This window comes from Ascaphus truei, chromosome 21 (assembly GCF_040206685.1).
Source record: "Ascaphus truei isolate aAscTru1 chromosome 21, aAscTru1.hap1, whole genome shotgun sequence".
Lineage (NCBI taxonomy): Eukaryota > Metazoa > Chordata > Amphibia > Anura > Ascaphidae > Ascaphus > Ascaphus truei.
Window position 1 is genome coordinate 34,137,313 of NC_134503.1, and position 288,358 is coordinate 34,425,670.

A 288,358-nucleotide genomic window follows, 5' to 3' on the forward strand; every position below is an offset into this window, starting at 1 on the left:
CATGGACCCGGTACTTGTGGTTCGGACTGTCTCCAACCAGCCATAATGTTGTGAGAGTGAAATTATGTCTAAGTCCAGCTTTGGTACATTAGAAGCAACTCTGAAACTTAACCTAAGCGTTTTTCGAAGCTACTTTTTGGCTAACTTCTTATAGGAAGGTCTAGGAGCTCTGAAAATGAACGTACGCGTCTTTCACTCTTCCCGAGGGACTTAGAAGATTTTGTGATATTTTTTATTAAAATGGTGTATAAGGGTATATATATAAATATATTTTATGCACTGTATATGAGCTGGCGATTTCTAAGTCTGTGGTTCCGAGAGGGGGTAACCAGACTCACTAATAAAGGTCAAGCCACTTGCCTGCCAGAATGCCCTGCTTCAGCACAGACAGAAAGGCATTGTGATAAGCGTATCCCCGGTATAGTCAGGGGTTAATGGGAGTCGTCCCCGTCCCCCCAGTATACGGCCAGAACCATGGACCCGGTACTTGTGGTTCGGACTGTCTCCAACCAGCCATAATGTTGTGAGAGTGAAATTATATCTAAGTCCAGCTTTGGTACATTAGAAGCAACTCTGAAACTTAACCTAAGCGTTTTTCGAAGCTACTTTTTAGCTAACTTCTTATAGGAAGGTCTAGGAGCTCTGAAAATGAACGTACGCGTCTTTCACTCTTCCCGAGGGACTTAGAAGAATTTTGTGATATTTTTTATTAAAATGGTGTATAAGGGTATATATATAAATATATTTTATGCACTGTATATGAGCTGGCGATTTCTAAGTCTGTGGTTCCGAGAGGGGGTAACCAGACTCACTAATAAAGGTCAAGCCACTTGCCTGCCAGAATGCCCTGCTTCAGCACAGACCAGAAAGGCATTGTGATAAGCGTATCCCCGGTATAGTCAGGGGTTAATGGGAGTCGTCCCCGTCCCCCCAGTATACGGCCAGAACCATGGACCCGGTACTTGTGGTTCGGACTGTCTCCAACCAGCCATAATGTTGTGAGAGTGAAATTATATCTAAGTCCAGCTTTGGTACATTAGAAGCAACTCTGAAACTTAACCTAAGCGTTTTTCGAAGCTACTTTCTGGCTAAATTCTTATAGGAAGGTCTAGGAGCTCTGAAAATGAACGTGCGCGTCTTTCACTCTTCCCGAGGGACTTAGAAGAATTTTGTGATATTTTTTATTAAAATGGTGTATAAGGGTATATATATAAATATATTTTATGCACTGTATATGAGCTGGCGATTTCTAAGTCTGTGGTTCCGAGAGGGGGTAACCAGGCTCACTAATAAAGGTCAAGCCACTTGGCTGCCAGAATGCCCTGCTTCAGCACAGACCAGAAAGGCATTGTGATAAGCGTATCCCCGGTATAGTCAGGGGTTAATGGGAGTCGTCCCCGTCCCCCCAGTATACGGCCAGAACCATGGACCCGGTACTTGTGGTTCGGACTGTCTCCAACCAGCCATAATGTTGTGAGAGTGAAATTATGTCTAAGTCCAGCTTTGGTACATTAGAAGCAACTCTGAAACTTAACCTAAGCGTTTTTCGAAGCTACTTTTTGGCTAACTTCTTATAGGAAGGTCTAGGAGCTCTGAAAATGAACGTACGCGTCTTTCACTCTTCCCGAGGGACTTAGAAGAATTTTGTGATATTTTTTATTAAAATGGTGTATAAGGGTATATATACATAAATATATTTTATGCACTGTATATGAGCTGGCGATTTCTAAGTCTGTGGTTCCGAGAGGGGGTAACCAGACTCACTAATAAAGGTCAAGCCACTTGCCTGCCAAAATGCCCTGCTTCAGCACAGACCAGAAAGGCATTGTGATAAGCGTATCCCCGGTATAGTCAGGGGTTAATGGGAGTCGTCCCCGTCCCCCCAGTATACGGCCAGAACCATGGACCCGGTACTTGTGGTTCGGACTGTCTCAAACCAGCCATAATGTTGTGAGAGTGAAATTATATCTAAGTCCAGCTTTGGTACATTAGAAGCAACTCTGAAACTTAACCTAAGCGTTTTTCGAAGCTACTTTCTGGCTAAATTCTTATAGGAAGGTCTAGGAGCTCTGAAAATGAACGTGCGCGTCTTTCACTCTTCCCGAGGGACTTAGAAGAATTTTGTGATATTTTTTATTAAAATGGTGTATAAGGGTATATATATAAATATATTTTATGCACTGTATATGAGCTGGCGATTTCTAAGTCTGTGGTTCCGAGAGGGGGTAACCAGGCTCACTAATAAAGGTCAAGCCACTTGGCTGCCAGAATGCCCTGCTTCAGCACAGACCAGAAAGGCATTGGGATAAGCGTATCCCCGGTATAGTCAGGGGTTATTGGGAGTCGTCCCCGTCCCCCCAGTATACGGCCAGAACCATGGACCCGGTACTTGTGGTTCGGACTGTCTCCAACCAGCCATAATGTTGTGAGAGTGAAATTATATCTAAGTCCAGCTTTGGTACATTAGAAGCAACTCTGAAACTTAACCTAAGCGTTTTTCGAAGCTACTTTTTGGCTAACTTCTTATAGGAAGGTCTAGGAGCTCTGTAAATGAACGTGCGCGTCTTTCACTCTTCCCGAGGGACTTAGAAGAATTTTGTGATATTTTTTATTAAAATGGTGTATAAGGGTATATATATAAATATATTTTATGCACTGTATATGAGCTGGCGATTTCTAAGTCTGTGGTTCCGAGAGGGGGTAACCAGACTCACTAATAAAGGTCAAGCCACTTGCCTGCCAGAATGCCCTGCTTCAGCACAGACCAGAAAGGCATTGTGATAAGCGTATCCCCGGTATAGTCAGGGGTTAATGGGAGTCGTCCCCGTCCCCCCAGTATACGGCCAGAACCATGGACCCGGTACTTGTGGTTCGGACTGTCTCCAACCAGCCATAATGTTGTGAGAGTGAAATTATGTCTAAGTCCAGCTTTGGTACATTAGAAGCAACTCTGAAACTTAACCTAAGCGTTTTTCGAAGCTACTTTTTGGCTAACTTCTTATAGGAAGGTCTAGGAGCTCTGAAAATGAACGTACGCGTCTTTCACTCTTCCCGAGGGACTTAGAAGAATTTTGTGATATTTTTTATTAAAATGGTGTATAAGGGTATATATATAAATATATTTTATGCACTGTATATGAGCTGGCGATTTCTAAGTCTGTGGTTCCGAGAGGGGGTAACCAGACTCACTAATAAAGGTCAAGCCACTTGCCTGCCAGAATGCCCTGCTTCAGCACAGACCAGAAAGGCATTGTGATAAGCGTATCCCCGGTATAGTCAGGGGTTAATGGAGTCGTCCCCGTCCCCCCAGTATACGGCCAGAACCATGGACCCGGTACTTGTGGTTCGGACTGTCTCCAACCAGCCATAATGTTGTGAGAGTGAAATTATATCTAAGTCCAGCTTTGGTACATTAGAAGCAACTCTGAAACTTAACCTAAGCGTTTTTCGAAGCTACTTTTTGGCTAACTTCTTATAGGAAGGTCTAGGAGCTCTGTAAATGAACGTGCGCGTCTTTCACTCTTCCCGAGGGACTTAGAAGAATTTTGTGATATTTTTTATTAAAATGGTGTATAAGGGTATATATATAAATATATTTTATGCACTGTATATGAGCTGGCGATTTCTAAGTCTGTGGTTCCGAGAGGGGGTAACCAGACTCACTAATAAAGGTCAAGCCACTTGCCTGCCAGAATGCCCTGCTTCAGCACAGACCAGAAAGGCATTGTGATAAGCGTATCCCCGGTATAGTCAGGGGTTAATGGGAGTCGTCCCCGTCCCCCCAGTATACGGCCAGAACCATGGACCCGGTACTTGTGGTTCGGACTGTCTCCAACCAGCCATAATGTTGTGAGAGTGAAATTATATCTAAGTCCAGCTTTGGTACATTAGAAGCAACTCTGAAACTTAACCTAAGCGTTTTTCGAAGCTACTTTCTGGCTAAATTCTTATAGGAAGGTCTAGGAGCTCTGAAAATGAACGTGCGCGTCTTTCACTCTTCCCGAGGGACTTAGAAGATTTTGTGATATTTTTTATTAAAATGGTGTATAAGGGTATATATATAAATATATTTTATGCACTGTATATGAGCTGGCGATTTCTAAGTCTGTGGTTCCGAGAGGGGGTAACCAGACTCACTAATAAAGGTCAAGCCACTTGCCTGCCAGAATGCCCTGCTTCAGCACAGACAGAAAGGCATTGTGATAAGCGTATCCCCGGTATAGTCAGGGGTTAATGGGAGTCGTCCCCGTCCCCCCAGTATACGGCCAGAACCATGGACCCGGTACTTGTGGTTCGGACTGTCTCCAACCAGCCATAATGTTGTGAGAGTGAAATTATATCTAAGTCCAGCTTTGGTACATTAGAAGCAACTCTGAAACTTAACCTAAGCGTTTTTCGAAGCTACTTTCTGGCTAAATTCTTATAGGAAGGTCTAGGAGCTCTGAAAATGAACGTGCGCGTCTTTCACTCTTCCCGAGGGACTTAGAAGAATTTTGTGATATTTTTTATTAAAATGGTGTATAAGGGTATATATATAAATATATTTTATGCACTGTATATGAGCTGGCGATTTCTAAGTCTGTGGTTCCGAGAGGGGGTAACCAGGCTCACTAATAAAGGTCAAGCCACTTGGCTGCCAGAATGCCCTGCTTCAGCACAGACCAGAAAGGCATTGTGATAAGCGTATCCCCGGTATAGTCAGGGGTTAATGGGAGTCGTCCCCGTCCCCCCAGTATACGGCCAGAACCATGGACCCGGTACTTGTGGTTCGGACTGTCTCCAACCAGCCATAATGTTGTGAGAGTGAAATTATGTCTAAGTCCAGCTTTGGTACATTAGAAGCAACTCTGAAACTTAACCTAAGCGTTTTTCGAAGCTACTTTTTGGCTAACTTCTTATAGGAAGGTCTAGGAGCTCTGAAAATGAACGTACGCGTCTTTCACTCTTCCCGAGGGACTTAGAAGATTTTGTGATATTTTTTATTAAAATGGTGTATAAGGGTATATATATAAATATATTTTATGCACTGTATATGAGCTGGCGATTTCTAAGTCTGTGGTTCCGAGAGGGGGTAACCAGACTCACTAATAAAGGTCAAGCCACTTGCCTGCCAGAATGCCCTGCTTCAGCACAGACCAGAAAGGCATTGTGATAAGCGTATCCCCGGTATAGTCAGGGGTTAATGGGAGTCGTCCCCGTCCCCCCAGTATACGGCCAGAACCATGGACCCGGTACTTGTGGTTCGGACTGTCTCCAACCAGCCATAATGTTGTGAGAGTGAAATTATATCTAAGTCCAGCTTTGGTACATTAGAAGCAACTCTGAAACTTAACCTAAGCGTTTTTCGAAGCTACTTTTTAGCTAACTTCTTATAGGAAGGTCTAGGAGCTCTGAAAATGAACGTACGCGTCTTTCACTCTTCCCGAGGGACTTAGAAGAATTTTGTGATATTTTTTATTAAAATGGTGTATAAGGGTATATATATAAATATATTTTATGCACTGTATATGAGCTGGCGATTTCTAAGTCTGTGGTTCCGAGAGGGGGTAACCAGACTCACTAATAAAGGTCAAGCCACTTGCCTGCCAGAATGCCCTGCTTCAGCACAGACCAGAAAGGCATTGTGATAAGCGTATCCCCGGTATAGTCAGGGGTTAATGGGAGTCGTCCCCGTCCCCCCAGTATACGGCCAGAACCATGGACCCGGTACTTGTGGTTCGGACTGTCTCCAACCAGCCATAATGTTGTGAGAGTGAAATTATATCTAAGTCCAGCTTTGGTACATTAGAAGCAACTCTGAAACTTAACCTAAGCGTTTTTCGAAGCTACTTTCTGGCTAAATTCTTATAGGAAGGTCTAGGAGCTCTGAAAATGAACGTGCGCGTCTTTCACTCTTCCCGAGGGACTTAGAAGAATTTTGTGATATTTTTTATTAAAATGGTGTATAAGGGTATATATATAAATATATTTTATGCACTGTATATGAGCTGGCGATTTCTAAGTCTGTGGTTCCGAGAGGGGGTAACCAGGCTCACTAATAAAGGTCAAGCCACTTGGCTGCCAGAATGCCCTGCTTCAGCACAGACCAGAAAGGCATTGTGATAAGCGTATCCCCGGTATAGTCAGGGGTTAATGGGAGTCGTCCCCGTCCCCCCAGTATACGGCCAGAACCATGGACCCGGTACTTGTGGTTCGGACTGTCTCCAACCAGCCATAATGTTGTGAGAGTGAAATTATGTCTAAGTCCAGCTTTGGTACATTAGAAGCAACTCTGAAACTTAACCTAAGCGTTTTTCGAAGCTACTTTTTGGCTAACTTCTTATAGGAAGGTCTAGGAGCTCTGAAAATGAACGTACGCGTCTTTCACTCTTCCCGAGGGACTTAGAAGAATTTTGTGATATTTTTTATTAAAATGGTGTATAAGGGTATATATATATAAATATATTTTATGCACTGTATATGAGCTGGCGATTTCTAAGTCTGTGGTTCCGAGAGGGGGTAACCAGACTCACTAATAAAGGTCAAGCCACTTGCCTGCCAAAATGCCCTGCTTCAGCACAGACCAGAAAGGCATTGTGATAAGCGTATCCCCGGTATAGTCAGGGGTTAATGGGAGTCGTCCCCGTCCCCCCAGTATACGGCCAGAACCATGGACCCGGTACTTGTGGTTCGGACTGTCTCAAACCAGCCATAATGTTGTGAGAGTGAAATTATATCTAAGTCCAGCTTTGGTACATTAGAAGCAATTCTGAAACTTAACCTAAGCGTTTTTCGAAGCTACTTTCTGGCTAAATTCTTATAGGAAGGTCTAGGAGCTCTGAAAATGAACGTGCGCGTCTTTCACTCTTCCCGAGGGACTTAGAAGAATTTTGTGATATTTTTTATTAAAATGGTGTATAAGGGTATATATATAAATATATTTTATGCACTGTATATGAGCTGGCGATTTCTAAGTCTGTGGTTCCGAGAGGGGGTAACCAGGCTCACTAATAAAGGTCAAGCCACTTGGCTGCCAGAATGCCCTGCTTCAGCACAGACCAGAAAGGCATTGGGATAAGCGTATCCCCGGTATAGTCAGGGGTTATTGGGAGTCGTCCCCGTCCCCCCAGTATACGGCCAGAACCATGGACCCGGTACTTGTGGTTCGGACTGTCTCCAACCAGCCATAATGTTGTGAGAGTGAAATTATATCTAAGTCCAGCTTTGGTACATTAGAAGCAACTCTGAAACTTAACCTAAGCGTTTTTCGAAGCTACTTTTTGGCTAACTTCTTATAGGAAGGTCTAGGAGCTCTGTAAATGAACGTGCGCGTCTTTCACTCTTCCCGAGGGACTTAGAAGAATTTTGTGATATTTTTTATTAAAATGGTGTATAAGGGTATATATATAAATATATTTTATGCACTGTATATGAGCTGGCGATTTCTAAGTCTGTGGTTCCGAGAGGGGGTAACCAGACTCACTAATAAAGGTCAAGCCACTTGCCTGCCAGAATGCCCTGCTTCAGCACAGACCAGAAAGGCATTGTGATAAGCGTATCCCCGGTATAGTCAGGGGTTAATGGGAGTCGTCCCCGTCCCCCCAGTATACGGCCAGAACCATGGACCCGGTACTTGTGGTTCGGACTGTCTCCAACCAGCCATAATGTTGTGAGAGTGAAATTATGTCTAAGTCCAGCTTTGGTACATTAGAAGCAACTCTGAAACTTAACCTAAGCGTTTTTCGAAGCTACTTTTTGGCTAACTTCTTATAGGAAGGTCTAGGAGCTCTGAAAATGAACGTACGCGTCTTTCACTCTTCCCGAGGGACTTAGAAGATTTTGTGATATTTTTTATTAAAATGGTGTATAAGGGTATATATATAAATATATTTTATGCACTGTATATGAGCTGGCGATTTCTAAGTCTGTGGTTCCGAGAGGGGGTAACCAGACTCACTAATAAAGGTCAAGCCACTTGCCTGCCAGAATGCCCTGCTTCAGCACAGACAGAAAGGCATTGTGATAAGCGTATCCCCGGTATAGTCAGGGGTTAATGGGAGTCGTCCCCGTCCCCCCAGTATACGGCCAGAACCATGGACCCGGTACTTGTGGTTCGGACTGTCTCCAACCAGCCATAATGTTGTGAGAGTGAAATTATATCTAAGTCCAGCTTTGGTACATTAGAAGCAACTCTGAAACTTAACCTAAGCGTTTTTCGAAGCTACTTTTTAGCTAACTTCTTATAGGAAGGTCTAGGAGCTCTGAAAATGAACGTACGCGTCTTTCACTCTTCCCGAGGGACTTAGAAGAATTTTGTGATATTTTTTATTAAAATGGTGTATAAGGGTATATATATAAATATATTTTATGCACTGTATATGAGCTGGCGATTTCTAAGTCTGTGGTTCCGAGAGGGGGTAACCAGACTCACTAATAAAGGTCAAGCCACTTGCCTGCCAGAATGCCCTGCTTCAGCACAGACCAGAAAGGCATTGTGATAAGCGTATCCCCGGTATAGTCAGGGGTTAATGGGAGTCGTCCCCGTCCCCCCAGTATACGGCCAGAACCATGGACCCGGTACTTGTGGTTCGGACTGTCTCCAACCAGCCATAATGTTGTGAGAGTGAAATTATATCTAAGTCCAGCTTTGGTACATTAGAAGCAACTCTGAAACTTAACCTAAGCGTTTTTCGAAGCTACTTTCTGGCTAAATTCTTATAGGAAGGTCTAGGAGCTCTGAAAATGAACGTGCGCGTCTTTCACTCTTCCCGAGGGACTTAGAAGAATTTTGTGATATTTTTTATTAAAATGGTGTATAAGGGTATATATATAAATATATTTTATGCACTGTATATGAGCTGGCGATTTCTAAGTCTGTGGTTCCGAGAGGGGGTAACCAGGCTCACTAATAAAGGTCAAGCCACTTGGCTGCCAGAATGCCCTGCTTCAGCACAGACCAGAAAGGCATTGTGATAAGCGTATCCCCGGTATAGTCAGGGGTTAATGGGAGTCGTCCCCGTCCCCCCAGTATACGGCCAGAACCATGGACCCGGTACTTGTGGTTCGGACTGTCTCCAACCAGCCATAATGTTGTGAGAGTGAAATTATGTCTAAGTCCAGCTTTGGTACATTAGAAGCAACTCTGAAACTTAACCTAAGCGTTTTTCGAAGCTACTTTTTGGCTAACTTCTTATAGGAAGGTCTAGGAGCTCTGAAAATGAACGTACGCGTCTTTCACTCTTCCCGAGGGACTTAGAAGAATTTTGTGATATTTTTTATTAAAATGGTGTATAAGGGTATATATACATAAATATATTTTATGCACTGTATATGAGCTGGCGATTTCTAAGTCTGTGGTTCCGAGAGGGGGTAACCAGACTCACTAATAAAGGTCAAGCCACTTGCCTGCCAAAATGCCCTGCTTCAGCACAGACCAGAAAGGCATTGTGATAAGCGTATCCCCGGTATAGTCAGGGGTTAATGGGAGTCGTCCCCGTCCCCCCAGTATACGGCCAGAACCATGGACCCGGTACTTGTGGTTCGGACTGTCTCAAACCAGCCATAATGTTGTGAGAGTGAAATTATATCTAAGTCCAGCTTTGGTACATTAGAAGCAACTCTGAAACTTAACCTAAGCGTTTTTCGAAGCTACTTTCTGGCTAAATTCTTATAGGAAGGTCTAGGAGCTCTGAAAATGAACGTGCGCGTCTTTCACTCTTCCCGAGGGACTTAGAAGAATTTTGTGATATTTTTTATTAAAATGGTGTATAAGGGTATATATATAAATATATTTTATGCACTGTATATGAGCTGGCGATTTCTAAGTCTGTGGTTCCGAGAGGGGGTAACCAGGCTCACTAATAAAGGTCAAGCCACTTGGCTGCCAGAATGCCCTGCTTCAGCACAGACCAGAAAGGCATTGGGATAAGCGTATCCCCGGTATAGTCAGGGGTTATTGGGAGTCGTCCCCGTCCCCCCAGTATACGGCCAGAACCATGGACCCGGTACTTGTGGTTCGGACTGTCTCCAACCAGCCATAATGTTGTGAGAGTGAAATTATATCTAAGTCCAGCTTTGGTACATTAGAAGCAACTCTGAAACTTAACCTAAGCGTTTTTCGAAGCTACTTTTTGGCTAACTTCTTATAGGAAGGTCTAGGAGCTCTGTAAATGAACGTGCGCGTCTTTCACTCTTCCCGAGGGACTTAGAAGAATTTTGTGATATTTTTTATTAAAATGGTGTATAAGGGTATATATATAAATATATTTTATGCACTGTATATGAGCTGGCGATTTCTAAGTCTGTGGTTCCGAGAGGGGGTAACCAGACTCACTAATAAAGGTCAAGCCACTTGCCTGCCAGAATGCCCTGCTTCAGCACAGACCAGAAAGGCATTGTGATAAGCGTATCCCCGGTATAGTCAGGGGTTAATGGGAGTCGTCCCCGTCCCCCCAGTATACGGCCAGAACCATGGACCCGGTACTTGTGGTTCGGACTGTCTCCAACCAGCCATAATGTTGTGAGAGTGAAATTATATCTAAGTCCAGCTTTGGTACATTAGAAGCAACTCTGAAACTTAACCTAAGCGTTTTTCGAAGCTACTTTCTGGCTAAATTCTTATAGGAAGGTCTAGGAGCTCTGAAAATGAACGTGCGCGTCTTTCACTCTTCCCGAGGGACTTAGAAGAATTTTGTGATATTTTTTATTAAAATGGTGTATAAGGGTATATATATAAATATATTTTATGCACTGTATATGAGCTGGCGATTTCTAAGTCTGTGGTTCCGAGAGGGGGTAACCAGGCTCACTAATAAAGGTCAAGCCACTTGGCTGCCAGAATGCCCTGCTTCAGCACAGACCAGAAAGGCATTGTGATAAGCGTATCCCCGGTATAGTCAGGGGTTAATGGGAGTCGTCCCCGTCCCCCCAGTATACGGCCAGAACCATGGACCCGGTACTTGTGGTTCGGACTGTCTCCAACCAGCCATAATGTTGTGAGAGTGAAATTATGTCTAAGTCCAGCTTTGGTACATTAGAAGCAACTCTGAAACTTAACCTAAGCGTTTTTCGAAGCTACTTTTTGGCTAACTTCTTATAGGAAGGTCTAGGAGCTCTGAAAATGAACGTACGCGTCTTTCACTCTTCCCGAGGGACTTAGAAGAATTTTGTGATATTTTTTATTAAAATGGTGTATAAGGGTATATATATAAATATATTTTATGCACTGTATATGAGCTGGCGATTTCTAAGTCTGTGGTTCCGAGAGGGGGTAACCAGACTCACTAATAAAGGTCAAGCCACTTGCCTGCCAGAATGCCCTGCTTCAGCACAGACCAGAAAGGCATTGTGATAAGCGTATCCCCGGTATAGTCAGGGGTTAATGGAGTCGTCCCCGTCCCCCCAGTATACGGCCAGAACCATGGACCCGGTACTTGTGGTTCGGACTGTCTCCAACCAGCCATAATGTTGTGAGAGTGAAATTATATCTAAGTCCAGCTTTGGTACATTAGAAGCAACTCTGAAACTTAACCTAAGCGTTTTTCGAAGCTACTTTTTGGCTAACTTCTTATAGGAAGGTCTAGGAGCTCTGTAAATGAACGTGCGCGTCTTTCACTCTTCCCGAGGGACTTAGAAGAATTTTGTGATATTTTTTATTAAAATGGTGTATAAGGGTATATATATAAATATATTTTATGCACTGTATATGAGCTGGCGATTTCTAAGTCTGTGGTTCCGAGAGGGGGTAACCAGACTCACTAATAAAGGTCAAGCCACTTGCCTGCCAGAATGCCCTGCTTCAGCACAGACCAGAAAGGCATTGTGATAAGCGTATCCCCGGTATAGTCAGGGGTTAATGGGAGTCGTCCCCGTCCCCCCAGTATACGGCCAGAACCATGGACCCGGTACTTGTGGTTCGGACTGTCTCCAACCAGCCATAATGTTGTGAGAGTGAAATTATATCTAAGTCCAGCTTTGGTACATTAGAAGCAACTCTGAAACTTAACCTAAGCGTTTTTCGAAGCTACTTTCTGGCTAAATTCTTATAGGAAGGTCTAGGAGCTCTGAAAATGAACGTGCGCGTCTTTCACTCTTCCCGAGGGACTTAGAAGATTTTGTGATATTTTTTATTAAAATGGTGTATAAGGGTATATATATAAATATATTTTATGCACTGTATATGAGCTGGCGATTTCTAAGTCTGTGGTTCCGAGAGGGGGTAACCAGACTCACTAATAAAGGTCAAGCCACTTGCCTGCCAGAATGCCCTGCTTCAGCACAGACAGAAAGGCATTGTGATAAGCGTATCCCCGGTATAGTCAGGGGTTAATGGGAGTCGTCCCCGTCCCCCCAGTATACGGCCAGAACCATGGACCCGGTACTTGTGGTTCGGACTGTCTCCAACCAGCCATAATGTTGTGAGAGTGAAATTATATCTAAGTCCAGCTTTGGTACATTAGAAGCAACTCTGAAACTTAACCTAAGCGTTTTTCGAAGCTACTTTCTGGCTAAATTCTTATAGGAAGGTCTAGGAGCTCTGAAAATGAACGTGCGCGTCTTTCACTCTTCCCGAGGGACTTAGAAGAATTTTGTGATATTTTTTATTAAAATGGTGTATAAGGGTATATATATAAATATATTTTATGCACTGTATATGAGCTGGCGATTTCTAAGTCTGTGGTTCCGAGAGGGGGTAACCAGGCTCACTAATAAAGGTCAAGCCACTTGGCTGCCAGAATGCCCTGCTTCAGCACAGACCAGAAAGGCATTGGGATAAGCGTATCCCCGGTATAGTCAGGGGTTATTGGGAGTCGTCCCCGTCCCCCCAGTATACGGCCAGAACCATGGACCCGGTACTTGTGGTTCGGACTGTCTCCAACCAGCCATAATGTTGTGACAGTGAAATTATATCTAAGTCCAGCTTTGGTACATTAGAAGCAACTCTGAAACTTAACCTAAGCGTTTTTCGAAGCTACTTTTTGGCTAACTTCTTATAGGAAGGTCTAGGAGCTCTGTAAATGAACGTGCGCGTCTTTCACTCTTCCCGAGGGACTTAGAAGAATTTTGTGATATTTTTTATTAAAATGGTGTATAAGGGTATATATATAAATATATTTTATGCACTGTATATGAGCTGGCGATTTCTAAGTCTGTGGTTCCGAGAGGGGGTAACCAGACTCACTAATAAAGGTCAAGCCACTTGCCTGCCAGAATGCCCTGCTTCAGCACAGACCAGAAAGGCATTGTGATAAGCGTATCCCCGGTATAGTCAGGGGTTAATGGGAGTCGTCCCCGTCCCCCCAGTATACGGCCAGAACCATGGACCCGGTACTTGTGGTTCGGACTGTCTCCAACCAGCCATAATGTTGTGAGAGTGAAATTATATCTAAGTCCAGCTTTGGTACATTAGAAGCAACTCTGAAACTTAACCTAAGCGTTTTTCGAAGCTACTTTCTGGCTAAATTCTTATAGGAAGGTCTAGGAGCTCTGAAAATGAACGTGCGCGTCTTTCACTCTTCCCGAGGGACTTAGAAGAATTTTGTGATATTTTTTATTAAAATGGTGTATAAGGGTATATATATAAATATATTTTATGCACTGTATATGAGCTGGCGATTTCTAAGTCTGTGGTTCCGAGAGGGGGTAACCAGGCTCACTAATAAAGGTCAAGCCACTTGGCTGCCAGAATGCCCTGCTTCAGCACAGACCAGAAAGGCATTGTGATAAGCGTATCCCCGGTATAGTCAGGGGTTAATGGGAGTCGTCCCCGTCCCCCCAGTATACGGCCAGAACCATGGACCCGGTACTTGTGGTTCGGACTGTCTCCAACCAGCCATAATGTTGTGAGAGTGAAATTATGTCTAAGTCCAGCTTTGGTACATTAGAAGCAACTCTGAAACTTAACCTAAGCGTTTTTCGAAGCTACTTTTTGGCTAACTTCTTATAGGAAGGTCTAGGAGCTCTGTAAATGAACGTGCGCGTCTTTCACTCTTCCCGAGGGACTTAGAAGAATTTTGTGATATTTTTTATTAAAATGGTGTATAAGGGTATATATATAAATATATTTTATGCACTGTATATGAGCTGGCGATTTCTAAGTCTGTGGTTCCGAGAGGGGGTAACCAGACTCACTAATAAAGGTCAAGCCACTTGCCTGCCAGAATGCCCTGCTTCAGCACAGACCAGAAAGGCATTGTGATAAGCGTATCCCCGGTATAGTCAGGGGTTAATGGGAGTCGTCCCCGTCCCCCCAGTATACGGCCAGAACCATGGACCCGGTACTTGTGGTTCGGACTGTCTCCAACCAGCCATAATGTTGTGAGAGTGAAATTATATCTAAGTCCAGCTTTGGTACATTAGAAGCAACTCTGAAACTTAACCTAAGCGTTTTTCGAAGCTACTTTCTGGCTAAATTCTTATAGGAAGGTCTAGGAGCTCTGAAAATGAACGTGCGCGTCTTTCACTCTTCCCGAGGGACTTAGAAGAATTTTGTGATATTTTTTATTAAAATGGTGTATAAGGGTATATATATAAATATATTTTATGCACTGTATATGAGCTGGCGATTTCTAAGTCTGTGGTTCCGAGAGGGGGTAACCAGGCTCACTAATAAAGGTCAAGCCACTTGGCTGCCAGAATGCCCTGCTTCAGCACAGACCAGAAAGGCATTGTGATAAGCGTATCCCCGGTATAGTCAGGGGTTAATGGGAGTCGTCCCCGTCCCCCCAGTATACGGCCAGAACCATGGACCCGGTACTTGTGGTTCGGACTGTCTCCAACCAGCCATAATGTTGTGAGAGTGAAATTATGTCTAAGTCCAGCTTTGGTACATTAGAAGCAACTCTGAAACTTAACCTAAGCGTTTTTCGAAGCTACTTTTTGGCTAACTTCTTATAGGAAGGTCTAGGAGCTCTGAAAATGAACGTACGCGTCTTTCACTCTTCCCGAGGGACTTAGAAGAATTTTGTGATATTTTTTATTAAAATGGTGTATAAGGGTATATATATAAATATATTTTATGCACTGTATATGAGCTGGCGATTTCTAAGTCTGTGGTTCCGAGAGGGGGTAACCAGACTCACTAATAAAGGTCAAGCCACTTGCCTGCCAGAATGCCCTGCTTCAGCACAGACCAGAAAGGCATTGTGATAAGCGTATCCCCGGTATAGTCAGGGGTTAATGGGAGTCGTCCCCGTCCCCCCAGTATACGGCCAGAACCATGGACCCGGTACTTGTGGTTCGGACTGTCTCAAACCAGCCATAATGTTGTGAGAGTGAAATTATATCTAAGTCCAGCTTTGGTACATTAGAAGCAACTCTGAAACTTAACCTAAGCGTTTTTCGAAGCTACTTTCTGGCTAAATTCTTATAGGAAGGTCTAGGAGCTCTGAAAATGAACGTGCGCGTCTTTCACTCTTCCCGAGGGACTTAGAAGAATTTTGTGATATTTTTTATTAAAATGGTGTATAAGGGTATATATATAAATATATTTTATGCACTGTATATGAGCTGGCGATTTCTAAGTCTGTGGTTCCGAGAGGGGGTAACCAGGCTCACTAATAAAGGTCAAGCCACTTGGCTGCCAGAATGCCCTGCTTCAGCACAGACCAGAAAGGCATTGGGATAAGCGTATCCCCGGTATAGTCAGGGGTTAATGGGAGTCGTCCCCGTCCCCCCAGTATACGGCCAGAACCATGGACCCGGTACTTGTGGTTCGGACTGTCTCCAACCAGCCATAATGTTGTGAGAGTGAAATTATGTCTAAGTCCAGCTTTGGTACATTAGAAGCAACTCTGAAACTTAACCTAAGCGTTTTTCGAAGCTACTTTTTGGCTAACTTCTTATAGGAAGGTTTAGGAGCTCTGAAAATGAACGTACGCGTCTTTCACTCTTCCCGAGGGACTTAGAAGAATTTTGTGATATTTTTTATTAAAATGGTGTATAAGGGTATATATATAAATATATTTTATGCACTGTATATGAGCTGGCGATTTCTAAGTCTGTGGTTCCGAGAGGGGGTAACCAGGCTCACTAATAAAGGTCAAGCCACTTGCCTGCCAGAATGCCCTGCTTCAGCACAGACCAGAAAGGCATTGGGATAAGCGTATCCCCGGTATAGTCAGGGGTTAATGGGAGTCGTCCCCGTCCCCCCAGTATACGGCCAGAACCATGGACCCGGTACTTGTGGTTCGGACTGTCTCCAACCAGCCATAATGTTGTGAGAGTGAAATTATATCTAAGTCCAGCTTTGGTACATTAGAAGCAACTCTGAAACTTAACCTAAGCGTTTTTCGAAGCTACTTTTTGGCTAACTTCTTATAGGAAGGTCTAGGAGCTCTGAAAATGAACGTGCGCGTCTTTCACTCTTCCCGAGGGACTTAGAAGAATTTTGTGATATTTTTTATTAAAATGGTGTATAAGGGTATATATATGCTGTATAAATATGCACTAATATATTTTATGCACTGTATATGAGCTGGCGATTTCTAAGTCTGTGGTTCCGAGAGGGGGTAACCAGGCTCACTAATAAAGGTCAAGCCACTTGGCTGCCAGAATGCCCTGCTTCAGCACAGACCAGAAAGGCATTGTGATAAGCGTATCCCCGGTATAGTCAGGGGTTAATGGGAGTCGTCCCCGTCCCCCCAGTATACGGCCAGAACCATGGACCCGGTACTTGTGGTTCGGACTGTCTCCAACCAGCCATAATGTTGTGAGAGTGAAATTATGTCTAAGTCCAGCTTTGGTACATTAGAAGCAACTCTGAAACTTAACCTAAGCGTTTTTCGAAGCTACTTTTTTGCTAACTTCTTATAGGAAGGTCTAGGAGCTCTGAAAATGAACGTACGCGTCTTTCACTCTTCCCGAGGGACTTAGAAGAATTTTGTGATATTTTTTATTAAAATGGTGTATAAGGGTATATATATAAATATATTTTATGCACTGTATATGAGCTGGCGATTTCTAAGTCTGTGGTTCCGAGAGGGGGTAACCAGGCTCACTAATAAAGGTCAAGCCACTTGGCTGCCAGAATGCCCTGCTTCAGCACAGACCAGAAAGGCATTGGGATAAGCGTATCCCCGGTATAGTCAGGGGTTAATGGGAGTCGTCCCCGTCCCCCCAGTATACGGCCAGAACCATGGACCCGGTACTTGTGGTTCGGACTGTCTCCAACCAGCCATAATGTTGTGAGAGTGAAATTATGTCTAAGTCCAGCTTTGGTACATTAGAAGCAACTCTGAAACTTAACCTAAGCGTTTTTCGAAGCTACTTTTTGGCTAACTTCTTATAGGAAGGTCTAGGAGCTCTGTAAATGAACGTGCGCGTCTTTCACTCTTCCTGAGGGACTTAGAAGAATTTTGTGATATTTTTTATTAAAATGGTGTATAAGGGTATATATACTGTATAAATATGCACTAATATATTTTATGCACTGTATATGAGCTGGCGATTTCTAAGTCTGTGGTTCCGAGAGGGGGTAACCAGGCTCACTAATAAAGGTCAAGCCACTTGGCTGCCAGAATGCCCTGCTTCAGCACAGACCAGAAAGGCATTGTGATAAGCGTATCCCCGGTATAGTCAGGGGTTAATGGGAGTCGTCCCCGTCCCCCCAGTATACGGCCAGAACCATGGACCCGGTACTTGTGGTTCGGACTGTCTCCAACCAGCCATAATGTTGTGAGAGTGAAATTATGTCTAAGTCCAGCTTTGGTACATTAGAAGCAACTCTGAAACTTAACCTAAGCGTTTTTCGAAGCTACTTTTTGGCTAACTTCTTATAGGAAGGTTTAGGAGCTCTGAAAATGAACGTACGCGTCTTTCACTCTTCCCGAGGGACTTAGAAGAATTTTGTGATATTTTTTATTAAAATGGTGTATAAGGGTATATATATGCTGTATAAATATGCACTAATATATTTTATGCACTGTATATGAGCTGGCGATTTCTAAGTCTTTGGTTCCGAGAGGGGGTAACCAGGCTCACTAATAAAGGTCAAGCCACTTGGCTGCCAGAATGCCCTGCTTCAGCACAGACCAGAAAGGCATTGTGATAAACGTATCCCCGGTATAGTCAGGGGTTAATGGGAGTCGTCCCCGTCCCCCCAGTATACGGCCAGAACCATGGACCCGGTACTTGTGGTTCGGACTGTCTCCAACCAGCCATAATGTTGTGAGAGTGAAATTATGTCTAAGTCCAGCTTTGGTACATTAGAAGCAACTCTGAAACTTAACCTAAGCGTTTTTCGAAGCTACTTTTTGGCTAACTTCTTATAGGAAGGTCTAGGAGCTCTGAAAATGAACGTACGCGTCTTTCACTCTTCCTGAGGGACTTAGAAGATTTTGTGATATTTTTTATTAAAATGGTGTATAAGGGTATATATATAAATATATTTTATGCACTGTATATGAGCTGGCGATTTCTAAGTCTGTGGTTCCGAGAGGGGGTAACCAGACTCACTAATAAAGGTCAAGCCACTTGCCTGCCAGAATGCCCTGCTTCAGCACAGACCAGAAAGGCATTGTGATAAGCGTATCCCCGGTATAGTCAGGGGTTAATGGGAGTCGTCCCCGTCCCCCCAGTATACGGCCAGAACCATGGACCCGGTACTTGTGGTTCGGACTGTCTCCAACCAGCCATAATGTTGTGAGAGTGAAATTATATCTAAGTCCAGCTTTGGTACATTAGAAGCAACTCTGAAACTTAACCTAAGCGTTTTTCGAAGCTACTTTTTGGCTAACTTCTTATAGGAAGGTCTAGGAGCTCTGAAAATGAACGTGCGCGTCTTTCACTCTTCCCGAGGGACTTAGAAGAATTTTGTGATATTTTTTATTAAAATGGTGTATAAGGGTATATATATGCTGTATAAATATGCACTAATATATTTTATGCACTGTATATGAGCTGGCGATTTCTAAGTCTGTGGTTCCGAGAGGGGGTAACCAGGCTCACTAATAAAGGTCAAGCCACTTGGCTGCCAGAATGCCCTGCTTCAGCACAGACCAGAAAGGCATTGTGATAAGCGTATCCCCGGTATAGTCAGGGGTTAATGGGAGTCGTCCCCGTCCCCCCAGTATACGGCCAGAACCATGGACCCGGTACTTGTGGTTCGGACTGTCTCCAACCAGCCATAATGTTGTGAGAGTGAAATTATATCTAAGTCCAGCTTTGGTACATTAGAAGCAACTCTGAAACTTAACCTAAGCGTTTTTCGAAGCTACTTTTTGGCTAACTTCTTATAGGAAGGTCTAGGAGCTCTGAAAATGAACGTGCGCGTCTTTCACTCTTCCCGAGGGACTTAGAAGAATTTTGTGATATTTTTTATTAAAATGGTGTATAAGGGTATATATATGCTGTATAAATATGCACTAATATATTTTATGCACTGTATATGAGCTGGCGATTTCTAAGTCTGTGGTTCCGAGAGGGGGTAACCAGGCTCACTAATAAAGGTCAAGCCACTTGGCTGCCAGAATGCCCTGCTTCAGCACAGACCAGAAAGGCATTGTGATAAGCGTATCCCCGGTATAGTCAGGGGTTAATGGGAGTCGTCCCCGTCCCCCCAGTATACGGCCAGAACCATGGACCCGGTACTTGTGGTTCGGACTGTCTCCAACCAGCCATAATGTTGTGAGAGTGAAATTATGTCTAAGTCCAGCTTTGGTACATTAGGAGCAACTCTGAAACTTAACCTAAGCGTTTTTCGAAGCTACTTTTTGGCTAACTTCTTATAGGAAGGTCTAGGAGCTCTGAAAATGAACGTACGCGTCTTTCACTCTTCCCTAGGGACTTAGAAGAATTTTGTGATATTTTTTATTAAAATGGTGTATAAGGGTATATATATAAATATATTTTATGCACTGTATTTGAGCTGGCGATTTCTAAGTCTGTGGTTCCGAGAGGGGGTAACCAGAATCACTAATAAAGGTCAAGCCACTTGCCTGCCAGAATGCCCTGCTTCAGCACAGACCAGAAAGGCATTGTGATAAGCGTATCCCCGGTATAGTCAGGGGTTAATGGGAGTCGTCCCCGTCCCCCCAGTATACGGCCAGAACCATGGACCCGGTACTTGTGGTTCGGACTGTCTCCAACCAGCCATAATGTTGTGAGAGTGAAATTATATCTAAGTCCAGCTTTGGTACATTAGAAGCAACTCTGAAACTTAACCTAAGCGTTTTTCGAAGCTACTTTTTGGCTAACTTCTTATAGGAAGGTCTAGGAGCTCTGAAAATGAACGTGCGCGTCTTTCACTCTTCCCGAGGGACTTAGAAGAATTTTGTGATATTTTTTTATTAAAATGGTGTATAAGGGTATATATATAAATATATTTTATGCACTGTATATGAGCTGGCGATTTCTAAGTCTGTGGTTCCGAGAGGGGGTAACCAGGCTCACTAATAAAGGTCAAGCCACTTGGCTGCCAGAATGCCCTGCTTCAGCACAGACCAGAAAGGCATTGTGATAAGCGTATCCCCGGTATAGTCAGGGGTTAATGGGAGTCGTCCCCGTCCCCCCAGTATACGGCCAGAACCATGGACCCGGTACTTGTGGTTCGGACTGTCTCCAACCAGCCATAATGTTGTGAGAGTGAAATTATGTCTAAGTCCAGCTTTGGTACATTAGAAGCAACTCTGAAACTTAACCTAAGTGTTTTTCGAAGCTACTTTTTGGCTAACTTCTTATAGGAAGGTCTAGGAGCTCTGAAAATGAACGTGCGCGTCTTTCACTCTTCCCGAGGGACTTAGAAGAATTTTGTGATATTTTTTATTAAAATGGTGTATAAGGGTATATATATATGTAGCGGTCATGTAAAATGCTTACAGTCATCTCTCCTGCTGGCAGTAAGGCCTGGTAAGTGTGGGCATGCCAGCAGTAATCATGGAGGTTTTCCCTCACACCCTGGTGGGGTGCCCTGTGTATGGCTGGGACTAGTCACATGCTCTGACTCCATGGTTAGTGATGTCAGAGGTGTGTCAGCCTCAGAAGCTTACATAAGGCACAGCACTGTGTTCTAAAGTTAGTTCTAGTTCAAGTCCCAGTTCTGCATGAGTCTGAGCTGAGGAAGGAGTTCAAGTTCTGTCAGTTATGTTGTAGTAACTCCATGGGAGACTGTGTCCAGGGACCTGGCACAGGACAGTGATTCCTGCGGGAATAGTGAATCCCTGATCTAGGTGACATACCTATCAAAGGGGAGCACGGGTGAGATGATCGGCTGAATATACCCCATTGTGGAGGGCAGCTATGCCCACCGTGACAATAAAGATGGAGCTGATCAGAGAAACCCCTGTGTGTGAGAGTACAATGATTATACAGGAGGTTGCACCACCGAGGAGTTCCTCGTCAGGATCATCCCCATGCGGACGCAGGGACCCTGGTGAGGTGGAGGCGCTGCACTGGAACTAGGTTAGACTCAGCACACTACCTCAGCTGCCTGTCGGGATGGGTTCTCCCCACACACCATCATGCGGGAGACTCAGGAGTCCTGTAGCCAACAGGTGCACCACCAGACACTACCACACTGTAATGGGGACCGGTTAGACCACAGGGGCCAATGTGAGATTGGGTGGGTCAGGCCGGGCCAGAAATACCGTTACATTTGGAGGCGCTGCTGAGATCAGATCTGTCATCAGGACAGGCTCTAGCTAGGCACACTGGGAAACAGGGAGAGTGTCTGCTGCCACTTTGTGCTGCGTAGGGACGGACCTAGGGGTAGTCTGGGGGCTGACGGGATATTGTCAGTTCGCAGGGACAACCTAGGGGCCTGAAGGGAGTGAGGGGTCTGGAGCCGGGCTATAGCTGACCGAGTCACCTTGAGGCAGTGCTAGTTGGTAGGATGCCTGAAGGGATAGCCTGTTAATATGGTCAGGAATCCTGGAGAGGGTCTGCGCTAGGCTGACCAGGACAGGTAGACGCCCCAAGTACTGCATGGCAGAGCCAGAGTACCTAGCCCATTCCAGACACTCACCGTAGGGAGCACAGACTGGGAGGAAGGAGTCACAGCAGACACTGAGAGAGTGAGCCTAGCCTGAGGTAGTGCAACACTGGGTCACCCCTAGATAAGGTACACATGTGGTGGTGCATCTGAAGCTAATCTTTATTGTACCGGTGTGGTGGCTGCCCCGCAGAGTGGAGCCCCATGTACGATAACTGTTACGAGAGAGTGGAGGATCCGCGTGGTGCGGAGAACATGAAATGGCGGACAGAGGCTGATGGGGAGGGCACCCGTGGCGTGCAACCCACTGAAGAGCAGACTGTCGCCGAATTGTCATTAACGAATCTGCTCTGGAGCGGAGCGAAGGCCGTGGCTGCCCCGTTTTTATCCTGTCTGGGACAGCGAGGGGCCACCCTTGAAGAGTGTGAGGACATTGTAATAATTGGGGGAGAACCCCGTGAGGAGAGCAAACAAATGGACTTTTTGGGCTTAAAAGTCAACCAAAATGGCGGTTCCCGCTTGCTAGGGAAACCGCATGGGCCAGTCGCAGAGAAAATGGCTGACGCAGGACTTGCAAAGAGCTGGCCGGGAATGGCGCGAACAGCAGAGCCCCGCCCTGATGGGGGGCATGGCGCGAAAGCTATAGCTGCGCCGGGATGGACAGTGACTAATTCAGCCCCTGTGCTGAGTCAACCGCTAAGTCTATGGGACCCTCCCCTGATTTCTACCAGGGGGAGTGATTTTCAACTATGGCCTGTGGGGATGCACCCACTGGGCCCAGGTACTGATATCCAGACGGCGCCACTACAAAAAGTAGTTCCGGCCGCGGGAGTGAATTACCAAAAAGAAGGATACTTTGCACGCAAAGCTGCTGCAAGGAGAAGGCGGGAACTAGCCGCGGGAAAAGACTACAGCACTGAGGAGGAAACTGGCGCGAAAACGCAGACCGCGCCCACCAGGACTGAGAAAGGCGCGGCCTTAATTAAGGGGCATGATATTCCCCTGTGGGACCCGCCCATTATTGCAACCCCTGGGGGCGGGTTCCAGCTATGTCAGCGGAAGGAGGAGCCGAAGCAGAAAGTGGCGGATCCAGCAACTTCCACCAGCCAGTTGCGAGGAACCACTAAGCTGGAAAGACCTTTACAGAGAGTGGCTCCTGTAAAGAGAATGGCCTGCTCCTCCACTGTGGGCACAATGGTCTCTACACAGCCCTACTCAGTGCCCGGCAGGGTGCTAGTGGTGAGGGTGGCCAATACCGAGACGGTGGTCGGGCTCTGCCTACAATGCGGGCTGCCCGGAGGCACGGTCAATACGGCGGCACGTTGCCTTCATTGCGGGACTCTGTACCTATGGCCTATGCCCACATTTATTCCTATACAGCCTGCTGACCCCCCGGTGGACATGACAAGGCACTCCGCCGAGTCCCCGGGCGCGCTATGGATCAACCGCGCGAGTCCCGGAGACAAGGGACTGGAGCCGGTCAAGTCGGCTGGGTCAGTGGCGATTGAGGTGGCTGAATCAACCCCCGCATTCGGGGAAAAGAGACTGTCACCCCGCCCGGAGACCCCTAAGTCAGGAAAAGGGGATTACTCAGACGAGGACCTCCGTGAGCTGGCGGTGGTAAAAGCGGAGCTGAAAAGGCAGACCGGAAGGACGACACCCCGTGGGGTGAGTGGCAGGACGTCCCCCGCAGATCGGCGATCCGACCGACGGAGTCCCGCCATCCCAGGACCAGGCGGAGACGGGAGAGAGACGCCTACACCCCTGCGGACGGGTAAGCCAAACAGCCCTATAGCTTACCTGGTTACAACAGACGGCGAAGCGCTGGGAGGGCCGCGCCAGGCCCAAAGCGCACGTGGAGGGATGGCATCACTTCCGGTGGCGACGGCGGAGCAACCAGATGTCGTCATAGAGGAAGAGATCCCGCATGGGGGTCCCACGCAAGATGGCGACGCTTCCGGTTCCGGGGAGGACGTCACTTCCGGTGGCGACGGCGGAACCCATGAAGAAAAAGCAGCGACGCTTCGGCGATCGGGGGAAGGTCCCCGATCACTTACAAGGCCCAGAAATTGGAGAGACGATCTCAGGACTGAGGAGGGTGAGACATCATCCTTGGACCAGTCTACGGACAGCCAGGAGCGGGTCGTAACCCCGTGGGGTCCCGTCCCGTGCCCCTATGCCCAAACCTCCGCCATAGCTAATACCCCTACCCCCATCACACGGTCACCGGGTTCACCGCCTAGCCTGGAGTACGTGGACAATTCACCGGGGGGAGAGGGAAGACGGACTGGGGAAAGGCAGCGCAGTGGCGCTACGGAGGGCGATTCCCGGGGAGGGGGAGAGATGAGCGTGGCCACAACCGCACCCCAGCCAGTGGTAAAGGCCCCGGGGTCCTCGAGGTGGTTTCTACCGCGATCCGCGCGGTCTTCAGGGGTATTCTCACTAGGTGACGACAGGGAGTCAGGGCCAAATCCATTTAAGGAGACCCGTTGGTGGGCCCCATTATTCGAAGGGTACTCCGCTTGGATGGACCGTACTCGGTTCCTCATCCGGTGGGGGGACGTGGTAGACTATTGGTGGGCTGTGGGAGAATTCACCCCAGAACAGAGAGATAGGGAACTGCAGGAGCGCTGGTTCCAGCTAGAACACTTGGAGATAGAGCCTATGGGTCCCAGCATCTTATCAGATCCCGTGGACCCTGATGAACCCCTATCATGGGTGCTGCCTGGGAGGGCAGGTAAGGCTGATCTGACTAGGATCAGTAGGGCTGAACGAGCAATAATGGCTCGTTACAAGTCATCCCACGGGTTAGAGTACCCGTATGTCCCTGAGCCTCTCATGGACGAAATAGAGGACAACCGGGATAGGTGGCTTAAGGAAAATATCGAAATGCATCTAGTCAGTAAAGGGAATGCCGTAGTGGGGAAGAAGGCCGAGGAACGGATAGAACATTTAATCCGCATATGGGCCATTGGGAGAAATATCTATAAACACAAAGTAACATATAGACCGGAGAGGGGATTACCCAGGCATTTCTCAGTAACGGTACTGGATATGGGGGGCAGAGAGGTCAAGAAACCTGACCCGTTTCACTATTTTTAGGTGGTACTGTGCATCACGCGGGTCCGTGGCTGCTGGTCGGGGCGGGCTTGGCGGATGACTGTATTCATGTGTACTGTATTAGAATCGTGTGATGTTGATTATGTTTTCTGTTACAGTGTTTCCTGGAAAGAGGTATCTAAATTTAGGTCCCAGCGAGGCCGATGGGATTCACCAGGGGGAGAATGTAGCGGTCATGTAAAATGCCTACAGTCATCTCTCCTGCTGGCAGTAAGGCCTGGTAAGTGTGGGCATGCCAGCAGTAATCATGGAGGTTTTCCCTCACACCCTGGTGGGGTGCCCTGTGTATGGCTGGGACTAGTCACATGCTCTGACTCCATGGTTAGTGATGTCAGAGGTGTGTCAGCCTCAGAAGCTTACATAAGGCACAGCACTGTGTTCTAAAGTTAGTTCTAGTTCAAGTCCCAGTTCTGCATGAGTCTGAGCTGAGGAAGGAGTTCAAGTTCTGTCAGTTATGTTGTAGTAACTCCATGGGAGACTGTGTCCAGGGACCTGGCACAGGACAGTGATTCCTGCGGGAATAGTGAATCCCTGATCTAGGTGACATACCTATCAAAGGGGAGCACGGGCGAGATGATCGGCTGAATATACCCCATTGTGGAGGGCAGCTATGCCCACCGTGACAATAAAGATGGAGCTGATCAGAGAAACCCCTGTGTGTGAGAGTACAATGATTATACAGGAGGTTGCACCACCGAGGAGTTCCTCGTCAGGATCATCCCCATGCGGACGCAGGGACCCTGGTGAGGTGAAGGCGCTGCACTGGAACTAGGTGAGACTCAGCACACTACCTCAGCTGCCTGTCGGGACGGGTTCTCCCCACACACCATCATGCGGGAGACTCAGGAGTCCTGTAGCCAACAGGTGCACCACCAGACACTACCACACTGTAATGGGGACCGATTAGACCACAGGGGCCAATGTGAGATTGGGTGGGTCAGGCCGGGCCAGAAATACCGTTACATATAAATATATTTTATGCACTGTATATGAGCTGGCGATTTCTAAGTCTGTGGTTCCGAGAGGGGGTAACCAGGCTCACTAATAAAGGTCAAGCCACTTGGCTGCCAGAATGCCCTGCTTCAGCACAGACCAGAAAGTCATTGTGATAAGCATATCCCCGGTATAGTCAGGGGTTAATGGGAGTCGTCCCCGTCCCCCCAGTATACGGCCAGAACCATGGACCCGGTACTTGTGGTTCGGACCCTCTCCATCCAGCCATAATGTTGTGAGAGTGAAATTATGTCTAAGTCCAGCTTTGGTACATTAGAAGCAACTCTGAAACTTAACCTAAGCGTTTTTCTAAGCTACTTTTTAGCTAACTTCTTATAGGAAGGTCTAGGAGCTCTGAAAATGAACGTGCGCGTCTTTCACTCTTCCCGAGGGACTTAGAAGAATTTTGTGATATTTTTTATTAAAATGGTGTATAAGGGTATATATATATGTAGCGGTCATGTAAAATGCTTACAGTCATCTCTCCTGCTGGCAGTAAGGCCTGGTAAGTGTGGGCATGCCAGCAGTAATCATGGAGGTTTTCCCTCACACCCTGGTGGGGTGCCCTGTGTATGGCTGGGACTAGTCACATGCTCTGACTCCATGGTTAGTGATGTCAGAGGTGTGTCAGCCTCAGAAGCTTACATAAGGCACAGCACTGTGTTCTAAAGTTAGTTCTAGTTCAAGTCCCAGTTCTGCATGAGTCTGAGCTGAGGAAGGAGTTCAAGTTCTGTCAGTTATGTTGTAGTAACTCCATGGGAGACTGTGTCCAGGGACCTGGCACAGGACAGTGATTCCTGCGGGAATAGTGAATCCCTGATCTAGGTGACATACCTATCAAAGGGGAGCACGGGTGAGATGATCGGCTGAATATACCCCATTGTGGAGGGCAGCTATGCCCACCGTGACAATAAAGATGGAGCTGATCAGAGAAACCCCTGTGTGTGAGAGTACAATGATTATACAGGAGGTTGCACCACCGAGGAGTTCCTCGTCAGGATCATCCCCATGCGGACGCAGGGACCCTGGTGAGGTGGAGGCGCTGCACTGGAACTAGGTGAGACTCAGCACACTACCTCAGCTGCCTGTCGGGATGGGTTCTCCCCACACACCATCATGCGGGAGACTCAGGAGTCCTGTAGCCAACAGGTGCACCACCAGACACTACCACACTGTAATGGGGACCGGTTAGACCACAGGGGCCAATGTGAGATTGGGTGGGTCAGGCCGGGCCAGAAATACCGTTACATTTGGAGGCGCTGCTGAGATCAGATCTGTCATCAGGACAGGCTCTAGCTAGGCACACTGGGAAACAGGGAGAGTGTCTGCTGCCACTTTGTGCTGCGTAGGGACGGACCTAGGGGTAGTCTGGGGGCTGACGGGATATTGTCAGTTCGCAGGGACAACCTAGGGGCCTGAAGGGAGTGAGGGGTCTGGAGCCGGGCTATAGCTGACCGAGTCACCTTGAGGCAGTGCTAGTTGGTAGGATGCCTGAAGGGATAGCCTGTTAATATGGTCAGGAATCCTGGAGAGGGTCTGCGCTAGGCTGACCAGGACAGGTAGACGCCCCAAGTACTGCATGGCAGAGCCAGAGTACCTAGCCCATTCCAGACACTCACCGTAGGGAGCACAGACTGGGAGGAAGGAGTCACAGCAGACACTGAGAGAGTGAGCCTAGCCTGAGGTAGTGCAACACTGGGTCACCCCTAGATAAGGTACACATGTGGTGGTGCATCTGAAGCTAATCTTTATTGTACCGGTGTGGTGGCTGCCCCGCAGAGTGGAGCCCCATGTACGATAACTGTTACGAGAGAGTGGAGGATCCGCGTGGTGCGGAGAACATGAAATGGCGGACAGAGGCTGATGGGGAGGGCACCCGTGGCGTGCAACCCACTGAAGAGCAGACTGTCGCCGAATTGTCATTAACGAATCTGCTCTGGAGCGGAGCGAAGGCCGTGGCTGCCCCGTTTTTATCCTGTCTGGGACAGCGAGGGGCCACCCTTGAAGAGTGTGAGGACATTGTAATAATTGGGGGAGAACCCCGTGAGGAGAGCAAACAAATGGACTTTTTGGGCTTAAAAGTCAACCAAAATGGCGGTTCCCGCTTGCTAGGGAAACCGCATGGGCCAGTCGCAGAGAAAATGGCTGACGCAGGACTTGCAAAGAGCTGGCCGGGAATGGCGCGAACAGCAGAGCCCCGCCCTGATGGGGGGCATGGCGCGAAAGCTATAGCTGCGCCGGGATGGACAGTGACTAATTCAGCCCCTGTGCTGAGTCAACCGCTAAGTCTATGGGACCCTCCCCTGATTTCTACCAGGGGGAGTGATTTTCAACTATGGCCTGTGGGGATGCACCCACTGGGCCCAGGTACTGATATCCAGACGGCGCCACTACAAAAAGTAGTTCCGGCCGCGGGAGTGAATTACCAAAAAGAAGGATACTTTGCACGCAAAGCTGCTGCAAGGAGAAGGCGGGAACTAGCCGCGGGAAAAGACTACAGCACTGAGGAGGAAACTGGCGCGAAAACGCAGACCGCGCCCACCAGGACTGAGAAAGGCGCGGCCTTAATTAAGGGGCATGATATTCCCCTGTGGGACCCGCCCATTATTGCAACCCCTGGGGGCGGGTTCCAGCTATGTCAGCGGAAGGAGGAGCCGAAGCAGAAAGTGGCGGATCCAGCAACTTCCACCAGCCAGTTGCGAGGAACCACTAAGCTGGAAAGACCTTTACAGAGAGTGGCTCCTGTAAAGAGAATGGCCTGCTCCTCCACTGTGGGCACAATGGTCTCTACACAGCCCTACTCAGTGCCCGGCAGGGTGCTAGTGGTGAGGGTGGCCAATACCGAGACGGTGGTCGGGCTCTGCCTACAATGCGGGCTGCCCGGAGGCACGGTCAATACGGCGGCACGTTGCCTTCATTGCGGGACTCTGTACCTATGGCCTATGCCCACATTTATTCCTATACAGCCTGCTGACCCCCCGGTGGACATGACAAGGCACTCCGCCGAGTCCCCGGGCGCGCTATGGATCAACCGCGCGAGTCCCGGAGACAAGGGACTGGAGCCGGTCAAGTCGGCTGGGTCAGTGGCGATTGAGGTGGCTGAATCAACCCCCGCATTCGGGGAAAAGAGACTGTCACCCCGCCCGGAGACCCCTAAGTCAGGAAAAGGGGATTACTCAGACGAGGACCTCCGTGAGCTGGCGGTGGTAAAAGCGGAGCTGAAAAGGCAGACCGGAAGGACGACACCCCGTGGGGTGAGTGGCAGGACGTCCCCCGCAGATCGGCGATCCGACCGACGGAGTCCCGCCATCCCAGGACCAGGCGGAGACGGGAGAGAGACGCCTACACCCCTGCGGACGGGTAAGCCAAACAGCCCTATAGCTTACCTGGTTACAACAGACGGCGAAGCGCTGGGAGGGCCGCGCCAGGCCCAAAGCGCACGTGGAGGGATGGCATCACTTCCGGTGGCGACGGCGGAGCAACCAGATGTCGTCATAGAGGAAGAGATCCCGCATGGGGGTCCCACGCAAGATGGCGACGCTTCCGGTTCCGGGGAGGACGTCACTTCCGGTGGCGACGGCGGAACCCATGAAGAAAAAGCAGCGACGCTTCGGCGATCGGGGGAAGGTCCCCGATCACTTACAAGGCCCAGAAATTGGAGAGACGATCTCAGGACTGAGGAGGGTGAGACATCATCCTTGGACCAGTCTACGGACAGCCAGGAGCGGGTCGTAACCCCGTGGGGTCCCGTCCCGTGCCCCTATGCCCAAACCTCCGCCATAGCTAATACCCCTACCCCCATCACACGGTCACCGGGTTCACCGCCTAGCCTGGAGTACGTGGACAATTCACCGGGGGGAGAGGGAAGACGGACTGGGGAAAGGCAGCGCAGTGGCGCTACGGAGGGCGATTCCCGGGGAGGGGGAGAGATGAGCGTGGCCACAACCGCACCCCAGCCAGTGGTAAAGGCCCCGGGGTCCTCGAGGTGGTTTCTACCGCGATCCGCGCGGTCTTCAGGGGTATTCTCACTAGGTGACGACAGGGAGTCAGGGCCAAATCCATTTAAGGAGACCCGTTGGTGGGCCCCATTATTCGAAGGGTACTCCGCTTGGATGGACCGTACTCGGTTCCTCATCCGGTGGGGGGACGTGGTAGACTATTGGTGGGCTGTGGGAGAATTCACCCCAGAACAGAGAGATAGGGAACTGCAGGAGCGCTGGTTCCAGCTAGAACACTTGGAGATAGAGCCTATGGGTCCCAGCATCTTATCAGATCCCGTGGACCCTGATGAACCCCTATCATGGGTGCTGCCTGGGAGGGCAGGTAAGGCTGATCTGACTAGGATCAGTAGGGCTGAACGAGCAATAATGGCTCGTTACAAGTCATCCCACGGGTTAGAGTACCCGTATGTCCCTGAGCCTCTCATGGACGAAATAGAGGACAACCGGGATAGGTGGCTTAAGGAAAATATCGAAATGCATCTAGTCAGTAAAGGGAATGCCGTAGTGGGGAAGAAGGCCGAGGAACGGATAGAACATTTAATCCGCATATGGGCCATTGGGAGAAATATCTATAAACACAAAGTAACATATAGACCGGAGAGGGGATTACCCAGGCATTTCTCAGTAACGGTACTGGATATGGGGGGCAGAGAGGTCAAGAAACCTGACCCGTTTCACTATTTTTAGGTGGTACTGTGCATCACGCGGGTCCGTGGCTGCTGGTCGGGGCGGGCTTGGCGGATGACTGTATTCATGTGTACTGTATTAGAATCGTGTGATGTTGATTATGTTTTCTGTTACAGTGTTTCCTGGAAAGAGGTATCTAAATTTAGGTCCCAGCGAGGCCGATGGGATTCACCAGGGGGAGAATGTAGCGGTCATGTAAAATGCCTACAGTCATCTCTCCTGCTGGCAGTAAGGCCTGGTAAGTGTGGGCATGCCAGCAGTAATCATGGAGGTTTTCCCTCACACCCTGGTGGGGTGCCCTGTGTATGGCTGGGACTAGTCACATGCTCTGACTCCATGGTTAGTGATGTCAGAGGTGTGTCAGCCTCAGAAGCTTACATAAGGCACAGCACTGTGTTCTAAAGTTAGTTCTAGTTCAAGTCCCAGTTCTGCATGAGTCTGAGCTGAGGAAGGAGTTCAAGTTCTGTCAGTTATGTTGTAGTAACTCCATGGGAGACTGTGTCCAGGGACCTGGCACAGGACAGTGATTCCTGCGGGAATAGTGAATCCCTGATCTAGGTGACATACCTATCAAAGGGGAGCACGGGCGAGATGATCGGCTGAATATACCCCATTGTGGAGGGCAGCTATGCCCACCGTGACAATAAAGATGGAGCTGATCAGAGAAACCCCTGTGTGTGAGAGTACAATGATTATACAGGAGGTTGCACCACCGAGGAGTTCCTCGTCAGGATCATCCCCATGCGGACGCAGGGACCCTGGTGAGGTGAAGGCGCTGCACTGGAACTAGGTGAGACTCAGCACACTACCTCAGCTGCCTGTCGGGACGGGTTCTCCCCACACACCATCATGCGGGAGACTCAGGAGTCCTGTAGCCAACAGGTGCACCACCAGACACTACCACACTGTAATGGGGACCGATTAGACCACAGGGGCCAATGTGAGATTGGGTGGGTCAGGCCGGGCCAGAAATACCGTTACATATAAATATATTTTATGCACTGTATATGAGCTGGCGATTTCTAAGTCTGTGGTTCCGAGAGGGGGTAACCAGGCTCACTAATAAAGGTCAAGCCACTTGGCTGCCAGAATGCCCTGCTTCAGCACAGACCAGAAAGTCATTGTGATAAGCATATCCCCGGTATAGTCAGGGGTTAATGGGAGTCGTCCCCGTCCCCCCAGTATACGGCCAGAACCATGGACCCGGTACTTGTGGTTCGGACCCTCTCCATCCAGCCATAATGTTGTGAGAGTGAAATTATGTCTAAGTCCAGCTTTGGTACATTAGAAGCAACTCTGAAACTTAACCTAAGCGTTTTTCGAAGCTACTTTTTAGCTAACTTCTTATAGGAAGGCCTAGGACCTCTGAAAATGAACGTGCGCGTCTTTCACTCTTCCCGAGAGACTTAGAAGAATTTTGTGATATTTTTTATTAAAATGGTGTATAAGGGTATATATATAAATATATTTTATGCACTGTATATGAGCTGGCGATTTCTAAGTCTGTGGTTCCGAGAGGGGGTAACCAGGCTCACTAATAAAGGTCAAGCCACTTGGCTGCCAGAATGCCCTGCTTCAGCACAGACCAGAAAGGCATTGTGATAAGCGTGTCCCCGGTATAGTCAGGGGTTAATGGGAGTCGTCCCCGTCCCCCCAGTATACGGCCAGAACCATGGACCCGGTACTTGTGGTTCGGACTGTCTCCAACCAGCCATAATGTTGTGAGAGTGAAATTATGTCTAAGTCCAGCTTTGGTACATTAGAAGCAACTCTGAAACTTAACCTAAGCGTTTTTCGAAGCTACTTTTTGGCTAACTTCTTATAGGAAGGTCTAGGAGCTCTGAAAATGAACGTGCGCGTCTTTCACTCTTCCCGAGGGACTTAGAAGAATTTTGTGATATTTTTTATTAAAATGGTGTATAAGGGTATATATATAAATATATTTTATGCACTGTATATGAGCTGGCGATTTCTAAGTCTGTGGTTCCGAGAGGGGGTAACCAGGCTCACAAATAAAGGTCAAGCCACTTGGCTGCCAGAATTCCCTGCTTCAGCACAGACCAGAAAGGCATTGTGATAAGCGTATCCCCGGTATAGTCAGGGGTTAATGGGAGTCGTCCCCGTCCCCCCAGTATACGGCCAGAACCATGGACCCGGTACTTGTGGTTCGGACTGTCTCCAACCAGCCATAATGTTGTGAGAGTGAAATTATGTCTAAGTCCAGCTTTGGTACATTAGAAGCAACTCTGAAACTTAACCTAAGCGTTTTTCGAAGCTACTTTTTGGCTAACTTCTTATAGGAAGGTCTAGGAGCTCTGAAAATGAACGTGCGCGTCTTTCACTCTTCCCGAGGGACTTAGAAGAATTTTTTGATATTTTTTATTAAAATGGTGTATAAGGGTATATATATAAATATATTTTATGCACTGTATATGAGCTGGCGATTTCTAAGTCTGTGGTTCCGAGAGGGGGTAACCAGGCTCACTAATAAAGGTCAAGCCACTTGGCTGCCAGAATGCCCTGCTTCAGCACAGACCAGAAAGGCATTGTGATAAGCGTATCCCCGGTATAGTCAGGGGTTAATGGGAGTCGTCCCCGTCCCCCCAGTATATTCTGTACCTAAAAATGGGTAGAAAGTACTTTTTCTCCCTTCCTGTTAATGCCACAGACTTCGCCTTTACAGGGTACACTTTATCTATGTTCCCCGCTTCAGCCCATGAAATATTGAGCTTCAAATGTGTTGTTAACGTTGTGTAAAAAAGTTGCTCACAGCTGTTCTAGGAACACATTGTGAAATCGCGTATATCTTTGCTTCTACACATAGCAATGTATTGTGCTTTGCTTTACACATTATTCTACAGTCAAGAGGAGAGAATTCATCAAGTTTAATAAGCACAAACACTGTATAAGTCGAATTGCAGCATTTTTGTGTGACCGGGAAAACCACAGTCAACGGCCGAGCTGCAGTTCCATAGAAACTTGCCGTTTTACCGCTGTACCTAAAAATGGGTAGAAAGTACTTTTTCTCCCTTCCTGTTAATGCCACAGACTTCGCCTTTACAGGGCACACTTTATCTATGTTCCCCGCTTCAGCCCATGAAATATTGAGCTTCAAATCTGTTGTTAACGTTGTGTAAAAAAGTTGCTCACTGCTGTTCTAGGAACACATTGTGAAATCGCCTATATCTTTGCTTCTACACATAGCAATGTATTGTGCTTTGCTTTACACATTAATCTACAGTCAAGAGGAGAGAATTCATCAAGTTTAATAAGCACAAACACTGTATAAGTCGAATTTCAGCATTTATGTGTGACCGGGAAAACCACAGTCACAAGCCGTGCTGCAGTTCTATAGAAACTTGCCGTTTTACCGCTGTACCTAAAAATGCGTAGAAAGTACTTTTTCTCCCTTCCTGTTAATGCCACAGACTTCGCCTTTACAGGGCACACTTTATCTATGTTCCCCGCTTCAGCCCATGAAATATTGAGCTTCAAATGTGTTGTTAACGTTGTGTAAAAAAGTTGCTCACAGCTGTTCTAGGAACACATTCTGAAATCGCGTATATCTTTGCTTCTACACATAGCAATGTATTGTGCTTTGCTTTACACACTATTCTACCATCAAGAGGAGAGAATTCATCAAGTTTAATAAGCACAAACACTGTATAAGTCGAATTTCAGCATTTTTGTGTGACCGGGAAAACCACAGTCACAAGACGAGCTGCAGTTCCATAGATATTTCAGTTTTACCGCTGAACTAAAAATGGGTAGAAAGTACTTTTTCTCCCTTCCTGTTAATGCCACAGACTTCCCCTTTACAGTGCACACTTTGTCTAATCCTCCCCGCTTCAGCCCAGAAATATTGAGCTTCAGATGTGTTGTTAACGTTGAGTAAAAAAGTTGCTCGCAGCTGTTCTAGGAACACATTCTGAAATCGCGTATATCTTTGCTTCTACACATAGCAATGTATTGTGCTTTGCTTTACACACTATTCTACCGTCAAGAGGAGAAAATTCATCAAGTTTAATAAGCACAAACACTGTATAAGTCGAATTTCAGCATTTTTGTGTGACCGGGAAAACCACAGTCACAAGACGAGCTGCAGTTCCATAGAAATTTCAGTTTTACCGCTGAACTAAAAATGGGTAGAAAGTACTTTTTCTCCCTTCCTGTTAATGCCACAGACTTCCCCTTTACAGTGCACACTTTGTCTAATCCTCCCCGCTTCAGCCCAGAAATATTGAGCTTCAGATGTGTTGTTAACGTTGAGTAAAAAAGTTGCTCGCAGCTGTTCTAGGAACACATTCTGAAATCGCGTATATCTTTGCTTCTACACATAGCAATGTATTGTGCTTTGCTTTACACACTATTCTACCGTCAAGAGGAGAAAATTCATCAAGTTTAATAAGCACAAACACTGTATAAGTCGAATTTCAGCATTTTTGTGTGACCGGGAAAACCACAGTCACAAGACGAGCTGCAGTTCCATAGAAATTTCAGTTTTACCGCTGAACTAAAAATGGGTAGAAAGTACTTTTTCTCCCTTCCTGTTAATGCCACAGACTTCCCCTTTACAGTGCACACTTTGTCTAATCCTCCCCGCTTCAGCCCAGAAATATTGAGCTTCAGATGTGTTGTTAACGTTGAGTAAAAAAGTTGCTCGCAGCTGTTCTAGGAACACATTCTGAAATCGCGTATATCTTTGCTTCTACACATAGCAATGTATTGTGCTTTGCTTTACACACTATTCTATCGTCAAGAGGCGAAAATTCATCAAATTTAATAAGCACAAACACTGTATAAGTCGAATTTCAGCATTTTTGTGTGACCGGGAAAACCACAGTCACAAGCCGAGCTGCAGTTCCATAGAAATTTCAGATTTACCGCTGTACCTAAAAATGGGTAGAAAGTACTTTTTCTCCCTTCCTGTTAATGCCACAGACTTCCCCTTTACAGTGCACACTTTGTCTAATCCTCCCCGCTTCAGCCCAGAAATATTGAGCTTCAGATGTGTTGTTAACGTTGAGTAAAAAAGTTGCTCGCAGCTGTTCTAGGAACACATTCTGAAATCGCGTATATCTTTGCTTCTACACATAGCAATGTATTGTGCTTTGCTTTACACACTATTCTATCGTCAAGAGGCGAAAATTCATCAAATTTAATAAGCACAAACACTGTATAAGTCGAATTTCAGCATTTTTGTGTGACCGGGAAAACCACAGTCACAAGCCGAGCTGCAGTTCCATAGAAATTTCAGATTTACCGCTGAACTAAAAATGGGTAGAAAGTACTTTTTCTCCCTTCCTGTTAATGCCACAGACTTCCCCTTTACAGTGCACACTTTGTCTAATCCTCCCCGCTTCAGCCCAGAAATATTGAGCTTCAGATGTGTTGTTAACGTTGAGTAAAAAAGTTGCTCGCAGCTGTTCTAGGAACACATTCTGAAATCGCGTATATCTTTGCTTCTACACATAGCAATGTATTGTGCTTTGCTTTACACACTATTCTACCGTCAAGAGGAGAAAATTCATCAAGTTTAATAAGCACAAACACTGTATAAGTCGAATTTCAGCATTTTTGTGTGACCGGGAAAACCACAGTCACAAGCCGAGCTGCAGTTCCATATAAATTTCAGTTTTACCGCTGAACTAAAAATGGGTAGAAAGTACTTTTTCTCCCTTCCTGTTAATGCCACAGACTTCCCCTTTACAGTGCACACTTTGTCTAATCTTCCCCGCTTCAGCCCAGAAATATTGAGCTTCAGATGTGTTGTTAACGTTGAGTAAAAAAGTTGCTCGCAGCTGTTCTAGGAACACATTCTGAAATCGCGTATATCTTTGCTTCTACACATAGCAATGTATTGTGCTTTGCTTTACACACTATTCTACCGTCAAGAGGAGAGAATTCATCAAGTTTAATAAGCACAAACACTGTATAAGTCGAATTTCAGCATTTTTGTGTGACCGGGAAAACCACAGTCACAAGCCGAGCTGCAGTTCCATAGAAATTTCAGTTTTACCGCTGAACTAAAAATGGGTAGAAAGTACTTTTTCTCCCTTCCTGTTAATGCCACAGACTTCCCCTTTACAGTGCACACTTTGTCTAATCCTCCACGCTTCAGCCCAGAAATATTGAGCTTCAGATGTGTTGTTAACGTTGAGTAAAAAAGTTGCTCGCAGCTGTTCTAGGAACACATTCTGAAATCGCGTATATCTTTGCTTCTACAAATAGCAATGTATTGTGCTTTGCTTTACACACTATTCTATCGTCAAGAGGCGAAAATTCATCAAGTTTAATAAGCACAAACACTGTATAAGTCGAATTTCAGCATTTTTTTGTGACCGGGAAAACCACAGTCACAAGCCGAGCTGCAGTTCCATAGAAATTTCAGTTTTACCGCTGAACTAAAAATGGGTAGAAAGTACTTTTTCTCCCTTCCTGTTAATGCCACAGACTTCCCCTTTACAGTGCACACTTTGTCTAATCCTCCCCGCTTCAGCCCAGAAATATTGAGCTTCAGATGTGTTGTTAACGTTGAGTAAAAAAGTTGCTCGCAGCTGTTCTAGGAACACATTCTGAAATCGCGTATATCTTTGCTTCTACACATAGCAATGTATTGTGCTTTGCTTTACACACTATTCTCCCGTCAAGAGGAGAGAATTCATCAAGTTTAATAAGCACAAACACTGTATAAGTCGAATTTCAGCATTTTTGTGTGACCGGGAAAATCACAGTCACAAGACGAGCTGCAGTTCCATAGAAATTTCAGATTTACCGCTGAACTAAAAATGGGTAGAAAGTACTTTTTCTCCCTTCCTGTTAATGCCACAGACTTCCCCTTTACAGTGCACACTTTGTCTAATCCTCCCCGCTTCAGCCCAGAAATATTGAGCTTCAGATGTGTTGTTAACGTTGAGTAAAAAAGTTGCTCGCAGCTGTTCTAGGAACACATTATGAAATCGCGTATATCTTTGCTTCTACACATAGCAATGTATTGTGCTTTGCTTTACACACTATTCTACCGTCAAGAGGAGAGAATTCATCAAGTTTAATAAGCACAAACACTGTATAAGTCGAATTTCAGCATTTTTGTGTGACCGGGAAAACCACAGTCACAAGCCGAGCTGCAGTTCCATAGAAATTTCAGTTTTACCGCTGAACTAAAAATGGGTAGAAAGTACTTTTTCTCCCTTCCTGTTAATGCCACAGACTTCCCCTTTACAGTGCACACTTTGTCTAATCCTCCACGCTTCAGCCCAGAAATATTGAGCTTCAGATGTGTTGTTAACGTTGAGTAAAAAAGTTGCTCGCAGCTGTTCTAGGAACACATTCTGAAATCGCGTATATCTTTGCTTCTACAAATAGCAATGTATTGTGCTTTGCTTTACACACTATTCTATCGTCAAGAGGCGAAAATTCATCAAGTTTAATAAGCACAAACACTGTATAAGTCGAATTTCAGCATTTTTTTGTGACCGGGAAAACCACAGTCACAAGCCGAGCTGCAGTTCCATAGAAATTTCAGTTTTACCGCTGAACTAAAAATGGGTAGAAAGTACTTTTTCTCCCTTCCTGTTAATGCCACAGACTTCCCCTTTACAGTGCACACTTTGTCTAATCCTCCCCGCTTCAGCCCAGAAATATTGAGCTTCAGATGTGTTGTTAACGTTGAGTAAAAAAGTTGCTCGCAGCTGTTCTAGGAACACATTCTGAAATCGCGTATATCTTTGCTTCTACACATAGCAATGTATTGTGCTTTGCTTTACACACTATTCTCCCGTCAAGAGGAGAGAATTCATCAAGTTTAATAAGCACAAACACTGTATAAGTCGAATTTCAGCATTTTTGTGTGACCGGGAAAATCACAGTCACAAGACGAGCTGCAGTTCCATAGAAATTTCAGATTTACCGCTGAACTAAAAATGGGTAGAAAGTACTTTTTCTCCCTTCCTGTTAATGCCACAGACTTCCCCTTTACAGTGCACACTTTGTCTAATCCTCCCCGCTTCAGCCCAGAAATATTGAGCTTCAGATGTGTTGTTAACGTTGAGTAAAAAAGTTGCTCGCAGCTGTTCTAGGAACACATTATGAAATCGCGTATATCTTTGCTTCTACACATAGCAATGTATTGTGCTTTGCTTTACACACTATTCTACCGTCAAGAGGAGAGAATTCATCAAGTTTAATAAGCACAAACACTGTATAAGTCGAATTTCAGCATTTTTGTGTGACCGGGAAAACCACAGTCACAAACCGAGCTGCAGTTCCATAGAAATTTCAGTTTTACCGCTGAACTAAAAATGGGTAGAAAGTACTTTTTCTCCCTTCCTGTTAATGCCACAGACTTCCCCTTTACAGTGCACACTTTGTCTAATCCTCCCCGCTTCAGCCCAGAAATATTGAGCATCAGATGTTTTGTTAACGTTGAGTAAAAAAGTTGCTCGCAGCTGTTCTAGGAACACATTCTGAAATCGCGTATATCTTTGCTTCTACACATAGCAATGTATTGTGCTTTGCTTTACACACTATTCTACCGTCAAGAGGAGAGAATTCATCAAGTTTAATAAGCACAAACACTGTATAAGTCGAATTTCAGCATTTTTGTGTGACCGGGAAAACCACAGTCACAAACCGAGCTGCAGTTCCATAGAAATTTCAGTTTTACCGCTGAACTAAAAATGGGTAGAAAGTACTTTTTCTCCCTTCCTGTTAATGCCACAGACTTCCCCTTTACAGTGCACACTTTGTCTAATCCTCCCCGCTTCAGCCCAGAAATATTGAGCTTCAGATGTGTTGTTAACGTTGAGTAAAAAAGTTGCTCGCAGCTGTTCTAGGAACACATTATGAAATCGCGTATATCTTTGCTTCTACACATAGCAATGTATTGTGCTTTGCTTTACACACTATTCTACCGTCAAGAGGAGAGAATTCATCAAGTTTAATAAGCACAAACACTGTATAAGTCGAATTTCAGCATTTTTTTTTGACCGGGAAAACCACAGTCACAAGCCGAGCTGCAGTTCCATAGAAATTTCAGTTTTACCGCTGAACTAAAAATGGGTAGAAAGTACTTTTTCTCCCTTCCTGTTAATGCCACAGACTTCCCCTTTACAGTGCACACTTTGTCTAATCCTCCCCGCTTCAGCCCAGAAATATTGAGCTTCAGATGTGTTGTTAACGTTGAGTAAAAAAGTTGCTCGCAGCTGTTCTAGGAACACATTCTGAAATCGCGTATATCTTTGCTTCTACACATAGCAATGTATTGTGCTTTGCTTTACACACTATTCTACCGTCAAGAGGAGAGAATTCATCAAGTTTAATAAGCACAAACACTGTATAAGTCGAATTTCAGCATTTTTGTGTGACCGGGAAAACCACAGTCACAAGCCGAGCTGCAGTTCCATAGAAATTTCAGTTTTAACGCTGAACTAAAAATGGGTAGAAAGTACTTTTTCTCCCTTCCTGTTAATGCCACAGACTTCCCCTTTACAGTGCACACTTTGTCTAATCCTCCCCGCTTCAGCCCAGAAATATTGAGCTTCAGATGTGTTGTTAACGTTGAGTAAAAAAGTTGCTCGCAGCTGTTCTAGGAACACATTATGAAATCGCGTATATCTTTGCTTCTACACATAGCAATGTATTGTGCTTTGCTTTACACACTATTCTACCGTCAAGAGGAGAGAATTCATCAAGTTTAATAAGCACAAACACTGTATAAGTCGAATTTCAGCATTTTTGTGTGACCGGGAAAATCACAGTCACAAGACGAGCTGCAGTTCCATAGAAATTTCAGATTTACCGCTGAACTAAAAATGGGTAGAAAGTACTTTTTCTCCCTTCCTGTTAATGCCACAGACTTCCCCTTTACAGTGCACACTTTGTCTAATCCTCCCCGCTTCAGCCCAGAAATATTGAGCTTCAGATGTGTTGTTAACGTTGAGTAAAAAAGTTGCTCGCAGCTGTTCTAGGAACACATTATGAAATCGCGTATATCTTTGCTTCTACACATAGCAATGTATTGTGCTTTGCTTTACACACTATTCTACCGTCAAGAGGAGAGAATTCATCAAGTTTAATAAGCACAAACACTGTATAAGTCGAATTTCAGCATTTTTGTGTGACCGGGAAAACCACAGTCACAAGACGAGCTGCAGTTCCATAGAAATTTCAGTTTTACCGCTGAACTAAAAATGGGTAGAAAGTACTTTTTCTCCCTTCCTGTTAATGCCACAGACTTCCCCTTTACAGTGCACACTTTGTCTAATCCTCCCCGCTTCAGCCCAGAAATATTGAGCATCAGATGTTTTGTTAACGTTGAGTAAAAAAGTTGCTCGCAGCTGTTCTAGGAACACATTCTGAAATCGCGTATATCTTTGCTTCTACACATAGCAATGTATTGTGCTTTGCTTTACACACTATTCTACCGTCAAGAGGAGAGAATTCATCAAGTTTAATAAGCACAAACACTGTATAAGTCGAATTTCAGCATTTTTGTGTGACCGGGAAAACCACAGTCACAAACCGAGCTGCAGTTCCATAGAAATTTCAGTTTTACCGCTGAACTAAAAATGGGTAGAAAGTACTTTTTCTCCCTTCCTGTTAATGCCACAGACTTCCCCTTTACAGTGCACACTTTGTCTAATCCTCCCCGCTTCAGCCCAGAAATATTGAGCTTCAGATGTGTTGTTAACGTTGAGTAAAAAAGTTGCTCGCAGCTGTTCTAGGAACACATTATGAAATCGCGTATATCTTTGCTTCTACACATAGCAATGTATTGTGCTTTGCTTTACACACTATTCTACCGTCAAGAGGAGAGAATTCATCAAGTTTAATAAGCACAAACACTGTATAAGTCGAATTTCAGCATTTTTTTTGACCGGGAAAACCACAGTCACAAGCCGAGCTGCAGTTCCATAGAAATTTCAGTTTTACCGCTGAACTAAAAATGGGTAGAAAGTACTTTTTCTCCCTTCCTGTTAATGCCACAGACTTCCCCTTTACAGTGCACACTTTGTCTAATCCTCCCCGCTTCAGCCCAGAAATATTGAGCTTCAGATGTGTTGTTAACGTTGAGTAAAAAAGTTGCTCGCAGCTGTTCTAGGAACACATTCTGAAATCGCGTATATCTTTGCTTCTACACATAGCAATGTATTGTGCTTTGCTTTACACACTATTCTACCGTCAAGAGGAGAGAATTCATCAAGTTTAATAAGCACAAACACTGTATAAGTCGAATTTCAGCATTTTTGTGTGACCGGGAAAACCACAGTCACAAGCCGAGCTGCAGTTCCATAGAAATTTCAGTTTTAACGCTGAACTAAAAATGGGTAGAAAGTACTTTTTCTCCCTTCCTGTTAATGCCACAGACTTCCCCTTTACAGTGCACACTTTGTCTAATCCTCCCCGCTTCAGCCCAGAAATATTGAGCTTCAGATGTGTTGTTAACGTTGAGTAAAAAAGTTGCTCGCAGCTGTTCTAGGAACACATTCTGAAATCGCGTATATCTTTGCTTCTACACATAGCAATGTATTGTGCTTTGCTTTACACACTATTCTACCGTCAAGAGGAGAGAATTCATCAAGTTTAATAAGCACAAACACTGTATAAGTCGAATTTCAGCATTTTTGTGTGACCGGGAAAACCACAGTCACAAGACGAGCTGCAGTTCCATAGAAATTTCAGTTTTACCGCTGAACTAAAAATGGGTAGAAAGTACTTTTTCTCCCTTCCTGTTAATGCCACAGACTTCCCCTTTACAGTGCACACTTTGTCTAATCCTCCCCGCTTCAGCCCAGAAATATTGAGCATCAGATGTGTTGTTAACGTTGAGTAAAAAAGTTGCTCGCAGCTGTTCTAGGAACACATTCTGAAATCGCGTATATCTTTGCTTCTACACATAGCAATGTATTGTGCTTTGCTTTACACACTATTCTACCGTCAAGAGGAGAAAATTCATCAAGTTTAATAAGCACAAACACTGTATAAGTCGAATTTCAGCATTTTTGTGTGACCGGGAAAACCACAGTCACAAACCGAGCTGCAGTTCCATAGAAATTTCAGTTTTACCGCTGAACTAAAAATGGGTAGAAAGTACTTTTTCTCCCTTCCTGTTAATGCCACAGACTTCCCCTTTACAGTGCACACTTTGTCTAATCTTCCCCGCTTCAGCCCAGAAATATTGAGCTTCAGATGTGTTGTTAACGTTGAGTAAAAAAGTTGCTCGCAGCTGTTCTAGGAACACATTCTGAAATCGCGTATATCTTTGCTTCTACACATAGCAATGTATTGTGCTTTGCTTTACACACTATTCTACCGTCAAGAGGAGAGAATTCATCAAGTTTAATAAGCACAAACACTGTATAAGTCGAATTTCAGCATTTTTGTGTGACCGGGAAAACCAGAGTCACAAGCCGAGCTGCAGTTCCATAGAAACTTCAGTTTTACCGCTGAACCTAAAAATGGGTAGAAAGTACTTTTTCTCCCTTCCTGTTAATGCCACAGACTTCCCCTTTACAGTGCACACTTTGTCTAATCCTCCCCGCTTCAGCCCAGAAATATTGAGCTTCAGATGTGTTGTTAACGTTGAGTAAAAAAGTTGCTCGCAGCTGTTCTAGGAACACATTCTGAAATCGCGTATATCTTTGCTTCTACACATAGCAATGTATTGTGCTTTGCTTTACACACTATTCTACCGTCAAGAGGAGAAAATTCATCAAGTTTAATAAGCACAAACACTTTATAAGTCGAATTTCAGCATTTTTGTGTGACCGGGAAAACCACAGTCACAAGCCGAGCTGCAGTTCCATATAAATTTCAGTTTTACCGCTGAACTAAAAATGGGTAGAAAATACTTTTTCTCCCTTCCTGTTAATGCCACAGACTTCCCCTTTACAGTGCACACTTTGTCTAATCTTCCCCGCTTCAGCCCAGAAATATTGAGCTTCAGATGTGTTGTTAACGTTGAGTAAAAAAGTTGCTCGCAGCTGTTCTAGGAACACATTCTGAAATCGCGTATATCTTTGCTTCTACACATAGCAATGTATTGTGCTTTGCTTTACACACTATTCTACCGTCAAGAGGAGAGAATTCATCAAGTTTAATAAGCACAAACACTGTATAAGTCGAATTTCAGCATTTTTGTGTGACCGGGAAAACCACAGTCACAAGCCGAGCTGCAGTTCCATAGAAATTTCAGTTTTACCGCTGAACTAAAAATGGGTAGAAAGTACTTTTTCTCCCTTCCTGTTAATGCCACAGACTTCCCCTTTACAGTGCACACTTTGTCTAATCCTCCCCGCTTCAGCCCAGAAATATTGAGCTTCAGATGTGTTGTTAACGTTGAGTAAAAAAGTTGCTCGCAGCTGTTCTAGGAACACATTCTGAAATCGCGTATATCTTTGCTTCTACACATAGCAATGTATTGTGCTTTGCTTTACACACTATTCTCCCGTCAAGAGGAGAGAATTCATCAAGTTTAATAAGCACAAACACTGTATAAGTCGAATTTCAGCATTTTTGTGTGACCGGGAAAACCACAGTCACAAACCGAGCTGCAGTTCCATAGAAATTTCAGTTTTACCGCTGAACTAAAAATGGGTAGAAAGTACTTTTTCTCCCTTCCTGTTAATGCCACAGACTTCCCCTTTACAGTGCACACTTTGTCTAATCCTCCCCGCTTCAGCCCAGAAATATTGAGCATCAGATGTTTTGTTAACGTTGAGTAAAAAAGTTGCTCGCAGCTGTTCTAGGAACACATTCTGAAATCGCGTATATCTTTGCTTCTACACATAGCAATGTATTGTGCTTTGCTTTACACACTATTCTACCGTCAAGAGGAGAGAATTCATCAAGTTTAATAAGCACAAACACTGTATAAGTCGAATTTCAGCATTTTTGTGTGACCGGGAAAACCACAGTCACAAACCGAGCTGCAGTTCCATAGAAATTTCAGTTTTACCGCTGAACTAAAAATGGGTAGAAAGTACTTTTTCTCCCTTCCTGTTAATGCCACAGACTTCCCCTTTACAGTGCACACTTTGTCTAATCCTCCCCGCTTCAGCCCAGAAATATTGAGCTTCAGATGTGTTGTTAACGTTGAGTAAAAAAGTTGCTCGCAGCTGTTCTAGGAACACATTATGAAATCGCGTATATCTTTGCTTCTACACATAGCAATGTATTGTGCTTTGCTTTACACACTATTCTACCGTCAAGAGGAGAGAATTCATCAAGTTTAATAAGCACAAACACTGTATAAGTCGAATTTCAGCATTTTTTTTTGACCGGGAAAACCACAGTCACAAGCCGAGCTGCAGTTCCATAGAAATTTCAGTTTTACCGCTGAACTAAAAATGGGTAGAAAGTACTTTTTCTCCCTTCCTGTTAATGCCACAGACTTCCCCTTTACAGTGCACACTTTGTCTAATCCTCCCCGCTTCAGCCCAGAAATATTGAGCTTCAGATGTGTTGTTAACGTTGAGTAAAAAAGTTGCTCGCAGCTGTTCTAGGAACACATTCTGAAATCGCGTATATCTTTGCTTCTACACATAGCAATGTATTGTGCTTTGCTTTACACACTATTCTACCGTCAAGAGGAGAGAATTCATCAAGTTTAATAAGCACAAACACTGTATAAGTCGAATTTCAGCATTTTTGTGTGACCGGGAAAACCACAGTCACAAGCCGAGCTGCAGTTCCATAGAAATTTCAGTTTTAACGCTGAACTAAAAATGGGTAGAAAGTACTTTTTCTCCCTTCCTGTTAATGCCACAGACTTCCCCTTTACAGTGCACACTTTGTCTAATCCTCCCCGCTTCAGCCCAGAAATATTGAGCTTCAGATGTGTTGTTAACGTTGAGTAAAAAAGTTGCTCGCAGCTGTTCTAGGAACACATTATGAAATCGCGTATATCTTTGCTTCTACACATAGCAATGTATTGTGCTTTGCTTTACACACTATTCTACCGTCAAGAGGAGAGAATTCATCAAGTTTAATAAGCACAAACACTGTATAAGTCGAATTTCAGCATTTTTGTGTGACCGGGAAAACCACAGTCACAAGACGAGCTGCAGTTCCATAGAAATTTCACTTTTACCGCTGAACTAAAAATGGGTAGAAAGTACTTTTTCTCCCTTCCTGTTAATGCCACAGACTTCCCCTTTACAGTGCACACTTTGTCTAATCCTCCCCGCTTCAGCCCAGAAATATTGAGCATCAGATGTGTTGTTAACGTTGAGTAAAAAAGTTGCTCGCAGCTGTTCTAGGAACACATTCTGAAATCGCGTATATCTTTGCTTCTACACATAGCAATGTATTGTGCTTTGCTTTACACACTATTCTACCGTCAAGAGGAGAAAATTCATCAAGTTTAATAAGCACAAACACTGTATAAGTCGAATTTCAGCATTTTTGTGTGACCGGGAAAACCACAGTCACAAACCGAGCTGCAGTTCCATAGAAATTTCAGTTTTACCGCTGAACTAAAAATGGGTAGAAAGTACTTTTTCTCCCTTCCTGTTAATGCCACAGACTTCCCCTTTACAGTGCACACTTTGTCTAATCTTCCCCGCTTCAGCCCAGAAATATTGAGCTTCAGATGTGTTGTTAACGTTGAGTAAAAAAGTTGCTCGCAGCTGTTCTAGGAACACATTCTGAAATCGCGTATATCTTTGCTTCTACACATAGCAATGTATTGTGCTTTGCTTTACACACTATTCTACCGTCAAGAGGAGAGAATTCATCAAGTTTAATAAGCACAAACACTGTATAAGTCGAATTTCAGCATTTTTGTGTGACCGGGAAAACCACAGTCACAAGACGAGCTGCAGTTCCATAGAAATTTCAGTTTTACCGCTGAACTAAAATGGGTAGAAAGTACTTTTTCTCCCTTCCTGTTAATGCCACAGACTTCCCCTTTACAGTGCACACTTTGTCTAATCCTCCCCGCTTCAGCCCAGAAATATTGAGCTTCAGATGTGTTGTTAACGTTGAGTAAAAAAGTTGCTCGCAGCTGTTCTAGGAACACATTCTGAAATCGCGTATATCTTTGCTTCTACACATAGCAATGTATTGTGCTTTGCTTTACACACTATTCTATCGTCAAGAGGCGAAAATTCATCAAATTTAATAAGCACAAACACTGTATAAGTCGAATTTCAGCATTTTTGTGTGACCGGGAAAACCACAGTCACAAGCCGAGCTGCAGTTCCATAGAAATTTCAGATTTACCGCTGTACCTAAAAATGGGTAGAAAGTACTTTTTCTCCCTTCCTGTTAATGCCACAGACTTCCCCTTTACAGTGCACACTTTGTCTAATCCTCCCCGCTTCAGCCCAGAAATATTGAGCTTCAGATGTGTTGTTAACGTTGAGTAAAAAAGTTGCTCGCAGCTGTTCTAGGAACACATTCTGAAATCGCGTATATCTTTGCTTCTACACATAGCAATGTATTGTGCTTTGCTTTACACACTATTCTATCGTCAAGAGGCGAAAATTCATCAAATTTAATAAGCACAAACACTGTATAAGTCGAATTTCAGCATTTTTGTGTGACCGGGAAAACCACAGTCACAAGCCGAGCTGCAGTTCCATAGAAATTTCAGATTTACCGCTGAACTAAAAATGGGTAGAAAGTACTTTTTCTCCCTTCCTGTTAATGCCACAGACTTCCCCTTTACAGTGCACACTTTGTCTAATCCTCCCCGCTTCAGCCCAGAAATATTGAGCTTCAGATGTGTTGTTAACGTTGAGTAAAAAAGTTGCTCGCAGCTGTTCTAGGAACACATTCTGAAATCGCGTATATCTTTGCTTCTACACATAGCAATGTATTGTGCTTTGCTTTACACACTATTCTACCGTCAAGAGGAGAAAATTCATCAAGTTTAATAAGCACAAACACTGTATAAGTCGAATTTCAGCATTTTTGTGTGACCGGGAAAACCACAGTCACAAGCCGAGCTGCAGTTCCATAGAAATTTCAGTTTTACCGCTGAACTAAAAATGGGTAGAAAGTACTTTTTCTCCCTTCCTGTTAATGCCACAGACTTCCCCTTTACAGTGCACACTTTGTCTAATCCTCCCCGCTTCAGCCCAGAAATATTGAGCTTCAGATGTGTTGTTAACGTTGAGTAAAAAAGTTGCTCGCAGCTGTTCTAGGAACACATTCTGAAATCGCGTATATCTTTGCTTCTACACATAGCAATGTATTGTGCTTTGCTTTACACACTATTCTATCGTCAAGAGGCGAAAATTCATCAAGTTTAATAAGCACAAACACTGTATAAGTCGAATTTCAGCATTTTTTTGTGACCGGGAAAACCACAGTCACAAGACGAGCTGCAGTTCCATATAAATTTCAGTTTTACCGCTGAACTAAAAATGGGTAGAAAGTACTTTTTCTCCCTTCCTGTTAATGCCACAGACTTCCCCTTTACAGTGCACACTTTGTCTAATCCTCCCCGCTTCAGCCCAGAAATATTGAGCTTCAGATGTGTTGTTAACGTTGAGAAAAAAAGTTGCTCGCAGCTGTTCTAGGAACTCATTCTGAAATCGCGTATATCTTTGCTTCTACAATAGCAATGTATTGTGCTTTGCTTTACACACTATTCTCCCGTCAAGAGGAGAGAATTCATCAAGTTTAATAAGCACAAACACTGTATAAGTCGAATTTCAGCATTTTTGTGTGACCGGGAAAACCACAGTCACAAGACGAGCTGCAGTTCCATAGAAATTTCAGATTTACCGCTGAACTAAAAATGGGTAGAAAGTACTTTTTCTCCCTTCCTGTTAATGCCACAGACTTCCCCTTTACAGTGCACACTTTGTCTAATCCTCCCCGCTTCAGCCCAGAAATATTGAGCTTCAGATGTGTTGTTAACGTTGAGTAAAAAAGTTGCTCGCAGCTGTTCTAGGAACACATTATGAAATCGCGTATATCTTTGCTTCTACACATAGCAATGTATTGTGCTTTGCTTTACACACTATTCTACCGTCAAGAGGAGAGAATTCATCAAGTTTAATAAGCACAAACACTGTATAAGTCGAATTTCAGCATTTTTGTGTGACCGGGAAAACCACAGTCACAAACCGAGCTGCAGTTCCATAGAAATTTCAGTTTTACCGCTGAACTAAAAATGGGTAGAAAGTACTTTTTCTCCCTTCCTGTTAATGCCACAGACTTCCCCTTTACAGTGCACACTTTGTCTAATCCTCCCCGCTTCAGCCCAGAAATATTGAGCATCAGATGTTTTGTTAACGTTGAGTAAAAAAGTTGCTCGCAGCTGTTCTAGGAACACATTCTGAAATCGCGTATATCTTTGCTTCTACACATAGCAATGTATTGTGCTTTGCTTTACACACTATTCTACCGTCAAGAGGAGAGAATTCATCAAGTTTAATAAGCACAAACACTGTATAAGTCGAATTTCAGCATTTTTGTGTGACCGGGAAAACCACAGTCACAAACCGAGCTGCAGTTCCATAGAAATTTCAGTTTTACCGCTGAACTAAAAATGGGTAGAAAGTACTTTTTCTCCCTTCCTGTTAATGCCACAGACTTCCCCTTTACAGTGCACACTTTGTCTAATCCTCCCCGCTTCAGCCCAGAAATATTGAGCTTCAGATGTGTTGTTAACGTTGAGTAAAAAAGTTGCTCGCAGCTGTTCTAGGAACACATTATGAAATCGCGTATATCTTTGCTTCTACACATAGCAATGTATTGTGCTTTGCTTTACACACTATTCTACCGTCAAGAGGAGAGAATTCATCAAGTTTAATAAGCACAAACACTGTATAAGTCGAATTTCAGCATTTTTTTTTGACCGGGAAAACCACAGTCACAAGCCGAGCTGCAGTTCCATAGAAATTTCAGTTTTACCGCTGAACTAAAAATGGGTAGAAAGTACTTTTTCTCCCTTCCTGTTAATGCCACAGACTTCCCCTTTACAGTGCACACTTTGTCTAATCCTCCCCGCTTCAGCCCAGAAATATTGAGCTTCAGATGTGTTGTTAACGTTGAGTAAAAAAGTTGCTCGCAGCTGTTCTAGGAACACATTCTGAAATCGCGTATATCTTTGCTTCTACACATAGCAATGTATTGTGCTTTGCTTTACACACTATTCTACCGTCAAGAGGAGAGAATTCATCAAGTTTAATAAGCACAAACACTGTATAAGTCGAATTTCAGCATTTTTGTGTGACCGGGAAAACCACAGTCACAAGCCGAGCTGCAGTTCCATAGAAATTTCAGTTTTAACGCTGAACTAAAAATGGGTAGAAAGTACTTTTTCTCCCTTCCTGTTAATGCCACAGACTTCCCCTTTACAGTGCACACTTTGTCTAATCCTCCCCGCTTCAGCCCAGAAATATTGAGCTTCAGATGTGTTGTTAACGTTGAGTAAAAAAGTTGCTCGCAGCTGTTCTAGGAACACATTCTGAAATCGCGTATATCTTTGCTTCTACACATAGCAATGTATTGTGCTTTGCTTTACACACTATTCTACCGTCAAGAGGAGAGAATTCATCAAGTTTAATAAGCACAAACACTGTATAAGTCGAATTTCAGCATTTTTGTGTGACCGGGAAAACCACAGTCACAAGACGAGCTGCAGTTCCATAGAAATTTCAGTTTTACCGCTGAACTAAAAATGGGTAGAAAGTACTTTTTCTCCCTTCCTGTTAATGCCACAGACTTCCCCTTTACAGTGCACACTTTGTCTAATCCTCCCCGCTTCAGCCCAGAAATATTGAGCATCAGATGTGTTGTTAACGTTGAGTAAAAAAGTTGCTCGCAGCTGTTCTAGGAACACATTCTGAAATCGCGTATATCTTTGCTTCTACACATAGCAATGTATTGTGCTTTGCTTTACACACTATTCTACCGTCAAGAGGAGAAAATTCATCAAGTTTAATAAGCACAAACACTGTATAAGTCGAATTTCAGCATTTTTGTGTGACCGGGAAAACCACAGTCACAAACCGAGCTGCAGTTCCATAGAAATTTCAGTTTTACCGCTGAACTAAAAATGGGTAGAAAGTACTTTTTCTCCCTTCCTGTTAATGCCACAGACTTCCCCTTTACAGTGCACACTTTGTCTAATCTTCCCCGCTTCAGCCCAGAAATATTGAGCTTCAGATGTGTTGTTAACGTTGAGTAAAAAAGTTGCTCGCAGCTGTTCTAGGAACACATTCTGAAATCGCGTATATCTTTGCTTCTACACATAGCAATGTATTGTGCTTTGCTTTACACACTATTCTACCGTCAAGAGGAGAGAATTCATCAAGTTTAATAAGCACAAACACTGTATAAGTCGAATTTCAGCATTTTTGTGTGACCGGGAAAACCACAGTCACAAGACGAGCTGCAGTTCCATAGAAATTTCAGTTTTACCGCTGAACTAAAAATGGGTAGAAAGTACTTTTTCTCCCTTCCTGTTAATGCCACAGACTTCCCCTTTACAGTGCACACTTTGTCTAATCCTCCCCGCTTCAGCCCAGAAATATTGAGCTTCAGATGTGTTGTTAACGTTGAGTAAAAAAGTTGCTCGCAGCTGTTCTAGGAACACATTCTGAAATCGCGTATATCTTTGCTTCTACACATAGCAATGTATTGTGCTTTGCTTTACACACTATTCTATCGTCAAGAGGCGAAAATTCATCAAATTTAATAAGCACAAACACTGTATAAGTCGAATTTCAGCATTTTTGTGTGACCGGGAAAACCACAGTCACAAGCCGAGCTGCAGTTCCATAGAAATTTCAGATTTACCGCTGTACCTAAAAATGGGTAGAAAGTACTTTTTCTCCCTTCCTGTTAATGCCACAGACTTCCCCTTTACAGTGCACACTTTGTCTAATCCTCCCCGCTTCAGCCCAGAAATATTGAGCTTCAGATGTGTTGTTAACGTTGAGTAAAAAAGTTGCTCGCAGCTGTTCTAGGAACACATTCTGAAATCGCGTATATCTTTGCTTCTACACATAGCAATGTATTGTGCTTTGCTTTACACACTATTCTACCGTCAAGAGGAGAAAATTCATCAAGTTTAATAAGCACAAACACTGTATAAGTCGAATTTCAGCATTTTTGTGTGACCGGGAAAACCACAGTCACAAGCCGAGCTGCAGTTCCATAGAAATTTCAGTTTTACCGCTGAACTAAAAATGGGTAGAAAGTACTTTTTCTCCCTTCCTGTTAATGCCACAGACTTCCCCTTTACAGTGCACACTTTGTCTAATCCTCCCCGCTTCAGCCCAGAAATATTGAGCTTCAGATGTGTTGTTAACGTTGAGAAAAAAAGTTGCTCGCAGCTGTTCTAGGAACACATTCTGAAATCGCGTATATCTTTGCTTCTACAATAGCAATGTATTGTGCTTTGCTTTACACACTATTCTCCCGTCAAGAGGAGAGAATTCATCAAGTTTAATAAGCACAAACACTGTATAAGTCGAATTTCAGCATTTTTGTGTGACCGGGAAAACCACAGTCACAAGACGAGCTGCAGTTCCATAGAAATTTCAGATTTACCGCTGAACTAAAAATGGGTAGAAAGTACTTTTTCTCCCTTCCTGTTAATGCCACAGACTTCCCCTTTACAGTGCACACTTTGTCTAATCCTCCCCGCTTCAGCCCAGAAATATTGAGCTTCAGATGTGTTGTTAACGTTGAGTAAAAAAGTTGCTCGCAGCTGTTCTAGGAACACATTATGAAATCGCGTATATCTTTGCTTCTACACATAGCAATGTATTGTGCTTTGCTTTACACACTATTCTACCGTCAAGAGGAGAGAATTCATCAAGTTTAATAAGCACAAACACTGTATAAGTCGAATTTCAGCATTTTTGTGTGACCGGGAAAACCACAGTCACAAACCGAGCTGCAGTTCCATAGAAATTTCAGTTTTACCGCTGAACTAAAAATGGGTAGAAAGTACTTTTTCTCCCTTCCTGTTAATGCCACAGACTTCCCCTTTACAGTGCACACTTTGTCTAATCCTCCCCGCTTCAGCCCAGAAATATTGAGCATCAGATGTTTTGTTAACGTTGAGTAAAAAAGTTGCTCGCAGCTGTTCTAGGAACACATTCTGAAATCGCGTATATCTTTGCTTCTACACATAGCAATGTATTGTGCTTTGCTTTACACACTATTCTACCGTCAAGAGGAGAGAATTCATCAAGTTTAATAAGCACAAACACTGTATAAGTCGAATTTCAGCATTTTTGTGTGACCGGGAAAACCACAGTCACAAACCGAGCTGCAGTTCCATAGAAATTTCAGTTTTACCGCTGAACTAAAAATGGGTAGAAAGTACTTTTTCTCCCTTCCTGTTAATGCCACAGACTTCCCCTTTACAGTGCACACTTTGTCTAATCCTCCCCGCTTCAGCCCAGAAATATTGAGCTTCAGATGTGTTGTTAACGTTGAGTAAAAAAGTTGCTCGCAGCTGTTCTAGGAACACATTATGAAATCGCGTATATCTTTGCTTCTACACATAGCAATGTATTGTGCTTTGCTTTACACACTATTCTACCGTCAAGAGGAGAGAATTCATCAAGTTTAATAAGCACAAACACTGTATAAGTCGAATTTCAGCATTTTTTTTTGACCGGGAAAACCACAGTCACAAGCCGAGCTGCAGTTCCATAGAAATTTCAGTTTTACCGCTGAACTAAAAATGGGTAGAAAGTACTTTTTCTCCCTTCCTGTTAATGCCACAGACTTCCCCTTTACAGTGCACACTTTGTCTAATCCTCCCCGCTTCAGCCCAGAAATATTGAGCTTCAGATGTGTTGTTAACGTTGAGTAAAAAAGTTGCTCGCAGCTGTTCTAGGAACACATTCTGAAATCGCGTATATCTTTGCTTCTACACATAGCAATGTATTGTGCTTTGCTTTACACACTATTCTACCGTCAAGAGGAGAGAATTCATCAAGTTTAATAAGCACAAACACTGTATAAGTCGAATTTCAGCATTTTTGTGTGACCGGGAAAACCACAGTCACAAGCCGAGCTGCAGTTCCATAGAAATTTCAGTTTTAACGCTGAACTAAAAATGGGTAGAAAGTACTTTTTCTCCCTTCCTGTTAATGCCACAGACTTCCCCTTTACAGTGCACACTTTGTCTAATCCTCCCCGCTTCAGCCCAGAAATATTGAGCTTCAGATGTGTTGTTAACGTTGAGTAAAAAAGTTGCTCGCAGCTGTTCTAGGAACACATTATGAAATCGCGTATATCTTTGCTTCTACACATAGCAATGTATTGTGCTTTGCTTTACACACTATTCTACCGTCAAGAGGAGAGAATTCATCAAGTTTAATAAGCACAAACACTGTATAAGTCGAATTTCAGCATTTTTGTGTGACCGGGAAAACCACAGTCACAAGACGAGCTGCAGTTCCATAGAAATTTCAGTTTTACCGCTGAACTAAAAATGGGTAGAAAGTACTTTTTCTCCCTTCCTGTTAATGCCACAGACTTCCCCTTTACAGTGCACACTTTGTCTAATCCTCCCCGCTTCAGCCCAGAAATATTGAGCATCAGATGTGTTGTTAACGTTGAGTAAAAAAGTTGCTCGCAGCTGTTCTAGGAACACATTCTGAAATCGCGTATATCTTTGCTTCTACACATAGCAATGTATTGTGCTTTGCTTTACACACTATTCTACCGTCAAGAGGAGAAAATTCATCAAGTTTAATAAGCACAAACACTGTATAAGTCGAATTTCAGCATTTTTGTGTGACCGGGAAAACCACAGTCACAAACCGAGCTGCAGTTCCATAGAAATTTCAGTTTTACCGCTGAACTAAAAATGGGTAGAAAGTACTTTTTCTCCCTTCCTGTTAATGCCACAGACTTCCCCTTTACAGTGCACACTTTGTCTAATCTTCCCCGCTTCAGCCCAGAAATATTGAGCTTCAGATGTGTTGTTAACGTTGAGTAAAATAGTTGCTCGTAGCTGTTCTAGGAACACATTCTGAAATCGCGTATATCTTTGCTTCTACACATAGCAATGTATTGTGTTTTGCTTTACACACTATTCTACCGTCAAGAGGAGAGAATTCATCAAGTTTAATAAGCACAAACACTGTATAAGTCGAATTTCAGCATTTTTGTGTGACCGGGAAAACCACAGTCACAAGACGAGCTGCAGTTCCATAGAAATTTCAGTTTTACCGCTGAACTAAAAATGGGTAGAAAGTACTTTTTCTCCCTTCCTGTTAATGCCACAGACTTCCCCTTTACAGTGCACACTTTGTCTAATCCTCCCCGCTTCAGCCCAGAAATATTGAGCTTCAGATGTGTTGTTAACGTTGAGTAAAAAAGTTGCTCGCAGCTGTTCTAGGAACACATTCTGATATCGCGTATATCTTTGCTTCTACACATAGCAATGTATTGTGCTTTGCTTTACACACTATTCTATCGTCAAGAGGCGAAAATTCATCAAATTTAATAAGCACAAACACTGTATAAGTCGAATTTCAGCATTTTTGTGTGACCGGGAAAACCACAGTCACAAGCCGAGCTGCAGTTCCATAGAAATTTCAGATTTACCGCTGAACTAAAAATGGGTAGAAAGTACTTTTTCTCCCTTCCTGTTAATGCCACAGACTTCCCCTTTACAGTGCACACTTTGTCTAATCCTCCCCGCTTCAGCCCAGAAATATTGAGCTTCAGATGTGTTGTTAACGTTGAGTAAAAAAGTTGCTCGCAGCTGTTCTAGGAACACATTCTGAAATCGCGTATATCTTTGCTTCTACACATAGCAATGTATTGTGCTTTGCTTTACACACTATTCTACCGTCAAGAGGAGAAAATTCATCAAGTTTAATAAGCACAAACACTGTATACGTCGAATTTCAGCATTTTTGTGTGACCGGGAAAACCACAGTCACAAGCCGAGCTGCAGTTCCATATAAATTTCAGTTTTACCGCTGAACTAAAAATGGGTAGAAAGTACTTTTTCTCCCTTCCTGTTAATGCCACAGACTTCCCCTTTACAGTGCACACTTTGTCTAATCTTCCCCGTTTCAGCCCAGAAATATTGAGCTTCAGATGTGTTGTTAACGTTGAGTAAAAAAGTTGCTCGCAGCTGTTCTAGGAACACATTCTGAAATCGCGTATATCTTTGCTTCTACACATAGCAATGTATTGTGCTTTGCTTTACACACTATTCTACCGTCAAGAGGAGAGAATTCATCAAGTTTAATAAGCACAAACACTGTATAAGTCGAATTTCAGCATTTTTGTGTGACCGGGAAAACCACAGTCACAAGCCGAGCTGCAGTTCCATAGAAATTTCAGTTTTACCGCTGAACTAAAAATGGGTAGAAAGTACTTTTTCTCCCTTCCTGTTAATGCCACAGACTTCCCCTTTACAGTGCACACTTTGTCTAATCCTCCCCGCTTCAGCCCAGAAATATTGAGCTTCAGATGTGTTGTTAACGTTGAGTAAAAAAGTTGCTCGCAGCTGTTCTAGGAACACATTCTGAAATCGCGTATATCTTTGCTTCTACACATAGCAATGTATTGTGCTTTGCTTTACACACTATTCTATCGTCAAGAGGCGAAAATTCATCAAGTTTAATAAGCACAAACACTGTATAAGTCGAATTTCAGCATTTTTTTGTGACCGGGAAAACCACAGTCACAAGCCGAGCTGCAGTTCCATAGAAATTTCAGTTTTACCGCTGAACTAAAAATGGGTAGAAAGTACTTTTTCTCCCTTCCTGTTAATGCCACAGACTTCCCCTTTACAGTGCACACTTTGTCTAATCCTCCCCGCTTCAGCCCAGAAATATTGAGCTTCAGATGTGTTGTTAACGTTGAGAAAAAAAGTTGCTCGCAGCTGTTCTAGGAACACATTCTGAAATCGCGTATATCTTTGCTTCTACACATAGCAATGTATTGTGCTTTGCTTTACACACTATTCTCCCGTCAAGAGGAGAGAATTCATCAAGTTTAATAAGCACAAACACTGTATAAGTCGAATTTCAGCATTTTTGTGTGACCGGGAAAACCACAGTCACAAGACGAGCTGCAGTTCCATAGAAATTTCAGATTTACCGCTGAACTAAAAATGGGTAGAAAGTACTTTTTCTCCCTTCCTGTTAATGCCACAGACTTCCCCTTTACAGTGCACACTTTGTCTAATCCTCCCCGCTTCAGCCCAGAAATATTGAGCTTCAGATGTGTTGTTAACGTTGAGTAAAAAAGTTGCTCGCAGCTGTTCTAGGAACACATTATGAAATCGCGTATATCTTTGCTTCTACACATAGCAATGTATTGTGCTTTGCTTTACACACTATTCTACCGTCAAGAGGAGAGAATTCATCAAGTTTAATAAGCACAAACACTGCATAAGTCGAATTTCAGCATTTTTGTGTGACCGGGAAAACCACAGTCACAAACCGAGCTGCAGTTCCATAGAAATTTCAGTTTTACCGCTGAACTAAAAATGGGTAGAAAGTACTTTTTCTCCCTTCCTGTTAATGCCACAGACTTCCCCTTTACAGTGCACACTTTGTCTAATCCTCCCCGCTTCAGCCCAGAAATATTGAGCTTCAGATGTGTTGTTAACGTTGAGTAAAAAAGTTGCTCGCAGCTGTTCTAGGAACACATTCTGAAATCGCGTATATCTTTGCTTCTACACATAGCAATGTATTGTGCTTTGCTTTACACACTATTCTACCGTCAAGAGGAGAGAATTCATCAAGTTTAATAAGCACAAACACTGTATAAGTCGAATTTCAGCATTTTTGTGTGACCGGGAAAACCACAGTCACAAGCCGAGCTGCAGTTCCATAGAAATTTCAGTTTTACCGCTGAACTAAAAATGGGTAGAAAGTACTTTTTCTCCCTTCCTGTTAATGCCACAGACTTCCCCTTTACAGTGCACACTTTGTCTAATCCTCCCCGCTTCAGCCCAGAAATATTGAGCTTCAGATGTGTTGTTAACGTTGAGTAAAAAAGTTGCTCGCAGCTGTTCTAGGAACACATTCTGAAATCGCGTATATCTTTGCTTCTACACATAGCAATGTATTGTGCTTTGCTTTACACACTATTCTATCGTCAAGAGGCGAAAATTCATCAAGTTTAATAAGCACAAACACTGTATAAGTCGAATTTCAGCATTTTTTTGTGACCGGGAAAACCACAGTCACAAGCCGAGCTGCAGTTCCATAGAAATTTCAGTTTTACCGCTGAACTAAAAATGGGTAGAAAGTACTTTTTCTCCCTTCCTGTTAATGCCACAGACTTCCCCTTTACAGTGCACACTTTGTCTAATCCTCCCCGCTTCAGCCCAGAAATATTGAGCTTCAGATGTGTTGTTAACGTTGAGAAAAAAAGTTGCTCGCAGCTGTTCTAGGAACACATTCTGAAATCGCGTATATCTTTGCTTCTACACATAGCAATGTATTGTGCTTTGCTTTACACACTATTCTCCCGTCAAGAGGAGAGAATTCATCAAGTTTAATAAGCACAAACACTGTATAAGTCGAATTTCAGCATTTTTGTGTGACCGGGAAAACCACAGTCACAAGACGAGCTGCAGTTCCATAGAAATTTCAGATTTACCGCTGAACTAAAAATGGGTAGAAAGTACTTTTTCTCCCTTCCTGTTAATGCCACAGACTTCCCCTTTACAGTGCACACTTTGTCTAATCCTCCCCGCTTCAGCCCAGAAATATTGAGCTTCAGATGTGTTGTTAACGTTGAGTAAAAAAGTTGCTCGCAGCTGTTCTAGGAACACATTATGAAATCGCGTATATCTTTGCTTCTACACATAGCAATGTATTGTGCTTTGCTTTACACACTATTCTACCGTCAAGAGGAGAGAATTCATCAAGTTTAATAAGCACAAACACTGCATAAGTCGAATTTCAGCATTTTTGTGTGACCGGGAAAACCACAGTCACAAACCGAGCTGCAGTTCCATAGAAATTTCAGTTTTACCGCTGAACTAAAAATGGGTAGAAAGTACTTTTTCTCCCTTCCTGTTAATGCCACAGACTTCCCCTTTACAGTGCACACTTTGTCTAATCCTCCCCGCTTCAGCCCAGAAATATTGAGCTTCAGATGTGTTGTTAACGTTGAGTAAAAAAGTTGCTCGCAGCTGTTCTAGGAACACATTCTGAAATCGCGTATATCTTTGCTTCTACACATAGCAATGTATTGTGCTTTGCTTTACACACTATTCTACCGTCAAGAGGAGAGAATTCATCAAGTTTAATAAGCACAAACACTGTATAAGTCGAATTTCAGCATTTTTTTTTGACCGGGAAAACCACAGTCACAAGCCGAGCTGCAGTTCCATAGAAATTTCAGTTTTACCGCTGAACTAAAAATGGGTAGAAAGTACTTTTTCTCCCTTCCTGTTAATGCCACAGACTTCCCCTTTACAGTGCACACTTTGTCTAATCCTCCCCGCTTCAGCCCAGAAATATTGAGCTTCAGATGTGTTGTTAACGTTGAGTAAAAAAGTTGCTCGCAGCTGTTCTAGGAACACATTCTGAAATCGCGTATATCTTTGCTTCTACACATAGCAATGTATTGTGCTTTGCTTTACACACTATTCTACCGTCAAGAGGAGAGAATTCATCAAGTTTAATAAGCACAAACACTGTATAAGTCGAATTTCAGCATTTTTGTGTGACCGGGAAAACCACAGTCACAAGCCGAGCTGCAGTTCCATAGAAATTTCAGTTTTACCGCTGAACTAAAAATGGGTAGAAAGTACTTTTTCTCCCTTCCTGTTAATGCCACAGACTTCCCCTTTACAGTGCACACTTTGTCTAATCCTCCCCGCTTCAGCCCAGAAATATTGAGCTTCAGATGTGTTGTTAACGTTGAGTAAAAAAGTTGCTCGCAGCTATTCTAGGAACACATTCTGAAATCGCGTATATCTTTGCTTCTACACATAGCAATGTATTGTGCTTTGCTTTACACACTATTCTACCGTCAAGAGGAGAGAATTCATCAAGTTTAATAAGCACAAACACTGTATAAGTCGAATTTCAGCATTTTTGTGTGACCGGGAAAACCACAGTCACAAGACGAGCTGCAGTTCCATAGAAATTTCAGTTTTACCGCTGAACTAAAAATGGGTAGAAAGTACTTTTTCTCCCTTCCTGTTAATGCCACAGACTTCCCCTTTACAGTGCACACTTTGTCTAATCCTCCCCGCTTCAGCCCAGAAATATTGAGCTTCAGATGTGTTGTTAACGTTGAGTAAAAAAGTTGCTCGCAGCTGTTCTAGGAACACATTATGAAATCGCGTATATCTTTGCTTCTACACATAGCAATGTATTGTGCTTTGCTTTACACACTATTCTACCGTCAAGAGGAGAAAATTCATCAAGTTTAATAAGCACAAACACTGTATAAGTCGAATTTCAGCATTTTTGTGTGACCATGAAAACCACAGTCACATGCCGAGCTGCAGTTCCATAGAAATTTCAGTTTTACCGCTGAACTAAAAATGGGTAGAAAGTACTTTTTCTCCCTTCCTGTTAATGCCACAGACTTCCCCTTTACAGTGCACACTTTGTCTAATCCTCCCCGCTTCAGCCCAGAAATATTGAGCTTCAGATGTGTGCTCGCAGCTGTTCTAGGAACTCATTCTGAAATCGCGTATATCTTTGCTTCTACACATTGCAATATATTGTGCTTTGCTTTACACACTATTCTACCGTCAAGAGGAGAGAATTCATCAAGTTTAATAAGCACAAACACTGTATAAGTCGAATTTCAGCATTTTTGTGTGACCGGGAAAACCAGAGTCACAAGCCGAGCTGCAGTTCCATAGAAACTTCAGTTTTACCGCTGAACCTAAAAATGGGTAGAAAGTACTTTTTCTCCCTTCCTGTTAATGCCACAGACTTCCCCTTTACAGTGCACACTTTGTCTAATCCTCCCCGCTTCAGCCCAGAAATATTGAGCTTCAGATGTGTTGTTAACGTTGAGTAAAAAAGTTGCTCGCAGCTGTTCTAGGAACACATTCTGAAATCGCGTATATCTTTGCTTCTACACATAGCAATGTATTGTGCTTTGCTTTACACACTATTCTACCGTCAAGAGGAGAGAATTCATCAAGTTTAATAAGCACAAACACTGTATAAGTCGAATTTCAGCATTTTTGTGTGACCGGGAAAACCACAGTCACAAGCCGAGCTGCAGTTCCATAGAAATTTCAGTTTTACCGCTGAACTAAAAATGGGTAGAAAGTACTTTTTCTCCCTTCCTGTTAATGCCACAGACTTCCCCTTTACAGTGCACACTTTGTCTAATCCTCCCCGCTTCAGCCCAGAAATATTGAGCTTCAGATGTGTTGTTAACGTTGAGTAAAAAAGTTGCTCGCAGCTATTCTAGGAACACATTCTGAAATCGCGTATATCTTTGCTTCTACACATAGCAATGTATTGTGCTTTGCTTTACACACTATTCTACCGTCAAGAGGAGAGAATTCATCAAGTTTAATAAGCACAAACACTGTATAAGTCGAATTTCAGCATTTTTGTGTGACCGGGAAAACCACAGTCACAAGACGAGCTGCAGTTCCATAGAAATTTCAGTTTTACCGCTGAACTAAAAATGGGTAGAAAGTACTTTTTCTCCCTTCCTGTTAATGCCACAGACTTCCCCTTTACAGTGCACACTTTGTCTAATCCTCCCCGCTTCAGCCCAGAAATATTGAGCTTCAGATGTGTTGTTAACGTTGAGTAAAAAAGTTGCTCGCAGCTGTTCTAGGAACACATTATGAAATCGCGTATATCTTTGCTTCTACACATAGCAATGTATTGTGCTTTGCTTTACACACTATTCTACCGTCAAGAGGAGAAAATTCATCAAGTTTAATAAGCACAAACACTGTATAAGTCGAATTTCAGCATTTTTGTGTGACCATGAAAACCACAGTCACATGCCGAGCTGCAGTTCCATAGAAATTTCAGTTTTACCGCTGAACTAAAAATGGGTAGAAAGTACTTTTTCTCCCTTCCTGTTAATGCCACAGACTTCCCCTTTACAGTGCACACTTTGTCTAATCCTCCCCGCTTCAGCCCAGAAATATTGAGCTTCAGATGTGTGCTCGCAGCTGTTCTAGGAACTCATTCTGAAATCGCGTATATCTTTGCTTCTACACATTGCAATATATTGTGCTTTGCTTTACACACTATTCTACCGTCAAGAGGAGAGAATTCATCAAGTTTAATAAGCACAAACACTGTATAAGTCGAATTTCAGCATTTTTGTGTGACCGGGAAAACCAGAGTCACAAGCCGAGCTGCAGTTCCATAGAAACTTCAGTTTTACCGCTGAACCTAAAAATGGGTAGAAAGTACTTTTTCTCCCTTCCTGTTAATGCCACAGACTTCCCCTTTACAGTGCACACTTTGTCTAATCCTCCCCGCTTCAGCCCAGAAATATTGAGCTTCAGATGTGTTGTTAACGTTGAGTAAAAAGTTGCTCGCAGCTGTTCTAGGAACACATTCTGAAATCGCGTATATCTTTGCTTCTACACATAGCAATGTATTGTGCTTTGCTTTACACACTATTCTACCGTCAAGAGGAGAGAATTCATCAAGTTTAATAAGCACAAACACTGTATAAGTCGAATTTCAGCATTTTTGTGTGACCGGGAAAACCACAGTCACAAGCCGAGCTGCAGTTCCATAGAAATTTCAGTTTTACCGCTGAACTAAAAATGGGTAGAAAGTACTTTTTCTCCCTTCCTGTTAATGCCACAGACTTCCCCTTTACAGTGCACACTTTGTCTAATCCTCCCCGCTTCAGCCCAGAAATATTGAGCTTCAGATGTGTTGTTAACGTTGAGTAAAAAAGTTGCTCGCAGCTGTTCTAGGAACACATTCTGAAATCGCGTATATCTTTGCTTCTACACATAGCAATGTATTGTGCTTTGCTTTACACACTATTCTACCGTCAAGAAGAGAGAATTCATCAAGTTTAATAAGCACAAACACTGTATAAGTCGAATTTCAGCATTTTTGTGTGACCGGGAAAACCACAGTCACAAGCCGAGCTGCAGTTCCATAGAAATTTCAGTTTTACCGCTGAACTAAAAATGGGTAGAAAGTACTTTTTCTCCCTTCCTGTTAATGCCACAGACTTCCCCTTTACAGTGCACACTTTGTCTAATCCTCCCCGCTTCAGCCCAGAAATATTGAGCTTCAGATGTGTTATTAACGTTGAGTAAAAAAGTTGCTCGCAGCTGTTCTAGGAACACATTATGAAATCGCGTATATCTTTGCTTCTACACATAGCAATGTATTGTGCTTTGCTTTACACACTATTCTATCGGCAAGAGGCGAAAATTCATCAAGTTTAATAAGCACAAACACTGTATAAGTCGAATTTCAGCATTTTTGTGTGACCGGGAAAACCACAGTCACAAGCCGAGCTGCAGTTCCATAGAAATTTCAGTTTTACCGCTGAACTAAAAATGGGTAGAAAGTACTTTTTCTCCCTTCCTGTTAATGCCACAGACTTCCCCTTTACAGTGCACACTTTGTCTAATCCTCCCCGCTTCAGCCCAGAAATATTGAGCTTCAGATGTGTTGTTAACGTTGAGTAAAAAAGTTGCTCGCAGCTGTTCTAGGAACACATTCTGAAATCGCGTATATCTTTGCTTCTACACATAGCAATGTATTGTGCTTTGCTTTACACACTATTCTACCGTCAAGAGGAGAGAATTCATCAAGTTTAATAAGCACAAACACTGTATAAGTCGAATTTCAGCATTTTTGTGTGACCGGGAAAACCACAGTCACAAGAGGAGCTGCAGTTCCATAGAAATTTCAGTTTTACCGCTGAACTAAAAATGGGTAGAAAGTACTTTTTCTCCCTTCCTGTTAATGCCACAGACTTCCCCTTTACAGTGCACACTTTGTCTAATCCTCCCCGCTTCAGCCCAGAAATATTGAGCTTCAGATGTGTTGTTAACGTTGAGTAAAAAAGTTGCTCGCAGCTGTTCTAGGAACACATTCTGAAATCGCGTATATCTTTGCTTCTACACATAGCAATGTATTGTGCTTTGCTTTACACACTATTCTACCGTCAAGAGGAGAAAATTCATCAAGTTTAATAAGCACAAACACTGTATAAGTCGAATTTCAGCATTTTTGTGTGACCGGGAAAACCACAGTCACAAGACGAGCTGCAGTTCCATAGAAATTTCAGTTTTACCGCTGAACTAAAAATGGGTAGAAAGTACTTTTTCTCCCTTCCTGTTAATGCCACAGACTTCCCCTTTACAGTGCACACTTTGTCTAATCCTCCCCGCTTCAGCCCAGAAATATTGAGCTTCAGTTGTGTTGTTAACGTTGAGTAAAAAAGTTGCTCGCAGCTGTTCTAGGAACACATTCTGAAATCGCGTATATCTTTGCTTCTACACATAGCAATGTATTGTGCTTTGCTTTAAACACTATTCTACCGTCAAGAGGAGAGAATTCATCAAGTTTAATAAGCACAAACACTGTATAAGTCGAATTTCAGCATTTTTGTGTGACCGGGAAAACCACAGTCACAAGCCGAGCTGCAGTTCCATAGAAATTTCAGTTTTACCGCTGAACTAAAAATGGGTAGAAAGTACTTTTTCTCCCTTCCTGTTAATGCCACAGACTTCCCCTTTACAGTGCACACTTTGTCTAATCCTCCCCGCTTCAGCCCAGAAATATTGAGCTTCAGATGTGTTGTTAACGTTGAGTAAAAAAGTTGCTCGCAGCTGTTCTAGGAACACATTCTGAAATCGCGTATATCTTTGCTTCTACACATAGCAATGTATTGTGCTTTGCTTTACACACTATTCTACCGTCAAGAAGAGAGAATTCATCAAGTTTAATAAGCACAAACACTGTATAAGTCGAATTTCAGCATTTTTGTGTGACCGGGAAAACCACAGTCACAAGCCGAGCTGCAGTTCCATAGAAATTTCAGTTTTACCGCTGAACTAAAAATGGGTAGAAAGTACTTTTTCTCCCTTCCTGTTAATGCCACAGACTTCCCCTTTACAGTGCACACTTTGTCTAATCCTCCCCGCTTCAGCCCAGAAATATTGAGCTTCAGATGTGTTATTAACGTTGAGTAAAAAAGTTGCTCGCAGCTGTTCTAGGAACACATTATGAAATCGCGTATATCTTTGCTTCTACACATAGCAATGTATTGTGCTTTGCTTTACACACTATTCTATCGGCAAGAGGCGAAAATTCATCAAGTTTAATAAGCACAAACACTGTATAAGTCGAATTTCAGCATTTTTGTGTGACCGGGAAAACCACAGTCACAAGCCGAGCTGCAGTTCCATAGAAATTTCAGTTTTACCGCTGAACTAAAAATGGGTAGAAAGTACTTTTTCTCCCTTCCTGTTAATGCCACAGACTTCCCCTTTACAGTGCACACTTTGTCTAATCCTCCCCGCTTCAGCCCAGAAATATTGAGCTTCAGATGTGTTGTTAACGTTGAGTAAAAAAGTTGCTCGCAGCTGTTCTAGGAACACATTCTGAAATCGCGTATATCTTTGCTTCTACACATAGCAATGTATTGTGCTTTGCTTTACACACTATTCTACCGTCAAGAGGAGAGAATTCATCAAGTTTAATAAGCACAAACACTGTATAAGTCGAATTTCAGCATTTTTGTGTGACCGGGAAAACCACAGTCACAAGCCGAGCTGCAGTTCCATAGAAATTTCAGTTTTACCGCTGAACTAAAAATGGGTAGAAAGTACTTTTTCTCCCTTCCTGTTAATGCCACAGACTTCCCCTTTACAGTGCACACTTTGTCTAATCCTCCCCGCTTCAGCCCAGAAATATTGAGCTTCAGATGTGTTGTTAACGTTGAGTAAAAAAGTTGCTCGCAGCTATTCTAGGAACACATTCTGAAATCGCGTATATCTTTGCTTCTACACATAGCAATGTATTGTGCTTTGCTTTACACACTATTCTACCGTCAAGAGGAGAGAATTCATCAAGTTTAATAAGCACAAACACTGTATAAGTCGAATTTCAGCATTTTTGTGTGACCGGGAAAACCAGAGTCACAAGCCGAGCTGCAGTTCCATAGAAACTTCAGTTTTACCGCTGAACCTAAAAATGGGTAGAAAGTACTTTTTCTCCCTTCCTGTTAATGCCACAGACTTCCCCTTTACAGTGCACACTTTGTCTAATCCTCCCCGCTTCAGCCCAGAAATATTGAGCTTCAGATGTGTTGTTAACGTTGAGTAAAAAAGTTGCTCGCAGCTGTTCTAGGAACACATTCTGAAATCGCGTATATCTTTGCATCTACACATAGCAATGTATTGTGCTTTGCTTTACACACTATTCTACCGTCAAGAGGAGAGAATTCATCAAGTTTAATAAGCACAAACACTGTATAAGTCGAATTTCAGCATTTTTGTGTGACCGGGAAAACCACAGTCACAAGCCGAGCTGCAGTTCCATAGAAATTTCAGTTTTACCGCTGAACTAAAAATGGGTAGAAAGTACTTTTTCTCCCTTCCTGTTAATGCCACAGACTTCCCCTTTACAGTGCACACTTTGTCTAATCCTCCCCGCTTCAGCCCAGAAATATTGAGCTTCAGATGTGTTGTTAACGTTGAGTAAAAAAGTTGCTCGCAGCTGTTCTAGGAACACATTATGAAATCGCGTATATCTTTGCTTCTACACATAGCAATGTATTGTGCTTTGCTTTACACACTATTCTACCGTGAAGAGGAGAGAATTCATCAAGTTTAATAAGCACAAACACTGTATAAGTCGAATTTCAGCATTTTTGTGTGACCGGGAAAACCACAGTCACAAGCCGAGCTGCAGTTCCATAGAAATTTCAGTTTTACCGCTGAACTAAAAATGGGTAGAAAGTACTTTTTCTCCCTTCCTGTTAATGCCACAGACTTCCCCTTTACAGTGCACACTTTGTCTAATCCTCCCCGCTTCAGCCCAGAAATATTGAGCTTCAGATGTGTTGTTAACGTTGAGTAAAAAAGTTGCTCGCAGCTGTTCTAGGAACACATTCTGAAATCGCGTATATCTTTGCTTCTACACATAGCAATGTATTGTGCTTTGCTTTACACACTATTCTATCGTCAAGAGGCGAAAATTCATCAAGTTTAATAAGCACAAACACTGTATAAGTCGAATTTCAGCATTTTTTTGTGACCGGGAAAACCACAGTCACAAGCCGAGCTGCAGTTCCATAGAAATTTCAGTTTTACCGCTGAACTAAAAATGGGTAGAAAGTACTTTTTCTCCCTTCCTGTTAATGCCACAGACTTCCCCTTTACAGTGCACACTTTGTCTAATCCTCCCCGCTTCAGCCCAGAAATATTGAGCTTCAGATGTGTTGTTAACGTTGAGTAAAAAAGTTGCTCGCAGCTGTTCTAGGAACACATTCTGAAATCGCGTATATCTTTGCTTCTACACATAGCAATGTATTGTGCTTTGCTTTACACACTATTCTACCGTCAAGAGGAGAGAATTCATCAAGTTTAATAAGCACAAACACTGTATAAGTCGAATTTCAGCATTTTTGTGTGACCGGGAAAACCACAGTCACAAGCCGAGCTGCAGTTCCATAGAAATTTCAGTTTTACCGCTGAACTAAAAATGGGTAGAAAGTACTTTTTCTCCCTTCCTGTTAATGCCACAGACTTCCCCTTTACAGTGCACACTTTGTCTAATCCTCCCCGCTTCAGTCCAGAAATATTGAGCTTCAGATGTGTTGTTAACGTTGAGTAAAAAAGTTGCTCGCAGCTGTTCTAGGAACACATTATGAAATCGCGTATATCTTTGCTTCTACACATAGCAATGTATTGTGCTTTGCTTTACACACTATTCTACCGTGAAGAGGAGAGAATTCATCAAGTTTAATAAGCACAAACACTGTATAAGTCGAATTTCAGCATTTTTGTGTGACCGGGAAAACCACAGTCACAAGCCGAGCTGCAGTTCCATAGAAATTTCAGTTTTACCGCTGAACTAAAAATGGGTAGAAAGTACTTTTTCTCCCTTCCTGTTAATGCCACAGACTTCCCCTTTACAGTGCACACTTTGTCTAATCCTCCCCGCTTCAGCCCAGAAATATTGAGCTTCAGATGTGTTGTTAACGTTGAGTAAAAAAGTTGCTCGCAGCTGTTCTAGGAACACATTCTGAAATCGCGTATATCTTTGCTTCTACACATAGCAATGTATTGTGCTTTGCTTTACACACTATTCTATCGTCAAGAGGCGAAAATTCATCAAGTTTAATAAGCACAAACACTGTATAAGTCGAATTTCAGCATTTTTTTGTGACCGGGAAAACCACAGTCACAAGCCGAGCTGCAGTTCCATAGAAATTTCAGTTTTACCGCTGAACTAAAAATGGGTAGAAAGTACTTTTTCTCCCTTCCTGTTAATGCCACAGACTTCCCCTTTACAGTGCACACTTTGTCTAATCCTCCCCGCTTCAGCCCAGAAATATTGAGCTTCAGATGTGTTGTTAACGTTGAGTAAAAAAGTTGCTCGCAGCTGTTCTAGGAACACATTCTGAAATCGCGTATATCTTTGCTTCTACACATAGCAATGTATTGTGCTTTGCTTTACACACTATTCTACCGTCAAGAGGAGAGAATTCATCAAGTTTAATAAGCACAAACACTGTATAAGTCGAATTTCAGCATTTTTGTGTGACCGGGAAAACCACAGTCACAAGCCGAGCTGCAGTTCCATAGAAATTTCAGTTTTACCGCTGAACTAAAAATGGGTAGAAAGTACTTTTTCTCCCTTCCTGTTAATGCCACAGACTTCCCCTTTACAGTGCACACTTTGTCTAATCCTCCCCGCTTCAGTCCAGAAATATTGAGCTTCAGATGTGTTGTTAACGTTGAGTAAAAAAGTTGCTCGCAGCTGTTCTAGGAACACATTCTGAAATCGCGTATATCTTTGCTTCTACACATAGCAATGTATTGTGCTTTGCTTTACACACTATTCTACCGTCAAGAGGGGAGAATTCATCAAGTTTAATAAGCACAAACACTGTATAAGTCGAATTTCAGCATTTTTGTGTGACCGGGAAAACCACAGTCACAAGCCGAGCTGCAGTTCCATAGAAATTTCAGTTTTACCGCTGAACTAAAAATGGGTAGAAAGTACTTTTTCTCCCTTCCTGTTAATGCCACAGACTTCCCCTTTACAGTGCACACTTTGTCTAATCCTCCCCGCTTCAGCCCAGAAATATTGAGCTTCAGATGTGTTGTTAACGTTGAGTAAAAAAGTTGCTCGCAGCTGTTCTAGGAACACATTCTGAAATCGCGTATATCTTTGCTTCTACACATAGCAATGTATTGTGCTTTGCTTTACACACTATTCTACCGTCAAGAGGAGAGAATTCATCAAGTTTAATAAGCACAAACACTGTATAAGTCGAATTTCAGCATTTTTGTGTGACCGGGAAAACCAGAGTCACAAGCCGAGCTGCAGTTCCATAGAAACTTCAGTTTTACCGCTGAACCTAAAAATGGGTAGAAAGTACTTTTTCTCCCTTCCTGTTAATGCCACAGACTTCCCCTTTACAGTGCACACTTTGTCTAATCCTCCCCGCTTCAGCCCAGAAATATTGAGCTTCAGATGTTTTGTTAACGTTGAGTAAAAAAGTTGCTCGCAGCTGTTCTAGGAACACATTCTGAAATCGCGTATATCTTTGCTTCTACACATAGCAATGTATTGTGCTTTGCTTTACACACTATTCTACCGTCAAGAGGAGAGAATTCATCAAGTTTAATAAGCACAAACACTGTATAAGTCGAATTTCAGCATTTTTGTGTGACCGGGAAAACCACAGTCACAAGCCGAGCTGCAGTTCCATAGAAATTTCAGTTTTACCGCTGAACTAAAAATGGGTAGAAAGTACTTTTTCTCCCTTCCTGTTAATGCCACAGACTTCCCCTTTACAGTGCACACTTTGTCTAATCCTCCCCGCTTCAGCCCAGAAATATTGAGCTTCAGATGTGTTGTTAACGTTGAGTAAAAAAGTTGCTCGCAGCTGTTCTAGGAACACATTCTGAAATCGCGTATATCTTTGCTTCTACACATAGCAATGTATTGTGCTTTGCTTTACACACTATTCTACCGTGAAGAGGAGAGAATTCATCAAGTTTAATAAGCACAAACACTGTATAAGTCGAATTTCAGCATTTTTGTGTGACCGGGAAAACCACAGTCACAAGCCGAGCTGCAGTTCCATAGAAATTTCAGTTTTACCGCTGAACTAAAAATGGGTAGAAAGTACTTTTTCTCCCTTCCTGTTAATGCCACAGACTTCCCCTTTACAGTGCACACTTTGTCTAATCCTCCCCGCTTCAGCCCAGAAATATTGAGCTTCAGATGTGTTGTTAACGTTGAGTAAAAAAGTTGCTCGCAGCTGTTCTAGGAACACATTCTGAAATCGCGTATATCTTTGCTTCTACACATAGCAATGTATTGTGCTTTGCTTTACACACTATTCTACCGTCAAGAGGAGAGAATTCATCAAGTTTAATAAGCACAAACACTGTATAAGTCGAATTTCAGCATTTTTGTGTGACCGGGAAAACCACAGTCACAAGCCGAGCTGCAGTTCCATAGAAATTTCAGTTTTACCGCTGAACTAAAAATGGGTAGAAAGTACTTTTTCTCCCTTCCTGTTAATGCCACAGACTTCCCCTTTACAGTGCACACTTTGTCTAATCCTCCCCGCTTCAGCCCAGAAATATTGAGCTTCAGATGTGTTGTTAACGTTGAGTAAAAAAGTTGCTCGCAGCTGTTCTAGGAACACATTCTGAAATCGCGTATATCTTTGCTTCTACACATAGCAATGTATTGTGCTTTGCTTTACACACTATTCTACCGTCAAGAGGAGAGAATTCATCAAGTTTAATAAGCACAAACACTGTATAAGTCGAATTTCAGCATTTTTGTGTGACCGGGAAAACCAGAGTCACAAGCCGAGCTGCAGTTCCATAGAAACTTCAGTTTTACCGCTGAACCTAAAAATGGGTAGAAAGTACTTTTTCTCCCTTCCTGTTAATGCCACAGACTTCCCCTTTACAGTGCACACTTTGTCTAATCCTCCCCGCTTCAGCCCAGAAATATTGAGCTTCAGATGTGTTGTTAACGTTGAGTAAAAAAGTTGCTCGCAGCTGTTCTAGGAACACATTCTGAAATCGCGTATATCTTTGCTTCTACACATAGCAATGTATTGTGCTTTGCTTTACACACTAATCTACCGTCAAGAAGAGAGAATTCATCAAGTTTAATAAGCACAAACACTGTATAAGTCGAATTTCAGCATTTTTGTGTGACCGGGAAAACCACAGTCACAAGCCGAGCTGCAGTTCCATAGAAATTTCAGTTTTACCGCTGAACTAAAAATGGGTAGAAAGTACTTTTTCTCCCTTCCTGTTAATGCCACAGACTTCCCCTTTACAGTGCACACTTTGTCTAATCCTCCCCGCTTCAGCCCAGAAATATTGAGCTTCAGATGTGTTGTTAACGTTGAGTAAAAAAGTTGCTCGCAGCTGTTCTAGGAACACATTATGAAATCGCGTATATCTTTGCTTCTACACATAGCAATGTATTGTGCTTTGCTTTACACACTATTCTATCGGCAAGAGGCGAAAATTCATCAAGTTTAATAAGCACAAACACTGTATAAGTCGAATTTCAGCATTTTTTTGTGACCGGGAAAACCACAGTCACAAGACGAGCTGCAGTTCCATAGAAATTTCAGTTTTACCGCTGAACTAAAAATGGGTAGAAAGTACTTTTTCTCCCTTCCTGTTAATGCCACAGACTTCCCCTTTACAGTGCACACTTTGTCTAATCCTCCCCGCTTCAGCCCAGAAATATTGAGCTTCAGATGTGTTGTTAACGTTGAGTAAAAAAGTTGCTCGCAGCTGTTCTAGGAACACATTCTGAAATCGCGTATATCTTTGCTTCTACACATAGCAATGTATTGTGCTTTGCTTTACACACTATTCTACCGTCAAGAGGAGAGAATTCATCAAGTTTAATAAGCACAAACACTGTATAAGTCGAATTTCAGCATTTTTGTGTGACCGGGAAAACCACAGTCACAAGAGGAGCTGCAGTTCCATAGAAATTTCAGTTTTACCGCTGAACTAAAAATGGGTAGAAAGTACTTTTTCTCCCTTCCTGTTAATGCCACAGACTTCCCCTTTACAGTGCACACTTTGTCTAATCCTCCCCGCTTCAGCCCAGAAATATTGAGCTTCAGATGTGTTGTTAACGTTGAGTAAAAAAGTTGCTCGCAGCTGTTCAAGGAACACATTCTGAAATCGAGTATATCTTTGCTTCTACACATAGCAATGTATTGTGCTTTGCTTTACACACTATTCTACCGTCAAGAGGAGAGAATTCATCAAGTTTAATAAGCACAAACACGGTATAAGTCGAATTTCAGCATTTTTGTGTGACCGGGAAAACCACAGTCACAAACCGAGCTGCAGTTCCATAGAAATTTCAGTTTTACCGCTGAACTAAAAATGGGTAGAAAGTACTTTTTCTCCCTTCCTGTTAATGCCACAGACTTCCCCTTTACAGTGCACACTTTGTCTAATCTTCCCCGCTTCAGCCCAGAAATATTGAGCTTCAGATGTGTTGTTAACGTTGAGTAAAAAAGTTGCTCGCAGCTGTTCTAGGAACACATTCTGAAATCGCGTATATCTTTGCTTCTACACATAGCAATGTATTGTGCTTTGCTTTACACACTATTCTACCGTCAAGAGGGGAGAATTCATCAAGTTTAATAAGCACAAACACTGTATAAGTCGAATTTCAGCATTTTTGTGTGACCGGGAAAACCACAGTCACAAGCCGAGCTGCAGTTCCATAGAAACTTCAGTTTTACCGCTGAACCTAAAAATGGGTAGAAAGTACTTTTTCTCCCTTCCTGTTAATGCCACAGACTTCCCCTTTACAGTGCACACTTTGTCTAATCCTCCCCGCTTCAGCCCAGAAATATTGAGCTTCAGATGTGTTGTTAACGTTGAGTAAAAAAGTTGCTCGCAGCTGTTCTAGGAACACATTCTGAAATCGCGTATATCTTTGCTTCTACACATAGCAATGTATTGTGCTTTGCTTTACACACTATTCTACCGTCAAGAGGAGAGAATTCATCAAGTTTAATAAGCACAAACACTGTATAAGTCGAATTTCAGCATTTTTGTGTGACCGGGAAAACCAGAGTCACAAGCCGAGCTGCAGTTCCATAGAAACTTCAGTTTTACCGCTGAACTAAAAATGGGTAGAAAGTACTTTTTCTCCCTTCCTGTTAATGCCACAGACTTCCCCTTTACAGTGCACACTTTGTCTAATGCTCCCCGCTTCAGCCCAGAAATATTGAGCTTCAGATGTGTTGTTAACGTTGAGTAAAAAAGTTGCTCGCAGCTGTTCTAGGAACACATTCTGAAATCGCGTATATCTTTGCTTCTACACATAGCAATGTATTGTGCTTTGCTTTACACACTATTCTACCGTCAAGAGGAGAGAATTCATCAAGTTTAATAAGCACAAACACTGTATAAGTCGAATTTCAGCATTTTTGTGTGACCGGGAAAACCACAGTCACAAACCGAGCTGCAGTTCCATAGAAATTTCAGTTTTACCGCTGAACTAAAAATGGGTAGAAAGTACTTTTTCTCCCTTCCTGTTAATGCCACAGACTTCCCCTTTACAGTGCACACTTTGTCTAATCTTCCCCGCTTCAGCCCAGAAATATTGAGCTTCAGATGTGTTGTTAACGTTGAGTAAAAAAGTTGCTCGCAGCTGTTCTAGGAACACATTATGAAATCGCGTATATCTTTGCTTCTACACATAGCAATGTATTGTGCTTTGCCTTACACACTATTCTACCGTCAAGAGGAGAGAATTCATCAAGTTTAATAAGCACAAACACTGTATAAGTCGAATTTCAGCATTTTTGTGTGACCGGGAAAACCACAGTCACAAGCCGAGCTGCAGTTCCATTGAAATTTCAGTTTTACCGCTGAACTAAAAATGGGTAGAAAGTACTTTTTCTCCCTTCCTGTTAATGCCACAGACTTCCCCTTTACAGTGCACACTTTGTCTAATCCTCCCCGCTTCAGCCCAGAAATATTGAGCTTCAGATGTGTTGTTAACGTTGAGTAAAAAAGTTGCTCGCAGCTGTTCTAGGAACACATTCTGAAATCGCGTATATCTTTGCTTCTACACATAGCAATGTATTGTGCTTTGCTTTACACACTATTCTACCGTCAAGAGGGGAGAATTCATCAAGTTTAATAAGCACAAACACTGTATAAGTCGAATTTCAGCATTTTTGTGTGACCGGGAAAACCACAGTCACAAGCCGAGCTGCAGTTCCATAGAAACTTCAGTTTTACCGCTGAACCTAAAAATGGGTAGAAAGTACTTTTTCTCCCTTCCTGTTAATGCCACAGACTTCCCCTTTACAGTGCACACTTTGTCTAATCCTCCCCGCTTCAGCCCAGAAATATTGAGCTTCAGATGTGTTGTTAACGTTGAGTAAAAAAGTTGCTCGCAGCTGTTCTAGGAACACATTCTGAAATCGCGTATATCTTTGCTTCTACACATAGCAATGTATTGTGCTTTGCTTTACACACTATTCTACCGTCAAGAGGAGAGAATTCATCAAGTTTAATAAGCACAAACACTGTATAAGTCGAATTTCAGCATTTTTGTGTGACCGGGAAAACCAGAGTCACAAGCCGAGCTGCAGTTCCATAGAAACTTCAGTTTTACCGCTGAACTAAAAATGGGTAGAAAGTACTTTTTCTCCCTTCCTGTTAATGCCACAGACTTCCCCTTTACAGTGCACACTTTGTCTAATGCTCCCAGCTTCAGCCCAGAAATATTGAGCTTCAGATGTGTTGTTAACGTTGAGTAAAAAAGTTGCTCGCAGCTGTTCTAGGAACACATTCTGAAATCGCGTATATCTTTGCTTCTACACATAGCAATGTATTGTGCTTTGCTTTACACACTATTCTACCGTCAAGAGGAGAGAATTCATCAAGTTTAATAAGCACAAACACTGTATAAGTCGAATTTCAGCATTTTTGTGTGACCGGGAAAACCACAGTCACAAGCCGAGCTGCAGTTCCATAGAAATTTCAGTTTTACCGCTGAACTAAAAATGGGTAGAAAGTACTTTTTCTCCCTTCCTGTTAATGCCACAGACTTCCCCTTTACAGTGCACACTTTGTCTAATCCAACCCGCTTCAGCCCAGAATATTGAGCTTCAGATGTGTTGTTAACGTTGAGTAAAAAAGTTGCTCGCAGCTGTTCTACGAACACATTCTGAAATCGCGTATATCTTTGCTTCTACACATAGCAATGTATTGTGCTTTGCTTTACACACTATTCTACCGTCAAGAGGAGAGAATTCATCAAGTTTAATAAGCACAAACACTGTATAAGTCGAATTTCAGCATTTTTGTGTGACCGGGAAAACCACAGTCACAAGCCGAGCTGCAGTTCCATAGAAATTTCAGTTTTACCGCTGAACTAAAAATGGGTAGAAAGTACTTTTTCTCCCTTCCTGTTAATGCCACAGACTTCCCCTTTACAGTGCACACTTTGTCTAATCCTCCCCGCTTCAGCCCAGAAATATTGAGCTTCAGATGTGTTGTTAACGTTGAGTAAAAAAGTTGCTCGCAGCTGTTCTAGGAACACATTCTGAAATCGCGTATATCTTTGCTTCTACACATAGCAATGTATTGTGCTTTGCTTTACACACTATTCTACCGTCAAGAGGAGAGAATTCATCAAGTTTAATAAGCACAAACACTGTATAAGTCGAATTTCAGCATTTTTGTGTGACCGGGAAAACCACAGTCACAAGAGGAGCTGCAGTTCCATAGAAATTTCAGTTTTACCGCTGAACTAAAAATGGGTAGAAAGTACTTTTTCTCCCTTCCTGTTAATGCCACAGACTTCCCCTTTACAGTGCACACTTTGTCTAATCCTCCCCGCTTCAGCCCAGAAATATTGAGCTTCAGATGTGTTGTTAACGTTGAGTAAAAAAGTTGCTCGCAGCTGTTCAAGGAACACATTCTGAAATCGAGTATATCTTTGCTTCTACACATAGCAATGTATTGTGCTTTGCTTTACACACTATTCTACCGTCAAGAGGAGAGAATTCATCAAGTTTAATAAGCACAAACACGGTATAAGTCGAATTTCAGCATTTTTGTGTGACCGGGAAAACCACAGTCACAAACCGAGCTGCAGTTCCATAGAAATTTCAGTTTTACCGCTGAACTAAAAATGGGTAGAAAGTACTTTTTCTCCCTTCCTGTTAATGCCACAGACTTCCCCTTTACAGTGCACACTTTGTCTAATCTTCCCCGCTTCAGCCCAGAAATATTGAGCTTCAGATGTGTTGTTAACGTTGAGTAAAAAAGTTGCTCGCAGCTGTTCTAGGAACACATTCTGAAATCGCGTATATCTTTGCTTCTACACATAGCAATGTATTGTGCTTTGCTTTACACACTATTCTACCGTCAAGAGGGGAGAATTCATCAAGTTTAATAAGCACAAACACTGTATAAGTCGAATTTCAGCATTTTTGTGTGACCGGGAAAACCACAGTCACAAGCCGAGCTGCAGTTCCATAGAAACTTCAGTTTTACCGCTGAACCTAAAAATGGGTAGAAAGTACTTTTTCTCCCTTCCTGTTAATGCCACAGACTTCCCCTTTACAGTGCACACTTTGTCTAATCCTCCCCGCTTCAGCCCAGAAATATTGAGCTTCAGATGTGTTGTTAACGTTGAGTAAAAAAGTTGCTCGCAGCTGTTCTAGGAACACATTCTGAAATCGCGTATATCTTTGCTTCTACACATAGCAATGTATTGTGCTTTGCTTTACACACTATTCTACCGTCAAGAGGAGAGAATTCATCAAGTTTAATAAGCACAAACACTGTATAAGTCGAATTTCAGCATTTTTGTGTGACCGGGAAAACCAGAGTCACAAGCCGAGCTGCAGTTCCATAGAAACTTCAGTTTTACCGCTGAACTAAAAATGGGTAGAAAGTACTTTTTCTCCCTTCCTGTTAATGCCACAGACTTCCCCTTTACAGTGCACACTTTGTCTAATGCTCCCCGCTTCAGCCCAGAAATATTGAGCTTCAGATGTGTTGTTAACGTTGAGTAAAAAAGTTGCTCGCAGCTGTTCTAGGAACACATTCTGAAATCGCGTATATCTTTGCTTCTACACATAGCAATGTATTGTGCTTTGCTTTACACACTATTCTACCGTCAAGAGGAGAGAATTCATCAAGTTTAATAAGCACAAACACTGTATAAGTCGAATTTCAGCATTTTTGTGTGACCGGGAAAACCACAGTCACAAACCGAGCTGCAGTTCCATAGAAATTTCAGTTTTACCGCTGAACTAAAAATGGGTAGAAAGTACTTTTTCTCCCTTCCTGTTAATGCCACAGACTTCCCCTTTACAGTGCACACTTTGTCTAATCTTCCCCGCTTCAGCCCAGAAATATTGAGCTTCAGATGTGTTGTTAACGTTGAGTAAAAAAGTTGCTCGCAGCTGTTCTAGGAACACATTATGAAATCGCGTATATCTTTGCTTCTACACATAGCAATGTATTGTGCTTTGCCTTACACACTATTCTACCGTCAAGAGGAGAGAATTCATCAAGTTTAATAAGCACAAACACTGTATAAGTCGAATTTCAGCATTTTTGTGTGACCGGGAAAACCACAGTCACAAGCCGAGCTGCAGTTCCATTGAAATTTCAGTTTTACCGCTGAACTAAAAATGGGTAGAAAGTACTTTTTCTCCCTTCCTGTTAATGCCACAGACTTCCCCTTTACAGTGCACACTTTGTCTAATCCTCCCCGCTTCAGCCCAGAAATATTGAGCTTCAGATGTGTTGTTAACGTTGAGTAAAAAAGTTGCTCGCAGCTGTTCTAGGAACACATTCTGAAATCGCGTATATCTTTGCTTCTACACATAGCAATGTATTGTGCTTTGCTTTACACACTATTCTACCGTCAAGAGGGGAGAATTCATCAAGTTTAATAAGCACAAACACTGTATAAGTCGAATTTCAGCATTTTTGTGTGACCGGGAAAACCACAGTCACAAGCCGAGCTGCAGTTCCATAGAAACTTCAGTTTTACCGCTGAACCTAAAAATGGGTAGAAAGTACTTTTTCTCCCTTCCTGTTAATGCCACAGACTTCCCCTTTACAGTGCACACTTTGTCTAATCCTCCCCGCTTCAGCCCAGAAATATTGAGCTTCAGATGTGTTGTTAACGTTGAGTAAAAAAGTTGCTCGCAGCTGTTCTAGGAACACATTCTGAAATCGCGTATATCTTTGCTTCTACACATAGCAATGTATTGTGCTTTGCTTTACACACTATTCTACCGTCAAGAGGAGAGAATTCATCAAGTTTAATAAGCACAAACACTGTATAAGTCGAATTTCAGCATTTTTGTGTGACCGGGAAAACCAGAGTCACAAGCCGAGCTGCAGTTCCATAGAAACTTCAGTTTTACCGCTGAACTAAAAATGGGTAGAAAGTACTTTTTCTCCCTTCCTGTTAATGCCACAGACTTCCCCTTTACAGTGCACACTTTGTCTAATGCTCCCAGCTTCAGCCCAGAAATATTGAGCTTCAGATGTGTTGTTAACGTTGAGTAAAAAAGTTGCTCGCAGCTGTTCTAGGAACACATTCTGAAATCGCGTATATCTTTGCTTCTACACATAGCAATGTATTGTGCTTTGCTTTACACACTATTCTACCGTCAAGAGGAGAGAATTCATCAAGTTTAATAAGCACAAACACTGTATAAGTCGAATTTCAGCATTTTTGTGTGACCGGGAAAACCACAGTCACAAGCCGAGCTGCAGTTCCATAGAAATTTCAGTTTTACCGCTGAACTAAAAATGGGTAGAAAGTACTTTTTCTCCCTTCCTGTTAATGCCACAGACTTCCCCTTTACAGTGCACACTTTGTCTAATCCAACCCGCTTCAGCCCAGAATATTGAGCTTCAGATGTGTTGTTAACGTTGAGTAAAAAAGTTGCTCGCAGCTGTTCTACGAACACATTCTGAAATCGCGTATATCTTTGCTTCTACACATAGCAATGTATTGTGCTTTGCTTTACACACTATTCTACCGTCAAGAGGAGAGAATTCATCAAGTTTAATAAGCACAAACACTGTATAAGTCGAATTTCAGCATTTTTGTGTGACCGGGAAAACCACAGTCACAAGCCGAGCTGCAGTTCCATAGAAATTTCAGTTTTACCGCTGAACTAAAAATGGGTAGAAAGTACTTTTTCTCCCTTCCTGTTAATGCCACAGACTTCCCCTTTACAGTGCACACTTTGTCTAATCCTCCCCGCTTCAGCCCAGAAATATTGAGCTTCAGATGTGTTGTTAACGTTGAGTAAAAAAGTTGCTCGCAGCTGTTCTAGGAACACATTCTGAAATCGCGTATATCTTTGCTTCTACACATAGCAATGTATTGTGCTTTGCTTTACACACTATTCTACCGTCAAGAGGAGAGAATTCATCAAGTTTAATAAGCACAAACACTGTATAAGTCGAATTTCAGCATTTTTGTGTGACCGGGAAAACCACAGTCACAAGCCGAGCTGCAGTTCCATAGAAATTTCAGTTTTACCGCTGAACTAAAAATGGGTAGAAAGTACTTTTTCTCCCTTCCTGTTAATGCCACAGACTTCCCCTTTACAGTGCACACTTTGTCTAATCCTCCCCGCTTCAGCCCAGAAATATTGAGCTTCAGATGTGTTGTTAACGTTGAGTAAAAAAGTTGCTCGCAGCTGTTCTAGGAACACATTCTGAAATCGCGTATATCTTTGCTTCTACACATAGCAATGTATTGTGCTTTGCTTTACACACTATTCTACCGTCAAGAGGAGAGAATTCATCAAGTTTAATAAGCACAAACACTGTATAAGTCGAATTTCAGCATTTTTTTGTGACCGGGAAAACCACAGTCACAAGCCGAGCTGCAGTTCCATAGAAATTTCAGTTTTACCGCTGAACTAAAAATGGGTAGAAAGTACTTTTTCTCCCTTCCTGTTAATGCCACAGACTTCCCCTTTACAGTGCACACTTTGTCTAATCCAACCCGCTTCAGCCCAGAATATTGAGCTTCAGATGTGTTGTTAACGTTGAGTAAAAAAGTTGCTCGCAGCTGTTCTAGGAACACATTCTGAAATCGCGTATATCTTTGCTTCTACACATAGCAATGTATTGTGCTTTGCTTTACACACTATGAACACATTCTGAAATCGCGTATATCTTTGCTTCTACACATAGCAATGTATTGTGCTTTGCTTTACACACTATTCTACCGTCAAGAGGAGAGAATTCATCAAGTTTAATAAGCACAAACACTGTATAAGTCGAATTTCAGCATTTTTGTGTGACCGGGAAAACCACAGTCACAAGCCGAGCTGCAGTTCCATAGAAATTTCAGTTTTACCGCTGAACTAAAAATGGGTAGAAAGTACTTTTTCTCCCTTCCTGTTAATGCCACAGACTTCCCCTTTACAGTGCACACTTTGTCTAATCCAACCCGCTTCAGCCCAGAATATTGAGCTTCAGATGTGTTGTTAACGTTGAGTAAAAAAGTTGCTCGCAGCTGTTCTACGAACACATTCTGAAATCGCGTATATCTTTGCTTCTACACATAGCAATGTATTGTGCTTTGCTTTACACACTATTCTACCGTCAAGAGGAGAGAATTCATCAAGTTTAATAAGCACAAACACTGTATAAGTCGAATTTCAGCATTTTTGTGTGACCGGGAAAACCACAGTCACAAGCCGAGCTGCAGTTCCATAGAAATTTCAGTTTTACCGCTGAACTAAAAATGGGTAGAAAGTACTTTTTCTCCCTTCCTGTTAATGCCACAGACTTCCCCTTTACAGTGCACACTTTGTCTAATCCTCCCCGCTTCAGCCCAGAAATATTGAGCTTCAGATGTGTTGTTAACGTTGAGTAAAAAAGTTGCTCGCAGCTGTTCTAGGAACACATTCTGAAATCGCGTATATCTTTGCTTCTACACATAGCAATGTATTGTGCTTTGCTTTACACACTATTCTACCGTCAAGAGGAGAGAATTCATCAAGTTTAATAAGCACAAACACTGTATAAGTCGAATTTCAGCATTTTTGTGTGACCGGGAAAACCACAGTCACAAGCCGAGCTGCAGTTCCATAGAAATTTCAGTTTTACCGCTGAACTAAAAATGGGTAGAAAGTACTTTTTCTCCCTTCCTGTTAATGCCACAGACTTCCCCTTTACAGTGCACACTTTGTCTAATCCTCCCCGCTTCAGCCCAGAAATATTGAGCTTCAGATGTGTTGTTAACGTTGAGTAAAAAAGTTGCTCGCAGCTGTTCTAGGAACACATTCTGAAATCGCGTATATCTTTGCTTCTACACATAGCAATGTATTGTGCTTTGCTTTACACACTATTCTACCGTCAAGAGGAGAGAATTCATCAAGTTTAATAAGCACAAACACTGTATAAGTCGAATTTCAGCATTTTTTTGTGACCGGGAAAACCACAGTCACAAGCCGAGCTGCAGTTCCATAGAAATTTCAGTTTTACCGCTGAACTAAAAATGGGTAGAAAGTACTTTTTCTCCCTTCCTGTTAATGCCACAGACTTCCCCTTTACAGTGCACACTTTGTCTAATCCAACCCGCTTCAGCCCAGAATATTGAGCTTCAGATGTGTTGTTAACGTTGAGTAAAAAAGTTGCTCGCAGCTGTTCTAGGAACACATTCTGAAATCGCGTATATCTTTGCTTCTACACATAGCAATGTATTGTGCTTTGCTTTACACACTATGAACACATTCTGAAATCGCGTATATCTTTGCTTCTACACATAGCAATGTATTGTGCTTTGCTTTACACACTATTCTACCGTCAAGAGGAGAGAATTCATCAAGTTTAATAAGCACAAACACTGTATAAGTCGAATTTCAGCATTTTTGTGTGACCGGGAAAACCACAGTCACAAGCCGAGCTGCAGTTCCATAGAAATTTCAGTTTTACCGCTGAACTAAAAATGGGTAGAAAGTACTTTTTCTCCCTTCCTGTTAATGCCACAGACTTCCCCTTTACAGAGCACACTTTGTCTAATCCTCCCCGCTTCAGCCCAGTAATATTGAGCTTCAGATGTGTTGTTAACGTTGAGTAAAAAAGTTGCTCGCAGCTGTTCTAGGAACACATTCTGAAATCGCGTATATCTTTGCTTCTACACATAGCAATGTATTGTGCTTTGCTTTACACACTATTCTACCGTCAAGAGGAGAGAATTCATCAAGTTTAATAAGCACAAACACTGTATAAGTCGAATTTCAGCATTTTTGTGTGACCGGGAAAACCACAGTCACAAGCCGAGCTGCAGTTCCATAGAAACTTCAGTTTTACCGCTGAACCTAAAAATGGGTAGAAAGTACTTTTTCTCCCTTCCTGTTAATGCCACAGACTTCCCCTTTACAGTGCACACTTTGTCTAATCCTCCCCGCTTCAGCCCAGAAATATTGAGCTTCAGATGTGTTGTTAACGTTGAGTAAAAAAGTTGCTCGCAGCTGTTCTAGGAACACATTCTGAAATCGCGTATATCTTTGCTTCTACACATAGCAATGTATTGTGCTTTGCTTTACACACTATTCTACCGTCAAGAGGAGAGAATTCATCAAGTTTAATAAGCACAAACACTGTATAAGTCGAATTTCAGCATTTTTGTGTGACCGGGAAAACCACAGTCACAAGCCGAGCTGCAGTTCCATAGAAATTTCAGTTTTACCGCTGAACTAAAAATGGGTAGAAAGTACTTTTTCTCCCTTCCTGTTAATGCCACAGACTTCCCCTTTACAGTGCACACTTTGTCTAATCCTCCCCGCTTCAGCCCAGAAATATTGAGCTTCAGATGTGTTGTTAACGTTGAGTAAAAAAGTTGCTCGCAGCTGTTCTAGGAACACATTCTGAAATCGCGTATATCTTTGCTTCTACACATAGCAATGTATTGTGCTTTGCTTTACACACTATTCTACCGTCAAGAGGAGAGAATTCATCAAGTTTAATAAGCACAAACACTGTATAAGTCGAATTTCAGCATTTTTGTGTGACCGGGAAAACCACAGTCACAAGCCGAGCTGCAGTTCCATAGAAATTTCAGTTTTACCGCTGAACTAAAAATGGGTAGAAAGTACTTTTTCTCCCTTCCTGTTAATGCCACAGACTTCCCCTTTACAGTGCACACTTTGTCTAATCCTCCCCGCTTCAGCCCAGTAATATTGAGCTTCAGATGTGTTGTTAACGTTGAGTAAAAAAGTTGCTCGCAGCTGTTCTAGGAACACATTCTGAAATCGCGTATATCTTTGCTTCTACACATAGCAATGTATTGTGCTTTGCTTTACACACTATTCTACCGTCAAGAGGAGAGAATTCATCAAGTTTAATAAGCACAAACACTGTATAAGTCGAATTTCAGCATTTTTGTGTGACCGGGAAAACCACAGTCACAAGCCGAGCTGCAGTTCCATAGAAACTTCAGTTTTACCGCTGAACCTAAAAATGGGTAGAAAGTACTTTTTCTCCCTTCCTGTTAATGCCACAGACTTCCCCTTTACAGTGCACACTTTGTCTAATCCTCCCCGCTTCAGCCCAGAAATATTGAGCTTCAGATGTGTTGTTAACGTTGAGTAAAAAAGTTGCTCGCAGCTGTTCTAGGAACACATTCTGAAATCGCGTATATCTTTGCTTCTACACATAGCAATGTATTGTGCTTTGCTTTACACACTATTCTACCGTCAAGAGGAGAGAATTCATCAAGTTTAATAAGCACAAACACTGTATAAGTCGAATTTCAGCATTTTTGTGTGACCGGGAAAACCACAGTCACAAGCCGAGCTGCAGTTCCATAGAAATTTCAGTTTTACCGCTGAACTAAAAATGGGTATAAAGTACTTTTTCTCCCTTCCTGTTAATGCCACAGACTTCCCCTTTACAGTGCACACTTTGTCTAATCCTCCCCGCTTCAGCCCAGAAATATTGAGCTTCAGATGTGTTGTTAACGTTGAGTAAAAAAGTTGCTCGCAGCTGTTCTAGGAACACATTCTGAAATCGCGTATATCTTTGCTTCTACACATAGCAATGTATTGTGCTTTGCTTTACACACTATTCTACCGTCAAGAGGAGAAAATTCATCAAGTTTAATAAGCACAAACACTGTATAAGTCGAATTTCAGCATTTCTGTGTGACCGGGAAAACCACAGTCACAAGCCGAGCTGCAGTTCCATAGAAATTTCAGTTTTACCGCTGAACTAAAAATGGGTAGAAAGTACTTTTTCTCCCTTCCTGTTAATGCCACAGACTTCCCCTTTACAGTGCACACTTTGTCTAATCCTCCCCGCTTCAGCCCAGAAATATTGAGCTTCAGATGTGTTGTTAACGTTGAGTAAAAAAGTTGCTCGCAGCTGTTCTAGGAACACATTATGAAATCGCGTATATCTTTGCTTCTACACATAGCAATGTATTGTGCTTTGCTTTACACACTATTCTACCGTCAAGAGGAGAGAATTCATCAAGTTTAATAAGCACAAACACTGTATAAGTCGAATTTCAGCATTTTTGTGTGACCGGGAAAACCAGAGTCACAAGCCGAGCTGCAGTTCCATAGAAACTTCAGTTTTATCGCTGAACCTAAAAATGGGTAGAAAGTACTTTTTCTCCCTTCCTGTTAATGCCACAGACTTCCCCTTTACAGTGCACACTTTGTCTAATCCTCCCCGCTTCAGCCCAGAAATATTGAGCTTCAGATGTGTTGTTAACGTTGAGTAAAAAAGTTGCTCGCAGCTGTTCTAGGAACACATTCTGAAATCGCGTATATCTTTGCTTCTACACATAGCAATGTATTGTGCTTTGCTTTACACACTATTCTACCGTCAAGAAGAGAGAATTCATCAAGTTTAATAAGCACAAACACTGTATAAGTCGAATTTCAGCATTTTTGTGTGACCGGGAAAACCACAGTCACAAGCCGAGCTGCAGTTCCATAGAAATTTCAGTTTTACCGCTGAACTAAAAATGGGTAGAAAGTACTTTTTCTCCCTTCCTGTTAATGCCACAGACTTCCCCTTTACAGTGCACACTTTGTCTAATCTTCCCCGCTTCAGCCCAGAAATATTGAGCTTCAGATGTGTTGTTAACGTTGAGTAAAAAAGTTGCTCGCAGCTGTTCTAGGAACACATTCTGAAATCGCGTATATCTTTGCTTCTACACATAGCAATGTATTGTGCTTTGCTTTACACACTATTCTACCGTCAAGAGGAGAGAATTCATCAAGTTTAATAAGCACAAACACTGTATAAGTCGAATTTCAGCATTTTTGTGTGACCGGGAAAACCACAGTCACAAGAGGAGCTGCAGTTCCATAGAAATTTCAGTTTTACCGCTGAACTAAAAATGGGTAGAAAGTACTTTTTCTCCCTTCCTGTTAATGCCACAGACTTCCCCTTTACAGTGCACACTTTGTCTAATCCTCCCCGCTTCAGCCCAGAAATATTGAGCTTCAGATGTGTTGTTAACGTTGAGTAAAAAAGTTGCTCGCAGCTGTTCAAGGAACACATTCTGAAATCGAGTATATCTTTGCTTCTACACATAGCAATGTATTGTGCTTTGCTTTACACACTATTCTACCGTCAAGAGGAGAGAATTCATCAAGTTTAATAAGCACAAACACGGTATAAGTCGAATTTCAGCATTTTTGTGTGACCGGGAAAACCACAGTCACAAACCGAGCTGCAGTTCCATAGAAATTTCAGTTTTACCGCTGAACTAAAAATGGGTAGAAAGTACTTTTTCTCCCTTCCTGTTAATGCCACAGACTTCCCCTTTACAGTGCACACTTTGTCTAATCCTCCCCGCTTCAGCCCAGTAATATTGAGCTTCAGATGTGTTGTTAACGTTGAGTAAAAAAGTTGCTCGCAGCTGTTCTAGGAACACATTCTGAAATCGCGTATATCTTTGCTTCTACACATAGCAATGTATTGTGCTTTGCTTTACACACTATTCTACCGTCAAGAGGAGAGAATTCATCAAGTTTAATAAGCACAAACACTGTATAAGTCGAATTTCAGCATTTTTGTGTGACCGGGAAAACCACAGTCACAAGCCGAGCTGCAGTTCCATAGAAACTTCAGTTTTACCGCTGAACCTAAAAATGGGTAGAAAGTACTTTTTTTCCCTTCCTGTTAATGCCACAGACTTCCCCTTTACAGTGCACACTTTGTCTAATCCTCCCCGCTTCAGCCCAGAAATATTGAGCTTCAGATGTGTTGTTAACGTTGAGTAAAAAAGTTGCTCGCAGCTGTTCTAGGAACACATTCTGAAATCGCGTATATCTTTGCTTCTACACATAGCAATGTATTGTGCTTTGCTTTACACACTATTCTACCGTCAAGAGGAGAGAATTCATCAAGTTTAATAAGCACAAACACTGTATAAGTCGAATTTCAGCATTTTTGTGTGACCGGGAAAACCACAGTCACAAGCCGAGCTGCAGTTCCATAGAAATTTCAGTTTTACCGCTGAACTAAAAATGGGTAGAAAGTACTTTTTCTCCCTTCCTGTTAATGCCACAGACTTCCCCTTTACAGTGCACACTTTGTCTAATCCTCCCCGCTTCAGCCCAGAAATATTGAGCTTCAGATGTGTTGTTAACGTTGAGTAAAAAAGTTGCTCGCAGCTGTTCTAGGAACACATTCTGAAATCGCGTATATCTTTGCTTCTACACATAGCAATGTATTGTGCTTTGCTTTACACACTATTCTACCGTCAAGAGGAGAAAATTCATCAAGTTTAATAAGCACAAACACTGTATAAGTCGAATTTCAGCATTTCTGTGTGACCGGGAAAACCACAGTCACAAGCCGAGCTGCAGTTCCATAGAAATTTCAGTTTTACCGCTGAACTAAAAATGGGTAGAAAGTACTTTTTCTCCCTTCCTGTTAATGCCACAGACTTCCCCTTTACAGTGCACACTTTGTCTAATCCTCCCCGCTTCAGCCCAGAAATATTGAGCTTCAGATGTGTTGTTAACGTTGAGTAAAAAAGTTGCTCGCAGCTGTTCTAGGAACACATTCTGAAATCGCGTATATCTTTGCTTCTACACATAGCAATGTATTGTGCTTTGCTTTACACACTATTCTACCGTCAAGAAGAGAGAATTCATCAAGTTTAATAAGCACAAACACTGTATAAGTCGAATTTCAGCATTTTTGTGTGACCGGGAAAACCACAGTCACAAGCCGAGCTGCAGTTCCATAGAAATTTCAGTTTTACCGCTGAACTAAAAATGGGTAGAAAGTACTTTTTCTCCCTTCCTGTTAATGCCACAGACTTCCCCTTTACAGTGCACACTTTGTCTAATCCTCCCCGCTTCAGCCCAGAAATATTGAGCTTCAGATGTGTTGTTAACGTTGAGTAAAAAAGTTGCTCGCAGCTGTTCTAGGAACACATTCTGAAATCGCGTATATCTTTGCTTCTACACATAGCAATGTATTGTGCTTTGCTTTACACACTATTCTACCGTCAAGAGGAGAGAATTCATCAAGTTTAATAAGCACAAACACTGTATAAGTCGAATTTCAGCATTTTTGTGTGACCGGGAAAACCACAGTCACAAGCCGAGCTGCAGTTCCATAGAAATTTCAGTTTTACCGCTGAACTAAAAATGGGTAGAAAGTACTTTTTCTCCCTTCCTGTTAATGCCACAGACTTCCCCTTTACAGTGCACACTTTGTCTAATCCTCCCCGCTTCAGCCCAGAAATATTGAGCTTCAGATGTGTTGTTAACGTTGAGTAAAAAAGTTGCTCGCAGCTGTTCTAGGAACACATTATGAAATCGCGTATATCTTTGCTTCTACACATAGCAATGTATTGTGCTTTGCTTTACACACTATTCTACCGTCAAGAGGAGAGAATTCATCAAGTTTAATAAGCACAAACACTGTATAAGTCGAATTTCAGCATTTTTGTGTGACCGGGAAAACCACAGTCACAAGACGAGCTGCAGTTCCATAGAAATTTCAGATTTACCGCTGAACTAAAAATGGGTAGAAAGTACTTTTTCTCCCTTCCTGTTAATGCCACAGACTTCCCCTTTACAGTGCACACTTTGTCTAATCCTCCCCGCTTCAGCCCAGAAATATTGAGCTTCAGATGTGTTGTTAACGTTGAGTAAAAAAGTTGCTCGCAGCTGTTCTAGGAACACATTATGAAATCGCGTATATCTTTGCTTCTACACATAGCAATGTATTGTGCTTTGCTTTACACACTATTCTACCGTCAAGAGGAGAGAATTCATCAAGTTTAATAAGCACAAACACTGTATAAGTCGAATTTCAGCATTTTTGTGTGACCGGGAAAACCACAGTCACAAGCCGAGCTGCAGTTCCATAGAAATTTCAGTTTTACCGCTGAACTAAAAATGGGTAGAAAGTACTTTTTCTCCCTTCCTGTTAATGCCACAGACTTCCCCTTTACAGTGCACACTTTGTCTAATCCTCCCCGCTTCAGCCCAGAAATATTGAGCTTCAGATGTGTTGTTAACGTTGAGTAAAAAAGTTGCTCGCAGCTGTTCTAGGAACACATTCTGAAATCGCGTATATCTTTGCTTCTACACATAGCAATGTATTGTGCTTTGCTTTACACACTATTCTACCGTCAAGAGGAGAGAATTCATCAAGTTTAATAAGCACAAACACTGTATAAGTCGAATTTCAGCATTTTTGTGTGACCGGGTAAACCACAGTCACAAGCCGAGCTGCAGTTCCATAGAAATTTCAGTTTTACCGCTGAACTAAAAATGGGTAGAAAGTACTTTTTCTCCCATCCTGTTAATGCCACAGACTTCCCCTTTACAGTGCACACTTTGTCTAATCCTCCCCGCTTCAGCCCAGAAATATTGAGCTTCAGATGTGTTGTTAACGTTGAGTAAAAAAGTTGCTCGCAGCTGTTCTAGGAACACATTCTGAAATCGCGTATATCTTTGCTTCTACACATAGCAATGTATTGTGCTTTGCTTTACACACTATTCTACCGTCAAGAGGAGAGAATTCATCAAGTTTAATAAGCACAAACACTGTATAAGTCGAATTTCAGCATTTTTGTGTGACCGGGAAAACCACAGTCACAAGCCGAGCTGCAGTTCCATAGAAATTTCAGTTTTACCGCTGAACTAAAAATGGGTAGAAAGTACTTTTTCTCCCTTCCTGTTAATGCCACAGACTTCCCCTTTACAGTGCACACTTTGTCTAATCCTCCCCGCTTCAGCCCAGTAATATTGAACTTCAGATGTGTTGTTAACGTTGAGTAAAAAAGTTGCTCGCAGCTGTTCTAGGAACACATTCTGAAATCGCGTATATCTTTGCTTCTACACATAGCAATGTATTGTGCTTTGCTTTACACACTATTCTACCGTCAAGAGGAGAGAATTCATCAAGTTTAATAAGCACAAACACTGTATAAGTCGAATTTCAGCATTTTTGTGTGACCGGGAAAACCACAGTCACAAGCCGAGCTGCAGTTCCATAGAAACTTCAGTTTTACCGCTGAACCTAAAAATGGGTAGAAAGTACTTTTTCTCCCTTCCTGTTAATGCCACAGACTTCCCCTTTACAGTGCACACTTTGTCTAATCCTCCCCGCTTCAGCCCAGAAATATTGAGCTTCAGATGTGTTGTTAACGTTGAGTAAAAAAGTTGCTCGCAGCTGTTCTAGGAACACATTCTGAAATCGCGTATATCTTTGCTTCTACACATAGCAATGTATTGTGCTTTGCTTTACACACTATTCTACCGTCAAGAGGAGAAAATTCATCAAGTTTAATAAGCACAAACACTGTATAAGTCGAATTTCAGCATTTCTGTGTGACCGGGAAAACCACAGTCACAAGCCGAGCTGCAGTTCCATAGAAATTTCAGTTTTACCGCTGAACTAAAAATGGGTAGAAAGTACTTTTTCTCCCTTCCTGTTAATGCCACAGACTTCCCCTTTACAGTGCACACTTTGTCTAATCGTCCCCGCTTCAGCCCAGAAATATTGAGCTTCAGATGTGTTGTTAACGTTGAGTAAAAAAGTTGCTCGCAGCTGTTCTAGGAACACATTCTGAAATCGCGTATATCTTTGCTTCTACACATAGCAATGTATTGTGCTTTGCTTTACACACTATTCTACCGTCAAGAAGAGAGAATTCATCAAGTTTAATAAGCACAAACACTGTATAAGTCGAATTTCAGCATTTTTGTGTGACCGGGAAAACCACAGTCACAAGCCGAGCTGCAGTTCCATAGAAATTTCAGTTTTACCGCTGAACTAAAAATGGGTAGAAAGTACTTTTTCTCCCTTCCTGTTAATGCCACAGACTTCCCCTTTACAGTGCACACTTTGTCTAATCCTCCCCGCTTCAGCCCAGAAATATTGAGCTTCAGATGTGTTGTTAACGTTGAGTAAAAAAGTTGCTCGCAGCTGTTCTAGGAACACATTCTGAAATCGCGTATATCTTTGCTTCTACACATAGCAATGTATTGTGCTTTGCTTTACACACTATTCTACCGTCAAGAGGAGAGAATTCATCAAGTTTAATAAGCACAAACACTGTATAAGTCGAATTTCAGCATTTTTGTGTGACCGGGAAAACCACAGTCACAAGCCGAGCTGCAGTTCCATAGAAATTTCAGTTTTACCGCTGAACTAAAAATGGGTAGAAAGTACTTTTTCTCCCTTCCTGTTAATGCCACAGACTTCCCCTTTACAGTGCACACTTTGTCTAATCCTCCCCGCTTCAGCCCAGAAATATTGAGCTTCAGATGTGTTGTTAACGTTGAGTAAAAAAGTTGCTCGCAGCTGTTCTAGGAACACATTATGAAATCGCGTATATCTTTGCTTCTACACATAGCAATGTATTGTGCTTTGCTTTACACACTATTCTACCGTCAAGAGGAGAGAATTCATCAAGTTTAATAAGCACAAACACTGTATAAGTCGAATTTCAGCATTTTTGTGTGACCGGGAAAACCACAGTCACAAGACGAGCTGCAGTTCCATAGAAATTTCAGATTTACCGCTGAACTAAAAATGGGTAGAAAGTACTTTTTCTCCCTTCCTGTTAATGCCACAGACTTCCCCTTTACAGTGCACACTTTGTCTAATCCTCCCCGCTTCAGCCCAGAAATATTGAGCTTCAGATGTGTTGTTAACGTTGAGTAAAAAAGTTGCTCGCAGCTGTTCTAGGAACACATTATGAAATCGCGTATATCTTTGCTTCTACACATAGCAATGTATTGTGCTTTGCTTTACACACTATTCTACCGTCAAGAGGAGAGAATTCATCAAGTTTAATAAGCACAAACACTGTATAAGTCGAATTTCAGCATTTTTGTGTGACCGGGAAAACCACAGTCACAAGCCGAGCTGCAGTTCCATAGAAATTTCAGTTTTACCGCTGAACTAAAAATGGGTAGAAAGTACTTTTTCTCCCTTCCTGTTAATGCCACAGACTTCCCCTTTACAGTGCACACTTTGTCTAATCCTCCCCGCTTCAGCCCAGAAATATTGAGCTTCAGATGTGTTGTTAACGTTGAGTAAAAAAGTTGCTCGCAGCTGTTCTAGGAACACATTCTGAAATCGCGTATATCTTTGCTTCTACACATAGCAATGTATTGTGCTTTGCTTTACACACTATTCTACCGTCAAGAGGAGAGAATTCATCAAGTTTAATAAGCACAAACACTGTATAAGTCGAATTTCAGCATTTTTGTGTGACCGGGTAAACCACAGTCACAAGCCGAGCTGCAGTTCCATAGAAATTTCAGTTTTACCGCTGAACTAAAAATGGGTAGAAAGTACTTTTTCTCCCATCCTGTTAATGCCACAGACTTCCCCTTTACAGTGCACACTTTGTCTAATCCTCCCCGCTTCAGCCCAGAAATATTGAGCTTCAGATGTGTTGTTAACGTTGAGTAAAAAAGTTGCTCGCAGCTGTTCTAGGAACACATTCTGAAATCGCGTATATCTTTGCTTCTACACATAGCAATGTATTGTGCTTTGCTTTACACACTATTCTACCGTCAAGAGGAGAGAATTCATCAAGTTTAATAAGCACAAACACTGTATAAGTCGAATTTCAGCATTTTTGTGTGACCGGGAAAACCACAGTCACAAGCCGAGCTGCAGTTCCATAGAAATTTCAGTTTTACCGCTGAACTAAAAATGGGTAGAAAGTACTTTTTCTCCCTTCCTGTTAATGCCACAGACTTCCCCTTTACAGTGCACACTTTGTCTAATCCTCCCCGCTTCAGCCCAGTAATATTGAACTTCAGATGTGTTGTTAACGTTGAGTAAAAAAGTTGCTCGCAGCTGTTCTAGGAACACATTCTGAAATCGCGTATATCTTTGCTTCTACACATAGCAATGTATTGTGCTTTGCTTTACACACTATTCTACCGTCAAGAGGAGAGAATTCATCAAGTTTAATAAGCACAAACACTGTATAAGTCGAATTTCAGCATTTTTGTGTGACCGGGAAAACCACAGTCACAAGCCGAGCTGCAGTTCCATAGAAACTTCAGTTTTACCGCTGAACCTAAAAATGGGTAGAAAGTACTTTTTCTCCCTTCCTGTTAATGCCACAGACTTCCCCTTTACAGTGCACACTTTGTCTAATCCTCCCCGCTTCAGCCCAGAAATATTGAGCTTCAGATGTGTTGTTAACGTTGAGTAAAAAAGTTGCTCGCAGCTGTTCTAGGAACACATTCTGAAATCGCGTATATCTTTGCTTCTACACATAGCAATGTATTGTGCTTTGCTTTACACACTATTCTACCGTCAAGAGGAGAGAATTCATCAAGTTTAATAAGCACAAACACTGTATAAGTCGAATTTCAGCATTTTTGTGTGACCAGGAAAACCACAGTCACAAGACGAGCTGCAGTTCCATAGAAATTTCAGTTTTACCGCTGAACTAAAAATGGGTAGAAAGTACTTTTTCTCCCTTCCTGTTAATGCCACAGACTTCCCCTTTACAGTGCACACTTTGTCTAATCCTCCCCGCTTCAGCCCAGAAATATTGAGCTTCAGATGTGTTGTTAACGTTGAGTAAAAAAGTTGCTCGCAGCTGTTCTAGGAACACATTCTGAAATCGCGTATATCTTTGCTTCTACACATAGCAATGTATTGTGCTTTGCTTTACACACTATTCTACCGTCAAGAGGAGAGAATTCATCAAGTTTAATAAGCACAAACACTGTATAAGTCGAATTTCAGCATTTTTGTGTGACCGGGAAAACCACAGTCACAAGCCGAGCTGCAGTTCCATAGAAATTTCAGTTTTACCGCTGAACTAAAAATGGGTAGAAAGTACTTTTTCTCCCTTCCTGTTAATGCCACAGACTTCCCCTTTACAGTGCACACTTTGTCTAATCCTCCCCGCTTCAGCCCAGAAATATTGAGCATCAGATGTGTTGTTAACGTTGAGTAAAAAAGTTGATCGCAGCTGTTCTAGGAACACATTCTGAAATCGCGTATATCTTTGCTTCTACACATAGCAATGTATTGTGCTTTGCTTTACACACTATTCTACCGTCAAGAGGAGAAAATTCATCAAGTTTAATAAGCACAAACACTGTATAAGTCGAATTTCAGCATTTTTGTGTGACCGGGAAAACCACAGTCACAAACCGAGCTGCAGTTCCATAGAAATTTCAGTTTTACCGCTGAACTAAAAATGGGTAGAAAGTACTTTTTCTCCCTTCCTGTTAATGCCACAGACTTCCCCTTTACAGTGCACACTTTGTCTAATCTTCCCCGCTTCAGCCCAGAAATATTGAGCTTCAGATGTGTTGTTAACGTTGAGTAAAAAAGTTGCTCGCAGCTGTTCTAGGAACACATTATGAAATCGCGTATATCTTTGCTTCTACACATAGCAATGTATTGTGCTTTGCTTTACACACTATTCTACCGTCAAGAGGAGAGAATTCATCAAGTTTAATAAGCACAAACACTGTATAAGTCGAATTTCAGCATTTTTGTGTGACCGGGAAAACCACAGTCACAAGCCGAGCTGCAGTTCCATAGAAATTTCAGTTTTACCGCTGAACTAAAAATGGGTAGAAAGTACTTTTTCTCCCTTCCTGTTAATGCCACAGACTTCCCCTTTACAGTGCACACTTTGTCTAATCCTCCCCGCTTCAGCCCAGAAATATTGAGCTTCAGATGTGTTGTTAACGTTGAGTAAAAAAGTTGCTCGCATCTGTTCTAGGAACACATTATGAAATCGCGTATATCTTTGCTTCTACACATAGCAATGTATTGTGCTTTGCTTTACACACTATTCTACCGTCAAGAGGAGAGAATTCATCAAGTTTAATAAGCACAAACACTGTATAAGTCGAATTTCAGCATTTTTGTGTGACCGGGAAAACCACAGTCACAAGCCGAGCTGCAGTTCCATAGAAATTTCAGATTTACCGCTGAACTAAAAATGGGTGGAAAGTACTTTTTCTCCCTTCCTGTTAATGCCACAGACTTCCCCTTTACAGTGCACACTTTGTCTAATCCTCCCCGCTTCAGCCCAGAAATATTGAGCTTCAGATGTGTTGTTAACGTTGAGTAAAAAAGTTGCTCGCAGCTGTTCTAGGAACACATTCTGAAATCGCGTATATCTTTGCTTCTACACATAGCAATGTATTGTGCTTTGCTTTACACACTATTCTACCGTCAAGAGGAGAGAATTCATCAAGTTTAATAAGCACAAACACTGTATAAGTCGAATTTCAGCATTTTTGTGTGACCGGGAAAACCACAGTCACAAGCCGAGCTGCAGTTCCATAGAAATTTCAGTTTTACCGCTGAACTAAAAATGGGTAGAAAGTACTTTTTCTCCCTTCCTGTTAATGCCACAGACTTCCCCTTTACAGTGCACACTTTGTCTAATCCTCCCAGCTTCAGCCCAGAAATATTGAGCATCAGATGTGTTGTTAACGTTGAGTAAAAAAGTTGCTCGCAGCTGTTCTAGGAACACATTCTGAAATCGCGTATATCTTTGCTTCTACACATAGCAATGTATTGTGCTTTGCTTTACACACTATTCTACCGTCAAGAGGAGAAAATTCATCAAGTTTAATAAGCACAAACACTGTATAAGTCGAATTTCAGCATTTTTGTGTGACCGGGAAAACCACAGTCACAAGCCGAGCTGCAGTTCCATAGAAATTTCAGTTTTACCGCTGAACTAAAAATGGGTAGAAAGTACTTTTTCTCCCTTCCTGTTAATGCCACAGACTTCCCCTTTACAGTGCACACTTTGTCTAATCCTCCCCGCTTCAGCCCAGAAATATTGAGCTTCAGATGTGTTGTTAACGTTGAGTAAAAAAGTTGCTCGCAGCTGTTCTAGGAACACATTATGAAATCGCGTATATCTTTGCTTCTACACATAGCAATGTATTGTGCTTTGCTTTACACACTATTCTACCGTCAAGAGGAGAGAATTCATCAAGTTTAATAAGCACAAACACTGTATAAGTCGAATTTCAGCATTTTTGTGTGACCGGGAAAACCACAGTCACAAGCCGAGCTGCAGTTCCATAGAAATTTCAGTTTTACCGCTGAACTAAAAATGGGTAGAAAGTACTTTTTCTCCCTTCCTGTTAATGCCACAGACTTCCCCTTTACAGTGCACACTTTGTCTAATCCTCCCCGCTTCAGCCCAGAAATATTGAGCTTCAGATGTGTTGTTAACGTTGAGTAAAAAAGTTGCTCGCAGCTGTTCTAGGAACACATTCTGAAATCGCGTATATCTTTGCTTCTACACATAGCAATGTATTGTGCTTTGCTTTACACACTATTCTACCGTCAAGAGGAGAGAATTCATCAAGTTTAATAAGCACAAACACTGTATAAGTCGAATTTCAGCATTTTTGTGTGACCGGGTAAACCACAGTCACAAGCCGAGCTGCAGTTCCATAGAAATTTCAGTTTTACCGCTGAACTAAAAATGGGTAGAAAGTACTTTTTCTCCCATCCTGTTAATGCCACAGACTTCCCCTTTACAGTGCACACTTTGTCTAATCCTCCCCGCTTCAGCCCAGAAATATTGAGCTTCAGATGTGTTGTTAACGTTGAGTAAAAAAGTTGCTCGCAGCTGTTCTAGGAACACATTCTGAAATCGCGTATATCTTTGCTTCTACACATAGCAATGTATTGTGCTTTGCTTTACACACTATTCTACCGTCAAGAGGAGAGAATTCATCAAGTTTAATAAGCACAAACACTGTATAAGTCGAATTTCAGCATTTTTGTGTGACCGGGAAAACCACAGTCACAAGCCGAGCTGCAGTTCCATAGAAATTTCAGTTTTACCGCTGAACTAAAAATGGGTAGAAAGTACTTTTTCTCCCTTCCTGTTAATGCCACAGACTTCCCCTTTACAGTGCACACTTTGTCTAATCCTCCCAGCTTCAGCCCAGAAATATTGAGCATCAGATGTGTTGTTAACGTTGAGTAAAAAAGTTGCTCGCAGCTGTTCTAGGAACACATTCTGAAATCGCGTATATCTTTGCTTCTACACATAGCAATGTATTGTGCTTTGCTTTACACACTATTCTACCGTCAAGAGGAGAAAATTCATCAAGTTTAATAAGCACAAACACTGTATAAGTCGAATTTCAGCATTTTTGTGTGACCGGGAAAACCACAGTCACAAGCCGAGCTGCAGTTCCATAGAAATTTCAGTTTTACCGCTGAACTAAAAATGGGTAGAAAGTACTTTTTCTCCCTTCCTGTTAATGCCACAGACTTCCCCTTTACAGTGCACACTTTGTCTAATCTTCCCCGCTTCAGCCCAGAAATATTGAGCTTCAGATGTGTTGTTAACGTTGAGTAAAAAAGTTGCTCGCAGCTGTTCTAGGAACACATTATGAAATCGCGTATATCTTTGCTTCTACACATAGCAATGTATTGTGCTTTGCTTTACACACTATTCTACCGTCAAGAGGAGAGAATTCATCAAGTTTAATAAGCACAAACACTGTATAAGTCGAATTTCAGCATTTTTGTGTGACCGGGAAAACCACAGTCACAAGCCGAGCTGCAGTTCCATAGAAATTTCAGTTTTACCGCTGAACTAAAAATGGGTAGAAAGTACTTTTTCTCCCTTCCTGTTAATGCCACAGACTTCCCCTTTACAGTGCACACTTTGTCTAATCCTCCCCGCTTCAGCCCAGAAATATTGAGCTTCAGATGTGTTGTTAACGTTGAGTAAAAAAGTTGCTCGCATCTGTTCTAGGAACACATTATGAAATCGCGTATATCTTTGCTTCTACACATAGCAATGTATTGTGCTTTGCTTTACACACTATTCTACCGTCAAGAGGAGAGAATTCATCAAGTTTAATAAGCACAAACACTGTATAAGTCGAATTTCAGCATTTTTGTGTGACCGGGAAAACCACAGTCACAAGCCGAGCTGCAGTTCCATAGAAATTTCAGATTTACCGCTGAACTAAAAATGGGTGGAAAGTACTTTTTCTCCCTTCCTGTTAATGCCACAGACTTCCCCTTTACAGTGCACACTTTGTCTAATCCTCCCCGCTTCAGCCCAGAAATATTGAGCTTCAGATGTGTTGTTAACGTTGAGTAAAAAAGTTGCTCGCAGCTGTTCTAGGAACACATTCTGAAATCGCGTATATCTTTGCTTCTACACATAGCAATGTATTGTGCTTTGCTTTACACACTATTCTACCGTCAAGAGGAGAGAATTCATGAAGTTTAATAAGCACAAACACTGTATAAGTCGAATTTCAGCATTTTTGTGTGACCGGGAAAACCACAGTCACAAGCCGAGCTGCAGTTCCATAGAAATTTCAGTTTTACCGCTGAACTAAAAATGGGTAGAAAGTACTTTTTCTCCCTTCCTGTTAATGCCACAGACTTCCCCTTTACAGTGCACACTTTGTCTAATCTTCCCCGCTTCAGCCCAGAAATATTGAGCTTCAGATGTGTTGTTAACGTTGAGTAAAAAAGTTGCTCGCATCTGTTCTAGGAACACATTATGAAATCGCGTATATCTTTGCTTCTACACATAGCAATGTATTGTGCTTTGCTTTACACACTATTCTACCGTCAAGAGGAGAGAATTCATCAAGTTTAATAAGCACAAACACTGTATAAGTCGAATTTCAGCATTTTTGTGTGACCGGGAAAACCACAGTCACAAGCCGAGCTGCAGTTCCATAGAAATTTCAGATTTACCGCTGAACTAAAAATGGGTGGAAAGTACTTTTTCTCCCTTCCTGTTAATGCCACAGACTTCCCCTTTACAGTGCACACTTTGTCTAATCCTCCCCGCTTCAGCCCAGAAATATTGAGCATCAGATGTGTTGTTAACGTTGAGTAAAAAAGTTGCTCGCAGCTGTTCTAGGAACACATTCTGAAATCGCGTATATCTTTGCTTCTACACATAGCAATGTATTGTGCTTTGCTTTACACACTATTCTACCGTCAAGAGGAGAGAATTCATCAAGTTTAATAAGCACAAACACTGTATAAGTCGAATTTCAGCATTTTTGTGTGACCGGGAAAACCACAGTCACAAACCGAGCTGCAGTTCCATAGAAATTTCAGTTTTACCGCTGAACTAAAAATGGGTAGAAAGTACTTTTTCTCCCTTCCTGTTAATGCCACAGACTTCCCCTTTACAGTGCACACTTTGTCTAATCTTCCCCGCTTCAGCCCAGAAATATTGAGCTTCAGATGTGTTGTTAACGTTGAGTAAAAAAGTTGCTCGCAGCTGTTCTAGGAACACATTATGAAATCGCGTATATCTTTGCTTCTACACATAGCAATTTATTGTGCTTTGCTTTACACACTATTCTACCGTCAAGAGGAGAGAATTCATCAAGTTTAATAAGCACAAACACTGTATAAGTCGAATTTCAGCATTTTTGTGTGACCGGGAAAACCACAGTCACAAGCCGAGCTGCAGTTCCATAGAAATTTCAGTTTTACCGCTGAACTAAAAATGGGTAGAAAGTACTTTTTCTCCCTTCCTGTTAATGCCACAGACTTCCCCTTAACAGTGCACACTTTGTCTAATCTTCCCCGCTTCAGCCCAGAAATATTGAGCTTCAGATGTGTTGTTAACGTTGAGTAAAAAAGTTGCTCGCAGCTGTTCTAGGAACACATTATGAAATCGCGTATATCTTTGCTTCTACACATAGCAATGTATTGTGCTTTGCTTTACACACTATTCTACCGTCAAGAGGAGAGAATTCATGAAGTTTAATAAGCACAAACACTGTATAAGTCGAATTTCAGCATTTTTGTGTGACCGGGAAAACCACAGTCACAAGCCGAGCTGCAGTTCCATAGAAATTTCAGTTTTACCGCTGAACTAAAAATGGGTAGAAAGTACTTTTTCTCCCTTCCTGTTAATGCCACAGACTTCCCCTTTACAGTGCACACTTTGTCTAATCTTCCCCGCTTCAGCCCAGAAATATTGAGCTTCAGATGTGTTGTTAACGTTGAGTAAAAAAGTTGCTCGCATCTGTTCTAGGAACACATTATGAAATCGCGTATATCTTTGCTTCTACACATAGCAATGTATTGTGCTTTGCTTTACACACTATTCTACCGTCAAGAGGAGAGAATTCATCAAGTTTAATAAGCACAAACACTGTATAAGTCGAATTTCAGCATTTTTGTGTGACCGGGAAAACCACAGTCACAAGCCGAGCTGCAGTTCCATAGAAATTTCAGATTTACCGCTGAACTAAAAATGGGTGGAAAGTACTTTTTCTCCCTTCCTGTTAATGCCACAGACTTCCCCTTTACAGTGCACACTTTGTCTAATCCTCCCCGCTTCAGCCCAGAAATATTGAGCATCAGATGTGTTGTTAACGTTGAGTAAAAAAGTTGCTCGCAGCTGTTCTAGGAACACATTCTGAAATCGCGTATATCTTTGCTTCTACACATAGCAATGTATTGTGCTTTGCTTTACACACTATTCTACCGTCAAGAGGAGAAAATTCATCAAGTTTAATAAGCACAAACACTGTATAAGTCGAATTTCAGCATTTTTGTGTGACCGGGAAAACCACAGTCACAAACCGAGCTGCAGTTCCATAGAAATTTCAGTTTTACCGCTGAACTAAAAATGGGTAGAAAGTACTTTTTCTCCCTTCCTGTTAATGCCACAGACTTCCCCTTTACAGTGCACACTTTGTCTAATCTTCCCCGCTTCAGCCCAGAAATATTGAGCTTCAGATGTGTTGTTAACGTTGAGTAAAAAAGTTGCTCGCAGCTGTTCTAGGAACACATTATGAAATCGCGTATATCTTTGCTTCTACACATAGCAATTTATTGTGCTTTGCTTTACACACTATTCTACCGTCAAGAGGAGAGAATTCATCAAGTTTAATAAGCACAAACACTGTATAAGTCGAATTTCAGCATTTGTGTGTGACCGGGAAAACCACAGTCACAAGCCGAGCTGCAGTTCCATAGAAATTTCAGTTTTACCGCTGAACTAAAAATGGGTAGAAAGTACTTTTTCTCCCTTCCTGTTAATGCCACAGACTTCCCCTTTACAGTGCACACTTTGTCTAATCCTCCCCGCTTCAGCCCAGAAATATTGAGCATCAGATGTGTTGTTAACGTTGAGTAAAAAAGTTGCTCGCAGCTGTTCTAAGAACACATTCTGAAATCGCGTATATCTTTGCTTCTACACATAGCAATGTATTGTGCTTTGCTTTACACACTATTCTACCGTCAAGAGGAGAGAATTCATCAAGTTTAATAAGCACAAACACTGTATAAGTCGAATTTCAGCATTTTTGTGTGACCGGGAAAACCACAGTCACAAGCCGAGCTGCAGTTCCATAGAAATTTCAGTTTTACCGCTGAACTAAAAATGGGTAGAAAGTACTATTTCTCCCTTCCTGTTAATGCCACAGACTTCCCCTTTACAGTGCACACTTTGTCTAATCCTCCCCGCTTCAGCCCAGAAATATTGAGCTTCAGATGTGTTGTTAACGTTGAGTAAAAAAGTTGCTCGCATCTGTTCTAGGAACACATTATGAAATCGCGTATATCTTTGCTTCTACACATAGCAATGTATTGTGCTTTGCTTTACACACTATTCTACCGTCAAGAGGAGAGAATTCATCAAGTTTAATAAGCACAAACACTGTATAAGTCGAATTTCAGCATTTTTGTGTGACCGGGAAAACCACAGTCACAAGCCGAGCTGCAGTTCCATAGAAATTTCAGATTTACCGCTGAACTAAAAATGGGTGGAAAGTACTTTTTCTCCCTTCCTGTTAATGCCACAGACTTCCCCTTTACAGTGCACACTTTGTCTAATCCTCCCCGCTTCAGCCCAGAAATATTGAGCTTCAGATGTGTTGTTAACGTTGAGTAAAAAAGTTGCTCGCAGCTGTTCTAGGAACACATTCTGAAATCGCGTATATCTTTGCTTCTACACATAGCAATGTATTGTGCTTTGCTTTACACACTATTCTACCGTCAAGAGGAGAGAATTCATCAAGTTTAATAAGCACAAACACTGTATAAGTCGAATTTCAGCATTTTTGTGTGACCGGGAAAACCACAGTCACAAGCCGAGCTGCAGTTCCATAGAAATTTCAGTTTTACCGCTGAACTAAAAATGGGTAGAAAGTACTTTTTCTCCCTTCCTGTTAATGCCACAGACTTCCCCTTTACAGTGCACACTTTGTCTAATCCTCCCCGCTTCAGCCCAGAAATATTGAGCTTCAGATGTGTTGTTAACGTTGAGTAAAAAAGTTGCTCGCATCTGTTCTAGGAACACATTATGAAATCGCGTATAGCTTTGCTTCTACACATAGCAATGTATTGTGCTTTGCTTTACACACTATTCTACCGTCAAGAGGAGAGAATTCATCAAGTTTAATAAGCACAAACACTGTATAAGTCGAATTTCAGCATTTTTGTGTGACCGGGAAAACCACAGTCACAAGCCGAGCTGCAGTTCCATAGAAATTTCAGTTTTACCGCTGAACTAAAAATGGGTAGAAAGTACTTTTTCTCCCTTCCTGTTAATGCCACAGACTTCCCCTTTACAGTGCACACTTTGTCTAATCCTCCCCGCTTCAGCCCAGAAATATTGAGCATCAGATGTGTTGTTAACGTTGAGTAAAAAAGTTGCTCTCAGCTGTTCTAGGAACACATTCTGAAATCGCGTATATCTTTGCTTCTACACATAGCAATGTATTGTGCTTTGCTTTACACACTATTCTACCGTCAAGAGGAGAAAATTCATCAAGTTTAATAAGCACAAACACTGTATAAGTCGAATTTCAGCATTTTTGTGTGACCGGGAAAACCACAGTCACAAACCGAGCTGCAGTTCCATAGAAATTTCAGTTTTACCGCTGAACTAAAAATGGGTAGAAAGTACTTTTTCTCCCTTCCTGTTAATGCCACAGACTTCCCCTTTACAGTGCACACTTTGTCTAATCTTCCCCGCTTCAGCCCAGAAATATTGAGCTTCAGATGTGTTGTTAACGTTGAGTAAAAAAGTTGCTCGCAGCTGTTCTAGGAACACATTATGAAATCGCGTATATCTTTGCTTCTACACATAGCAATGTATTGTGCTTTGCTTTACACACTATTCTACCGTCAAGAGGAGAGAATTCATGAAGTTTAATAAGCACAAACACTGTATAAGTCGAATTTCAGCATTTTTGTGTGACCGGGAAAACCACAGTCACAAGCCGAGCTGCAGTTCCATAGAAATTTCAGTTTTACCGCTGAACTAAAAATGGGTAGAAAGTACTATTTCTCCCTTCCTGTTAATGCCACAGACTTCCCCTTTACAGTGCACACTTTGTCTAATCCTCCCCGCTTCAGCCCAGAAATATTGAGCTTCAGATGTGTTGTTAACGTTGAGTAAAAAAGTTGCTCGCATCTGTTCTAGGAACACATTATGAAATCGCGTATAGCTTTGCTTCTACACATAGCAATGTATTGTGCTTTGCTTTACACACTATTCTACCGTCAAGAGGAGAGAATTCATCAAGTTTAATAAGCACAAACACTGTATAAGTCGAATTTCAGCATTTTTGTGTGACCGGGAAAACCACAGTCACAAGACGAGCTGCAGTTCCATAGAAATTTCAGTTTTACCGCTGAACTAAAAATGGGTAGAAAGTACTTTTTCTCCCTTCCTGTTAATGCCACAGACTTCCCCTTTACAGTGCACACTTTGTCTAATCCTCCCCGCTTCAGCCCAGAAATATTGAGCATCAGATGTGTTGTTAACGTTGAGTAAAAAAGTTGCTCGCAGCTGTTCTAGGAACACATTCTGAAATCGCGTATATCTTTGCTTCTACACATAGCAATGTATTGTGCTTTGCTTTACACACTATTCTACCGTCAAGAGGAGAGAATTCATCAAGTTTAATAAGCACAAACACTGTATAAGTCGAATTTCAGCATTTTTGTGTGACCGGGAAAACCACAGTCACAAGGCGAGCTGCAGTTCCATAGAAATTTCAGTTTTACCGCTGAACTAAAAATGGGTAGAAAGTACTTTTTCTCCCTTCCTGTTAATGCCACAGACTTCCCCTTTACAGTGCACACTTTGTCTAATCCTCCCCGCTTCAGCCCAGAAATATTGAGCTTCAGATGTGTTGTTAACGTTGAGTAAAAAAGTTGCTCGCAGCTGTTCTAGGAACACATTCTGAAATCGCGTATATCTTTGCTTCTACACATAGCAATGTATTGTGCTTTGCTTTACACACTATTCTACCGTCAAGAGGAGAGAATTCATCAAGTTTAATAAGCACAAACACTGTATAAGTCGAATTTCAGCATTTTTGTGTGACCGGGAAAACCCCAGTCACAAGCCGAGCTGCAGTTCCATAGAAATTTCAGTTTTACCGCTGAACTAAAAATGGGTAGAAAGTACTTTTTCTCCCTTCCTGTTAATGCCACAGACTTCCCCTTTACAGTGCACACTTTGTCTAATCCTCCCCGCTTCAGCCCAGAAATATTGAGCTTCAGATGTGTTGTTAACGTTGAGTAAAAAAGTTGCTCGCAGCTGTTCTAGGAACACATTCTGAAATCGCGTATATCTTTGCTTCTACACATAGCAATGTATTGTGCTTTGCTTTACACACTATTCTACCGTCAAGAGGAGAGAATTCATCAAGTTTAATAAGCACAAACACTGTATAAGTCGAATTTCAGCATTTTTGTGTGACCGGGAAAACCACAGTCACAAGCCGAGCTGCAGTTCCATAGAAATTTCAGATTTACCGCTGAACTAAAAATGGGTAGAAAGTACTTTTTCTCCCTTCCTGTTAATGCCACAGACTTCCCCTTTACAGTGCACACTTTGTCTAATCCTCCCCGCTTCAGCCCAGAAATATTGAGCTTCAGATGTGTTGTTAACGTTGAGTAAAAAAGTTGCTCGCATCTGTTCTAGGAACACATTATGAAATCGCGTATAGCTTTGCTTCTACACATAGCAATGTATTGTGCTTTGCTTTACACACTATTCTACCGTCAAGAGGAGAGAATTCATCAAGTTTAATAAGCACAAACACTGTATAAGTCGAATTTCAGCATTTTTGTGTGACCGGGAAAACCACAGTCACAAGGCGAGCTGCAGTTCCATAGAAATTTCAGTTTTACCGCTGAACTAAAAATGGGTAGAAAGTACTTTTTCTCCCTTCCTGTTAATGCCACAGACTTCCCCTTTACAGTGCACACTTTGTCTAATCCTCCCCGCTTCAGCCCAGAAATATTGAGCTTCAGATGTGTTGTTAACGTTGAGTAAAAAAGTTGCTCGCATCTGTTCTAGGAACACATTATGAAATCGCGTATAGCTTTGCTTCTACACATAGCAATGTATTGTGCTTTGCTTTACACACTATTCTACCGTCAAGAGGAGAGAATTCATCAAGTTTAATAAGCACAAACACTGTATAAGTCGAATTTCAGCATTTTTGTGTGACCGGGAAAACCACAGTCACAAGCCGAGCTGCAGTTCCATAGAAATTTCAGTTTTACCGCTGAACTAAAAATGGGTAGAAAGTACTTTTTCTCCCTTCCTGTTAATGCCACAGACTTCCCCTTTACAGTGCACACTTTGTCTAATCCTCCCCGCTTCAGCCCAGAAATATTGAGCATCAGATGTGTTGTTAACGTTGAGTAAAAAAGTTGCTCGCAGCTGTTCTAGGAACACATTCTGAAATCGCGTATATCTTTGCTTCTACACATAGCAATGTATTGTGCTTTGCTTTACACACTATTCTACCGTCAAGAGGAGAAAATTCATCAAGTTTAATAAGCACAAACACTGTATAAGTCGAATTTCAGCATTTTTGTGTGACCGGGAAAACCACAGTCACAAACCGAGCTGCAGTTCCATAGAAATTTCAGTTTTACCGCTGAACTAAAAATGGGTAGAAAGTACTTTTTCTCCCTTCCTGTTAATGCCACAGACTTCCCCTTTACAGTGCACACTTTGTCTAATCTTCCCCGCTTCAGCCCAGAAATATTGAGCTTCAGATGTGTTGTTAACGTTGAGTAAAAAAGTTGCTCGCAGCTGTTCTAGGAACACATTATGAAATCGCGTATATCTTTGCTTCTACACATAGCAATGTATTGTGCTTTGCTTTACACACTATTCTACCGTCAAGAGGAGAGAATTCATGAAGTTTAATAAGCACAAACACTGTATAAGTCGAATTTCAGCATTTTTGTGTGACCGGGAAAACCACAGTCACAAGCCGAGCTGCAGTTCCATAGAAATTTCAGTTTTACCGCTGAACTAAAAATGGGTAGAAAGTACTATTTCTCCCTTCCTGTTAATGCCACAGACTTCCCCTTTACAGTGCACACTTTGTCTAATCCTCCCCGCTTCAGCCCAGAAATATTGAGCTTCAGATGTGTTGTTAACGTTGAGTAAAAAAGTTGCTCGCATCTGTTCTAGGAACACATTATGAAATCGCGTATAGCTTTGCTTCTACACATAGCAATGTATTGTGCTTTGCTTTACACACTATTCTACCGTCAAGAGGAGAGAATTCATCAAGTTTAATAAGCACAAACACTGTATAAGTCGAATTTCAGCATTTTTGTGTGACCGGGAAAACCACAGTCACAAGACGAGCTGCAGTTCCATAGAAATTTCAGTTTTACCGCTGAACTAAAAATGGGTAGAAAGTACTTTTTCTCCCTTCCTGTTAATGCCACAGACTTCCCCTTTACAGTGCACACTTTGTCTAATCCTCCCCGCTTCAGCCCAGAAATATTGAGCATCAGATGTGTTGTTAACGTTGAGTAAAAAAGTTGCTCGCAGCTGTTCTAGGAACACATTCTGAAATCGCGTATATCTTTGCTTCTACACATAGCAATGTATTGTGCTTTGCTTTACACACTATTCTACCGTCAAGAGGAGAGAATTCATCAAGTTTAATAAGCACAAACACTGTATAAGTCGAATTTCAGCATTTTTGTGTGACCGGGAAAACCACAGTCACAAGGCGAGCTGCAGTTCCATAGAAATTTCAGTTTTACCGCTGAACTAAAAATGGGTAGAAAGTACTTTTTCTCCCTTCCTGTTAATGCCACAGACTTCCCCTTTACAGTGCACACTTTGTCTAATCCTCCCCGCTTCAGCCCAGAAATATTGAGCTTCAGATGTGTTGTTAACGTTGAGTAAAAAAGTTGCTCGCAGCTGTTCTAGGAACACATTCTGAAATCGCGTATATCTTTGCTTCTACACATAGCAATGTATTGTGCTTTGCTTTACACACTATTCTACCGTCAAGAGGAGAGAATTCATCAAGTTTAATAAGCACAAACACTGTATAAGTCGAATTTCAGCATTTTTGTGTGACCGGGAAAACCCCAGTCACAAGCCGAGCTGCAGTTCCATAGAAATTTCAGTTTTACCGCTGAACTAAAAATGGGTAGAAAGTACTTTTTCTCCCTTCCTGTTAATGCCACAGACTTCCCCTTTACAGTGCACACTTTGTCTAATCCTCCCCGCTTCAGCCCAGAAATATTGAGCTTCAGATGTGTTGTTAACGTTGAGTAAAAAAGTTGCTCGCAGCTGTTCTAGGAACACATTCTGAAATCGCGTATATCTTTGCTTCTACACATAGCAATGTATTGTGCTTTGCTTTACACACTATTCTACCGTCAAGAGGAGAGAATTCATCAAGTTTAATAAGCACAAACACTGTATAAGTCGAATTTCAGCATTTTTGTGTGACCGGGAAAACCACAGTCACAAGGCGAGCTGCAGTTCCATAGAAATTTCAGTTTTACCGCTGAACTAAAAATGGGTAGAAAGTACTTTTTCTCCCTTCCTGTTAATGCCACAGACTTCCCCTTTACAGTGCACACTTTGTCTAATCCTCCCCGCTTCAGCCCAGAAATATTGAGCTTCAGATGTGTTGTTAACGTTGAGTAAAAAAGTTGCTCGCAGCTGTTCTAGGAACACATTCTGAAATCGCGTATATCTTTGCTTCTACACATAGCAATGTATTGTGCTTTGCTTTACACACTATTCTACCGTCAAGAGGAGAGAATTCATCAAGTTTAATAAGCACAAACACTGTATAAGTCGAATTTCAGCATTTTTGTGTGACCGGGAAAACCCCAGTCACAAGCCGAGCTGCAGTTCCATAGAAATTTCAGTTTTACCGCTGAACTAAAAATGGGTAGAAAGTACTTTTTCTCCCTTCCTGTTAATGCCACAGACTTCCCCTTTACAGTGCACACTTTGTCTAATCCTCCCCGCTTCAGCCCAGAAATATTGAGCTTCAGATGTGTTGTTAACGTTGAGTAAAAAAGTTGCTCGCAGCTGTTCTAGGAACACATTCTGAAATCGCGTATATCTTTGCTTCTACACATAGCAATGTATTGTGCTTTGCTTTACACACTATTCTACCGTCAAGAGGAGAGAATTCATCAAGTTTAATAAGCACAAACACTGTATAAGTCGAATTTCAGCATTTTTGTGTGACCGGGAAAACCACAGTCACAAGCCGAGCTGCAGTTCCATAGAAATTTCAGATTTACCGCTGAACTAAAAATGGGTAGAAAGTACTTTTTCTCCCTTCCTGTTAATGCCACAGACTTCCCCTTTACAGTGCACACTTTGTCTAATCCTCCCCGCTTCAGCCCAGAAATATTGAGCTTCAGATGTGTTGTTAACGTTGAGTAAAAAAGTTGCTCGCATCTGTTCTAGGAACACATTATGAAATCGCGTATAGCTTTGCTTCTACACATAGCAATGTATTGTGCTTTGCTTTACACACTATTCTACCGTCAAGAGGAGAGAATTCATCAAGTTTAATAAGCACAAACACTGTATAAGTCGAATTTCAGCATTTTTGTGTGACCGGGAAAACCACAGTCACAAGGCGAGCTGCAGTTCCATAGAAATTTCAGTTTTACCGCTGAACTAAAAATGGGTAGAAAGTACTTTTTCTCCCTTCCTGTTAATGCCACAGACTTCCCCTTTACAGTGCACACTTTGTCTAATCCTCCCCGCTTCAGCCCAGAAATATTGAGCTTCAGATGTGTTGTTAACGTTGAGTAAAAAAGTTGCTCGCATCTGTTCTAGGAACACATTATGAAATCGCGTATAGCTTTGCTTCTACACATAGCAATGTATTGTGCTTTGCTTTACACACTATTCTACCGTCAAGAGGAGAGAATTCATCAAGTTTAATAAGCACAAACACTGTATAAGTCGAATTTCAGCATTTTTGTGTGACCGGGAAAACCACAGTCACAAGCCGAGCTGCAGTTCCATAGAAATTTCAGTTTTACCGCTGAACTAAAAATGGGTAGAAAGTACTTTTTCTCCCTTCCTGTTAATGCCACAGACTTCCCCTTTACAGTGCACACTTTGTCTAATCCTCCCCGCTTCAGCCCAGAAATATTGAGCATCAGATGTGTTGTTAACGTTGAGTAAAAAAGTTGCTCGCAGCTGTTCTAGGAACACATTCTGAAATCGCGTATATCTTTGCTTCTACACATAGCAATGTATTGTGCTTTGCTTTACACACTATTCTACCGTCAAGAGGAGAAAATTCATCAAGTTTAATAAGCACAAACACTGTATAAGTCGAATTTCAGCATTTTTGTGTGACCGGGAAAACCACAGTCACAAACCGAGCTGCAGTTCCATAGAAATTTCAGTTTTACCGCTGAACTAAAAATGGGTAGAAAGTACTTTTTCTCCCTTCCTGTTAATGCCACAGACTTCCCCTTTACAGTGCACACTTTGTCTAATCTTCCCCGCTTCAGCCCAGAAATATTGAGCTTCAGATGTGTTGTTAACGTTGAGTAAAAAAGTTGCTCGCAGCTGTTCTAGGAACACATTATGAAATCGCGTATATCTTTGCTTCTACACATAGCAATGTATTGTGCTTTGCTTTACACACTATTCTACCGTCAAGAGGAGAGAATTCATGAAGTTTAATAAGCACAAACACTGTATAAGTCGAATTTCAGCATTTTTGTGTGACCGGGAAAACCACAGTCACAAGCCGAGCTGCAGTTCCATAGAAATTTCAGTTTTACCGCTGAACTAAAAATGGGTAGAAAGTACTATTTCTCCCTTCCTGTTAATGCCACAGACTTCCCCTTTACAGTGCACACTTTGTCTAATCCTCCCCGCTTCAGCCCAGAAATATTGAGCTTCAGATGTGTTGTTAACGTTGAGTAAAAAAGTTGCTCGCATCTGTTCTAGGAACACATTATGAAATCGCGTATAGCTTTGCTTCTACACATAGCAATGTATTGTGCTTTGCTTTACACACTATTCTACCGTCAAGAGGAGAGAATTCATCAAGTTTAATAAGCACAAACACTGTATAAGTCGAATTTCAGCATTTTTGTGTGACCGGGAAAACCACAGTCACAAGACGAGCTGCAGTTCCATAGAAATTTCAGTTTTACCGCTGAACTAAAAATGGGTAGAAAGTACTTTTTCTCCCTTCCTGTTAATGCCACAGACTTCCCCTTTACAGTGCACACTTTGTCTAATCCTCCCCGCTTCAGCCCAGAAATATTGAGCATCAGATGTGTTGTTAACGTTGAGTAAAAAAGTTGCTCGCAGCTGTTCTAGGAACACATTCTGAAATCGCGTATATCTTTGCTTCTACACATAGCAATGTATTGTGCTTTGCTTTACACACTATTCTACCGTCAAGAGGAGAGAATTCATCAAGTTTAATAAGCACAAACACTGTATAAGTCGAATTTCAGCATTTTTGTGTGACCGGGAAAACCACAGTCACAAGGCGAGCTGCAGTTCCATAGAAATTTCAGTTTTACCGCTGAACTAAAAATGGGTAGAAAGTACTTTTTCTCCCTTCCTGTTAATGCCACAGACTTCCCCTTTACAGTGCACACTTTGTCTAATCCTCCCCGCTTCAGCCCAGAAATATTGAGCTTCAGATGTGTTGTTAACGTTGAGTAAAAAAGTTGCTCGCAGCTGTTCTAGGAACACATTCTGAAATCGCGTATATCTTTGCTTCTACACATAGCAATGTATTGTGCTTTGCTTTACACACTATTCTACCGTCAAGAGGAGAGAATTCATCAAGTTTAATAAGCACAAACACTGTATAAGTCGAATTTCAGCATTTTTGTGTGACCGGGAAAACCCCAGTCACAAGCCGAGCTGCAGTTCCATAGAAATTTCAGTTTTACCGCTGAACTAAAAATGGGTAGAAAGTACTTTTTCTCCCTTCCTGTTAATGCCACAGACTTCCCCTTTACAGTGCACACTTTGTCTAATCCTCCCCGCTTCAGCCCAGAAATATTGAGCTTCAGATGTGTTGTTAACGTTGAGTAAAAAAGTTGCTCGCAGCTGTTCTAGGAACACATTCTGAAATCGCGTATATCTTTGCTTCTACACATAGCAATGTATTGTGCTTTGCTTTACACACTATTCTACCGTCAAGAGGAGAGAATTCATCAAGTTTAATAAGCACAAACACTGTATAAGTCGAATTTCAGCATTTTTGTGTGACCGGGAAAACCACAGTCACAAGCCGAGCTGCAGTTCCATAGAAATTTCAGATTTACCGCTGAACTAAAAATGGGTAGAAAGTACTTTTTCTCCCTTCCTGTTAATGCCACAGACTTCCCCTTTACAGTGCACACTTTGTCTAATCCTCCCCGCTTCAGCCCAGAAATATTGAGCTTCAGATGTGTTGTTAACGTTGAGTAAAAAAGTTGCTCGCATCTGTTCTAGGAACACATTATGAAATCGCGTATAGCTTTGCTTCTACACATAGCAATGTATTGTGCTTTGCTTTACACACTATTCTACCGTCAAGAGGAGAGAATTCATCAAGTTTAATAAGCACAAACACTGTATAAGTCGAATTTCAGCATTTTTGTGTGACCGGGAAAACCACAGTCACAAGACGAGCTGCAGTTCCATAGAAATTTCAGTTTTACCGCTGAACTAAAAATGGGTAGAAAGTACTTTTTCTCCCTTCCTGTTAATGCCACAGACTTCCCCTTTACAGTGCACACTTTGTCTAATCCTCCCCGCTTCAGCCCAGAAATATTGAGCATCAGATGTGTTGTTAACGTTGAGTAAAAAAGTTGCTCGCAGCTGTTCTAGGAACACATTCTGAAATCGCGTATATCTTTGCTTCTACACATAGCAATGTATTGTGCTTTGCTTTACACACTATTCTACCGTCAAGAGGAGAGAATTCATCAAGTTTAATAAGCACAAACACTGTATAAGTCGAATTTCAGCATTTTTGTGTGACCGGGAAAACCACAGTCACAAGGCGAGCTGCAGTTCCATAGAAATTTCAGTTTTACCGCTGAACTAAAAATGGGTAGAAAGTACTTTTTCTCCCTTCCTGTTAATGCCACAGACTTCCCCTTTACAGTGCACACTTTGTCTAATCCTCCCCGCTTCAGCCCAGAAATATTGAGCTTCAGATGTGTTGTTAACGTTGAGTAAAAAAGTTGCTCGCAGCTGTTCTAGGAACACATTCTGAAATCGCGTATATCTTTGCTTCTACACATAGCAATGTATTGTGCTTTGCTTTACACACTATTCTACCGTCAAGAGGAGAGAATTCATCAAGTTTAATAAGCACAAACACTGTATAAGTCGAATTTCAGCATTTTTGTGTGACCGGGAAAACCACAGTCACAAGACGAGCTGCAGTTCCACAGAAATTTCAGTTTTACCGCTGAACTAAAAATGGGTAGAAAGTACTTTTTCTCCCTTCCTGTTAATGCCACAGACTTCCCCTTTACAGTGCACACTTTGTCTAATCCTCCCCGCTTCAGCCCAGAAATATTGAGCTTCAGATGTGTTGTTAACGTTGAGTAAAAAAGTTGCTCGCAGCTGTTCTAGGAACACATTCTGAAATCGCGTATATCTTTGCTTCTACACATAGCAATGTATTGTGCTTTGCTTTACACACTATTCTACCGTCAAGAGGAGAGAATTCATCAAGTTTAATAAGCACAAACACTGTATAAGTCGAATTTCAGCATTTTTGTGTGACCGGGAAAACCACAGTCACAAGCCGAGCTGCAGTTCCATAGAAATTTCAGATTTACCGCTGAACTAAAAATGGGTAGAAAGTACTTTTTCTCCCTTCCTGTTAATGCCACAGACTTCCCCTTTACAGTGCACACTTTGTCTAATCCTCCCCGCTTCAGCCCAGAAATATTGAGCTTCAGATGTGTTGTTAACGTTGAGTAAAAAAGTTGCTCGCAGCTGTTCTAGGAACACATTCTGAAATCGCGTATATCTTTGCTTCTACACATAGCAATGTATTGTGCTTTGCTTTACACACTATTCTACCGTCAAGAGGAGAGAATTCATCAAGTTTAATAAGCACAAACACTGTATAAGTCGAATTTCAGCATTTTTGTGTGACCGGGAAAACCACAGTCACAAGCCGAGCTGCAGTTCCATAGAAATTTCAGTTTTACCGCTGAACTAAAAATGGGTAGAAAGTACTTTTTCTCCCTTCCTGTTAATGCCACAGACTTCCCCTTTACAGTGCACACTTTGTCTAATCCTCCCCGCTTCAGCCCAGAAATATTGAGCTTCAGATGTGTTGTTAACGTTGAGTAAAAAAGTTGCTCGCAGCTGTTCTAGGAACACATTATGAAATCGCGTATAGCTTTGCTTCTACACATAGCAATGTATTGTGCTTTGCTTTACACACTATTCTACCGTCAAGAGGAGAGAATTCATCAAGTTTAATAAGCACAAACACTGTATAAGTCGAATTTCAGCATTTTTGTGTGACCGGGAAAACCACAGTCACAAGCCGAGCTGCAGTTCCATAGAAATTTCAGTTTTACCGCTGAACTAAAAATGGGTAGAAAGTACTTTTTCTCCCTTCCTGTTAATGCCACAGACTTCCCCTTTACAGTGCACACTTTGTCTAATCCTCCCCGCTTCAGCCCAGAAATATTGAGCATCAGATGTGTTGTTAACGTTGAGTAAAAAAGTTGCTCGCAGCTGTTCTAGGAACACATTCTGAAATCGCGTATATCTTTGCTTCTACACATAGCAATGTATTGTGCTTTGCTTTACACACTATTCTACCGTCAAGAGGAGAAAATTCATCAAGTTTAATAAGCACAAACACTGTATAAGTCGAATTTCAGCATTTTTGTGTGACCGGGAAAACCACAGTCACAAACCGAGCTGCAGTTCCATAGAAATTTCAGTTTTACCGCTGAACTAAAAATGGGTAGAAAGTACTTTTTCTCCCTTCCTGTTAATGCCACAGACTTCCCCTTTACAGTGCACACTTTGTCTAATCTTCCCCGCTTCAGCCCAGAAATATTGAGCTTCAGATGTGTTGTTAACGTTGAGTAAAAAAGTTGCTCGCAGCTGTTCTAGGAACACATTATGAAATCGCGTATATCTTTGCTTCTACACATAGCAATGTATTGTGCTTTGCTTTACACACTATTCTACCGTCAAGAGGAGAGAATTCATGAAGTTTAATAAGCACAAACACTGTATAAGTCGAATTTCAGCATTTTTGTGTGACCGGGAAAACCACAGTCACAAGCCGAGCTGCAGTTCCATAGAAATTTCAGTTTTACCGCTGAACTAAAAATGGGTAGAAAGTACTATTTCTCCCTTCCTGTTAATGCCACAGACTTCCCCTTTACAGTGCACACTTTGTCTAATCCTCCCCGCTTCAGCCCAGAAATATTGAGCTTCAGATGTGTTGTTAACGTTGAGTAAAAAAGTTGCTCGCATCTGTTCTAGGAACACATTATGAAATCGCGTATAGCTTTGCTTCTACACATAGCAATGTATTGTGCTTTGCTTTACACACTATTCTACCGTCAAGAGGAGAGAATTCATCAAGTTTAATAAGCACAAACACTGTATAAGTCGAATTTCAGCATTTTTGTGTGACCGGGAAAACCACAGTCACAAGACGAGCTGCAGTTCCATAGAAATTTCAGTTTTACCGCTGAACTGAGCTGCAGTTCCATAGAAATTTCAGTTTTACCGCTGAACTAAAAATGGGTAGAAAGTACTTTTTCTCCCTTCCTGTTAATGCCACAGACTTCCCCTTTACAGTGCACACTTTGTCTAATCCTCCCCGCTTCAGCCCAGAAATATTGAGCATCAGATGTGTTGTTAACGTTGAGTAAAAAAGTTGCTCGCAGCTGTTCTAGGAACACATTCTGAAATCGCGTATATCTTTGCTTCTACACATAGCAATGTATTGTGCTTTGCTTTACACACTATTCTACCGTCAAGAGGAGAGAATTCATCAAGTTTAATAAGCACAAACACTGTATAAGTCGAATTTCAGCATTTTTGTGTGACCGGGAAAACCACAGTCACAAGGCGAGCTGCAGTTCCATAGAAATTTCAGTTTTACCGCTGAACTAAAAATGGGTAGAAAGTACTTTTTCTCCCTTCCTGTTAATGCCACAGACTTCCCCTTTACAGTGCACACTTTGTCTAATCCTCCCCGCTTCAGCCCAGAAATATTGAGCTTCAGATGTGTTGTTAACGTTGAGTAAAAAAGTTGCTCGCAGCTGTTCTAGGAACACATTCTGAAATCGCGTATATCTTTGCTTCTACACATAGCAATGTATTGTGCTTTGCTTTACACACTATTCTACCGTCAAGAGGAGAGAATTCATCAAGTTTAATAAGCACAAACACTGTATAAGTCGAATTTCAGCATTTTTGTGTGACCGGGAAAACCCCAGTCACAAGCCGAGCTGCAGTTCCATAGAAATTTCAGTTTTACCGCTGAACTAAAAATGGGTAGAAAGTACTTTTTCTCCCTTCCTGTTAATGCCACAGACTTCCCCTTTACAGTGCACACTTTGTCTAATCCTCCCCGCTTCAGCCCAGAAATATTGAGCTTCAGATGTGTTGTTAACGTTGAGTAAAAAAGTTGCTCGCAGCTGTTCTAGGAACACATTCTGAAATCGCGTATATCTTTGCTTCTACACATAGCAATGTATTGTGCTTTGCTTTACACACTATTCTACCGTCAAGAGGAGAGAATTCATCAAGTTTAATAAGCACAAACACTGTATAAGTCGAATTTCAGCATTTTTGTGTGACCGGGAAAACCACAGTCACAAGCCGAGCTGCAGTTCCATAGAAATTTCAGATTTACCGCTGAACTAAAAATGGGTAGAAAGTACTTTTTCTCCCTTCCTGTTAATGCCACAGACTTCCCCTTTACAGTGCACACTTTGTCTAATCCTCCCCGCTTCAGCCCAGAAATATTGAGCTTCAGATGTGTTGTTAACGTTGAGTAAAAAAGTTGCTCGCATCTGTTCTAGGAACACATTATGAAATCGCGTATAGCTTTGCTTCTACACATAGCAATGTATTGTGCTTTGCTTTACACACTATTCTACCGTCAAGAGGAGAGAATTCATCAAGTTTAATAAGCACAAACACTGTATAAGTCGAATTTCAGCATTTTTGTGTGACCGGGAAAACCACAGTCACAAGACGAGCTGCAGTTCCATAGAAATTTCAGTTTTACCGCTGAACTAAAAATGGGTAGAAAGTACTTTTTCTCCCTTCCTGTTAATGCCACAGACTTCCCCTTTACAGTGCACACTTTGTCTAATCCTCCCCGCTTCAGCCCAGAAATATTGAGCATCAGATGTGTTGTTAACGTTGAGTAAAAAAGTTGCTCGCAGCTGTTCTAGGAACACATTCTGAAATCGCGTATATCTTTGCTTCTACACATAGCAATGTATTGTGCTTTGCTTTACACACTATTCTACCGTCAAGAGGAGAGAATTCATCAAGTTTAATAAGCACAAACACTGTATAAGTCGAATTTCAGCATTTTTGTGTGACCGGGAAAACCACAGTCACAAGGCGAGCTGCAGTTCCATAGAAATTTCAGTTTTACCGCTGAACTAAAAATGGGTAGAAAGTACTTTTTCTCCCTTCCTGTTAATGCCACAGACTTCCCCTTTACAGTGCACACTTTGTCTAATCCTCCCCGCTTCAGCCCAGAAATATTGAGCTTCAGATGTGTTGTTAACGTTGAGTAAAAAAGTTGCTCGCAGCTGTTCTAGGAACACATTCTGAAATCGCGTATATCTTTGCTTCTACACATAGCAATGTATTGTGCTTTGCTTTACACACTATTCTACCGTCAAGAGGAGAGAATTCATCAAGTTTAATAAGCACAAACACTGTATAAGTCGAATTTCAGCATTTTTGTGTGACCGGGAAAACCACAGTCACAAGACGAGCTGCAGTTCCATAGAAATTTCAGTTTTACCGCTGAACTAAAAATGGGTAGAAAGTACTTTTTCTCCCTTCCTGTTAATGCCACAGACTTCCCCTTTACAGTGCACACTTTGTCTAATCCTCCCCGCTTCAGCCCAGAAATATTGAGCTTCAGATGTGTTGTTAACGTTGAGTAAAAAAGTTGCTCGCAGCTGTTCTAGGAACACATTCTGAAATCGCGTATATCTTTGCTTCTACACATAGCAATGTATTGTGCTTTGCTTTACACACTATTCTACCGTCAAGAGGAGAGAATTCATCAAGTTTAATAAGCACAAACACTGTATAAGTCGAATTTCAGCATTTTTGTGTGACCGGGAAAACCACAGTCACAAGCCGAGCTGCAGTTCCATAGAAATTTCAGATTTACCGCTGAACTAAAAATGGGTAGAAAGTACTTTTTCTCCCTTCCTGTTAATGCCACAGACTTCCCCTTTACAGTGCACACTTTGTCTAATCCTCCCCGCTTCAGCCCAGAAATATTGAGCTTCAGATGTGTTGTTAACGTTGAGTAAAAAAGTTGCTCGCAGCTGTTCTAGGAACACATTCTGAAATCGCGTATATCTTTGCTTCTACACATAGCAATGTATTGTGCTTTGCTTTACACACTATTCTACCGTCAAGAGGAGAGAATTCATCAAGTTTAATAAGCACAAACACTGTATAAGTCGAATTTCAGCATTTTTGTGTGACCGGGAAAACCACAGTCACAAGCCGAGCTGCAGTTCCATAGAAATTTCAGTTTTACCGCTGAACTAAAAATGGGTAGAAAGTACTTTTTCTCCCTTCCTGTTAATGCCACAGACTTCCCCTTTACAGTGCACACTTTGTCTAATCCTCCCCGCTTCAGCCCAGAAATATTGAGCTTCAGATGTGTTGTTAACGTTGAGTAAAAAAGTTGCTCGCAGCTGTTCTAGGAACACATTATGAAATCGCGTATATCTTTGCTTCTACACATAGCAATGTATTGTGCTTTGCTTTACACACTATTCTACCGTCAAGAGGAGAGAATTCATCAAGTTTAATAAGCACAAACACTGTATAAGTCGAATTTCAGCATTTTTGTGTGACCGGGAAAACCACAGTCACAAGAAGAGCTGCAGTTCCATAGAAATTTCAGTTTTACCGCTGAACTAAAAATGGGTAGAAAGTACTTTTTCTCCCTTCCTGTTAATGCCACAGACTTCCCCTTTACAGTGCACACTTTGTCTAATCCTCCCCGCTTCAGGCCAGAAATATTGAGCTTCAGATGTGTTGTTAACGTTGAGTAAAAAAGTTGCTCGCAGCTGTTCTAGGAACACATTATGAAATCGCGTATATCTTTGCTTCTACACATAGCAATGTATTGTGCTTTGCTTTACACACTATTCTACCGTCAAGAGGAGAGAATTCATCAAGTTTAATAAGCACAAACACTGTATAAGTCGAATTTCAGCATTTTTGTGTGACCGGGAAAACCACAGTCACAAGCCGAGCTGCAGTTCCATAGAAATTTCAGATTTACCGCTGAACTAAAAATGGGTAGAAAGTACTTTTTCTCCCTTCCTGTTAATGCCACAGACTTCCCCTTTACAGTGCACACTTTGTCTAATCCTCCCCGCTTCAGCCCAGAAATATTGAGCTTCAGATGTGTTGTTAACGTTGAGTAAAAAAGTTGCTCGCAGCTGTTCTAGGAACACATTCTGAAATCGCGTATATCTTTGCTTCTACACATAGCAATGTATTGTGCTTTGCTTTACACACTATTCTACCGTCAAGAGGAGAGAGTTCATCAAGTTTAATAAGCACAAACACTGTATAAGTCGAATTTCAGCATTTTTGTGTGACCGGGAAAACCACAGTCACAAGCCGAGCTGCAGTTCCATAGAAATTTCAGTTTTACCGCTGAACTAAAAATGGGTAGAAAGTACTTTTTCTCCCTTCCTGTTAATGCCACAGACTTCCCCTTTACAGTGCACACTTTGTCTAATCCTCCCCGCTTCAGCCCAGAAATATTGAGCTTCAGATGTGTTGTTAACGTTGAGTAAAAAAGTTGCTCGCAGCTGTTCTAGGAACACATTATGAAATCGCGTATATCTTTGCTTCTACACATAGCAATGTATTGTGCTTTGCTTTACACACTATTCTACCGTCAAGAGGAGAGAATTCATCAAGTTTAATAAGCACAAACACTGTATAAGTCGAATTTCAGCATTTTTGTGTGACCGGGAAAACCACAGTCACAAGAAGAGCTGCAGTTCCATAGAAATTTCAGTTTTACCGCTGAACTAAAAATGGGTAGAAAGTACTTTTTCTCCCTTCCTGTTAATGCCACAGACTTCCCCTTTACAGTGCACACTTTGTCTAATCCTCCCCGCTTCAGCCCAGAAATATTGAGCATCAGATGTGTTGTTAACGTTGAGTAAAAAAGTTGCTCGCAGCTGTTCTAGGAACACATTCTGAAATCGCGTATATCTTTGCTTCTACACATAGCAATGTGTTGTGCTTTGCTTTACACACTATTCTACCGTCAAGAGGAGAAAATTCATCAAGTTTAATAAGCACAAACACTGTATAAGTCGAATTTCAGCATTTTTGTGTGACCGGGAAAACCACAGTCACAAATCGAGCTGCAGTTCCATAGAAATTTCAGTTTTACCGCTGAACTAAAAATGGGTAGAAAGTACTATTTCTCCCTTCCTGTTAATGCCACAGACTTCCTCTTTACAGTGCACACTTTGTCTAATCCTCCCCGCTTCAGCCCAGAAATATTGAGCTTCAGATGTGTTGTTAACGTTGAGTAAAAAAGTTGCTCGCATCTGTTCTAGGAACACATTATGAAATCGCGTATATCTTTGCTTCTACACATAGCAATGTATTGTGCTTTGCTTTACACACTATTCTACCGTCAAGAGGAGAGAATTCATCAAGTTTAATAAGCACAAACACTGTATAAGTCGAATTTCAGCATTTTTGTGTGACCGGGAAAACCACAGTCACAAGCCGAGCTGCAGTTCCATAGAAATTTCAGTTTTACCGCTGAACTAGAAATGGGTAGAAAGTACTTTTTCTCCCTTCCTGTTAATGCCACAGACTTCCCCTTTACAGTGCACACTTTGTCTAATCCTCCCCGCTTCAGCCCAGAAATATTAAGCTTCAGATGTGTTGTTAACGTTGAGTAAAAAAGTTGCTCGCAGCTGTTCTAGGAACACATTCTGAAATCGCGTATATCTTTGCTTCTACATATAGCAATGTATTGTGCTTTGCTTTACACACTATTCTACCGTCAAGAGGAGAGAATTCATCAAGTTTAATAAGCACAAACACTGTATAAGTCGAATTTCAGCATTTTTGTGTGACCGGGAAAACCACAGTCACAAGCCGAGCTGCAGTTCCATAGAAATTTCAGTTTTACCGCTGAACTAAAAATGGGTAGAAAGTACTATTTCTCCCTTCCTGTTAATGCCACAGACTTCCTCTTTACAGTGCACACTTTGTCTAATCCTCCCCGCTTCAGCCCAGAAATATTGAGCTTCAGATGTGTTGTTAACGTTGAGTAAAAAGTTGCTCGCATCTGTTCTAGGAACACATTATGAAATCGCGTATATCTTTGCTTCTACACATAGCAATGTATTGTGCTTTGCTTTACACACTATTCTACCGTCAAGAGGAGAGAATTCATCAAGTTTAATAAGCACAAACACTGTATAAGTCGAATTTCAGCATTTTTGTGTGACCGGGAAAACCACAGTCACAAGACGAGCTGCAGTTCCATAGAAATTTCAGTTTTACCGCTGAACTAGAAATGGGTAGAAAGTACTTTTTCTCCCTTCCTGTTAATGCCACAGACTTCCCCTTTACAGTGCACACTTTGTCTAATCCTCCCCGCTTCAGCCCAGAAATATTAAGCTTCAGATGTGTTGTTAACGTTGAGTAAAAAAGTTGCTCGCAGCTGTTCTAGGAACACATTCTGAAATCGCGTATATCTTTGCTTCTACACATAGCAATGTATTGTGCTTTGCTTTACACACTATTCTCCCGTCAAGAGGAGAGAATTCATCAAGTTTAATAAGCACAAACACTGTATAAGTCGAATTTCAGCATTTTTGTGTGACCGGGAAAACCACAGTCACAAGCCGAGCTGCAGTTCCATAGAAATTTCAGTTTTACCGCTGAACTAGAAATGGGTAGAAAGTACTTTTTCTCCCTTCCTGTTAATGCCACAGACTTCCCCTTTACAGTGCACACTTTGTCTAATCCCCCCCGCTTCAGCCCAGAAATATTAAGCTTCAGATGTGTTGTTAACGTTGAGTAAAAAAGTTGCTCGCAGCTGTTCTAGGAACACATTCTGAAATCGCGTATATCTTTGCTTCTACACATAGCAATGTATTGTGCTTTGCTTTACACACTATTCTACCGTCAAGAGGAGAGAATTCATCAAGTTTAATAAGCACAAACACTGTATAAGTCGAATTTCAGCATTTTTGTGTGACCGGGAAAACCACAGTCACAAGCCGAGCTGCAGTTCCATAGAAATTTCAGTTTTACCGCTGAACTAAAAATGGGTAGAAAGTACTATTTCTCCCTTCCTGTTAATGCCACAGACTTCCCCTTTACAGTGCACACTTTGTCTAATCCTCCCCGCTTCAGCCCAGAAATATTGAGCTTCAGATGTGTTGTTAACGTTGAGTAAAAAAGTTGCTCGCAGCTGTTCTAGGAACACATTCTGAAATCGCGTATATCTTTGCTTCTACACATAGCAATGTATTGTGCTTTGCTTTACACACTATTCTACCGTCAAGAGGAGAGAATTCATCAAGTTTAATAAGCACAAACACTGTATAAGTCGAATTTCAGCATTTTTGTGTGACCGGGAAAACCACAGTCACAAGCCGAGCTGCAGTTCCATAGAAATTTCAGTTTTACCGCTGAACTAAAAATGGGTAGAAAGTACTTTTTCTCCCTTCCTGTTAATGCCACAGACTTCCCCTTTACAGTGCACACTTTGTCTAATCCTCCCCGCTTCAGCCCAGAAATATTGAGCTTCAGATGTGTTGTTAACGTTGAGTAAAAAAGTTGCTCGCAGCTGTTCTAGGAACACATTATGAAATCGCGTATATCTTTGCTTCTACACATAGCAATGTATTGTGCTTTGCTTTACACACTATTCTACCGTCAAGAGGAGAGAATTCATCAAGTTTAATAAGCACAAACACTGTATAAGTCGAATTTCAGCATTTTTGTGTGACCGGGAAAACCACAGTCACAAACCGAGCTGCAGTTCCATAGAAACTTCAGTTTTACCGCTGAACCTAAAAATGGGTAGAAAGTACTTTTTCTCCCTTCCTGTTAATGCCACAGACTTCCCCTTTACAGTGCACACTTTGTCTAATCCTCCCCGCTTCAGCCCAGAAATATTGAGCTTCAGATGTGTTGTTAACGTTGAGTAAAAAAGTTGCTCGCAGCTGTTCTAGGAACACATTCTGAAATCGCGTATATGCACTGTATATGAGCTGGCGATTTCTAAGTCTGTGGTTCCGAGAGGGGGTAACCAGGCTCACTAATAAAGGTCAAGCCACTTGGCTGCCAGAATGCCCTGCTTCAGCACAGACCAGAAAGGCATTGTGATAAGCGTATCCCCGGTATAGTCAGGGGTTAATGGGAGTCGTCCCCGTCCCCCCAGTATACGGCCAGAACCATGGACCCGGTACTTGTGGTACGGACTGTCTCCAACCAGCCATAATGTTGTGAGAGTGACATTATGTCTAAGTCCAGCTTTGGTACATTAGAAGCAACTCTGAAACTTAACCTAAGCGTTTTTCGAAGATACTTTTTGGCTAACTTCTTATAGGAAGGTCTAGGAGCTCTGAAAATGACCGTGCGCGTCTTTCACTCTTTCCGAGGGACTTAGAAGAATTTTGTGATATTTTTTATTAAAATGGTGTATAAGGGTATATATATATAAATATATTTTATGCACTGTATATGAGCTGGCGATTTCTAAGTCTGTGGTTCCGAGAGGGGGTAACCAGGCTCACTAATAAAGGTCAAGCCACTTGGCTGCCAGAATGCCCTGCTTCAGCACAGACCAGAAAGGCATTGTGATAAGCGTATCCCCGGTATAGTCAGGGGTTAATGGGAGTCGTCCCCGTCCCCCCAGTATACGGCCAGAACCATGGACCCGGTACTTGTGGTTCGGACCCTCTCCAACCAGCCATAATGTTGTGAGAGTGAAATTATGTCTAAGTCCAGCTTTGGTACATTAGAAGCAACTCTGAAACTTAACCTAAGCGTTTTTCGAAGCTACTTTTTAGCTAACTTCTTATAGGAAGGTCTAGGAGCTCTGAAAATGAACGTGCGCGTCTTTCACTCTTCCAGAGAGACTTAGAAGAATTTTGTGATATTTTTTATTAAAATGGTGTATAAGGGTATATATATAAATATATTTTATGCACTGTATATGAGCTGGCGATTTCTAAGTCTGTGGTTCCGAGAGGGGGTAACCAGGCTCACTAATAAAGGTCAAGCCACTTGGCTGCCAGAATGCCCTGCTTCAGCACAGACCAGAAAGGCATTGTGATAAGCGTATCCCCGGTATAGTCAGGGGTTAATGGGAGTCGTCCCCGTCCCCCCAGTATACGGCCAGAACCATGGACCCGGTACTTGTGGTTCGGACTGTCTCCAACCAGCCATAATGTTGTGAGAGTGAAATTATGTCTAAGTCCAGCTTTGGTACATTAGAAGCAACTCTGAAACTTAACCTAAGCGTTTTTCGAAGCTACTTTTTAGCTAACTTCTTATAGGAAGGTCTAGGAGCTCTGAAAATGAACGTGCGCGTCTTTCACTCTTCCCGAGAGACTTAGAAGAATTTTGTGATATTTTTTATTAAAATGGTGTATAAGGGTATATATATAAATATATTTTATGCACTGTATATGAGCTGGCGATTTCTAAGTCTGTGGTTCCAGAGGGGGTAACCAGGCTCACTAATAAAGGTCAAGCCACTTGCCTGCTAGAATGCCCTGCTTCAGCACAGACCAGAAAGGCATTGTGATAAGCGTATCCCCGGTATAGTCAGGGGTTAATGGGAGTCGTCCCCGTCCCCCCAGTATACGGCCAGAACCATGGACCCGGTACTTGTGGTTCGGACTGTCTCCAACCAGCCATAATGTTGTGAGAGTGAAATTATGTCTAAGTCCAGCTTTGGTACATTAGAAGCAACTCTGAAACTTAACCTAAGCGTTTTTCGAAGATACTTTTTGGCTAACTTCTTATAGGAAGGTCTAGGAGCTCTGAAAATGAACGTGCGCGTCTTTCACTCTTTCCGAGGGACTTAGAAGAATTTTGTGATATTTTTTATTAAAATGGTGTATAAGGGTATATATATAAATATATTTTATGCACTGTATATGAGCTGGCGATTTCTAAGTCTGTGGTTCCGAGAGGGGGTAACCAGGCTCACTAATAAAGGTCAAGCCACTTGGCTGCCAGAATGCCCTGCTTCAGCACAGACCAGAAAGGCATTGTGATAAGCGTATCCCCGGTATAGTCAGGGGTTAATGGGAGTCGTCCCCGTCCCCCCAGTATACGGCCAGAACCATGGACCCGGTACTTGTGGTGCGGGCTGTCTCCAACCAGCCATAATGTTGTGAGAGTGACATTATGTCTAAGTCCAGCTTTGGTACATTAGAAGCAACTCTGAAACTTAACCTAAGCGTTTTTCGAAGCTACTTTTTGGCTAACTTCTAATAGGAAGGTCTAGGAGCTCTGAAAATGAACGTGCGCGTCTTTCACTCTTCCCGAGGGACTTAGAAGAATTTTGTGATATTTTTTATTAAAATGGTGTATAAGGGTATATATATAAATATATTTTATGCACTGTATATGAGCTGGCGATTTCTAAGTCTGTGGTTCCGAGAGGGGGTAACCAGGCTCACTAATAAAGGTCAAGCCACTTGGCTGCCAGAATGCCCTGCTTCAGCACAGACCAGAAAGGCATTGTGATAAGCGTATCCCCGGTATAGTCAGGGGTTAATGGGAGTCGTCCCCGTCCCCCCAGTATACGGCCAGAACCATGGAACCGGTACTTGTGGTTCGGACTGTCTCCAACCAGCCATAATGTTGTGAGAGTGAAATTATGTCTAAGTCCAGCTTTGGTACATTAGAAGCAACTCTGAAACTTAACCTAAGCGTTTTTCGAAGCTACTTTTTAGCTAACTTCTAATAGGAAGGTCTAGGAGCTCTGAAAATGAACGTGCGCGTCTTTCACTCTTCCCGAGGGACTTAGAAGAATTTTGTGATATTTTTTATTATAATGGTGTATAAGGGTATATATATAAATATATTTTATGCACTGTATATGAGCTGGCGATTTCTAAGTCTGTGGTTCCGAGAGGGGGTAACCAGGCTCACTAATAAAGGTCAAGCCACTTGGCTGCCAGAATGCCCTGCTTCAGCACAGACCAGAAAGGCATTGTGATAAGCGTATCCCCGGTATAGTCAGGGGTTAATGGGAGTCGTCCCCGTCCCCCCAGTATACGGCCAGAACCATGGAACCGGTACTTGTGGTTCGGACTGTCTCCAACCAGCCATAATGTTGTGAGAGTGAAATTATGTCTAAGTCCAGCTTTGGTACATTAGAAGCAACTCTGAAACTTAACCTAAGCGTTTTTCGAAGCTACTTTTTAGCTAACTTCTTATAGGAAGGTCTAGGAGCTCTGAAAATGAACGTGCGCGTCTTTCACTCTTCCAGAGAGACTTAGAAGAATTTTGTGATATTTTTTATTAAAATGGTGTATAAGGGTATATATATAAATATATTTTATGCACTGTATATGAGCTGGCGATTTCTAAGTCTGTGGTTCCGAGAGGGGGTAACCAGGCTCACTAATAAAGGTCAAGCCACTTGGCTGCCAGAATGCCCTGCTTCAGCACAGACCAGAAAGGCATTGTGATAAGCGTATCCCCGGTATAGTCAGGGGTTAATGGGAGTCGTCCCCGTCCCCCCAGTATACGGCCAGAACCATGGACCCGGTACTTGTGGTTCGGACTGTCTCCAACCAGCCATAATGTTGTGAGAGTGAAATTATGTCTAAGTCCAGCTTTGGTACATTAGAAGCAACTCTGAAACTTAACCTAAGCGTTTTTCGAAGCTACTTTTTGGCTAACTTCTAATAGGAAGGTCTAGGAGCTCTGAAAATGAACGTGCGCGTCTTTCACTCTTCCCGAGGGACTTAGAAGAATTTTGTGATATTTTTTATTAAAATGGTGTATAAGGGTATATATATAAATATATTTTATGCACTGTATATGAGCTGGCGATTTCTAAGTCTGTGGTTCCGAGAGGGGGTAACCAGGCTCACTAATAAAGGTCAAGCCACTTGGCTGCCAGAATGCCCTGCTTCAGCACAGACCAGAAAGGCATTGTGATAAGCGTATCCCCGGTATAGTCAGGGGTTAATGGGAGTCGTCCCCGTCCCCCCAGTATACGGCCAGAACCATGGAACCGGTACTTGTGGTTCGGACTGTCTCCAACCAGCCATAATGTTGTGAGAGTGAAATTATGTCTAAGTCCAGCTTTGGTACATTAGAAGCAACTCTGAAACTTAACCTAAGCGTTTTTCGAAGCTACTTTTTAGCTAACTTCTAATAGGAAGGTCTAGGAGCTCTGAAAATGAACGTGCGCGTCTTTCACTCTTCCCGAGGGACTTAGAAGAATTTTGTGATATTTTTTATTATAATGGTGTATAAGGGTATATATATAAATATATTTTATGCACTGTATATGAGCTGGCGATTTCTAAGTCTGTGGTTCCGAGAGGGGGTAACCAGGCTCACTAATAAAGGTCAAGCCACTTGGCTGCCAGAATGCCCTGCTTCAGCACAGACCAGAAAGGCATTGTGATAAGCGTATCCCCGGTATAGTCAGGGGTTAATGGGAGTCGTCCCCGTCCCCCCAGTATACGGCCAGAACCATGGAACCGGTACTTGTGGTTCGGACTGTCTCCAACCAGCCATAATGTTGTGAGAGTGAAATTATGTCTAAGTCCAGCTTTGGTACATTAGAAGCAACTCTGAAACTTAACCTAAGCGTTTTTCGAAGCTACTTTTTAGCTAACTTCTTATAGGAAGGTCTAGGAGCTCTGAAAATGAACGTGCGCGTCTTTCACTCTTCCAGAGAGACTTAGAAGAATTTTGTGATATTTTTTATTAAAATGGTGTATAAGGGTATATATATAAATATATTTTATGCACTGTATATGAGCTGGCGATTTCTAAGTCTGTGGTTCCGAGAGGGGGTAACCAGGCTCACTAATAAAGGTCAAGCCACTTGGCTGCCAGAATGCCCTGCTTCAGCACAGACCAGAAAGGCATTGTGATAAGCGTATCCCCGGTATAGTCAGGGGTTAATGGGAGTCGTCCCCGTCCCCCCAGTATACGGCCAGAACCATGGACCCGGTACTTGTGGTTCGGACTGTCTCCAACCAGCCATAATGTTGTGAGAGTGAAATTATGTCTAAGTCCAGCTTTGGTACATTAGAAGCAACTCTGAAACTTAACCTAAGCGTTTTTCGAAGCTACTTTTTAGCTAACTTCTTATAGGAAGGTCTCGGAGCTCTGAAAATGAACGTGCGCGTCTTTCACTCTTCCCGAGAGACTTAGAAGAATTTTGTGATATTTTTTATTAAAATGGTGTATAAGGGTATATATATAAATATATTTTATGCACTGTATATGAGCTGGCGATTTCTAAGTCTGTGGTTCCGAGAGGGGGTAACCAGGCTCACTAATAAAGGTCAAGCCACTTGGCTGCCAGAATGCCCTGCTTCAGCACAGACCAGAAAGGCATTGTGATAAGCGTATCCCCGGTATAGTCAGGGGTTAATGGGAGTCGTCCCCGTCCCCCCAGTATACGGCCAGCACCATGGACCCAGTACTTGTGGTTCGGACCCTCTCCAACCAGCCATAATGTTGTGAGAGTGAAATGATGTCTAAGTCCAGCTTTGGTACATTAGAAGCAACTCTGAAACTTAACCTAAGCGTTTTTCGAAGCTACTTTTTAGCTAACTTCTTATAGGAAGGTCTAGGAGCTCTGAAAATGAACGTGCGCGTCTTTCACTCTTCCCGAGAGACTTAGAAGAATTTTGTGATATTTTTTATTAAAATGGTGTATAAGGGTATATATATAAATATATTTTATGCACTGTATATGAGCTGGCGATTTCTAAGTCTGTGGTTCCGAGAGGGGGTAACCAGGCTCACTAATAAAGGTCAAGCCACTTGGCTGCCAGAATGCCCTGCTTCAGCACAGACCAGAAAGGCATTGTGATAAGCGTATCCCCGGTATAGTCAGGGGTTAATGGGAGTCGTCCCCGTCCCCCCAGTATACGGCCAGAACCATGGACCCGGTACTTGTTGTGCGGACTGTCTCCAACCAGCCATAATGTTGTGAGAGTGACATTATGTCTTAGTCCAGCTTTGGTACATTAGAAGCAACTCTGAAACTTAACCTAAGCGTTTTTCGAAACTACTTTTTGGCTAACTTCTTATAGGAAGGTCTCGGAGATCTGAAAATGAACGTGCGCGTCTTTCACTCTTCCCTAGAGACTTAGAAGAATTTTGTGATATTTTTTATTAAAATGGTGTATAAGGGTATATATATATAAATATATTTTATGCACTGTATATGAGCTGGCGATTTCTAAGTCTGTGGTTCCGAGAGGGGGTAACCAGGCTCACTAATAAAGGTCAAGCCACTTGGCTGCCAGAATGCCCTGCTTCAGCACAGACCAGAAAGGCATTGTGATAAGCGTATCCCCGGTATAGTCAGGGGTTAATGGGAGTCGTCCCCGTCCCCCCAGTATACGGCCAGAACCATGGACCCGGTACTTGTGGTTCGGACCCTCTCCAACCAGCCATAATGTTGTGAGAGTGAAATTATGTCTAAGTCCAGCTTTGGTACATTAGAAGCAACTCTGAAACTTAACCTAAGCGTTTTTCGAAGCTACTTTTTGGCTAACTTCTTATAGGAAGGTCTAGGAGCTCTGAAAATGAACGTGCGCGTCTTTCACTCTTCCCGAGAGACTTAGAAGAATTTTGTGATATTTTTTTATTAAAATGGTGTATAAGGGTATATATATAAATATATTTTATGCACTGTATATGAGCTGGCGATTTCTAAGTCTGTGGTTCCGAGAGGGGGTAACCAGGCTCACTAATAAAGGTCAAGCCACTTGGCTGCCAGAATGCCCTGCTTCAGCACAGACCAGAAAGGCATTGTGATAAGCGTATCCCCGGTATAGTCAGGGGTTAATGGGATTCGTCCCCGTCCCCCCAGTATACGGCCAGAACCATGGACCCGGTACTTGTGGTTCGGACCCTCTCCAACCAGCCATAATGTTGTGAGAGTGAAATGATGTCTAAGTCCAGCTTTGGTACATTAGAAGCAACTCTGAAACTTAACCTAAGCGTTTTTCGAAGCTACTTTTTAGCTAACTTCTTATAGGAAGGTCTAGGAGCTCTGAAAATGAACGTGTGCGTCTTTCACTCTTCCCGAGAGACTTAGAAGAATTTTGTGATATTTTTTATTAAAATGGTGTATAAGGGTATATATATAAATATATTTTATGCACTGTATATGAGCTGGCGATTTCTAAGTCTGTGGTTCCAGAGGGGGTAACCAGGCTCACTAATAAAGGTCAAGCCACTTGGCTGCCAGAATGCCCTGCTTCAGCACAGACCAGAAAGGCATTGTGATAAGCGTATCCCCGGTATAGTCAGGGGTTTATGGGAGTCGTCCCCGTCCCCCCAGTATACGGCCAGAACCATGGACCCGGTACTTGTGGTTCGGACTGTCTCCAACCAGCCATAATGTTGTGAGAGTGAAATTATGTCTAAGTCCAGCTTTGGTACATTAGAAGCAACTCTGAAACTTAACCTAAGCGTTTTTCGAAGCTACTTTTTGGCTAACTTCTTATAGGAAGGTCTAGGAGCTCTGAAAATGAACGTTCGCGTCTTTCACTCTTCCCGAGAGACTTAGAAGAATTTTGTGATATTTTTTTATTAAAATGGTGTATAAGGGTATATATATAAATATATTTTATGCACTGTATATGAGCTGGCGATTTCTAAGTCTGTGGTTCCGAGAGGGGGTAACCAGGCTCACTAATAAAGGTCAAGCCACTTGGCTGCCAGAATGCCCTGCTTCAGCACAGACCAGAAAGGCATTGTGATAAGCGTATCCCCGGTATAGTCAGGGGTTAATGGGATTCGTCCCCGTCCCCCCAGTATACGGCCAGAACCATGGACCCGGTACTTGTGGTTCGGACCCTCTCCAACCAGCCATAATGTTGTGAGAGTGAAATGATGTCTAAGTCCAGCTTTGGTACATTAGAAGCAACTCTGAAACTTAACCTAAGCGTTTTTCGAAGCTACTTTTTAGCTAACTTCTTATAGGAAGGTCTAGGAGCTCTGAAAATGAACGTGTGCGTCTTTCACTCTTCCCGAGAGACTTAGAAGAATTTTGTGATATTTTTTATTAAAATGGTGTATAAGGGTATATATATAAATATATTTTATGCACTGTATATGAGCTGGCGATTTCTAAGTCTGTGGTTCCAGAGGGGGTAACCAGGCTCACTAATAAAGGTCAAGCCACTTGCCTGCTAGAATGCCCTGCTTCAGCACAGACCAGAAAGGCATTGTGATAAGCGTATCCCCGGTATAGTCAGGGGTTAATGGGAGTCGTCCCCGTCCCCCCAGTATACGGCCAGAACCATGGACCCGGTACTTGTGGTTCGGACTGTCTCCAACCAGCCATAATGTTGTGAGAGTGAAATTATGTCTAAGTCCAGCTTTGGTACATTAGAAGCAACTCTGAAACTTAACCTAAGCGTTTTTCGAAGCTACTTTTTGGCTAACTTCTTATAGGAAGGTCTAGGAGCTCTGAAAATGAACGTGCGCGTCTTTCACTCTTCCCGAGAGACTTAGAAGAATTTTGTGATATTTTTTTATTAAAATGGTGTATAAGGGTATATATATAAATATATTTTATGCACTGTATATGAGCTGGCGATTTCTAAGTCTGTGGTTCCGAGAGGGGGTAACCAGGCTCACTAATAAAGGTCAAGCCACTTGGCTGCCAGAATGCCCTGCTTCAGCACAGACCAGAAAGGCATTGTGATAAGCGTATCCCCGGTATAGTCAGGGGTTAATGGGAGTCGTCCCCGTCCCCCCAGTATACGGCCAGAACCATGGACCCGGTACTTGTGGTTCGGACTGTCTCCAACCAGCCATAATGTTGTGAGAGTGAAATTATATCTAAGTCCAGCTTTGGTACATTAGAAGCAACTCTGAAACTTAACCTAAGCGTTTTTCGAAGATACTTTTTGGCTAACTTCTTATAGGAAGGTCTAGGAGCTCTGAAAATGAACGTGCGCGTCTTTCACTCTTTCCGAGGGACTTAGAAGAATTTTGTGATATTTTTTATTAAAATGGTGTATAAGGGTATATATATAAATATATTTTATGCACTGTATATGAGCTGGCGATTTCTAAGTCTGTGGTTCCGAGAGGGGGTAACCAGGCTCACTAATAAAGGTCAAGCCACTTGGCTGCCAGAATGCCCTGCTTCAGCACAGACCAGAAAGGCATTGTGATAAGCGTATCCCCGGTATAGTCAGGGGTTAATGGGAGTCGTCCCCGTCCCCCCAGTATACGGCCAGAACCATGGACCCGGTACTTGTGGTTCGGACCCTCTCCAACCAGCCATAATGTTGTGAGAGTGAAATTATGTCTAAGTCCAGCTTTGGTACATTAGAAGCAACTCTGAAACTTAACCTACGCGTTTTTCGAAGCTACTTTTTAGCTAACTTCTTATAGGAAGGTCTCGGAGCTCTGAAAATGAACGTGCGCGTCTTTCACTCTTCCCTAGAGACTTAGAAGAATTTTGTGATATTTTTTATTAAAATGGTGTATAAGGGTATATATATATAAATATATTTTATGCACTGTATATGAGCTGGCGATTTCTAAGTCTGTGGTTCCGAGACGGGGTAACCAGGCTCACTAATAAAGGTCAAGCCACTTGGCTGCCAGAATGCCCTGCTTCAGCACAGACCAGAAAGGCATTGTGATAAGCGTATCCCCGGTATAGTCAGGGGTTAATGGGAGTCGTCCCCGTCCCCCCAGTATACGGCCAGAACCATGGACCCGGTACTTGTGGTTCGGACCCTCTCCAACCAGCCATAATGTTGTGAGAGTGAAATTATGTCTAAGTCCAGCTTTGGTACATTAGAAGCAACTCTGAAACTTAACCTAAGCGTTTTTCGAAGCTACTTTTTATCTAACTTCTTATAGGAAGGTCTAGGAGCTCTGAAAATGAACGTGCGCGTCTTTCACTCTTCCAGAGAGACTTAGAAGAATTTTGTGATATTTTTTATTAAAATGGTGTATAAGGGTATATATATATAAATATATTTTATGCACTGTATATGAGCTGGCGATTTCTAAGTCTGTGGTTCCGAGAGGGGGTAACCAGGCTCACTAATAAAGGTCAAGCCACTTGGCTGCCAGAATGCCCTGCTTCAGCACAGACCAGAAAGGCATTGTGATAAGCGTATCCCCGGTATAGTCAGGGGTTAATGGGAGTCGTCCCCGTCCCCCCAGTATACGGCCAGAACCATGGACCCGGTACTTGTGGTTCGGACTGTCTCCAACCAGCCATAATGTTGTGAGAGTGAAATTATGTCTAAGTCCAGCTTTGGTACATTAGAAGCAACTCTGAAACTTAACCTAAGCGTTTTTCGAAGCTACTTTTTAGCTAACTTCTTATAGGAAGGTCTTGGAGCTCTGAAAATGAACGTGCGCGTCTTTCTCTCTTCCCGAGGGACTTAGAAGAATTTTGTGATATTTTTTATTAAAATGGTGTATAAGGGTATATATATAAATATATTTTATGCACTGTATATGAGCTGGCGATTTCTAAGTCTGTGGTTCCGAGAGGGGGTAACCAGGCTCACTAATAAAGGTCAAGCCACTTGGCTGCCAGAATGCCCTGCTTCAGCACAGACCAGAAAGGCATTGTGATAAGCGTATCCCCGGTATAGTCAGGGGTTAATGGGAGTCGTCCCCGTCCCCCCAGTATACGGCCAGAACCATGGACCCGGTACTTGTGGTGCGGGCTGTCTCCAACCAGCCATAATGTTGTGAGAGTGACATTATGTCTAAGTCCAGCTTTGGTACATTAGAAGCAACTCTGAAACTTAACCTAAGCGTTTTTCGAAGCTACTTTTTGGCTAACTTCTAATAGGAAGGTCTAGGAGCTCTGAAAATGAACGTGCGCGTCTTTCACTCTTCCCGAGGGACTTAGAAGAATTTTGTGATATTTTTTATTAAAATGGTGTATAAGGGTATATATATAAATATATTTTATGCACTGTATATGAGCTGGCGATTTCTAAGTCTGTGGTTCCGAGAGGGGGTAACCAGGCTCACTAATAAAGGTCAAGCCACTTGGCTGCCAGAATGCCCTGCTTCAGCACAGACCAGAAAGGCATTGTGATAAGCGTATCCCCGGTATAGTCAGGGGTTAATGGGAGTCGTCCCCGTCCCCCCAGTATACGGCCAGAACCATGGAACCGGTACTTGTGGTTCGGACTGTCTCCAACCAGCCATAATGTTGTGAGAGTGAAATTATGTCTAAGTCCAGCTTTGGTACATTAGAAGCAACTCTGAAACTTAACCTAAGCGTTTTTCGAAGCTACTTTTTAGCTAACTTCTAATAGGAAGGTCTAGGAGCTCTGAAAATGAACGTGCGCGTCTTTCACTCTTCCCGAGGGACTTAGAAGAATTTTGTGATATTTTTTATTATAATGGTGTATAAGGGTATATATATAAATATATTTTATGCACTGTATATGAGCTGGCGATTTCTAAGTCTGTGGTTCCGAGAGGGGGTAACCAGGCTCACTAATAAAGGTCAAGCCACTTGGCTGCCAGAATGCCCTGCTTCAGCACAGACCAGAAAGGCATTGTGATAAGCGTATCCCCGGTATAGTCAGGGGTTAATGGGAGTCGTCCCCGTCCCCCCAGTATACGGCCAGAACCATGGAACCGGTACTTGTGGTTCGGACTGTCTCCAACCAGCCATAATGTTGTGAGAGTGAAATTATGTCTAAGTCCAGCTTTGGTACATTAGAAGCAACTCTGAAACTTAACCTAAGCGTTTTTCGAAGCTACTTTTTAGCTAACTTCTTATAGGAAGGTCTAGGAGCTCTGAAAATGAACGTGCGCGTCTTTCACTCTTCCAGAGAGACTTAGAAGAATTTTGTGATATTTTTTATTAAAATGGTGTATAAGGGTATATATATAAATATATTTTATGCACTGTATATGAGCTGGCGATTTCTAAGTCTGTGGTTCCGAGAGGGGGTAACCAGGCTCACTAATAAAGGTCAAGCCACTTGGCTGCCAGAATGCCCTGCTTCAGCACAGACCAGAAAGGCATTGTGATAAGCGTATCCCCGGTATAGTCAGGGGTTAATGGGAGTCGTCCCCGTCCCCCCAGTATACGGCCAGAACCATGGACCCGGTACTTGTGGTTCGGACCCTCTCCAACCAGCCATAATGTTGTGAGAGTGAAATTATGTCTAAGTCCAGCTTTGGTACATTAGAAGCAACTCTGAAACTTAACCTACGCGTTTTTCGAAGCTACTTTTTAGCTAACTTCTTATAGGAAGGTCTCGGAGCTCTGAAAATGAACGTGCGCGTCTTTCACTCTTCCCTAGAGACTTAGAAGAATTTTGTGATATTTTTTATTAAAATGGTGTATAAGGGTATATATATATAAATATATTTTATGCACTGTATATGAGCTGGCGATTTCTAAGTCTGTGGTTCCGAGAGGGGGTAACCAGGCTCACTAATAAAGGTCAAGCCACTTGGCTGCCAGAATGCCCTGCTTCAGCACAGACCAGAAAGGCATTGTGATAAGCGTATCCCCGGTATAGTCAGGGGTTAATGGGAGTCGTCCCCGTCCCCCCAGTATACGGCCAGAACCATGGACCCGGTACTTGTGGTTCGGACCCTCTCCAACCAGCCATAATGTTGTGAGAGTGAAATTATGTCTAAGTCCAGCTTTGGTACATTAGAAGCAACTCTGAAACTTAACCTAAGCGTTTTTCGAAGCTACTTTTTAGCTAACTTCTTATAGGAAGGTCTAGGAGCTCTGAAAATGAACGTGCGCGTCTTTCACTCTTCCAGAGAGACTTAGAAGAATTTTGTGATATTTTTTATTAAAATGGTGTATAAGGGTATATATATATATAAATATATTTTATGCACTGTATATGAGCTGGCGATTTCTAAGTCTGTGGTTCCGAGAGGGGGTAACCAGGCTCACTAATAAAGGTCAAGCCACTTGGCTGCCAGAATGCCCTGCTTCAGCACAGACCAGAAAGGCATTGTGATAAGCGTATCCCCGGTATAGTCAGGGGTTAATGGGAGTCGTCCCCGTCCCCCCAGTATACGGCCAGAACCATGGACCCGGTACTTGTGGTTCGGACTGTCTCCAACCAGCCATAATGTTGTGAGAGTGAAATTATGTCTAAGTCCAGCTTTGGTACATTAGAAGCAACTCTGAAACTTAACCTAAGCGTTTTTCGAAGCTACTTTTTGGCTAACTTCTTATAGGAAGGTCTAGGAGCTCTGAAAATGAACGTGCGCGTCTTTCACTCTTCCCGAGAGACTTAGAAGAATTTTGTGATATTTTTTTATTAAAATGGTGTATAAGGGTATATATATAAATATATTTTATGCACTGTATATGAGCTGGCGATTTCTAAGTCTGTGGTTCCGAGAGGGGGTAACCAGACTCACTAATAAAGGTCAAGCCACTTGGCTGCCAGAATGCCCTGCTTCAGCACAGATCAGAAAGGCATTGTGATAAGCGTATCCCCGGTATAGTCAGGGGTTAATGGGAGTCGTCCCCGTCCCCCCAGTATACGGCCAGAACCATGGACCCGGTACTTGTGGTTCGGACCCTCTCCAACCAGCCATAATGTTGTGAGAGTGAAATTATGTCTAAGTCCAGCTTTGGTACATTAGAAGCAACTCTGAAACTTAACCTAAGCGTTTTTCGAAGCTACTTTTTAGCTAACTTCTTATAGGAAGGTCTTGGAGCTCTGAAAATGAACGTGCGCGTCTTTCTCTCTTCCCGAGGGACTTAGAAGAATTTTGTGATATTTTTTATTAAAATGGTGTATAAGGGTATATATATAAATATATTTTATGCACTGTATATGAGCTGGCGATTTCTAAGTCTGTGGTTCCGAGAGGGGGTAACCAGGCTCACTAATAAAGGTCAAGCCACTTGGCTGCCAGAATGCCCTGCTTCAGCACAGACCAGAAAGGCATTGTGATAAGCGTATCCCCGGAATAGTCAGGGGTTAATGGGAGTCGTCCCCGTCCCCCCAGTATACGGCCAGAACCATGGACCCGGTACTTGTGGTTCGGACTGTCTCCAACCAGCCATAATGTTGTGAGAGTGAAATTATGTCTAAGTCCAGCTTTGGTACATTAGAAGCAACTCTGAAACTTAACCTAAGCGTTTTTCGAAGATACTTTTTGGCTAACTTCTTATAGGAAGGTCTAGGAGCTCTGAAAATGAACGTGCGCGTCTTTCACTCTTTCCGAGGGACTTAGAAGAATTTTGTGATATTTTTTATTAAAATGGTGTATAAGGGTATATATATAAATATATTTTATGCACTGTATATGAGCTGGCGATTTCTAAGTCTGTGGTTCCGAGAGGGGGTAACCAGGCTCACTAATAAAGGTCAAGCCACTTGGCTGCCAGAATGCCCTGCTTCAGCACAGACCAGAAAGGCATTGTGATAAGCGTATCCCCGGTATAGTCAGGGGTTAATGGGAGTCGTCCCCGTCCCCCCAGTATACGGCCAGAACCATGGACCCGGTACTTGTGGTTCGGACCCTCTCCAACCAGCCATAATGTTGTGAGAGTGAAATTATGTCTAAGTCCAGCTTTGGTACATTAGAAGCAACTCTGAAACTTAACCTAAGCGTTTTTCGAAGCTACTTTTTAGCTAACTTCTTATAGGAAGGTCTTGGAGCTCTGAAAATGAACGTGCGCGTCTTTCTCTCTTCCCGAGGGACTTAGAAGAATTTTGTGATATTTTTTATTAAAATGGTGTATAAGGGTATATATATAAATATATTTTATGCACTGTATATGAGCTGGCGATTTCTAAGTCTGTGGTTCCGAGAGGGGGTAACCAGGCTCACTAATAAAGGTCAAGCCACTTGGCTGCCAGAATGCCCTGCTTCAGCACAGACCAGAAAGGCATTGTGATAAGCGTATCCCCGGTATAGTCAGGGGTTAATGGGAGTCGTCCCCGTCCCCCCAGTATACGGCCAGAACCATGGACCCGGTACTTGTGGTTCGGACTGTCTCCAACCAGCCATAATGTTGTGAGAGTGAAATTATGTCTAAGTCCAGCTTTGGTACATTAGAAGCAACTCTGAAACTTAACCTAAGCGTTTTTCGAAGATACTTTTTGGCTAACTTCTTATAGGAAGGTCTAGGAGCTCTGAAAATGAACGTGCGCGTCTTTCACTCTTTCCGAGGGACTTAGAAGAATTTTGTGATATTTTTTATTAAAATGGTGTATAAGGGTATATATATAAATATATTTTATGCACTGTATATGAGCTGGCGATTTCTAAGTCTGTGGTTCCGAGAGGGGGTAACCAGGCTCACTAATAAAGGTCAAGCCACTTGGCTGCCAGAATGCCCTGCTTCAGCACAGACCAGAAAGGCATTGTGATAAGCGTATCCCCGGTATAGTCAGGGGTTAATGGGAGTCGTCCCCGTCCCCCCAGTATACGGCCAGAACCATGGACCCGGTACTTGTGGTGCGGGCTGTCTCCAACCAGCCATAATGTTGTGAGAGTGACATTATGTCTAAGTCCAGCTTTGGTACATTAGAAGCAACTCTGAAACTTAACCTAAGCGTTTTTCGAAGCTACTTTTTGGCTAACTTCTAATAGGAAGGTCTAGGAGCTCTGAAAATGAACGTGCGCGTCTTTCACTCTTCCCGAGGGACTTAGAAGAATTTTGTGATATTTTTTATTAAAATGGTGTATAAGGGTATATATATAAATATATTTTATGCACTGTATATGAGCTGGCGATTTCTAAGTCTGTGGTTCCGAGAGGGGGTAACCAGGCTCACTAATAAAGGTCAAGCCACTTGGCTGCCAGAATGCCCTGCTTCAGCACAGACCAGAAAGGCATTGTGATAAGCGTATCCCCGGTATAGTCAGGGGTTAATGGGAGTCGTCCCCGTCCCCCCAGTATACGGCCAGAACCATGGAACCGGTACTTGTGGTTCGGACTGTCTCCAACCAGCCATAATGTTGTGAGAGTGAAATTATGTCTAAGTCCAGCTTTGGTACATTAGAAGCAACTCTGAAACTTAACCTAAGCGTTTTTCGAAGCTACTTTTTAGCTAACTTCTAATAGGAAGGTCTAGGAGCTCTGAAAATGAACGTGCGCGTCTTTCACTCTTCCCGAGGGACTTAGAAGAATTTTGTGATATTTTTTATTATATGGTGTATAAGGGTATATATATAAATATATTTTATGCACTGTATATGAGCTGGCGATTTCTAAGTCTGTGGTTCCGAGAGGGGGTAACCAGGCTCACTAATAAAGGTCAAGCCACTTGGCTGCCAGAATGCCCTGCTTCAGCACAGACCAGAAAGGCATTGTGATAAGCGTATCCCCGGTATAGTCAGGGGTTAATGGGAGTCGTCCCCGTCCCCCCAGTATACGGCCAGAACCATGGAACCGGTACTTGTGGTTCGGACTGTCTCCAACCAGCCATAATGTTGTGAGAGTGAAATTATGTCTAAGTCCAGCTTTGGTACATTAGAAGCAACTCTGAAACTTAACCTAAGCGTTTTTCGAAGCTACTTTTTAGCTAACTTCTTATAGGAAGGTCTAGGAGCTCTGAAAATGAACGTGCGCGTCTTTCACTCTTCCAGAGAGACTTAGAAGAATTTTGTGATATTTTTTATTAAAATGGTGTATAAGGGTATATATATAAATATATTTTATGCACTGTATATGAGCTGGCGATTTCTAAGTCTGTGGTTCCGAGAGGGGGTAACCAGGCTCACTAATAAAGGTCAAGCCACTTGGCTGCCAGAATGCCCTGCTTCAGCACAGACCAGAAAGGCATTGTGATAAGCGTATCCCCGGTATAGTCAGGGGTTAATGGGAGTCGTCCCCGTCCCCCCAGTATACGGCCAGAACCATGGACCCGGTACTTGTGGTTCGGACTGTCTCCAACCAGCCATAATGTTGTGAGAGTGAAATTATGTCTAAGTCCAGCTTTGGTACATTAGAAGCAACTCTGAAACTTAACCTAAGCGTTTTTCGAAGCTACTTTTTAGCTAACTTCTTATAGGAAGGTCTCGGAGCTCTGAAAATGAACGTGCGCGTCTTTCACTCTTCCCGAGAGACTTAGAAGAATTTTGTGATATTTTTTATTAAAATGGTGTATAAGGGTATATATATAAATATATTTTATGCACTGTATATGAGCTGGCGATTTCTAAGTCTGTGGTTCCGAGAGGGGGTAACCAGGCTCACTAATAAAGGTCAAGCCACTTGGCTGCCAGAATGCCCTGCTTCAGCACAGACCAGAAAGGCATTGTGATAAGCGTATCCCCGGTATAGTCAGGGGTTAATGGGAGTCGTCCCCGTCCCCCCAGTATACGGCCAGAACCATGGACCCGGTACTTGTTGTGCGGACTGTCTCCAACCAGCCATAATGTTGTGAGAGTGACATTATGTCTAAGTCCAGCTTTGGTACATTAGAAGTGTAAGGATGTGCATATATTAAAGGTTCCGCGCTGTCAATTACATAGGCAGCGCCATATTGTCCCTGTTTGCCAGCGAAGTTACTGCGTACCAGTTGGGCTGCGCATGCGCGAGGGAAGCGCGCGAAGGGGTTGAACTATGAACTCTGATGGTGAGAAGGTCAGCTGAGGCTGAGGACCAATGGGATGCGAGACTGTGTATGCAGGAACCGGATGCGTGTGGGCGGTGGGGCAGAGCAGCAAGGGAGGTGAAGGAGGAGGTTGGCGGAACCTCGGGTGCGAGAGCAGAGGGTCAGTGACCCGTCTGCTTAGGTAGGATATGCCCACAGCCCCAGGAGTCTTTCCCCCCGCCATCGTAGGGTGCTGTATTTGTAAGGACGCCCATAGTCGTCAGGGACGTTTCCCTTTAGTGAGGTTCATATGCGGAGCTGCGGAGTTGCGGCCGCCATCTTGGATTTTCCCCGTCTGATGGTGCTGCAGAAGGGAGAGACGGCGCAAGGCTGGATTATCACTGGGGCCCTGTGGAGTGTCAAGGTCATCGTAGTGACCGGAAGGTATCCTTGTCTACACGTGCACCTACACCGGTCACCAGGCGCTGATCCCGCCTCCCACTAACTAATTGGGTTTCCTAAGAGAATTGCATATGGTACTATACTTTACTGGTTATGAGACATACTCCTAAGGAGAGCGGCAGAGTTGCTTATGTACAGGACACTATCCCAATAAGGTGTGGCCGAGCCACGTTGTGTGTGTGTATGCAAATGTTATATGATAAGTCTGCATATCATTTGTTATTGTGTGATATAAAAAGGTTGCTGTTGCATACTGCTGTTGTTAGGTTCTTGCTCAGGGCATAATCTCTATAATGGGGATCCTGGGTAAGTGGAGGCGCTGCACCACAAGTGATAAAGGTATACCCCCAGGCTCCCAATATGCGGAGGCTCAGAGCTCCTGAAGCCACAGGTTTATGCACCGTAGTCCCTTAGTTCAGACGTTCACAAAAAGGGCTACATTTGGAGGCGCTGCTGAGAGCTTAGACCTGGGGTGCCCCCACATTTTTTTTTGTCTCTATTGTGCAACCAACCCACATCATGTCGGTGCCCTCGGCGCTCGAGGTGCGCAAGTGGGCCCAACGGCGCGGGATCCCCTTGAACCGTGTTTTCGCGCTGGGCCATGTCCCCGCCATGATCTCGTTAGGCACAGTGACCGAACAGGTCCGAAAGCTTCCTCTCCTGGACAATGCCCAAGTACAAGACCACTTTTATGACCATGACCAGACCTGGCGCCGGATCTTGTATGCCACTGAACAAGATATATGCCCCGAGGCTTTGCCCCATATACTGCTGCTGCCCGAGGCTCCGGGGGTGCGCTGCCCACTAGTCCAGGCGGACACCTCTGCGCCCCTGGCCACCTCTACCCCTAGGAGAGAATATGCTCCCACCACAGGTGCCGCGACGGGAGGCCCCGACCACTCCCCTGACAGTGGCCTGCACCCTCGTTGGCCAGCCACCCTGAGCCTAGGCTCGTCGTCCACCCCGTCCGGCCTGCGGGCTGGCCTCAACCGCCTTAGCGTATCAAGATTGGACGCTTACCCTGCAGTCGGGGACAGCTTACCAGGAGACACCTCTATTCCCGCCATAGCCGCCGCTATCCACAACACCACCCAGTCGCTCCAGTACAGGAAGTTAAAAGCCTTCTCCGGCGAGAAACCCACGCCTCCAGGGGAAGTAGGGATAGAGGACTGGTTGGATCATACCGAACAGGTACTGCCTGAATGGACCTGCACGGACGCGGTCCGCAGACAACGCATAGTTGAGTGCTTACGGCCCCCCGCGTCCCATATGGTGCACTACTACCGAGATGACAATCCGGAAGCTGACGCGGCCGATCTTATCTACTGCCTGACCAAGGCCTATGGAGCCCCGGTGGACACGTACACGTTGATGTCCAAATTTCATGCGTTAACCCAGAAAGAGGGAGAAATGGTGTCCGATTTTCTCAGACGATTGCACCTGGACCTCTGGAATCTGGTGAGGAAAGGCGTATTACCAAGGATAGAAGCTAACGGACTACGCACCACTCAGCTGTTGCGGGGCCTCTTACCCCTACACCCCGTGTCGGTGCGGGTCAGTAGCTGCCTAACGCCTGGACAAGCGTTGTCGTTTCACGACCTAATGGACCGGGTTCAAGCGCATGAGACGGTGCTGCTGGGGCGTGACCTTGCCACCGGGAAGAAGCCCCAGCTCGGAGGTAAGGAGGCCAAGAAAGTGGAACCCAAAACCGATGCGCCTGAATCTGGGGACCCTGACCCCGAGGATGCCCCCACCCCCGTGACACCCAGACCTCGTCCCCCGACCAGGCGGAGCCCCCCCACCAGGAGAGACGAGGCTTACCTCAGCCAAATACAGTGTTATGCCTGTGGAAAGATGGGACACTTGCGGGCCCACTGCCCCACCTCACGAAGAACGTCGTCCCGACCGGCGCATTCAATGCCGTGCCAACCCCTGAAGGATGACCAGGCATCACCGCCTCCTCAGGGCTCCCGAATCGGCCCCGCCTCCATTATTCGCGTAGTTATCGAAGGCATCTACGCCGCCGCATTGTTGGACACGGGATCCCAAGTAACGATCGTATACCGGCCCTTCTACGACCAACACCTACATCAACTACCGTTGCTATCGGCGGATGCCCTGCGGCTACGGGGACTGAGTCATGAAGATTACCCCATAGACGGAGTAGTAAAGGTGCAGTTAGATATTCTCCAGCTGAATACTGGTAAACATCACCCCATGGAAGTGGAGGCCCTAGTGTGCCCCGAGCCGCAGGACCACCCCAGCGCCCCAATCATCTTGGGGACCAACGCTGACATTGTGCGCGCGGTATTCCGCCAGTTTTTGCAGGAAGCAGGAGAAGCCCCACTGCTGGCCCTGGCGGCCTGTCCCGCCCTTCAAGAGGTCTGCGGTAAAATTGCGACCGAGGAAGAGCATGGTGTCCTCTACAGTCAAGAATGGGGACTGACCCAGATTCCCCCGGGGGAAGGACGAATGATGGTCGCCGCTTGCCATTACCCCCGTCGACGGTCGGAGGATCAGCTCTTCACCTTGGAGAGTGTGGCCCAGGACGAACAACGTTTGGGCTACAAGGTACTAACCTCGGTCAAGGAATGGCCCGGGAAGATCCCGAAGCGCACCTGGGTATATGTGCAGAATATATCCCCGTACCCGATGACTATTGACCGGCGACAGACGCTAGGGAGGATATACCCGGTAACTTCCGAGGAGGAGGCCTCGACGGAACTAGCTAGGAGCTCGCCGGCTACCATAGCGCCGGCATTGGAATTTGACTTTGGCGACTCGCCCCTCCCGGATGAGTGGAGGAAGAGGCTACAGGATGAGCTACACGACCGAAGGGGGGTGTTCTCCACTGGTGACATGGATGTGGGGTGCAGTCGCAGTGCCCACCATACCATCCGACTGAGCGACGCCACCCCCTTCCGGGAGCGCTCCCGCCGGCTTGCCTCCAAGGATGCTGACGAAGTGAGGGGATTAATCGACGAGATGAAAACGGCTGGCATCGTGCGGGAATCTCGGAGCCCGTACGCCTCACCCATTGTGGTAGTCCGCAAGAAGAACGGGACGGTCCGTCTATGTGTGGATTACAGAACGCTGAATAACCGTACTATCCCCGACCAGTATACACTGCCCCGAATCGAGGACCTCCTGAATGCATTGACCGGGAGTAAATGGTTCAGTGTGCTCGACCTCAGGTCCGGGTATTATCAAGTGCCCATGGGCCCGGAAGACCAAGAAAAAACGGCCTTCATCTGTCCTTTAGGGTTTTACCAGTTTACCCGCATGCCTCAAGGGATCTGCGGTGCCCCGGCCACGTTCCAGAGACTAATGGAAAAAACCCTCGGAGACCTTAACCCGCGAGAGTGCTTAGTGTACCTGGACGACATTATTGTGTTTGGGCGGACGCTGGAAGAGCATTCCGAGAGACTGATGAAGGTGCTGGATAGGCTTGAGGGGGAGGGCCTAAAACTGTCGCTAGACAAGTGCAAATTCTGTCGGACCTCCGTAACGTATGTGGGCCACATTGTGTCAGCTGATGGGGTGTCCACCGACCCCGGAAAGATCGAGGCGGTGATGAACTGGCCCAGACCTCAAAATGTTCAGGAGCTGCGGTCTTTCTTGGGGTTTTGTGGCTATTATCGGCGGTTCGTGGAGGGGTATTCCAGCAAGGCCAAGAGACTGAATGACCTTCTCAAGGTGCCTCCGGGAGAAACCGGGAGAAAGGGGAGCTCGGCGCAGACACCCTTTGGGAAGACATGGACTGCAGAATGTGAACAGGCCTTCAAACACTTAAAGACCAGCCTCACTCAGGCCCCCGTCTTGGCCTACGCGGATCCTGAGCGAGACTATGTCCTACATGTCGATGCTAGCCTCAGCGGGCTAGGAGCGGTTTTGCATCAGAAGTATGAGACCGGGCTACGTCCAGTGGCCTACGCGAGCCGAAGTTTAACCCCTAGCGAGCAGAATTACCCGGTCCATAAGTTGGAATTTTTGGCGCTAAAATGGGCGGTGGTGGACAAGCTGCATGACTACCTATATGGGGTGCAGTTCGAAGTACGTACGGACAACAACCCCATGACCTATATAAACACGTCTGCCAAATTAGACGCCACGGGACACCGTTGGTTAGCTGCTCTAGCCAACTACAGGTTCAACCTTAAATACAAACCCGGACCCACCAACATAGGTGCCGACGCCCTGTCTCGTCGCCCGGGCCTTCAGTCCACCCCTGATGAGGAAGTTTGGGAAGAGATACCGGGTCCAGGAATTCGTGCCCTCTGCTCCGTGGCTGCGGTAGTCGACGACCACGTAGCATTCTCAGAATTGCGGATTGTTGACTCGTTGGGATGTAACTCGCGGGCTATCCCCCTGGCCTATCAAGGTCGAGAAGGGATGAACATCACTGAGGATAATATCATCTCGTGGAGGGACCTAGTGCATTATCAAACACAAGACCCCATAGTGGAGTTAGCCCGTCAAGCGGTACAACAAGATAACCCTTCTATACTGAAGCGAGCCCCCGGAGACTTGGTGAAACTCCTGCTAAATGAGTTTGGGAAGTTTGAGATGGACAATTGTTTGCTATATCGGGTGATATCCTATCATAACCATCCCGATCGGCGTCAGTTGTTTTTGCCGGAACGTTTGAGAACCCTAGTCCTCAGGGCCCTTCACGATGACCATGGTCACCTGGGCATTGACAAGACGTTTGGGCTACTACAGGATAGGTTCTATTGGCCGAGAATGAGGGAGTCTGTGGAGCAACATTGCCGGAGGTGTAATCGCTGTTTACAACGAAAGACACTGCCCACCAGGGCGGCTCCCATGGCACACTTGAAAAGCTCGGGTCCAATGGATTTGGTGTGTATGGATTTTCTCTGTATCGAGCCCGACAGTCGGGGAGTTAGTAATGTTCTTGTGATCACTGACCACTACACTAGGTACGCCCAAGCGTTCCCTACGAAAGACCAGAAGGCCGTAACGGTGGCCCGAGTACTATGGGAGAAATATTTCATTCATTATGGACTACCAAATCGTCTTCACTCCGATCAGGGCAGGGATTTTGAGAGTACCCTGATACGGGAGTTGCTCACTCTATTGAACATTGCCAAATCGCGTACTACCCCGTACCACCCCGAAGGGGATGCTCTGCCTGAACGGTTCAATCGCACTCTGTTAGATATGTTAGGAACCTTGACGAGCCCGAAAAAGACGGAGTGGAGTAAACACGTCGAAGCATTGGTACATGCGTATAATTGTACCCGACATGAGTCCACCGGGTATACTCCGTATTTCTTGATGTTCGGAAGAGAAGCCCGTTTACCGGTGGATGTGCGCCTGCGGATATCTACCGATGGGGTATCCAATAGGACGCACTTTCGATATGTCCAGCGACTAAGGGACAGTTTACAGCTGGCCTATAGATTGGCTGAACGGACGACTGCGAAATTGAATGCGGGAAATAAAAGGCGCTACGATCACAAAGTACGTCACAAGGAAATTCACCCCGGAGATGCGGTCCTCTTACGCAACTTAGGTGTTCCTGGGAAGCATAAATTGGCCGACCGGTGGCGGGAGGGTGTGTATGAGGTGGAGTCACAGATGCCTGGTCTTCCTGTGTACCGAATCAAGGATTCTGAAGGCCGCGTAAAGGTGTGGCATAGGAATCATCTGCTTCCCATACCTCAAGTAGGGACGGACGAATTGGAAATTCCAGCCACGCCCATAGATGGAGAAGTTGAACACACAGAGGATGGCCCAGAGACTGTAAAAATTGCCACCTCTGAGGATCCAATGGAAGGAACCTCTCAAAGGGGCCTTCCGGCCGTGGAGGCATCTCCCGAAGGAGCCACGGGTAAAGAGCCTTTTGGCCCGAACATTGATCAATTGACTCCCGTGAGTCAGCCTCTAGACCCCCAAAGTCCATGTTTTACACCCCAAAGAGACTGTGCTAATGCTGAACACCCCTCAAGGGTAGAGATGGAAATACCAGTTGAGACTGAGCACTCTGCAGAGGAAGATCAACCCCGCCGAAGTCAAAGAAACAGTCAACCTCCCATGCGAATGGCATATGATCAGTTTGGGGCACCCCATTATGAGGCTCAGCAGTGGGCTCGGCATAGGATGCAAGCTGTGATGGTACTGTTTAATGAGATGTGTAACCTAATCTAGGAAGAGAGGGTTGTGTACATAGTTAATATATGTGCTTAGGTAGTCCAGCGGGGACGCTGGATTCTGGGGGGGGGAGAATGTAAGGATGTGCATATATTAAAGGTTCCGCGCTGTCAATTACATAGGCAGCGCCATATTGTCCCTGTTTGCCAGCGAAGTTACTGCGTACCAGTTGGGCTGCGCATGCGCGAGGGAAGCGCGCGAAGGGGTTGAACTATGAACTCTGATGGTGAGAAGGTCAGCTGAGGCTGAGGACCAATGGGATGCGAGACTGTGTATGCAGGAACCGGATGCGTGTGGGCGGTGGGGCAGAGCAGCAAGGGAGGTGAAGGAGGAGGTTGGCGGAACCTCGGGTGCGAGAGCAGAGGGTCAGTGACCCGTCTGCTTAGGTAGGATATGCCCACAGCCCCAGGAGTCTTTCCCCCCGCCATCGTAGGGTGCTGTATTTGTAAGGACGCCCATAGTCGTCAGGGACGTTTCCCTTTAGTGAGGTTCATATGCGGAGCTGCGGAGTTGCGGCCGCCATCTTGGATTTTCCCCGTCTGATGGTGCTGCAGAAGGGAGAGACGGCGCAAGGCTGGATTATCACTGGGGCCCTGTGGAGTGTCAAGGTCATCGTAGTGACCGGAAGGTATCCTTGTCTACACGTGCACCTACACCGGTCACCAGGCGCTGATCCCGCCTCCCACTAACTAATTGGGTTTCCTAAGAGAATTGCATATGGTACTATACTTTACTGGTTATGAGACATACTCCTAAGGAGAGCGGCAGAGTTGCTTATGTACAGGACACTATCCCAATAAGGTGTGGCCGAGCCACGTTGTGTGTGTGTATGCAAATGTTATATGATAAGTCTGCATATCATTTGTTATTGTGTGATATAAAAAGGTTGCTGTTGCATACTGCTGTTGTTAGGTTCTTGCTCAGGGCATAATCTCTATAATGGGGATCCTGGATAAGTGGAGGCGCTGCACCACAAGTGATAAAGGTATACCCCCAGGCTCCCAATATGCGGAGGCTCAGAGCTCCTGAAGCCACAGGTTTATGCACCGTAGTCCCTTAGTTCAGACGTTCACAAAAAGGGCTACAGAAGCAACTCTGAAACTTAACCTAAGCGTTTTTCGAAACTACTTTTTGGCTAACTTCTTATAGGAAGGTCTCGGAGATCTGAAAATGAACGTGCGCGTCTTTCACTCTTCCCGAGAGACTTAGAAGAATTTTGTGATATTTTTTATTAAAATGGTGTATAAGGGTATATATATATAAATATATTTTATGCACTGTATATGAGCTGGCTATTTCTAAGTCTGTGGTTCCGAGAGGGGGTAACCAGGCTCACTAATAAAGGTCAAGCCACTTGGCTGCCAGAATGCCCTGCTTCAGCACAGACCAGAAAGGCATTGTGATAAGCGTATCCCCGGTATAGTCAGGGGTTAATGGGAGTCGTCCCCGTCCCCCCAGTATACGGCCAGAACCATGGACCCGGTACTTGTGGTTCGGACCCTCTCCAACCAGCCATAATGTTGTGAGAGTGAAATTATGTCTAAGTCCAGCTTTGGTACATTAGAAGCAACTCTGAAACTTAACCTAAGCGTTTTTCGAAGCTACTTTTTAGCTAACTTCTTATAGGAAGGTCTAGGAGCTCTGAAAATGAACGTGCGCGTCTTTCACTCTTCCAGAGAGACTTAGAAGAATTTTGTGATATTTTTTATTAAAATGGTGTATAAGGGTATCTATATAAATATATTTTATGCACTGTATATGAGCTGGCGATTTCTAAGTCTGTGGTTCCGAGAGGGGGTAACCAGGCTCACTAATAAAGGTCAAGCCACTTGGCTGCCAGAATGCCCTGCTTCAGCACAGACCAGAAAGGCATTGTGATAAGCGTATCCCCGGTATAGTCAGGGGTTAATGGGAGTCGTCCCCGTCCCCCCAGTATACGGCCAGAACCATGGACCCGGTACTTGTGGTTCGGACTGTCTCCAACCAGCCATAATGTTGTGAGAGTGAAATTATGTCTAAGTCCAGCTTTGGTACATTAGAAGCAACTCTGAAACTTAACCTAAGCGTTTTTCGAAGCTACTTTTTGGCTAACTTCTTATAGGAAGGTCTAGGAGCTCTGAAAATGAACGTGCGCGTCTTTCACTCTTCCCGAGAGACTTAGAAGAATTTTGTGATATTTTTTTATTAAAATGGTGTATAAGGGTATATATATAAATATATTTTATGCACTGTATATGAGCTGGCGATTTCTAAGTCTGTGGTGCCGAGAGGGGGTAACCAGGCTCACTAATAAAGGTCAAGCCACTTGGCTGCCAGAATGCCCTGCTTCAGCACAGACCAGAAAGGCATTGTGATAAGCGTATCCCCGGTATAGTCAGGGGTTAATGGGATTCGTCCCCGTCCCCCCAGTATACGGCCAGAACCATGGACCCGGTACTTGTGGTTCGGACCCTCTCCAACCAGCCATAATGTTGTGAGAGTGAAATGATGTCTAAGTCCAGCTTTGGTACATTAGAAGCAACTCTGAAACTTAACCTAAGCGTTTTTCGAAGCTTCTTTTTAGCTAACTTCTTATAGGAAGGTCTAGGAGCTCTGAAAATGAACGTGTGCGTCTTTCACTCTTCCCGAGAGACTTAGAAGAATTTTGTGATATTTTTTATTAAAATGGTGTATAAGGGTATATATATAAATATATTTTATGCACTGTATATGAGCTGGCGATTTCTAAGTCTGTGGTTCCAGAGGGGGTAACCAGGCTCACTAATAAAGGTCAAGCCACTTGCCTGCTAGAATGCCCTGCTTCAGCACAGACCAGAAAGGCATTGTGATAAGCGTATCCCCGGTATAGTCAGGGGTTAATGGGAGTCGTCCCCGTCCCCCCAGTATACGGCCAGAACCATGGACCCGGTACTTGTGGTTCGGACTGTCTCCAACCAGCCATAATGTTGTGAGAGTGAAATTATGTCTAAGTCCAGCTTTGGTACATTAGAAGCAACTCTGAAACTTAACCTAAGCGTTTTTCGAAGCTACTTTTTGGCTAACTTCTTATAGGAAGGTCTAGGAGCTCTGAAAATGAACGTGCGCGTCTTTCACTCTTCCCGAGAGACTTAGAAGAATTTTGTGATATTTTTTTATTAAAATGGTGTATAAGGGTATATATATAAATATATTTTATGCACTGTATATGAGCTGGCGATTTCTAAGTCTGTGGTTCCGAGAGGGGGTAACCAGGCTCACTAATAAAGGTCAAGCCACTTGGCTGCCAGAATGCCCTGCTTCAGCACAGACCAGAAAGGCATTGTGATAAGCGTATCCCCGGTATAGTCAGGGGTTAATGGGAGTCGTCCCCGTCCCCCCAGTATACGGCCAGAACCATGGACCCGGTACTTGTGGTTCGGACTGTCTCCAACCAGCCATAATGTTGTGAGAGTGAAATTATATCTAAGTCCAGCTTTGGTACATTAGAAGCAACTCTGAAACTTAACCTAAGCGTTTTTCGAAGATACTTTTTGGCTAACTTCTTATAGGAAGGTCTAGGAGCTCTGAAAATGAACGTGCGCGTCTTTCACTCTTTCCGAGGGACTTAGAAGAATTTTGTGATATTTTTTATTAAAATGGTGTATAAGGGTATATATATAAATATATTTTATGCACTGTATATGAGCTGGCGATTTCTAAGTCTGTGGTTCCGAGAGGGGGTAACCAGGCTCACTAATAAAGATCAAGCCACTTGGCTGCCAGAATGCCCTGCTTCAGCACAGACCAGAAAGGCATTGTGATAAGCGTATCCCCGGTATAGTCAGGGGTTAATGGGAGTCGTCCCCGTCCCCCCAGTATACGGCCAGAACCATGGACCCGGTACTTGTGGTTCGGACCCTCTCCAACCAGCCATAATGTTGTGAGAGTGAAATTATGTCTAAGTCCAGCTTTGGTACATTAGAAGCAACTCTGAAACTTAACCTAAGCGTTTTTCGAAGCTACTTTTTAGCTAACTTCTTATAGGAAGGTCTCGGAGCTCTGAAAATGAACGTGCGCGTCTTTCACTCTTCCAAAGAGACTTAGAAGAATTTTGTGATATTTTTTATTAAAATGGTGTATAAGGGTATATATATAAATATATTTTATGCACTGTATATGAGCTGGCGATTTCTAAGTCTGTGGTTCCGAGAGGGGGTAACCAGGCTCACTAATAAAGGTCAAGCCACTTGGCTGCCAGAATGCCCTGCTTCAGCACAGACCAGAAAGGCATTGTGATAAGCGTATCCCCGGTATAGTCAGGGGTTAATGGGAGTCGTCCCCGTCCCCCCAGTATACGGCCAGAACCATGGACCCGGTACTTGTGGTTCGGACCCTCTCCAACCAGCCATAATGTTGTGAGAGTGAAATTATGTCTAAGTCCAGCTTTGGTACATTAGAAGCAACTCTGAAACTTAACCTAAGCGTTTTTCGAAGCTACTTTTTAGCTAACTTCTTATAGGAAGGTCTAGGAGCTCTGAAAATGAACGTGCGCGTCTTTCACTCTTCCAGAGAGACTTAGAAGAATTTTGTGATATTTTTTATTAAAATGGTGTATAAGGGTATATATATATAAATATATTTTATGCACTGTATATGAGCTGGCGATTTCTAAGTCTGTGGTTCCGAGAGGGGGTAACCAGGCTCACTAATAAAGGTCAAGCCACTTGGCTGCCAGAATGCCCTGCTTCAGCACAGACCAGAAAGGCATTGTGATAAGCGTATCCCCGGTATAGTCAGGGGTTAATGGGAGTCGTCCCCGTCCCCCCAGTATACGGCCAGAACCATGGACCCGGTACTTGTGGTTCGGACTGTCTCCAACCAGCCATAATGTTGTGAGAGTGAAATTATATCTAAGTCCAGCTTTGGTACATTAGAAGCAACTCTGAAACTTAACCTAAGCGTTTTTCGAAGATACTTTTTGGCTAACTTCTTATAGGAAGGTCTAGGAGCTCTGAAAATGAACGTGCGCGTCTTTCACTCTTTCCGAGGGACTTAGAAGAATTTTGTGATATTTTTTATTAAAATGGTGTATAAGGGTATATATATAAATATATTTTATGCACTGTATATGAGCTGGCGATTTCTAAGTCTGTGGTTCCGAGAGGGGGTAACCAGGCTCACTAATAAAGGTCAAGCCACTTGGCTGCCAGAATGCCCTGCTTCAGCACAGACCAGAAAGGCATTGTGATAAGCGTATCCCCGGTATAGTCAGGGGTTAATGGGAGTCGTCCCCGTCCCCCCAGTATACGGCCAGAACCATGGACCCGGTACTTGTGGTTCGGACCCTCTCCAACCAGCCATAATGTTGTGAGAGTGAAATTATGTCTAAGTCCAGCTTTGGTACATTAGAAGCAACTCTGAAACTTAACCTAAGCGTTTTTCGAAGCTACTTTTTAGCTAACTTCTTATAGGAAGGTCTCGGAGCTCTGAAAATGAACGTGCGCGTCTTTCACTCTTCCAGAGAGACTTAGAAGAATTTTGTGATATTTTTTATTAAAATGGTGTATAAGGGTATATATATAAATATATTTTATGCACTGTATATGAGCTGGCGATTTCTAAGTCTGTGGTTCCGAGAGGGGGTAACCAGGCTCACTAATAAAGGTCAAGCCACTTGGCTGCCAGAATGCCCTGCTTCAGCACAAACCAGAAAGGCATTGTGATAAGCGTATCCCCGGTATAGTCAGGGGTTAATGGGAGTCGTCCCCGTCCCCCCAGTATACGGCCAGAACCATGGACCCGGTACTTGTGGTTCGGACTGTCTCCAACCAGCCATAATGTTGTGAGAGTGAAATTATGTCTAAGTCCAGCTTTGGTACATTAGAAGCAACTCTGAAACTTAACCTACGCGTTTTTCGAAGCTACTTTTTAGCTAACTTCTTATAGGAAGGTCTCGGAGCTCTGAAAATGAACGTGCGCGTCTTTCACTCTTCCCTAGAGACTTAGAAGAATTTTGTGATATTTTTTATTAAAATGGTGTATAAGGGTATATATATATAAATATATTTTATGCACTGTATATGAGCTGGCGATTTCTAAGTCTGTGGTTCCGAGAGGGGGTAACCAGGCTCACTAATAAAGGTCAAGCCACTTGGCTGCCAGAATGCCCTGCTTCAGCACAGACCAGAAAGGCATTGTGATAAGCGTATCCCCGGTATAGTCAGGGGTTAATGGGAGTCGTCCCCGTCCCCCCAGTATACGGCCAGAACCATGGACCCGGTACTTGTGGTTCGGACCCTCTCCAACCAGCCATAATGTTGTGAGAGTGAAATTATGTCTAAGTCCAGCTTTGGTACATTAGAAGCAACTCTGAAACTTAACCTAAGCGTTTTTCGAAGCTACTTTTTAGCTAACTTCTTATAGGAAGGTCTAGGAGCTCTGAAAATGAACGTGCGCGTCTTTCACTCTTCCAGAGAGACTTAGAAGAATTTTGTGATATTTTTTATTAAAATGGTGTATAAGGGTATATATATATAAATATATTTTATGCACTGTATATGAGCTGGCGATTTCTAAGTCTGTGGTTCCGAGAGGGGGTAACCAGGCTCACTAATAAAGGTCAAGCCACTTGGCTGCCAGAATGCCCTGCTTCAGCACAGACCAGAAAGGCATTGTGATAAGCGTATCCCCGATATAGTCAGGGGTTAATGGGAGTCGTCCCCGTCCCCCCAGTATACGGCCAGAACCATGGACCCGGTACATGTGGTTCGGACTGTCTCCAACCAGCCATAATGTTGTGAGAGTGAAATTATATCTAAGTCCAGCTTTGGTACATTAGAAGCAACTCTGAAACTTAACCTAAGCGTTTTTCGAAGATACTTTTTGGCTAACTTCTTATAGGAAGGTCTAGGAGCTCTGAAAATGAACGTGCGCGTCTTTCACTCTTTCCGAGGGACTTAGAAGAATTTTGTGATATTTTTTATTAAAATGGTGTATAAGGGTATATATATAAATATATTTTATGCACTGTATATGAGCTGGCGATTTCTAAGTCTGTGGTTCCGAGAGGGGGTAACCAGGCTCACTAATAAAGGTCAAGCCACTTGGCTGCCAGAATGCCCTGCTTCAGCACAGACCAGAAAGGCATTGTGATAAGCGTATCCCCGGTATAGTCAGGGGTTAATGGGAGTCGTCCCCGTCCCCCCAGTATACGGCCAGAACCATGGACCCGGTACTTGTGGTTCGGACCCTCTCCAACCAGCCATAATGTTGTGAGAGTGAAATTATGTCTAAGTCCAGCTTTGGTACATTAGAAGCAACTCTGAAACTTAACCTAAGCGTTTTTCGAAGCTACTTTTTAGCTAACTTCTTATAGGAAGGTCTAGGAGCTCTGAAAATGAACGTGCGCGTCTTTCACTCTTCCCGAGAGACTTAGAAGAATTTTGTGATATTTTTTATTAAAATGGTGTATAAGGGTATATATATAAATATATTTTATGCACTGTATATGAGCTGGCGATTTCTAAGTCTGTGGTTCCGAGAGGGGGTAACCAGGCTCACTAATAAAGGTCAAGCCACTTGGCTGCCAGAATGCCCTGCTTCAGCACAAACCAGAAAGGCATTGTGATAAGCGTATCCCCGGTATAGTCAGGGGTTAATGGGAGTCGTCCCCGTCCCCCCAGTATACGGCCAGAACCATGGACCCGGTACTTGTGGTTCGGACTGTCTCCAACCAGCCATAATGTTGTGAGAGTGAAATTATGTCTAAGTCCAGCTTTGGTACATTAGAAGCAACTCTGAAACTTAACCTACGCGTTTTTCGAAGCTACTTTTTAGCTAACTTCTTATAGGAAGGTCTCGGAGCTCTGAAAATGAACGTGCGCGTCTTTCACTCTTCCCTAGAGACTTAGAAGAATTTTGTGATATTTTTTATTAAAATGGTGTATAAGGGTATATATATATAAATATATTTTATGCACTGTATATGAGCTGGCGATTTCTAAGTCTGTGGTTCCGAGAGGGGGTAACCAGGCTCACTAATAAAGGTCAAGCCACTTGGCTGCCAGAATGCCCTGCTTCAGCACAGACCAGAAAGGCATTGTGATAAGCGTATCCCCGGTATAGTCAGGGGTTAATGGGAGTCGTCCCCGTCCCCCCAGTATACGGCCAGAACCATGGACCCGGTACTTGTGGTTCGGACCCTCTCCAACCAGCCATAATGTTGTGAGAGTGAAATTATGTCTAAGTCCAGCTTTGGTACATTAGAAGCAACTCTGAAACTTAACCTAAGCGTTTTTCGAAGCTACTTTTTAGCTAACTTCTTATAGGAAGGTCTAGGAGCTCTGAAAATGAACGTGCGCGTCTTTCACTCTTCCAGAGAGACTTAGAAGAATTTTGTGATATTTTTTATTAAAATGGTGTATAAGGGTATATATATATAAATATATTTTATGCACTGTATATGAGCTGGCGATTTCTAAGTCTGTGGTTCCGAGAGGGGGTAACCAGGCTCACTAATAAAGGTCAAGCCACTTGGCTGCCAGAATGCCCTGCTTCAGCACAGACCAGAAAGGCATTGTGATAAGCGTATCCCCGGTATAGTCAGGGGTTAATGGGAGTCGTCCCCGTCCCCCCAGTATACGGCCAGAACCATGGACCCGGTACTTGTGGTTCGGACCCTCTCCAACCAGCCATAATGTTGTGAGAGTGAAATTATGTCTAAGTCCAGCTTTGGTACATTAGAAGCAACTCTGAAACTTAACCTAAGCGTTTTTCGAAGCTACTTTTTGGCTAACTTCTTATAGGAAGGTCTAGGAGCTCTGAAAATGAACGTGCGCGTCTTTCACTCTTCCCGAGAGACTTAGAAGAATTTTGTGATATTTTTTTATTAAAATGGTGTATAAGGGTATATATATAAATATATTTTATGCACTGTATATGAGCTGGCGATTTCTAAGTCTGTGGTTCCGAGAGGGGGTAACCAGACTCACTAATAAAGGTCAAGCCACTTGGCTGCCAGAATGCCCTGCTTCAGCACAGACCAGAAAGGCATTGTGATAAGCGTATCCCCGGTATAGTCAGGGGTTAATGGGAGTCGTCCCCGTCCCCCCAGTATACGGCCAGAACCATGGACCCGGTACTTGTGGTTCGGACCCTCTCCAACCAGCCATAATGTTGTGAGAGTGAAATTATGTCTAAGTCCAGCTTTGGTACATTAGAAGCAACTCTGAAACTTAACCTAAGCGTTTTTCGAAGCTACTTTTTGGCTAACTTCTTATAGGAAGGTCTAGGAGCTCTGAAAATGAACGTGCGCGTCTTTCACTCTTCCCGAGAGATTTAGAAGAATTTTGTGATATTTTTTTATTAAAATGGTGTATAAGGGTATATATATAAATATATTTTATGCACTGTATATGAGCTGGCGATTTCTAAGTCTGTGGTTCCGAGAGGGGGTAACCAGGCTCACTAATAAAGGTCAAGCCACTTGGCTGCCAGAATGCCCTGCTTCAGCACAGACCAGAAAGGCATTGTGATAAGCGTATCCCCGGTATAGTCAGGGGTTAATGGGAGTCGTCCCCGTCCCCCCAGTATACGGCCAGAACCATGGACCCGGTACTTGTGGTTCGGACTGTCTCCAACCAGCCATAATGTTGTGAGAGTGAAATTATGTCTAAGTCCAGCTTTGGTACATTAGAAGCAACTCTGAAACTTAACCTAAGCGTTTTTCGAAGATACTTTTTGGCTAACTTCTTATAGGAAGGTCTAGGAGCTCTGAAAATGAACGTGCGCGTCTTTCACTCTTTCCGAGGGACTTAGAAGAATTTTGTGATATTTTTTATTAAAATGGTGTATAAGGGTATATATATAAATATATTTTATGCACTGTATATGAGCTGGCGATTTCTAAGTCTGTGGTTCCGAGAGGGGGTAACCAGGCTCACTAATAAAGGTCAAGCCACTTGGCTGCCAGAATGCCCTGCTTCAGCACAGACCAGAAAGGCATTGTGATAAGCGTATCCCCGGTATAGTCAGGGGTTAATGGGAGTCGTCCCCGTCCCCCCAGTATACGGCCAGAACCATGGACCCGGTACTTGTGGTTCGGACCCTCTCCAACCAGCCATAATGTTGTGAGAGTGAAATTATGTCTAAGTCCAGCTTTGGTACATTAGAAGCAACTCTGAAACTTAACCTAAGCGTTTTTCGAAGCTACTTTTTAGCTAACTTCTTATAGGAAGGTCTAGGAGCTCTAAAAATGAACCTGCGCGTCTTTCACTCTTCCAGAGAGACTTAAAAGAATTTTGTGATATTTTTTATTAAAATGGTGTATAAGGGTATATATATAAATATATTTTATGCACTGTATATGAGCTGGCGATTTCTAAGTCTGTGGTTCCGAGAGGGGGTAACCAGGCTCACTAATAAAGGTCAAGCCACTTGGCTGCCAGAATGCCCTGCTTCAGCACAAACCAGAAAGGCATTGTGATAAGCGTATCCCCGGTATAGTCAGGGGTTAATGGGAGTCGTCCCCGTCCCCCCAGTTTACGGCCAGAACCATGGACCCAGTACTTGTGGTTCGGACCCTCTCCAACCAGCCATAATGTTGTGAGAGTGAAATTATGTCTAAGTCCAGCTTTGGTACATTAGAAGCAACTCTGAAACTTAACCTAAGCGTTTTTCGAAGCTACTTTTTAGCTAACTTCTTATAGGAAGGTCTTGGAGCTCTGAAAATGAACGTGCGCGTCTTTCTCTCTTCCCGAGGGACTTAGAAGAATTTTGTGATATTTTTTATTAAAATGGTGTATAAGGGTATATATATAAATATATTTTATGCACTGTATATGAGCTGGCGATTTCTAAGTCTGTGGTTCCGAGAGGGGGTAACCAGGCTCACTAATAAAGGTCAAGCCACTTGGCTGCCAGAATGCCCTGCTTCAGCACAGACCAGAAAGGCATTGTGATAAGCGTATCCCCGGTATAGTCAGGGGTTAATGGGAGTCGTCCCCGTCCCCCCAGTATACGGCCAGAACCATGGACCCAGTACTTGTGGTTCGGACCCTCTCCAACCAGCCATAATGTTGTGAGAGTGAAATTATGTTTAAGTCCAGCTTTGGTACATTAGAAGCAACTCTGAAACTTAACCTAAGCGTTTTTCGAAGCTACTTTTTAGCTAACTTCTTATAGGAAGGTCTAGGAGCTCTGAAAATGAACGTGCGCGTCTTTCACTCTTCCCGAGAGACTTAAAAGAATTTTGTGATATTTTTTATTAAAATGGTGTATAAGGGTATATATATAAATATATTTTATGCACTGTATATGAGCTGGCGATTTCTCAGTCTGTGGTTCCGAGAGGGGGTAACCAGGCTCACTAATAAAGGTCAAGCCACTTGGCTGCCAGAATGCCCTGCTTCAGCACAGACCAGAAAGGCATTGTGATAAGCGTATCCCCGGTATAGTCAGGGGTTAATGGGAGTCGTCCCCGTCCCCCCAGTATACGGCCAGAACCATGGACCCAGTACTTGTGGTTCGGAACCTCTCCAACCAGCCATAATGTTGTGAGAGTGAAATTATGTCTAAGTCCAGCTTTGGTACATTAGAAGCAACTCTGAAACTTAACCTAAGCGTTTTTCGAAGCTACTTTTTAGCTAACTTCTTATAGGAAGGTCTAGGAGCTCTGAAAATGAACGTGCGCGTCTTTCACTCTTCCCGAGAGACTTAAAAGAATTTTGTGATATTTTTTATTAAAATGGTGTATAAGGGTATATATATAAATATATTTTATGCACTGTATATGAGCTGGCGATTTCTCAGTCTGTGGTTCCGAGAGGGGGTAACCAGGCTCACTAATAAAGGTCAAGCCACTTGGCTGCCAGAATGCCCTGCTTCAGCACAGACCAGAAAGGCATTGTGATAAGCGTATCCCCGGTATAGTCAGGGGTTAATGGGAGTCGTCCCCGTCCCCCCAGTATACGGCCAGAACCATGGACCCGGTACTTGTGGTTCGGACTGTCTCCAACCAGCCATAATGTTGTGAGAGTGAAATTATGTCTAAGTCCAGCTTTGGTACATTAGAAGCAACTCTGAAACTTAACCTAAGCGTTTTTCGAAGCTACTTTTTGGCTAACTTCTTATAGGAAGGTCTAGGAGCTCTGAAAATGAACGTGCGCGTCTTTCACTCTTCACGAGGGACTAAGAAGAATTTTGTGATATTTTTTATTAAAATGGTGTATAAGGGTATATATATAAATATATTTTATGCACTGTATATGAGCTGGCGATTTCTAAGTCTGTGGTTCCGAGAGGGGGTAACCAGGCTCACTAATAAAGGTCAAGCCACTTGGCTGCCAGAATGCCCTGCTTCAGCACAGACCAGAAAGGCATTGTGATAAGCGTATCCCCGGTATAGTCAGGGGTTAATGGGAGTCGTCCCCGTCCCCCCAGTATACGGCCAGAACCATGGACCCAGTACTTGTGGTTCGGACCCTCTCCAACCAGCCATAATGTTGTGAGAGTGAAATTATGTCTAAGTCCAGCTTTGGTACATTAGAAGCAACTCTGAAACGTAACCTAAGCGTTTTTCGAAGCTACTTTTTAGCTAACTTCTTATAGGAAGGTCTAGGAGCTCTGAAAATGAACGTGCGCGTCTTTCACTCATCCCGAGAGACTTAAAAGAATTTTGTGATATTTTTTATTAAAATGGTGTATAAGGGTATATATATAAATATATTTTATGCACTGTATATGAGCTGGCGATTTCTCAGTCTGTGGTTCCGAGAGGGGGTAACCAGGCTCACTAATAAAGGTCAAGCCACTTGGCTGCCAGAATGCCCTGCTTCAGCACAGACCAGAAAGGCATTGTGATAAGCGTATCCCCGGTATAGTCAGGGGTTAATGGGAGTCGTCCCCGTCCCCCCAGTATACGGCCAGAACCATGGACCCAGTACTTGTGGTTCGGACCCTCTCCAACCAGCCATAATGTTGTGAGAGTGAAATTATGTCTAAGTCCAGCTTTGGTACATTAGAAGCAACTCTGAAACTTAACCTAAGCGTTTTTCGAAGCTACTTTTTAGCTAACTTCTTATAGGAAGGTCTAGGAGCTCTGAAAATGAACGTGCGCGTCTTTCACTCTTCCCGAGAGACTTAAAAGAATTTTGTGATATTTTTTATTAAAATGGTGTATAAGGGTATATATATAAATATATTTTATGCACTGTATATGAGCTGGCGATTTCTCAGTCTGTGGTTCCGAGAGGGGGTAACCAGGCTCACTAATAAAGGTCAAGCCACTTGGCTGCCAGAATGCCCTGCTTCAGCACAGACCAGAAAGGCATTGTGATAAGCGTATCCCCGGTATAGTCAGGGGTTAATGGGAGTCGTCCCCGTCCCCCCAGTATACGGCCAGAACCATGGACCCAGTACTTGTGGTTCGGACCCTCTCCAACCAGCCATAATGTTGTGAGAGTGAAATTATGTCTAAGTCCAGCTTTGGTACATTAGAAGCAACTCTGAAACTTAACCTAAGCGTTTTTCGAAGCTACTTTTTAGCTAACTTCTTATAGGAAGGTCTAGGAGCTCTGAAAATGAACGTGCGCGTCTTTCACTCTTCCCGAGAGACTTAAAAGAATTTTGTGATATTTTTTATTAAAATGGTGTATAAGGGTATATATATAAATATATTTTATGCACTGTATATGTGCTGGCGATTTCTAAGTCTGTGGTTCCGAGAGGGGGTAACCAGGCTCACTAATAAAGGTCAAGCCACTTGGCTGCCAGAATGCCCTGCTTCAGCACAGACCAGAAAGGCATTGTGATAAGCGTATCCCCGGTATAGTCAGGGGTTAATGGGAGTCGTCCCCGTCCCCCCAGTATACGGCCAGAACCATGGACCCAGTACTTGTGGTTCGGACCCTCTCCAACCAGCCATAATGTTGTGAGAGTGAAATTATGTCTAAGTCCAGCTTTGGTACATTAGAAGCAACTCTGAAACTTAACCTAAGCGTTTTTCGAAGCTACTTTTTAGCTAACTTCTTATAGGAAGGTCTAGGAGCTCTGAAAATGAACGTGCGCGTCTTTCACTCTTCCCGAGGGACTTAGAAGAATTTTGTGATATTTTTTATTAAAATGGTGTATAAGGGTATATATATAAATATATTTTATGCACTGTATATGAGCTGGCGATTTCTAAGTCTGTGGTTCCGAGAGGGGGTAACCAGGCTCACTAATAAAGGTCAAGCCACTTGGCTGCCAGAATGCCCTGCTTCAGCACAGACCAGAAAGGCATTGTGATAAGCGTATCCCCGGTATAGTCAGGGGTTAATGGGAGTCGTCCCCGTCCCCCCAGTATACGGCCAGAACCATGGACCCAGTACTTGTGGTTCGGACCCTCTCCAACCAGCCATAATGTTGTGAGAGTGAAATTATGTCTAAGTCCAGCTTTGGTACATTAGAAGCAACTCTGAAACGTAACCTAAGCGTTTTTCGAAGCTACTTTTTAGCTAACTTCTTATAGGAAGGTCTAGGAGCTCTGAAAATGAACGTGCGCGTCTTTCACTCTTCCCGAGAGACTTAAAAGAATTTTGTGATATTTTTTATTAAAATGGTGTATAAGGGTATATATATAAATATATTTTATGCACTGTATATGAGCTGGCGATTTCTAAGTCTGTGGTTCCGAGAGGGGGTAACCAGGCTCACTAATAAAGGTCAAGCCACTTGGCTGCCAGAATGCCCTGCTTCAGCACAGACCAGAAAGGCATTGTGATAAGCGTATCCCCGGTATAGTCAGGGGTTAATGGGAGTCGTCCCCGTCCCCCCAGTATACGGCCAGAACCATGGACCCGGTACTTGTGGTTCGGACTGTCTCCAACCAGCCATAATGTTGTGAGAGTGAAATTATGTCTAAGTCCAGCTTTGGTACATTAGAAGCAACTCTGAAACTTAACCTAAGCGTTTTTCGAAGCTACTTTTTGGCTAACTTCTTATAGGAAGGTCTAGGAGCTCTGAAAATGAACGTGCGCGTCTTTCACTCTTCCCGAGGGACTAAGAAGAATTTTGTGATATTTTTTATTAAAATGGTGTATAAGGGTATATATATAAATATATTTTATGCACTGTATATGAGCTGGCGATTTCTAAGTCTGTGGTTCCGAGAGGGGGTAACCAGGCTCACTAATAAAGGTCAAGCCACTTGGCTGCCAGAATGCCCTGCTTCAGCACAGACCAGAAAGGCATTGTGATAAGCGTATCCCCGGTATAGTCAGGGGTTAATGGGAGTCGTCCCCGTCCCCCCAGTATACGGCCAGAACCATGGACCCAGTACTTGTGGTTCGGACCCTCTCCAACCAGCCATAATGTTGTGAGAGTGAAATTATGTCTAAGTCCAGCTTTGGTACATTAGAAGCAACTCTGAAACGTAACCTAAGCGTTTTTCGAAGCTACTTTGTAGCTAACTTCTTATAGGAAGGTCTAGGAGCTCTGAAAATGAACGTGCGCGTCTTTCACTCTTCCCGAGGGACTTAGAAGAATTTTGTGATATTTTTTATTAAAATGGTGTATAAGGGTATATATATAAATATATTTTATGCACTGTATATGAGCTGGCGATTTCTAAGTCTGTGGTTCCGAGAGGGGGTAACCAGGCTCACTAATAAAGGTCAAGCCACTTGGCTGCCAGAATGCCCTGCTTCAGCACAGACCAGAAAGGCATTGTGATAAGCGTATCCCCGGTATAGTCAGGGGTTAATGGGAGTCGTCCCCGTCCCCCCAGTATACGGCCAGAACCATGGACCCAGTACTTGTGGTTCGGAACCTCTCCAACCAGCCATAATGTTGTGAGAGTGAAATTATGTCTAAGTCCAGCTTTGGTACATTAGAAGCAACTCTGAAACTTAACCTAAGCGTTTTTCGAAGCTACTTTTTAGCTAACTTCTTATAGGAAGGTCTAGGAGCTCTGAAAATGAACGTGCGCGTCTTTCACTCTTCCCGAGAGACTTAAAAGAATTTTGTGATATTTTTTATTAAAATGGTGTATAAGGGTATATATATAAATATATTTTATGCACTGTATATGAGCTGGCGATTTCTCAGTCTGTGGTTCCGAGAGGGGGTAACCAGGCTCACTAATAAAGGTCAAGCCACTTGGCTGCCAGAATGCCCTGCTTCAGCACAGACCAGAAAGGCATTGTGATAAGCGTATCCCCGGTATAGTCAGGGGTTAATGGGAGTCGTCCCCGTCCCCCCAGTATAAGGCCAGAACCATGGACCCAGTACTTGTGGTTCGGACCCTCTCCAACCAGCCATAATGTTGTGAGAGTGAAATTATGTCTAAGTCCAGCTTTGGTACATTAGAAGCAACTCTGAAACTTAACCTAAGCGTTTTTCGAAGCTACTTTTTAGCTAACTTCTTATAGGAAGGTCTAGGAGCTCTGAAAATAAACGTGCGCGTCTTTCACTCTTCCCGAGAGACTTAAAAGAATTTTGTGATATTTTTTATTAAAATGGTGTATAAGGGTATATATATAAATATATTTTATGCACTGTATATGAGCTGGCGATTTCTCAGTCTGTGGTTCCGAGAGGGGGTAACCAGGCTCACTAATAAAGGTCAAGCCACTTGGCTGCCAGAATGCCCTGCTTCAGCACAGACCAGAAAGGCATTGTGATAAGCGTATCCCCGGTATAGTCAGGGGTTAATGGGAGTCGTCCCCGTCCCCCCAGTATACGGCCAGAACCATGGACCCAGTACTTGTGGTTCGGACCCTCTCCAACCAGCCATAATGTTGTGAGAGTGAAATTATGTCTAAGTCCAGCTTTGGTACATTAGAAGCAACTCTGAAACTTAACCTAAGCGTTTTTCGAAGCTACTTTTTAGCTAACTTCTTATAGGAAGGTCTAGGAGCTCTGAAAATGAACGTGCGCGTCTTTCACTCTTCCCGAGAGACTTAAAAGAATTTTGTGATATTTTTTATTAAAATGGTGTATAAGGGTATATATATAAATATATTTTATGCACTGTATATGAGCTGGCGATTTCTCAGTCTGTGGTTCCGAGAGGGGGTAACCAGGCTCACTAATAAAGGTCAAGCCACTTGGCTGCCAGAATGCCCTGCTTCAGCACAGACCAGAAAGGCATTGTGATAAGCGTATCCCCGGTATAGTCAGGGGTTAATGGGAGTCGTCCCCGTCCCCCCAGTATACGGCCAGAACCATGGACCCGGTACTTGTGGTTCGGACTGTCTCCAACCAGCCATAATGTTGTGAGAGTGAAATTATGTCTAAGTCCAGCTTTGGTACATTAGAAGCAACTCTGAAACTTAACCTAAGCGTTTTTCGAAGCTACTTTTTAGCTAACTTCTTATAGGAAGGTCTAGAAGCTCTGAAAATGAACGTGCGCGTCTTTCACTCTTCCCGAGAGACTTAAAAGAATTTTGTGATATTTTTTATTAAAATGGTGTATAAGGGTATATATATAAATATATTTTATGCACTGTATATGAGCTGGCGATTTCTAAGTCTGTGGTTCCGAGAGGGGGTAACCAGGCTCACTAATAAAGGTCAAGCCACTTGGCTGCCAGAATGCCCTGCTTCAGCACAGACCAGAAAGGCATTGTGATAAGCGTATCCCCGGTATAGTCAGGGGTTAATGGGAGTCGTCCCCGTCCCCCCAGTATACGGCCAGAACCATGGACCCGGTACTTGTGGTTCGGACTGTCTCCAACCAGCCATAATGTTGTGAGAGTGAAATTATGTCTAAGTCCAGCTTTGGTACATTAGAAGCAACTCTGAAACTTAACCTAAGCGTTTTTCGAAGCTACTTTTTAGCTAACTTCTTATAGGAAGGTCTAGGAGCTCTGAAAATAAACGTGCGCGTCTTTCACTCTTCCCGAGAGACTTAAAAGAATTTTGTGATATTTTTTATTAAAATGGTGTATAAGGGTATATATATAAATATATTTTATGCACTGTATATGAGCTGGCGATTTCTCAGTCTGTGGTTCCGAGAGGGGGTAACCAGGCTCACTAATAAAGGTCAAGCCACTTGGCTGCCAGAATGCCCTGCTTCAGCACAGACCAGAAAGGCATTGTGATAAGCGTATCCCCGGTATAGTCAGGGGTTAATGGGAGTCGTCCCCGTCCACCCAGTATACGGCCAGAACCATGGACCCAGTACTTGTGGTTCGGACCCTCTCCAACCAGCCATAATGTTGTGAGAGTGAAATTATGTCTAAGTCCAGCTTTGGTACATTAGAAGCAACTCTGAAACTTAACCTAAGCGTTTTTCGAAGCTACTTTTTAGCTAACTTCTTATAGGAAGGTCTAGGAGCTCTGAAAATGAACGTGCGCGTCTTTCACTCTTCCCGAGAGACTTAAAAGAATTTTGTGATATTTTTTATTAAAATGGTGTATAAGGGTATATATATAAATATATTTTATGCACTGTATATGAGCTGGCGATTTCTCAGTCTGTGGTTCCGAGAGGGGGTAACCAGGCTCACTAATAAAGGTCAAGCCACTTGGCTGCCAGAATGCCCTGCTTCAGCACAGACCAGAAAGGCATTGTGATAAGCGTATCCCCGGTATAGTCAGGGGTTAATGGGAGTCGTCCCCGTCCCCCCAGTATACGGCCAGAACCATGGACCCGGTACTTGTGGTTCGGACTGTCTCCAACCAGCCATAATGTTGTGAGAGTGAAATTATGTCTAAGTCCAGCTTTGGTACATTAGAAGCAACTCTGAAACTTAACCTAAGCGTTTTTCGAAGCTACTTTTTAGCTAACTTCTTATAGGAAGGTCTAGGAGCTCTGAAAATAAACGTGCGCGTCTTTCACTCTTCCCGAGAGACTTAAAAGAATTTTGTGATATTTTTTATTAAAATGGTGTATAAGGGTATATATATAAATATATTTTATGCACTGTATATGAGCTGGCGATTTCTCAGTCTGTGGTTCCGAGAGGGGGTAACCAGGCTCACTAATAAAGGTCAAGCCACTTGGCTGCCAGAATGCCCTGCTTCAGCACAGACCAGAAAGGCATTGTGATAAGCGTATCCCCGGTATAGTCAGGGGTTAATGGGAGTCGTCCCCGTCCCCCCAGTATACGGCCAGAACCATGGACCCAGTACTTGTGGTTCGGACCCTCTCCAACCAGCCATAATGTTGTGAGAGTGAAATTATGTCTAAGTCCAGCTTTGGTACATTAGAAGCAACTCTGAAACTTAACCTAAGCGTTTTTCGAAGCTACTTTTTAGCTAACTTCTTATAGGAAGGTCTAGGAGCTCTGAAAATGAACGTGCGCGTCTTTCACTCTTCCCGAGAGACTTAAAAGAATTTTGTGATATTTTTTATTAAAATGGTGTATAAGGGTATATATATAAATATATTTTATGCACTGTATATGAGCTGGCGATTTCTCAGTCTGTGGTTCCGAGAGGGGGTAACCAGGCTCACTAATAAAGGTCAAGCCACTTGGCTGCCAGAATGCCCTGCTTCAGCACAGACCAGAAAGGCATTGTGATAAGCGTATCCCCGGTATAGTCAGGGGTTAATGGGAGTCGTCCCCGTCCCCCCAGTATACGGCCAGAACCATGGACCCGGTACTTGTGGTTCGGACTGTCTCCAACCAGCCATAATGTTGTGAGAGTGAAATTATGTCTAAGTCCAGCTTTGGTACATTAGAAGCAACTCTGAAACTTAACCTAAGCGTTTTTCGAAGCTACTTTTTAGCTAACTTCTTATAGGAAGGTCTAGAAGCTCTGAAAATGAACGTGCGCGTCTTTCACTCTTCCCGAGAGACTTAAAAGAATTTTGTGATATTTTTTATTAAAATGGTGTATAAGGGTATATATATAAATATATTTTATGCACTGTATATGAGCTGGCGATTTCTCAGTCTGTGGTTCCGAGAGGGGGTAACCAGGCTCACTAATAAAGGTCAAGCCACTTGGCTGCCAGAATGCCCTGCTTCAGCACAGACCAGAAAGGCATTGTGATAAGCGTATCCCCGGTATAGTCAGGGGTTAATGGGAGTCGTCCCCGTCCCCCCAGTATACGGCCAGAACCATGGACCCGGTACTTGTGGTTCGGACTGTCTCCAACCAGCCATAATGTTGTGAGAGTGAAATTATGTCTAAGTCCAGCTTTGGTACATTAGAAGCAACTCTGAAACTTAACCTAAGCGTTTTTCGAAGCTACTTTTTAGCTAACTTCTTATAGGAAGGTCTAGGAGCTCTGAAAATAAACGTGCGCGTCTTTCACTCTTCCCGAGAGACTTAAAAGAATTTTGTGATATTTTTTATTAAAATGGTGTATAAGGGTATATATATAAATATATTTTATGCACTGTATATGAGCTGGCGATTTCTCAGTCTGTGGTTCCGAGAGGGGGTAACCAGGCTCACTAATAAAGGTCAAGCCACTTGGCTGCCAGAATGCCCTGCTTCAGCACAGACCAGAAAGGCATTGTGATAAGCGTATCCCCGGTATAGTCAGGGGTTAATGGGAGTCGTCCCCGTCCACCCAGTATACGGCCAGAACCATGGACCCAGTACTTGTGGTTCGGACCCTCTCCAACCAGCCATAATGTTGTGAGAGTGAAATTATGTCTAAGTCCAGCTTTGGTACATTAGAAGCAACTCTGAAACTTAACCTAAGCGTTTTTCGAAGCTACTTTTTAGCTAACTTCTTATAGGAAGGTCTAGGAGCTCTGAAAATGAACGTGCGCGTCTTTCACTCTTCCCGAGAGACTTAAAAGAATTTTGTGATATTTTTTATTAAAATGGTGTATAAGGGTATATATATAAATATATTTTATGCACTGTATATGAGCTGGCGATTTCTCAGTCTGTGGTTCCGAGAGGGGGTAACCAGGCTCACTAATAAAGGTCAAGCCACTTGGCTGCCAGAATGCCCTGCTTCAGCACAGACCAGAAAGGCATTGTGATAAGCGTATCCCCGGTATAGTCAGGGGTTAATGGGAGTCGTCCCCGTCCCCCCAGTATACGGCCAGAACCATGGACCCGGTACTTGTGGTTCGGACTGTCTCCAACCAGCCATAATGTTGTGAGAGTGAAATTATGTCTAAGTCCAGCTTTGGTACATTAGAAGCAACTCTGAAACTTAACCTAAGCGTTTTTCGAAGCTACTTTTTAGCTAACTTCTTATAGGAAGGTCTAGGAGCTCTGAAAATAAACGTGCGCGTCTTTCACTCTTCCCGAGAGACTTAAAAGAATTTTGTGATATTTTTTATTAAAATGGTGTATAAGGGTATATATATAAATATATTTTATGCACTGTATATGAGCTGGCGATTTCTCAGTCTGTGGTTCCGAGAGGGGGTAACCAGGCTCACTAATAAAGGTCAAGCCACTTGGCTGCCAGAATGCCCTGCTTCAGCACAGACCAGAAAGGCATTGTGATAAGCGTATCCCCGGTATAGTCAGGGGTTAATGGGAGTCGTCCCCGTCCCCCCAGTATACGGCCAGAACCATGGACCCAGTACTTGTGGTTCGGACCCTCTCCAACCAGCCATAATGTTGTGAGAGTGAAATTATGTCTAAGTCCAGCTTTGGTACATTAGAAGCAACTCTGAAACTTAACCTAAGCGTTTTTCGAAGCTACTTTTTAGCTAACTTCTTATAGGAAGGTCTAGGAGCTCTGAAAATGAACGTGCGCGTCTTTCACTCTTCCCGAGAGACTTAAAAGAATTTTGTGATATTTTTTATTAAAATGGTGTATAAGGGTATATATATAAATATATTTTATGCACTGTATATGAGCTGGCGATTTCTCAGTCTGTGGTTCCGAGAGGGGCTAACCAGGCTCACTAATAAAGGTCAAGCCACTTGGCTGCCAGAATGCCCTGCTTCAGCACAGACCAGAAAGGCATTGTGATAAGCGTATCCCCGGTATAGTCAGGGGTTAATGGGAGTCGTCCCCGTCCCCCCAGTATACGGCCAGAACCATGGACCCAGTACTTGTGGTTCGGACCCTCTCCAACCAGCCATAATGTTGTGAGAGTGAAATTATGTCTAAGTCCAGCTTTGGTACATTAGAAGCAACTCTGAAACTTAACCTAAGCGTTTTTCGAAGCTACTTTTTAGCTAACTTCTTATAGGAAGGTCTAGGAGCTCTGAAAATGAACGTGCGCGTCTTTCACTCTTCCCGAGAGACTTAAAAGAATTTTGTGATATTTTTTATTAAAATGGTGTATAAGGGTATATATATAAATATATTTTATGCACTGTATATGAGCTGGCGATTTCTCAGTCTGTGGTTCCGAGAGGGGGTAACCAGGCTCACTAATAAAGGTCAAGCCACTTGGCTGCCAGAATGCCCTGCTTCAGCACAGACCAGAAAGGCATTGTGATAAGCGTATCCCCGGTATAGTCAGGGGTTAATGGGAGTCGTCCCCGTCCCCCCAGTATACTGCCAGAACCATGGACCCAGTACTTGTGGTTCGGACCCTCTCCAACCAGCCATAATGTTGTGAGAGTGAAATTATGTCTAAGTCCAGCTTTGGTACATTAGAAGCAACTCTGAAACTTAACCTAAGCGTTTTTCGAAGCTACTTTTTAGCTAACTTCTTATAGGAAGGTCTAGGAGCTCTGAAAATGAACGTGCGCGTCTTTCACTCTTCCCGAGAGACTTAAAAGAATTTTGTGATATTTTTTATTAAAATGGTGTATAAGGGTATATATATAAATATATTTTATGCACTGTATATGAGCTGGCGATTTCTCAGTCTGTGGTTCCGAGAGGGGGTAACCAGGCTCACTAATAAAGGTCAAGCCACTTGGCTGCCAGAATGCCCTGCTTCAGCACAGACCAGAAAGGCATTGTGATAAGCGTATCCCCGGTATAGTCAGGGGTTAATGGGAGTCGTCCCCGTCCCCCCAGTATACGGCCAGAACCATGGACCCGGTACTTGTGGTTCGGACTGTCTCCAACCAGCCATAATGTTGTGAGAGTGAAATTATGTCTAAGTCCAGCTTTGGTACATTAGAAGCAACTCTGAAACTTAACCTAAGCGTTTTTCGAAGCTACTTTTTGGCTAACTTCTTATAGGAAGGTCTAGGAGCTCTGAAAATGAACGTGCGCGTCTTTCACTCTTCCCGAGGGACTAAGAAGAATTTTGTGATATTTTTTATTAAAATGGTGTATAAGGGTATATATATAAATATATTTTATGCACTGTATATGAGCTGGCGATTTCTAAGTCTGTGGTTCCGAGAGGGGGTAACCAGGCTCACTAATAAAGGTCAAGCCACTTGGCTGCCAGAATGCCCTGCTTCAGCACAGACCAGAAAGGCATTGTGATAAGCGTATCCCCGGTATAGTCAGGGGTTAATGGGAGTCGTCCCCGTCCCCCCAGTATACGGCCAGAACCATGGACCCAGTACTTGTGGTTCGGACCCTCTCCAACCAGCCATAATGTTGTGAGAGTGAAATTATGTCTAAGTCCAGCTTTGGTACATTAGAAGCAACTCTGAAACTTAACCTAAGCGTTTTTCGAAGCTACTTTTTAGCTAACTTCTTATAGGAAGGTCTAGGAGCTCTGAAAATGAACGTGCGCGTCTTTCACTCTTCCCGAGGGACTTAGAAGAATTTTGTGATATTTTTTATTAAAATGGTGTATAAGGGTATATATATAAATATATTTTATGCACTGTATATGAGCTGGCGATTTCTCAGTCTGTGGTTCCGAGAGGGGGTAACCAGGCTCACTAATAAAGGTCAAGCCACTTGGCTGCCAGAATGCCCTGCTTCAGCACAGACCAGAAAGGCATTGTGATAAGCGTATCCCCGGTATAGTCAGGGGTTAATGGGAGTCGTCCCCGTCCCCCCAGTATACGGCCAGAACCATGGACCCAGTACTTGTGGTTCGGAACCTCTCCAACCAGCCATAATGTTGTGAGAGTGAAATTATGTCTAAGTCCAGCTTTGGTACATTAGAAGCAACTCTGAAACTTAACCTAAGCGTTTTTCGAAGCTACTTTTTAGCTAACTTCTTATAGGAAGGTCTAGGAGCTCTGAAAATGAACGTGCGCGTCTTTCACTCTTCCCGAGAGACTTAAAAGAATTTTGTGATATTTTTTATTAAAATGGTGTATAAGGGTATATATATAAATATATTTTATGCACTGTATATGAGCTGGCGATTTCTCAGTCTGTGGTTCCGAGAGGGGGTAACCAGGCTCACTAATAAAGGTCAAGCCACTTGGCTGCCAGAATGCCCTGCTTCAGCACAGACCAGAAAGGCATTGTGATAAGCGTATCCCCGGTATAGTCAGGGGTTAATGGGAGTCGTCCCCGTCCCCCCAGTATACGGCCAGAACCATGGACCCGGTACTTGTGGTTCGGACTGTCTCCAACCAGCCATAATGTTGTGAGAGTGAAATTATGTCTAAGTCCAGCTTTGGTACATTAGAAGCAACTCTGAAACTTAACCTAAGCGTTTTTCGAAGCTACTTTTTGGCTAACTTCTTATAGGAAGGTCTAGGAGCTCTGAAAATGAACGTGCGCGTCTTTCACTCTTCCCGAGGGACTAAGAAGAATTTTGTGATATTTTTTATAAAAATGGTGTATAAGGGTATATATATAAATATATTTTATGCACTGTATATGAGCTGGCGATTTCTAAGTCTGTGGTTCCGAGAGGGGGTAACCAGGCTCACTAATAAAGGTCAAGCCACTTGGCTGCCAGAATGCCCTGCTTCAGCACAGACCAGAAAGGCATTGTGATAAGCGTATCCCCGGTATAGTCAGGGGTTAATGGGAGTCGTCCCCGTCCCCCCAGTATACGGCCAGAACCATGGACCCAGTACTTGTGGTTCGGAACCTCTCCAACCAGCCATAATGTTGTGAGAGTGAAATTATGTCTAAGTCCAGCTTTGGTACATTAGAAGCAACTCTGAAACTTAACCTAAGCGTTTTTCGAAGCTACTTTTTAGCTAACTTCTTATAGGAAGGTCTAGGAGCTCTGAAAATGAACGTGCGCGTCTTTCACTCTTCCCGAGAGACTTAAAAGAATTTTGTGATATTTTTTATTAAAATGGTGTATAAGGGTATATATATAAATATATTTTATGCACTGTATATGAGCTGGCGATTTCTCAGTCTGTGGTTCCGAGAGGGGGTAACCAGGCTCACTAATAAAGGTCAAGCCACTTGGCTGCCAGAATGCCCTGCTTCAGCACAGACCAGAAAGGCATTGTGATAAGCGTATCCCCGGTATAGTCAGGGGTTAATGGGAGTCGTCCCCGTCCCCCCAGTATACGGCCAGAACCATGGACCCAGTACTTGTGGTTCGGACCCTCTCCAACCAGCCATAATGTTGTGAGAGTGAAATTATGTCTAAGTCCAGCTTTGGTACATTAGAAGCAACTCTGAAACTTAACCTAAGCGTTTTTCGAAGCTACTTTTTGGCTAACTTCTTATAGGAAGGTCTAGGAGCTCTGAAAATGAACGTGCGCGTCTTTCACTCTTCCCGAGGGACTAAGAAGAATTTTGTGATATTTTTTATTAAAATGGTGTATAAGGGTATATATATAAATATATTTTATGCACTGTATATGAGCTGGCGATTTCTAAGTCTGTGGTTCCGAGAGGGGGTAACCAGGCTCACTAATAAAGGTCAAGCCACTTGGCTGCCAGAATGCCCTGCTTCAGCACAGACCAGAAAGGCATTGTGATAAGCGTATCCCCGGTATAGTCAGGGGTTAATGGGAGTCGTCCCCGTCCCCCCAGTATACGGCCAGAACCATGGACCCAGTACTTGTGGTTCGGACCCTCTCCAACCAGCCATAATGTTGTGAGAGTGAAATTATGTCTAAGTCCAGCTTTGGTACATTAGAAGCAACTCTGAAACTTAACCTAAGCGTTTTTCGAAGCTACTTTTTAGCTAACTTCTTATAGGAAGGTCTAGGAGCTCTGAAAATGAACGTGCGCGTCTTTCACTCTTCCCGAGGGACTTAGAAGAATTTTGTGATATTTTTTATTAAAATGGTGTATAAGGGTATATATATAAATATATTTTATGCACTGTATATGAGCTGGCGATTTCTAAGTCTGTGGTTCCGAGAGGGGGTAACCAGGCTCACTAATAAAGGTCAAGCCACTTGGCTGCCAGAATGCCCTGCTTCAGCACAGACCAGAAAGGCATTGTGATAAGCGTATCCCCGGTATAGTCAGGGGTTAATGGGAGTCGTCCCCGTCCCCCCAGTATACGGCCAGAACCATGGACCCAGTACTTGTGGTTCGGAACCTCTCCAACCAGCCATAATGTTGTGAGAGTGAAATTATGTCTAAGTCCAGCTTTGGTACATTAGAAGCAACTCTGAAACTTAACCTAAGCGTTTTTCGAAGCTACTTTTTAGCTAACTTCTTATAGGAAGGTCTAGGAGCTCTGAAAATGAACGTGCGCGTCTTTCACTCTTCCCGAGAGACTTAAAAGAATTTTGTGATATTTTTTATTAAAATGGTGTATAAGGGTATATATATAAATATATTTTATGCACTGTATATGAGCTGGCGATTTCTCAGTCTGTGGTTCCGAGAGGGGGTAACCAGGCTCACTAATAAAGGTCAAGCCACTTGGCTGCCAGAATGCCCTGCTTCAGCACAGACCAGAAAGGCATTGTGATAAGCGTATCCCCGGTATAGTCAGGGGTTAATGGGAGTCGTCCCCGTCCCCCCAGTATACGGCCAGAACCATGGACCCGGTACTTGTGGTTCGGACTGTCTCCAACCAGCCATAATGTTGTGAGAGTGAAATTATGTCTAAGTCCAGCTTTGGTACATTAGAAGCAACTCTGAAACTTAACCTAAGCGTTTTTCGAAGCTACTTTTTGGCTAACTTCTTATAGGAAGGTCTAGGAGCTCTGAAAATGAACGTGCGCGTCTTTCACTCTTCCCGAGGGACTAAGAAGAATTTTGTGATATTTTTTATTAAAATGGTGTATAAGGGTATATATATAAATATATTTTATGCACTGTATATGAGCTGGCGATTTCTCAGTCTGTGGTTCCGAGAGGGGGTAACCAGGCTCACTAATAAAGGTCAAGCCACTTGGCTGCCAGAATGCCCTGCTTCAGCACAGACCAGAAAGGCATTGTGATAAGCGTATCCCCGGTATAGTCAGGGGTTAATGGGAGTCGTCCCCGTCCCCCCAGTATACGGCCAGAACCATGGACCCAGTACTTGTGGTTCGGACCCTCTCCAACCAGCCATAATGTTGTGAGAGTGAAATTATGTCTAAGTCCAGCTTTGGTACATTAGAAGCAACTCTGAAACTTAACCTAAGCGTTTTTCGAAGCTACTTTTTAGCTAACTTCTTATAGGAAGGTCTAGGAGCTCTGAAAATGAACGTGCGCGTCTTTCACTCTTCCCGAGAGACTTAAAAGAATTTTGTGATATTTTTTATTAAAATGGTGTATAAGGGTATATATATAAATATATTTTATGCACTGTATATGAGCTGGCGATTTCTAAGTCTGTGGTTCCGAGAGGGGGTAACCAGGCTCACTAATAAAGGTCAAGCCACTTGGCTGCCAGAATGCCCTGCTTCAGCACAGACCAGAAAGGCATTGTGATAAGCGTATCCCCGGTATAGTCAGGGGTTAATGGGAGTCGTCCCCGTCCCCCCAGTATACGGCCAGAACCATGGACCCAGTACTTGTGGTTCGGAACCTCTCCAACCAGCCATAATGTTGTAAGAGTGAAATTATGTCTAAGTCCAGCTTTGGTACATTAGAAGCAACTCTGAAACTTAACCTAAGCGTTTTTCGAAGCTACTTTTTAGCTAACTTCTTATAGGAAGGTCTAGGAGCTCTGAAAATGAACGTGCGCGTCTTTCACTCTTCCCGAGAGACTTAAAAGAATTTTGTGATATTTTTTATTAAAATGGTGTATAAGGGTATATATATAAATATATTTTATGCACTGTATATGAGCTGGCGATTTCTCAGTCTGTGGTTCCGAGAGGGGGTAACCAGGCTCACTAATAAAGGTCAAGCCACTTGGCTGCCAGAATGCCCTGCTTCAGCACAGACCAGAAAGGCATTGTGATAAGCGTATCCCCGGTATAGTCAGGGGTTAATGGGAGTCGTCCCCGTCCCCCCAGTATACGGCCAGAACCATGGACCCAGTACTTGTGGTTCGGACCCTCTCCAACCAGCCATAATGTTGTGAGAGTGAAATTATGTCTAAGTCCAGCTTTGGTACATTAGAAGCAACTCTGAAACTTAACCTAAGCGTTTTTCGAAGCTACTTTTTAGCTAACTTCTTATAGGAAGGTCTAGGAGCTCTGAAAATGAACGTGCGCGTCTTTCACTCTTCCCGAGAGACTTAAAAGAATTTTGTGATATTTTTTATTAAAATGGTGTATAAGGGTATATATATAAATATATTTTATGCACTGTATATGAGCTGGCGATTTCTAAGTCTGTGGTTCCGAGAGGGGGTAACCAGGCTCACTAATAAAGGTCAAGCCACTTGGCTGCCAGAATGCCCTGCTTCAGCACAGACCAGAAAGGCATTGTGATAAGCGTATCCCCGGTATAGTCAGGGGTTAATGGGAGTCGTCCCCGTCCCCCCAGTATACGGCCAGAACCATGGACCCGGTACTTGTGGTTCGGACTGTCTCCAACCAGCCATAATGTTGTGAGAGTGAAATTATGTCTAAGTCCAGCTTTGGTACATTAGAAGCAACTCTGAAACTTAACCTAAGCGTTTTTCGAAGCTACTTTTTGGCTAACTTCTTATAGGAAGGTCTAGGAGCTCTGAAAATGAACGTGCGCGTCTTTCACTCTTCCCGAGGGACTTAAAAGAATTTTGTGATATTTTTTATTAAAATGGTGTATAAGGGTATATATATAAATATATTTTATGCACTGTATATGAGCTGGCGATTTCTAAGTCTGTGGTTCCGAGAGGGGGTAACCAGGCTCACTAATAAAGGTCAAGCCACTTGGCTGCCAGAATGCCCTGCTTCAGCACAGACCAGAAAGGCATTGTGATAAGCGTATCCCCGGTATAGTCAGGGGTTAATGGGAGTCGTCCCCGTCCCCCCAGTATACGGCCAGAACCATGGACCCAGTACTTGTGGTTCGGACCCTCTCCAACCAGCCATAATGTTGTGAGAGTGAAATTATGTCTAAGTCCAGCTTTGGTACATTAGAAGCAACTCTGAAACTTAACCTAAGCGTTTTTCGAAGCTACTTTTTAGCTAACTTCTTATAGGAAGGTCTAGGAGCTCTGAAAATGAACGTGCGCGTCTTTCACTCTTCCAGAGGGACTTAGAAGAATTTTGTGATATTTTTTATTAAAATGGTGTATAAGGGTACAGTATATATATAAATATATTTTATGCACTGTATATGAGCTGGCGATTTCTAAGTCTGTGGTTCCGAGAGGGGGTAACCAGGCTCACTAATAAAGGTCAAGCCACTTGGCTGCCAGAATGCCCTGCTTCAGCACAGACCAGAAAGGCATTGTGATAAGCGTATCCCCGGTATAGTCAGGGGTTAATGGGAGTCGTCCCCGTCCCCCCAGTATACGGCCAGAACCATGGACCCAGTACTTGTGGTTCGGAACCTCTCCAACCAGCCATAATGTTGTGAGAGTGAAATTATGTCTAAGTCCAGCTTTGGTACATTAGAAGCAACTCTGAAACTTAACCTAAGCGTTTTTCGAAGCTACTTTTTAGCTAACTTCTTATAGGAAGGTCTAGGAGCTCTGAAAATGAACGTGCGCGTCTTTCACTCTTCCCGAGAGACTTAAAAGAATTTTGTGATATTTTTTATTAAAATGGTGTATAAGGGTATATATATAAATATATTTTATGCACTGTATATGAGCTGGCGATTTCTCAGTCTGTGGTTCCGAGAGGGGGTAACCAGGCTCACTAATAAAGGTCAAGCCACTTGGCTGCCAGAATGCCCTGCTTCAGCACAGACCAGAAAGGCATTGTGATAAGCGTATCCCCGGTATAGTCAGGGGTTAATGGGAGTCGTCCCCGTCCCCCCAGTATACGGCCAGAACCATGGACCCGGTACTTGTGGTTCGGACTGTCTCCAACCAGCCATAATGTTGTGAGAGTGAAATTATGTCTAAGTCCAGCGTTGGTACATTAGAAGCAACTCTGAAACTTAACCTAAGCGTTTTTCGAAGCTACTTTTTGGCTAACTTCTTATAGGAAGGTCTAGGAGCTGTTAAAATGAACGTGCGCGTCTTTCACTCTTCCCGAGGGACTAAGAAGAATTTTGTGATATTTTTTATTAAAATGGTGTATAAGGGTATATATATAAATATATTTTATGCACTGTATATGAGCTGGCGATTTCTAAGTCTGTGGTTCCGAGAGGGGGTAACCAGGCTCACTAATAAAGGTCAAGCCACTTGGCTGCCAGAATGCCCTGCTTCAGCACAGACCAGAAAGGCATTGTGATAAGCGTATCCCCGGTATAGTCAGGGGTTAATGGGAGTCGTCCCCGTCCCCCCAGTATACGGCCAGAACCATGGACCCAGTACTTGTGGTTCGGACCCTCTCCAACCAGCCATAATGTTGTGAGATTGAAATTATGTCTAAGTCCAGCTTTGGTACATTAGAAGCAACTCTGAAACTTAACCTAAGCGTTTTTCGAAGCTACTTTTTAGCTAACTTCTTATAGGAAGGTCTAGGAGCTCTGAAAATGAACGTGCGCGTCTTTCACTCTTCCCGAGAGACTTAAAAGAATTTTGTGATATTTTTTATTAAAATGGTGTATAAGGGTATATATATAAATATATTTTATGCACTGTATATGAGCTGGCGATTTCTCAGTCTGTGGTTCCGAGAGGGGGTAACCAGGCTCACTAATAAAGGTCAAGCCACTTGGCTGCCAGAATGCCCTGCTTCAGCACAGACCAGAAAGGCATTGTGATAAGCGTATCCCCGGTATAGTCAGGGGTTAATGGGAGTCGTCCCCGTCCCCCCAGTATACGGCCAGAACCATGGACCCAGTACTTGTGGTTCGGACCCTCTCCAACCAGCCATAATGTTGTGAGAGTGAAATTATGTCTAAGTCCAGCTTTGGTACATTAGAAGCAACTCTGAAACTTAACCTAAGCGTTTTTCGAAGCTACTTTTTAGCTAACTTCTTATAGGAAGGTCTAGGAGCTCTGAAAATGAACGTGCGCGTCTTTCACTCTTCCCGAGAGACTTAAAAGAATTTTGTGATATTTTTTATTAAAATGGTGTATAAGGGTATATATATAAATATATTTTATGCACTGTATATGAGCTGGCGATTTCTCAGTCTGTGGTTCCGAGAGGGGGTAACCAGGCTCACTAATAAAGGTCAAGCCACTTGGCTGCCAGAATGCCCTGCTTCAGCACAGACCAGAAAGGCATTGTGATAAGCGTATCCCCGGTATAGTCAGGGGTTAATGGGAGTCGTCCCCGTCCCCCCAGTATACGGCCAGAACCATGGACCCAGTACTTGTGGTTCGGACCCGCTCCAACCAGCCATAATGTTGTGAGAGTGAAATTATGTCTAAGTCCAGCTTTGGTACATTAGAAGCAACTCTGAAACTTAACCTAAGCGTTTTTCGAAGCTACTTTTTAGCTAACTTCTTATAGGAAGGTCTAGGAGCTCTGAAAATGAACGTGCGCGTCTTTCTCTCTTCCCGACTGACTTAGAAGAATTTTGTGATATTTTTTATTAAAATGGTGTATAAGGGTTTATATATAAATATATTTTATGCACTGTATATGAGCTCGCGATTTCTAAGTCTCTGGTTCCGAGAGGGGGTAACCAGGCTCACTAATAAAGGTCAAGCCACTTGGCTGCCAGAATGCCCTGCTTCAGCACAGACCAGAAAGGCATTGTGATAAGCGTATCCCCGGTATAGTCAGGGGTTAATGGGAGTCGTCCCCGTCCCCCCAGTATACTGCCAGAACCATGGACCCGGTACTTGTGGTTCGGACCCTCTCCAACCAGCCATAATGTTGTGAGAGTGAAATTATGTCTAAGTCCAGCTTTGGTACATTAGAAGCAACTCTGAAACTTAACCTAAGCGTTTTTCGAAGCTACTTTTTAGCTAACTTCTTATAGGAAGGTCTAGGAGCTCTGAAAATGAACGTGCGCGTCTTTCTCTCTTCCCGACTGACTTAGAAGAATTTTGTGATATTTTTTATTAAAATGGTGTATAAGGGTTTATATATAAATATATTTTATGCACTGTATATGAGCTCGCGATTTCTAAGTCTCTGGTTCCGAGAGGGGGTAACCAGGCTCACTAATAAAGGTCAAGCCACTTGGCTGCCAGAATGCCCTGCTTCAGCACAGACCAGAAAGGCATTGTGATAAGCGTATCCCCGGTATAGTCAGGGGTTAATGGGAGTCGTCCCCGTCCCCCCAGTATACGGCCAGAACCATGGACCCGGTACTTGTGGTTCGGACTGTCTCCAACCAGCCATAATGTTGTGAGAGTGAAATTATGTTTAAGTCCAGCTTTGGTACATTAGAAGCAACTCTGAAACTTAACCTAAGCGTTTTTCGAAGCTACTTTTTAGCTAACTTCTTATAGGAAGGTCTAGGAGCTCTGAAAATGAACGTGCGCGTCTTTCACTCTTCCCGAGGGACTTAGAAGAATTTTGTGATATTTTTTATTAAAATGGTGTATAAGGGTATATATATAAATATATTTTATGCACTGTATATGAGCTGGCGATTTCTAAGTCTGTGGTTCCGAGAGGGGGTAACCAGGCTCACTAATAAAGGTCAAGCCACTTGGCTGCCAGAATGCCCTGCTTCAGCACAGACCAGAAAGGCATTGTGATAAGCGTATCCCCGGTATAGTCAGGGGTTAATGGGAGTCGTCCCCGTCCCCCCAGTATACGGCCAGAACCATGGACCCAGTACTTGTGGTTCGGACCCTCTCCAACCAGCCATAATGTTGTGAGAGTGAAATTATGTCTAAGTCCAGCTTTGGTACATTAGAAGCAACTCTGAAACTTAACCTAAGCGTTTTTCGAAGCTACTTTTTAGCTAACTTCTTATAGGAAGGTCTAGGAGCTCTGAAAATGAACGTGCGCGTCTTTCACTCTTCCCGAGGGACTTAGAAGAATTTTGTGATATTTTTTATTAAAATGGTGTATAAGGGTATATATATAAATATATTTTATGCACTGTATATGAGCTGGCGATTTCTAAGTCTGTGGTTCCGAGAGGGGGTAACCAGGCTCACTAATAAAGGTCAAGCCACTTGGCTGCCAGAATGCCCTGCTTCAGCACAGACCAGAAAGGCATTGTGATAAGCGTATCCCCGGTATAGTCAGGGGTTAATGGGAGTCGTCCCCGTCCCCCCAGTATACGGCCAGAACCATGGACCCAGTACTTGTGGTTCGGAACCTCTCCAACCAGCCATAATGTTGTGAGAGTGAAATTATGTCTAAGTCCAGCTTTGGTACATTAGAAGCAACTCTGAAACTTAACCTAAGCGTTTTTCGAAGCTACTTTTTAGCTAACTTCTTATAGGAAGGTCTAGGAGCTCTGAAAATGAACGTGCGCGTCTTTCACTCTTCCCGAGGGACTTAGAAGAATTCTGTGATATTTTTTATTAAAATGGTGTATAAGGGTATATATATAAATATATTTTATGCACTGTATATGAGCTGGCGATTTCTAAGTCTGTGGTTCCGAGAGGGGGTAACCAGGCTCACTAATAAAGGTCAAGCCACTTGGCTGCCAGAATGCCCTGCTTCAGCACAGACCAGAAAGGCATTGTGATAAGCGTATCCCCGGTATAGTCAGGGGTTAATGGGAGTCGTCCCCGTCCCCCCAGTATACGCCCAGAACCATGGACCCGGTACTTGTGGTTCGGACTGTCTCCAACCAGCCATAATGTTGTGAGAGTGAAATTATGTCTAAGTCCAGCTTTGGTACATTAGAAGCAACTCTGAAACTTAACCTAAGCGTTTTTCGAAGCTACTTTTTAGCTAACTTCTTATAGGAAGGTCTAGGAGCTCTGAAAATAAACGTGCGCGTCTTTCACTCTTCCCGAGAGACTTAAAAGAATTTTGTGATATTTTTTATTAAAATGGTGTATAAGGGTATATATATAAATATATTTTATGCACTGTATATGAGCTGGCGATTTCTCAGTCTGTGGTTCCGAGAGGGGGTAACCAGGCTCACTAATAAAGGTCAAGCCACTTGGCTGCCAGAATGCCCTGCTTCAGCACAGACCAGAAAGGCATTGTGATAAGCGTATCCCCGGTATAGTCAGGGGTTAATGGGAGTCGTCCCCGTCCCCCCAGTATACGGCCAGAACCATGGACCCAGTACTTGTGGTTCGGACCCTCTCCAACCAGCCATAATGTTGTGAGATTGAAATTATGTCTAAGTCCAGCTTTGGTACATTAGAAGCAACTCTGAAACTTAACCTAAGCGTTTTTCGAAGCTACTTTTTAGCTAACTTCTTATAGGAAGGTCTAGGAGCTCTGAAAATGAACGTGCGCGTCTTTCACTCTTCCCGAGAGACTTAAAAGAATTTTGTGATATTTTTTATTAAAATGGTGTATAAGGGTATATATATAAATATATTTTATGCACTGTATATGAGCTGGCGATTTCTCAGTCTGTGGTTCCGAGAGGGGGTAACCAGGCTCACTAATAAAGGTCAAGCCACTTGGCTGCCAGAATGCCCTGCTTCAGCACAGACCAGAAAGGCATTGTGATAAGCGTATCCCCGGTATAGTCAGGGGTTAATGGGAGTCGTCCCCGTCCCCCCAGTATACGGCCAGAACCATGGACCCAGTACTTGTGGTTCGGACCCTCTCCAACCAGCCATAATGTTGTGAGAGTGAAATTATGTCTAAGTCCAGCTTTGGTACATTAGAAGCAACTCTGAAACTTAACCTAAGCGTTTTTCGAAGCTACTTTTTAGCTAACTTCTTATAGGAAGGTCTAGGAGCTCTGAAAATGAACGTGCGCGTCTTTCACTCTTCCCGAGAGACTTAAAAGAATTTTGTGATATTTTTTATTAAAATGGTGTATAAGGGTATATATATAAATATATTTTATGCACTGTATATGAGCTGGCGATTTCTCAGTCTGTGGTTCCGAGAGGGGGTAACCAGGCTCACTAATAAAGGTCAAGCCACTTGGCTGCCAGAATGCCCTGCTTCAGCACAGACCAGAAAGGCATTGTGATAAGCGTATCCCCGGTATAGTCAGGGGTTAATGGGAGTCGTCCCCGTCCCCCCAGTATACGGCCAGAACCATGGACCCAGTACTTGTGGTTCGGACCCGCTCCAACCAGCCATAATGTTGTGAGAGTGAAATTATGTCTAAGTCCAGCTTTGGTACATTAGAAGCAACTCTGAAACTTAACCTAAGCGTTTTTCGAAGCTACTTTTTAGCTAACTTCTTATAGGAAGGTCTAGGAGCTCTGAAAATGAACGTGCGCGTCTTTCTCTCTTCCCGACTGACTTAGAAGAATTTTGTGATATTTTTTATTAAAATGGTGTATAAGGGTTTATATATAAATATATTTTATGCACTGTATATGAGCTCGCGATTTCTAAGTCTCTGGTTCCGAGAGGGGGTAACCAGGCTCACTAATAAAGGTCAAGCCACTTGGCTGCCAGAATGCCCTGCTTCAGCACAGACCAGAAAGGCATTGTGATAAGCGTATCCCCGGTATAGTCAGGGGTTAATGGGAGTCGTCCCCGTCCCCCCAGTATACTGCCAGAACCATGGACCCGGTACTTGTGGTTCGGACCCTCTCCAACCAGCCATAATGTTGTGAGAGTGAAATTATGTCTAAGTCCAGCTTTGGTACATTAGAAGCAACTCTGAAACTTAACCTAAGCGTTTTTCGAAGCTACTTTTTAGCTAACTTCTTATAGGAAGGTCTAGGAGCTCTGAAAATGAACGTGCGCGTCTTTCTCTCTTCCCGACTGACTTAGAAGAATTTTGTGATATTTTTTATTAAAATGGTGTATAAGGGTTTATATATAAATATATTTTATGCACTGTATATGAGCTCGCGATTTCTAAGTCTCTGGTTCCGAGAGGGGGTAACCAGGCTCACTAATAAAGGTCAAGCCACTTGGCTGCCAGAATGCCCTGCTTCAGCACAGACCAGAAAGGCATTGTGATAAGCGTATCCCCGGTATAGTCAGGGGTTAATGGGAGTCGTCCCCGTCCCCCCAGTATACGGCCAGAACCATGGACCCGGTACTTGTGGTTCGGACTGTCTCCAACCAGCCATAATGTTGTGAGAGTGAAATTATGTTTAAGTCCAGCTTTGGTACATTAGAAGCAACTCTGAAACTTAACCTAAGCGTTTTTCGAAGCTACTTTTTAGCTAACTTCTTATAGGAAGGTCTAGGAGCTCTGAAAATGAACGTGCGCGTCTTTCACTCTTCCCGAGGGACTTAGAAGAATTTTGTGATATTTTTTATTAAAATGGTGTATAAGGGTATATATATAAATATATTTTATGCACTGTATATGAGCTGGCGATTTCTAAGTCTGTGGTTCCGAGAGGGGGTAACCAGGCTCACTAATAAAGGTCAAGCCACTTGGCTGCCAGAATGCCCTGCTTCAGCACAGACCAGAAAGGCATTGTGATAAGCGTATCCCCGGTATAGTCAGGGGTTAATGGGAGTCGTCCCCGTCCCCCCAGTATACGGCCAGAACCATGGACCCAGTACTTGTGGTTCGGACCCTCTCCAACCAGCCATAATGTTGTGAGAGTGAAATTATGTCTAAGTCCAGCTTTGGTACATTAGAAGCAACTCTGAAACTTAACCTAAGCGTTTTTCGAAGCTACTTTTTAGCTAACTTCTTATAGGAAGGTCTAGGAGCTCTGAAAATGAACGTGCGCGTCTTTCACTCTTCCCGAGGGACTTAGAAGAATTTTGTGATATTTTTTATTAAAATGGTGTATAAGGGTATATATATAAATATATTTTATGCACTGTATATGAGCTGGCGATTTCTAAGTCTGTGGTTCCGAGAGGGGGTAACCAGGCTCACTAATAAAGGTCAAGCCACTTGGCTGCCAGAATGCCCTGCTTCAGCACAGACCAGAAAGGCATTGTGATAAGCGTATCCCCGGTATAGTCAGGGGTTAATGGGAGTCGTCCCCGTCCCCCCAGTATACGGCCAGAACCATGGACCCAGTACTTGTGGTTCGGAACCTCTCCAACCAGCCATAATGTTGTGAGAGTGAAATTATGTCTAAGTCCAGCTTTGGTACATTAGAAGCAACTCTGAAACTTAACCTAAGCGTTTTTCGAAGCTACTTTTTAGCTAACTTCTTATAGGAAGGTCTAGGAGCTCTGAAAATGAACGTGCGCGTCTTTCACTCTTCCCGAGGGACTTAGAAGAATTCTGTGATATTTTTTATTAAAATGGTGTATAAGGGTATATATATAAATATATTTTATGCACTGTATATGAGCTGGCGATTTCTAAGTCTGTGGTTCCGAGAGGGGGTAACCAGGCTCACTAATAAAGGTCAAGCCACTTGGCTGCCAGAATGCCCTGCTTCAGCACAGACCAGAAAGGCATTGTGATAAGCGTATCCCCGGTATAGTCAGGGGTTAATGGGAGTCGTCCCCGTCCCCCCAGTATACGCCCAGAACCATGGACCCGGTACTTGTGGTTCGGACTGTCTCCAACCAGCCATAATGTTGTGAGAGTGAAATTATGTCTAAGTCCAGCTTTGGTACATTAGAAGCAACTCTGAAACTTAACCTAAGCGTTTTTCGAAGCTACTTTTTAGCTAACTTCTTATAGGAAGGTCTAGGAGCTCTGAAAATAAACGTGCGCGTCTTTCACTCTTCCCGAGAGACTTAAAAGAATTTTGTGATATTTTTTATTAAAATGGTGTATAAGGGTATATATATAAATATATTTTATGCACTGTATATGAGCTGGCGATTTCTCAGTCTGTGGTTCCGAGAGGGGGTAACCAGGCTCACTAATAAAGGTCAAGCCACTTGGCTGCCAGAATGCCCTGCTTCAGCACAGACCAGAAAGGCATTGTGATAAGCGTATCCCCGGTATAGTCAGGGGTTAATGGGAGTCGTCCCCGTCCCCCCAGTATACGGCCAGAACCATGGACCCAGTACTTGTGGTTCGGACCCTCTCCAACCAGCCATAATGTTGTGAGATTGAAATTATGTCTAAGTCCAGCTTTGGTACATTAGAAGCAACTCTGAAACTTAACCTAAGCGTTTTTCGAAGCTACTTTTTAGCTAACTTCTTATAGGAAGGTCTAGGAGCTCTGAAAATGAACGTGCGCGTCTTTCACTCTTCCCGAGAGACTTAAAAGAATTTTGTGATATTTTTTATTAAAATGGTGTATAAGGGTATATATATAAATATATTTTATGCACTGTATATGAGCTGGCGATTTCTCAGTCTGTGGTTCCGAGAGGGGGTAACCAGGCTCACTAATAAAGGTCAAGCCACTTGGCTGCCAGAATGCCCTGCTTCAGCACAGACCAGAAAGGCATTGTGATAAGCGTATCCCCGGTATAGTCAGGGGTTAATGGGAGTCGTCCCCGTCCCCCCAGTATACGGCCAGAACCATGGACCCAGTACTTGTGGTTCGGACCCTCTCCAACCAGCCATAATGTTGTGAGAGTGAAATTATGTCTAAGTCCAGCTTTGGTACATTAGAAGCAACTCTGAAACTTAACCTAAGCGTTTTTCGAAGCTACTTTTTAGCTAACTTCTTATAGGAAGGTCTAGGAGCTCTGAAAATGAACGTGCGCGTCTTTCACTCTTCCCGAGAGACTTAAAAGAATTTTGTGATATTTTTTATTAAAATGGTGTATAAGGGTATATATATAAATATATTTTATGCACTGTATATGAGCTGGCGATTTCTCAGTCTGTGGTTCCGAGAGGGGGTAACCAGGCTCACTAATAAAGGTCAAGCCACTTGGCTGCCAGAATGCCCTGCTTCAGCACAGACCAGAAAGGCATTGTGATAAGCGTATCCCCGGTATAGTCAGGGGTTAATGGGAGTCGTCCCCGTCCCCCCAGTATACGGCCAGAACCATGGACCCAGTACTTGTGGTTCGGACCCGCTCCAACCAGCCATAATGTTGTGAGAGTGAAATTATGTCTAAGTCCAGCTTTGGTACATTAGAAGCAACTCTGAAACTTAACCTAAGCGTTTTTCGAAGCTACTTTTTAGCTAACTTCTTATAGGAAGGTCTAGGAGCTCTAAAAATGAACGTGCGCGTCTTTCTCTCTTCCCGACTGACTTAGAAGAATTTTGTGATATTTTTTATTAAAATGGTGTATAAGGGTTTATATATAAATATATTTTATGCACTGTATATGAGCTCGCGATTTCTAAGTCTCTGGTTCCGAGAGGGGGTAACCAGGCTCACTAATAAAGGTCAAGCCACTTGGCTGCCAGAATGCCCTGCTTCAGCACAGACCAGAAAGGCATTGTGATAAGCGTATCCCCGGTATAGTCAGGGGTTAATGGGAGTCGTCCCCGTCCCCCCAGTATACTGCCAGAACCATGGACCCGGTACTTGTGGTTCGGACCCTCTCCAACCAGCCATAATGTTGTGAGAGTGAAATTATGTCAAAGTCCAGCTTTGGTACATTAGAAGCAACTCTGAAACTTAACCTAAGCGTTTTTCGAAGCTACTTTTTAGCTAACTTCTTATAGGAAGGTCTAGGAGCTCTGAAAATGAACGTGCGCGTCTTTCTCTCTTCCCGACTGACTTAGAAGAATTTTGTGATATTTTTTATTAAAATGGTGTATAAGGGTTTATATATAAATATATTTTATGCACTGTATATGAGCTCGCGATTTCTAAGTCTCTGGTTCCGAGAGGGGGTAACCAGGCTCACTAATAAAGGTCAAGCCACTTGGCTGCCAGAATGCCCTGCTTCAGCACAGACCAGAAAGGCATTGTGATAAGCGTATCCCCGGTATAGTCAGGGGTTAATGGGAGTCGTCCCCGTCCCCCCAGTATACGGCCAGAACCATGGACCCGGTACTTGTGGTTCGGACTGTCTCCAACCAGCCATAATGTTGTGAGAGTGAAATTATGTTTAAGTCCAGCTTTGGTACATTAGAAGCAACTCTGAAACTTAACCTAAGCGTTTTTCGAAGCTACTTTTTAGCTAACTTCTTATAGGAAGGTCTAGGAGCTCTGAAAATGAACGTGCGCGTCTTTCACTCTTCCCGAGGGACTTAGAAGAATTTTGTGATATTTTTTATTAAAATGGTGTATAAGGGTATATATATAAATATATTTTATGCACTGTATATGAGCTGGCGATTTCTAAGTCTGTGGTTCCGAGAGGGGGTAACCAGGCTCACTAATAAAGGTCAAGCCACTTGGCTGCCAGAATGCCCTGCTTCAGCACAGACCAGAAAGGCATTGTGATAAGCGTATCCCCGGTATAGTCAGGGGTTAATGGGAGTCGTCCCCGTCCCCCCAGTATACGGCCAGAACCATGGACCCAGTACTTGTGGTTCGGAACCTCTCCAACCAGCCATAATGTTGTGAGAGTGAAATTATGTCTAAGTCCAGCTTTGGTACATTAGAAGCAACTCTGAAACTTAACCTAAGCGTTTTTCGAAGCTACTTTTTAGCTAACTTCTTATAGGAAGGTCTAGGAGCTCTGAAAATGAACGTGCGCGTCTTTCACTCTTCCCGAGAGACTTAAAAGAATTTTGTGATATTTTTTATTAAAATGGTGTATAAGGGTATATATATAAATATATTTTATGCACTGTATATGAGCTGGCGATTTCTCAGTCTGTGGTTCCGAGAGGGGGTAACCAGGCTCACTAATAAAGGTCAAGCCACTTGGCTGCCAGAATGCCCTGCTTCAGCACAGACCAGAAAGGCATTGTGATAAGCGTATCCCCGGTATAGTCAGGGGTTAATGGGAGTCGTCCCCGTCCCCCCAGTATACGGCCAGAACCATGGACCCGGTACTTGTGGTTCGGACTGTCTCCAACCAGCCATAATGTTGTGAGAGTGAAATTATGTCTAAGTCCAGCTTTGGTACATTAGAAGCAACTCTGAAACTTAACCTAAGCGTTTTTCGAAGCTACTTTTTGGCTAACTTCTTATAGGAAGGTCTAGGAGCTCTGAAAATGAACGTGCGCGTCTTTCACTCTTCCCGAGGGACTAAGAAGAATTTTGTGATATTTTTTATTAAAATGGTGTATAAGGGTATATATATAAATATATTTTATGCACTGTATATGAGCTGGCGATTTCTAAGTCTGTGGTTCCGAGAGGGGGTAACCAGGCTCACTAATAAAGGTCAAGCCACTTGGCTGCCAGAATGCCCTGCTTCAGCACAGACCAGAAAGGCATTGTGATAAGCGTATCCCCGGTATAGTCAGGGGTTAATGGGAGTCGTCCCCGTCCCCCCAGTATACGGCCAGAACCATGGACCCAGTACTTGTGGTTCGGACCCTCTCCAACCAGCCATAATGTTGTGAGAGTGAAATTATGTCTAAGTCCAGCTTTGGTACATTAGAAGCAACTCTGAAACTTAACCTAAGCGTTTTTCGAAGCTACTTTTTAGCTAACTTCTTATAGGAAGGTCTAGGAGCTCTAAAAATGAACGTGCGCGTCTTTCTCTCTTCCCGACTGACTTAGAAGAATTTTGTGATATTTTTTATTAAAATGGTGTATAAGGGTTTATATATAAATATATTTTATGCACTGTATATGAGCTCGCGATTTCTAAGTCTCTGGTTCCGAGAGGGGGTAACCAGGCTCACTAATAAAGGTCAAGCCACTTGGCTGCCAGAATGCCCTGCTTCAGCACAGACCAGAAAGGCATTGTGATAAGCGTATCCCCGGTATAGTCAGGGGTTAATGGGAGTCGTCCCCGTCCCCCCAGTATACTGCCAGAACCATGGACCCGGTACTTGTGGTTCGGACCCTCTCCAACCAGCCATAATGTTGTGAGAGTGAAATTATGTCAAAGTCCAGCTTTGGTACATTAGAAGCAACTCTGAAACTTAACCTAAGCGTTTTTCGAAGCTACTTTTTAGCTAACTTCTTATAGGAAGGTCTAGGAGCTCTGAAAATGAACGTGCGCGTCTTTCTCTCTTCCCGACTGACTTAGAAGAATTTTGTGATATTTTTTATTAAAATGGTGTATAAGGGTTTATATATAAATATATTTTATGCACTGTATATGAGCTCGCGATTTCTAAGTCTCTGGTTCCGAGAGGGGGTAACCAGGCTCACTAATAAAGGTCAAGCCACTTGGCTGCCAGAATGCCCTGCTTCAGCACAGACCAGAAAGGCATTGTGATAAGCGTATCCCCGGTATAGTCAGGGGTTAATGGGAGTCGTCCCCGTCCCCCCAGTATACGGCCAGAACCATGGACCCGGTACTTGTGGTTCGGACTGTCTCCAACCAGCCATAATGTTGTGAGAGTGAAATTATGTTTAAGTCCAGCTTTGGTACATTAGAAGCAACTCTGAAACTTAACCTAAGCGTTTTTCGAAGCTACTTTTTAGCTAACTTCTTATAGGAAGGTCTAGGAGCTCTGAAAATGAACGTGCGCGTCTTTCACTCTTCCCGAGAGACTTAAAAGAATTTTGTGATATTTTTTATTAAAATGGTGTATAAGGGTATATATATAAATATATTTTATGCACTGTATATGAGCTGGCGATTTCTCAGTCTGTGGTTCCGAGAGGGGGTAACCAGGCTCACTAATAAAGGTCAAGCCACTTGGCTGCCAGAATGCCCTGCTTCAGCACAGACCAGAAAGGCATTGTGATAAGCGTATCCCCGGTATAGTCAGGGGTTAATGGGAGTCGTCCCCGTCCCCCCAGTATACGGCCAGAACCATGGACCCGGTACTTGTGGTTCGGACTGTCTCCAACCAGCCATAATGTTGTGAGAGTGAAATTATGTCTAAGTCCAGCTTTGGTACATTAGAAGCAACTCTGAAACTTAACCTAAGCGTTTTTCGAAGCTACTTTTTGGCTAACTTCTTATAGGAAGGTCTAGGAGCTCTGAAAATGAACGTGCGCGTCTTTCACTCTTCCCGAGGGACTAAGAAGAATTTTGTGATATTTTTTATTAAAATGGTGTATAAGGGTATATATATAAATATATTTTATGCACTGTATATGAGCTGGCGATTTCTAAGTCTGTGGTTCCGAGAGGGGGTAACCAGGCTCACTAATAAAGGTCAAGCCACTTGGCTGCCAGAATGCCCTGCTTCAGCACAGACCAGAAAGGCATTGTGATAAGCGTATCCCCGGTATAGTCAGGGGTTAATGGGAGTCGTCCCCGTCCCCCCAGTATACGGCCAGAACCATGGACCCAGTACTTGTGGTTCGGACCCTCTCCAACCAGCCATAATGTTGTGAGAGTGAAATTATGTCTAAGTCCAGCTTTGGTACATTAGAAGCAACTCTGAAACTTAACCTAAGCGTTTTTCGAAGCTACTTTTTAGCTAACTTCTTATAGGAAGGTCTAGGAGCTCTAAAAATGAACGTGCGCGTCTTTCTCTCTTCCCGACTGACTTAGAAGAATTTTGTGATATTTTTTATTAAAATGGTGTATAAGGGTTTATATATAAATATATTTTATGCACTGTATATGAGCTCGCGATTTCTAAGTCTCTGGTTCCGAGAGGGGGTAACCAGGCTCACTAATAAAGGTCAAGCCACTTGGCTGCCAGAATGCCCTGCTTCAGCACAGACCAGAAAGGCATTGTGATAAGCGTATCCCCGGTATAGTCAGGGGTTAATGGGAGTCGTCCCCGTCCCCCCAGTATACTGCCAGAACCATGGACCCGGTACTTGTGGTTCGGACCCTCTCCAACCAGCCATAATGTTGTGAGAGTGAAATTATGTCAAAGTCCAGCTTTGGTACATTAGAAGCAACTCTGAAACTTAACCTAAGCGTTTTTCGAAGCTACTTTTTAGCTAACTTCTTATAGGAAGGTCTAGGAGCTCTGAAAATGAACGTGCGCGTCTTTCTCTCTTCCCGACTGACTTAGAAGAATTTTGTGATATTTTTTATTAAAATGGTGTATAAGGGTTTATATATAAATATATTTTATGCACTGTATATGAGCTCGCGATTTCTAAGTCTCTGGTTCCGAGAGGGGGTAACCAGGCTCACTAATAAAGGTCAAGCCACTTGGCTGCCAGAATGCCCTGCTTCAGCACAGACCAGAAAGGCATTGTGATAAGCGTATCCCCGGTATAGTCAGGGGTTAATGGGAGTCGTCCCCGTCCCCCCAGTATACGGCCAGAACCATGGACCCGGTACTTGTGGTTCGGACTGTCTCCAACCAGCCATAATGTTGTGAGAGTGAAATTATGTTTAAGTCCAGCTTTGGTACATTAGAAGCAACTCTGAAACTTAACCTAAGCGTTTTTCGAAGCTACTTTTTAGCTAACTTCTTATAGGAAGGTCTAGGAGCTCTGAAAATGAACGTGCGCGTCTTTCACTCTTCCCGAGGGACTTAGAAGAATTTTGTGATATTTTTTATTAAAATGGTGTATAAGGGTATATATATAAATATATTTTATGCACTGTATATGAGCTGGCGATTTCTAAGTCTGTGGTTCCGAGAGGGGGTAACCAGGCTCACTAATAAAGGTCAAGCCACTTGGCTGCCAGAATGCCCTGCTTCAGCACAGACCAGAAAGGCATTGTGATAAGCGTATCCCCGGTATAGTCAGGGGTTAATGGGAGTCGTCCCCGTCCCCCCAGTATACGGCCAGAACCATGGACCCAGTACTTGTGGTTCGGAACCTCTCCAACCAGCCATAATGTTGTGAGAGTGAAATTATGTCTAAGTCCAGCTTTGGTACATTAGAAGCAACTCTGAAACTTAACCTAAGCGTTTTTCGAAGCTACTTTTTAGCTAACTTCTTATAGGAAGGTCTAGGAGCTCTGAAAATGAACGTGCGCGTCTTTCACTCTTCCCGAGAGACTTAAAAGAATTTTGTGATATTTTTTATTAAAATGGTGTATAAGGGTATATATATAAATATATTTTATGCACTGTATATGAGCTGGCGATTTCTCAGTCTGTGGTTCCGAGAGGGGGTAACCAGGCTCACTAATAAAGGTCAAGCCACTTGGCTGCCAGAATGCCCTGCTTCAGCACAGACCAGAAAGGCATTGTGATAAGCGTATCCCCGGTATAGTCAGGGGTTAATGGGAGTCGTCCCCGTCCCCCCAGTATACGGCCAGAACCATGGACCCGGTACTTGTGGTTCGGACTGTCTCCAACCAGCCATAATGTTGTGAGAGTGAAATTATGTCTAAGTCCAGCTTTGGTACATTAGAAGCAACTCTGAAACTTAACCTAAGCGTTTTTCGAAGCTACTTTTTGGCTAACTTCTTATAGGAAGGTCTAGGAGCTCTGAAAATGAACGTGCGCGTCTTTCACTCTTCCCGAGGGACTAAGAAGAATTTTGTGATATTTTTTATTAAAATGGTGTATAAGGGTATATATATAAATATATTTTATGCACTGTATATGAGCTGGCGATTTCTAAGTCTGTGGTTCCGAGAGGGGGTAACCAGGCTCACTAATAAAGGTCAAGCCACTTGGCTGCCAGAATGCCCTGCTTCAGCACAGACCAGAAAGGCATTGTGATAAGCGTATCCCCGGTATAGTCAGGGGTTAATGGGAGTCGTCCCCGTCCCCCCAGTATACGGCCAGAACCATGGACCCAGTACTTGTGGTTCGGACCCTCTCCAACCAGCCATAATGTTGTGAGAGTGAAATTATGTCTAAGTCCAGCTTTGGTACATTAGAAGCAACTCTGAAACTTAACCTAAGCGTTTTTCGAAGCTACTTTTTAGCTAACTTCTTATAGGAAGGTCTAGGAGCTCTGAAAATGAACGTGCGCGTCTTTCACTCTTCCCGAGGGACTTAGAAGAATTCTGTGATATTTTTTATTAAAATGGTGTATAAGGGTATATATATAAATATATTTTATGCACTGTATATGAGCTGGCGATTTCTAAGTCTGTGGTTCCGAGAGGGGGTAACCAGGCTCACTAATAAAGGTCAAGCCACTTGGCTGCCAGAATGCCCTGCTTCAGCACAGACCAGAAAGGCATTGTGATAAGCGTATCCCCGGTATAGTCAGGGGTTAATGGGAGTCGTCCCCGTCCCCCCAGTATACGGCCAGAACCATGGACCCAGTACTTGTGGTTCGGAACCTCTCCAACCAGCCATAATGTTGTGAGAGTGAAATTATGTCTAAGTCCAGCTTTGGTACATTAGAAGCAACTCTGAAACTTAACCTAAGCGTTTTTCGAAGCTACTTTTTAGCTAACTTCTTATAGGAAGGTCTAGGAGCTCTGAAAATGAACGTGCGCGTCTTTCACTCTTCCCGAGAGACTTAAAAGAATTTTGTGATATTTTTTATTAAAATGGTGTATAAGGGTATATATATAAATATATTTTATGCACTGTATATGAGCTGGCGATTTCTCAGTCTGTGGTTCCGAGAGGGGGTAACCAGGCTCACTAATAAAGGTCAAGCCACTTGGCTGCCAGAATGCCCTGCTTCAGCACAGACCAGAAAGGCATTGTGATAAGCGTATCCCCGGTATAGTCAGGGGTTAATGGGAGTCGTCCCCGTCCCCCCAGTATACGGCCAGAACCATGGACCCAGTACTTGTGGTTCGGACCCTCTCCAACCAGCCATAATGTTGTGAGAGTGAAATTATGTCTAAGTCCAGCTTTGGTACATTAGAAGCAACTCTGAAACTTAACCTAAGCGTTTTTCGAAGCTACTTTTTAGCTAACTTCTTATAGGAAGGTGTAGGAGCGCTGAAAATGAACGTGCACGTCTTTCACTCTTCCCGAGAGACTTAAAAGAATTTTGTGATATTTTTTATTAAAATGGTGTATAAGGGTATATATATAAATATATTTTATGCACTGTATATGAGCTGGCGATTTCTAAGTCTGTGGTTCCGAGAGGGGGTAACCAGGCTCACTAATAAAGGTAAAGCCACTTGGCTGCCAGGATGCCCTGCTTCAGCACAGACCAGAAAGGCATTGTGATAAGCGTATCCCCGGTATAGTCAGGGGTTAATGGGAGTCGTCCCCGTCCCCCCAGTATACGGCCAGAACCATGGACCCGGTACTTGTGGTTCGGACTGTCTCCAACCAGCCATAATGTTGTGAGAGTGAAATTATGTCTAAGTCCAGCTTTGGTACATTAGAAGCAACTCTGAAACTTAACCTAAGCGTTTTTCGAAGCTACTTTTTGGCTAACTTCTTATAGGAAGGTCTAGGAGCTCTGAAAATGAACGTGCGCGTCTTTCACTCTTCCCGAGGGACTAAGAAGAATTTTGTGATATTTTTTATTAAAATGGTGTATAAGGGTATATATAAAAATATATTTTATGCACTGTATATGAGCTGGCGATTTCTAAGTCTGTGGTTCCGAGAGGGGGTAACCAGGCTCACTAATAAAGGTCAAGCCACTTGGCTGCCAGAATGCCCTGCTTCAGCACAGACCAGAAAGGCATTGTGATAAGCGTATCCCCGGTATAGTCAGGGGTTAATGGGAGTCGTCCCCGTCCCCCCAGTATACGGCCAGAACCATGGACCCAGTACTTGTGGTTCGGACCCTCTCCAACCAGCCATAATGTTGTGAGAGTGAAATTATGTCTAAGTCCAGCTTTGGTACATTAGAAGCAACTCTGAAACTTAACCTAAGCGTTTTTCGAAGCTACTTTTTAGCTAACTTCTTATAGGAAGGTCTAGGAGCTCTGAAAATGAACGTGCGCGTCTTTCTCTCTTCCCGACTGACTTAGAAGAATTTTGTGATATTTTTTATTAAAATGGTGTATAAGGGTTTATATATAAATATATTTTATGCACTGTATATGAGCTCGCGATTTCTAAGTCTCTGGTTCCGAGAGGGGGTAACCAGGCTCACTAATAAAGGTCAAGCCACTTGGCTGCCAGAATGCCCTGCTTCAGCACAGACCAGAAAGGCATTGTGATAAGCGTATCCCCGGTATAGTCAGGGGTTAATGGGAGTCGTCCCCGTCCCCCCAGTATACGGCCAGAACCATGGACCCGGTACTTGTGGTTCGGACTGTCTCCAACCAGCCATAATGTTGTGAGAGTGAAATTATGTCTAAGTCCAGCTTTGGTACATTAGAAGCAACTCTGAAACTTAACCTAAGCGTTTTTCGAAGCTACTTTTTAGCTAACTTCTTATAGGAAGGTCTAGGAGCTCTGAAAATGAACGTGCGCGTCTTTCACTCTTCCCGACAGACTTAAAAGAATTTTGTGATATTTTTTATTAAAATGGTGTATAAGGGTATATATATAAATATATTTTATGCACTGTATATGAGCTGGCGATTTCTAAGTCTGTGGTTCCGAGAGGGGGTAACCAGGCTCACTAATAAAGGTCAAGCCACTTGGCTGCCAGAATGCCCTGCTTCAGCACAGACCAGAAAGGCATTGTGATAAGCGTATCCCCGGTATAGTCAGGGGTTAATGGGAGTCGTCCCCGTCCCCCCAGTATACGGCCAGAACAATGGACCCAGTACTTGTGGTTCGGAACCTCTCCAACCAGCCATAATGTTGTGAGAGTGAAATTATGTCTAAGTCCAGCTTTGGTACATTAGAAGCAACTCTGAAACTTAACCTAAGCGTTTTTCGAAGCTACTTTTTAGCTAACTTCTTATAGGAAGGTCTAGGAGCTCTGAAAATGAACGTGCGCGTCTTTCACTCTTCCCGAGAGACTTAAAAGAATTTTGTGATATTTTTTATTAAAATGGTGTATAAGGGTATATATATAAATATATTTTATGCACTGTATATGAGCTGGCGATTTCTCAGTCTGTGGTTCCGAGAGGGGGTAACCAGGCTCACTAATAAAGGTCAAGCCACTTGGCTGCCAGAATGCCCTGCTTCAGCACAGACCAGAAAGGCATTGTGATAAGCGTATCCCCGGTATAGTCAGGGGTTAATGGGAGTCGTCCCCGTCCCCCCAGTATACGGCCAGAACCATGGACCCGGTACTTGTGGTTCGGACTGTCTCCAACCAGCCATAATGTTGTGAGAGTGAAATTATGTCTAAGTCCAGCTTTGGTACATTAGAAGCAACTCTGAAACTTAACCTAAGCGTTTTTCGAAGCTACTTTTTGGCTAACTTCTTATAGGAAGGTCTAGGAGCTCTGAAAATGAACGTGCGCGTCTTTCACTCTTCCCGAGGGACTAAGAAGAATTTTGTGATATTTTTTATTAAAATGGTGTATAAGGGTATATATATAAATATATTTTATGCACTGTATATGAGCTGGCGATTTCTAAGTCTGTGGTTCCGAGAGGGGGTAACCAGGCTCACTAATAAAGGTCAAGCCACTTGGCTGCCAGAATGCCCTGCTTCAGCACAGACCAGAAAGGCATTGTGATAAGCGTATCCCCGGTATAGTCAGGGGTTAATGGGAGTCGTCCCCGTCCCCCCAGTATACGGCCAGAACCATGGACCCAGTACTTGTGGTTCGGACCCTCTCCAACCAGCCATAATGTTGTGAGAGTGAAATTATGTCTAAGTCCAGCTTTGGTACATTAGAAGCAACTCTGAAACTTAACCTAAGCGTTTTTCGAAGCTACTTTTTAGCTAACTTCTTATAGGAAGGTCTAGGAGCTCTGAAAATGAACGTGCGCGTCTTTCACTCTTCCCGAGGGACTTAGAAGAATTCTGTGATATTTTTTATTAAAATGGTGTATAAGGGTATATATATAAATATATTTTATGCACTGTATATGAGCTGGCGATTTCTAAGTCTGTGGTTCCGAGAGGGGGTAACCAGGCTCACTAATAAAGGTCAAGCCACTTGGCTGCCAGAATGCCCTGCTTCAGCACAGACCAGAAAGGCATTGTGATAAGCGTATCCCCGGTATAGTCAGGGGTTAATGGGAGTCGTCCCCGTCCCCCCAGTATACGGCCAGAACCATGGACCCAGTACTTGTGGTTCGGAACCTCTCCAACCAGCCATAATGTTGTGAGAGTGAAATTATGTCTAAGTCCAGCTTTGGTACATTAGAAGCAACTCTGAAACTTAACCTAAGCGTTTTTCGAAGCTACTTTTTAGCTAACTTCTTATAGGAAGGTCTAGGAGCTCTGAAAATGAACGTGCGCGTCTTTCACTCTTCCCGAGAGACTTAAAAGAATTTTGTGATATTTTTTATTAAAATGGTGTATAAGGGTATATATATAAATATATTTTATGCACTGTATATGAGCTGGCGATTTCTCAGTCTGTGGTTCCGAGAGGGGGTAACCAGGCTCACTAATAAAGGTCAAGCCACTTGGCTGCCAGAATGCCCTGCTTCAGCACAGACCAGAAAGGCATTGTGATAAGCGTATCCCCGGTATAGTCAGGGGTTAATGGGAGTCGTCCCCGTCCCCCCAGTATACGGCCAGAACCATGGACCCAGTACTTGTGGTTCGGACCCTCTCCAACCAGCCATAATGTTGTGAGAGTGAAATTATGTCTAAGTCCAGCTTTGGTACATTAGAAGCAACTCTGAAACTTAACCTAAGCGTTTTTCGAAGCTACTTTTTAGCTAACTTCTTATAGGAAGGTCTAGGAGCGCTGAAAATGAACGTGCACGTCTTTCACTCTTCCCGAGAGACTTAAAAGAATTTTGTGATATTTTTTATTAAAATGGTGTATAAGGGTATATATATAAATATATTTTATGCACTGTATATGAGCTGGCGATTTCTAAGTCTGTGGTTCCGAGAGGGGGTAACCAGGCTCACTAATAAAGGTAAAGCCACTTGGCTGCCAGGATGCCCTGCTTCAGCACAGACCAGAAAGGCATTGTGATAAGCGTATCCCCGGTATAGTCAGGGGTTAATGGGAGTCGTCCCCGTCCCCCCAGTATACGGCCAGAACCATGGACCCGGTACTTGTGGTTCGGACTGTCTCCAACCAGCCATAATGTTGTGAGAGTGAAATTATGTCTAAGTCCAGCTTTGGTTCATTAGAAGCAACTCTGAAACTTAACCTAAGCGTTTTTCGAAGCTACTTTTTGGCTAACTTCTTATAGGAAGGTCTAGGAGCTCTGAAAATGAACGTGCGCGTCTTTCACTCTTCCCGAGGGACTAAGAAGAATTTTGTGATATTTTTTATTAAAATGGTGTATAAGGGTATATATAAAAATATATTTTATGCACTGTATATGAGCTGGCGATTTCTAAGTCTGTGGTTCCGAGAGGGGGTAACCAGGCTCACTAATAAAGGTCAAGCCACTTGGCTGCCAGAATGCCCTGCTTCAGCACAGACCAGAAAGGCATTGTGATAAGCGTATCCCCGGTATAGTCAGGGGTTAATGGGAGTCGTCCCCGTCCCCCCAGTATACGGCCAGAACCATGGACCCAGTACTTGTGGTTCGGACCCTCTCCAACCAGCCATAATGTTGTGAGAGTGAAATTATGTCTAAGTCCAGCTTTGGTACATTAGAAGCAACTCTGAAACTTAACCTAAGCGTTTTTCGAAGCTACTTTTTAGCTAACTTCTTATAGGAAGGTCTAGGAGCTCTGAAAATGAACGTGCGCGTCTTTCTCTCTTCCCGACTGACTTAGAAGAATTTTGTGATATTTTTTATTAAAATGGTGTATAAGGGTTTATATATAAATATATTTTATGCACTGTATATGAGCTCGCGATTTCTAAGTCTCTGGTTCCGAGAGGGGGTAACCAGGCTCACTAATAAAGGTCAAGCCACTTGGCTGCCAGAATGCCCTGCTTCAGCACAGACCAGAAAGGCATTGTGATAAGCGTATCCCCGGTATAGTCAGGGGTTAATGGGAGTCGTCCCCGTCCCCCCAGTATACGGCCAGAACCATGGACCCGGTACTTGTGGTTCGGACTGTCTCCAACCAGCCATAATGTTGTGAGAGTGAAATTATGTCTAAGTCCAGCTTTGGTACATTAGAAGCAACTCTGAAACTTAACCTAAGCGTTTTTCGAAGCTACTTTTTAGCTAACTTCTTATAGGAAGGTCTAGGAGCTCTGAAAATGAACGTGCGCGTCTTTCACTCTTCCCGAGGGACTTAGAAGAATTTTGTGATATTTTTTATTAAAATGGTGTATAAGGGTATATATATAAATATATTTTATGCACTGTATATGAGCTGGCGATTTCTAAGTCTGTGGTTCCGAGAGGGGGTAACCAGGCTCACTAATAAAGGTCAAGCCACTTGGCTGCCAGAATGCCCTGCTTCAGCACAGACCAGAAAGGCATTGTGATACGCGTATCCCCGGTATAGTCAGGGGTTAATGGGAGTCGTCCCCGTCCCCCCAGTATACGGCCAGAACCATGGACCCGGTACTTGTGGTTCGGACTGTCTCCAACCAGCCATAATGTTGTGAGAGTGAAATTATGTCTAAGTCCAGCTTTGGTACATTAGAAGCAACTCTGAAACTTAACCTAAGCGTTTTTCGAAGCTACTTTTTGGCTAACTTCTTATAGGAAGGTCTAGGAGCTCTGAAAATGAACGTGCGCGTCTTTCACTCTTCCCGAGGGACTTAGAAGAATTTTGTGATATTTTTTATTAAAATGGTGTATAAGGGTATATATATAAATATATTTTATGCACTGTATATGAGCTGGCGATTTCTAAGTCTGTGGTTCCGAGAGGGGGTAACCAGGCTCACTAATAAAGGTCAAGCCACTTGGCTGCCAGAATGCCCTGCTTCAGCACAGACCAGAAAGGCATTGTGATAAGCGTATCCCCGGTATAGTCAGGGGTTAATGGGAGTCGTCCCCGTCCCCCCAGTATACGGCCAGAACCATGGACCCAGTACTTGTGGTTCGGACCCTCTCCAACCAGCCATAATGTTGTGAGAGTGAAATTATGTCTAAGTCCAGCTTTGGTACATTAGAAGCAACTCTGAAACTTAACCTAAGCGTTTTTCGAAGCTACTTTTTAGCTAACTTCTTATAGGAAGGTCTAGGAGCTCTGAAAATGAACGTGCACGTCTTTCACTCTTCCCGAGGGACTTAGAAGAATTTTGTGATATTTTTTATTAAAATGGTGTATAAGGGTATATATATAAATATATTTTATGCACTGTATATGAGCTGGCGATTTCTAAGTCTGTGGTTCCGAGAGGGGGTAACCAGGCTCACTAATAAAGGTCAAGCCACTTGGCTGCCAGAATGCCCTGCTTCAGCACAGACCAGAAAGGCATTGTGATAAGCGTATCCCCGGTATAGTCAGGGGTTAATGGGAGTCGTCCCCGTCCCCCCAGTATACGGCCAGAACCATGGACCCAGTACTTGTGGTTCGGACCCTCTCCAACCAGCCATAATGTTGTGAGAGTGAAATTATGTCTAAGTCCAGCTTTGGTACATTAGAAGCAACTCTGAAACTTAACCTAAGCGTTTTTCGAAGCTACTTTTTAGCTAACTTCTTATAGGAAGGTCTAGGAGCTCTGAAAATGAACGTGCGCGTCTTTCACTCTTCCCGAGGGACTTAGAAGAATTTTGTGATATTTTTTATTAAAATGGTGTATAAGGGTATATATATAAATATATTTTATGCACTGTATATGAGCTGGCGATTTCTAAGTCTGTGGTTCCGAGAGGGGGTAACCAGGCTCACTAATAAAGGTCAAGCCACTTGGCTGCCAGAATGCCCTGCTTCAGCACAGACCAGAAAGGCATTGTGATAAGCGTATCCCCGGTATAGTCAGGGGTTAATGGGAGTCGTCCCCGTCCCCCCAGTATACGGCCAGAACCATGGACCCAGTACTTGTGGTTCGGAACCTCTCCAACCAGCCATAATGTTGTGAGAGTGAAATTATGTCTAAGTCCAGCTTTGGTACATTAGAAGCAACTCTGAAACTTAACCTAAGCGTTTTTCGAAGCTACTTTTTAGCTAACTTCTTATAGGAAGGTCTAGGAGCTCTGAAAATGAACGTGCGCGTCTTTCACTCTTCCCGAGAGACTTAAAAGAATTTTGTGATATTTTTTATTAAAATGGTGTATAAGGGTATATATATAAATATATTTTATGCACTGTATATGAGCTGGCGATTTCTAAGTCTGTGGTTCCGAGAGGGGGTAACCAGGCTCACTAATAAAGGTCAAGCCACTTGGCTGCCAGAATGCCCTGCTTCAGCACAGACCAGAAAGGCATTGTGATAAGCGTATCCCCGGTATAGTCAGGGGTTAATGGGAGTCGTCCCCGTCCCCCCAGTATACGGCCAGAACCATGGACCCGGTACTTGTGGTTCGGACTGTCTCCAACCAGCCATAATGTTGTGAGAGTGAAATTATGTCTAAGTCCAGCTTTGGTACATTAGAAGCAACTCTGAAACTTAACCTAAGCGTTTTTCGAAGCTACTTTTTGGCTAACTTCTTATAGGAAGGTCTAGGAGCTCTGAAAATGAACGTGCGCGTCTTTCACTCTTCCCGAGGGACTAAGAAGAATTTTGTGATATTTTTTATTAAAATGGTGTATAAGGGTATATATATAAATATATTTTATGCACTGTATATGAGCTGGCGATTTCTAAGTCTGTGGTTCCGAGAGGGGGTAACCAGGCTCACTAATGAAGGTCAAGCCACTTGGCTGCCAGAATGCCCTGCTTCAGCACAGACCAGAAAGGCATTGTGATAAGCGTATCCCCGGTATAGTCAGGGGTTAATGGGAGTCGTCCCCGTCCCCCCAGTATACGGCCAGAACCATGGACCCAGTACTTGTGGTTCGGACCCTCTCCAACCAGCCATAATGTTGTGAGAGTGAAATTATGTCTAAGTCCAGCTTTGGTACATTAGAAGCAACTCTGAAACTTAACCTAAGCGTTTTTCGAAGCTACTTTTTAGCTAACTTCTTATAGGAAGGTCTAGGAGCTCTGAAAATGAACGTGCGCGTCTTTCACTCTTCCCGAGGGACTTAGAAGAATTTTGTGATATTTTTTATTAAAATGGTGTATAAGGGTATATATATAAATATATTTTATGCACTGTATATGAGCTGGCGATTTCTAAGTCTGTGGTTCCGAGAGGGGGTAACCAGGCTCACTAATAAAGGTCAAGCCACTTGGCTGCCAGAATGCCCTGCTTCAGCACAGACCAGAAAGGCATTGTGATAAGCGTATCCCCGGTATAGTCAGGGGTTAATGGGAGTCGTCCCCGTCCCCCCAGTATACGGCCAGAACCATGGACCCAGTACTTGTGGTTCGGAACCTCTCCAACCAGCCATAATGTTGTGAGAGTGAAATTATGTCTAAGTCCAGCTTTGGTACATTAGAAGCAACTCTGAAACTTAACCTAAGCGTTTTTCGATGCTACTTTTTAGCTAACTTCTTATAGGAAGGTCTAGGAGCTCTGAAAATGAACGTGCGCGTCTTTCACTCTTCCCGAGAGACTTAAAAGAATTTTGTGATATTTTTTATTAAAATGGTGTATAAGGGTATATATATAAATATATTTTATGCACTGTATATGAGCTGGCGATTTCTCAGTCTGTGGTTCCGAGAGGGGGTAACCAGGCTCACTAATAAAGGTCAAGCCACTTGGCTGCCAGAATGCCCTGCTTCAGCACAGACCAGAAAGGCATTGTGATAAGCGTATCCCCGGTATAGTCAGGGGTTAATGGGAGTCGTCCCCGTCCCCCCAGTATACGGCCAGAACCATGGACCCAGTACTTGTGGTTCGGACCCTCTCCAACCAGCCATAATGTTGTGAGAGTGAAATTATGTCTAAGTCCAGCTTTGGTACATTAGAAGCAACTCTGAAACTTAACCTAAGCGTTTTTCGAAGCTACTTTTTAGCTAACTTCTTATAGGAAGGTCTAGGAGCTCTGAAAATGAACGTGCGCGTCTTTCACTCTTCCCGAGAGACTTAAAAGAATTTTGTGATATTTTTTATTAAAATGGTGTATAAGGGTATATATATAAATATATTTTATGCACTGTATATGAGCTGGCGATTTCTAAGTCTGTGGTTCCGAGAGGGGGTAACCAGGCTCACTAATAAAGGTCAAGCCACTTGGCTGCCAGAATGCCCTGCTTCAGCACAGACCAGAAAGGCATTGTGATAAGCGTATCCCCGGTATAGTCAGGGGTTAATGGGAGTCGTCCCCGTCCCCCCAGTATACTGCCAGAACCATGGACCCGGTACTTGTGGTTCGGACCCTCTCCAACCAGCCATAATGTTGTGAGAGTGAAATTATGTCTAAGTCCAGCTTTGGTACATTAGAAGCAACTCTGAAACTTAACCTAAGCGTTTTTCGAAGCTACTTTTTAGCTAACTTCTTATAGGAAGGTCTAGGAGCTCTGAAAATGAACGTGCGCGTCTTTCTCTCTTCCCGACTGACTTAGAAGAATTTTGTGATATTTTTTATTAAAATGGTGTATTAGGGTTTATATATAAATATATTTTATGCACTGTATATGAGCTCGCGATTTCTAAGTCTCTGGTTCCGAGAGGGGGTAACCAGGCTCACTAATAAAGGTCAAGCCACTTGGCTGCCAGAATGCCCTGCTTCAGCACAGACCAGAAAGGCATTGTGATAAGCGTATCCCCGGTATAGTCAGGGGTTAATGGGAGTCGTCCCCGTCCCCCCAGTATACGGCCAGAACCATGGACCCGGTACTTGTGGTTCGGACTGTCTCCAACCAGCCATAATGTTGTGAGAGTGAAATTATGTCTAAGTCCAGCTTTGGTACATTAGAAGCAACTCTGAAACTTAACCTAAGCGTTTTTCGAAGCTACTTTTTAGCTAACTTCTTATAGGAAAGTCTAGGAGCTCTGAAAATGAACGTGCGCGTCTTTCACTCTTCCCGAGGGACTTAGAAGAATTTTGTGATATTTTTTATTAAAATGGTGTATAAGGGTATATATATAAATATATTTTATGCACTGTATATGAGCTGGCGATTTCTAAGTCTGTGGTTCCGAGAGGGGGTAACCAGGCTCACTAATAAAGGTCAAGCCACTTGGCTGCCAGAATGCCCTGCTTCAGCACAGACCAGAAAGGCATTGTGATAAGCGTATCCCCGGTATAGTCAGGGGTTAATGGGAGTCGTCCCCGTCCCCCCAGTATACGGCCAGAACCATGGACCCGGTACTTGTGGTTCGGACTGTCTCCAACCAGCCATAATGTTGTGAGAGTGAAATTATGTCTAAGTCCAGCTTTGGTACATTAGAAGCAACTCTGAAACTTAACCTAAGCGTTTTTCGAAGCTACTTCTTAGCTAACTTCTTATAGGAAGGTCTAGGAGCTCTGAAAATGAACGTGCGCGTCTTTCACTCTTCCCGAGGGACTTAGAAGAATGTTGTGATATTTTTTATTAAAATGGTGTATAAGGGTATATATATAAATATATTTTATGCACTGTATATGAGCTGGCGATTTCTAAGTCTGTGGTTCCGAGAGGGGGTAACCAGGCTCACTAATAAAGGTCAAGCCACTTGGCTGCCAGAATGCCCTGCTTCAGCACAGACCAGAAAGGCATTGTGATAAGCGTATCCCCGGTATAGTCAGGGGTTAATGGGAGTCGTCCCCGTCCCCCCAGTATACGGCCAGAACCATGGACCCAGTACTTGTGGTTCGGAACCTCTCCAACCAGCCATAATGTTGTGAGAGTGAAATTATGTCTAAGTCCAGCTTTGGTACATTAGAAGCAACTCTGAAACTTAACCTAAGCGTTTTTCGAAGCTACTTTTTAGCTAACTTCTTATAGGAAGGTCTAGGAGCTCTGAAAATGAACGTGCGCGTCTTTCACTCTTCCCGAGAGACTTAAAAGAATTTTGTGATATTTTTTATTAAAATGGTGTATAAGGGTATATATATAAATATATTTTATGCACTGTATATGAGCTGGCGATTTCTCAGTCTGTGGTTCCGAGAGGGGGTAACCAGGCTCACTAATAAAGGTCAAGCCACTTGGCTGCCAGAATGCCCTGCTTCAGCACAGACCAGAAAGGCATTGTGATAAGCGTATCCCCGGTATAGTCAGGGGTTAATGGGAGTCGTCCCCGTCCCCCCAGTATACGGCCAGAACCATGGACCCAGTACTTGTGGTTCGGAACCTCTCCAACCAGCCATAATGTTGTGAGAGTGAAATTATGTCTAAGTCCAGCTTTGGTACATTAGAAGCAACTCTGAAACTTAACCTAAGCGTTTTTCGAAGCTACTTTTTGGCTAACTTCTTATAGGAAGGTCTAGGAGCTCTGAAAATGAACGTGCGCGTCTTTCACTCTTCCCGAGGGACTAAGAAGAATTTTGTGATATTTTTTATTAAAATGGTGTATAAGGGTATATATATAAATATATTTTATGCACTGTATATGAGCTGGCGATTTCTAAGTCTGTGGTTCCGAGAGGGGGTAACCAGGCTCACTAATGAAGGTCAAGCCACTTGGCTGCCAGAATGCCCTGCTTCAGCACAGACCAGAAAGGCATTGTGATAAGCGTATCCCCGGTATAGTCAGGGGTTAATGGGAGTCGTCCCCGTCCCCCCAGTATACGGCCAGAACCATGGACCCAGTACTTGTGGTTCGGACCCTCTCCAACCAGCCATAATGTTGTGAGAGTGAAATTATGTCTAAGTCCAGCTTTGGTACATTAGAAGCAACTCTGAAACTTAACCTAAGCGTTTTTCGAAGCTACTTTTTAGCTAACTTCTTATAGGAAGGTCTAGGAGCTCTGAAAATGAACGTGCGCGTCTTTCACTCTTCCCGAGGGACTTAGAAGAATTTTGTGATATTTTTTATTAAAATGGTGTATAAGGGTATATATATAAATATATTTTATGCACTGTATATGAGCTGGCGATTTCTAAGTCTGTGGTTCCGAGAGGGGGTAACCAGGCTCACTAATAAAGGTCAAGCCACTTGGCTGCCAGAATGCCCTGCTTCAGCACAGACCAGAAAGGCATTGTGATAAGCGTATCCCCGGTATAGTCAGGGGTTAATGGGAGTCGTCCCCGTCCCCCCAGTATACGGCCAGAACCATGGACCCAGTACTTGTGGTTCGGAACCTCTCCAACCAGCCATAATGTTGTGAGAGTGAAATTATGTCTAAGTCCAGCTTTGGTACATTAGAAGCAACTCTGAAACTTAACCTAAGCGTTTTTCGATGCTACTTTTTAGCTAACTTCTTATAGGAAGGTCTAGGAGCTCTGAAAATGAACGTGCGCGTCTTTCACTCTTCCCGAGAGACTTAAAAGAATTTTGTGATATTTTTTATTAAAATGGTGTATAAGGGTATATATATAAATATATTTTATGCACTGTATATGAGCTGGCGATTTCTCAGTCTGTGGTTCCGAGAGGGGGTAACCAGGCTCACTAATAAAGGTCAAGCCACTTGGCTGCCAGAATGCCCTGCTTCAGCACAGACCAGAAAGGCATTGTGATAAGCGTATCCCCGGTATAGTCAGGGGTTAATGGGAGTCGTCCCCGTCCCCCCAGTATACGGCCAGAACCATGGACCCAGTACTTGTGGTTCGGACCCTCTCCAACCAGCCATAATGTTGTGAGAGTGAAATTATGTCTAAGTCCAGCTTTGGTACATTAGAAGCAACTCTGAAACTTAACCTAAGCGTTTTTCGAAGCTACTTTTTAGCTAACTTCTTATAGGAAGGTCTAGGAGCTCTGAAAATGAACGTGCGCGTCTTTCACTCTTCCCGAGAGACTTAAAAGAATTTTGTGATATTTTTTATTAAAATGGTGTATAAGGGTATATATATAAATATATTTTATGCACTGTATATGAGCTGGCGATTTCTAAGTCTGTGGTTCCGAGAGGGGGTAACCAGGCTCACTAATAAAGGTCAAGCCACTTGGCTGCCAGAATGCCCTGCTTCAGCACAGACCAGAAAGGCATTGTGATAAGCGTATCCCCGGTATAGTCAGGGGTTAATGGGAGTCGTCCCCGTCCCCCCAGTATACTGCCAGAACCATGGACCCGGTACTTGTGGTTCGGACCCTCTCCAACCAGCCATAATGTTGTGAGAGTGAAATTATGTCTAAGTCCAGCTTTGGTACATTAGAAGCAACTCTGAAACTTAACCTAAGCGTTTTTCGAAGCTACTTTTTAGCTAACTTCTTATAGGAAGGTCTAGGAGCTCTGAAAATGAACGTGCGCGTCTTTCTCTCTTCCCGACTGACTTAGAAGAATTTTGTGATATTTTTTATTAAAATGGTGTATTAGGGTTTATATATAAATATATTTTATGCACTGTATATGAGCTCGCGATTTCTAAGTCTCTGGTTCCGAGAGGGGGTAACCAGGCTCACTAATAAAGGTCAAGCCACTTGGCTGCCAGAATGCCCTGCTTCAGCACAGACCAGAAAGGCATTGTGATAAGCGTATCCCCGGTATAGTCAGGGGTTAATGGGAGTCGTCCCCGTCCCCCCAGTATACGGCCAGAACCATGGACCCGGTACTTGTGGTTCGGACTGTCTCCAACCAGCCATAATGTTGTGAGAGTGAAATTATGTCTAAGTCCAGCTTTGGTACATTAGAAGCAACTCTGAAACTTAACCTAAGCGTTTTTCGAAGCTACTTTTTAGCTAACTTCTTATAGGAAAGTCTAGGAGCTCTGAAAATGAACGTGCGCGTCTTTCACTCTTCCCGAGGGACTTAGAAGAATTTTGTGATATTTTTTATTAAAATGGTGTATAAGGGTATATATATAAATATATTTTATGCACTGTATATGAGCTGGCGATTTCTAAGTCTGTGGTTCCGAGAGGGGGTAACCAGGCTCACTAATAAAGGTCAAGCCACTTGGCTGCCAGAATGCCCTGCTTCAGCACAGACCAGAAAGGCATTGTGATAAGCGTATCCCCGGTATAGTCAGGGGTTAATGGGAGTCGTCCCCGTCCCCCCAGTATACGGCCAGAACCATGGACCCGGTACTTGTGGTTCGGACTGTCTCCAACCAGCCATAATGTTGTGAGAGTGAAATTATGTCTAAGTCCAGCTTTGGTACATTAGAAGCAACTCTGAAACTTAACCTAAGCGTTTTTCGAAGCTACTTCTTAGCTAACTTCTTATAGGAAGGTCTAGGAGCTCTGAAAATGAACGTGCGCGTCTTTCACTCTTCCCGAGGGACTTAGAAGAATGTTGTGATATTTTTTATTAAAATGGTGTATAAGGGTATATATATAAATATATTTTATGCACTGTATATGAGCTGGCGATTTCTAAGTCTGTGGTTCCGAGAGGGGGTAACCAGGCTCACTAATAAAGGTCAAGCCACTTGGCTGCCAGAATGCCCTGCTTCAGCACAGACCAGAAAGGCATTGTGATAAGCGTATCCCCGGTATAGTCAGGGGTTAATGGGAGTCGTCCCCGTCCCCCCAGTATACGGCCAGAACCATGGACCCAGTACTTGTGGTTCGGAACCTCTCCAACCAGCCATAATGTTGTGAGAGTGAAATTATGTCTAAGTCCAGCTTTGGTACATTAGAAGCAACTCTGAAACTTAACCTAAGCGTTTTTCGAAGCTACTTTTTAGCTAACTTCTTATAGGAAGGTCTAGGAGCTCTGAAAATGAACGTGCGCGTCTTTCACTCTTCCCGAGAGACTTAAAAGAATTTTGTGATATTTTTTATTAAAATGGTGTATAAGGGTATATATATAAATATATTTTATGCACTGTATATGAGCTGGCGATTTCTCAGTCTGTGGTTCCGAGAGGGGGTAACCAGGCTCACTAATAAAGGTCAAGCCACTTGGCTGCCAGAATGCCCTGCTTCAGCACAGACCAGAAAGGCATTGTGATAAGCGTATCCCCGGTATAGTCAGGGGTTAATGGGAGTCGTCCCCGTCCCCCCAGTATACGGCCAGAACCATGGACCCAGTACTTGTGGTTCGGAACCTCTCCAACCAGCCATAATGTTGTGAGAGTGAAATTATGTCTAAGTCCAGCTTTGGTACATTAGAAGCAACTCTGAAACTTAACCTAAGCGTTTTTCGAAGCTACTTTTTCGCTAACTTCTTATAGGAAGGTCTAGGAGCTCTGAAAATGAACGTGCGCGTCTTTCACTCTTCCCGAGAGACTTAAAAGAATTTTGTGATATTTTTTATTAAAATGGTGTATAAGGGTATATATATAAATATATTTTATGCACTGTATATGAGCTGGCGATTTCTAAGTCTGTGGTTCCGAGAGGGGGTAACCAGGCTCACTAATAAAGGTCAAGCCACTTGGCTGCCAGAATGCCCTGCTTCAGCACAGACCAGAAAGGCATTGTGATAAGCGTATCCCCGGTATAGTCAGGGGTTAATGGGAGTCGTCCCCGTCCCCCCAGTATACTGCCAGAACCATGGACCCGGTACTTGTGGTTCGGACCCTCTCCAACCAGCCATAATGTTGTGAGAGTGAAATTATGTCTAAGTCCAGCTTTGGTACATTAGAAGCAACTCTGAAACTTAACCTAAGCGTTTTTCGAAGCTACTTTTTAGCTAACTTCTTATAGGAAGGTCTAGGAGCTCTGAAAATGAACGTGCGCGTCTTTCTCTCTTCCCGACTGACTTAGAAGAATTTTGTGATATTTTTTATTAAAATGGTGTATTAGGGTTTATATATAAATATATTTTATGCACTGTATATGAGCTCGCGATTTCTAAGTCTCTGGTTCCGAGAGGGGGTAACCAGGCTCACTAATAAAGGTCAAGCCACTTGGCTGCCAGAATGCCCTGCTTCAGCACAGACCAGAAAGGCATTGTGATAAGCGTATCCCCGGTATAGTCAGGGGTTAATGGGAGTCGTCCCCGTCCCCCCAGTATACGGCCAGAACCATGGACCCGGTACTTGTGGTTCGGACTGTCTCCAACCAGCCATAATGTTGTGAGAGTGAAATTATGTCTAAGTCCAGCTTTGGTACATTAGAAGCAACTCTGAAACTTAACCTAAGCGTTTTTCGAAGCTACTTTTTAGCTAACTTCTTATAGGAAAGTCTAGGAGCTCTGAAAATGAACGTGCGCGTCTTTCACTCTTCCCGAGGGACTTAGAAGAATTTTGTGATATTTTTTATTAAAATGGTGTATAAGGGTATATATATAAATATATTTTATGCACTGTATATGAGCTGGCGATTTCTAAGTCTGTGGTTCCGAGAGGGGGTAACCAGGCTCACTAATAAAGGTAAAGCCACTTGGCTGCCAGAATGCCCTGCTTCAGCACAGACCAGAAAGGCATTGTGATAAGCGTATCCCCGGTATAGTCAGGGGTTAATGGGAGTCGTCCCCGTCCCCCCAGTATACGGCCAGAACCATGGACCCAGTACTTGTGGTTCGGACCCTCTCCAACCAGCCATAATGTTGTGAGAGTGAAATTATGTCTAAGTCCAGCTTTGGTACATTAGAAGCAACTCTGAAACTTAACCTAAGCGTTTTTCGAAGCTACTTTTTAGCTAACTTCTTATAGGAAGGTCTAGGAGCTCTGAAAATGAACGTGCGCGTCTTTCTCTCTTCCCGACTGACTTTGAAGAATTTTGTGATATTTTTTATTAAAATGGTGTATTAGGGTTTATATATAAATATATTTTATGCACTGTATATGAGCTCGCGATTTCTAAGTCTCTGGTTCCGAGAGGGGGTAACCAGGCTCACTAATAAAGGTCAAGCCACTTGGCTGCCAGAATGCCCTGCTTCAGCACAGACCAGAAAGGCATTGTGATAAGCGTATCCCCGGTATAGTCAGGGGTTAATGGGAGTCGTCCCCGTCCCCCCAGTATACGGCCAGAACCATGTACCCGGTACTTGAGGTTCGGACTGTCTCCAACCAGCCATAATGTTGTGAGAGTGAAATTATGTCTAAGTCCAGCTTTGGTACATTAGAAGCAACTCTGAAACTTAACCTAAGCGTTTTTCGAAGCTACTTTTTAGCTAACTTCTTATAGGAAAGTCTAGGAGCTCTGAAAATGAACGTGCGCGTCTTTCACTCTTCCCGAGGGACTTAGAAGAATTTTGTGATATTTTTTATTAAAATGGTGTATAAGGGTATATATATAAATATATTTTATGCACTGTATATGAGCTGGCGATTTCTAAGTCTGTGGTTCCGAGAGGGGGTAACCAGGCTCACTAATAAAGGTCAAGCCACTTGGCTGCCAGAATGCCCTGCTTCAGCACAGACCAGAAAGGCATTGTGATAAGCGTATCCCCGGTATAGTCAGGGGTTAATGGGAGTCGTCCCCGTCCCCCCAGTATACGGCCAGAACCATGGACCCAGTACTTGTGGTTCGGACCCTCTCCAACCAGCCATAATGTTGTGAGAGTGAAATTATGTCTAAGTCCAGCTTTGGTACATTAGAAGCAACTCTGAAACTTAACCTAAGCGTTTTTCGAAGCTACTTTTTAGCTAACTTCTTATAGGAAGGTCTAGGAGCTCTGAAAATGAACGTGCGCGTCTTTCACTCTTCCCGAGGGACTTAGAAGAATTTTGTGATATTTTTTATTAAAATGGTGTATAAGGGTATATATATAAATATATTTTATGCACTGTATATGAGCTGGCGATTTCTAAGTCTGTGGTTCCGAGAGGGGGTAACCAGGCTCACTAATAAAGGTCAAGCCACTTGGCTGCCAGAATGCCCTGCTTCAGCACAGACCAGAAAGGCATTGTGATAAGCGTATCCCCGGTATAGTCAGGGGTTAATGGGAGTCGTCCCCGTCCCCCCAGTATACGGCCAGAACCATGGACCCAGTACTTGTGGTTCGGAACCTCTCCAACCAGCCATAATGTTGTGAGAGTGAAATTATGTCTAAGTCCAGCTTTGGTACATTAGAAGCAACTCTGAAACTTAACCTAAGCGTTTTTCGAAGCTACTTTTTAGCTAACTTCTTATAGGAAGGTCTAGGAGCTCTGAAAATGAACGTGCGCGTCTTTCACTCTTCCCGAGAGACTTAAAAGAATTTTGTGATATTTTTTATTAAAATGGTGTATAAGGGTATATATATAAATATATTTTATGCACTGTATATGAGCTGGCGATTTCTCAGTCTGTGGTTCCGAGAGGGGGTAACCAGGCTCACTAATAAAGGTCAAGCCACTTGGCTGCCAGAATGCCCTGCTTCAGCACAGACCAGAAAGGCATTGTGATAAGCGTATCCCCGGTATAGTCAGGGGTTAATGGGAGTCGTCCCCGTCCCCCCAGTATACGGCCAGAACCATGGACCCGGTACTTGTGGTTCGGACTGTCTCCAACCAGCCATAATGTTGTGAGAGTGAAATTATGTCTAAGTCCAGCTTTGGTACATTAGAAGCAACTCTGAAACTTAACCTAAGCGTTTTTCGAAGCTACTTTTTGGCTAACTTCTTATAGGAAGGTCTAGGAGCTCTGAAAATGAACGTGCGCGTCTTTCACTCTTCCCGAGGGACTAAGAAGAATTTTGTGATATTTTTTATAAAAATGGTGTATAAGGGTATATATATAAATATATTTTATGCACTGTATATGAGCTGGCGATTTCTAAGTCTGTGGTTCCGAGAGGGGGTAACCAGGCTCACTAATAAAGGTCAAGCCACTTGGCTGCCAGAATGCCCTGCTTCAGCACAGACCAGAAAGGCATTGTGATAAGCGTATCCCCGGTATAGTCAGGGGTTAATGGGAGTCGTCCCCGTCCCCCCAGTATACGGCCAGAACCATGGACCCAGTACTTGTGGTTCGGACCCTCTCCAACCAGCCATAATGTTGTGAGAGTGAAATTATGTCTAAGTCCAGCTTTGGTACATTAGAAGCAACTCTGAAACTTAACCTAAGCGTTTTTCGAAGCTACTTTTTAGCTAACTTCTTATAGGAAGGTCTAGGAGCTCTGAAAATGAACGTGCGCGTCTTTCACTCTTCCCGAGGGACTTAGAAGAATTTTGTGATATTTTTTATTAAAATGGTGTATAAGGGTATATATATAAATATATTTTATGCACTGTATATGAGCTGGCGATTTCTAAGTCTGTGGTTCCGAGAGGGGGTAACCAGGCTCACTAATAAAGGTCAAGCCACTTGGCTGCCAGAATGCCCTGCTTCAGCACAGACCAGAAAGGCATTGTGATAAGCGTATCCCCGGTATAGTCAGGGGTTAATGGGAGTTTTCCCCGTCCCCCCAGTATACGGCCAGAACCATGGACCCAGTACTTGTGGTTCGGAACCTCTCCAACCAGCCATAATGTTGTGAGAGTGAAATTATGTCTAAGTCCAGCTTTGGTACATTAGAAGCAACTCTGAAACTTAACCTAAGCGTTTTTCGAAGCTACTTTTTAGCTAACTTCTTATAGGAAGGTCTTGGAGCTCTGAAAATGAACGTGCGCGTCTTTCTCTCTTCCCGAGGGACTTAGAAGAATTTTGTGATATTTTTTATTAAAATGGTGTATAAGGGTTTATATATAAATATATTTTATGCACTGTATATGAGCTGGCGATTTCTAAGTCTGTGGTTCCGAGAGGGGGTAACCAGGCTCACTAATAAAGGTCAAGCCACTTGGCTGCCAGAATGCCCTGCTTCAGCACAGACCAGAAAGGCATTGTGATAAGCGTATCCCCGGTATAGTCAGGGGTTAATGGGAGTCGTCCCCGTCCCCCCAGTATACTGCCAGAACCATGGACCCGGTACTTGTGGTTCGGACCCTCTCCAACCAGCCATAATGTTGTGAGAGTGAAATTATGTCTAAGTCCAGCTTTGGTACATTAGAAGCAACTCTGAAACTTAACCTAAGCGTTTTTCGAAGCTACTTTTTAGCTAACTTCTTATAGGAAAGTCTAGGAGCTCTGAAAATGAACGTGCGCGTCTTTCACTCTTCCCGAGGGACTTAGAAGAATTTTGTGATATTTTTTATTAAAATGGTGTATAAGGGTATATATATAAATATATTTTATGCACTGTATATGAGCTGGCGATTTCTAAGTCTGTGGTTCCGAGAGGGGGTAACCAGGCTCACTAATAAAGGTCAAGCCACTTGGCTGCCAGAATGCCCTGCTTCAGCACAGACCAGAAAGGCATTGTGATAAGCGTATCCCCGGTATAGTCAGGGGTTAATGGGAGTCGTCCCCGTCCCCCCAGTATACGGCCAGAACCATGGACCCAGTACTTGTGGTTCGGACCCTCTCCAACCAGCCATAATGTTGTGAGAGTGAAATTATGTCTAAGTCCAGCTTTGGTACATTAGAAGCAACTCTGAAACTTAACCTAAGCGTTTTTCGAAGCTACTTTTTAGCTAACTTCTTATAGGAAGGTCTAGGAGCTCTGAAAATGAACGTGCGCGTCTTTCACTCTTCCCGAGGGACTTAGAAGAATTTTGTGATATTTTTTATTAAAATGGTGTATAAGGGTATATATATAAATATATTTTATGCACTGTATATGAGCTGGCGATTTCTAAGTCTGTGGTTCCGAGAGGGGGTAACCAGGCTCACTAATAAAGGTCAAGCCACTTGGCTGCCAGAATGCCCTGCTTCAGCACAGACCAGAAAGGCATTGTGATAAGCGTATCCCCGGTATAGTCAGGGGTTAATGGGAGTCGTCCCCGTCCCCCCAGTATACGGCCAGAACCATGGACCCAGTACTTGTGGTTCGGAACCTCTCCAACCAGCCATAATGTTGTGAGAGTGAAATTATGTCTAAGTCCAGCTTTGGTACATTAGAAGCAACTCTGAAACTTAACCTAAGCGTTTTTCGAAGCTACGTTTTAGCTAACTTCTTATAGGAAGGTCTAGGAGCTCTGAAAATGAACGTGCGCGTCTTTCACTCTTCCCGAGAGACTTAAAAGAATTTTGTGATATTTTTTATTAAAATGGTGTATAAGGGTATATATATAAATATATTTTATGCACTGTATATGAGCTGGCGATTTCTCAGTCTGTGGTTCCGAGAGGGGGTAACCAGGCTCACTAATAAAGGTCAAGCCACTTGGCTGCCAGAATGCCCTGCTTCAGCACAGACCAGAAAGGCATTGTGATAAGCGTATCCCCGGTATAGTCAGGGGTTAATGGGAGTCGTCCCCGTCCCCCCAGTATACGGCCAGAACCATGGACCCAGTACTTGTGGTTCGGAACCTCTCCAACCAGCCATAATGTTGTGAGAGTGAAATTATGTCTAAGTCCAGCTTTGGTACATTAGAAGCAACTCTGAAACTTAACCTAAGCGTTTTTCGAAGCTACTTTTTAGCTAACTTCTTATAGGAAGGTCTTGGAGCTCTGAAAATGAACGTGCGCGTCTTTCTCTCTTCCCGAGGGACTTAGAAGAATTTTGTGATATTTTTTATTAAAATGGTGTATAAGGGTTTATATATAAATATATTTTATGCACTGTATATGAGCTGGCGATTTCTAAGTCTGTGGTTCCGAGAGGGGGTAACCAGGCTCACTAATAAAGGTCAAGCCACTTGGCTGCCAGAATGCCCTGCTTCAGCACAGACCAGAAAGGCATTGTGATAAGCGTATCCCCAGTATAGTCAGGGGTTAATGGGAGTCGTCCCCGTCCCCCCAGTATACGGCCAGAACCATGGACCCGGTACTTGTGGTTCGGACTGTCTCCAACCAGCCATAATGTTGTGAGAGTGAAATTATGTCTAAGTCCAGCTTTGGTACATTAGAAGCAACTCTGAAACTTAACCTAAGCGTTTTTCGAAGCTACTTTTTAGCTAACTTCTTATAGGAAGGTCTTGGAGCTCTGAAAATGAACGTGCGCGTCTTTCTCTCTTCCCGAGGGACTTAGAAGAATTTTGTGATATTTTTTATTAAAATGGTGTATAAGGGTATATATATAAATATATTTTATGCACTGTATATGAGCTGGCGATTTCTAAGTCTGTGGTTCCGAGAGGGGGTAACCAGGCTCACTAATAAAGGTCAAGCCACTTGGCTGCCAGAATGCCCTGCTTCAGCACAGACCAGAAAGGCATTGTGATAAGCGTATCCCCGGTATAGTCAGGGGTTAATGGGAGTCGTCCCCGTCCCCCCAGTATACGGCCAGAACCATGGACCCAGTACTTGTGGTTCGGAACCTCTCCAACCAGCCATAATGTTGTGAGAGTGAAATTATGTCTAAGTCCAGCTTTGGTACATTAGAAGCAACTCTGAAACTTAACCTAAGCGTTTTTCGAAGCTACTTTTTAGCTAACTTCTTATAGGAAGGTCTAGGAGCTCTGAAAATGAACGTGCGCGTCTTTCACTCTTCCCGAGGGACTTAGAAGAATTTTGTGATATTTTTTATTAAAATGGTGTATAAGGGTATATATATAAATATATTTTATGCACTGTATATGAGCTGGCGATTTCTATGTCTGTGGTTCCGAGAGGGGGTAACCAGGCTCACTAATAAAGGTCAAGCCACTTGGCTGCCAGAATGCCCTGCTTCAGCACAGACCAGGAAGGCATTGTGATAAGCGTATCCCCGGTATAGTCAGGGGTTAATGGGAGTCGTCCCCGTCCCCCCAGTATACGGCCAGAACCATGGACCCGGTACTTGTGGTTCGGACTGTCTCCAACCAGCCATAATGTTGTGAGAGTGAAATTATGTCTAAGTCCAGCTTTGGTACATTAGAAGCAACTCTGAAACTTAACCTAAGCGTTTTTCGAAGCTACTTTTTGGCTAACTTCTTATAGGAAGGTCTAGGAGCTCTGAAAATGAACGTGCGCGTCTTTCACTCTTCCCGAGGGACTAAGAAGAATTTTGTGATATTTTTTATTAAAATGGTGTATAAGGGTATATATATAAATATATTTTATGCACTGTATATGAGCTGGCGATTTCTATGTCTGTGGTTCCGAGAGGGGGTAACCAGGCTCACTAATAAAGGTCAAGCCACTTGGCTGCCAGAATGCCCTGCTTCAGCACAGACCAGGAAGGCATTGTGATAAGCGTATCCCCGGTATAGTCAGGGGTTAATGGGAGTCGTCCCCGTCCCCCCAGTATACGGCCAGAACCATGGACCCGGTACTTGTGGTTCGGACTGTCTCCAACCAGCCATAATGTTGTGAGAGTGAAATTATGTCTAAGTCCAGCTTTGGTACATTAGAAGCAACTCTGAAACTTAACCTAAGCGTTTTTCGAAGCTACTTTTTGGCTAACTTCTTATAGGAAGGTCTAGGAGCTCTGAAAATGAACGTGCGCGTCTTTCACTCTTCCCGAGGGACTAAGAAGAATTTTGTGATATTTTTTATTAAAATGGTGTATAAGGGTATATATATAAATATATTTTATGCACTGTATATGAGCTGGCGATTTCTAAGTCTGTGGTTCCGAGAGGGGGTAACCAGGCTCACTAATAAATGTCAAGCCACTTGGCTGCCAGAATGCCCTGCTTCAGCACAGACCAGAAAGGCATTGTGATAAGCGTATCCCCGGTATAGTCAGGGGTTAATGGGAGTCGTCCCCGTCCCCCCAGTATACTGCCAGAACCATGGACCCGGTACTTGTGGTTCGGACCCTCTCCAACCAGCCATAATGTTGTGAGAGTGAAATTATGTCTAAGTCCAGCTTTGGTACATTAGAAGCAACTCTGAAACTTAACCTAAGCGTTTTTCGAAGCTACTTTTTAGCTAACTTCTTATAGGAAGGTCATGGAGCTCTGAAAATTAACGTGCGCGTCTTTCTCTCTTCCCGAGGGACTTAGAAGAATTTTGTGATATTTTTTATTAAAATGGTGTATAAGGGTTTATATATAAATATATTTTATGCACTGTATATGAGCTAGCGATTTCTAAGTCTGTGGTTCCGAGAGGGGGTAACCAGGCTCACTAATAAAGGTCAAGCCACTTGGCTGCCAGAATGCCCTGCTTCAGCACAGACCAGAAAGGCATTGTGATAAGCGTATCCCCAGTATAGTCAGGGGTTAATGGGAGTCGTCCCCGTCCCCCCAGTATACGGCCAGAACCATGGACCCGGTACTTGTGGTTCGGACTGTCTCCAACCAGCCATAATGTTGTGAGAGTGAAATTATGTCTAAGTCCAGCTTTGGTACATTAGAAGCAACTCTGAAACTTAACCTAAGCGTTTTTCGAAGCTACTTTTTAGCTAACTTCTTATAGGAAGGTCTTGGAGCTCTGAAAATGAACGTGCGCGTCTTTCTCTCTTCCCGAGGGACTTAGAAGAATTTTGTGATATTTTTTATTAAAATGGTGTATAAGGGTATACATATAAATATATTTTATGCACTGTATATGAGCTGGCGATTTCTAAGTCTGTGGTTCCGAGAGGGGGTAACCAGGCTCACTAATAAAGGTCAAGCCACTTGGCTGCCAGAATGCCCTGCTTCAGCACAGACCAGAAAGGCATTGTGATAAGCGTATCCCCGGTATAGTCAGGGGTTAATGGGAGTCGTCCCCGTCCCCCCAGTATACTGCCAGAACCATGGACCCGGTACTTGTGGTTCGGACCCTCTCCAACCAGCCATAATGTTGTGAGAGTGAAATTATGTCTAAGTCCAGCTTTGGTACATTAGAAGCAACTCTGAAACTTAACCTAAGCGTTTTTCGAAGCTACTTTTTAGCTAACTTCTTATAGGAAGGTCTTGGAGCTCTGAAAATGAACGTGCGCGTCTTTCTCTCTTCCCGAGGGACTTAGAAGAATTTTGTGATATTTTTTATTAAAATGGTGTATAAGGGTTTATATATAAATATATTTTATGCACTGTATATGAGCTAGCGATTTCTAAGTCTGTGGTTCCGAGAGGGGGTAACCAGGCTCACTAATAAAGGTCAAGCCACTTGGCTGCCAGAATGCCCTGCTTCAGCACAGACCAGAAAGGCATTGTGATAAGCGTATCCCCAGTATAGTCAGGGGTTAATGGGAGTCGTCCCCGTCCCCCCAGTATACGGCCAGAACCATGGACCCGGTACTTGTGGTTCGGACTGTCTCCAACCAGCCATAATGTTGTGAGAGTGAAATTATGTCTAAGTCCAGCTTTGGTACATTAGAAGCAACTCTGAAACTTAACCTAAGCGTTTTTCGAAGCTACTTTTTAGCTAACTTCTTATAGGAAGGTCTTGGAGCTCTGAAAATGAACGTGCGCGTCTTTCTCTCTTCCCGAGGGACTTAGAAGAATTTTGTGATATTTTTTATTAAAATGGTGTATAAGGGTATATATATAAATATATTTTATGCACTGTATATGAGCTGGCGATTTCTAAGTCTGTGGTTCCGAGAGGGGTAACCAGGCTCACTAATAAAGGTCAAGCCACTTGGCTGCCAGAATGCCCTGCTTCAGCACAGACCAGAAAGGCATTGTGATAAGCGTATCCCCGGTATAGTCAGGAGTTAATGGGAGTCGTCCCCGTCCCCCCAGTATACGGCCAGAACCATGGACCCGGTACTTGTGGTTCGGACTGTCTCCAACCAGCCATAATGTTGTGAGAGTGAAATTATGTCTAAGTCCAGCTTTGGTACATTAGAAGCAACTCTGAAACTTAACCTAAGCGTTTTTCGAAGCTACTTTTTATCTAACTTCTTATAGGAAGGTCTTGGAGCTCTGAAAATGAACGTGCGCGTCTTTCTCTCTTCCCGAGGGACTTAGAAGAATTTTGTGATATTTTTTATTAAAATGGTGTATAAGGGTATATATATAAATATATTTTATGCACTGTATATGAGCTGGCGATTTCTAAGTCTGTGGTTCCGAGAGGGGGTAACCAGGCTCACTAATAAAGGTCAAGCCACTTGGCTGCCAGAATGCCCTGCTTCAGCACAGACCAGAAAGGCATTGTGATAAGCGTATCCCCGGTATAGTCAGGGGTTAATGGGAGTCGTCCCCGTCCCCCCAGTATACGGCCAGAACCATGGACCCAGTACTTGTGGTTCGGACCCTCTCCAACCAGCCATAATGTTGTGAGAGTGAAATTATGTCTAAGTCCAGCTTTGGTACATTAGAAGCAACTCTGAAACTTAACCTAAGCGTTTTTCGAAGCTACTTTTTAGCTAACGTCTTATAGGAAGGTCTAGGAGCTCTGAAAATGAACGTGCGCGTCTTTCACTCTTCCCGAGAGACTTAAAAGAATTTTGTGATATTTTTTATTAAAATGGTGTATAAGGGTATATATATAAATATATTTTATGCACTGTATATGAGCTGGCGATTTCTAAGTCTGTGGTTCCGAGAGGGGGTAACCAGGCTCACTAATAAAGGTCAAGCCACTTGGCTGCCAGAATGCCCTGCTTCAGCACAGACCAGAAAGGCATTGTGATAAGCGTATCCCCGGTATAGTCAGGGGTTAATGGGAGTCGTCCCCGTCCCCCCAGTATACGGCCAGAACCATGGACCCGGTACTTGTGGTTCGGACTGTCTCCAACCAGCCATAATGTTGTGAGAGTGAAATTATGTCTAAGTCCAGCTTTGGTACATTAGAAGCAACTCTGAAACTTAACCTAAGCGTTTTTCGAAGCTACTTTTTAGCTAACTTCTTATAGGAAGGTCTTGGAGCTCTGAAAATGAACGTGCGCGTCTTTCTCTCTTCCCGAGGGACTTAGAAGAATTTTGTGATATTTTTTATTAAAATGGTGTATAAGGGTATATATATAAATATATTTTATGCACTGTATATGAGCTGGCGATTTCTAAGTCTGTGGTTCCGAGAGGGGGTAACCAGGCTCACTAATAAAGGTCAAGCCACTTGGCTGCCAGAATGCCCTGCTTCAGCACAGACCAGAAAGGCATTGTGATAAGCGTATCCCCGGTATAGTCAGGGGTTAATGGGAGTCGTCCCCGTCCCCCCAGTATACGGCCAGAACCATGGACCCGGTACTTGTGGTTCGGACTGTCTCCAACCAGCCATAATGTTGTGAGAGTGAAATTATGTCTAAGTCCAGCTTTGGTACATTAGAAGCAACTCTGAAACTTAACCTAAGCGTTTTTCGAAGCTACTTTTTGGCTAAATTCTTATAGGAAGGTCTAGGAGCTCTGAAAATGAACGTGCGCGTCTTTCACTCTTCCCGAGGGACTAAGAAGAATTTTGTGATATTTTTTATTAAAATGGTGTATAAGGGTATATATATAAATATATTTTATGCACTGTATATGAGCTGGCGATTTCTAAGTCTGTGGTTCCGAGAGGGGGTAACCAGGCTCACTAATAAATGTCAAGCCACTTGGCTGCCAGAATGCCCTGCTTCAGCACAGACCAGAAAGGCATTGTGATAAGCGTATCCCCGGTATAGTCAGGGGTTAATGGGAGTCGTCCCCGTCCCCCCAGTATACGGCCAGAACCATGGACCCAGTACTTGTGGTTCGGAACCTCTCCAACCAGCCATAATGTTGTGAGAGTGAAATTATGTCTAAGTCCAGCTTTGGTACATTAGAAGCAACTCTGAAACTTAACCTAAGCGTTTTTCGAAGCTACTTTTTAGCTAACTTCTTATAGGAAGGTCTAGGAGCTCTGAAAATGAACGTGCGCGTCTTTCACTCTTCCCGAGAGACTTAAAAGAATTTTGTGATATTTTTTATTAAAATGGTGTATAAGGGTATATATATAAATATATTTTATGCACTGTATATGAGCTGGCGATTTCTCAGTCTGTGGTTCCGAGAGGGGGTAACCAGGCTCACTAATAAAGGTCAAGCCACTTGGCTGCCAGAATGCCCTGCTTCAGCACAGACCAGAAAGGCATTGTGATAAGCGTATCCCCGGTATAGTCAGGGGTTAATGGGAGTCGTCCCCGTCCCCCCAGTATACTGCCAGAACCATGGACCCGGTACTTGTGGTTCGGACCCTCTCCAACCAGCCATAATGTTGTGAGAGTGAAATTATGTCTAAGTCCAGCTTTGGTACATTAGAAGCAACTCTGAAACTTAACCTAAGCGTTTTTCGAAGCTACTTTTTAGCTAACTTCTTATAGGAAGGTCTTGGAGCTCTGAAAATGAACGTGCGCGTCTTTCTCTCTTCCCGAGGGACTTAGAAGAATTTTGTGATATTTTTTATTAAAATGGTGTATAAGGGTATATATATAAATATATTTTATGCACTGTATATGAGCTGGCGATTTCTAAGTCTGTGGTTCCGAGAGGGGGTAACCAGGCTCACTAATAAAGGTCAAGCCACTTGGCTGCCAGAATGCCCTGCTTCAGCACAGACCAGAAAGGCATTGTGATAAGCGTATCCCCGGTATAGTCAGGAGTTAATGGGAGTCGTCCCCGTCCCCCCAGTATACGGCCAGAACCATGGACCCGGTACTTGTGGTTCGGACTGTCTCCAACCAGCCATAATGTTGTGAGAGTGAAATTATGTCTAAGTCCAGCTTTGGTACATTAGAAGCAACTCTGAAACTTAACCTAAGCGTTTTTCGAAGCTACTTTTTATCTAACTTCTTATAGGAAGGTCTTGGAGCTCTGAAAATGAACGTGCGCGTCTTTCTCTCTTCCCGAGGGACTTAGAAGAATTTTGTGATATTTTTTATTAAAATGGTGTATAAGGGTATATATATAAATATATTTTATGCACTGTATATGAGCTGGCGATTTCTAAGTCTGTGGTTCCGAGAGGGGGTAACCAGGCTCACTAATAAAGGTCAAGCCACTTGGCTGCCAGAATGCCCTGCTTCAGCACAGACCAGAAAGGCATTGTGATAAGCGTATCCCCGGTATAGTCAGGAGTTAATGGGAGTCGTCCCCGTCCCCCCAGTATACGGCCAGAACCATGGACCCGGTACTTGTGGTTCGGACTGTCTCCAACCAGCCATAATGTTGTGAGAGTGAAATTATGTCTAAGTCCAGCTTTGGTACATTAGAAGCAACTCTGAAACTTAACCTAAGCGTTTTTCGAAGCTACTTTTTATCTAACTTCTTATAGGAAGGTCTTGGAGCTCTGAAAATGAACGTGCGCGTCTTTCTCTCTTCCCGAGGGACTTAGAAGAATTTTGTGATATTTTTTATTAAAATGGTGTATAAGGGTATATATATAAATATATTTTATGCACTGTATATGAGCTGGCGATTTCTAAGTCTGTGGTTCCGAGAGGGGGTAACCAGGCTCACTAATAAAGGTCAAGCCACTTGGCTGCCAGAATGCCCTGCTTCAGCACAGACCAGAAAGGCATTGTGATAAGCGTATCCCCGGTATAGTCAGGAGTTAATGGGAGTCGTCCCCGTCCCCCCAGTATACGGCCAGAACCATGGACCCGGTACTTGTGGTTCGGACTGTCTCCAACCAGCCATAATGTTGTGAGAGTGAAATTATGTCTAAGTCCAGCTTTGGTACATTAGAAGCAACTCTGAAACTTAACCTAAGCGTTTTTCGAAGCTACTTTTTATCTAACTTCTTATAGGAAGGTCTTGGAGCTCTGAAAATGAACGTGCGCGTCTTTCTCTCTTCCCGAGGGACTTAGAAGAATTTTGTGATATTTTTTATTAAAATGGTGTATAAGGGTATATATATAAATATATTTTATGCACTGTATATGAGCTGGCGATTTCTAAGTCTGTGGTTCCGAGAGGGGGTAACCAGGCTCACTAATAAAGGTCAAGCCACTTGGCTGCCAGAATGCCCTGCTTCAGCACAGACCAGAAAGGCATTGTGATAAGCGTATCCCCGGTATAGTCAGGGGTTAATGGGAGTCGTCCCCGTCCCCCCAGTATACGGCCAGAACCATGGACCCAGTACTTGTGGTTCGGACCCTCTCCAACCAGCCATAATGTTGTGAGAGTGAAATTATGTCTAAGTCCAGCTTTGGTACATTAGAAGCAACTCTGAAACTTAACCTAAGCGTTTTTCGAAGCTACTTTTTAGCTAACGTCTTATAGGAAGGTCTAGGAGCTCTGAAAATGAACGTGCGCGTCTTTCACTCTTCCCGAGAGACTTAAAAGAATTTTGTGATATTTTTTATTAAAATGGTGTATAAGGGTATATATATAAATATATTTTATGCACTGTATATGAGCTGGCGATTTCTAAGTCTGTGGTTCCGAGAGGGGGTAACCAGGCTCACTAATAAAGGTCAAGCCACTTGGCTGCCAGAATGCCCTGCTTCAGCACAGACCAGAAAGGCATTGTGATAAGCGTATCCCCGGTATAGTCAGGGGTTAATGGGAGTCGTCCCCGTCCCCCCAGTATACGGCCAGAACCATGGACCCGGTACTTGTGGTTCGGACTGTCTCCAACCAGCCATAATGTTGTGAGAGTGAAATTATGTCTAAGTCCAGCTTTGGTACATTAGAAGCAACTCTGAAACTTAACCTAAGCGTTTTTCGAAGCTACTTTTTAGCTAACTTCTTATAGGAAGGTCTTGGAGCTCTGAAAATGAACGTGCGCGTCTTTCTCTCTTCCCGAGGGACTTAGAAGAATTTTGTGATATTTTTTATTAAAATGGTGTATAAGGGTATATATATAAATATATTTTATGCACTGTATATGAGCTGGCGATTTCTAAGTCTGTGGTTCCGAGAGGGGGTAACCAGGCTCACTAATAAAGGTCAAGCCACTTGGCTGCCAGAATGCCCTGCTTCAGCACAGACCAGAAAGGCATTGTGATAAGCGTATCCCCAGTATAGACAGGGGTTAATGGGAGTCGTCCCCGTCCCCCCAGTATACGGCCAGAACCATGGACCCGGTACTTGTGGTTCGGACTGTCTCCAACCAGCCATAATGTTGTGAGAGTGAAATTATGTCTAAGTCCAGCTTTGGTACATTAGAAGCAACTCTGAAACTTAACCTAAGCGTTTTTCGAAGCTACTTTTTGGCTAACTTCTTATAGGAAGGTCTAGGAGCTCTGAAAATGAACGTGCGCGTCTTTCACTCTTCCCGAGGGACTAAGAAGAATTTTGTGATATTTTTTATTAAAATGGTGTATAAGGGTATATATATAAATATATTTTATGCACTGTATATGAGCTGGCGATTTCTAAGTCTGTGGTTCCGAGAGGGGGTAACCAGGCTCACTAATAAAGGTCAAGCCACTTGGCTGCCAGAATGCCCTGCTTCAGCACAGACCAGAAAGGCATTGTGATAAGCGTATCCCCGGTATAGTCAGGGGTTAATGGGAGTCGTCCCCGTCCCCCCAGTATACGGCCAGAACCATGGACCCAGTACTTGTGGTTCGGAACCTCTCCAACCAGCCATAATGTTGTGAGAGTGAAATTATGTCTAAGTCCAGCTTTGGTACATTAGAAGCAACTCTGAAACTTAACCTAAGCGTTTTTCGAAGCTACTTTTTAGCTAACTTCTTATAGGAAGGTCTAGGAGCTCTGAAAATGAACGTGCGCGTCTTTCACTCTTCCCGAGAGACTTAAAAGAATTTTGTGATATTTTTTATTAAAATGGTGTATAAGGGTATATATATAAATATATTTTATGCACTGTATATGAGCTGGCGATTTCTCAGTCTGTGGTTCCGAGAGGGGGTAACCAGGCTCACTAATAAAGGTCAAGCCACTTGGCTGCCAGAATGCCCTGCTTCAGCACAGACCAGAAAGGCATTGTGATAAGCGTATCCCCGGTATAGTCAGGGGTTAATGGGAGTCGTCCCCGTCCCCCCAGTATACTGCCAGAACCATGGACCCGGTACTTGTGGTTCGGACCCTCTCCAACCAGCCATAATGTTGTGAGAGTGAAATTATGTCTAAGTCCAGCTTTGGTACATTAGAAGCAACTCTGAAACTTAACCTAAGCGTTTTTCGAAGCTACTTTTTAGCTAACTTCTTATAGGAAGGTCTTGGAGCTCTGAAAATGAACGTGCGCGTCTTTCTCTCTTCCCGAGGGACTTAGAAGAATTTTGTGATATTTTTTATTAAAATGGTGTATAAGGGTATATATATAAATATATTTTATGCACTGTATATGAGCTGGCGATTTCTAAGTCTGTGGTTCCGAGAGGGGGTAACCAGGCTCACTAATAAAGGTCAAGCCACTTGGCTGCCAGAATGCCCTGCTTCAGCACAGACCAGAAAGGCATTGTGATAAGCGTATCCCCGGTATAGTCAGGGGTTAATGGGAGTCGTCCCCGTCCCCCCAGTATACTGCCAGAACCATGGACCCGGCACTTGTGGTTCGGACCCTCTCCAACCAGCCATAATGTTGTGAGAGTGAAATTATGTCTAAGTCCAGCTTTGGTACATTAGAAGCAACTCTGAAACTTAACCTAAGCGTTTTTCGAAGCTACTTTTTAGCTAACTTCTTATAGGAAGGTCTTGGAGCTCTGAAAATGAACGTGCGCGTCTTTCTCTCTTCCCGAGGGACTTAGAAGAATTTTGTGATATTTTTTATTAAAATGGTGTATAAGGGTTTATATATAAATATATTTTATGCACTGTATATGAGCTGGCGATTTCTAAGTCTGTGGTTCCGAGAGGGGGTAACCAGGCTCACTAATAAAGGTCAAGCCACTTGGCTGCCAGAATGCCCTGCTTCAGCACAGACCAGAAAGGCATTGTGATAAGCGTATCCCCGGTATAGTCAGGGGTTAATGGGAGTCGTCCCCGTCCCCCCAGTATACGGCCAGAACCATGGACCCAGTACTTGTGGTTCGGACCCTCTCCAACCAGCCATAATGTTGTGAGAGTGAAATTATGTCTAAGTCCAGCTTTGGTACATTAGAAGCAACTCTGAAACTTAACCTAAGCGTTTTTCGAAGCTACTTTTTAGCTAACTTCTTATAGGAAGGTCTTGGAGCTCTGAAAATGAACGTGCGCGTCTTTCTCTCTTCCCGAGGGACTTAGAAGAATTTTGTGATATTTTTTATTAAAATGGTGTATAAGGGTATATATATAAATATATTTTATGCACTGTATATGAGCTGGCGATTTCTAAGTCTGTGGTTCCGAGAGGGGGTAACCAGGCTCACTAATAAAGGTCAAGCCACTTGGCTGCCAGAATGCCCTGCTTCAGCACAGACCAGAAAGGCATTGTGATAAGCGTATCCCCGGTATAGTCAGGGGTTAATGGGAGTCGTCCCCGTCCCCCCAGTATACTGCCAGAACCATGGACCCGGCACTTGTGGTTCGGACCCTCTCCAACCAGCCATAATGTTGTGAGAGTGAAATTATGTCTAAGTCCAGCTTTGGTACATTAGAAGCAACTCTGAAACTTAACCTAAGCGTTTTTCGAAGCTACTTTTTAGCTAACTTCTTATAGGAAGGTCTTGGAGCTCTGAAAATGAACGTGCGCGTCTTTCTCTCTTCCCGAGGGACTTAGAAGAATTTTGTGATATTTTTTATTAAAATGGTGTATAAGGGTTTATATATAAATATATTTTATGCACTGTATATGAGCTGGCGATTTCTAAGTCTGTGGTTCCGAGAGGGGGTAACCAGGCTCACTAATAAAGGTCAAGCCACTTGGCTGCCAGAATGCCCTGCTTCAGCACAGACCAGAAAGGCATTGTGATAAGCGTATCCCCGGTATAGTCAGGGGTTAATGGGAGTCGTCCCCGTCCCCCCAGTATACGGCCAGAACCATGGACCCAGTACTTGTGGTTCGGACCCTCTCCAACCAGCCATAATGTTGTGAGAGTGAAATTATGTCTAAGTCCAGCTTTGGTACATTAGAAGCAACTCTGAAACTTAACCTAAGCGTTTTTCGAAGCTACTTTTTAGCTAACTTCTTATAGGAAGGTCTTGGAGCTCTGAAAATGAACGTGCGCGTCTTTCTCTCTTCCCGAGGGACTTAGAAGAATTTTGTGATATTTTTTATTAAAATGGTGTATAAGGGTATATATATAAATATATTTTATGCACTGTATATGAGCTGGCGATTTCTAAGTCTGTGGTTCCGAGAGGGGGTAACCAGGCTCACTAATAAAGGTCAAGCCACTTGGCTGCCAGAATGCCCTGCTTCAGCACAGACCAGAAAGGCATTGTGATAAGCGTATCCCCGGTATAGTCAGGGGTTAATGGGAGTCGTCCCCGTCCCCCCAGTATACTGCCAGAACCATGGACCCGGCACTTGTGGTTCGGACCCTCTCCAACCAGCCATAATGTTGTGAGAGTGAAATTATGTCTAAGTCCAGCTTTGGTACATTAGAAGCAACTCTGAAACTTAACCTAAGCGTTTTTCGAAGCTACTTTTTAGCTAACTTCTTATAGGAAGGTCTTGGAGCTCTGAAAATGAACGTGCGCGTCTTTCTCTCTTCCCGAGGGACTTAGAAGAATTTTGTGATATTTTTTATTAAAATGGTGTATAAGGGTTTATATATAAATATATTTTATGCACTGTATATGAGCTGGCGATTTCTAAGTCTGTGGTTCCGAGAGGGGGTAACCAGGCTCACTAATAAAGGTCAAGCCACTTGGCTGCCAGAATGCCCTGCTTCAGCACAGACCAGAAAGGCATTGTGATAAGCGTATCCCCGGTATAGTCAGGGGTTAATGGGAGTCGTCCCCGTCCCCCCAGTATACGGCCAGAACCATGGACCCAGTACTTGTGGTTCGGACCCTCTCCAACCAGCCATAATGTTGTGAGAGTGAAATTATGTCTAAGTCCAGCTTTGGTACATTAGAAGCAACTCTGAAACTTAACCTAAGCGTTTTTCGAAGCTACTTTTTAGCTAACTTCTTATAGGAAGGTCTTGGAGCTCTGAAAATGAACGTGCGCGTCTTTCTCTCTTCCCGAGGGACTTAGAAGAATTTTGTGATATTTTTTATTAAAATGGTGTATAAGGGTATATATATAAATATATTTTATGCACTGTATATGAGCTGGCGATTTCTAAGTCTGTGGTTCCGAGAGGGGGTAACCAGGCTCACTAATAAAGGTCAAGCCACTTGGCTGCCAGAATGCCCTGCTTCAGCACAGACCAGAAAGGCATTGTGATAAGCGTATCCCCGGTATAGTCAGGGGTTAATGGGAGTCGTCCCCGTCCCCCCAGTATACTGCCAGAACCATGGACCCGGCACTTGTGGTTCGGACCCTCTCCAACCAGCCATAATGTTGTGAGAGTGAAATTATGTCTAAGTCCAGCTTTGGTACATTAGAAGCAACTCTGAAACTTAACCTAAGCGTTTTTCGAAGCTACTTTTTAGCTAACTTCTTATAGGAAGGTCTTGGAGCTCTGAAAATGAACGTGCGCGTCTTTCTCTCTTCCCGAGGGACTTAGAAGAATTTTGTGATATTTTTTATTAAAATGGTGTATAAGGGTTTATATATAAATATATTTTATGCACTGTATATGAGCTGGCGATTTCTAAGTCTGTGGTTCCGAGAGGGGGTAACCAGGCTCACTAATAAAGGTCAAGCCACTTGGCTGCCAGAATGCCCTGCTTCAGCACAGACCAGAAAGGCATTGTGATAAGCGTATCCCCGGTATAGTCAGGGGTTAATGGGAGTCGTCCCCGTCCCCCCAGTATACGGCCAGAACCATGGACCCAGTACTTGTGGTTCGGACCCTCTCCAACCAGCCATAATGTTGTGAGAGTGAAATTATGTCTAAGTCCAGCTTTGGTACATTAGAAGCAACTCTGAAACTTAACCTAAGCGTTTTTCGAAGCTACTTTTTAGCTAACTTCTTATAGGAAGGTCTTGGAGCTCTGAAAATGAACGTGCGCGTCTTTCTCTCTTCCCGAGGGACTTAGAAGAATTTTGTGATATTTTTTATTAAAATGGTGTATAAGGGTATATATATAAATATATTTTATGCACTGTATATGAGCTGGCGATTTCTAAGTCTGTGGTTCCGAGAGGGGGTAACCAGGCTCACTAATAAAGGTCAAGCCACTTGGCTGCCAGAATGCCCTGCTTCAGCACAGACCAGAAAGGCATTGTGATAAGCGTATCCCCGGTATAGTCAGGGGTTAATGGGAGTCGTCCCCGTCCCCCCAGTATACTGCCAGAACCATGGACCCGGCACTTGTGGTTCGGACCCTCTCCAACCAGCCATAATGTTGTGAGAGTGAAATTATGTCTAAGTCCAGCTTTGGTACATTAGAAGCAACTCTGAAACTTAACCTAAGCGTTTTTCGAAGCTACTTTTTAGCTAACTTCTTATAGGAAGGTCTTGGAGCTCTGAAAATGAACGTGCGCGTCTTTCTCTCTTCCCGAGGGACTTAGAAGAATTTTGTGATATTTTTTATTAAAATGGTGTATAAGGGTATATATATAAATATATTTTATGCACTGTATATGAGCTGGCGATTTCTAAGTCTGTGGTTCCGAGAGGGGGTAACCAGGCTCACTAATAAAGGTCAAGCCACTTGGCTGCCAGAATGCCCTGCTTCAGCACAGACCAGAAAGGCATTGTGATAAGCGTATCCCCGGTATAGTCAGGGGTTAATGGGAGTCGTCCCCGTCCCCCCAGTATACGGCCAGAACCATGGACCCAGTACTTGTGGTTCGGACCCTCTCCAACCAGCCATAATGTTGTGAGAGTGAAATTATGTCTAAGTCCAGCTTTGGTACATTAGAAGCAACTCTGAAACTTAACCTAAGCGTTTTTCGAAGCTACTTTTTAGCTAACTTCTTATAGGAAGGTCTTGGAGCTCTGAAAATGAACGTGCGCGTCTTTCTCTCTTCCCGAGGGACTTAGAAGAATTTTGTGATATTTTTTATTAAAATGGTGTATAAGGGTATATATATAAATATATTTTATGCACTGTATATGAGCTGGCGATTTCTAAGTCTGTGGTTCCGAGAGGGGGTAACCAGGCTCACTAATAAAGGTCAAGCCACTTGGCTGCCAGAATGCCCTGCTTCAGCACAGACCAGAAAGGCATTGTGATAAGCGTATCCCCGGTATAGTCAGGGGTTAATGGGAGTCGTCCCCGTCCCCCCAGTATACGGCCAGAACCATGGACCCGGTACTTGTGGTTCGGACTGTCTCCAACCAGCCATAATGTTGTGAGAGTGAAATTATGTCTAAGTCCAGCTTTGGTACATTAGAAGCAACTCTGAAACTTAACCTAAGCGTTTTTCGAAGCTACTTTTTAGCTAACTTCTTATAGGAAGGTCTTGGAGCTCTGAAAATGAACGTGCGCGTCTTTCTCTCTTCCCGAGGGACTTAGAAGAATTTTGTGATATTTTTTTATTAAAATGGTGTATAAGGGTATATATAAAAATATATTTTATGCACTGTATATGAGCTGGCGATTTCTAAGTCTGTGGTTCCGAGAGGGGGTAACCAGGCTCACTAATAAAGGTCAAGCCACTTGGCTGCCAGAATGCCCTGCTTCAGCACAGACCAGAAAGGCATTGTGATAAGCGTATCCCCGGTATAGTCAGGGGTTAATGGGAGTCGTCCCCGTCCCCCCAGTATACTGCCAGAACCATGGACCCGGTACTTGTGGTTCGGACCCTCTCCAACCAGCCATAATGTTGTGAGAGTGAAATTATGTCTAAGTCCAGCTTTGGTACATTAGAAGCAACTCTGAAACTTAACCTAAGCGTTTTTCGAAGCTACTTTTTAGCTAACTTCTTATAGGAAGGTCTAGGAGCTCTGAAAATGAACGTGCGCGTCTTTCACTCTTCCCGAGAGACTTAAAAGAATTTTGTGATATTTTTTATTAAAATGGTGTATAAGGGTATATATATAAATATATTTTATGCACTGTATATGAGCTGGCGATTTCTAAGTCTGTGGTTCCGAGAGGGGGTAACCAGGCTCACTAATAAAGGTCAAGCCACTTGGCTGCCAGAATGCCCTGCTTCAGCACAGACCAGAAAGGCATTGTGATAAGCGTATCCCCGGTATAGTCAGGGGTTAATGGGAGTCGTCCCCGTCCCCCCAGTATACTGCCAGAACCATGGACCCGGTACTTGTGGTTCGGACCCTCTCCAACCAGCCATAATGTTGTGAGAGTGAAATTATGTCTAAGTCCAGCTTTGGTACATTAGAAGCAACTCTGAAACTTAACCTAAGCGTTTTTCGAAGCTACTTTTTAGCTAACTTCTTATAGGAAGGTCTAGGAGCTCTGAAAATGAACGTGCGCGTCTTTCACTCTTCCCGAGAGACTTAAAAGAATTTTGTGATATTTTTTATTAAAATGGTGTATAAGGGTATATATATAAATATATTTTATGCACTGTATATGAGCTGGCGATTTCTAAGTCTGTGGTTCCGAGAGGGGGTAACCAGGCTCACTAATAAAGGTCAAGCCACTTGGCTGCCAGAATGCCCTGCTTCAGCACAGACCAGAAAGGCATTGTGATAAGCGTATCCCCGGTATAGTCAGGGGTTAATGGGAGTCGTCCCCGTCCCCCCAGTATACTGCCAGAACCATGGACCCGGTACTTGTGGTTCGGACCCTCTCCAACCAGCCATAATGTTGTGAGAGTGAAATTATGTCTAAGTCCAGCTTTGGTACATTAGAAGCAACTCTGAAACTTAACCTAAGCGTTTTTCGAAGCTACTTTTTAGCTAACTTCTTATAGGAAGGTCTTGGAGCTCTGAAAATGAACGTGCGCGTCTTTCTCTCTTCCCGACTGACTTAGAAGAATTTTGTGATATTTTTTATTAAAATGGTGTATAAGGGTTTATATATAAATATATTTTATGCACTGTATATGAGCTCGCGATTTCTAAGTCTGTGGTTCCGAGAGGGGGTAACCAGGCTCACTAATAAAGGTCAAGCCACTTGGCTGCCAGAATGCCCTGCTTCAGCACAGACCAGAAAGGCATTGTGATAAGCGTATCCCCGGTATAGTCAGGGGTTAATGGGAGTCGTCCCCGTCCCCCCAGTATACTGCCAGAACCATGGACCCGGTACTTGTGGTTCGGACCCTCTCCAACCAGCCATAATGTTGTGAGAGTGAAATTATGTCTAAGTCCAGCTTTGGTACATTAGAAGCAACTCTGAAACTTAACCTAAGCGTTTTTCGAAGCTACTTTTTAGCTAACTTCTTATAGGAAGGTCTAGGAGCTCTGAAAATGAACGTGCGCGTCTTTCACTCTTCCCGAGAGACTTAAAAGAATTTTGTGATATTTTTTATTAAAATGGTGTATAAGGGTATATATATAAATATATTTTATGCACTGTATATGAGCTGGCGATTTCTAAGTCTGTGGTTCCGAGAGGGGGTAACCAGGCTCACTAATAAAGGTCAAGCCACTTGGCTGCCAGAATGCCCTGCTTCAGCACAGACCAGAAAGGCATTGTGATAAGCGTATCCCCGGTATAGTCAGGGGTTAATGGGAGTCGTCCCCGTCCCCCCAGTATACTGCCAGAACCATGGACCCGGTACTTGTGGTTCGGACCCTCTCCAACCAGCCATAATGCTGTGAGAGTGAAATTATGTCTAAGTCCAGCTTTGGTACATTAGAAGCAACTCTGAAACTTAACCTAAGCGTTTTTCGAAGCTACTTTTTAGCTAACTTCTTATAGGAAGGTCTAGGAGCTCTGAAAATGAACGTGCGCGTCTTTCACTCTTCCCGAGAGACTTAAAAGAATTTTGTGATATTTTTTATTAAAATGGTGTATAAGGGTATATATATAAATATATTTTATGCACTGTATATGAGCTGGCGATTTCTAAGTCTGTGGTTCCGAGAGGGGGTAACCAGGCTCACTAATAAAGGTCAAGCCACTTGGCTGCCAGAATGCCCTGCTTCAGCACAGACCAGAAAGGCATTGTGATAAGCGTATCCCCGGTATAGTCAGGGGTTAATGGGAGTCGTCCCCGTCCCCCCAGTATACTGCCAGAACCATGGACCCGGTACTTGTGGTTCGGACCCTCTCCAACCAGCCATAATGTTGTGAGAGTGAAATTATGTCTAAGTCCAGCTTTGGTACATTAGAAGCAACTCTGAAACTTAACCTAAGCGTTTTTCGAAGCTACTTTTTAGCTAACTTCTTATAGGAAGGTCTTGGAGCTCTGAAAATGAACGTGCGCGTCTTTCTCTCTTCCCGACTGACTTAGAAGAATTTTGTGATATTTTTTATTAAAATGGTGTATAAGGGTTTATATATAAATATATTTTATGCACTGTATATGAGCTCGCGATTTCTAAGTCTGTGGTTCCGAGAGGGGGTAACCAGGCTCACTAATAAAGGTCAAGCCACTTGGCTGCCAGAATGCCCTGCTTCAGCACAGACCAGAAAGGCATTGTGATAAGCGTATCCCCGGTATAGTCAGGGGTTAATGGGAGTCGTCCCCGTCCCCCCAGTATACTGCCAGAACCATGGACCCGGTACTTGTGGTTCGGACCCTCTCCAACCAGCCATAATGTTGTGAGAGTGAAATTATGTCTAAGTCCAGCTTTGGTACATTAGAAGCAACTCTGAAACTTAACCTAAGCGTTTTTCGAAGCTACTTTTTAGCTAACTTCTTATAGGAAGGTCTTGGAGCTCTGAAAATGAACGTGCGCGTCTTTCTCTCTTCCCGAGGGACTTAGAAGAATTTTGTGATATTTTTTTATTAAAATGGTGTATAAGGGTATATATAAAAATATATTTTATGCACTGTATATGAGCTGGCGATTTCTAAGTCTGTGGTTACGAGAGGGGGTAACCAGGCTCACTAATAAAGGTCAAGCCACTTGGCTGCCAGAATGCCCTGCTTCAGCACAGACCAGAAAGGCATTGTGATAAGCGTATCCCCGGTATAGTCAGGGGTTAATGGGAGTCGTCCCCGTCCCCCCAGTATACTGCCAGAACCATGGACCCGGTACTTGTGGTTCGGACCCTCTCCAACCAGCCATAATGTTGTGAGAGTGAAATTATGTCTAAGTCCAGCTTTGGTACATTAGAAGCAACTCTGAAACTTAACCTAAGCGTTTTTCGAAGCTACTTTTTAGCTAACTTCTTATAGGAAGGTCTAGGAGCTCTGAAAATGAACGTGCGCGTCTTTCTCTCTTCCCGACTGACTTAGAAGAATTTTGTGATATTTTTTATTAAAATGGTGTATAAGGGTTTATATATAAATATATTTTATGCACTGTATATGAGCTCGCGATTTCTAAGTCTGTGGTTCCGAGAGGGGGTAACCAGGCTCACTAATAAAGGTCAAGCCACTTGGCTGCCAGAATGCCCTGCTTCAGCACAGACCAGAAAGGCATTGTGATAAGCGTATCCCCGGTATAGTCAGGGGTTAATGGGAGTCGTCCCCGTCCCCCCAGTATACTGCCAGAACCATGGACCCGGTACTTGTGGTTCGGACCCTCTCCAACCAGCCATAATGTTGTGAGAGTGAAATTATGTCTAAGTCCAGCTTTGGTACATTAGAAGCAACTCTGAAACTTAACCTAAGCGTTTTTCGAAGCTACTTTTTAGCTAACTTCTTATAGGAAGGTCTTGGAGCTCTGAAAATGAACGTGCGCGTCTTTCTCTCTTCCCGACTGACTTAGAAGAATTTTGTGATATTTTTTATTAAAATGGTGTATAAGGGTTTATATATAAATATATTTTATGCACTGTATATGAGCTCGCGATTTCTAAGTCTGTGGTTCCGAGAGGGGGTAACCAGGCTCACTAATAAAGGTCAAGCCACTTGGCTGCCAGAATGCCCTGCTTCAGCACAGACCAGAAAGGCATTGTGATAAGCGTATCCCCGGTATAGTCAGGGGTTAATGGGAGTCGTCCCCGTCCCCCCAGTATACTGCCAGAACCATGGACCCGGTACTTGTGGTTCGGACCCTCTCCAACCAGCCATAATGTTGTGAGAGTGAAATTATGTCTAAGTCCAGCTTTGGTACATTAGAAGCAACTCTGAAACTTAACCTAAGCGTTTTTCGAAGCTACTTTTTAGCTAACTTCTTATAGGAAGGTCTAGGAGCTCTGAAAATGAACGTGCGCGTCTTTCACTCTTCCCGAGAGACTTAAAAGAATTTTGTGATATTTTTTATTAAAATGGTGTATAAGGGTATATATATAAATATATTTTATGCACTGTATATGAGCTGGCGATTTCTAAGTCTGTGGTTCCGAGAGGGGGTAACCAGGCTCACTAATAAAGGTCAAGCCACTTGGCTGCCAGAATGCCCTGCTTCAGCACAGACCAGAAAGGCATTGTGATAAGCGTATCCCCGGTATAGTCAGGGGTTAATGGGAGTCGTCCCCGTCCCCCCAGTATACTGCCAGAACCATGGACCCGGTACTTGTGGTTCGGACCCTCTCCAACCAGCCATAATGTTGTGAGAGTGAAATTATGTCTAAGTCCAGCTTTGGTACATTAGAAGCAACTCTGAAACTTAACCTAAGCGTTTTTCGAAGCTACTTTTTAGCTAACTTCTTATAGGAAGGTCTAGGAGCTCTGAAAATGAACGTGCGCGTCTTTCACTCTTCCCGAGAGACTTAAAAGAATTTTGTGATATTTTTTATTAAAATGGTGTATAAGGGTATATATATAAATATATTTTATGCACTGTATATGAGCTGGCGATTTCTAAGTCTGTGGTTCCGAGAGGGGGTAACCAGGCTCACTAATAAAGGTCAAGCCACTTGGCTGCCAGAATGCCCTGCTTCAGCACAGACCAGAAAGGCATTGTGATAAGCGTATCCCCGGTATAGTCAGGGGTTAATGGGAGTCGTCCCCGTCCCCCCAGTATACTGCCAGAACCATGGACCCGGTACTTGTGGTTCGGACCCTCTCCAACCAGCCATAATGTTGTGAGAGTGAAATTATGTCAAAGTCCAGCTTTGGTACATTAGAAGCAACTCTGAAACTTAACCTAAGCGTTTTTCGAAGCTACTTTTTAGCTAACTTCTTATAGGAAGGTCTTGGAGCTCTGAAAATGAACGTGCGCGTCTTTCTCTCTTCCCGACTGACTTAGAAGAATTTTGTGATATTTTTTATTAAAATGGTGTATAAGGGTTTATATATAAATATATTTTATGCACTGTATATGAGCTGGCGATTTCTAAGTCTGTGGTTCCGAGAGGGGGTAACCAGGCTCACTAATAAAGGTCAAGCCACTTGGCTGCCAGAATGCCCTGCTTCAGCACAGACCAGAAAGGCATTGTGATAAGCGTATCCCCGGTATAGTCAGGGGTTAATGGGAGTCGTCCCCGTCCCCCCAGTATACTGCCAGAACCATGGACCCGGTACTTGTGGTTCGGACCCTCTCCAACCAGCCATAATGTTGTGAGAGTGAAATTATGTCTAAGTCCAGCTTTGGTACATTAGAAGCAACTCTGAAACTTAACCTAAGCGTTTTTCGAAGCTACTTTTTAGCTAACTTCTTATAGGAAGGTCTAGGAGCTCTGAAAATGAACGTGCGCGTCTTTCACTCTTCCCGAGAGACTTAAAAGAATTTTGTGATATTTTTTATTAAAATGGTGTATAAGGGTATATATATAAATATATTTTATGCACTGTATATGAGCTGGCGATTTCTAAGTCTGTGGTTCCGAGAGGGGGTAACCAGGCTCACTAATAAAGGTCAAGCCACTTGGCTGCCAGAATGCCCTGCTTCAGCACAGACCAGAAAGGCATTGTGATAAGCGTATCCCCGGTATAGTCAGGGGTTAATGGGAGTCGTCCCCGTCCCCCCAGTATACTGCCAGAACCATGGACCCGGTACTTGTGGTTCGGACCCTCTCCAACCAGCCATAATGTTGTGAGAGTGAAATTATGTCTAAGTCCAGCTTTGGTACATTAGAAGCAACTCTGAAACTTAACCTAAGCGTTTTTCGAAGCTACTTTTTAGCTAACTTCTTATAGGAAGGTCTAGGAGCTCTGAAAATGAACGTGCGCGTCTTTCACTCTTCCCGAGAGACTTAAAAGAATTTTGTGATATTTTTTATTAAAATGGTGTATAAGGGTATATATATAAATATATTTTATGCACTGTATATGAGCTGGCGATTTCTAAGTCTGTGGTTCCGAGAGGGGGTAACCAGGCTCACTAATAAAGGTCAAGCCACTTGGCTGCCAGAATGCCCTGCTTCAGCACAGACCAGAAAGGCATTGTGATAAGCGTATCCCCGGTATAGTCAGGGGTTAATGGGAGTCGTCCCCGTCCCCCCAGTATACTGCCAGAACCATGGACCCGGTACTTGTGGTTCGGACCCTCTCCAACCAGCCATAATGTTGTGAGAGTGAAATTATGTCTAAGTCCAGCTTTGGTACATTAGAAGCAACTCTGAAACTTAACCTAAGCGTTTTTCGAAGCTACTTTTCAGCTAACTTCTTATAGGAAGGTCTAGGAGCTCTGAAAATGAACGTGCGCGTCTTTCACTCTTCCCGAGAGACTTAAAAGAATTTTGTGATATTTTTTATTAAAATGGTGTATAAGGGTATATATATAAATATATTTTATGCACTGTATATGAGCTGGCGATTTCTAAGTCTGTGGTTCCGAGAGGGGGTAACCAGGCTCACTAATAAAGGTCAAGCCACTTGGCTGCCAGAATGCCCTGCTTCAGCACAGACCAGAAAGGCATTGTGATAAGCGTATCCCCGGTATAGTCAGGGGTTAATGGGAGTCGTCCCCGTCCCCCCAGTATACTGCCAGAACCATGGACCCAGTACTTGTGGTTCGGAACCTCTCCAACCAGCCATAATGTTGTGAGAGTGAAATTATGTCTAAGTCCAGCTTTGGTACATTAGAAGCAACTCTGAAACTTAACCTAAGCGTTTTTCGAAGCTACTTTTTAGCTAACTTCTTATAGGAAGGTCTTGGAGCTCTGAAAATGAACGTGCGCGTCTTTCTCTCTTCCCGAGGGACTTAGAAGAATTTTGTGATATTTTTTTATTAAAATGGTGTATAAGGGTATATATAAAAATATATTTTATGCACTGTATATGAGCTGGCGATTTCTAAGTCTGTGGTTCCGAGAGGGGGTAACCAGGCTCACTAATAAAGGTCAAGCCACTTGGCTGCCAGAATGCCCTGCTTCAGCACAGACCAGAAAGGCATTGTGATAAGCGTATCCCCGGTATAGTCAGGGGTTAATGGGAGTCGTCCCCGTCCCCCCAGTATACTGCCAGAACCATGGACCCGGTACTTGTGGTTCGGACCCTCTCCAACCAGCCATAATGTTGTGAGAGTGAAATTATGTCTAAGTCCAGCTTTGGTACATTAGAAGCAACTCTGAAACTTAACCTAAGCGTTTTTCGAAGCTACTTTTTAGCTAACTTCTTATAGGAAGGTCTTGGAGCTCTGAAAATGAACGTGCGCGTCTTTCTCTCTTCCCGACTGACTTAGAAGAATTTTGTGATATTTTTTATTAAAATGGTGTATAAGGGTTTATATATAAATATATTTTATGCACTGTATATGAGCTCGCGATTTCTAAGTCTGTGGTTCCGAGAGGGGGTAACCAGGCTCACTAATAAAGGTCAAGCCACTTGGCTGCCAGAATGCCCTGCTTCAGCACAGACCAGAAAGGCATTGTGATAAGCGTATCCCCGGTATAGTCAGGGGTTAATGGGAGTCGTCCCCGTCCCCCCAGTATACTGCCAGAACCATGGACCCGGTACTTGTGGTTCGGACCCTCTCCAACCAGCCATAATGTTGTGAGAGTGAAATTATGTCTAAGTCCAGCTTTGGTACATTAGAAGCAACTCTGAAACTTAACCTAAGCGTTTTTCGAAGCTACTTTTTAGCTAACTTCTTATAGGAAGGTCTAGGAGCTCTGAAAATGAACGTGCGCGTCTTTCACTCTTCCCGAGAGACTTAAAAGAATTTTGTGATATTTTTTATTAAAATGGTGTATAAGGGTATATATATAAATATATTTTATGCACTGTATATGAGCTGGCGATTTCTAAGTCTGTGGTTCCGAGAGGGGGTAACCAGGCTCACTAATAAAGGTCAAGCCACTTGGCTGCCAGAATGCCCTGCTTCAGCACAGACCAGAAAGGCATTGTGATAAGCGTATCCCCGGTATAGTCAGGGGTTAATGGGAGTCGTCCCCGTCCCCCCAGTATACTGCCAGAACCATGGACCCGGTACTTGTGGTTCGGACCCTCTCCAACCAGCCATAATGTTGTGAGAGTGAAATTATGTCAAAGTCCAGCTTTGGTACATTAGAAGCAACTCTGAAACTTAACCTAAGCGTTTTTCGAAGCTACTTTTTAGCTAACTTCTTATAGGAAGGTCTTGGAGCTCTGAAAATGAACGTGCGCGTCTTTCTCTCTTCCCGACTGACTTAGAAGAATTTTGTGATATTTTTTATTAAAATGGTGTATAAGGGTTTATATATAAATATATTTTATGCACTGTATATGAGCTCGCGATTTCTAAGTCTGTGGTTCCGAGAGGGGGTAACCAGGCTCACTAATAAAGGTCAAGCCACTTGGCTGCCAGAATGCCCTGCTTCACCACAGACCAGAAAGGCATTGTGATAAGCGTATCCCCGGTATAGTCAGGGGTTAATGGGAGTCGTCCCCGTCCCCCCAGTATACTGCCAGAACCATGGACCCGGTACTTGTGGTTCGGACCCTCTCCAACCAGCCATAATGTTGTGAGAGTGAAATTATGTCTAAGTCCAGCTTTGGTACATTAGAAGCAACTCTGAAACTTAACCTAAGCGTTTTTCGAAGCTACTTTTTAGCTAACTTCTTATAGGAAGGTCTAGGAGCTCTGAAAATGAACGTGCGCGTCTTTCACTCTTCCCGAGAGACTTAAAAGAATTTTGTGATATTTTTTATTAAAATGGTGTATAAGGGTATATATATAAATATATTTTATGCACTGTATATGAGCTGGCGATTTCTAAGTCTGTGGTTCCGAGAGGGGGTAACCAGGCTCACTAATAAAGGTCAAGCCACTTGGCTGCCAGAATGCCCTGCTTCAGCACAGACCAGAAAGGCATTGTGATAAGCGTATCCCCGGTATAGTCAGGGGTTAATGGGAGTCGTCCCCGTCCCCCCAGTATACTGCCAGAACCATGGACCCGGTACTTGTGGTTCGGACCCTCTCCAACCAGCCATAATGTTGTGAGAGTGAAATTATGTCTAAGTCCAGCTTTGGTACATTAGAAGCAACTCTGAAACTTAACCTAAGCGTTTTTCGAAGCTACTTTTTAGCTAACTTCTTATAGGAAGGTCTTGGAGCTCTGAAAATGAACGTGCGCGTCTTTCTCTCTTCCCGACTGACTTAGAAGAATTTTGTGATATTTTTTATTAAAATGGTGTATAAGGGTTTATATATAAATATATTTTATGCACTGTATATGAGCTCGCGATTTCTAAGTCTGTGGTTCCGAGAGGGGGTAACCAGGCTCACTAATAAAGGTCAAGCCACTTGGCTGCCAGAATGCCCTGCTTCAGCACAGACCAGAAAGGCATTGTGATAAGCGTATCCCCGGTATAGTCAGGGGTTAATGGGAGTCGTCCCCGTCCCCCCAGTATACTGCCAGAACCATGGACCCGGTACTTGTGGTTCGGACCCTCTCCAACCAGCCATAATGTTGTGAGAGTGAAATTATGTCAAAGTCCAGCTTTGGTACATTAGAAGCAACTCTGAAACTTAACCTAAGCGTTTTTCGAAGCTACTTTTTAGCTAACTTCTTATAGGAAGGTCTTGGAGCTCTGAAAATGAACGTGCGCGTCTTTCTCTCTTCCCGACTGACTTAGAAGAATTTTGTGATATTTTTTATTAAAATGGTGTATAAGGGTTTATATATAAATATATTTTATGCACTGTATATGAGCTCGCGATTTCTAAGTCTGTGGTTCCGAGAGGGGGTAACCAGGCTCACTAATAAAGGTCAAGCCACTTGGCTGCCAGAATGCCCTGCTTCACCACAGACCAGAAAGGCATTGTGATAAGCGTATCCCCGGTATAGTCAGGGGTTAATGGGAGTCGTCCCCGTCCCCCCAGTATACTGCCAGAACCATGGACCCGGTACTTGTGGTTCGGACCCTCTCCAACCAGCCATAATGTTGTGAGAGTGAAATTATGTCTAAGTCCAGCTTTGGTACATTAGAAGCAACTCTGAAACTTAACCTAAGCGTTTTTCGAAGCTACTTTTTAGCTAACTTCTTATAGGAAGGTCTAGGAGCTCTGAAAATGAACGTGCGCGTCTTTCACTCTTCCCGAGAGACTTAAAAGAATTTTGTGATATTTTTTATTAAAATGGTGTATAAGGGTATATATATAAATATATTTTATGCACTGTATATGAGCTGGCGATTTCTAAGTCTGTGGTTCCGAGAGGGGGTAACCAGGCTCACTAATAAAGGTCAAGCCACTTGGCTGCCAGAATGCCCTGCTTCAGCACAGACCAGAAAGGCATTGTGATAAGCGTATCCCCGGTATAGTCAGGGGTTAATGGGAGTCGTCCCCGTCCCCCCAGTATACTGCCAGAACCATGGACCCGGTACTTGTGGTTCGGACCCTCTCCAACCAGCCATAATGTTGTGAGAGTGAAATTATGTCTAAGTCCAGCTTTGGTACATTAGAAGCAACTCTGAAACTTAACCTAAGCGTTTTTCGAAGCTACTTTTTAGCTAACTTCTTATAGGAAGGTCTAGGAGCTCTGAAAATGAACGTGCGCGTCTTTCACTCTTCCCGAGAGACTTAAAAGAATTTTGTGATATTTTTTATTAAAATGGTGTATAAGGGTATATATATAAATATATTTTATGCACTGTATATGAGCTGGCGATTTCTAAGTCTGTGGTTCCGAGAGGGGGTAACCAGGCTCACTAATAAAGGTCAAGCCACTTGGCTGCCAGAATGCCCTGCTTCAGCACAGACCAGAAAGGCATTGTGATAAGCGTATCCCCGGTATAGTCAGGGGTTAATGGGAGTCGTCCCCGTCCCCCCAGTATACTGCCAGAACCATGGACCCGGTACTTGTGGTTCGGACCCTCTCCAACCAGCCATAATGTTGTGAGAGTGAAATTATGTCTAAGTCCAGCTTTGGTACATTAGAAGCAACTCTGAAACTTAACCTAAGCGTTTTTCGAAGCTACTTTTTAGCTAACTTCTTATAGGAAGGTCTTGGAGCTCTGAAAATGAACGTGCGCGTCTTTCTCTCTTCCCGACTGACTTAGAAGAATTTTGTGATATTTTTTATTAAAATGGTGTATAAGGGTTTATATATAAATATATTTTATGCACTGTATATGAGCTCGCGATTTCTAAGTCTGTGGTTCCGAGAGGGGGTAACCAGGCTCACTAATAAAGGTCAAGCCACTTGGCTGCCAGAATGCCCTGCTTCAGCACAGACCAGAAAGGCATTGTGATAAGCGTATCCCCGGTATAGTCAGGGGTTAATGGGAGTCGTCCCCGTCCCCCCAGTATACTGCCAGAATCATGGACCCGGTACTTGTGGTTCGGACCCTCTCCAACCAGCCATAATGTTGTGAGAGTGAAATTATGTCTAAGTCCAGCTTTGGTACATTAGAAGCAACTCTGAAACTTAACCTAAGCGTTTTTCGAAGCTACTTTTTAGCTAACTTCTTATAGGAAGGTCTAGGAGCTCTGAAAATGAACGTGCGCGTCTTTCACTCTTCCCGAGAGACTTAAAAGAATTTTGTGATATTTTTTATTAAAATGGTGTATAAGGGTATATATATAAATATATTTTATGCACTGTATATGAGCTGGCGATTTCTAAGTCTGTGGTTCCGAGAGGGGGTAACCAGGCTCACTAATAAAGGTCAAGCCACTTGGCTGCCAGAATGCCCTGCTTCAGCACAGACCAGAAAGGCATTGTGATAAGCGTATCCCCGGTATAGTCAGGGGTTAATGGGAGTCGTCCCCGTCCCCCCAGTATACTGCCAGAACCATGGACCCGGTACTTGTGGTTCGGACCCTCTCCAACCAGCCATAATGTTGTGAGAGTGAAATTATGTCTAAGTCCAGCTTTGGTACATTAGAAGCAACTCTGAAACTTAACCTAAGCGTTTTTCGAAGCTACTTTTTAGCTAACTTCTTATAGGAAGGTCTTGGAGCTCTGAAAATGAACGTGCGCGTCTTTCTCTCTTCCCGACTGACTTAGAAAAATTTTGTGATATTTTTTATTAAAATGGTGTATAAGGGTTTATATATAAATATATTTTATGCACTGTATATGAGCTGGCGATTTCTAAGTCTGTGGTTCCGAGAGGGGGTAACCAGGCTCACTAATAAAGGTCAAGCCACTTGGCTGCCAGAATGCCCTGCTTCAGCACAGACCAGAAAGGCATTGTGATAAGCGTATCCCCGGTATAGTCAGGGGTTAATGGGAGTCCCCCCCGTCCCCCCAGTATACTGCCAGAACCATGGACCCGGCACTTGTGGTTCGGACCCTCTCCAACCAGCCATAATGTTGTGAGAGTGAAATTATGTCTAAGTCCAGCTTTGGTACATTAGAAGCAACTCTGAAACTTAACCTAAGCGTTTTTCGAAGCTACTATTTAGCTAACTTCTTATAGGAAGGTCTAGGAGCTCTGAAAATAAACGTGCGCGTCTTTCTCTCTTCCCGAGGGACTTAGAAGAATTTTGTGATATTTTTTATTAAAATGGTGTATAAGGGTTTATATATAAATATATTTTATGCACTGTATATGAGCTGGCGATTTCTAAGTTTGTGGTTCCGAGAGGGGGTAACCAGGCTCACTAATAAAGGTCAAGCCACTTGGCTGCCAGAATGCCCTGCTTCAGCACAGACCAGAAAGGCATTGTGATAAGCGTATCCCCGGTATAGTCAGGGGTTAATGGGAGTCGTCCCCGTCCCCCCAGTATACGGCCAGAACCATGGACCCAGTACTTGTGGTTCGGACCCTCTCCAACCAGCCATAATGTTGTGAGAGTGAAATTATGTCTAAGTCCAGCTTTGGTACATTAGAAGCAACTCTGAAACTTAACCTAAGCGTTTTTCGAAGCTACTTTTTAGCTAACTTCTTATAGGAAGGTCTTGGAGCTCTGAAAATGAACGTGCGCGTCTTTCTCTCTTCCCGAGGGACTTAGAAGAATTTTGTGATATTTTTTATTAAAATGGTGTATAAGGGTATATATATAAATATATTTTATGCACTGTATATGAGCTGGCGATTTCTAAGTCTGTGGTTCCGAGAGGGGGTAACCAGGCTCACTAATAAAGGTCAAGCCACTTGGCTGCCAGAATGCCCTGCTTCAGCACAGACCAGAAAGGCATTGTGATAAGCGTATCCCCGGTATAGTCAGGGGTTAATGGGAGTCGTCCCCGTCCCCCCAGTATACTGCCAGAACCATGGACCCGGCACTTGTGGTTCGGACCCTCTCCAACCAGCCATAATGTTGTGAGAGTGAAATTATGTCTAAGTCCAGCTTTGGTACATTAGAAGCAACTCTGAAACTTAACCTAAGCGTTTTTCGAAGCTACTATTTAGCTAACTTCTTATAGGAAGGTCTAGGAGCTCTGAAAATAAACGTGCGCGTCTTTCTCTCTTCCCGAGGGACTTAGAAGAATTTTGTGATATTTTTTATTAAAATGGTGTATAAGGGTTTATATATAAATATATTTTATGCACTGTATATGAGCTGGCGATTTCTAAGTTTGTGGTTCCGAGAGGGGGTAACCAGGCTCACTAATAAAGGTCAAGCCACTTGGCTGCCAGAATGCCCTGCTTCAGCACAGACCAGAAAGGCATTGTGATAAGCGTATCCCCGGTATAGTCAGGGGTTAATGGGAGTCGTCCCCGTCCCCCCAGTATACGGCCAGAACCATGGACCCAGTACTTGTGGTTCGGACCCTCTCCAACCAGCCATAATGTTGTGAGAGTGAAATTATGTCTAAGTCCAGCTTTGGTACATTAGAAGCAACTCTGAAACTTAACCTAAGCGTTTTTCGAAGCTACTTTTTAGCTAACTTCTTATAGGAAGGTCTTGGAGCTCTGAAAATGAACGTGCGCGTCTTTCTCTCTTCCCGTGGGACTTAGAAGAATTTTGTGATATTTTTTATTAAAATGGTGTATAAGGGTATATATATAAATATATTTTATGCACTGTATATGAGCTGGCGATTTCTAAGTCTGTGGTTCCGAGAGGGGGTAACCAGGCTCACTAATAAAGGTCAAGCCACTTGGCTGCCAGAATGCCCTGCTTCAGCACAGACCAGAAAGGCATTGTGATAAGCGTATCCCCGGTATAGTCAGGGGTTAATGGGAGTCGTCCCCGTCCCCCCAGTATACTGCCAGAACCATGGACCCGGCACTTGTGGTTCGGACCCTCTCCAACCAGCCATAATGTTGTGAGAGTGAAATTATGTCTAAGTCCAGCTTTGGTACATTAGAAGCAACTCTGAAACTTAACCTAAGCGTTTTTCGAAGCTACTATTTAGCTAACTTCTTATAGGAAGGTCTAGGAGCTCTGAAAATAAACGTGCGCGTCTTTCTCTCTTCCCGAGGGACTTAGAAGAATTTTGTGATATTTTTTATTAAAATGGTGTATAAGGGTTTATATATAAATATATTTTATGCACTGTATATGAGCTGGCGATTTCTAAGTTTGTGGTTCCGAGAGGGGGTAACCAGGCTCACTAATAAAGGTCAAGCCACTTGGCTGCCAGAATGCCCTGCTTCAGCACAGACCAGAAAGGCATTGTGATAAGCGTATCCCCGGTATAGTCAGGGGTTAATGGGAGTCGTCCCCGTCCCCCCAGTATACGGCCAGAACCATGGACCCAGTACTTGTGGTTCGGACCCTCTCCAACCAGCCATAATGTTGTGAGAGTGAAATTATGTCTAAGTCCAGCTTTGGTACATTAGAAGCAACTCTGAAACTTAACCTAAGCGTTTTTCGAAGCTACTTTTTAGCTAACTTCTTATAGGAAGGTCTTGGAGCTCTGAAAATGAACGTGCGCGTCTTTCTCTCTTCCCGAGGGACTTAGAAGAATTTTGTGATATTTTTTATTAAAATGGTGTATAAGGGTATATATATAAATATATTTTATGCACTGTATATGAGCTGGCGATTTCTAAGTCTGTGGTTCCGAGAGGGGGTAACCAGGCTCACTAATAAAGGTCAAGCCACTTGGCTGCCAGAATGCCCTGCTTCAGCACAGACCAGAAAGGCATTGTGATAAGCGTATCCCCGGTATAGTCAGGGGTTAATGGGAGTCGTCCCCGTCCCCCCAGTATACGGCCAGAACCATGGACCCAGTACTTGTGGTTCGGACCCTCTCCAACCAGCCATAATGTTGTGAGAGTGAAATTATGTCTAAGTCCAGCTTTGGTACATTAGAAGCAACTCTGAAACTTAACCTAAGCGTTTTTCGAAGCTACTTTTTGGCTAACTTCTTATAGGAAGGTCTTGGAGCTCTGAAAATGAACGTGCGCGTCTTTCTCTCTTCCCGAGGGACTTAGAAGAATTTTGTGATATTTTTTATTAAAATGGTGTATAAGGGTATATATATAAATATATTTTATGCACTGTATATGAGCTGGCGATTTCTAAGTCTGTGGTTCCGAGAGGGGGTAACCAGGCTCACTAATAAAGGTCAAGCCACTTGGCTGCCAGAATGCCCTGCTTCAGCACAGACCAGAAAGGCATTGTGATAAGCGTATCCCCGGTATAGTCAGGGGTTAATGGGAGTCGTCCCCGTCCCCCCAGTATACGGCCAGAACCATGGACCCAGTACTTGTGGTTCGGACCCTCTCCAACCAGCCATAATGTTGTGAGAGTGAAATTATGTCTAAGTCCAGCTTTGGTACATTAGAAGCAACTCTGAAACTTAACCTAAGCGTTTTTCGAAGCTACTTTTTAGCTAACTTCTTATAGGAAGGTCTTGGAGCTCTGAAAATGAACGTGCGCGTCTTTCTCTCTTCCCGAGGGACTTAGAAGAATTTTGTGATATTTTTTATTAAAATGGTGTATAAGGGTATATATATAAATATATTTTATGCACTGTATATGAGCTGGCGATTTCTAAGTCTGTGGTTCCGAGAGGGGGTAACCAGGCTCACTAATAAAGGTCAAGCCACTTGGCTGCCAGAATGCCCTGCTTCAGCACAGACCAGAAAGGCATTGTGATAAGCGTATCCCCGGTATAGTCAGGGGTTAATGGGAGTCGTCCCCGTCCCCCCAGTATACTGCCAGAACCATGGACCCGGTACTTGTGGTTCGGACCCTCTCCAACCAGCCATAATGTTGTGAGAGTGAAATTATGTCTAAGTCCAGCTTTGGTACATTAGAAGCAACTCTGAAACTTAACCTAAGCGTTTTTCGAAGCTACTTTTTAGCTAACTTCTTATAGGAAGGTCTAGGAGCTCTGAAAATGAACGTGCGCGTCTTTCACTCTTCCCGAGAGACTTAAAAGAATTTTGTGATATTTTTTATTAAAATGGTGTATAAGGGTATATATATAAATATATTTTATGCACTGTATATGAGCTGGCGATTTCTAAGTCTGTGGTTCCGAGAGGGGGTAACCAGGCTCACTAATAAAGGTCAAGCCACTTGGCTGCCAGAATGCCCTGCTTCAGCACAGACCAGAAAGGCATTGTGATAAGCGTATCCCCGGTATAGTCAGGGGTTAATGGGAGTCGTCCCCGTCCCCCCAGTATACGGCCAGAACCATGGACCCGGTACTTGTGGTTCGGACTGTCTCCAACCAGCCATAATGTTGTGAGAGTGAAATTATGTCTAAGTCCAGCTTTGGTACATTAGAAGCAACTCTGAAACTTAACCTAAGCGTTTTTCGAAGCTACTTTTTGGCTAACTTCTTATAGGAAGGTCTAGGAGCTCTGAAAATGAACGTGCGCGTCTTTCACTCTTCCCGAGAGACTTAAAAGAATTTTGTGATATTTTTTATTAAAATGGTGTATAAGGGTATATATATAAATATATTTTATGCACTGTATATGAGCTGGCGATTTCTAAGTCTGTGGTTCCGAGAGGGGGTAACCAGGCTCACTAATAAAGGTCAAGCCACTTGGCTGCCAGAATGCCGTGCTTCAGCACAGACCAGAAAGGCATTGTGATAAGCGTATCCCCGGTATAGTCAGGGGTTAATGGGAGTCGTCCCCGTCCCCCCAGTATACGGCCAGAACCATGGACCCGGTACTTGTGGTTCGGACTGTCTCCAACCAGCCATAATGTTGTGAGAGTGAAATTATGTCTAAGTCCAGCTTTGGTACATTAGAAGCAACTCTGAAACTTAACCTAAGCGTTTTTCGAAGCTACTTTTTGGCTAACTTCTTATAGGAAGGTCTAGGAGCTCTGAAAATGAACGTGCGCGTCTTTCACTCTTCCCGAGGGACTAAGAAGAATTTTGTGATATTTTTTATTAAAATGGTGTATAAGGGTATATATATAAATATATTTTATGCACTGTATATGAGCTGGCGATTTCTAAGTCTGTGGTTCCGAGAGGGGGTAACCAGGCTCACTAATAAAGGTCAAGCCACTTGGCTGCCAGAATGCCCTGCTTCAGCACAGACCAGAAAGGCATTGTGATAAGCGTATCCCCGGTATAGTCAGGGGTTAATGGGAGTCGTCCCCGTCCCCCCAGTATACGGCCAGAACCATGGACCCGGTACTTGTGGTTCGGACTGTCTCCAACCAGCCATAATGTTGTGAGAGTGAAATTATGTCTAAGTCCAGCTTTGGTACATTAGAAGCAACTCTGAAACTTAACCTAAGCGTTTTTCGAAGCTACTTTTTGGCTAACTTCTTATAGGAAGGTCTAGGAGCTCTGAAAATGAACGTGCGCGTCTTTCACTCTTCCCGAGAGACTTAAAAGAATTTTGTGATATTTTTTATTAAAATGGTGTATAAGGGTATATATATAAATATATTTTATGCACTGTATATGAGCTGGCGATTTCTAAGTCTGTGGTTCCGAGAGGGGGTAACCAGGCTCACTAATAAAGGTCAAGCCACTTGGCTGCCAGAATGCCGTGCTTCAGCACAGACCAGAAAGGCATTGTGATAAGCGTATCCCCGGTATAGTCAGGGGTTAATGGGAGTCGTCCCCGTCCCCCCAGTATACGGCCAGAACCATGGACCCGGTACTTGTGGTTCGGACTGTCTCCAACCAGCCATAATGTTGTGAGAGTGAAATTATGTCTAAGTCCAGCTTTGGTACATTAGAAGCAACTCTGAAACTTAACCTAAGCGTTTTTCGAAGCTACTTTTTGGCTAACTTCTTATAGGAAGGTCTAGGAGCTCTGAAAATGAACGTGCGCGTCTTTCACTCTTCCCGAGGGACTAAGAAGAATTTTGTGATATTTTTTATTAAAATGGTGTATAAGGGTATATATATAAATATATTTTATGCACTGTATATGAGCTGGCGATTTCTAAGTCTGTGGTTCCGAGAGGGGGTAACCAGGCTCACTAATAAAGGTCAAGCCACTTGGCTGCCAGAATGCCCTGCTTCAGCACAGACCAGAAAGGCATTGTGATAAGCATATCCCCGGTATAGTCAGGGGTTAATGGGAGTCGTCCCCGTCCCCCCAGTATACGGCCAGAACCATGGACCCAGTACTTGTGGTTCGGAACCTCTCCAACCAGCCATAATGTTGTGAGAGTGAAATTATGTCTAAGTCCAGCTTTGGTACATTAGAAGCAACTCTGAAACTTAACCTAAGCGTTTTTCGAAGCTACTTTTTAGCTAACTTCTTATAGGAAGGTCTAGGAGCTCTGAAAATGAACGTGCGCGTCTTTCACTCTTCCCGAGGGACTTAGAAGAATTTTGTGATATTTTTTATTAAAATGGTGTATAAGGGTATATATATAAATATATTTTATGCACTGTATATGAGCTGGCGATTTCTAAGTCTGTGGTTCCGAGAGGGGGTAACCAGGCTCACTAATAAAGGTCAAGCCACTTGGCTGCCAGAATGCCCTGCTTCAGCACAGACCAGAAAGGCATTGTGATAAGCGTATCCCCGGTATAGTCAGGGGTTAATGGGAGTCGTCCCCGTCCCCCCAGTATACGGCCAGAACCATGGACCCGGTACTTGTGGTTCGGACTGTCTCCAACCAGCCATAATGTTGTGAGAGTGAAATTATGTCTAAGTCCAGCTTTGGTACATTAGAAGCAACTCTGAAACTTAACCTAAGCGTTTTTCGAAGCTACTTTTTGGCTAACTTCTTATAGGAAGGTCTAGGAGCTCTGAAAATGAACGTGCGCGTCTTTCACTCTTCCCGAGAGACTTAAAAGAATTTTGTGATATTTTTTATTAAAATGGTGTATAAGGGTATATATATAAATATATTTTATGCACTGTATATGAGCTGGCGATTTCTAAGTCTGTGGTTCCGAGAGGGGGTAACCAGGCTCACTAATAAAGGTCAAGCCACTTGGCTGCCAGAATGCCGTGCTTCAGCACAGACCAGAAAGGCATTGTGATAAGCGTATCCCCGGTATAGTCAGGGGTTAATGGGAGTCGTCCCCGTCCCCCCAGTATACTGCCAGAACCATGGACCCGGTACTTGTGGTTCGGACCCTCTCCAACCAGCCATAATGTTGTGAGAGTGAAATTATGTCTAAGTCCAGCTTTGGTACATTAGAAGCAACTCTGAAACTTAACCTAAGCGTTTTTCGAAGCTACTTTTTGGCTAACTTCTTATAGGAAGGTCTAGGAGCTCTGAAAATGAACGTGCGCGTCTTTCACTCTTCCCGAGAGACTTAAAAGAATTTTGTGATATTTTTTATTAAAATGGTGTATAAGGGTATATATATAAATATATTTTATGCACTGTATATGAGCTGGCGATTTCTAAGTCTGTGGTTCCGAGAGGGGGTAACCAGGCTCACTAATAAAGGTCAAGCCACTTGGCTGCCAGAATGCCCTGCTTCAGCACAGACCAGAAAGGCATTGTGATAAGCGTATCCCCAGTATAGTCAGGGGTTAATGGGAGTCGTCCCCGTCCCCCCAGTATACGGCCAGAACCATGGACCCGGTACTTGTGGTTCGGACTGTCTCCAACCAGCCATAATGTTGTGAGAGTCAAATTATGTCTAAGTCCAGCTTTGGTACATTAGAAGCAACTCTGAAACTTAACCTAAGCGTTTTTCGAAGCTACTTTTTAGCTAACTTCTTATAGGAAGGTCTTGGAGCTCTGAAAATGAACGTGCGCGTCTTTCTCTCTTCCCGAGGGACTTAGAAGAATTTTGTGATATTTTTTTATTAAAATGGTGTATAAGGGTATATATATAAATATATTTTATGCACTGTATATGAGCTGGCGATTTCTAAGTCTGTGGTTCCGAGAGGGGGTAACCAGGCTCACTAATAAAGGTCAAGCCACTTGGCTGCCAGAATGCCCTGCTTCAGCACAGACCAGAAAGGCATTGTGATAAGCGTATCCCCGGTATAGTCAGGGGTTAATGGGAGTCGTCCCCGTCCCCCCAGTATACTGCCAGAACCATGGACCCGGTACTTGTGGTTCGGACCCTCTCCAACCAGCCATAATGTTGTGAGAGTGAAATTATGTCTAAGTCCAGCTTTGGTACATTAGAAGCAACTCTGAAACTTAACCTAAGCGTTTTTCGAAGCTACTTTTTAGCTAACTTCTTATAGGAAGGTCTTGGAGCTCTGAAAATGAACGTGCGCGTCTTTCTCTCTTCCCGAGGGACTTAGAAGAATTTTGTGATATTTTTTATTAAAATGGTGTATAAGGGTTTATATATAAATATATTTTATGCACTGTATATGAGCTGGCGATTTCTAAGTCTGTGGTTCCGAGAGGGGGTAACCAGGCTCACTAATAAAGGTCAAGCCACTTGGCTGCCAGAATGCCCTGCTTCAGCACAGACCAGAAAGGCATTGTGATAAGCGTATCCCCGGTATAGTCAGGGGTTAATGGGAGTCGTCCCCGTCCCCCCAGTATACGGCCAGAACCATGGACCCGGTACTTGTGGTTCGGACTGTCTCCAACCAGCCATAATGTTGTGAGAGTGAAATTATGTCTAAGTCCAGCTTTGGTACATTAGAAGCAACTCTGAAACTTAACCTAAGCGTTTTTCGAAGCTACTTTTTAGCTAACTTCTTATAGGAAGGTCTTGGAGCTCTGAAAATGAACGTGCGCGTCTTTCTCTCTTCCCGAGGGACTTAGAAGAATTTTGTGATATTTTTTTATTAAAATGGTGTATAAGGGTATATATATAAATATATTTTATGCACTGTATATGAGCTGGCGATTTCTAAGTCTGTGGTTCCGAGAGGGGGTAACCAGGCTCACTAATAAAGGTCAAGCCACTTGGCTGCCAGAATGCCCTGCTTCAGCACAGACCAGAAAGGCATTGTGATAAGCGTATCCCCGGTATAGTCAGGGGTTAATGGGAGTCGTCCCCGTCCCCCCAGTATACGGCCAGAACTATGGACCCAGTACTTGTGGTTCGGACCCTCTCCAACCAGCCATAATGTTGTGAGAGTGAAATTATGTCTAAGTCCAGCTTTGGTACATTAGAAGCAACTCTGAAACTTAACCTAAGCGTTTTTCGAAGCTACTTTTTAGCTAACTTCTTATAGGAAGGTCTAGGAGCTCTGAAAATGAACGTGCGCGTCTTTCATTCTTCCCGAGAGACTTAAAAGAATTTTGTGATATTTTTTATTAAAATGGTGTATAAGGGTATATATATAAATATATTTTATGCACTGTATATGAGCTGGCGATTTCTAAGTCTGTGGTTCCGAGAGGGGGTAACCAGGCTCACTAATAAAGGTCAAGCCACTTGGCTGCCAGAATGCCCTGCTTCAGCACAGACCAGAAAGGCATTGTAATAAGCGTATCCCCGGTATAGTCAGGGGTTAATGGGAGTCGTCCCCGTCCCCCCAGTATACGGCCAGAACCATGGACCCGGTACTTGTGGTTCGGACTGTCTCCAACCAGCCATAATGTTGTGAGAGTGAAATTATGTCTAAGTCCAGCTTTGGTACATTAGAAGCAACTCTGAAACTTAACCTAAGCGTTTTTCGAAGCTACTTTTTAGCTAACTTCTTATAGGAAGGTCTTGGAGCTCTGAAAATGAACGTGCGCGTCTTTCTCTCTTCCCGAGGGACTTAGAAGAATTTTGTGATATTTTTTATTAAAATGGTGTATAAGGGTATATATATAAATATATTTTATGCACTGTATATGAGCTGGCGATTTCTATGTCTGTGGTTCCGAGAGGGGGTAACCAGGCTCACTAATAAAGGTCAAGCCACTTGGCTGCCAGAATGCCCTGCTTCAGCACAGACCAGAAAGGCATTGTAATAAGCGTATCCCCGGTATAGTCAGGGGTTAATGGGAGTCGTCCCCGTCCCCCCAGTATACGGCCAGAACCATGGACCCGGTACTTGTGGTTCGGACTGTCTCCAACCAGCCATAATGTTGTGAGAGTGAAATTATGTCTAAGTCCAGCTTTGGTACATTAGAAGCAACTCTGAAACTTAACCTAAGCGTTTTTCGAAGCTACTGTTTAGCTAACTTCTTATAGGAAGGTCTTGGAGCTCTGAAAATGAACGTGCGCGTCTTTCACTCTTCCCGAGGGACTTAGAAGAATTTTGTGATATTTTTTATTAAAATGGTGTATAAGGGTATATATATAAATATATTTTATGCACTGTATATGAGCTGGCGATTTCTAAGTCTGTGGTTCCGAGAGGGGGTAACCAGGCTCACTAATAAAGGTCAAGCCACTTGGCTGCCAGAATGCCCTGCTTCAGCACAGACCAGAAAGGCATTGTGATAAGCGTATCCCCGGTATAGTCAGGGGTTAATGGGAGTCGTCCCCGTCCCCCCAGTATACTGCCAGAACCATGGACCCGGTACTTGTGGTTCGGACCCTCTCCAACCAGCCATAATGTTGTGAGAGTGAAATTATGTCTAAGTCCAGCTTTGGTACATTAGAAGCAACTCTGAAACTTAACCTAAGCGTTTTTCGAAGCTACTTTTTAGCTAACTTCTTATAGGAAGGTCTAGGAGCTCTGAAAATGAACGTGCGCGTCTTTCACTCTTCCCGAGGGACTTAGAAGAATTTTGTGATATTTTTTATTAAAATGGTGTATAAGGGTATATATATAAATATATTTTATGCACTGTATATGAGCTGGCGATTTCTATGTCTGTGGTTCCGAGAGGGGGTAACCAGGCTCACTAATAAAGGTCAAGCCACTTGGCTGCCAGAATGCCCTGCTTCAGCACAGACCAGAAAGGCATTGTGATAAGCGTATCCCCGGTATAGTCAGGGGTTAATGGGAGTCGTCCCCGTCCCCCCAGTATACTGCCAGAACCATGGACCCGGTACTTGTGGTTCGGACCCTCTCCAACCAGCCATAATGTTGTGAGAGTGAAATTATGTCTAAGTCCAGCTTTGGTACATTAGAAGCAACTCTGAAACTTAACCTAAGCGTTTTTCGAAGCTTCTTTTTAGCTAACTTCTTATAGGAAGGTCTAGGAGCTCTGAAAATGAAAGTGCGCGTCTTTCACTCTTCCCGAGGGATTTAGAAGAATTTTGTGATATTTTTTATTAAAATGGTGTATAAGGGTATATATATAAATATATTTTATGCACTGTATATGAGCTGGCGATTTCTAAGTCTGTGGTTCCGAGAGGGGGTAACCAGGCTCACTAATAAAGGTCAAGCCACTTGGCTGCCAGAATGCCCTGCTTCAGCACAGACCAGAAAGGCATTGTGATAAGCGTATCCCCGGTATAGTCAGGGGTTAATGGGAGTCGTCCCCGTCCCCCCAGTATACGGCCAGAACCATGGACCCGGTACTTGTGGTTCGGACTGTCTCCAACCAGCCATAATGTTGTGAGAGTGAAATTATGTCTAAGTCCAGCTTTGGTACATTAGAAGCAACTCTGAAACTTAACCTAAGCGTTTTTCGAAGCTACTTTTTAGCTAACTTCTTATAGGAAGGTCTTGGAGCTCTGAAAATGAACGTGCGCGTCTTTCTCTCTTCCCGAGGGACTTAGAAGAATTTTGTGATATTTTTTTATTAAAATGGTGTATAAGGGTATATATATAAATATATTTTATGCACTGTATATGAGCTGGCGATTTCTAAGTCTGTGGTTCCGAGAGGGGGTAACCAGGCTCACTAATAAAGGTCAAGCCACTTGGCTGCCAGAATGCCCTGCTTCAGCACAGACCAGAAAGGCATTGTGATAAGCGTATCCCCGGTATAGTCAGGGGTTAATGGGAGTCGTCCCCGTCCCCCCAGTATACGGCCAGAACTATGGACCCAGTACTTGTGGTTTGGACCCTCTCCAACCAGCCATAATGTTGTGAGAGTGAAATTATGTCTAAGTCCAGCTTTGGTACATTAGAAGCAACTCTGAAACTTAACCTAAGCGTTTTTCGAAGCTACTTTTTAGCTAACTTCTTATAGGAAGGTCTAGGAGCTCTGAAAATGAACGTGCGCGTCTTTCATTCTTCCCGAGAGACTTAAAAGAATTTTGTGATATTTTTTATTAAAATGGTGTATAAGGGTATATATATAAATATATTTTATGCACTGTATATGAGCTGGCGATTTCTAAGTCTGTGGTTCCGAGAGGGGGTAACCAGGCTCACTAATAAAGGTCAAGCCACTTGGCTGCCAGAATGCCCTGCTTCAGCACAGACCAGAAAGGCATTGTGATAAGCGTATCCCCGGTATAGTCAGGGCTTAATGGGAGTCGTCCCCGTCCCCCCAGTATACTGCCAGAACCATGGACCCGGTACTTGTGGTTCGGACCCTCTCCAACCAGCCATAATGTTGTGAGAGTGAAATTATGTCTAAGTCCAGCTTTGGTACATTAGAAGCAACTCTGAAACGTAACCTAAGCGTTTTTCGAAGCTACTTTTTAGCTAACTTCTTATAGGAAGGTCTTGGAGCTCTGAAAATGAACGTGCGCGTCTTTCTCTCTTCCCGAGGGACTTAGAAGAATTTTGTGATATTTTTTATTAAAATGGTGTATAAGGGTATATATATAAATATATTTTATGCACTGTATATGAGCTGGCGATTTCTATGTCTGTGGTTCCGAGAGGGGGTAACCAGGCTCACTAATAAAGGTCAAGCCACTTGGCTGCCAGAATGCCCTGCTTCAGCACAGACCAGAAAGGCATTGTGATAAGCGTATCCCCGGTATAGTCAGGGGTTAATGGGAGTCGTCCCCGTCCCCCCAGTATACGGCCAGAACCATGGACCCGGTACTTGTGGTTCGGACTGTCTCCAACCAGCCATAATGTTGTGAGAGTGAAATTATGTCTAAGTCCAGCTTTGGTACATTAGAAGCAACTCTGAAACTTAACCTAAGCGTTTTTCGAAGCTACTTTTTAGCTAACTTCTTATAGGAAGGTCTTGGAGCTCTGAAAATGAACGTGCGCGTCTTTCACTCTTCCCGAGGGACTTAGAAGAATTTTGTGATATTTTTTATTAAAATGGTGTATAAGGGTATATATATAAATATATTTTATGCACTGTATATGAGCTGGCGATTTCTAAGTCTGTGGTTCCGAGAGGGGGTAACCAGGCTCACTAATAAAGGTCAAGCCACTTGGCTGCCAGAATGCCCTGCTTCAGCACAGACCAGAAAGGCATTGTGATAAGCGTATCCCCGGTATAGTCAGGGGTTAATGGGAGTCGTCCCCGTCCCCCCAGTATACTGCCAGAACCATGGACCCGGTACTTGTGGTTCGGACCCTCTCCAACCAGCCATAATGTTGTGAGAGTGAAATTATGTCTAAGTCCAGCTTTGGTACATTAGAAGCAACTCTGAAACTTAACCTAAGCGTTTTTCGAAGCTACTTTTTAGCTAACTTCTTATAGGAAGGTCTAGGAGCTCTGAAAATGAACGTGCGCGTCTTTCACTCTTCCCGAGGGACTTAGAAGAATTTTGTGATATTTTTTATTAAAATGGTGTATAAGGGTATATATATAAATATATTTTATGCACTGTATATGAGCTGGCGATTTCTATGTCTGTGGTTCCGAGAGGGGGTAACCAGGCTCACTAATAAAGGTCAAGCCACTTGGCTGCCAGAATGCCCTGCTTCAGCACAGACCAGAAAGGCATTGTGATAAGCGTATCCCCGGTATAGTCAGGGGTTAATGGGAGTCGTCCCCGTCCCCCCAGTATACGGCCAGAACCATGGACCCGGTACTTGTGGTTCGGACTGTCTCCAACCAGCCATAATGTTGTGAGAGTGAAATTATGTCTAAGTCCAGCTTTGGTACATTAGAAGCAACTCTGAAACTTAACCTAAGCGTTTTTCGAAGCTACTTTTTAGCTAACTTCTTATAGGAAGGTCTTGGAGCTCTGAAAATGAACGTGCGCGTCTTTCTCTCTTCCCGAGGGACTTAGAAGAATTTTGTGATATTTTTTATTAAAATGGTGTATAAGGGTATATATATAAATATATTTTATGCACTGTATATGAGCTGGCGATTTCTAAGTCTGTGGTTCCGAGAGGGGGTAACCAGGCTCACTAATAAAGGTCAAGCCACTTGGCTGCCAGAATGCCCTGCTTCAGCACAGACCAGAAAGGCATTGTGATAAGCGTATCCCCGGTATAGTCAGGGGTTAATGGGAGTCGTCCCCGTCCCCCCAGTATACTGCCAGAACCATGGACCCGGTACTTGTGGTTCGGACCCTCTCCAACCAGCCATAATGTTGTGAGAGTGAAATTATGTCTAAGTCCAGCTTTGGTACATTAGAAGCAACTCTGAAACTTAACCTAAGCGTTTTTCGAAGCTTCTTTTTAGCTAACTTCTTATAGGAAGGTCTAGGAGCTCTGAAAATGAACGTGCGCGTCTTTCACTCTTCCCGAGGGACTTAGAAGAATTTTGTGATATTTTTTATTAAAATGGTGTATAAGGGTATATATATAAATATATTTTATGCACTGTATATGAGCTGGCGATTTCTAAGTCTGTGGTTCCGAGAGGGGGTAACCAGGCTCACTAATAAAGGTCAAGCCACTTGGCTGCCAGAATGCCCTGCTTCAGCACAGACCAGAAAGGCATTGTGATAAGCGTATCCCCAGTATAGTCAGGGGTTAATGGGAGTCGTCCCCGTCCCCCCAGTATACGGCCAGAACCATGGACCCGGTACTTGTAGTTCGGACTGTCTCCAACCAGCCATAATGTTGTGAGAGTGAAATTATGTCTAAGTCCAGCTTTGGTACATTAGAAGCAACTCTGAAACTTAACCTAAGCGTTTTTCGAAGCTACTTTTTAGCTAACTTCTTATAGGAAGGTCTTGGAGCTCTGAAAATGAACGTGCGCGTCTTTCTCTCTTCCCGAGGGACTTAGAAGAATTTTGTGATATTTTTTATTAAAATGGTGTATAAGGGTATATATATAAATATATTTTATGCACTGTATATGAGCTGGCGATTTCTAAGTCTGTGGTTCCGAGAGGGGGTAACCAGGCTCACTAATAAAGGTCAGGCCACTTGGCTGCCAGAATGCCCTGCTTCAGCACAGACCAGAAAGGCATTGTGATAAGCGTATCCCCGGTATAGTCAGGGGTTAATGGGAGTCGTCCCCGTCCCCCCAGTATACGGCCAGAACCATGGACCCGGTACTTGTGGTTCGGACTGTCTCCAACCAGCCATAATGTTGTGAGAGTGAAATTATGTCTAAGTCCAGCTTTGGTACATTAGAAGCAACTCTGAAACTTAACCTAAGCGTTTTTCGAAGCTACTTTTTAGCTAACTTCTTATAGGAAGGTCTTGGAGCTCTGAAAATGAACGTGCGCGTCTTTCTCTCTTCCCGAGGGACTTAGAAGAATTTTGTGATATTTTTTTATTAAAATGGTGTATAAGGGTATATATATAAATATATTTTTTGCACTGTATATGAGCTGGCGATTTCTAAGTCTGTGGTTCCGAGAGGGGGTAACCAGGCTCACTAATAAAGGTCAAGCCACTTGGCTGCCAGAATGCCCTGCTTCAGCACAGACCAGAAAGGCATTGTGATAAGCGTATCCCCGGTATAGTCAGGGGTTAATGGGAGTCGTCCCCGTCCCCCCAGTATACGGCCAGAACTATGGACCCAGTACTTGTGGTTCGGACCCTCTCCAACCAGCCATAATGTTGTGAGAGTGAAATTATGTCTAAGTCCAGCTTTGGTACATTAGAAGCAACTCTGAAACTTAACCTAAGCGTTTTTCGAAGCTACTTTTTAGCTAACTTCTTATAGGAAGGTCTAGGAGCTCTGAAAATGAACGTGCGCGTCTTTCATTCTTCCCGAGAGACTTAAAAGAATTTTGTGATATTTTTTATTAAAATGGTGTATAAGGGTATATATATAAATATATTTTATGCACTGTATATGAGCTGGCGATTTCTAAGTCTGTGGTTCCGAGAGGGGGTAACCAGGCTCACTAATAAAGGTCAAGCCACTTGGCTGCCAGAATGCCCTGCTTCAGCACAGACCAGAAAGGCATTGTGATAAGCGTATCCCCGGTATAGTCAGGGGTTAATGGGAGTCGTCCCCGTCCCCCCAGTATACTGCCAGAACCATGGACCCGGTACTTGTGGTTCGGACCCTCTCCAACCAGCCATAATGTTGTGAGAGTGAAATTATGTCTAAGTCCAGCTTTGGTACATTAGAAGCAACTCTGAAACTTAACCTAAGCGTTTTTCGAAGCTACTTTTTAGCTAACTTCTTATAGGAAGGTCTTGGAGCTCTGAAAATGAACGTGCGCGTCTTTCTCTCTTCCCGAGGGACTTAGAAGAATTTTGTGATATTTTTTATTAAAATGGTGTATAAGGGTTTATATACAGTATAAATATATTTTATGCACTGTATATGAGCTGGCGATTTCTAAGTCTGTGGTTCCGAGAGGGGGTAACCAGGCTCACTAATAAAGGTCAAGCCACTTGGCTGCCAGAATGCCGTGCTTCAGCACAGACCAGAAAGGCATTGTGATAAGCGTATCCCCGGTATAGTCAGGGGTTAATGGGAGTCGTCCCCGTCCCCCCAGTATACGGCCAGAACCATGGACCCGGTACTTGTGGTTCGGACTGTCTCCAACCAGCCATAATGTTGTGAGAGTGAAATTATGTCTAAGTCCAGCTTTGGTACATTAGAAGCAACTCTGAAACTTAACCTAAGCGTTTTTCGAAGCTACTTTTTGGCTAACTTCTTATAGGAAGGTCTAGGAGCTCTGAAAATGAACGTGCGCGTCTTTCACTCTTCCCGAGGGACTAAGAAGAATTTTGTGATATTTTTTATTAAAATGGTGTATAAGGGTATATATATAAATATATTTTATGCACTGTATATGAGCTGGCGATTTCTAAGTCTGTGGTTCCGAGAGGGGGTAACCAGGCTCACTAATAAAGGTCAAGCCACTTGGCTGCCAGAATGCCCTGCTTCAGCACAGACCAGAAAGGCATTGTGATAAGCGTATCCCCGGTATAGTCAGGGGTTAATGGGAGTCGTCCCCGTCCCCCCAGTATACGGCCAGAACCATGGACCCGGTACTTGTGGTTCGGACTGTCTCCAACCAGCCATAATGTTGTGAGAGTGAAATTATGTCTAAGTCCAGCTTTGGTACATTAGAAGCAACTCTGAAACTTAACCTAAGCGTTTTTCGAAGCTACTTTTTGGCTAACTTCTTATAGGAAGGTCTAGGAGCTCTGAAAATGAACGTGCGCGTCTTTCACTCTTCCCGAGAGACTTAAAAGAATTTTGTGATATTTTTTATTAAAATGGTGTATAAGGGTATATATATAAATATATTTTATGCACTGTATATGAGCTGGCGATTTCTAAGTCTGTGGTTCCGAGAGGGGGTAACCAGGCTCACTAATAAAGGTCAAGCCACTTGGCTGCCAGAATGCCGTGCTTCAGCACAGACCAGAAAGGCATTGTGATAAGCGTATCCCCGGTATAGTCAGGGGTTAATGGGAGTCGTCCCCGTCCCCCCAGTATACGGCCAGAACCATGGACCCGGTACTTGTGGTTCGGACTGTCTCCAACCAGCCATAATGTTGTGAGAGTGAAATTATGTCTAAGTCCAGCTTTGGTACATTAGAAGCAACTCTGAAACTTAACCTAAGCGTTTTTCGAAGCTACTTTTTGGCTAACTTCTTATAGGAAGGTCTAGGAGCTCTGAAAATGAACGTGCGCGTCTTTCACTCTTCCCGAGGGACTAAGAAGAATTTTGTGATATTTTTTATTAAAATGGTGTATAAGGGTATATATATAAATATATTTTATGCACTGTATATGAGCTGGCGATTTCTAAGTCTGTGGTTCCGAGAGGGGGTAACCAGGCTCACTAATAAAGGTCAAGCCACTTGGCTGCCAGAATGCCCTGCTTCAGCACAGACCAGAAAGGCATTGTGATAAGCATATCCCCGGTATAGTCAGGGGTTAATGGGAGTCGTCCCCGTCCCCCCAGTATACGGCCAGAACCATGGACCCAGTACTTGTGGTTCGGAACCTCTCCAACCAGCCATAATGTTGTGAGAGTGAAATTATGTCTAAGTCCAGCTTTGGTACATTAGAAGCAACTCTGAAACTTAACCTAAGCGTTTTTCGAAGCTACTTTTTAGCTAACTTCTTATAGGAAGGTCTAGGAGCTCTGAAAATGAACGTGCGCGTCTTTCACTCTTCCCGAGGGACTTAGAAGAATTTTGTGATATTTTTTATTAAAATGGTGTATAAGGGTATATATATAAATATATTTTATGCACTGTATATGAGCTGGCGATTTCTAAGTCTGTGGTTCCGAGAGGGGGTAACCAGGCTCACTAATAAAGGTCAAGCCACTTGGCTGCCAGAATGCCCTGCTTCAGCACAGACCAGAAAGGCATTGTGATAAGCGTATCCCCGGTATAGTCAGGGGTTAATGGGAGTCGTCCCCGTCCCCCCAGTATACGGCCAGAACCATGGACCCGGTACTTGTGGTTCGGACTGTCTCCAACCAGCCATAATGTTGTGAGAGTGAAATTATGTCTAAGTCCAGCTTTGGTACATTAGAAGCAACTCTGAAACTTAACCTAAGCGTTTTTCGAAGCTACTTTTTGGCTAACTTCTTATAGGAAGGTCTAGGAGCTCTGAAAATGAACGTGCGCGTCTTTCACTCTTCCCGAGAGACTTAAAAGAATTTTGTGATATTTTTTATTAAAATGGTGTATAAGGGTATATATATAAATATATTTTATGCACTGTATATGAGCTGGCGATTTCTAAGTCTGTGGTTCCGAGAGGGGGTAACCAGGCTCACTAATAAAGGTCAAGCCACTTGGCTGCCAGAATGCCGTGCTTCAGCACAGACCAGAAAGGCATTGTGATAAGCGTATCCCCGGTATAGTCAGGGGTTAATGGGAGTCGTCCCCGTCCCCCCAGTATACTGCCAGAACCATGGACCCGGTACTTGTGGTTCGGACCCTCTCCAACCAGCCATAATGTTGTGAGAGTGAAATTATGTCTAAGTCCAGCTTTGGTACATTAGAAGCAACTCTGAAACTTAACCTAAGCGTTTTTCGAAGCTACTTTTTGGCTAACTTCTTATAGGAAGGTCTAGGAGCTCTGAAAATGAACGTGCGCGTCTTTCACTCTTCCCGAGAGACTTAAAAGAATTTTGTGATATTTTTTATTAAAATGGTGTATAAGGGTATATATATAAATATATTTTATGCACTGTATATGAGCTGGCGATTTCTAAGTCTGTGGTTCCGAGAGGGGGTAACCAGGCTCACTAATAAAGGTCAAGCCACTTGGCTGCCAGAATGCCCTGCTTCAGCACAGACCAGAAAGGCATTGTGATAAGCGTATCCCCAGTATAGTCAGGGGTTAATGGGAGTCGTCCCCGTCCCCCCAGTATACGGCCAGAACCATGGACCCGGTACTTGTGGTTCGGACTGTCTCCAACCAGCCATAATGTTGTGAGAGTCAAATTATGTCTAAGTCCAGCTTTGGTACATTAGAAGCAACTCTGAAACTTAACCTAAGCGTTTTTCGAAGCTACTTTTTAGCTAACTTCTTATAGGAAGGTCTTGGAGCTCTGAAAATGAACGTGCGCGTCTTTCTCTCTTCCCGAGGGACTTAGAAGAATTTTGTGATATTTTTTTATTAAAATGGTGTATAAGGGTATATATATAAATATATTTTATGCACTGTATATGAGCTGGCGATTTCTAAGTCTGTGGTTCCGAGAGGGGGTAACCAGGCTCACTAATAAAGGTCAAGCCACTTGGCTGCCAGAATGCCCTGCTTCAGCACAGACCAGAAAGGCATTGTGATAAGCGTATCCCCGGTATAGTCAGGGGTTAATGGGAGTCGTCCCCGTCCCCCCAGTATACTGCCAGAACCATGGACCCGGTACTTGTGGTTCGGACCCTCTCCAACCAGCCATAATGTTGTGAGAGTGAAATTATGTCTAAGTCCAGCTTTGGTACATTAGAAGCAACTCTGAAACTTAACCTAAGCGTTTTTCGAAGCTACTTTTTAGCTAACTTCTTATAGGAAGGTCTTGGAGCTCTGAAAATGAACGTGCGCGTCTTTCTCTCTTCCCGAGGGACTTAGAAGAATTTTGTGATATTTTTTATTAAAATGGTGTATAAGGGTTTATATATAAATATATTTTATGCACTGTATATGAGCTGGCGATTTCTAAGTCTGTGGTTCCGAGAGGGGGTAACCAGGCTCACTAATAAAGGTCAAGCCACTTGGCTGCCAGAATGCCCTGCTTCAGCACAGACCAGAAAGGCATTGTGATAAGCGTATCCCCGGTATAGTCAGGGGTTAATGGGAGTCGTCCCCGTCCCCCCAGTATACGGCCAGAACCATGGACCCGGTACTTGTGGTTCGGACTGTCTCCAACCAGCCATAATGTTGTGAGAGTGAAATTATGTCTAAGTCCAGCTTTGGTACATTAGAAGCAACTCTGAAACTTAACCTAAGCGTTTTTCGAAGCTACTTTTTAGCTAACTTCTTATAGGAAGGTCTTGGAGCTCTGAAAATGAACGTGCGCGTCTTTCTCTCTTCCCGAGGGACTTAGAAGAATTTTGTGATATTTTTTTATTAAAATGGTGTATAAGGGTATATATATAAATATATTTTATGCACTGTATATGAGCTGGCGATTTCTAAGTCTGTGGTTCCGAGAGGGGGTAACCAGGCTCACTAATAAAGGTCAAGCCACTTGGCTGCCAGAATGCCCTGCTTCAGCACAGACCAGAAAGGCATTGTGATAAGCGTATCCCCGGTATAGTCAGGGGTTAATGGGAGTCGTCCCCGTCCCCCCAGTATACGGCCAGAACTATGGACCCAGTACTTGTGGTTCGGACCCTCTCCAACCAGCCATAATGTTGTGAGAGTGAAATTATGTCTAAGTCCAGCTTTGGTACATTAGAAGCAACTCTGAAACTTAACCTAAGCGTTTTTCGAAGCTACTTTTTAGCTAACTTCTTATAGGAAGGTCTAGGAGCTCTGAAAATGAACGTGCGCGTCTTTCATTCTTCCCGAGAGACTTAAAAGAATTTTGTGATATTTTTTATTAAAATGGTGTATAAGGGTATATATATAAATATATTTTATGCACTGTATATGAGCTGGCGATTTCTAAGTCTGTGGTTCCGAGAGGGGGTAACCAGGCTCACTAATAAAGGTCAAGCCACTTGGCTGCCAGAATGCCCTGCTTCAGCACAGACCAGAAAGGCATTGTAATAAGCGTATCCCCGGTATAGTCAGGGGTTAATGGGAGTCGTCCCCGTCCCCCCAGTATACGGCCAGAACCATGGACCCGGTACTTGTGGTTCGGACTGTCTCCAACCAGCCATAATGTTGTGAGTGAAATTATGTCTAAGTCCAGCTTTGGTACATTAGAAGCAACTCTGAAACTTAACCTAAGCGTTTTTCGAAGCTACTTTTTAGCTAACTTCTTATAGGAAGGTCTTGGAGCTCTGAAAATGAACGTGCGCGTCTTTCTCTCTTCCCGAGGGACTTAGAAGAATTTTGTGATATTTTTTATTAAAATGGTGTATAAGGGTATATATATAAATATATTTTATGCACTGTATATGAGCTGGCGATTTCTATGTCTGTGGTTCCGAGAGGGGGTAACCAGGCTCACTAATAAAGGTCAAGCCACTTGGCTGCCAGAATGCCCTGCTTCAGCACAGACCAGAAAGGCATTGTAATAAGCGTATCCCCGGTATAGTCAGGGGTTAATGGGAGTCGTCCCCGTCCCCCCAGTATACGGCCAGAACCATGGACCCGGTACTTGTGGTTCGGACTGTCTCCAACCAGCCATAATGTTGTGAGAGTGAAATTATGTCTAAGTCCAGCTTTGGTACATTAGAAGCAACTCTGAAACTTAACCTAAGCGTTTTTCGAAGCTACTGTTTAGCTAACTTCTTATAGGAAGGTCTTGGAGCTCTGAAAATGAACGTGCGCGTCTTTCACTCTTCCCGAGGGACTTAGAAGAATTTTGTGATATTTTTTATTAAAATGGTGTATAAGGGTATATATATAAATATATTTTATGCACTGTATATGAGCTGGCGATTTCTAAGTCTGTGGTTCCGAGAGGGGGTAACCAGGCTCACTAATAAAGGTCAAGCCACTTGGCTGCCAGAATGCCCTGCTTCAGCACAGACCAGAAAGGCATTGTGATAAGCGTATCCCCGGTATAGTCAGGGGTTAATGGGAGTCGTCCCCGTCCCCCCAGTATACTGCCAGAACCATGGACCCGGTACTTGTGGTTCGGACCCTCTCCAACCAGCCATAATGTTGTGAGAGTGAAATTATGTCTAAGTCCAGCTTTGGTACATTAGAAGCAACTCTGAAACTTAACCTAAGCGTTTTTCGAAGCTACTTTTTAGCTAACTTCTTATAGGAAGGTCTAGGAGCTCTGAAAATGAACGTGCGCGTCTTTCACTCTTCCCGAGGGACTTAGAAGAATTTTGTGATATTTTTTATTAAAATGGTGTATAAGGGTATATATATAAATATATTTTATGCACTGTATATGAGCTGGCGATTTCTATGTCTGTGGTTCCGAGAGGGGGTAACCAGGCTCACTAATAAAGGTCAAGCCACTTGGCTGCCAGAATGCCCTGCTTCAGCACAGACCAGAAAGGCATTGTGATAAGCGTATCCCCGGTATAGTCAGGGGTTAATGGGAGTCGTCCCCGTCCCCCCAGTATACGGCCAGAACCATGGACCCAGTACTTGTGGTTCGGAACCTCTCCAACCAGCCATAATGTTGTGAGAGTGAAATTATGTCTAAGTCCAGCTTTGGTACATTAGAAGCAACTCTGAAACTTAACCTAAGCGTTTTTCGAAGCTACTTTTTAGCTAACTTCTTATAGGAAGGTCTAGGAGCTCTGAAAATGAACGTGCGCGTCTTTCACTCTTCCCGAGGGACTTAGAAGAATTTTGTGATATTTTTTATTAAAATGGTGTATAAGGGTATATATATAAATATATTTTATGCACTGTATATGAGCTGGCGATTTCTAAGTCTGTGGTTCCGAGAGGGGGTAACCAGGCTCACTAATAAAGGTCAAGCCACTTGGCTGCCAGAATGCCCTGCTTCAGCACAGACCAGAAAGGCATTGTGATAAGCGTATCCCCGGTATAGTCAGGGGTTAATGGGAGTCGTCCCCGTCCCCCCAGTATACGGCCAGAACCATGGACCCGGTACTTGTGGTTCGGACTGTCTCCAACCAGCCATAATGTTGTGAGAGTGAAATTATGTCTAAGTCCAGCTTTGGTACATTAGAAGCAACTCTGAAACTTAACCTAAGCGTTTTTCGAAGCTACTTTTTGGCTAACTTCTTATAGGAAGGTCTAGGAGCTCTGAAAATGAACGTGCGCGTCTTTCACTCTTCCCGAGAGACTTAAAAGAATTTTGTGATATTTTTTATTAAAATGGTGTATAAGGGTATATATATAAATATATTTTATGCACTGTATATGAGCTGGCGATTTCTAAGTCTGTGGTTCCGAGAGGGGGTAACCAGGCTCACTAATAAAGGTCAAGCCACTTGGCTGCCAGAATGCCGTGCTTCAGCACAGACCAGAAAGGCATTGTGATAAGCGTATCCCCGGTATAGTCAGGGGTTAATGGGAGTCGTCCCCGTCCCCCCAGTATACTGCCAGAACCATGGACCCGGTACTTGTGGTTCGGACCCTCTCCAACCAGCCATAATGTTGTGAGAGTGAAATTATGTCTAAGTCCAGCTTTGGTACATTAGAAGCAACTCTGAAACTTAACCTAAGCGTTTTTCGAAGCTACTTTTTGGCTAACTTCTTATAGGAAGGTCTAGGAGCTCTGAAAATGAACGTGCGCGTCTTTCACTCTTCCCGAGAGACTTAAAAGAATTTTGTGATATTTTTTATTAAAATGGTGTATAAGGGTATATATATAAATATATTTTATGCACTGTATATGAGCTGGCGATTTCTAAGTCTGTGGTTCCGAGAGGGGGTAACCAGGCTCACTAATAAAGGTCAAGCCACTTGGCTGCCAGAATGCCCTGCTTCAGCACAGACCAGAAAGGCATTGTGATAAGCGTATCCCCAGTATAGTCAGGGGTTAATGGGAGTCGTCCCCGTCCCCCCAGTATACGGCCAGAACCATGGACCCGGTACTTGTGGTTCGGACTGTCTCCAACCAGCCATAATGTTGTGAGAGTCAAATTATGTCTAAGTCCAGCTTTGGTACATTAGAAGCAACTCTGAAACTTAACCTAAGCGTTTTTCGAAGCTACTTTTTAGCTAACTTCTTATAGGAAGGTCTTGGAGCTCTGAAAATGAACGTGCGCGTCTTTCTCTCTTCCCGAGGGACTTAGAAGAATTTTGTGATATTTTTTTATTAAAATGGTGTATAAGGGTATATATATAAATATATTTTATGCACTGTATATGAGCTGGCGATTTCTAAGTCTGTGGTTCCGAGAGGGGGTAACCAGGCTCACTAATAAAGGTCAAGCCACTTGGCTGCCAGAATGCCCTGCTTCAGCACAGACCAGAAAGGCATTGTGATAAGCGTATCCCCGGTATAGTCAGGGGTTAATGGGAGTCGTCCCCGTCCCCCCAGTATACTGCCAGAACCATGGACCCGGTACTTGTGGTTCGGACCCTCTCCAACCAGCCATAATGTTGTGAGAGTGAAATTATGTCTAAGTCCAGCTTTGGTACATTAGAAGCAACTCTGAAACTTAACCTAAGCGTTTTTCGAAGCTACTTTTTAGCTAACTTCTTATAGGAAGGTCTTGGAGCTCTGAAAATGAACGTGCGCGTCTTTCTCTCTTCCCGAGGGACTTAGAAGAATTTTGTGATATTTTTTATTAAAATGGTGTATAAGGGTTTATATATAAATATATTTTATGCACTGTATATGAGCTGGCGATTTCTAAGTCTGTGGTTCCGAGAGGGGGTAACCAGGCTCACTAATAAAGGTCAAGCCACTTGGCTGCCAGAATGCCCTGCTTCAGCACAGACCAGAAAGGCATTGTGATAAGCGTATCCCCGGTATAGTCAGGGGTTAATGGGAGTCGTCCCCGTCCCCCCAGTATACGGCCAGAACCATGGACCCGGTACTTGTGGTTCGGACTGTCTCCAACCAGCCATAATGTTGTGAGAGTGAAATTATGTCTAAGTCCAGCTTTGGTACATTAGAAGCAACTCTGAAACTTAACCTAAGCGTTTTTCGAAGCTACTTTTTAGCTAACTTCTTATAGGAAGGTCTTGGAGCTCTGAAAATGAACGTGCGCGTCTTTCTCTCTTCCCGAGGGACTTAGAAGAATTTTGTGATATTTTTTTATTAAAATGGTGTATAAGGGTATATATATAAATATATTTTATGCACTGTATATGAGCTGGCGATTTCTAAGTCTGTGGTTCCGAGAGGGGGTAACCAGGCTCACTAATAAAGGTCAAGCCACTTGGCTGCCAGAATGCCCTGCTTCAGCACAGACCAGAAAGGCATTGTGATAAGCGTATCCCCGGTATAGTCAGGGGTTAATGGGAGTCGTCCCCGTCCCCCCAGTATACGGCCAGAACTATGGACCCAGTACTTGTGGTTCGGACCCTCTCCAACCAGCCATAATGTTGTGAGAGTGAAATTATGTCTAAGTCCAGCTTTGGTACATTAGAAGCAACTCTGAAACTTAACCTAAGCGTTTTTCGAAGCTACTTTTTAGCTAACTTCTTATAGGAAGGTCTAGGAGCTCTGAAAATGAACGTGCGCGTCTTTCATTCTTCCCGAGAGACTTAAAAGAATTTTGTGATATTTTTTATTAAAATGGTGTATAAGGGTATATATATAAATATATTTTATGCACTGTATATGAGCTGGCGATTTCTAAGTCTGTGGTTCCGAGAGGGGGTAACCAGGCTCACTAATAAAGGTCAAGCCACTTGGCTGCCAGAATGCCCTGCTTCAGCACAGACCAGAAAGGCATTGTAATAAGCGTATCCCCGGTATAGTCAGGGGTTAATGGGAGTCGTCCCCGTCCCCCCAGTATACGGCCAGAACCATGGACCCGGTACTTGTGGTTCGGACTGTCTCCAACCAGCCATAATGTTGTGAGTGAAATTATGTCTAAGTCCAGCTTTGGTACATTAGAAGCAACTCTGAAACTTAACCTAAGCGTTTTTCGAAGCTACTTTTTAGCTAACTTCTTATAGGAAGGTCTTGGAGCTCTGAAAATGAACGTGCGCGTCTTTCTCTCTTCCCGAGGGACTTAGAAGAATTTTGTGATATTTTTTATTAAAATGGTGTATAAGGGTATATATATAAATATATTTTATGCACTGTATATGAGCTGGCGATTTCTATGTCTGTGGTTCCGAGAGGGGGTAACCAGGCTCACTAATAAAGGTCAAGCCACTTGGCTGCCAGAATGCCCTGCTTCAGCACAGACCAGAAAGGCATTGTAATAAGCGTATCCCCGGTATAGTCAGGGGTTAATGGGAGTCGTCCCCGTCCCCCCAGTATACGGCCAGAACCATGGACCCGGTACTTGTGGTTCGGACTGTCTCCAACCAGCCATAATGTTGTGAGAGTGAAATTATGTCTAAGTCCAGCTTTGGTACATTAGAAGCAACTCTGAAACTTAACCTAAGCGTTTTTCGAAGCTACTGTTTAGCTAACTTCTTATAGGAAGGTCTTGGAGCTCTGAAAATGAACGTGCGCGTCTTTCACTCTTCCCGAGGGACTTAGAAGAATTTTGTGATATTTTTTATTAAAATGGTGTATAAGGGTATATATATAAATATATTTTATGCACTGTATATGAGCTGGCGATTTCTAAGTCTGTGGTTCCGAGAGGGGGTAACCAGGCTCACTAATAAAGGTCAAGCCACTTGGCTGCCAGAATGCCCTGCTTCAGCACAGACCAGAAAGGCATTGTGATAAGCGTATCCCCGGTATAGTCAGGGGTTAATGGGAGTCGTCCCCGTCCCCCCAGTATACGGCCAGAACCATGGACCCGGTACTTGTGGTTCGGACTGTCTCCAACCAGCCATAATGTTGTGAGAGTGAAATTATGTCTAAGTCCAGCTTTGGTACATTAGAAGCAACTCTGAAACTTAACCTAAGCGTTTTTCGAAGCTACTTTTTAGCTAACTTCTTATAGGAAGGTCTTGGAGCTCTGAAAATGAACGTGCGCGTCTTTCTCTCTTCCCGAGGGACTTAGAAGAATTTTGTGATATTTTTTATTAAAATGGTGTATAAGGGTATATATATAAATATATTTTATGCACTGTATATGAGCTGGAGATTTCTAAGTCTGTGGTTCCGAGAGGGGGTAACCAGGCTCACTAATAAAGGTCAAGCCACTTGGCTGCCAGAATGCCCTGCTTCAGCACAGACCAGAAAGGCATTGTGATAAGCGTATCCCCGGTATAGTCAGGGGTTAATGGGAGTCGTCCCCGTCCCCCCAGTATACTGCCAGAACCATGGACCCGGTACTTGTGGTTCGGACCCTCTCCAACCAGCCATAATGTTGTGAGAGTGAAATTATGTCTAAGTCCAGCTTTGGTACATTAGAAGCAACTCTGAAACTTAACCTAAGCGTTTTTCGAAGCTTCTTTTTAGCTAACTTCTTATAGGAAGGTCTAGGAGCTCTGAAAATGAAAGTGCGCGTCTTTCACTCTTCCCGAGGGATTTAGAAGAATTTTGTGATATTTTTTATTAAAATGGTGTATAAGGGTATATATATAAATATATTTTATGCACTGTATATGAGCTGGCGATTTCTAAGTCTGTGGTTCCGAGAGGGGGTAACCAGGCTCACTAATAAAGGTCAAGCCACTTGGCTGCCAGAATGCCCTGCTTCAGCACAGACCAGAAAGGCATTGTGATAAGCGTATCCCCGGTATAGTCAGGGGTTAATGGGAGTCGTCCCCGTCCCCCCAGTATACGGCCAGAACCATGGACCCGGTACTTGTGGTTCGGACTGTCTCCAACCAGCCATAATGTTGTGAGAGTGAAATTATGTCTAAGTCCAGCTTTGGTACATTAGAAGCAACTCTGAAACTTAACCTAAGCGTTTTTCGAAGCTACTTTTTAGCTAACTTCTTATAGGAAGGTCTTGGAGCTCTGAAAATGAACGTGCGCGTCTTTCTCTCTTCCCGAGGGACTTAGAAGAATTTTGTGATATTTTTTTATTAAAATGGTGTATAAGGGTATATATATAAATATATTTTATGCACTGTATATGAGCTGGCGATTTCTAAGTCTGTGGTTCCGAGAGGGGGTAACCAGGCTCACTAATAAAGGTCAAGCCACTTGGCTGCCAGAATGCCCTGCTTCAGCACAGACCAGAAAGGCATTGTGATAAGCGTATCCCCGGTATAGTCAGGGGTTAATGGGAGTCGTCCCCGTCCCCCCAGTATACGGCCAGAACTATGGACCCAGTACTTGTGGTTCGGACCCTCTCCAACCAGCCATAATGTTGTGAGAGTGAAATTATGTCTAAGTCCAGCTTTGGTACATTAGAAGCAACTCTGAAACTTAACCTAAGCGTTTTTCGAAGCTACTTTTTAGCTAACTTCTTATAGGAAGGTCTAGGAGCTCTGAAAATGAACGTGCGCGTCTTTCATTCTTCCCGAGAGACTTAAAAGAATTTTGTGATATTTTTTATTAAAATGGTGTATAAGGGTATATATATAAATATATTTTATGCACTGTATATGAGCTGGCGATTTCTAAGTCTGTGGTTCCGAGAGGGGGTAACCAGGCTCACTAATAAAGGTCAAGCCACTTGGCTGCCAGAATGCCCTGCTTCAGCACAGACCAGAAAGGCATTGTGATAAGCGTATCCCCGGTATAGTCAGGGCTTAATGGGAGTCGTCCCCGTCCCCCCAGTATACTGCCAGAACCATGGACCCGGTACTTGTGGTTCGGACCCTCTCCAACCAGCCATAATGTTGTGAGAGTGAAATTATGTCTAAGTCCAGCTTTGGTACATTAGAAGCAACTCTGAAACGTAACCTAAGCGTTTTTCGAAGCTACTTTTTAGCTAACTTCTTATAGGAAGGTCTTGGAGCTCTGAAAATGAACGTGCGCGTCTTTCTCTCTTCCCGAGGGACTTAGAAGAATTTTGTGATATTTTTTATTAAAATGGTGTATAAGGGTATATATATAAATATATTTTATGCACTGTATATGAGCTGGCGATTTCTATGTCTGTGGTTCCGAGAGGGGGTAACCAGGCTCACTAATAAAGGTCAAGCCACTTGGCTGCCAGAATGCCCTGCTTCAGCACAGACCAGAAAGGCATTGTGATAAGCGTATCCCCGGTATAGTCAGGGGTTAATGGGAGTCGTCCCCGTCCCCCCAGTATACGGCCAGAACCATGGACCCGGTACTTGTGGTTCGGACTGTCTCCAACCAGCCATAATGTTGTGAGAGTGAAATTATGTCTAAGTCCAGCTTTGGTACATTAGAAGCAACTCTGAAACTTAACCTAAGCGTTTTTCGAAGCTACTTTTTAGCTAACTTCTTATAGGAAGGTCTTGGAGCTCTGAAAATGAACGTGCGCGTCTTTCACTCTTCCCGAGGGACTTAGAAGAATTTTGTGATATTTTTTATTAAAATGGTGTATAAGGGTATATATATAAATATATTTTATGCACTGTATATGAGCTGGCGATTTCTAAGTCTGTGGTTCCGAGAGGGGGTAACCAGGCTCACTAATAAAGGTCAAGCCACTTGGCTGCCAGAATGCCCTGCTTCAGCACAGACCAGAAAGGCATTGTGATAAGCGTATCCCCGGTATAGTCAGGGGTTAATGGGAGTCGTCCCCGTCCCCCCAGTATACTGCCAGAACCATGGACCCGGTACTTGTGGTTCGGACCCTCTCCAACCAGCCATAATGTTGTGAGAGTGAAATTATGTCTAAGTCCAGCTTTGGTACATTAGAAGCAACTCTGAAACTTAACCTAAGCGTTTTTCGAAGCTACTTTTTAGCTAACTTCTTATAGGAAGGTCTAGGAGCTCTGAAAATGAACGTGCGCGTCTTTCACTCTTCCCGAGGGACTTAGAAGAATTTTGTGATATTTTTTATTAAAATGGTGTATAAGGGTATATATATAAATATATTTTATGCACTGTATATGAGCTGGCGATTTCTATGTCTGTGGTTCCGAGAGGGGGTAACCAGGCTCACTAATAAAGGTCAAGCCACTTGGCTGCCAGAATGCCCTGCTTCAGCACAGACCAGAAAGGCATTGTGATAAGCGTATCCCCGGTATAGTCAGGGGTTAATGGGAGTCGTCCCCGTCCCCCCAGTATACGGCCAGAACCATGGACCCGGTACTTGTGGTTCGGACTGTCTCCAACCAGCCATAATGTTGTGAGAGTGAAATTATGTCTAAGTCCAGCTTTGGTACATTAGAAGCAACTCTGAAACTTAACCTAAGCGTTTTTCGAAGCTACTTTTTAGCTAACTTCTTATAGGAAGGTCTTGGAGCTCTGAAAATGAACGTGCGCGTCTTTCTCTCTTCCCGAGGGACTTAGAAGAATTTTGTGATATTTTTTATTAAAATGGTGTATAAGGGTATATATATAAATATATTTTATGCACTGTATATGAGCTGGCGATTTCTAAGTCTGTGGTTCCGAGAGGGGGTAACCAGGCTCACTAATAAAGGTCAAGCCACTTGGCTGCCAGAATGCCCTGCTTCAGCACAGACCAGAAAGGCATTGTGATAAGCGTATCCCCGGTATAGTCAGGGGTTAATGGGAGTCGTCCCCGTCCCCCCAGTATACTGCCAGAACCATGGACCCGGTACTTGTGGTTCGGACCCTCTCCAACCAGCCATAATGTTGTGAGAGTGAAATTATGTCTAAGTCCAGCTTTGGTACATTAGAAGCAACTCTGAAACTTAACCTAAGCGTTTTTCGAAGCTTCTTTTTAGCTAACTTCTTATAGGAAGGTCTAGGAGCTCTGAAAATGAACGTGCGCGTCTTTCACTCTTCCCGAGGGACTTAGAAGAATTTTGTGATATTTTTTATTAAAATGGTGTATAAGGGTATATATATAAATATATTTTATGCACTGTATATGAGCTGGCGATTTCTAAGTCTGTGGTTCCGAGAGGGGGTAACCAGGCTCACTAATAAAGGTCAAGCCACTTGGCTGCCAGAATGCCCTGCTTCAGCACAGACCAGAAAGGCATTGTGATAAGCGTATCCCCAGTATAGTCAGGGGTTAATGGGAGTCGTCCCCGTCCCCCCAGTATACGGCCAGAACCATGGACCCGGTACTTGTGGTTCGGACTGTCTCCAACCAGCCATAATGTTGTGAGAGTGAAATTATGTCTAAGTCCAGCTTTGGTACATTAGAAGCAACTCTGAAACTTAACCTAAGCGTTTTTCGAAGCTACTTTTTAGCTAACTTCTTATAGGAAGGTCTTGGAGCTCTGAAAATGAACGTGCGCGTCTTTCTCTCTTCCCGAGGGACTTAGAAGAATTTTGTGATATTTTTTATTAAAATGGTGTATAAGGGTATATATATAAATATATTTTATGCACTGTATATGAGCTGGCGATTTCTAAGTCTGTGGTTCCGAGAGGGGGTAACCAGGCTCACTAATAAAGGTCAGGCCACTTGGCTGCCAGAATGCCCTGCTTCAGCACAGACCAGAAAGGCATTGTGATAAGCGTATCCCCGGTATAGTCAGGGGTTAATGGGAGTCGTCCCCGTCCCCCCAGTATACGGCCAGAACCATGGACCCGGTACTTGTGGTTCGGACTGTCTCCAACCAGCCATAATGTTGTGAGAGTGAAATTATGTCTAAGTCCAGCTTTGGTACATTAGAAGCAACTCTGAAACTTAACCTAAGCGTTTTTCGAAGCTACTTTTTAGCTAACTTCTTATGGGAAGGTCTTGGAGCTCTGAAAATGAACGTGCGCGTCTTTCTCTCTTCCCGAGGGACTTAGAAGAATTTTGTGATATTTTTTTATTAAAATGGTGTATAAGGGTATATATATAAATATATTTTTTGCACTGTATATGAGCTGGCGATTTCTAAGTCTGTGGTTCCGAGAGGGGGTAACCAGGCTCACTAATAAAGGTCAAGCCACTTGGCTGCCAGAATGCCCTGCTTCAGCACAGACCAGAAAGGCATTGTGATAAGCGTATCCCCGGTATAGTCAGGGGTTAATGGGAGTCGTCCCCGTCCCCCCAGTATACGGCCAGAACTATGGACCCAGTACTTGTGGTTCGGACCCTCTCCAACCAGCCATAATGTTGTGAGAGTGAAATTATGTCTAAGTCCAGCTTTGGTACATTAGAAGCAACTCTGAAACTTAACCTAAGCGTTTTTCGAAGCTACTTTTTAGCTAACTTCTTATAGGAAGGTCTAGGAGCTCTGAAAATGAACGTGCGCGTCTTTCATTCTTCCCGAGAGACTTAAAAGAATTTTGTGATATTTTTTATTAAAATGGTGTATAAGGGTATATATATAAATATATTTTATGCACTGTATATGAGCTGGCGATTTCTAAGTCTGTGGTTCCGAGAGGGGGTAACCAGGCTCACTAATAAAGGTCAAGCCACTTGGCTGCCAGAATGCCCTGCTTCAGCACAGACCAGAAAGGCATTGTGATAAGCGTATCCCCGGTATAGTCAGGGGTTAATGGGAGTCGTCCCCGTCCCCCCAGTATACGGCCAGAACCATGGACCCGGTACTTGTGGTTCGGACTGTCTCCAACCAGCCATAATGTTGTGAGAGTGAAATTATGTCTAAGTCCAGCTTTGGTACATTAGAAGCAACTCTGAAACTTAACCTAAGCGTTTTTCGAAGCTACTTTTTAGCTAACTTCTTATAGGAAGGTCTTGGAGCTCTGAAAATGAACGTGCGCGTCTTTCTCTCTTCCCGAGGGACTTAGAAGAATTTTGTGATATTTTTTATTAAAATGGTGTATAAGGGTATATATATAAATATATTTTATGCACTGTATATGAGCTGGCGATTTCTAAGTCTGTGGTTCCGAGAGGGGGTAACCAGGCTCACTAATAAAGGTCAGGCCACTTGGCTGCCAGAATGCCCTGCTTCAGCACAGACCAGAAAGGCATTGTGATAAGCGTATCCCCGGTATAGTCAGGGGTTAATGGGAGTCGTCCCCGTCCCCCCAGTATACGGCCAGAACCATGGACCCGGTACTTGTGGTTCGGACTGTCTCCAACCAGCCATAATGTTGTGAGAGTGAAATTATGTCTAAGTCCAGCTTTGGTACATTAGAAGCAACTCTGAAACTTAACCTAAGCGTTTTTCGAAGCTACTTTTTAGCTAACTTCTTATAGGAAGGTCTTGGAGCTCTGAAAATGAACGTGCGCGTCTTTCTCTCTTCCCGAGGGACTTAGAAGAATTTTGTGATATTTTTTTATTAAAATGGTGTATAAGGGTATATATATAAATATATTTTATGCACTGTATATGAGCTGGCGATTTCTAAGTCTGTGGTTCCGAGAGGGGGTAACCAGGCTCACTAATAAAGGTCAAGCCACTTGGCTGCCAGAATGCCCTGCTTCAGCACAGACCAGAAAGGCATTGTGATAAGCGTATCCCCGGTATAGTCAGGGGTTAATGGGAGTCGTCCCCGTCCCCCCAGTATACGGCCAGAACTATGGACCCAGTACTTGTGGTTCGGACCCTCTCCAACCAGCCATAATGTTGTGAGAGTGAAATTATGTCTAAGTCCAGCTTTGGTACATTAGAAGCAACTCTGAAACTTAACCTAAGCGTTTTTCGAAGCTACTTTTTAGCTAACTTCTTATAGGAAGGTCTAGGAGCTCTGAAAATGAACGTGCGCGTCTTTCATTCTTCCCGAGAGACTTAAAAGAATTTTGTGATATTTTTTATTAAAATGGTGTATAAGGGTATATATATAAATATATTTTATGCACTGTATATGAGCTGGCGATTTCTAAGTCTGTGGTTCCGAGAGGGGGTAACCAGGCTCACTAATAAAGGTCAAGCCACTTGGCTGCCAGAATGCCCTGCTTCAGCACAGACCAGAAAGGCATTGTGATAAGCGTATCCCCGGTATAGTCAGGGGTTAATGGGAGTCGTCCCCGTCCCCCCAGTATACTGCCAGAACCATGGACCCGGTACTTGTGGTTCGGACCCTCTCCAACCAGCCATAATGTTGTGAGAGTGAAATTATGTCTAAGTCCAGCTTTGGTACATTAGAAGCAACTCTGAAACTTAACCTAAGCGTTTTTCGAAGCTACTTTTTAGCTAACTTCTTATAGGAAGGTCTTGGAGCTCTGAAAATGAACGTGCGCGTCTTTCTCTCTTCCCGAGGGACTTAGAAGAATTTTGTGATATTTTTTATTAAAATGGTGTATAAGGGTATATATATAAATATATTTTATGCACTGTATATGAGCTGGCGATTTCTAAGTCTGTGGTTCCGAGAGGGGGTAACCAGGCTCACTAATAAAGGTCAGGCCACTTGGCTGCCAGAATGCCCTGCTTCAGCACAGACCAGAAAGGCATTGTGATAAGCGTATCCCCGGTATAGTCAGGGGTTAATGGGAGTCGTCCCCGTCCCCCCAGTATACGGCCAGAACCATGGACCCGGTACTTGTGGTTCGGACTGTCTCCAACCAGCCATAATGTTGTGAGAGTGAAATTATGTCTAAGTCCAGCTTTGGTACATTAGAAGCAACTCTGAAACTTAACCTAAGCGTTTTTCGAAGCTACTTTTTAGCTAACTTCTTATAGGAAGGTCTTGGAGCTCTGAAAATGAACGTGCGCGTCTTTCTCTCTTCCCGAGGGACTTAGAAGAATTTTGTGATATTTTTTTATTAAAATGGTGTATAAGGGTATATATATAAATATATTTTATGCACTGTATATGAGCTGGCGATTTCTAAGTCTGTGGTTCCGAGAGGGGGTAACCAGGCTCACTAATAAAGGTCAAGCCACTTGGCTGCCAGAATGCCCTGCTTCAGCACAGACCAGAAAGGCATTGTGATAAGCGTATCCCCGGTATAGTCAGGGGTTAATGGGAGTCGTCCCCGTCCCCCCAGTATACGGCCAGAACTATGGACCCAGTACTTGTGGTTCGGACCCTCTCCAACCAGCCATAATGTTGTGAGAGTGAAATTATGTCTAAGTCCAGCTTTGGTACATTAGAAGCAACTCTGAAACTTAACCTAAGCGTTTTTCGAAGCTACTTTTTAGCTAACTTCTTATAGGAAGGTTTAGGAGCTCTGAAAATGAACGTGCGCGTCTTTCATTCTTCCCGAGAGACTTAAAAGAATTTTGTGATATTTTTTATTAAAATGGTGTATAAGGGTATATATATAAATATATTTTATGCACTGTATATGAGCTGGCGATTTCTAAGTCTGTGGTTCCGAGAGGGGGTAACCAGGCTCACTAATAAAGGTCAAGCCACTTGGCTGCCAGAATGCCCTGCTTCAGCACAGACCAGAAAGGCATTGTGATAAGCGTATCCCCGGTATAGTCAGGGGTTAATGGGAGTCGTCCCCGTCCCCCCAGTATACTGCCAGAACCATGGACCCGGTACTTGTGGTTCGGACCCTCTCCAACCAGCCATAATGTTGTGAGAGTGAAATTATGTCTAAGTCCAGCTTTGGTACATTAGAAGCAACTCTGAAACTTAACCTAAGCGTTTTTCGAAGCTACTTTTTAGCTAACTTCTTATAGGAAGGTCTTGGAGCTCTGAAAATGAACGTGCGCGTCTTTCTCTCTTCCCGAGGGACTTAGAAGAATTTTGTGATATTTTTTATTAAAATGGTGTATAAGGGTTTATATACAGTATAAATATATTTTATGCACTGTATATGAGCTGGCGATTTCTAAGTCTGTGGTTCCGAGAGGGGGTAACCAGGCTCACTAATAAAGGTCAAGCCACTTGGCTGCCAGAATGCCCTGCTTCAGCACAGACCAGAAAGGCATTGTGATAAGCGTATCCCCGGTATAGTCAGGGGTTAATGGGAGTCGTCCCCGTCCCCCCAGTATACGGCCAGAACCATGGACCCGGTACTTGTGGTTCGGACTGTCTCCAACCAGCCATAATGTTGTGAGAGTGAAATTATGTCTAAGTCCAGCTTTGGTACATTAGAAGCAACTCTGAAACTTAACCTAAGCGTTTTTCGAAGCTACTTTTTAGCTAACTTCTTATAGGAAGGTCTTGGAGCTCTGAAAATGAACGTGCGCGTCTTTCTCTCTTCCCGAGGGACTTAGAAGAATTTTGTGATATTTTTTATTAAAATGGTGTATAAGGGTATATATATAAATATATTTTATGCACTGTATATGAGCTGGCGATTTCTAAGTCTGTGGTTCCGAGAGGGGGTAACCAGGCTCACTAATAAAGGTCAGGCCACTTGGCTGCCAGAATGCCCTGCTTCAGCACAGACCAGAAAGGCATTGTGATAAGCGTATCCCCGGTATAGTCAGGGGTTAATGGGAGTCGTCCCCGTCCCCCCAGTATACGGCCAGAACCATGGACCCGGTACTTGTGGTTCGGACTGTCTCCAACCAGCCATAATGTTGTGAGAGTGAAATTATGTCTAAGTCCAGCTTTGGTACATTAGAAGCAACTCTGAAACTTAACCTAAGCGTTTTTCGAAGCTACTTTTTAGCTAACTTCTTATAGGAAGGTCTTGGAGCTCTGAAAATGAACGTGCGCGTCTTTCTCTCTTCCCGAGGGACTTAGAAGAATTTTGTGATATTTTTTTATTAAAATGGTGTATAAGGGTATATATATAAATATATTTTATGCACTGTATATGAGCTGGCGATTTCTAAGTCTGTGGTTCCGAGAGGGGGTAACCAGGCTCACTAATAAAGGTCAAGCCACTTGGCTGCCAGAATGCCCTGCTTCAGCACAGACCAGAAAGGCATTGTGATAAGCGTATCCCCGGTATAGTCAGGGGTTAATGGGAGTCGTCCCCGTCCCCCCAGTATACGGCCAGAACTATGGACCCAGTACTTGTGGTTCGGACCCTCTCCAACCAGCCATAATGTTGTGAGAGTGAAATTATGTCTAAGTCCAGCTTTGGTACATTAGAAGCAACTCTGAAACTTAACCTAAGCGTTTTTCGAAGCTACTTTTTAGCTAACTTCTTATAGGAAGGTCTAGGAGCTCTGAAAATGAACGTGCGCGTCTTTCATTCTTCCCGAGAGACTTAAAAGAATTTTGTGATATTTTTTATTAAAATGGTGTATAAGGGTATATATATAAATATATTTTATGCACTGTATATGAGCTGGCGATTTCTAAGTCTGTGGTTCCGAGAGGGGGTAACCAGGCTCACTAATAAAGGTCAAGCCACTTGGCTGCCAGAATGCCCTGCTTCAGCACAGACCAGAAAGGCATTGTGATAAGCGTATCCCCGGTATAGTCAGGGGTTAATGGGAGTCGTCCCCGTCCCCCCAGTATACTGCCAGAACCATGGACCCGGTACTTGTGGTTCGGACCCTCTCCAACCAGCCATAATGTTGTGAGAGTGAAATTATGTCTAAGTCCAGCTTTGGTACATTAGAAGCAACTCTGAAACTTAACCTAAGCGTTTTTCGAAGCTACTTTTTAGCTAACTTCTTATAGGAAGGTCTTGGAGCTCTGAAAATGAACGTGCGCGTCTTTCTCTCTTCCCGAGGGACTTAGAAGAATTTTGTGATATTTTTTATTAAAATGGTGTATAAGGGTATATATATAAATATATTTTATGCACTGTATATGAGCTGGCGATTTCTAAGTCTGTGGTTCCGAGAGGGGGTAACCAGGCTCACTAATAAAGGTCAGGCCACTTGGCTGCCAGAATGCCCTGCTTCAGCACAGACCAGAAAGGCATTGTGATAAGCGTATCCCCGGTATAGTCAGGGGTTAATGGGAGTCGTCCCCGTCCCCCCAGTATACGGCCAGAACCATGGACCCGGTACTTGTGGTTCGGACTGTCTCCAACCAGCCATAATGTTGTGAGAGTGAAATTATGTCTAAGTCCAGCTTTGGTACATTAGAAGCAACTCTGAAACTTAACCTAAGCGTTTTTCGAAGCTACTTTTTAGCTAACTTCTTATAGGAAGGTCTTGGAGCTCTGAAAATGAACGTGCGCGTCTTTCTCTCTTCCCGAGGGACTTAGAAGAATTTTGTGATATTTTTTTATTAAAATGGTGTATAAGGGTATATATATAAATATATTTTATGCACTGTATATGAGCTGGCGATTTCTAAGTCTGTGGTTCCGAGAGGGGGTAACCAGGCTCACTAATAAAGGTCAAGCCACTTGGCTGCCAGAATGCCCTGCTTCAGCACAGACCAGAAAGGCATTGTGATAAGCGTATCCCCGGTATAGTCAGGGGTTAATGGGAGTCGTCCCCGTCCCCCCAGTATACTGCCAGAACCATGGACCCGGTACTTGTGGTTCGGACCCTCTCCAACCAGCCATAATGTTGTGAGAGTGAAATTATGTCTAAGTCCAGCTTTGGTACATTAGAAGCAACTCTGAAACTTAACCTAAGCGTTTTTCGAAGCTACTTTTTAGCTAACTTCTTATAGGAAGGTCTTGGAGCTCTGAAAATGAACGTGCGCGTCTTTCTCTCTTCCCGAGGGACTTAGAAGAATTTTGTGATATTTTTTATTAAAATGGTGTATAAGGGTATATATATAAATATATTTTATGCACTGTATATGAGCTGGCGATTTCTAAGTCTGTGGTTCCGAGAGGGGGTAACCAGGCTCACTAATAAAGGTCAGGCCACTTGGCTGCCAGAATGCCCTGCTTCAGCACAGACCAGAAAGGCATTGTGATAAGCGTATCCCCGGTATAGTCAGGGGTTAATGGGAGTCGTCCCCGTCCCCCCAGTATACGGCCAGAACCATGGACCCGGTACTTGTGGTTCGGACTGTCTCCAACCAGCCATAATGTTGTGAGAGTGAAATTATGTCTAAGTCCAGCTTTGGTACATTAGAAGCAACTCTGAAACTTAACCTAAGCGTTTTTCGAAGCTACTTTTTAGCTAACTTCTTATAGGAAGGTCTTGGAGCTCTGAAAATGAACGTGCGCGTCTTTCTCTCTTCCCGAGGGACTTAGAAGAATTTTGTGATATTTTTTTATTAAAATGGTGTATAAGGGTATATATATAAATATATTTTATGCACTGTATATGAGCTGGCGATTTCTAAGTCTGTGGTTCCGAGAGGGGGTAACCAGGCTCACTAATAAAGGTCAAGCCACTTGGCTGCCAGAATGCCCTGCTTCAGCACAGACCAGAAAGGCATTGTGATAAGCGTATCCCCGGTATAGTCAGGGGTTAATGGGAGTCGTCCCCGTCCCCCCAGTATACGGCCAGAACTATGGACCCAGTACTTGTGGTTCGGACCCTCTCCAACCAGCCATAATGTTGTGAGAGTGAAATTATGTCTAAGTCCAGCTTTGGTACATTAGAAGCAACTCTGAAACTTAACCTAAGCGTTTTTCGAAGCTACTTTTTAGCTAACTTCTTATAGGAAGGTTTAGGAGCTCTGAAAATGAACGTGCGCGTCTTTCATTCTTCCCGAGAGACTTAAAAGAATTTTGTGATATTTTTTATTAAAATGGTGTATAAGGGTATATATATAAATATATTTTATGCACTGTATATGAGCTGGCGATTTCTAAGTCTGTGGTTCCGAGAGGGGGTAACCAGGCTCACTAATAAAGGTCAAGCCACTTGGCTGCCAGAATGCCCTGCTTCAGCACAGACCAGAAAGGCATTGTGATAAGCGTATCCCCGGTATAGTCAGGGGTTAATGGGAGTCGTCCCCGTCCCCCCAGTATACTGCCAGAACCATGGACCCGGTACTTGTGGTTCGGACCCTCTCCAACCAGCCATAATGTTGTGAGAGTGAAATTATGTCTAAGTCCAGCTTTGGTACATTAGAAGCAACTCTGAAACTTAACCTAAGCGTTTTTCGAAGCTACTTTTTAGCTAACTTCTTATAGGAAGGTCTTGGAGCTCTGAAAATGAACGTGCGCGTCTTTCTCTCTTCCCGAGGGACTTAGAAGAATTTTGTGATATTTTTTATTAAAATGGTGTATAAGGGTATATATATAAATATATTTTATGCACTGTATATGAGCTGGCGATTTCTAAGTCTGTGGTTCCGAGAGGGGGTAACCAGGCTCACTAATAAAGGTCAGGCCACTTGGCTGCCAGAATGCCCTGCTTCAGCACAGACCAGAAAGGCATTGTGATAAGCGTATCCCCGGTATAGTCAGGGGTTAATGGGAGTCGTCCCCGTCCCCCCAGTATACGGCCAGAACCATGGACCCGGTACTTGTGGTTCGGACTGTCTCCAACCAGCCATAATGTTGTGAGAGTGAAATTATGTCTAAGTCCAGCTTTGGTACATTAGAAGCAACTCTGAAACTTAACCTAAGCGTTTTTCGAAGCTACTTTTTAGCTAACTTCTTATAGGAAGGTCTTGGAGCTCTGAAAATGAACGTGCGCGTCTTTCTCTCTTCCCGAGGGACTTAGAAGAATTTTGTGATATTTTTTTATTAAAATGGTGTATAAGGGTATATATATAAATATATTTGATGCACTGTATATGAGCTGGCGATTTCTAAGTCTGTGGTTCCGAGAGGGGGTAACCAGGCTCACTAATAAAGGTCAAGCCACTTGGCTGCCAGAATGCCCTGCTTCAGCACAGACCAGAAAGGCATTGTGATAAGCGTATCCCCGGTATAGTCAGGGGTTAATGGGAGTCGTCCCCGTCCCCCCAGTATACGGCCAGAACTATGGACCCAGTACTTGTGGTTCGGACCCTCTCCAACCAGCCATAATGTTGTGAGAGTGAAATTATGTCTAAGTCCAGCTTTGGTACATTAGAAGCAACTCTGAAACTTAACCTAAGCGTTTTTCGAAGCTACTTTTTAGCTAACTTCTTATAGGAAGGTCTAGGAGCTCTGAAAATGAACGTGCGCGTCTTTCATTCTTCCCGAGAGACTTAAAAGAATTTTGTGATATTTTTTATTAAAATGGTGTATAAGGGTATATATATAAATATATTTTATGCACTGTATATGAGCTGGCGATTTCTAAGTCTGTGGTTCCGAGAGGGGGTAACCAGGCTCACTAATAAAGGTCAAGCCACTTGGCTGCCAGAATGCCCTGCTTCAGCACAGACCAGAAAGGCATTGTGATAAGCGTATCCCCGGTATAGTCAGGGGTTAATGGGAGTCGTCCCCGTCCCCCCAGTATACTGCCAGAACCATGGACCCGGTACTTGTGGTTCGGACCCTCTCCAACCAGCCATAATGTTGTGAGAGTGAAATTATGTCTAAGTCCAGCTTTGGTACATTAGAAGCAACTCTGAAACTTAACCTAAGCGTTTTTCGAAGCTACTTTTTAGCTAACTTCTTATAGGAAGGTCTTGGAGCTCTGAAAATGAACGTGCGCGTCTTTCTCTCTTCCCGAGGGACTTAGAAGAATTTTGTGATATTTTTTATTAAAATGGTGTATAAGGGTTTATATATAAATATATTTTATGCACTGTATATGAGCTGGCGATTTCTAAGTCTGTGGTTCCGAGAGGGGGTAACCAGGCTCACTAATAAAGGTCAAGCCACTTGGCTGCCAGAATGCCCTGCTTCAGCACAGACCAGAAAGGCATTGTGATAAGCGTATCCCCGGTATAGTCAGGGGTTAATGGGAGTCGTCCCCGTCCCCCCAGTATACGGCCAGAACCATGGACCCGGTACTTGTGGTTCGGACTGTCTCCAACCAGCCATAATGTTGTGAGAGTGAAATTATGTCTAAGTCCAGCTTTGGTACATTAGAAGCAACTCTGAAACTTAACCTAAGCGTTTTTCGAAGCTACTTTTTAGCTAACTTCTTATAGGAAGGTCTTGGAGCTCTGAAAATGAACGTGCGCGTCTTTCTCTCTTCCCGAGGGACTTAGAAGAATTTTGTGATATTTTTTATTAAAATGGTGTATAAGGGTATATATATAAATATATTTTATGCACTGTATATGAGCTGGCGATTTCTAAGTCTGTGGTTCCGAGAGGGGGTAACCAGGCTCACTAATAAAGGTCAAGCCACTTGGCTGCCAGAATGCCCTGCTTCAGCACAGACCAGAAAGGCATTGTGATAAGCGTATCCCCGGTATAGTCAGGGGTTAATGGGAGTCGTCCCCGTCCCCCCAGTATACTGCCAGAACCATGGACCCGGTACTTGTGGTTCGGACCCTCTCCAACCAGCCATAATGTTGTGAGAGTGAAATTATGTCTAAGTCCAGCTTTGGTACATTAGAAGCAACTCTGAAACTTAACCTAAGCGTTTTTCGAAGCTACTTTTTAGCTAACTTCTTATAGGAAGGTCTAGGAGCTCTGAAAATGAACGTGCGCGTCTTTCACTCTTCCCGAGGGACTTAGAAGAATTTTGTGATATTTTTTATTAAAATGGTGTATAAGGGTATATATATAAATATATTTTATGCACTGTATATGAGCTGGCGATTTCTAAGTCTGTGGTTCCGAGAGGGGGTAACCAGGCTCACTAATAAAGGTCAAGCCACTTGGCTGCCAGAATGCCCTGCTTCAGCACAGACCAGAAAGGCATTGTGATAAGCGTATCCCCGGTATAGTCAGGGGTTAATGGGAGTCGTCCCCGTCCCCCCAGTATACGGCCAGAACCATGGACCCGGTACTTGTGGTTCGGACTGTCTCCAACCAGCCATAATGTTGTGAGAGTGAAATTATGTCTAAGTCCAGCTTTGGTACATTAGAAGCAACTCTGAAACTTAACCTAAGCGTTTTTCGAAGCTACTTTTTGGCTAACTTCTTATAGGAAGGTCTAGGAGCTCTGAAAATGAACGTGCGCGTCTTTCACTCTTCCCGAGAGACTTAAAAGAATTTTGTGATATTTTTTATTAAAATGGTGTATAAGGGTATATATATAAATATATTTTATGCACTGTATATGAGCTGGCGATTTCTAAGTCTGTGGTTCCGAGAGGGGGTAACCAGGCTCACTAATAAAGGTCAAGCCACTTGGCTGCCAGAATGCCCTGCTTCAGCACAGACCAGAAAGGCATTGTGATAAGCGTATCCCCAGTATAGTCAGGGGTTAATGGGAGTCGTCCCCGTCCCCCCAGTATACGGCCAGAACCATGGACCCGGTACTTGTGGTTCGGACTGTCTCCAACCAGCCATAATGTTGTGAGAGTGAAATTATGTCTAAGTCCAGCTTTGGTACATTAGAAGCAACTCTGAAACTTAACCTAAGCGTTTTTCGAAGCTACTTTTTAGCTAACTTCTTATAGGAAGGTCTTGGAGCTCTGAAAATGAACGTGCGCGTCTTTCTCTCTTCCCGAGGGACTTAGAAGAATTTTGTGATATTTTTTTATTAAAATGGTGTATAAGGGTATATATATAAATATATTTTATGCACTGTATATGAGCTGGCGATTTCTAAGTCTGTGGTTCCGAGAGGGGGTAACCAGGCTCACTAATAAAGGTCAAGCCACTTGGCTGCCAGAATGCCCTGCTTCAGCACAGACCAGAAAGGCATTGTGATAAGCGTATCCCCGGTATAGTCAGGGGTTAATGGGAGTCGTCCCCGTCCCCCCAGTATACGGCCAGAACTATGGACCCAGTACTTGTGGTTCGGACCCTCTCCAACCAGCCATAATGTTGTGAGAGTGAAATTATGTCTAAGTCCAGCTTTGGTACATTAGAAGCAACTCTGAAACTTAACCTAAGCGTTTTTCGAAGCTACTTTTTAGCTAACTTCTTATAGGAAGGTTTAGGAGCTCTGAAAATGAACGTGCGCGTCTTTCATTCTTCCCGAGAGACTTAAAAGAATTTTGTGATATTTTTTATTAAAATGGTGTATAAGGGTATATATATAAATATATTTTATGCACTGTATATGAGCTGGCGATTTCTAAGTCTGTGGTTCCGAGAGGGGGTAACCAGGCTCACTAATAAAGGTCAAGCCACTTGGCTGCCAGAATGCCCTGCTTCAGCACAGACCAGAAAGGCATTGTGATAAGCGTATCCCCGGTATAGTCAGGGGTTAATGGGAGTCGTCCCCGTCCCCCCAGTATACTGCCAGAACCATGGACCCGGTACTTGTGGTTCGGACCCTCTCCAACCAGCCATAATGTTGTGAGAGTGAAATTATGTCTAAGTCCAGCTTTGGTACATTAGAAGCAACTCTGAAACTTAACCTAAGCGTTTTTCGAAGCTACTTTTTAGCTAACTTCTTATAGGAAGGTCTTGGAGCTCTGAAAATGAACGTGCGCGTCTTTCTCTCTTCCCGAGGGACTTAGAAGAATTTTGTGATATTTTTTATTAAAATGGTGTATAAGGGTATATATATAAATATATTTTATGCACTGTATATGAGCTGGCGATTTCTAAGTCTGTGGTTCCGAGAGGGGGTAACCAGGCTCACTAATAAAGGTCAGGCCACTTGGCTGCCAGAATGCCCTGCTTCAGCACAGACCAGAAAGGCATTGTGATAAGCGTATCCCCGGTATAGTCAGGGGTTAATGGGAGTCGTCCCCGTCCCCCCAGTATACGGCCAGAACCATGGACCCGGTACTTGTGGTTCGGACTGTCTCCAACCAGCCATAATGTTGTGAGAGTGAAATTATGTCTAAGTCCAGCTTTGGTACATTAGAAGCAACTCTGAAACTTAACCTAAGCGTTTTTCGAAGCTACTTTTTAGCTAACTTCTTATAGGAAGGTCTTGGAGCTCTGAAAATGAACGTGCGCGTCTTTCTCTCTTCCCGAGGGACTTAGAAGAATTTTGTGATATTTTTTTATTAAAATGGTGTATAAGGGTATATATATAAATATATTTGATGCACTGTATATGAGCTGGCGATTTCTAAGTCTGTGGTTCCGAGAGGGGGTAACCAGGCTCACTAATAAAGGTCAAGCCACTTGGCTGCCAGAATGCCCTGCTTCAGCACAGACCAGAAAGGCATTGTGATAAGCGTATCCCCGGTATAGTCAGGGGTTAATGGGAGTCGTC